This window comes from Phycodurus eques, chromosome 12 (genome assembly GCF_024500275.1).
Source record: "Phycodurus eques isolate BA_2022a chromosome 12, UOR_Pequ_1.1, whole genome shotgun sequence".
Classification (NCBI taxonomy): Eukaryota; Metazoa; Chordata; class Actinopteri; order Syngnathiformes; family Syngnathidae; genus Phycodurus; species Phycodurus eques.
In genome coordinates this window covers 13061041-13347952 of record NC_084536.1, presented here as the reverse complement: position 1 = coordinate 13347952, position 286912 = coordinate 13061041, and the positions used below count along the sequence as shown (strand labels likewise).

The following is a 286912-nucleotide window of genomic DNA, read 5'->3' as shown; positions in this document are numbered from 1 at the left end:
GCACGCCACCGCCCTCATAAAACGTGTTTTTGGAGCAAACGTGGGCCAGAACGCTCCATTTGCTGTTTATTTTTGTGTCTTTAACGGGCACAAATGAACGCCATTGTGGGCTGGGAGCACATAGTGGCATTATTGTTTGAGGGAGAATAAACACAGAAGGCTTCGGTGTGGGACTATAAAAGTGCAAAATAAACAGCCCTGGCTCCGAGGCGCATATTGAATGTCTGTTTACGACTAGTCGTGAAGACTTGTCGGCGCTTTAAAAATCACTAATTACGTCAGCTATGTGCAACCTAGTGTGTAGTGTGCAGTGGTGGGAAGTAACCAAAAACAATTACTTCGTTACTCTACTTAAGTTGATTTTTCAGGTATCTTGACATTACTTGAATATGATTTTTTTTTTTTTTTTTTCTATAAACGAGCCGAGCCAAAATTACCGGCATCTTCGTAAATTCTGGGCAAGGGTCCTTGAGACTTTTTGGAGAATCATGTTATGACACACAGATCCACCAAATCTCGTTCCAAAATTGATTTCTGAATCAGATTTTTTTTGTTTCTAACTTTCTAAGTTCAAGGCCTGGAATTGGTCCTCGATGGCTGCTTCAAACCAAAATGGCTGACTTCTACTTTAATTTCGGACATGGTTCCTTCAAGTATTTTTGTGCGTCCTGTTATGATAGACATGTCCACTAAATTCCGTGTTGATTAGTGAAACTCATGTGCAGAGCTGATTTTTATTGCAACTTTCCAACTATGTCTGAGGCCTTCAATTCATGGGGAGGAAAGGTCTGCGCTTCAAACCAGAATTGCTGACTTCCTGTTCACTTTCAAGCAAGGGTCTTTGAGACTTTTTGGTGCATCCTGTCATGATAGACATGTCCCTCCAATTTCGTGTTGAACGGTGAAGTTTGGTGTTTTTTTTTCTTTTCTTTATCTTCTAACTACGCTTGAGACCTGCTATTCACCCCAAAATGGCTGCTTCAAACCAAAATGGCTGACTTCCAGTCCACTTTTTGCACTTTTTTGTGCATCCTGTTATAGACATGTCCACCAAATTTCATGTTGATGTGCAGTTGTCTTTTAGTTGCGCCGTGTTATCAAAATGGGTATTGACAGTCAAAATTAATTTGTACTTATTACTTTTTTTTACTTAAGTACAATTGCTTGTTTTTTTTTTGTTTGTTTTTTTTACACACGTGTCGGTACTTTACTTAAGTATATAGAGTGTGAGTACTTTTGCCACTTTAGGTAGAGTGTGTGTGTGTGTGTGTGTGTGTGTGTGTGTGTGTGTGTGTGCGTGCGTGTGTGTGTGTGTGTGTGTGTGTGTGTGTGCGGGTTCACCTCGTTAAAGGCCAAGAGGGGAAGAATTGGTTTCCTCCGCCCTGATCTGGGTCAACTGTGGTTATTAAAACATGTTTCCCTCTTCCGCTCAAATGAGGGGAGGTGTGATCCCCAAATCCCCCACCAAGACCCCAACGCGTGTCATGCACTGACCACTTTTTCAACAAGCCAATCACTTAATTCTAGAGGGAAAAAAAACTGCATGGAATCGGATATCCTCAAATGGGACTGGATATGAAACTACTGTAGTTTCAACCAATCGCATCAACCCTGTAGATGGGTGACTTTTTTTCAGCATTGACATGTGGAGTCCACTTTAAAAAAAACAAAAAACATTTCTTTTAGTCTATAAAATGTCTACAAAAAAAGTCCACGTTGCGATCGATTCATTGCACTGAGAATGAAATGACCTGGACAAATGAGAATATTCACAGGCATCTTTAAATCGTAAGAATCCGTTTTCAGTTGAAAAAGTCACTTCGGGGTTAGGGAAATGGATGGATGGATGGGTTACGGTTGGGGATTCAGAGGATAGTTAGTGTGTTAGCAGTTAGTATTAAGGAGGGTTAGGGCCATTGTAAGTAGCTAGGGCTAAAGTTTAATGGATGCGTTAGGGTTAGGGCTGAGCCTTTGCAGTTGGAATTATTGGTAGGATAGGATTGATCATTTCATATCTGCTGTCGGGCAGAAACCGCCGGGTATGTCCAAATATGTCAATTTCATTTTTTCTTTAAACTCAATACTATTGGTCTGTCCCCACTTTGTCCGTTATTTGTACGCAGTATTAACCAATTGAAAGGGGTTAAAAGAACCTTGAAAACTACTGAGACTATTGAATATTGAAAATGTCCGAGGAGTGTTGTAAAAACACCACCTTTTTCCTCATTCTGCAGAAGCCGTGCAGCACATTTGTAGCCTGTATTGAAAGTCTGGAAGTTTTTTTTTTTTTTAGACAATAACAAGTGGAAATAGTAAGGTTTGATACATTCGAGTATGCTTGTTTTGTTCAAATTGATCGCTGCAATGCTTCGCTGCAGAAAGAAGGTCACGAGTCTGCATGCAGATTAATATCTCCCGAATACACAGGTGGCCATCTTTTTGTTTTATCTATTGCATATCTCATGGCAAGATTTGGAAGATGACAGGACAGAGGCATTTGCTTTATGACGTACTTAAGGCTCTTTTTATGGTCGAGGGCTTGGTGTGATTTCCCACTTTGAAGTGCACGACTGGCGATGGTGACGTGTCCTGCCATTTTAATCAACGCCCACTTCCTCTTTTTGAAGCAGTCCACTTCTTCCTTGACCATCACGGCATGTTTTTTTTGGTTTCATATAAGGGATGCAGTACAGTATACTGTACATGGAGCCTCAAAACCTTATACTGTACAGAGCCGCAGTTATCCGTAACAGCGTGTCGGTAATGAAATAACTCAATGTGCGGATGTGAGTCGCAAAATATCATTTGTTTGCGGATTACCCATTCCAGTCAGCTTCGGTCACGTCGCGCAATGTGTGGCAGGCCTAATGGTTAGGGTTCAGAGTTGAGGGTTAGGGTTTCAAAGTAGGATTTGGGCTAAGGGCTTGTTTAGGGGTCTTAGGAAATGGGTTAGGGTTAGGATTTGGGTATGTCTCGGGTTTTGCGGCTATGGCTTTGGGTTTCGGGTTTGGGGTCCGTTTTCTAAATGTAGCATTTTTTTGCTGACGTCTGGGGCTTGCTATGCTATGCCCCGACAGGTTAACAATCACTTTGGAATTCCTGGCCAGCGACAGCATCTCTCAGACACAATTGTAATGATTTGTCATGCGCCGACCAATCAACGAGGTGGGAAGCATCTTTGAGGACAGCCGACGGCCGCGAGCACGCAGAAAGGAAACGATGAGGGTCAAGCCGGGTTCACGCGCACTCAGCTCGACGCCTTCTGCTTGCCTGGGCCGCCGTCACCTCATCACTCAAGACGCCGCCACGACGGAATTGGCTGCCACACAGCAGAATGAGCTGCCACCTCATATCTCAAAGTTCTTTCAGATGCATGCAGGGCCAGATGTGCTTTGGGGGAATTACAACGGGATATATTCATTTGTTGATTTTATTTGATCGGTGATGTAAACATATGTCCATATCATATTTACACATTTGTATTTTACAATCATTCTATTTGATTGACTTATTTTCGGCATTGCACACAAAAGATTCCAAATATTAAATGGTTGGTTTTCATATTCCATCCATCCATTTTCTGTACCACTTTATCCTCACTAGGGTCGCGGGCGTGCTGGAGCCTATCCCAGCTATCTTCGGGCGAGAGGCGGCGTACACCCTGAACTGGTCGCCAGCCAATTGCCGGGCACATACAAACAAACGCAGGCACGGGGAGAACATGCAAACTCCACACAGGCGGGGTCGGCGATTGAACCCGAGTCCTCAGAACTGTGAGGCAGATGTGCTAACCAGTCGTCCACCGTGCCGCCTCAATCAATCAATCAAATCATTTTAACCTATAGAATAAATAAATAAAAAAATACAAAATTATGGATTTACATTTAAACAACAACCGTGCCGCCGGTTTTCGTATTGATTTTTTAAATTGATAATAATTCACAAAATCTATTCATTTAGTGATTTAATAAAATACTAATAAATTGTATTGAAGGGTTTGTTGTATTTTTGTCTATTGTAGTTTAATCAAATGGGGAAAAAATACAAATAAGTGTATCGTACAAAAAAAATGGGAATGAAAATGAGGGGAAATTATATATACATATATATATATATATATATATATATATAATTAGAATAAAATATTTAAATAAGCTTAAAGTAATAACGGGGCTTAGAATGAAAAACAATGTTAAATTAAATGGAAAATTAAGCTAAAATGCATGAATAAAAATTTATGTAAAGGTATGATAATAAACATTTTAATAAAAATATTTTAAAAAATTAAAGTCGGTTTGAATTTTAAAAAGATACTAAATGAAATTATAAAGTACAATTAAGATATAAGATATAACAATGAAAACCTGCAGTAGGTATTTTGATTTAAAAATGTAATTAAACAAACTACGACAAACAAGCAAATTTAATTAATTTAACAAATTCTAATAATTCTTTAAAAAATAAAAAAAACTTAGCAGAGTGGATATTTATATGTTATTTGAAGTCATCAAGTCATAAGAATAAGATGAGCAATGTTTTTACTGTCATTGTAACAGCTGTAATGATAGGATGATGTGATATGAATAATAAATCATTCTAATGTGCCAAAGTCGACGCAAGGTCAGTAGTGTGGACAAAAGTTCTGTGAATGCACCTGGTGCAGAAAAAGAAGGAAGGAGTCAACACCACAGGCAGCACTCGGAGGAGGAGGATCGAGGAGGTCAAAGTACATTTATAGCCGCACGCCGCGCTATACATAACGTCGTCACGCGGACGATACCGCGAAAAACTTGAGCTTTGGAAACAGCACCCGCCGTCAATCAAAATGGCACCCGAGCGCCTGACCGCCGACGGCCAAGATGGCGCGATAAGGAAAACACCATCTGAGTGACAGGTGAAAATTTAATTTAGCCAGAATGCTACTCTGGCGAAGCAGAACGAGCCTATCTTTCTAACCCACTGAGATATGAAGGTAAATGTTCGAAAACTCTTAACATAAGTTTTTTAAATCCTTACATCTTGGGATGGGCAAGTGTCGATCGGCCTTATGTCAAGGTATCGGGTAGGGCTGGCGATACCAGCCACTGATACTTGGGGGGGGGAATCTGACATTAAGTCCTGCTCGTCAGTAGTTGGCGCTACATTGTAGTGGGTTGACACATTGTCAAATCATTATGTGCATCAGAAAGAAAAAATATATCTGGGTATTGGTGAGTACTCAAGAGTGAATACTCAACTGGTATTGGTCTGAAAAAAAGTGATAGCGAACATCCTAGCCCTACTTTTATCGTTTCTTTTTTAATTCTGCCAAAATGCAACTTATTGTTTTACAGTTTTGAACAAAATGGCTGTGTAGTTTTAAAAAAGTGCAATTTAGTTCCTAGACCTCTGCCAAGGCAAAAGAAAATCTAAATTTGTATTAAATTCAGGGGTTGGGGTTTAAATTTAAGTCTATGTTAGCATTTAGATTTAAGAATTAGTAGTAATAATTAATTTAATATAATTACTGTGCTGAGAGGGATTTTTTCCAAATTTGTGGCGCTCCCTGGAGGCTACGGCACCCGTAGCATTTGCCAATGTCAGCTAACTCTGGGCGAGAAGCAGGGTACACCCATTTCAGAAAGAAATCTGATCTGCCCCTCGTTTTCTCCATCTTAAACCTCCGCCAAGGCAGAAAAAAAAATATCTCGTAAGATGGATGAATGTAGAAATATATATATATATATATATATATGGATGTTTTCACTGAATGAGCAAAGCAAATACATTTTTAGCCAAGAGACCAAACACCCCTATCAAGATCAAACTGTTTACATTTACAGAAACGTTTCTTGTATTTGTCTGCATCGAAGGATAATTCACTGATAAAAATCCAAATGTTGTGAACATTTCTGTGATCTGGACCTTTATCCAGACTTTCAGAAAAACGAAAACAAAACTATAGATACCTGGTAGAACAACTGTCTTGTAAATATTTATTGTAATATTGTATGACATTTCTGCACAGTAGTAGGTCAACTTTGGCATTGGATACTAGCAAGGATATTGATGTTAGTGATTCTATTTCCTTTCGAGGCAAAATTGGACAGATCACGGAAAAGCCAAGGCTGACATCTAGTGTTCATCTAGTGTTCTCGACCTACTTACAAAGTTAGAAGTAGAAGGACCTATTCAACGCCAAAATACAGATGGTGAAATTTACTCAAGTTACTGTCAGTTGTTTATAGTACCTGTTTTAATCATAGCGTTTGCCTAAGAGCATAATTGCCCGAGTAACTTTTTAACTTCGTGTCACCATTGCAATCAAAATACCGAACCTGTTTTTTCTTAAGATTCTCAGTCATCCAGGTTACGATAATCCACAAAGGTTGATTCGAGTTAACTGGATTCGTTGGTTGAATGTGTTCTTTTTTTCTAGTTTTTTATTATTATTATTATATTATATAAAAAAAATATATAGAGAGAGAAAAAAAGACTGGCAACTATGCTATTAGGCTTTTCTTTTCTTTTTTTTTTTGGTTGGAGATGTTTAATTCTTTATTTTTTAAACAGCAGAAGCTGGTGACGTTTGGGACAACCAGTACCCTGGGGAGAAGAGCCTTGGTGAGAGAGGTAAAGAAGAACCCAAAGATCACTGTGGCTGAGCTCCAGAGATGCAGTCGGGAGATGGGAGAAAGTTCTAGAAAGTCAACCATCACTGCCAACAAGACACAGCACACAGCAAAAATAACGAATGAGTGGCTTCAGAGCAACTCCGTGACTGTTCTTGAATGGCCCAGCCAGAGCCCTGACTTAAACCCAATTGAGAAAATGGCTGTCCACCGATGTTCACCATCCAACCTGACAGAATTGGAGAGGATCTGCAAGGAGGAAAGGTAGAGGATCCCCAAATCCAGGTGTGAAAAGGATCTGAATACTTACGCCTTGTGTGATATTTCAGTTTTTCTTTTTTAATCTGCAAAAGTTTTAACAATTAAGTTTTTTTTCTGTCAATGTGCTATGTGTACATTGAGGGGGGGGGGGGAGATGAACTTAAATGATTTTAGAAAATGGGTGCAATATAAGGGGGTCTGAATACTTTCCGTACCCACTGTGTGTGTGTGTGTGTGTACATATATATATATATATATATATATATATATATATATATTGCCCGTAGGCATGACTGTGAGTGCGAATGGTTGTTGTTTGTATGTGCCCTGCGATTGGCTGGCAACCAGTTCAGGGTGTACCCCGCCTCCTGCCCGATGACAGCTGGGATAGGCTCCAGCACGCCCGCGACCCTAGTGAGGAGAAGCGGCTCAGAAAATGGACGGATGGATGGATATACACACACACGATGTACTGACAACCAGGCCAGATTTGACAATCATCCTGGTTGTTGTGGGAGACTTTCCGCAAGAATGTTTTCATCCTGGTAGGTGAGACTTTTACAACCCTCGAGTCCAAATTTCATCTTTATAAGAGCTGCTGGCCCTGTTTAACTGCTCTATAAATATACTTCATCACATTTTTGGTGGTGCTTTAAAGGATCATTTCATTGCTTGTGATGTTAAAGGCAAAAGAAAAAAAAAGCAAGAGGATAATTCCTTCTTTGCAAGCTTATAAAGTCTCACTTTCACTGTTGGGGTGTTTCAGGGCTGATGGTCCCGTGCTCAGACAGGCCAACATCACCCCCTTTGGGCTGTTTACTCGTCTTGTATTGCATCCATCTTGATCCTTTAGTGTAATTATATCTATATATATATATATATATATATATATATATATAATTTTTAAAAAAAAATAAATATTCAATATTTATATTGCTTTTATCTGCAATTGGGTGTACTCTGCCTCTTGCCCGAAGATAGCTGGGATAGTCTCCAGCGCGCCCGCGACCCGAGTGAGGATAAGCGGTACGGGAAAATTAATGAATTAATATTTTTTTTATACAATGGTGCCTTGACTTACGAGTAGAATTAGTTCTGTGACCATGCTTGCTAGGTTGGGCGATATGGCCTTAAAATAAAATAATTGATTTTGTTTTGAAAAAAAAAAATCAGATTTGTGATTTTAATACATCCCCCCCCCCCCCCCCCCCCCCCCCCCTCTTCAATAAGAAGTAGTAAATGGCAATAGCATTTTTCAAAACTTCTCTATCAGTTGAGTTATGGAAAAGATTCTGGTCTTTAAATACTTTAAACTAAGGTGGCAACTAACAATTATTGTATTAATCAAGTAATCTGTTGATTATTAAAAAAAAAATGAATCTGATTCAGGGTGTAGTCCGCCTCTCACTGGGATAGGCTCCAGCACGCCCCCTAGTGAGGAGAAGCAGCTTTTGATTTTTATTGGAGAAATCTGAGAATATTTCCTGTCAAGAGGCTGAATCAGAGGATTTGGACCATATGAAGTTAAACAAGGTTTCTAAACAATTAATTGATGATCAAAATAGTTGTCGATTAATCAATTAATTGTTGCAGTTTTAGTTTAACCCCAGTATAATATAATTTACAATTGATCTGCTGTATATATTTCAGGATGAAATCACTGTAAAAGACAGTCATTTAAAGTGAGAACAAAACATTAAATTTTATTGTCCTCATTGAAGATAATGGTAGAAAAAAAGCAACAGTCTACTTTGCAATTATCGTCAAGCGACACCGAGGATGACTCTCTCGCGCTTCCTCCGCCGCTTGTTCTTCTCCGCCAGTCGTCCTGTGGCATCGGCGAAGAACATTACTTCCTCCTTGCTCTCCACCTCGCGCTGGAGGAACTGCAGGGCGGCGCTATTGAAGCCCATCAGGTCCTGGATTGAGGGAGAAGATAAGGGTTATGGTGGTGATGGTGGTGGTGGTGGTGAAGCTGCTGATGATGAAGTGGAGGTTTCAAGACACGGATGAGAGCGGCTTGTGGAGTAGGTCGACTTACGCGGATGTCCAGCACTTTGGAGAGCGTGTTGGTGCGCAGGTCGTCGATGACGGGGAGAAGCTTCTGGCTGCTGGAGATCTGACCAAAATGAATTCTGTGGGGAGGAAAATTGGGGGGGGGGAAATTAAAATGATGCAATTTAAATGCACTGAAGCAGGGCCATAACTTTGTTGGTGTGGGGGCGTAAATCCGTGTTCGAAATAAAAGATTTGAGTTTAACAATGTAGAAAGGTAAAACAAAAAAATTAACTTCTATTCAGGTAAAAATCAAATTAAAAAAATGTAATGCACCAACAGGGGTCTTGAAAATATGCTGATATAAACTTAAAAATAAATTTAAAATGTACATCCATCCATCTATTTTCTGAGCCGCTTCTCCTCACTAGGGTCGCGGGCGTGCTCGAGCCTATCCCAGCTATCATCGGGCAGGAGGCGGGGTACACCCTGAACTGGTTGCCGGCCAATTGCAGGGCATAAAAATGTACAGACTTTATAAATTGAAATGTCAAATGACAGACCTTTCACATAAAAAAAAAAATTCAATGACATTTGCTTAAACTTTTTATGGATACAAAACTAAAATAGCATGTCGGACCATTTTTGCTTACATTTTAATAAATGTATGCCAAATCTTGCTGACTTTTTACACTATAAAATACAAGATAAGACATATTTGCTAAGTTTTTAACAAATAAAAATAACTGACTAATCTTATGCCTATTTGACAAGAATAAAAAAATTTTTTTGTACTTTTGGTTTAAAAATCAAATGTAAAACCAGTCGGAAATTTTTTGCTGATTTTATTTTTAATAGAAAATAAAAGTATGATAAATTTTCCTGAGACTTATCTTAAAAAAAGCTTGTTTTTAATGCATTTTTCTGGGAATGTCAAACAATTAATATTAATATAAAAATGTAAAAACACTCTTTGGTTTTCTTGAGAAAAAGAAAATAAACCTTAATACAAATACAATAAAACTCCTTGATACCCTTACAGCTTGTCTCACATCCTGCTTTGGCACTTTTGGTTATGCATGAATCTGGGCATTATTGTAAGTCAAACATATTATCGCTTTTAAAGCACAGTTGTAGTTCACCATCTATGTTTGATTAGTGAGTGTCATGAACTATGGGGCACTACGCAGCATACTAAAAGAAGTCCTGCAGCGGGTTGACTGACTTGAGCAGGAAGAAGAGGCAGCGGCACACTAGCTCCACCTCCGCGCCCTGCCGGATGAAGCCGCTGAAAAGCTCCAAGAGCTCAGGAACGTACGGGAACGGTAACACCAGCAGGGACACCTCCAGCTCGCTGACATACCACATAAAACAGACACAATTCGAAGAAAATATCATATGAGAGCAGTGATTGTTAAAAGGTGTGCGACTAGTGGTACGTGGAGAATCACTTAATTAAATATTCAAACTCTGCCGGATGTTACAGAAGCGTTAATCCAGTACTGTACCACTTTCCTATACTTAAGCATAGTGTTAATAAAAATGTGCATACCATAATTTCTCAGGTATAATGCGCATTCCCCCCCCCAAAAAAAAAAGTCAAAAGGCAATAGTGCGCATTATACATAGGTATAGGAGAAAATGAAAAAGACTTTCACATTTTATAAATGTATGCCGCCATCTAGAGGTTCTGAAAAAGATGTACACTTTCATTCCAATATGCCACCACCCCCTAGAGATTATAAAATAGTTGTACACTTGCATTCCAGTATGCCACCTGGAGGTTATGAAAAAGGTGTAGCCTACACTTTCATTCCAATATGACGGGTACATATGACTGCATATATTTACAATTGTGCTCATAAGTTTACATACCCAGGGAGAAATTGTGAATTTTTTTTTTTTTTTTTTTTAAATTGCGACTGATGACTGAACAACAACCAACATTAATTTCTTTATGGTTATGTTTTGTTTAATGATAATGCTTTTCTAAAATGCTTGACGGTTTAATTTGAATCCCATTAAAATAAAACGAAATGTGTTTCGCCTGGTCCTTCATGTTTATTAAAAGAATGGTACACATCTTACAAATTCTGCCTGGGTAATCAAACATATGAGCACAACTGTGTGTTTCATTTACTAAATAAAAGTAGAGCTATGAATTTCAAAATAAGAGCAAGTAAATAAAAATAAAGTATTATGTGTTCAAATAAAGTGCTTAAATTCAGAATAATTCTTTGGGAAAAAAATCTAACCAAATACAGATAATGTTTTGATCATATGTGTAGAACCAAAATCATGCATTGTAAAAATGCATTATACATAGGTTGAAGGGTTTTACAGAATTTTTAGGTCACTTTTGGGGGTGCGTATTATACATTGTGCCCATTACACACGAGAAATTACGGTATTATTACAGTGGCTTTCAATTATATTCAAATATATATTTTTAGCAATAAAGCCTTTGTGTTGTTTATGTTGAAGCTAACTACCACAACAAAATGTTTCAACATTTCCACAATTACTTTTGTTTGCACCTAAAAAAAAGTACAAATCAGGTATAAATATAATTATGAAAATGGTTGATCTTTTGGTTATGTTAGCTCAACTGTTGTGATGAGACAGTCTATTAATCATGTATTTATTACATTTTTGCATTGTTAGGATGTTAAAAAATTTTTTCATGTTGGAATCATGAATGTTACGAAACCTTGCAAAAGGTGCAGGCGCAATATGTTGAAGCTTCACCCCACACCTTTTTGGTTCGCTTCATCCTTTATTATTTCTGAAATTTAAATTTTCTTTGAATTTTGATCTTATTGAAAGGACTGATGATTTAAAGCCAATCAAATAAATACTACTGCTACTACTAAAATAAACAAAACCAAAAAAAAACAGCAGCAACACTTTCTTAGGCCAACTACGTGACACTATTTTAAAGTTGGTCATGATGGTAGTAGTTTTTGAGGTGGCACTTAGGGTATAATGTTTGACGACCGTATTAGAGAGCGGTTGGGAATCTAGAAGAGGAAAAAAATGTAGTTTGGAGTCGTTTCTCACCTGGATCTGACTTTCTTGATGACATCAAGAACATAGCGGGACGGCTGAAAGTGAAACACACACACATGCGGGGGCACACAATGTAAATAGTCTCCGACATGGTAAAATTCGTAATTAAACTAAAGTTTTCAAGAAAATACGGCTCTAAATTACAGGACAAAAGTTATGCATGAAGAAGTTCAGCAAGCATCAAAGGGTTAATCTGTGTGGACGTCTTTGGCTTTTTCTTCATCTTTTGTTTTTAGAGTTGAGCTCTGTGTGTTTCAATGTTAAAATTGCAATATTCACAGTGGTTAACGCACCGTCACACTTGTTTGGCATTAAAGCCTTGGAAAAAAGCCGGAAATAGAGAAATACATTTGTGCTTGTGTTCTATACAGCAGCCATCGAATCAGTCCTGTGTTCATATATTATAGTCTGGTTTAGCGCTGCCACAAAAAAGCTGCCACACTCTTTACTGCAACGGACAATCAAAACTGCAAAAAAAAAAAAGTAATAAGAGAGTGTCGGTATCCCCCTACCTATTTTTGAGGACTTTCTGAGGACAGAACTAAGACAAGAGCATGCAAAATCCTCTTGGGCCCTCCACATCCTGTACACCACCTCGTCCAGCTCCTTCCCTCAGGTAAGCGTTATCAAACAATGCAAACTAAAACTAGCAGACATTCCAACACCTTCTTCCCTCTTGTAAGTCAACTTTTTAAACAGTTGACTTACAATTCCATTGTAACATGCTGCCAATTTTGTCTTGAGATTGTTGTCTGTCGAGCCAATTGTACATTATTTGTGCACTCACAATAGTAGTCTGTTTTTATGTCTCAAAAGTATTTTTTGTCAAATGGCTGTCTGTTGTTGTACTAGAGCAGCTCCAACTACTGGAGACAAATTTCTCGTGTTTTTGGCATACTTGTCAAATAAAAATGATTCTGATTCTGAAAGAGAGAAAAATAAAATAAGGGAGGAACAACAAAGACAAAATAAATAAAGCAAAAAAAAATGGAAAGTGGAAAAAGAAAATGAAGAAAAAGGATTAAAAATGAATAAGAAATGGAGCGAAAAGGGCAAACAAAACGAGAAATTAAGAATAAAGCAAAAATTAGGATATGGCTTCCACTGACTTTTTGGTACGTGCCCCCCAATTTTCATTGACGAAAGGCCAAACTCTCTGCAGAGAGTTTTTACTATGTCCACCATTTCACCACAGAAAATATTAATATTTCTATCTCCACCATTTCCTATAGTAGACAAATACGTTTCTGCTTGTGTAAGGGTGAAGTACTCACAGAAATGTGTCCAAAGGCCACAAGGATGGGATTTGGTTTGGGGAGTTCCAGCTGCAAGTTCAATAAGAATGTATCAACAATTTGGCCTTAGCAAAGATAACGCTCACTTTTGATTGGATCTAATGAGGTGTGGTGAGTGTGCCTAATTTTACAACCAAAAATACGAGAAATCTCTCACCTCTTTTCCGGCTCGCTCGCAGGCGTATTTATGTTCTTCCATCTTCCTGTTCTCCCCGCGGAGGAGCTCCAGAGCTTCCATGATGCGTTCGGCCTGGTGGCGAAAAACGCATGTGATAAAATTAGCAGCATTTTTAATAAGAATGCTCGTCACACTAGAATGCTAGTCAATACTAAGTCAACTCACAGCTTTGACCGTCTCCACCGTTTTCTTGCCGGCTGGCGCGGCTTCGCCTGGAGTCTCTCCGGGCACCTGCAAAATCACCACGGAAACACAGGATTGGCTACAATATAGTAAGATATAGTAAGCAACCAGGAAGCACCGCAGCAGATCAGTAAGAATTTTACAGGATTTTAGTTGGGTACTATCTCAAACTGGGAAATGATTAAATGCAAACATCCTAACAGCCAGCGTTGTACCTGAACAAGTTCAATGAACGAAAGTTCATGAACTAGTTTATATTTTGTGCGTATGTGAACTGAATTTAGTTCATTTCTACCTGATGAACGTAATTGAGAACACACTCATTCTGGCGTCAAAAAACAATTTTCAAACAAAAGTTCATTCAAGAGTGTCATGTTCTGTTTAGGGACTTCCAGGAAAAAACGCATCTGAACACACAGTACGAGCCTTCATATGTCAGCGGTTAAACGCTGTATTTGGCAAATGATTCAGTGCGGCCACGGGCGCCATTCAAGGCAGGCACGTCATAGCTGCGTAAGAATGCGAGGTGCGTTCAGGGACACTGCGTAAATGGCAGTAAATTTGTTTTTCGGTGGTTCTTTTCTGATATAGTACATAATTGTAAAATTTGATTAAGCCAACGAGGAAAATTATTATTTGTATCAGAATGCTTTATATAAAACTGACATCATACTGTCATGATATGGATTTTTTTGTAATATAATAGATAAAATAAAATATTTTGTCAATATAGTCAGCCAGAGCTGCACGGAATGTAAAGTTATCAATGTCCTTTCACCATTGTTCCTGTCATACTGTGTTGCGTGTGAACTTTGAACTAGTTCGCGTAAAAAATGAACGTTCCCAATACTGCTAACAGCTAGTATGGTAACAGCTAGCATGATACCATAGTCTCATCAACAACTCTGGGCACCTGAGAATCATCACGTGGAAAAACGTGGTTGGCTAAAGCGCTAATGAACTACGGAGATTGAATGCTAACATACTCAAATTTGGTATGCTAATACATAGCAAGATAGTAACATGAATATCAGGATTTTACACCATGCGCTTCAGTCGAGTACTCTTTAAAATGGTGAATAGATCAATTGCTAACAAGAAGCATGGTAATAGCTCGTCTCATCATCGTCTCTAGGCACCTGCGGAATCACCACACGGAAAAATTCAGTTGGCTTATGCACTGCAGAGAGATTGATTGAATGCTAACATGTGGCATGTTAATATATGACCAGATTGCAACATGACATTAATCAGGATTTTACACCATGTGCTTTAGTCGGGTACTCTTTAAAATGGGGAATAGATCAAATGTTAACATACTAACAGATAGCATGCTTACAACTACCATGCTAACACCTGGTCTTTGCAACATCTTTAGGCCTGCATAAACTCCACACTCAAAAACTTGGGACAGCATAAGCGCTAATGTGCTACAGAGATAGGTTGAATGCTAACATGCAAACATTTGAATGTAACATATTGCAAGATAGCAACATGACACTATTAAGGATTTAACACCATGTTCTTAAGTTGGGTACTATTTCAAATGGCAATTGATCCAAATGCTAGCATGCTAACAGATTGGACATTAACATGTGGTCACATCTCTGGGCACCTGCAGAATCGCAACACGGAAACATGTGATTGGTGAGCTCCAAAGTGGGTAACGTGGCTAGTTAAATGATGCTAACAGTGGGTATGCTAACATACGCGTACAGCAAGATATAAACTTACCACCGGAGCGTCACCCTTGGCCAGGCTCTCCTCAAACTCTGTCTCTCGCTCCTGTCCAAATGACAACAACATGCTCAATGCCAAGAAGATTTAAAAATAATAATCCTTCTTCCATTTTTTTGCTCACCATCTCTCGTTCCTCCTCGAGGATGATGGGCTCCCTGGTCCTCTCCCACAGGCGCAGAGACTTGTCGTGTGAGGCCGACACAAGATGGTTGCCGTTGGGGCTGATGCTCAGACACCACACCTCGCGATGGTGTCCCTTGGGTGATGAGGGATAATCAGTGATTATTTCATCATAGCAAAGCAAAAATAAAATATATATATGTATATGTATATAAATATGGTCAAAGTTTGGGCATGTCTGTTTTTTTATTATATATACCAAAGTACATCACAGTATCGTAATATATTTCGTGCTCAAATGCCTGTGATGCCACTTTTCAACAACAAAGGGTTTGAAGCAAACAAAACATAACCACATACAATACTCAGATTTTTTCCAGTGAAAAGGCCTCTCTTAAATAAAAAAGGTGGTCTTTAAATTTGTTGAACAAATAAACTGCTTCCTATTCTGGATGATATTCCTTATGGAAAAGGTGGAAGTGCTATTAAGACATGTCTGCCATCTAGTGGTGAATGGTATCATTACAACTTAAACATGTTCAGGTATAGTAGAGTTAACACGTTTATAATCCCCCCCATTTTTATTTATTTTTTTGGGAAAATGAATCGAGGGGCAGCTCAGACTGGGCACAATGCCGCAGCTGACAGTTGCCGATCTCTGCTCTGTACAAACAGTCTACACTTGTTTCACTGTGTCTAAAGGATGAACAGTATTGAGTTTGGATATTGAGAAATGGGGGAGAAATAAAAGAAATGGGAGAGAAAAGGGAAAAGAAAAAAAACAACAATGAGGGGAAAGAAAAAAAAGAGATAAAAAAGAGGGGGAAAGGACAGTAGGAAAAAAAGGAATGGGAAAAGGAGAAAGAAAAAGGACACAATTATCAAAACTGAAAAAACAAAGAAAAAAGAAAACAAATGTTAAAAAATGGAAAAAAAACAAAATGAGAAAAGAGGAAAGGAGTTTAAAAAATGAAAAAATAAGGAAAAAGAACAGGGGGGAAAGGTCTGTAGAAAAAAAACAAAGGGAAAAAGAAAGATCAGAACTGACAAAAAATAAAATCAAACAAAAATGGGAGTGAAAGAAAATGAGAAAATGTAAAAGAAAAAGTCAAAAAAAGGAAAAAAGAATGGCAAAGCATAAATTTAAAAACAAAAAATAGGAAAACAAGAATGGGAAAAAAGAGAAAGGGAAAAAACAGAACCAGGACAAAAAAAGATGCAGAAGAGAAAAATCAGAACAATATTGATACCAAATTCTATGCAAACAGGTTACAGGTGGTCCAATAAGTACCTCCAAGTAGTGTAAACCTATGACTGCTGTTCACCGGTCATCATTTTCAACAGTGACGTCAACCACATTTGAAACCATGATGTCACAACATGACAGCAGGAAGCCTTTTGATTTTGAAAAAGAGACTGACCTCCAAGGTCTGAACGTGTTCAAACTTGTCGGCGTCCCACTGCTTGATCTTCTTGTCTTTTCCTGCCGTGAAGAACAAATGTGTCTTGGGGACGAACTGCAGGAACATGACGCTGCGCACACAAGAAGTGACTCGGTTATGTCCATGTCCGACGGGACCACATGTGATCTTCAAGTGTTTCCAACCTGTCGTCATGCGCAAACATTGAGCGGTGACAGTCACCGAAGTCCAGGCCCCAGATCTTCACGTTGCGATCTGCCGAGCCCGTAGCGATCAGCATGCTGTCCTGCAAAATTCCATTAAAAAAACATTTCTAGGCTATTTTCATTAATAATATTGAATAACATTCTGGAACGAGTATCCATAGTTGCACCCAAATTGTTTTATTTTTTACAAAAGTCTGTCACATTATCTTGGCGTGATTACAAATAAAAAGACAAATGAATAAACAACATTAAAAAATGAACACATGAAAATACAATATTTATAAATCTAAATAAAAACAAACTAAATTTAAAATAAAAAAGTAAACAGAACACTATGAAAGGAACTACATTTATTTAAAGCCCTTTAAACCATTTCATTAAAAATTCAAGCAGCAGACACTTGAAATAAAATCTAAATGTTCAAACGTAAGTATTTAATTACTGTGTCTACTCACGTGAGTGATGTCCAGACAAAGTACGGGTAGTTTGTGCCCGTACAGCGACAGGAAAAACTGCATGCAGAGGATGACAAGACAAGAGAAGAGAGTTGTCATGTGGCGAGTGCACAGCTGTTGAAAGTGAGCTCATCTCCTTGTCGAACGAGCATTTACCTTGAGCGTGTCCGTGTAGAAGACTTTGACGGTGCAGTCAAGCAGGGAGACAGCCAGCAAGCGGTGATCAGGTGAGAACTTCACGCACAGGACATCTTCCTCCAGCTGTAACGTGCGCGTGTGCTTCAATGTCAGCCTCCTGCAACACAGATACACACACACACACACACACACACACACACACACACACACACACACACGCAAACATGAAATCACTTTGAAAAGGGAGAAAAAAAACAAGGTAAAAGGACACAAAAGAAATAAAATAAAATAAATAAAAGGCTAAAGAGAAAACTGGAACAAGAAAAAAAGGAAACAAATAGATAAAAAAGGAGAAACAAAGGAAACAAGGCCAAAAAACTGAAGAGTTGGGAAAAGCTGAGAACAATGAAAAAAGTGGGAATGTACAAGAGAAAAAGGAGGAGCAGAAATGAAAAAGGAAAAGTAAAGAAGAAAAATTTAAAATGAAAACAGAAAAGAAAAATCGAAATGAGAAAAAGGAGGAGAAACGAACAAAAAAGGAAAAAATGGGAAAAAGATGAAAAAAGTAATGAAACGATTAAAAGGAAGTAAAGAAATACAAATGAGAAAAAAATAAGAGAAAGGAAAAAAGAAAAGGCAAATAAAGGAGAATGTTAACAGAAATAAAATGAAAACAATATGAAATAAAAACCAAACAACAGAAAAACATGGAAAAGGAAAAAGGAAGGAAAAAAGATTTTTTCCACACATGACGTGCACAGACCTGGAAAAACAACTGTGAACTGTAATATGCATGCCAGGCCACAAGTCGGCTATTTGTCCTACTACTACTGCTTGTCCTCCTGCATATCCATCCATTCATTTTCTGAGCCGCTTCTCCTCACTAGCGTCGCGGGCGTGCTGGAGCCTCTCCCAGCTGTCATCGGGCAGGAGGAGGGGTACACCCTGAACTGGTTGCCAGCCAATCGCAGGGCACATAGAAACAAACAACCATTCGCACTCACAGTCATGCCTACAGACAATTTAGAGTCACCAATTAATGCATGTTTTTGGGATGTGGGAGGAAACCGGAGTGCCCGGAGAAAACCCACGCAGGCACGGGGAGAACATGCAAACTCCACACAGGCGGGGACGGGGATTAAACCCGGGTCCTCAGAACTGTGAGGCTGACGCTCTAACCAGTCGACCATAGTGCCGCCCCTCCTGCATATCATCCAGCATATTTTTTTTAGGAATAATCAAATAGCTTAGAACTTGATGCAAGTATTGCAACTTACTTGTGTCCACTGGCCTCATCCTTCACAAGCTCAAAGTCCCACAACTTCACAGTCTTGTCCGCACCTCCAGTCACAAGGCCCCGCTACACACAAATGCATTGCGTAATGTCATCCACAACACAATCTTGTTATTTGACACACAAAACTAAATAATGTCACTCACAGTATAGGGAAAACTATTAGTACAATACTAGCAGTAGTTAGTATGTATATAGAAAGACACTTCCTACATACAGTAGCCTACATGTGAATTTTCACTGTCAATAACATTCATGTGCTGTTCACTGAGAAACTGAGAATATAAGACACAAAAAAAGAAAATAAAAAAAGAACAAAAAGAAAACAATTTTGAAAAATGAAGGTAAAAAAAGGAATCAAGAAATAAAAAGATGAGAAAGGGGAAAAGATGAAAAAATAAAAAGGGGAAAAGGAAAAAGAATAAAAATGGAAAAAAGCAAGAAAGTGAAAAAGAACAATGACAGTGAAAAAAAGAAAAGTAAACAAGAAAAAATAGGGCAAAAGGTAAAAAAAGAAAGAAAAGAAAGGGTAAAAATAAAAAAATGACAGGAAAAAACAGAAAAGGGAAGAAGGAAAAATAGGAAAAAGTTCAATAAAGGGGATTTTCAAAATAAAAAAACAAGAAGCAGAAAAAGGGGAAAAACAGAAGATAAAAATAAAGAAGACAAAAAGAATGAAAAAACAAAAAGAAAAAGGAAGGAAAAAGGAGCAGAAAATGAAGAATAATTAGAGTGAAAAGGTGGAAAAAAGAGGAAATGTACAAAATGAAAAATAAAATGTAAAGAAAAGGTGAAAAAGAAACAAAGGCAAGGGGAAAAATAAGAAGAAAAATGTAAGTGGGGATAGCTGTAAAAGGGAAAAAACATGAAAAAAATAAAGCAAAAAGGAAGAAATAAAAAGGAGAAAAAAGAGTCAAAAAAGAAAAAGGAAGAAAAAGTGGGGAAAATGACAAAAGGGAAAACAAAAACAGTCAAAAGGAGGCAAAAATATGAAGAAAAATGGCATGAAAGGAAAAAAGGAAAGGACAAAGAAAAATAAGGAAGCAGAGTTAGTCAGTGGAGCTGATGGTGTACCTGGTCGGGGGCCAGACACATGGACCACAGGGCTCCATCATGGCCGTTGACCGTCTCCAGGAGGCTTCCCGACGCCAACTCAAAGACCTGCAGATTACCACTCTGACAAAGGGATCATCACTTAATAATATTCAGAAGGACATTGAGTATAAAAGTGTGGTGGGCAGGCACCTTGGTCCCCAGGATGATCTGCCTGTCTCCAGGCACAAAGAGGGAGCAGAGGGCGTACTCACACGCCATGGTGCGCACCACCTGCAGCGTTGACCTGAAACGCAAAAACAACTCTTTTTAATTTTACTTCTCAGTCTAGGCTAAAAAAAAAAATCTCAGCCAAACAACATGTCAAGTGCATGCACAGCTGTCGGAGACCAAACACTATACATGTATTAAATATATTATTTGGAATTTATTTGTGATTATATTTAGTTGCAAATTGAATATTTTTTGTATTATCATCTATGATGTTTTATTTAGCTATTTTTGTATTACGGTACTTGTATCATTATGCAATACATTATGTATTAGTATTTATGTATTATCATATTTTATTTTCTTACAATTATTGCGTGTGTATTCTGATTTTGTATTATGATAGTTGTATTGTTTTAGTTTTATTTGATGTAATATTTTATTTTGTAATAATCATATTTTTATTTCTGTATTAAAATATACATTTACATGTTTAGCTTATTTATATTTTATACTACCGTAATTTCTCATGTATAATGCACATTTACCCCCCCCCCAAAGAAATTGTCAAAAGTCAGCAGTGCGCATTATACATATGTATTTGAAAATTTTAAAAACTTTCACATATCTATAAATGTTTCGCCATCTAGAGGTTATGAAAAACGTACACTTTCATTCTAGTCTGCCACCGCCACCTAGAGGTTATGAAAAAGGTGTAGCCTACACTTTCATTCCAATATGACAGGGGCACGTACATATGACTGCATATATGTACAGTTATGCTCATAAATTTACATACCCTGGTAGAATTTGTGAAATATTATTATTATTTATTTATTTTAAATACGACTGATGACTGAACAACAACCATCAACTTCTTTATGGTTTTGTTTCATGATAATGCTTTTGTGAAATGCTTGACAGTTTCATTTGAATCCCATTTAAATAAAATTAAATGTGTTTCGCCTGGCCCTTCATGTTTTCTTTAAAGAATTCTACTCATCTTACAAATTCTGCCTGGGTAATCAAATTTACTAAATAAAAGCGGGGCTGTAAATTTCAAATTAAGAGCAAGTAAATAAAAACAAATTATTATGTGTTCAAATAAAGTGCTTAACTTCATAATAATTCTTCGAAAAACCTAACAAAAAAACAATAATACTTCATGTTTTAAATCATATGGGTAGAAGCAAAATCATGCATTCTAAAAATGCATCATACATGGGTAGAAGTGTTTTCCAGAATTTTGAGGTCAACTTTGGGGGTGCGTTTTATACATGGGTGCGCATTATACACGAGAAATTGCGGTATTTAGTATATTTTATTGTTCAAGTAATATATATATATATATATATATATATATATATATATACAGTATGTATTAATAGCCAATCTTTTATATATTGATATGATTGCCATTATTTAGTTTTAATACATTTATAAAATATAATTTTAGTAAATTTTATACATTAGCTATAGTCACTATTCAGGTATAACATTTAAAGCATACAAAAATAAATTTAAAATGAATGTAATTGTATTCTACATAATATTACAGTTGTTACTCTATTTTCTATAGTTTGTACAATATTTTTGTGTTATCCATTGCTCCTGCTCTCTCTCAATATATTGTGTTTAAACGTGTTTGTATTGTTTATAGGCCTTTCAAAAGATTTAAGTGCCGTAAATGCAACAAAAACATGCCGTAGCGTTCATTTAAATAGGGTATTTCTGTTACATATATTTCACTTATTGCAGAGGTGGACTGGAGGGGGGGATAACTGCATACAGATAATCAGTTTAGGAATGGATAACCAATTTATTATTACTACTTTATGAACACATAACCATCTGATAACAAAATTACCTGGTTATTTATACTTTTACACAAAAGGACTAGGGACTTCATTGAGATCAGGAAGGAGGAGAATTTTCTCATATTCACACTTTTTTGTTGATAATCAACATTAACATTGAACATTTTGGGTGGTAAATATTTACTGGACAGGGGGACAATATAAAAACGGTTAACAGCAACTTAAGACAATTGTGACAGATTTAAAAAACAGGACAAATACGGTCTAAATGACGTACAGTACTTTGTCAAAACTAAAGTACAATACTTGAGTTCATGAGTGAATGTGAAAGGCCCGGTTCGACTGGGTTTGCCTGCGAGCTGCACTACACTTCAAAACGTTCCTCGCGGTTTATATGCCTTATTTTGGCGCCGAGCGGCGACCAGGCCGGCTACTGTGGGCTGCCAAGGTTTCTCTTCACCCATCGATTGCAAGGCTCGTGGCTGCTCCGCTCCCTGCATGTGAAAGCCGGTGAGCCAGTCGGCCCAGCCCGCAGTGAGCGGCGCCGCAGCCTTCCCACCTCAGAGGAAAAACTCAAGTGAAATAATTACCCCTCAGTAGCAGTGAGAGGGAAATATAAGATAACAATACAATTACAAACCGTATGGTAGACACTTTTACAGTGCACGTATACCTCTATCTTCCGCGATCCCTCAACATGTCACGTGAGTGTTTTTTTTGTTTGTACATGTTTTGTTTTAAGCACACACATGCATCGGGCAAGTCTTGTGCCAAAAAAAAATAAATAAAATAAAATAAAAAAATTGTTTAAAAATTAATAAAATATCATACGTCAGATTTCCGGAACTACACTGGAGTACTTTAAGCCATGCAATGAAAACAAATATTTGCCTAAATTAAAGGGTGTGTGTGTGTGTACACTATTTCTGAACTATGGAGAGACAATTACTGTACAGGACACAAAATAGCTGCATTCAAAATTCCAATGTAAACAGTGTTGTGTACATGACAAAAAACTAAAATAAGAAAAATGCAATGTATACCGATGTGCTAAAAGCATTGTCGCATGCATCACCTGTTCCAAACTTTGACGGTGTCCCCGGACGCCGACAGCACGGCCAGGTTGTCCGAGCTGAATGCCAGCGTGCGCACGTCACTGCGATGGCCGCCCAGCGTGAGGCGCGCCGTCTTGCTGGCCGTTGGTGCCGCGTCCCGCATATTCAGGCTGTACGTCTCCACCGTGTTGTTTTGCAGCAGCAGCGCCACCTTCAGCTCGCCTCCAGTGCACGATAGGCAGTCGGCCCACCTGAGATGATGAACTGGCGACATAAGTATGACTGGAGTCAAGTCCTACTAGAGTCCCCCTCGCCTCTAGCTTGGGACGTCACCTGATCTTGGAGGAGGCTTTGATGTTGCTCAGTCGGATGATCTCGTCCTTCAGCGTCCTCTCCACCACCGGCTCCTTGCCCTCGTCGTCCTCCGCTGTTCTGAAGGAGGAACACACGCATCATCCTTATAAAATATAAATCATAATACAGCATGGTGGTGGGGATTAAGGGCAACAACATGTTAAAGTTTAAGATGCTTAAAAAAAGAGCAAAAAAAATATTATACAATGCTTAAAATATTACACAAATATATATAAATATTTGAGAAAAATACAAATGTATTAGGGGAAAAATACAAAAATACATTTTTAAATTACTTTTATTATTGTAAATACAAAGATAAACAGGGAAACAAATACAAAGTATCTGGAAATAATACAAATAGAGCACAACACAAACACTAGGAAAAAATAAAAACCCCTTGGGAAGGAATACAAATATTAGACAAAGACAACTATTAGGAAAAAATACAAATGTGTTAGGATAAAAAACTATCCCAAAAATACACTAAAATTGGAAAAACTGAAAATGTAATTTTTTTAAAATACAAAGGTATAAAGAAAAATACGAATTCATTCATTTTCCGTACTGCTTATCCTCACTAGGCTCGTGGGTGTGCTGGAGCCTATCCCAGCTATCTTCGGGCAAGAGGCACGGTACACCCTGAACTGGTTGCCAGCCAATCGCAGGTCACATATAAACAAACAACCATTCGCACTCACATTCACACCTATGGGCAATTTAGAGTCTTCAATTAACCTACCATGCATGTTTTTGGGATGTGGGAGGAAACTGCAGTACCCGGAGAAAACTCACGCAGGCACGGGGAGAACATGCAAACTCCACACAGGCAAGCCTGGATTTTAACCCGGGTCCTCAGAACTGTGAGCCAGATGTGCTAACCAATCGTCTACCGTGCCGCCAAAATACAAATTACAAATTATTAGAAATACAAATACTTTTGTATTTTGTTGTTTTTTTTGTTTTTATGCACGGACTACGTTAGACGTACAAATACCAAATATTGTGGAAAATGCAAAAAAATAAAAATGGACTAAAAACACTAAACATTTGACCAAAATATAATGAAAGAATACAAAGATACTAAATGACACTAAAAAGCAAAACAATGAAGGTTAGGTTAGAGAATACAAATTATTTTGTCTTTAGCATTGTGGCTTAAGCGTCATCAGGAACCACGTAATGTGCTATATAATAAGCCGAATTCATTGAATGTCCTTACTTGGCCGCCTTCTTCTTGGCTTTCTTCATCTTCTTGGTAATCTTTTTGCGCACTTCCTCTTCCGACAGCACCTTGAAGACCTCCAGAACCGAGTCGTTGCCCTGATGAGTCGTGTCCAAAAACACATTAGATATTTTGACATATGAAGCTGCTGCTAAACTTTGTATTTTACCCATTTGCTTTGTTGTTTTGTGTCATTTCACCGAGATGACTGGGAGAACTGTGTGTGTCTGTTGGAATTTTTGTCCATTTTTTGATGGTCCGTTTATGAGTGAAACATAGTTGTGATCCAAATTTTGTTTTAATGTAAAAATATAATTTAATGTGGGGAAATTGCCCCCCCACAGCATTATTGAGACCAAATAGAATAATGTTTTAATGGCTTACCATTGCCTTTCCGTGGGAAAGTACCACTCTCCTGGAAAAATACTGCCTTTTGTTGAACAAAATATAGCTTTTTGTGATCAACCATTGTATGTTTGTGGCAAATATTAAAACTCCTCACTAATGAGCCTTCTAATGGAAACCCAAATAACCTTTGGCGATATAACAGTTTTTGTGGCCTTATCTTTTATGGGTAAATATTGTATTTCTGTGGGAAACCTTTTTTAAATTATCTGTGGGAAACATTTTTGTGGCAAATTATAACTTTTTCTAGTCAACTGTTGAATTTGTACGAACAAATACAGCCTTTATGGAAGCAAATTTAGTGTTTTAATGGCTATATAATGTGCTTGTAGTGGGAAAACTACCAATTTTTATAACATTCCTAAATAGATTATTTTTGAGACCAAATGCATACCTTTTTGTGCTCTACTATAAGATTTTTCTGGACAAATATACATATATTGTGTCAATAAATGCAACGGACCTATATACCTGACCTAACACAGCCTTTTAATTACCAAATATAAAATAAAATATATAAAATAATACAAATTTTGTGGTCATATATAATGTTTTATGTTTTGTTTTAATTGCAAAATAGATTTTTTTTCCTGGACAAATATGTTATGTTTTGTGTCAAAATAAAGATTTTTTTGAGATAAACTATTGGATTTTGATTGAAGCCATGTCTCTGGGAATTTTGCACTCACGTGACAGACAATGACTCTGGCCTTGCTGTCAGCGGTCAGAGACACAACTCTGTCTCTGGCCTCACGGAGGATGGAGCCTGCTTTCTTGCAAGTCAAAATACGCTAATAGACAGAAAGAAAAATTCAAAGTCAGTGATGTGCTCTAATCATAAACACATGATTAATGTTCTCCTTACGTCTTCTGGACTCTCATCCGTGTCTTCATCAGTACCATCGCTCTTGTCCTCCTCCAGCAGACTTTTGCCCTTTTTCACTTTGGGCTCGCCCTCTGCCTGCTCCTTGACGCCATTACAGACACGATGTCATCAAACATAAGCTACCAGGAGTCTACTTCCTGTCTCCTTCCTGTTTGGGGTCTCGGCTCACCTCCTGCAGGTAGCTGATGTCCCACGCTCGAAGCTCACTGTCGGCCGAGCCAGTCAGCAGTCGCTGCTCTTCGTTAAGAAAGGTCATGCCCCACACCTGATGATGGCACAAAGAGTCAAGTGCTATGTTTAATGTTGCATTTATATGCATTTTAATATCGTTTATTTGCATGCAGTTCTTCCATCCGTCCATTTTCTGACCCGCTTATCCTCACAAGGGTCGCGGGAGTGCTGGAGCCTATCCCAGCTATCATCGGGCAGGAGGCGGGGTACACCCAGAACTGGTTGCCAGCCAATCGCAGGGCACACATAAGCAAACAACCATTCGCACTCACATTCACACCTAGAGGCAATTTAGAGACTTCAATTAACCTACCATGCATGCTTTTCGGATGTGGGAGGAAACCGGAGTGCACGGAGAAAACTGACGCAGGCACGGAAAGAACATGCAAACTCCAAACAGGCGGGGGGATTGAACCCCGGTCCTCAGAACTGTGAGGCAGACGCTCTAACCAGTCGTCCGCCATGCATAGTTCTTTTTCAATGCAATTTAATTTCAAGTCGGTCTGGGGGAAATACTGTACATGGCATTGAATTGTACAGAGCAGCGTGAACATTGAGCTAACGAGCTCGCTCGACGGTGGCGGGGTCGTTTAATACATCAGCGCCTCACTCAAGAGTTGTTGTGTGTGAGTCTCCCACATAACAGACACACAAGAACGTTAACGGTTTATTAACCATAACGACAGTTGCACACATTATTCAGCCAGTAGCTGACTACAGACACTGAGCACATAGCATGAGCGAACATTTGATTGACAGGTGAAGGGCTGTCTCCAGCAGTGATTCCCAACCTTTATTGAGCCAAGGCACATATTTTACATTTGAAAAATCTCAAGGGCACACCACCAGACAAAAAACTCATAAAAAGCAGATATGCAAGTCAATTTCCCCCATCTAATAGAAGAACATTTATTTGTTCTGTCTGTTTCTATATGCTGCTGGTATAGGTAAATGAAAAAAGATACATTATTTGTTGTAGATAAATGACATATTGCCCAATCAGGTGAAATTTAATAATTTCCTGTGGCACACCAGAAGAACTCTCACAACACACTAATGCGCCACGGCACACTGGTTGGGAATTACTCGTTTACCGCGCCTTCAGCCGACATGCCCACACAGTCCTGCAGCTCAAGGGATAGCCTTTTTTTCATGATTTTAGAGCCTTATTTTAAATATATGGTGATTTTTTTTTATTCATTCAAATTTGGCAGGCTTTTTAAAACACTCTTCTCAGCCAATCGCAGGTCACTCTTCTTTTTTTGGCTGCATTGGTTAAACTTTAACATGATTGTTAATTTGGAATTTATGTTCTTTTGTACATCATTGTACAAAAATCAGTATGAAAGTGTCTATAGAAATTAAGCATGAAATTATTACAAGGTTGCTTACCTCACTGCGGTGGCCCACCATGGTCTTAAAGCAATGCTGCGTGTCCAAGTCCCACCACTTGACAAAACTGTCCTTGGAGCTGCCGAAAACACACTTTTAGTGACACACACTCTCATATACCTGTACAGTGGATATAAAATGTCTACACACCCCTTTTAAATGAACAATTGAGAAAATTAGGTTGCAAAAGTGTGCACACCTTCTCATAACAGGGAATGTGGCTGTGTTCAGAATAAACCAGTCACATTCAAACTCATGTTAAATGGGAGTCAGCACACACCTGCCACCATTTCAAGTTGCCTCTAAACCCCAAATAAAGTTCGGATGTTCCCGTGGGTTTTTCATTGTGATGGTACCTGGTCACCAAGAGGTTCTTGTCTTTGAGAAACAGCGCTTGCGTGACCTCGTCTTTGTGTCCCCGCAGTCGGTACAGGCCGCACTCATTGATGATGTCCCATATGATCACGTCCGTGTCCTGGAAGCGGAAATGACGTGTTTCAGTTCACTCGTGACATTTCAAAAAGTGGCATCTTCGTTAGCTTGTGTTCCACTTAGTGTCTACAGTTTGTGAACATATTAACCTGAAATATTTGGGGATGGGTTGAACACGGCTAGTCAACAAGTCACGTTCCAAGAAAATGTTTCAGTCACTAATGTATGCATAGATCATTTGACACTTGAGACTGACTGACTGACTAACTAATGAGAGAGAGTGGGAGAGAGAAAACAGCTATTTGCAAGGCGATAGGGACCAAGCCTGGCGGCAAAAATAGCAGAAATTCAGTTATAATTTAAATGGTTTCAGTGAATAATGGGAAATAGGTCCCCTCCAAAAATTGCAAATAGATGAATTTTCAAATGCCGAACCGTGAATATGCGGGGCTCCACAGTATTTGTTTGTATTTATGCATGCGCCACTTCTTAATCCAAGATGGTTACAGACTTACCTTGGAGCCGGTGACGAGTCTGGCCCCCAGACCGTCATAGCAAACGGTCGTGACAGCTGATTTGTGTCCGTTGAAGCAGACGTTGCTCTCTCCGTTGAGCAGGCTGAAGATCCGCACAGCACCATCTTCATAGCCCACAGCCACGTGGACGCCGTCGGGCGACGGGCACAGGAAGGTCACCTCATGTTTCTGGCCCGCGAGAATCAACACCTGGATGATCAGAAGACGACAAAAAAAATAATTGACCACACAACCTTACCAAGTATTATTTTTAAGAACAATAAAATGCATGTAAATACAGTTTGAGCCAGCTGATCAGAACAGCACCACCGCTGCCTCAATTTGATCCGGGAAAAACCTTAGTATCAAAAAAGCATAGTGTTTTTTCTTCTTCTCACCTTCTCCGCTTTGCGGGTGTCCCAAACAAAGACATGTTCGCAAGCCGCCACGGCCACGTAGCGGCCGCGCTCGCCGCCGCGTTGTGTGACGTAGCAAATGTTAGCTTTCTGGCTGCCGATCACGCCGAACACAGCGTGGGGCACGTAGCGCAGGTACTGCTTGGTCAAGCCCATAACGCATGCCCTCTAGGTGGCACCGATCACTATGGAAACAAACAAACAGGAACAGGAACATTTTTGGAGACCAACTACGTCACTTTTTGTGCCCAACTATTACATTTTTAGGGATAAATACCTACTTTTGTGAGCAACTTTACTGTTTTAAATGGCAAAAAAATTCTGCAAACTACAATTTTCCTGACCCAATAAATGATCTTTATGATGAAATGTATAATTTTTTTGTCAGAAAGTATTGGCTTTTTGTGAGCAAATATGGGTTTCTCATTGCATTTCTGTAGCAAACTACCACTTTCCAGGTCAAATAAATGATCTTTAAGGCTACAGAAAGGCAATACTATAGTATTTAAACTATATTTGCTCGCAAAGAAGCATTTTTTCCAACAAAAAGGCAAAAGTGGACAACAAATGTTAGTTACTGATCAAAATGATCAAGTTTGCCAGGAAAGTGGTAGTTGCAGACAAAAATGCAATATTTTGCAATGAAAACACTATTTATTCACAAAAAGAATAGAATACAATAGACAGCCTTGATTGTCATTGTATGGTGCAGATACAATGGGATTTATTATAATTATCTTTGCGATGAAATGTCAAACTTTTATGTGTCTAATTTATGCCGACAAATATTGAGTTTTGTGAGCAAATAATGTTTTAAGAGTTAAATACCGCATTTCTGTGTAAACCTACCACTTGTTTCTACTAGTATCAACTATCTACTTAAAGTTGTGGTAAGATTTACAACTTTTTTTCCAAAATATATGACCTTTTGTGGCCAACTATTGCATTTCTGTGCAGCCTGTGGCGAGTCAAGTATTCTGTTGTAGATATACATGAAACCACAGTACATTACAGTAAGCTATTATTACAAATGTTTTTTTTTTTTTAAAGAAACAATTTCGTTATTTAAATTAATAAAATAAACACCAACAGTAGTCGTAGCTTTAGTATCAGTGTGACTTGTCAGAAATATACCAGTGCGAATTTTAGGCTCTGGCTGCCACATAACTGTCATTACTAGACCGATTTTAAAGGGCAAAACGTAAATGATTATTTCAATAAAACGAATCCATATTTTTGCGTTTTTTTAAGTCCAAATGGAATTAAGCTAGGCTACCTTTAGTCGCAGACCGACTGTTTATATGTACGACATCTTCCAGGCGGGCGGCGTCAACGCATCTCGCCACGGAAGCGCCTCTGTACGTTCCTAACCCCGTCCGCCCGGCTACCTCTGTGCAACAAAACAGTCAACTGCAACATACTTGGACCCACGTGTTGACGTTTCTGACTCGAAAGAGCTCATGCACTCACACTCACGTTGCTCATTTTTATTTGTCTATATTGTGTAGCAATTTAAACGACGAAGGTTCAATGAATGTCCTCTAAATTGAGGCTATTTTATCGTCTTACCCCTGAAACGCGGTAGCGAGATTGTTTCGTCCTCTGTTGTCGTGATGGAATCGCTGCAGACTGGACTAATCGATCACAGATTCACATTGTAGCGTTGCCGCGGCGCAGTGCGGCGCTTTAAAAAAATATGTGTGATGTAGAGCTATATTAATTGCGTGTTATGCTTTCCGAACGACCCACACAGCAAATTGTAGGTTTTAAACATTGCGTTTGATAAGTCATTACTATCAATCTATTGCCTTGGGCTGGAGTCCAAAAAGCATGCTGGTGTTTGATTTTGATTTGTTTAATATATATATATATAAAATTATAAACTAAAAAAAATCACAACCGAAATATAGCTATAATGTACAATAATGTACAATGTGTGTTTATTTTACATTCGGCTGTTGCTTGTCGCCAAGATTAACCCGGAAGTATTTTTGCCACTCTTTACACTCCACTCGTGAGTTAGCTTAGCCTCGGCTACTCGTGCAACTCAGAGAGCGTTCGTTGTTTTTTTTAAAGTCATTTAACGAATTATTATTTTATGTTATTATTATTTACCAAAAATGTCTTCGAAAGTCGACAATAATGACCCCAATTTAGACGGACGATCTGCCGAACGTAAGGAGGAGCTAAACAAGCAGGTACTGAAACCTCAACGTCAAGCACAACAAGCTAATGTCAAAATAATCATCGCCATTGATTGGGATTAAAATAATTATGTATTTGCAAGTTTATATCATATACCGTACTGTAGGAGTGCCGCTCACAACTCATTTCGTGGTAGTTACACTCATAAAATCAATATAAAAATGTTTGGGGCACAAAAAGGCCGTATTTGTCCACAAAGATGCAATGGTAGTTGATAACAAAAAGTAAGATTTTGCCCACAAAACTCGATGTTTCCAGGAAAGTGGTAGTTTCCCACAGAAATACTATATTCATCTATTAAAACACTATGTAATCACAAAGGTGTGTATTTGGCTAAAAAAAGTTGTATTTGTCTACAGTAGTCACAAAACTTGATTTATTTTGCCAGGAAAGTGATATTTATTAAACCATATTTGGTCACAAAAAGGCATTTATGTCCATTTGTATTTTACCTTTTAGATCAAGGAACAAAAGGTGGCTGTGGATGAGCTGTCCAATTTGAAGAAGGATAGGGTGAGTCTGATAAAAGTATTCCATTCCAATGAGACATTTTTATTAATTTCATATACATTTTGCCTTTAGAAAGTGTACGTCCAGCAGAGGAACAGCAACATATTGTTCCTGGCAGACAGAGGACAGACTTTGAGTTCATGCAAGAGTAAGTTAAGACTTAACACATATTCTGCTTTTTGACTATTTAGGTGGAGATGGTCTTGTCTCATGCAAATGAGCCACTGGTCACCATACCCCCTCTACTGCAGGGCCAACTCGGAGTACACGTAACATGCAATTGTTACCCTCTGGTTGAAATTACTCGATTTTTGGGGGGCTGTCTTGTCTCAACTGTCCAGGTCAACAAGGGCAGGACTTAACAGGTTAACAAGTGCTGGACTGACCATGTCCATGAAGACCAGATCCACAGAAGTTGGACCGACCAATGCTGGACTGACCAGGTCCATGAGGCCCAGTTCCACAAATGTTAGATTGACCAATGCTTGACTGACAATGTCTACAAATGCTAGATTGACCTGGTCAGTTCAGCATTGACCAGTCCTGCCCTTGTGAACCTAGTCAGTTCAGCACTGGTCAATCCAACCTCTGTGGACCTGGTCTTCGTGGACAAGATCAGTCCAGGCCATTATGGACCTGGTCATTATCGCCTTTTTTGTCCACAAGCTAAGTCACAATCAGGTCGACGGGGTCAAAATATCTCTCCTTTAATTGTTTATTGTCAAATAAAGTAGTTTACATAATGTTCACTTGATGATAACAATTACTCTTGCTTGTCTACAGAGAAACTGGACATCCTAACGAAGGAGTTACAGGACATTTGAAGTTGACAAATCCTGCAATCATGTGTGGCATATTTTGTCTTGTGAGTCCAGCGTCTTCTCCTTTCACATGGGACAATGGAGTCTATGAACATTTAAAAAGAAGAGGCCCCGATTTCAGCGGGGATTTAATCGTGTCAGGCTCCGATCCTACTTATCGGTGCTTGTTCTCGGCCCACATTCTCCACATGAGAGGTCTTCTCACCCAACAGCCATTCCAGGATCCTGCCGGAAACATTCTGCTCTGGAATGGGGAGGTTTTCGGTGGTTTAGAAGTCCTCCCAACCGAGAACGACACCAGAGTTGTCCTGAGGTATTTGTCTTCTTGCAGCAACCCTTCTGAAATTTTGTCTGTGCTTTCTGCCATTAGAGGGCCCTGGGGGTTTGTGTACTATCAAAAGAGCAAAGACTGCCTCTGGTTTGGGAGAGATTACTTTGGGAGAAGGAGTTTGCTGTGGAAGTATGACCAAAAACTGAAGGCCTTGACACTCAGCTCTGTGGGAGGCAGCCCTTGTGGACCTGGTCAGTGCAGAATGTGTAGAAGTCAGTCCACTCCTTATGAACCTGGCCCTTGTGGACCTGGTCAATCCAGAATTTGTGGATCTGGTCAGTCTGGCACGAGTAAACCTGCTCAATCCAGCCCGTGTGTATTTGGTCAGTCCGACTCTTGTCAATCAGGGCAGTCAGGCACTATTGGATCTGGTCAGTCCAACGTTTATGGACCTGGTCCGTGTGCATGGCAAGAAGTTCCAGCAGTCGGTGTGTACAGAGTTGACCTGAAGTCAGTTGTAGAATCTGGATCGCCGACAATAGAACTTTATAACTGGTCTCAGAGTGGAGATGATCTGGTCCCCCCCTGCCCAGAGAATACCCAGCATCACGGCCCGGGCAGCTGCATTGTACTGAAGAACCCCCTAAACCTGCTCAGATCACCCATTTGTCCTCTGAATAGAACACCGAACGAGAACCACGCAAGTCCACACTTCAGCGTGGAGGATCTGGAAGAGCTTCTGGACAAAATCAAAATGAATAAAACAGTTAAAGGTCTGATCGATGTTCTCAGTGAGGCTGTCAGGAAACGCGTCCAGTCTTTGCCCGACGATCCACAGGCTGGAAATCATTCCAGCATTGCCATCCTTTTCTCAGGCGGCATCGACTCTATGATTCTGGCCGTCTTGGCTCACCATCATGTACCCAATTGTCAGCCGATAGACCTTATCAACGTGGCTTTTCAAAACCAGGAGGCTCAGAAAGAGTCGGCCAAGAGACAAAAACCCTGTCAGAGTAAGTCCGAAACCCAAGCATGCAAACCATTCGATGTCCCAGACAGGATCACTGGTAGGTCTGGTGTTAAGGAACTACAAGTCTTAGCTCCAGAAAGGCGATGGAACTTTGTGGAAGTGGATGTAACACGCGAGGAGTTGCAGAAAATGCGGCGGAAGCGGATCAACCACTTGGTGCATCCACTGGACACCGTACTGGACGACAGCTTAGGGTGCGCAGTGTGGTTCGCAGCCAAAGGGGAGGGGTTCTTGACCCGGGACCATGACCGGACCAGCGTAACGTCTTCGGCCAAGGTACTAATGTAGGGACCAAAACTATTGAGTAATTTGATGCCCCTACCCCCAACCCCCACTCAACGATATGCTGGCTTCAGAGAAAAAGGACTGGATCCTAATTCTTACCCTCCGTCCAGGTCATTCTGACAGGAATTGGAGCTGATGAGCAGCTAGCAGGGTACGCGAGACACAGAGTGAGGTTCCAGACGTCCGGATATGAGGGACTGGTCAAGGAAATAGCCATGGAACTGGGCAGGATCTCCTCCAGGAACTTGGGCAGGGACGACAGAGTGATCGCAGACCACGGGAAAGAGGCCAGGTTTGGGGTTAAATGAGAATGCTATGCTTCTTTTCTTTCTTTTTTTTCCAATGTAAAACTTTCTTACGAACTCGGTCAATCTGGTACTCATAGAACTGGTCAGCCTGTCGCTTGTGAACCTGGCCAGTACGGCTTAGACTCACCCTCTAAATCCTGATTTGTTATTCTTGTTGACCGTAACGATTGACTTCCTATTTAAAATTGAATCGTTATTCCCTTGTGCTATTCCAATATAGAGATGTCATTGTCCAACGAATGAAAAATCCAGAACGAACTGCAACTTCAAAACAGACTGCTCCCCGCTAACGATGCCAGGCGCAGAAACTACTTGTTACATGACAGAAAAGCAGAAAATGACTCAAGCTATGCTTTTTCTAGCCACAAACAGAGAAAGGAGAAATGGTGAAAGAACTGCAGTTACACGATGGCTGTATGCATGTAGAAGCTAACATGTCTTTTAGTAGACGCCTTCCACTATGAACTGGAGGTGTCATGATTAAATCTACCTATCAGCACAGAAGCTTCAATTTTAACGGCAAAATACGTGTAATCAATTACAATAAATGGCCATCATAGGGAGGCAAAGCAACAATTACCCACCAACACACACAGGTCATGACAATATTCAAAGATTGGCTGCGATTCGAATCAGGACATTTTGATTCGGTGATCACTTTCAGGCCCAATTGAATCACCACCCATTCCTGTCTAAACTTTGAGGGCCCGGTCAGTCCAGCCCTTGTGAACCTGGTCAAATGCTATACTGACCAGGTCAACAAGGGCCAGGTCCACAAGTGCCAAACTGAACTGAAATGCTGACCAGGTCCACAATAGTCAGTCCAACCTTATGGACTTGTTGTCTGTTATTCTGCTCAGTTAGGCACTGATTGACCTGGCTAGCCCAGAACCTCTTCTGCACTTGTGGACCTGGTCAAATGCTGAACTGACCAGCTCCACTAGACCCAGGTCCACTAGTGCCACACTAAGCAGGTCAACAAGGGCCAGGTTCACTGCCCCCAAATGCACAAAAAATAATCACTGCCAAAGCACAATTCAGTTGTATTTAACTTTTTAATACAATACATATGCATTTAATCATCAATAACTATTTAGGTAGATCCAGTTCCCCTGGAATAGTTCAAATTTTAAAATGTCGATTGCTACAGTCTTCCGACCCCGAAGAAGAAAGTGGCGAAAACCAATGAAGAACGCGCACGAAGACGTGCTTGTGCCCAACTGCGGCGGTAAACAAAAATGTCTCAATTTTGTTAAAAATAAATGACCAGTCACCTCAGTGCAACACTTGGATTAAGATTATATTGTGCAAAAGAGGTTTTCACGGTGTAGAAGTCTGACATGTTCCCTCCCGGTCTGAGCTTCAGCCTACACCGCGCGGAACTTCAGTCGAGTCAATTGGGTGAGTGAAATAATAACATACGTCTATGCCAACATTGAGGCAGCTAACAAGTTAAATGGTTGCTTGCACTTTTGCACTGATGGTTTTTAGCGTTTATTTTAGTCTTCAAACCAACGTAAGAGCCAATGACAGAAAAAAAAAAAAGCTTAACATTGAGGTAAAACCTTCACCAAAGATCAAATTAGCAACCAAATTCATATTAACGACTTTACATCACAATGAATCGGGACAAAATTCACAAACGTCTCACAGTACCACAAACACTAACCTTGTGCCTCCTCGGGTAGGGAAAGTAATCGTTTTATAGCATTTGGTTTCATTCATTACTCTTTTTCTTGCAGCCTACGTTTACTTTCGTTTTCAAAATTCACTGGTGTCGTGCCAAAATGCTGAGTTCCTGTGTGTATCCTTCAAAATAATAGGCTACAAGGTTAAAACAGGAAGTTGTTACGACTTGAACCTAAACCATTTGATGTGATGAAACAGTCCCAAATAACTATTTTCACAATGCTATATTAAACTTTTCGCTGCAACATTAATTAATGAATATTAAGTCATTTGGGTTAGTTCCACACACATTGCCTTTTAGTTCATAGTTTTGATATTGATCCTGATTATAAAGAACCCCAAGTCAAATGTTCATTTTAGTCTGTGCTGCAGGCTGCTAAGAAAATGGATGTTTGTAATTTGGACACCCATTATTTTAAAGCATGCAATTTTTTTTTGACCCAGCCCCCTAAAAGAATCATAAGCGAGAATTATTTGGAACCGGAATGGGGACTGGAATCGCTCAAATTCAAATGATTCCCAACCCTACATGTGATTCATTTTGATTGAATGATTAGGTCAATTTTTATTTTTATTTTTTATGATACTATAATTTATCCCAGTGTTATAATGGCTTGAAATAAAATTAAATATACTTTTTAGAAATAAAACCTAGTTTTTGATTAAGACGTCGGCCTACGACGCTATGTGTATATTTTGTTGGTCATAATTGTGGTTCTTGGAGAGCTGTAGTACTTATTGTACAAAGTTGGAGAAGCGACGGTATAGATGGTATTAAAAAGTAGTTTCCATCCTCAGGTTCCCGTACCTGGACGAGAGTGTGGTGAGCTACTTGAACTCTCTGCCCATGCGGGACAAGGCCGACCTGTCGCTTCCGCGGGGTGCCGGCGAGAAACTGCTGCTGAGGCTGGCCGCCCGTCAGCTTGGCCTCGGAGCGTCCGCCGTCCTGCCCAAGAGGGCTATGCAGTTCGGGTCACGCATCGCCAAGATGGAGAACGGCCGCGAGAAGGCGTCGGACCGGTGTGCCAGGCTCCTCGCAGAGTAGGAGGAGTCCGTGTTTTTTAAGCTTTCATGATGTCTATTGATCTAGTTATTCAATAAAATAGAAAAATATGTGCCTCCTCTACACCATGTATGTGTGTATATCATAGAGCTTTTCTTTGAAATACTGGTCGCAGTCCACGTAGGACTGTAAGTTTCCCACATCAAAACGTCCGCTAATCTCATATACATACACAGGTTTCCTGTTAAAAAATAAAGGAAAACAATTATTTGTATTGCCTGACAGAATACATTAAATAAGAAAGCATTTGTCAATATGAAACAATTTAAAATTATTAAATTATTTGGAATGATTCATTCCGTGGTAGTCCTGGACCGAATGGCGCCCTGTGCGATACCCCTATATTGCTCGTTCTATAAAGTAGTATGGCGAGATGAAGCTTCATGAAGCATTGTAACACTTCGGCCATTGGTTCGAGTAATGGTCCATTTCTTGATGCTTCGTGTGCACACGACACCACCTGGTGGCCAAGTGTATAATCACAGGCAACTATTTTAGGCCACATAACGTGTGGTTGTTGTGGCCCTTGGAAATGACTATGAATGGCAAACTATGATTGATCAAATATTGTGCCGACATTAAATAAAATATTGTTCGAACGTATTCTGTGTGTGTAACTGTTTCCAAAATGGTCGTAATCATATTTAGGCACATCTAAAAAAAAAATTTAATATGGTAGAAAACTCAATTGAATTCAGTACTCATACATATATAGAGTAATTAAATAATTTTCAGAGGGCAAATTTCTGCCTAAATTCTACATTAAAAGTAAATTCCATTGTTTCATAATACCTAGTTTGTTACGTTATGTTCTAGTTTCTAGAGAGGGTGAATTTGGAGTTGTCATTTTCTGTAAGCTATAATCATCAAAATTATACATGAAGATGATTTATGATGATATGATTTGATTTAGCCCTTGAATATCGTTCTATAAATAATGATACTTCATCATTAACTAATATTTAGTATACTAAATGTTTGATTTGTTATACTTGATCACATGAATAACTCAATATTAAAAGCATCCTCAGGTCCCTTGAATAGTGCTGTATAAATCTGCTATTATAAAATATAATGAATTGATCCTTGAGTCCCTAAAAAGGCACTACATAAGGTATCCTTATAAATAAATCATTTACCTCGGAATGAGCCAGGACACAAAGTTCCCAGGGGCGTCTTTTTCATGCATGGGAGCATCCTGGCAGGATGGAAATATTCATCCAAATGGTAATTGTTGAGACAGGGCAACGTGGATGATTACGAGTAATTACCTTCTTTTCCTGGAGGAAGGTGTCCAAAAGAGGGAGACTTTTCTTGGACAACATGTAGAAACAAGGACACTGGAGGGGAAAGCAATTGTGGTTAAGTTTCAAGCAGCCACTCAATGGTCATTTTGACCATTTGCAGCGGTCCGTCTAAGAAAATTCAGCCCCTGAGGCCAGTTCCATGAAACAATATGAAATTTAGTTAGCATGGGTATACCCACAAAAAAATTCAATTAAAGTCTGCCATTTTGGTTCACATCAGCCATTTCACGGTTAAACTCCAATAAACTCAGCTCATTATTGTTTATTTTTGTAAATTTAGCCCCCGGAGACAGTTACACGTAGCAACATGAAATTTGGTAGACTTGTGTATCATGCATAGACCCCCCCCCCCCCCCCCCCCCCCCCAAAAAAAAAAAAAAAAAAGCAAAGAAACAAAATCAGCCCCTAGAGACCATTTCACTTGGCAACATTAAATTTGGTCGACGTGTATCATGAGAAAACCCGCAAAACATTCTCAAGAAGCCATGGCTGAAAAGACACATGAAGTCTGCCATTTTGCTTTGAAGCAGCCATTTAGGGCCCATTTTCAACATTTTCCAAGGGTCCTTCAAGGACAAACGTCCAAGAGATTTTGTCAGATTGCTACTAAATTTGAACCACATACACCTGACAGATTGACACACACACACACCTTATTTTACCCTAGTTAAACACACAGACATAATAAAGAATAGAATTGTTTCATATCCAATTTACATAACAGGAGGGTTCAAATGGGCAAGCTTAAAAAAAAAAAAAATAATCTCTACTGAACTTACTGCTCTTCTTGACGTGGTTTCGGAGGGCAGCGGTTTCTCCTTCATACACACAGCTCGACACTCGCTATCGATTTCCACTATTCCATATTTGTGAGTTTCTGCACCAGAAATCAGCCCCCTCAAAAAAATGTCAATTCTGATCACATGATGAATTACAGCAAACAGCTCTTACCGTCGTCTCTGCATTGGTAAGACAGCAGCAAACTGTTGTCCTCACATTCCGCTTGGAGCTCAGAAAACCTGGACTGGATCTCAGTGAGGCTGAAGTCCTCTTTGAACAGCGTGTCGCTAGTTAGGATGCAAAAACGTTTAACTCGTAAATATTGTCCGTGCGAAATGTCGGTCATATATGTTATGAGCTCACCCTCCGATCACGATGACATGATCTTGGATCTGGAAGTGCTTCACTGTCAGCTGGAGGCAGGCCATGGCACCGAGACGCTCCTGGTGATTACAAATAAAACGAAATAAAAATTGAGCCACTGAGGACTAGAGTGGGCTAAATAATTTGTTTTCCCGTGTATGTCTTTTATAGGTAAAGTTTGCAGGATTTTATTTCATTTTCTGTTTTATTTTATTAAACAGGAGGCGTTACCGAAGAGGTGTCAATCATTTGCGCCACACTCTCGGGCACCCTCTTCGGTCAGAGACTGTTTGACCAAATTAACAACCAAGGTGATCTTTCAAAGCTAATGATTTCACCTATAAGGATTCCATTGTATTTTCACTCAAGGCAGCGCTTCTTCATAATTCAAAAGTCCATTTTCCATCGTGTGTCCCCCTTTGATATTGGATGCCAGCTTTCTTGTCAGGTGTAAGTAAAAAAAAAAAATAATTACAAAATAAATAAACTATTTACATCATTGCTTCTGGTGTGGTCACAGACAAGTTTGACGTTTGGGAAGTGTGCGGCCCATTCTTCAAATGCACACAGGTAAAGAGCGTTGGTCTGTGGAACGACAGGACACAATAAATCGAGATTTTAACACCAGTTTTACAGATGGACACAAAACTGGTGGACATATCAAGCACAACACGTTGCATGATAAAGTTTCAAGGATCCATGCACAAAATTTAACTGGAAGTTGGCCACTTGATTGACTGATCGATTTTACATTTATTTCCAAAATGGAGTATAAAACCCAAAAAAACTTTGCTGATATATTGCATTTTGGAGAAACTGGATGCAATTTTCAGAAATATTTACCAAAAATTAATAGAAACAATTTTTCTCATTCTGATTACTGTAGTACGTGGCAATGGGAGGCCGCTATTTACATGTCAGACTTGGCTGATATCTCGCATTATACTGAAACTGCTCAATTAATTGCCCAAAAATATTCACCAAAATCAATAATCATCCAAAACATTCACCAATAATCAATGAAAACACTTTCCCAATTGCGCACAGTTTCACTAAAATGCAAGATATCAGCTAAATTTGACCTGTAGTAAGTAGTGGACTCCCATTGCCCAGTACTAGAGCAATCAATATGAGGGGGGGGGTTGTTTTTTTTATTTCTTTTTTCTTGATTTTTAGTGATTTCACCAAAGTGCCGCAGTGGGACGCTCTGAATAACCGATCGGCAAACTCCACCACAACGCTCTGAGGTTCCGAACGTTCCGGAGTGTAGAGAGCAAGCGTGGAGTGAATTTCCGAACGTACCCTGAACTGAACTGGAGGTCCGTCATTTAGTGTTGAATGAGACTTTTGAGTCAATTCGAGGCCTTAAAACCAATCTGCAGTTTCCGCGATCAATGTGGAATTGGATGTACATGTGTATGATAACAGTACGCATGGGATAAGATGCCCGAAATTGAGCAGGAAGTTTGAGCAGAAATTTGCTCTGAAATAGCCGTTCTGTTATTTCTATTGGTTTCATACCAACAACTGCATAACATTCTCTCCTGTGGGCAAAGTCCATTTCCTCGTGTGTGACGAACAATTATTATCTGTCGCAAAGTACTCACCACTACATAGATTCCGTCCACTGCGTTGGAGGCGGCCAGTGCTCCGATCCAGTGGCTAAGGAGAGCGAGGTTCCCCACCGGCAGCAGCGGCTTGGCGACGCCGACCAGGTGAGCGAAGCGCCCGCTACGGTCGGCCGCGACGTCCCGCTGGAGCCTGGTTCCGTAGCCTGCGGCGAGGATCACCGCCTTCATACTGACGGACGCTCAGTACTTGTTATAACATTAATACTATCGGTAACGCTAAAATACTGATCAACTTGAATGTGTAATCAACAACAGTTTTGCTGACCGCCCTGGAATTGATAGAGCGAGACTGCAACGCGTCTGTGATGAGTGTAACGTCATGCCACTATAACCACGCCCCCTTTGACAATTTGCTGTCGATCCGGAACGCTTGACGAAACTGATACTGTTGTAATGATATTATGCCGCTACTTTTCTGGAACTTTTTTTTTTTTCTTCCATTGTTAAAGAAAGGTAAGAAATGCTCGCAATCATTTTAAACAAATCTTATTTTCCAAGTTGTGTTTGTTAAGTAAACATAAAAAAAGAAAACAAATTCATATGCTTTGTTTTCAACTACTAAGTACTAACAGTAGTCTAGTACGACTACTATTGCATCATTCTTCGACTACTACAGCAACCCCCTACTACAACTAGTACTACTTATTAATACTGCAACTACCACTGCTACTTCCTAGGACTACTCGACCTTCCTACTACTACAACCATGATTAATACTACTCTTTCTGGTAACCACCTCCTACTATACTACAACATAGTATCAATACTGCTTCTTCTGCCATCACCTCCTCCAAACACTGCTACATAGTATTATTACTGCTACCTCTTCCAACTAATACTACTACCACCAACTATGATTTATATTAACTTCAACTACCTCCTTCTCCTACGAATACTACATAGCACAATTGATAACCTGCTACTACCACCTCCCTATATTACTACAACATACTATTAATATAATGGAATACTTCTAGGATAACTTTGCACTCTTTTCCTACTGTACAGTATGTGTGCCTGATGCCAAAAGTTTTACTCCAGAGTGACACGGTTCTGCAGTATAATTTTGTCGTGGAACAAATAAAAAATGAGAAGCATATGTCACAATGTGGGTCTTGTTTTGTTGATTTATTGTCAACAACGACAGAGCAACATCTGGAAACCTTCCTGACACTCAAAACAGAGCTTCTCCAAATACAAAAAGAACAGAGGGAACATTACAATTCAACATAATGAAAACAAAAAGTTCTTTTTTAACATTATTTCCAGTGCTCTTCATTCCACTTCTTCACAACCGCTCCCAACGTCCTGAGACGCATCTTCATCCTCGTCCTCTTTTAGCGTCTCCTGAAGTTGCAAAGGTTCCGCTTCAGAGGTCTCCATTGGTTCCTCAGTTTGTTTGGGTTTGAGTTCGGGTTCAGGTTCGGCTTCTGTTTCAGGTTCTGGCTCATGTTCAAGCTCTGGGTCAACTTCAGGTTCATGTGCAGGTTCCGCTTCGGGTTCAGGTGTTGGCGTTCCATGAGCTCTTAGCAACTCCACCTGAAGGAAATCAAAATGGCGTTAAAGAATCCTTTCATGATGCGGGTCAAATTGACCCATCTTCAAGTTAAAGAAAGACCAGTTTAATGTCTCATTTTATAAGGAACTAGAGTGTTTACAGACTCCCTAAATGGATGTGGTCAAAATGCTTACGATGTTTTCTTAGGAACAGCAATAATATTACTGGGTCAATTTGACCCAGGGTGTGTTTAATGATCCCAAAGTGTCCAAAAATTCAATGTAGAAATATGTGAAGAGAACAATTTCCATTGAATATGTTTATTACAATTACAGAGCCACACACTGAAAAAAACTTTGAACTATGTTTTACTTTTAAAAATGGTTCAGTTTGAAGGTTAAGTAAACATTTCCTTTTGCAGCCAGGTAACCTCATTTTACCTCTGAGGGGATGTTCACAGTCTCGTGTTTCACTGGCTCTGCTTGTTCCTGCTCCATGGGCTCCTCCTCCTCCTCCACATTATCATTGGTCATGACGGTATGTGATTCTTGTTCCCGTGCTGGCGCTTGTGGTTCTTCCTCCGCGGTGACGGGGGATGCCGGAACAGGAACCCTCTCAATGTGGGGCACCTCTTTCTTCACGGGTTCGACCGGCTTGGCTTCTGCTTTTTTACTGGCTTCCAAGACCGCCATGATGGATGCTGGGATGTGAGCTTGCTGTTATATGCAGGGAGTGGGGAAACAAAAAAAGACAGTTGGTTGGTGCGCGGTGTGATTATCCCATAGCGTGTGAAGTGGGATGGGTTAAACGTGATTATTAAGAGTGATTATCCTGTGATGTGTTAGGAGTGATTATCCCGTGGTGTGCGATTAATTGTGATTATTAAGAGTAATTATTCAGTGGTGTGTGGTGTCTTAAGAGCATCTATTCTGTGGTGTGAACTTAGGTAGGAGTGATTGTCCCGTGGTTTGCTGACTTTCAAGATGTTTCGGTGGTGTAACTTTTGAGGACAGTTCTTGCCTGATGCGGTGTGAAGGATCGGACGTGGTGCAGCAGGGGTTCCCTCATCTCTGGGCAGCGTTCAAAGATGCTGCTAAGCTGGGCATGAGGCAGCTGCAGGAGGACGCTGTATGACTGAGGTTTGGTTCTCTGGCAGCATTTGACAAAGCCCTCCCACACCTTGGGATACTTCCACACCTTCGGGGGGAGAAATATGTGATGTTTCGCACACCGTGCTCACCAAATTTCATCATTAATTTTCCGGGTTAGCCAAGGAAAATGACGGCTATTCCACATTATGTCACACTTTTTAGGCATAATAAGGAAAAGGAAGGCTCTTTGTGTTGATAAAAAGCTCAGAATCTTTATGAAAAATGAAAACAGTGGACATTTCAAGAAAATCATAGTACAGTACCGTGTGTGACTGAACAAACAGGTTTGGAAAGAAACTCATTTTTGGCCACTGTCATCCCCTGACCTCAACCCTATTGAGAACCTTTTTAGTATCCTTAAAAGGAAAGAAATGGTCAAAATACAGTACATTGGAGATGTGTTGATGATTAAAAGTGAGAAAAACTCATAGTGTGACCATGACCTACACAGGGTTCAGGTCGGGGGAGGCAATTGGTGGATTATCAAATGAGACACAGACAGAAGCGCGAGTACTGTCATTCTCAAGATATTTTTGTTTAGGAAAATACTGATTATTACAGATGCTAAAATAATAGCAGACGATCAAAATATAGCAATCGGTCGAGCGCGTTCACCTGCTTGATGATGAGCCTGGAAAGGATGTTCATGACGAAGCCGCAGAGTCGCGGGTACATGGTGAGAGACTGGATAACGGTCCTCATGAGCAGCATAGGCAAAGGGTTCTGCTCCATCAGCTGCTGCATCACCACCGCCAGAACCTCAGACGTGTACACGTTCTTCTCTCCAAAGCACAGGTTGGTTGCTGAAGATAAAAGAAAAAAAAAAAAAAAAAAAAAAAAAAAATTCTATTTGACATATCAGGGACAGACACTTTTGGGTCATGACAGATTTTGCTTGGTATCGCAGACCGCGGCCCATTCCACCACCAACAATAGCGTCTCGGGTTACTTAACTAACCTTTAATGATAGATTTCATATCACATTTGGTGGAGTCAATGTTGTGCAAGGCGATCAGCAGATCTCCTGGTGTCAGAGGAGACACAGACGAACTTCCCTCACCTGAAGGACAACACACAATAAAGAGCATTAACAAGTTTTTTGTATAAAATAATTATATAATACTATTACAATGACTATTAAATATAGAGTTAAGACAAACAAAAAAGACTGAATAAATATTTTATCTCTTTGTTATGTTCATTTCTCAGGAACAGCGATGTTCCTAATTCATATTGACTCGGGGCATATACAATCATCCAAATATGTCAGAAAGGGAGAAAAATCATAAACATTTTATATCGCATTACCTCCATTACTAATAATTTCAATCAATATTTACCTACAGATCAAATTGCAAATGAGGATTTTCATCTTAAGAAAATTTATGTTAAAACATTTTAAAGTACATACTATGTCTTTTTTAAATGAAGTCCTTTCCATTTAAAATACATGACAGAATTTTGAAAATATCTATATATTTTACTTTTCAGGTTAGTATTTTGTAATTATATGTATTTAAATGAAGTGATGTAAAAAAAAAAAAAAAAAAACAATATACGACCACCTTTTCTATTCCGGGTCAAATAGATCCATTGACTTAAAATTGTTACAAAATGAATCAGTTATTATAAAGCAAAAGCAAACGTGTCATGCCGACAAACTCATTTAAAAAAAATATTTAACTTTAGAATGGGTCAATTTGACCCGCAACGTAACAGGAGGGTTAACATTTTTTTTTTTTTTTTTTAGTGTATCCACTATATACGGCCCACGTTCATGGGTCAACTGTGACCCACGATCCACTAACATCTCAGAATATATATATATTTTTAAAAGATACTGCAAGCGCACCCTAACAAAATGTGAAAAAAAACCACGGGTAAACATAAGACATTTCATTTTTAAACTTTGTTTTTAGAGTTTCAAATTTTAAAAGACCTAGACCATGAGAGGAGGGTTAAGATAAAAATGGTCATGTGGTCTACATGCGCCAATGTGACTCGATGCATGTTGACTCATCAAATTAAAAACAAAAAATTCAGAAAATGAAAATGAATTTGAAAAAGCAATTAGGTTAACAGAAGACATTAAATGCAGTTTTTCTTTTTTAAAAATTTTTTTTTTATTTTTTTTTTTTAAATGTCACTGACATTGAAGAGAGAATTATCATAAGGCGTGCTATTGAGTGTATCTAATAACTGAAAGGTAAAAAAAGCACACAAAAAATAAATAAAATAATGACTCCATTTAGGTTGAATGACTTACTGTGCTGGGTTCCCAAGAGCCGATTGAACACCTCCTTGACGACAATGGGATTGAGTTTAATCAGCTTCGGAAGAGCCTGGATGACTTCATTCTACATCATCAAGACAAAAAAAAAAAAAAAAAAAGGAAAAAAAAAAAAAGACAGTGCTTGAACGTTGCGCTGGGGACATAAAAAAACTCTTTGAAATTGAAGCAAATTGAAACAAAATCTGTTGCTGAACAAAATTTGTTCAGCACTGTATAATTAGGGTTTGGGAATGCATGTGTGTGTCCCTCACACATACGGCCCGCTCCGTTCGTTAATCCAGCCTACTGAGTGCCTTCACTATCAGAGTCCTGTAATATTTGTTGCATTAAAGTTTTGGTAGTAAATACGTTTTTGCCCCCTAAAATTGGTTAATTAAAATATTTATTTTTATCTTATAATTTGCTTTATTTACTGTAAATAATGCCTGAAAAATAACTAAAAATATATAGACAAAAATTGTCATACATACATTTAACATTTGATTAAATAATTGGCACATTATTGTAAAAAAAAAACACACAATAAACTTAAAACTGGTTAAAATTGGTTAATTTATTGTAACAAAGAAAAATGTAAACAAAAAATACATGCAGATTTAAGATTTTATTTAATTTAGTTAAGTAATTGTTTAATTTATGCATGGAAAATAGAAAAATATTAAATAAACTGATTATACATTTGATTATTTTATTAAGTAATTGGTTAATGTATTTATTGTCAATAAAAGAAAAGAGGAAAATGCTTATGTTTTATTATCTCATTAAATGACTGGTTAACTTATGTATCGCAAATGATACAAGAAAAAATAATTTTTTTTAAATGTTGAACGATACATTTGATATTTTATGAAATAATTGGTTAAAGAATTTTTTTATACAATTAAAACAATTTTTTTTTACTATCAAGATAAATACATAAAGATTTAAACTTTTTTTTTTACCTTTATGTATTTTTTATTATTTTTTTTTAACCTCAAGAATGACGTGGCTCATCCCATCCGTCCATGTAAAAAAATCAAACGTGTCCCTTGAGTACCTCCCCTGCCATTACCTTTTCTAGTCCATTGATGACGGGAATGAGGAAGCGAACGTCTGGCACGCGTTTATGGTAAAGGTCCCGCACCCTCTCCACCAGCTCTGGAGACGGAGGCACTGCACATCGGGGAGGAAAAAAGACACTTAATTTCCTTGAATAAAACGATTCTGAAAGCTCCAGTTTACAGTTTCAGGTTACCTTTATCTGTCAAAATATGCAGGCAGCGGGTAACAAGCGTCTCTGCACCCTTTGGGCAGTTTTCAACCAGAAGCAAAAGCTCGGGAGAGTTCATGCCCATTCCACGGATCTGTGAGGAGACATTATACATTTAGAGTTGAACCTTGATTTAACATTCCCAGAAACAATAGATCTCAGATTTAACGGACAGAATGGTAGTGTCCGCCTGGAACGCAAAAGACCCCCTTGCAATAGACAAAGTCCATTAGTTCCAGACTCGTCCGCTGTTGATAGCTGGCACCACATGACTGCCGCAATTGACAGACAGAGACTGGTAATCGTATTTCCGGGAACAGAAACTGTTAAAAAGTAATTTTTCCAATGTCTCCTTTGTAAACCCAGAGGAATAGTGACTTACGGGAAGCTCTATGGCTCGAAGCACACTGCGCTTGATGTCAGCGATGGCCTCGGTGTAGACAGATGCCAGCTCGTGCACCAGCTTGTGGTTCAACGGGAGCAGAGACAAGTAGAGGAAAAGACACTGGCGCACTGTCTCTTCGGTCCAGGGGCACGCCACCTCTATGTCCGTGAGCAACACACACCGCCATGAGTTTTTAAGTTGCTCTAAGGTTAAACAGCCTGGCCAAGTCCAAACCTGTGTCTTTGTCGGCCCCAAAGAGCAGCGATGGGGGATTGGGGTGGACCAGAAGTTGCATGTAGTTCAAGGCAAACTTCTCAATATAGTCCCGCAGTTGGTCTTTTTCATACATGCGCTTCAAAAAAGCCAGGGCAGTTGTCCGCACCTGAAAATTAGTCAATCATAGCGATGCTCTAAGTGTAATTACAGAAACATTACAATCTATCAGTTGCAAATTTTTAATTATGATTAATTATTTAGTCAATATTTACTGCTAAGTTTTTATTTTTGAATATTGGAAAATCCTTTTAGGTACAGCTAAGTCAATATATTTTATTTGTCTACTATTAATTTTTTATGGCGAAATATTGCCTGAATAAATAAAGGTTAAATAAATGACATTAAAAAAAATCTACCACTTTCATGGACAAATACTGTATTTTTGTGGCAAAACAACTTTTTTGGGTCAACTATTGCCTTTTTGAGAGCAAATGTAGCGTTTGAATGCGTACGCATTGTATTTCTGTAGGAAACCACTAACACTCTCCTGGCTGAGAAAATTATATTTGTGAGCAAAGGTAAAGATAAGATTTTATGAACAACACTTTAATTTTTGTGGATAAATATTGCCTTTTTGCAAGCAAACAATGTTTTAATGGCTAAATGTTGCATTTATATGCGAAACTACCTCTCTCCTGGACAATTTCTGACAGCAATGTTCTCACCTTTTCCTTTTCATGAGAGCTGAGATCCAGTAGCACGTGTAGGTACTGGAATTGCCTTGAAGGCCGCTTGATGATGAGCTCCTTGAGCGTAGTCATGCCTAAATACACCCGCGACTGCAACAACATTGCCAAGACAACAGGTGAGTGGAAAGTTACAATGAAATAGTAGTGTCTTCACCCTTTGACGTACCTCATCCTCACAGTAACGTCGGATTACTTCCAGTGCCGACTCTGTTATGATGGGAGCCTCCAGTACCAGTTTGGTGAAGAGTCTGTGGGACAGTAACAAATGTTACTCATCCAACTGGAATTCATTGAAAATTCATTCTCTGAAGCCTGTTTCACTAGGCAACATGAAATTTGGTTGGTGTGTCTATCATGAGTAGACCCACAAAAAAGTCTGAAGAAGCCATGCCCGAAAAAACACTAAGTCTGCCATTCTGGCGTGAAACGGACATTTTAGTGTCATTTTGGCCATTTGCTGGGCTCCTTCAAAGACGAACTTTTCCTCCCGCTTTGTTACCATCATTTTTTTGTTTTGTTTTTCATTATTAGGTGTCATCCAGGAGGATCTCAGAGTAGAGCCGCTTCTCCTCCACATTGAGAGGAGCCAGATGAGGTGGCTGGGGCATCTGATGCGGGTGCCTCCCGGACGCCTCCCTTGTGAGGTGTTCCGGGCACGTCCCACCGGGAGGAGACCCTCGGGGACGACCCAGGACACGCTGGAGAGACTACATCCTTCAGCTGGCCTGGGAACGCCTCGAGATCCCCCCGGAAGAGCTGGTTGAAGTGGCTGGGGAGAGGGAAGTCTGGGCGTCCCTGTTAAAGCTACTGCCCCCGCGACCCGACCTTGGATAAGCAGTAGAAAATGGATGGATGGATGGATGGATGATTCAGTATGGTCCAAGGACAACTGCAATTTTTGTTGATTCGCCAAAAAACACAAAATAATACAGTTCATCAATTATTTGAAAACTCAAAACTCAAAAGATGGTATGTATGTGTATCATGACATGTACAAGTCAGCCACTATTTTGGAGGTAGATTCAGCCATTTTCTGGGGTCCTTCAAAGACAAACCCTTTCTCTAGATTTTATCCAATTGCTGCCAAATTTACATCATGTACACTAGACAGATGGAAAAAGTTGAATTCCAATTTTTTTTTAGTTTTTCTTCATACCATGTGGTCAAAGAACAGCTGCAAATTTTGCAGTTGCCAAAAACAAGTAACTCTTAATAACTAGTTGTCAAATTCCAGAAGGTTGCTTAAAAAAATATATATATATATATAATAAAAAATTTGCCCCAGAAGCCAGTTTAACTTGCAACATGAATTTCGCTGGATATGTTCATCAAGATGGGATACAGGAAAAAGTCTCAAGAAGCAATGCCTGGAAGCACACAGTCTCAGGGAGATTTTGGCTATTTCCAGGGGTTCTTAAAATCCTCAATGAATTAATAAATGCCACTTCATTTAGTCCTCACCCATCCTTCTGCTCGGGCTTCTCCTGCAGTCCAGACAGCAGCGTGTACAGACACTGGTCGTAGCTGTCCAGCAGCCCCGAGGGTAGCTGGCTTAGGTAAGTGTTGTACTCCTGATAGAGGAGCGAAAAGGCCAGCTCGCTCCTGGTGCGGATGTCCTCCAAAATGAAGTGTAGCACGTCCTCCTTCATGACACCCTCGAACTGTGTCACCAGCTTGGAGAGGAGCTTCACTCTGACCTGACAAAAGACATGCGGCGTGGTTATTTAGAAGAAAATATTGGTATGATGAGAATGGTTGAGAGTATGCCTGGGTGATATGGCCTTAAAATAAAATCTTCATTTCTGATTGTAACCGATTACTATCCCCTTTGATAAAAAGACAAATTGTCAGGCAGCAAACAAGCAATTCCTCAGAATTGAATTACTGGTAATCTGTTCCACAAAAGAAGCCGTTTCGATTCCCATCCCGAGTCAACATGTCGCTAAATTACTCCTTTGACACTGTAAAAATAAGGTACGATGTCTGTGACAATGTTCAGCATGTTTGACTCTGCGATTGCATTCCACTGGGCTTTCTTGTCATACGGAACGTTTAAAAAAAAATATGAACATTGTCCTGACCAAAAAACTCAATCACCCAGCCCTAATTGAAAGTGAACTCTCACATGGGACATCCCACTTTGAGTAATTGTCTTCTCAGAATGAAGGATGCGTTTGATGGTCTTGGAGGTCAACTGCTCAATCTGCGTGTCCGATAAAGGCTGAACCACGTCCGACAGCCTGAAGACTTTCTTCCTTCCAGTCGGCCCGGCCATTCTGCTTACGAAAAACAAATACAGTCCATAAGCATTCATGATACAACTCCTGCCATTTCTTTGTTGTTAGCAGATCTCACTTGGTTTGTGCCGACGGAAGGATGGGCTCTGGAAGCCTTTTGACAGTGGCGGGGTTGGGAGCCCTTTCTTTATCAGAGTAACCCCCCACAACGGAGATGGCCTGGCCCACCATCACAGGGACTTTGCGCTTGATGAGCAGGTCCCTGGTGCCTGCGTCATCCTCGTTGCCATCCTCTTTGCCCGAGTCATTCTCTCTCGCTTTGCACTGCTCTAATCCTAAATAGTTACGTATGAAGTGCAACAACAATGAAAAAAACAGCATAGTCAATGTTTCATGGGATTTTCCATTTTGTGAGGATAAGTGGCATGGAAAATGGATGGATAGAAATTGCAAAAGTTCTTTGATCAACGTGGCCTTTTGCCACAGACATGTCCAAAATAGAAACATTTGTCCTACAAACAGCATTTACAACTCATTACTAACGCCATGACTCAACTTTTGAATCAATATGATTAGTTGATTACACTTATTAAGCCACTAAACTTGAGTGTTGGCAACATGTGTTTAGTCAGCCACATTTTAATTCACCTGTTTCTATGCGTTGGTAGGCACTGCTGTTTTGGTTAGCAACAGAGCTCAACCGGGCTCCACAGTTAAATCGTCAATAGCCGAGTGTGAACGACAGTATTTAAAAGAGAGGCATTCACTTTCGTAGTTCTTCCTTTTAAGGATGCTCCAAACGTTTTATGAGAGTTGAGGTCAACGGATGATGGTGGCCACAACCTGAGTTTTTCCTGCCTTTACACCCATAGCTGCGAACGCTTCAATGATATATTTGCTGCTCGTCAGTGTTTCTTCAATAGCTGCTTTCTTTATAGGAAGCATTTGGCTGATAGGTGGCACGGTGGACGACTGGTTAGCACATCAGCTTCACAGTTCTGAGGTCCTGGGTTCAAATGTGGCCTCCCCTGTGTGGAGTTTGCATGTTCTCCCCGTGCCTGTGTGGGTTTTCTCCGGGTACTCCGGTTTCCTCCCACATCCCAAAAACATCCATGGTAAGTTAATTGAAAGACTAAATTGCCCAGAGTGGAGTGAATGTGAGTGTGAATGGTTGTTTGTTTATGTGTCCTGCGATTGGCTGTCGACCAGTTCAGGGTGTACCCCGCCTGAATGTCTTTTGCTCTTTGTTTTTAAATGCTTTTTAATTATGTAAACCACATGGAGTTACCATGCATATGAAATGCGCTGTATAAATACATTTGCCTTGCCTTTAAAAAACTCTTACCTCTGAGTCATGCATGTATTTTTTAAAGACTATTTTATTGAAATGTCCAGTGTTTTCATTCTTTTCACAGAGATCATTTTGTCACCTTCAGGCATCTAAAAGGGGTCTACCACATAATTCCCCAATTACTTCAGCCTGAACATTCAATCACTATTCTTTGCTAAAATTATTTCCATGTGAAGTTTTAAAATTTGGTTTACCAACCTGGACCAATTCCAGCAGCAGTCATCTGCGTGGCCATAAGCCGGGCCAAATGCCTGATTTGGGCATCGGTCCCTGCCGACTCCACAGGCGTGTATGTGGCCTGGAAGGATGCCGGCATGGTGTCGGGCAGATACACCATGCTGATCAACACCTGGACAAATAGACACTTGTCAAGTTTATTATGCTGGGAAAAACGAATGACAAGAGGGGTCAAGTTGACCGCTCACCAGATTGGCGACATTCTCAGCATTGAGCAGCGGGCGTAGGAAGTCGGCAGTAAGGTCAATGGCGGACTGTGCCACTGGGGCAGGAGCTGGCTTGGGGGCTGAGAGAGGGGCTGACTCCTCCTTGTCCTCATCATCTTCCATCAGTGTTTGCTCTGAATACATACACATAGCAGAACCAGTCATGAACTCAAGGTATACGTGTAGTTTACTACAACCACGAGACTCACTTCCCAGGTCCATTTGATTTCTAATCGTTTCTGACTGGCTGAGGTCAGTATGCATCTAGTTGTCGCGATGCGCTGAGCCGCAATGGCTGCAAATGATAAACGCTGGCTGTACTTATTTTTGGTGTATTAGCCAACTGGCACTCACCCATCTTGACCTTCTTCCCCTCTGTGTACTGATCATGCCGCGGCCTCTTGCGCTGCTCCCTCAGCGCCGGCGTGGAGCGTGTGATTTCGCTCTGGGGCATGCCGAGGTCCAACAGCAAAGTGCTGATCTGACCCTGGAACTCCAGACTACATGGGTGCTTGAGCACAGCCACCAGGTGCAGCTTGAGGTTCTTGCGCACGCTGCTCACCTGCGACTTGGCCAGTGTGGGCGGAAGATTGGCTTTAAAATAAATAAATAAATGTTGGAGTTCATAGTAATTAAATGTAATTGTATGGTAAATTTTACCCAATTCCTCACTCACCGTGTAACGTCTCGTACGCCTGTACAACCTTGGACATAAACATGGGCCTTTGGCGGGCGATAGTGGCTAGTGAGCCCAGTGCAGTGGTCAGGTTAATGCTGGAAATAGCAGGATGGACCATAAACTTCAGCAGCTTGTCCAGCGCTGACTTTCCCTCATCACTCAAAACATCTGCAGAGGAAAATGAGGGCATTTAATCCATTTATTCAGTTTAAGAATACACTACTAGTCAAGTAGTATTCCAGCAGTGGTTGGCTGTGCATTTGGTATCGGGGCATCAGTGAAGGACTAACCTTACTTAATCCACGTTTGAATACCACAACACTCGCATAGCAATTATACAAAGAAGAAACAATCAAGATTATACAAATTACTTAAGAGTAAAAAGTACACAATGAAATAATTACACTGAGTAAAATGTGATTAACTTCAGATTTTTAAACCACAGCATGAACATCAATAAAATAAAAATAAAATGTGAATGTGCAAATTCTGATATTGCTGTGTGTGTGTGTGTGTGTGTGCGCGTGCGTATGTTTGCGTGTGCGTGTGTGTATACACAGCCAAAACTACAAAAACAAAATCTTAATTTTTTTTTATAAGTGAGCTGAAATATCTACATCTGGGCAGACAGTGTCAGACAAATAGTACAAAACATGAAAGCTGATGTTTTTTGTTCATCTAAATCACAGGTGTCAAACTCAAGGGCCGGGGGTCACATCCGGCCCGCCACATCAATTTATGTGGCAAATCAAGTGCGTCGACTTCATGTTTCTTGCTAAAATAACAACATTGCAAATCGTCTTACCGTTTATATAACGTTGACTGCAAAATTTTTTGTTACGAATCCCCATTTCAAAATAAACTGAATTAACACCTTTTTACTGGCTTCTGGTTTCAAATATAGTTATTCATCAATTTTTTTTGTGTATATGTAATAACATGAGGCAATTGTACATTTACTGTATATGTGTTTGCGCTCATGACGGCCTGCCAAGGGAAACCATAGCTATGATGTAGCCCGCAGCAAAAATAAGTTTGACACCCCTAATCTAAATGTAAACATGACAAGTAGCGCGCCGTGGCCTTCATGGTTACGTCAACCTTTCCAACATGGCCGCCACCTAGGCACGACAGTCAGCCGGGCTGGCTTATCTAGTTTTAAAACTTTTGCCCGGGAACCCCAATAGAAGACATTGTGTGAGGTCATGTGACTTTCTTGTGTCATTTGATTGGTGAACTAGACTTAAACGTCACTAGCGCTTAGATTGGATTGAGCAACCAGCGCCCAATGCGGAAGTCGTAGTCTAGACGAAATAGTTGATAAATAAGCAATAATTGATCAATAAAAGTAGCGACTGATATTTAGATAATAGTAACGGAGTAAAATTACCGTTACTTCAGAAGGGTCAGTGGTTCGAAACCCAGCTCTGACTAACCACTGTCGAGGTGTCCATGAGCAAGACACTGAACCCTAAATTGCCTCCAGGTCAGTATTGTAAATGAAAACTTGTTCTCCATTGCCTTACCTGGTTAAATAAAGAATAAAAATATATTTATTTTGGCATTGCAGCCAAAAGAAAAGCTACCAAATGAAGAGAATGGACTGTATGTAATAAGTTAATACAATTTTATTGCATGAATATTAGAATTTAGGTTGTTAACATAGATCAGTACTGATAACATTTTAGCCATTTTTTCATACCGTAGCGGATGTATGTGTGGTCTTTGGGTACTTTGTCCAAGCTGATGTCACTCTCCTGCCTCTTGGGCACGTCCGAGTCGGCCACGCGAGGCGACAGGGTGACAATGAGTGACTCGGTGAATTTGATGGCGTGAGTCCGCACACCGTCGTTCTCCGAGTCCAGCAGCCCTAGGACGTCGCCTTTCATCTGCGTCACCATGTCCCAGCAGGCTTCTTGCATATCCGACACGGCTTTGGCTCGCACCAGCCACTGGTGCGAAAAAGAGGCAGAAGATGAAACATGTTAGTGAGCACCTGTTCTATATAGTTTGACAAACATTTTCTTGGATACATGATTGAGGCTAATTTGGGTGAATTCCAAGTAGTTGTCAATGTACAAGCACCGTAATTCACCTGAAATGGCAGCTTTAAACCAAAATGGCTGATTTGCAATTTCAGGGATAGATCCTGACATTTTTTTTTAAAAACTGGTGTATGGAGTTAATGTTTTCTAACTTTCTACGGGGCGCTACTGAGTGAGATTTGGGGACTCACAGTCATGACCACTGAAATGCATGCATTTTTTACCAGGATACACATGCTTGCAAAATTTGCTGACTTTTTAAGAATGGTGTAACCAACACGAAAGCTGTCTCGGGGGGGATTTTTCAATTTTCTAAAACACACTACCGAGTTTTTTGGGGTATCATGTTGGGGGACCTCCTGACATAAATAAATGTTCACTCATTTTTAAGATACACATGCTCGCAATTTTTTTTTTAATTTTCAGGTATGGTGCAACCAACATGAGAGTAAAATACAAGCCATTTTTATAGAAAGTTACCTGTAGAGTAACTTTGTATATCTGCGTGAGTGTGAGAACGGCTTTCTTCACCACGTTGACACTGTCGTCCTTGATCAGCATGTTCAGGTTTGCAATTAGCCTGAGGAGCAGCTCATTGTCCCGTTTACTAGGAAGAAAAAAAAATACATGACTATATTGCAGTTTATCTTGATAAGCTCCAATTACGAGGGGTAGTCAAAAACATGGGCCTCATTCACTAATAAATTTGTAGAAATGCTCTCACTCTGCATGTTGAGCGTATACATAAAATCACCGTCAGATTCATTGCATTTGCAGTTGATAAAATTAATGAAATTAGCGTTGGAAGCGACAGAAAATATATGATCCATATGCGCTGAACTACTGTGTCTGTAAATCTATTGACATCATATTTGCACATTTGTCTTTTTCATGGTTATTTAGGACATTAGTTAACTGATTTGTAGTGTTGTTACAGGTTGTGCCGAGTCTTCGAGACGTGTCGAGTAATGGAGGGTGTGTGTCCGCAGAGTAGCGTATCGAGGCTTGCTTCATTTAGGGGAGGAGTAAGTGATGACGTCTGAAGCGTCCCTGCCCGGCTGTACAACGTGACCGATTCGGGAAGCGCTTCAGAGTTTGCCACGAGATTTGACAGCAACATAAAACCCCCATGCAGGGCCCATTCAAAATGTGTGTTTCTTTATAGAGTTGCGGTCAGCTCAGAGTTTGGATAAAGACTGTGTAGTTTGAATAGGCTATTAGAGTTTGGAGAGTGTTTACACCATTGTTTGGATATAGCATGGGTCGTATATAGCGAGCAATCGCAACGTCACTCCTCAGAATCCTTGGAAAGAGGCTGTTGCCCGCTAACCCGGCATCCTGGTATAATAACCCAGCTCGCAGCCTGGGGTATGGTGGTTGCCTGAGCTCGAACCACAAGCAGCACAGTGCCATATAAGTAACTGTTATTGAGGCTGATCAATTACATTTGTTTATTAAAAACTGCATTTTCCAGCATTTCTTCTTTTATTCAAAGGGAAGGTATTTCTTGTCTTCTGAGAAAGTAAGGTACAATAAAACCTCACTGTGAGGCAAAATTCCTGTACCCCAGTTTATATAATTTTCCTCTTGAATGAATCGATTTAAAAATAATAATAATATGTTATTTCTAAATAAGCACTTTCAAAATCCTCTGCCCTCTTAAGCCCATTCCATTTTCCCAAAGTGACAGAAAGACATTATACAACCTGCCATACCAATGTTGAGGAACATTTAAAGCACACAGAATACATTCAAAAATAATATATTTTACACATTATGTTGGGAAATTACTTGGTCAAACATTGTTTTGTAATACATAGTCATTGACAAGAGCCAAAAAGACGCAAAAACGCAACGCAGCACATACTGTATGTGGTAAAGATACAGCTACCTGTGATTATGCACATGGCCAGCAGGTGGTTTCGTGTGCAATGACGCATCAAGAAATGAACCATTACTCGAACCAATGGCTGAAGTGTCACAATGCTTCATGAAGCTTCATCTCGCCATCACCACCGATTAGAAAATTCCTGGTTTGAGTTATTGTTGTTAAAGTTATTACTTTTATAAATGAGTGGTTCCAATGTGTTATGCGTCCTGTTTAAAAAGAATGGGTGTCTGACGCTTTTTCAAAAGCTGATCCTGCATTATTTGTGCATGCGTATAGTCGGAGGAGGTTCTAAATGTGTTTGCAGCGTACAAACATAAACAAGTACAAACATATTAATGAATCACAGATTTGTGCGTCAAACTCGCGTAAGCGTGATTTAAGGACAAAACCATGCATACGCACGTAACTTCCAAAATGGCTGACAGGAAGAGGACAGGCTTAAAACCTTTTTTAAATAATCTTAAAACAAATATTTAAACTCCAAACTGTGAAACTTAAGACAAAAAAAAATCTATTGTTAGTTGGCTAAACTTAATTGCGCTCATTACTTCTTGATTGCACCTCCTACAATATAAGCACCCACCATGCTTCTTCGATGAAGCCGATGACAAACTTTCTCACTTCTATGGACTTGTCCGTCTGAAAGGCGATCATCTCCTGGGGGGTGAGTGAGAGTGGGAAAATAAGAAAATAAATTTGTATTGTAATGGTGAGATGACACATGCTCACATGCATTCTTACATCGAGGAAATTGTCAAGGAGAGAGGGATCTTTGTTGATGATTAGCTCCTGAACCTGAAAAAGAAATGGTGGTGTAAAAAAAAATAATATTTGTGTTGGGTGATGTCCCCGCTGTATGCGATGCATACACAGATCAGATACAAAATTTACCAAGTATAATCCGGCAACACTGGCGTGATAAAGTGCTACCTCCACGAGGGAAAATACAGCCAAATCTTTATGGGCGCTCGCTTTTTTGGGGAGTGGGGGTAGGATATGATTAAATTAGCCAGTGCTGGCTTTTTGTATGGGCCATTCATTTGCAATCTGAATGCAAAGAGATTCTCAGAATCTACAATAACACCGCAAAAAGTTGCTAATTTGTTGCTAGTCAAGTTTTTTGAGTAATAGCTATTAAAAGGGTTGGAAATGTCGCTACATTTACCGTCAAAGTCTGCAAAAGCAGTGTAATAATAGTTACAAAACAACTTCAATTCTATATATTTTTATGAATTCAAAAATAATAATAGGATACTGATTAGGAGACACGATATACTAAAACATTTACATTTTGAAATTTTTTAAACACTATTGAACATGTATCCATCCATTTTCTGTACCGCTTCTCCTCACTAGGGTCGCGGAGCCTATCCCAGCTATCTTCGGGCGAGAGACGGGGTACACTCTGAACTGGTCGCTAGCCAACCGCAGGTCACATATAAACAAACAACCATTCGCACTCACATTCACACTATTGAACATTTAATGTTTTTTTAATTTAATTTTAATTTGAAAATAACATTTTACGATAGCCTGAGTAGCCTTGCAAACAGGCTTTGCCATGTCTGTCGGTTGCCCTCGGCTGTTGGCCATGTAGGCCAAATAATTCTAGATGACACGGCATGCGTCTTGGTTCTCGGCAAGGAATGGAAGGTCCGGAGGAGTGCGAGAGTTTGTAGCCATTTCTTGTCTCTGTACTGTATTTTGTCAGTCTTGTACACGCACCAAAAGGCGCCGGCCACTTTAAACCTGAGCTTTGGAGGGTGCCATCGCTGTTTTTTTCTCCTTTTTAAACAGTACTTTAAACAACATGGTATAGTTTTACTTCAGCTGGTGAGGTACTGCAATACTTTTTTTTAGTACCGGTACACCATGCAACAAGTGCTGGGCGACATATCGAGAAGCTCGATTCGATCGATATTTTATTCATGCTAGATATGGAAAAAGGCATCATAAATTTTATTTTCTATACTTTTCGCTACTCCGTGAGATTTCCGCCAACATGGAGAAGATGCTGGCAACTAGCGAGCCATAAATAGTCCCAAAAATGGGCACGTCTATCATTTGGAAACAACCAGTCTGCAAGACCTGTATAAACGATATTAGTGTAAAATCACCTGAAGATAAAGCACGTTATCGAGTGCAACGCATGTATCACGTTAAAGAGAGCCCTGACACTGTGCCGCTCCTGTAATGTAAATAAGACAACGTCGTGGGCCACAGAGCTATCACGGTCGCAGTTGTTGCGCTTGTGTTTTCGTGTTTGCTCCATGAACGGGGTGGAAATATAACAAGATAGTAGCTTCTCATTCACGGACAAGATAGAAAGTGTTCACGTTTACATTAGCAGCTACTAGCTAGGATTGTTGCGTGAGCGATCACGCCAATAGTCTGACAGTGGACCGGCCTTCGCTGTCTGAGCTAACTGTTCCGGACAGTATAGTTTGTACAGTGTGGCCTTCTCAAGAACTGATCTAGTATTTCTTTTTTGATTCGCTTTATTTACAGATCACCACATTGTAGTCATTCAAAATTTTTCATTTTGGTGAATCACTAATTTTGAGATCATTATATTTTGAAATACTTTTAGAGAAAAGTAACTTCTTTGTGATGTTTATAATTGTTAAATATACCTTCAGCTTTATAATGTAAATCAATTTGGTTCGGTCCAGTTTTATACATTTATAAACTTCAATACTATAAATATTGAGTCAAATCTGTTCCGTAACATTTTGCAGCTCTTCAACACCCTAGCACCTCCCCAGTAATCATGATAACGAAAGTGTAATTGGCATTAAAATAACATAAATCAACCATCCCACACACACCCCAAAAATTTAGCGAGTTCAACCAGTTTTTTACAGAATACACGTGGGAACTGTTTCACAGTATGACAAAATTGCATTCTTTAAAAGGTAAATACTACTACTATTTATTTGCATTTTCAGGAGAGTACAGACCTGTTTGAGCACTGCCAGCTTTTCATCTGTGGGTATCAAGGCAGCCTGATTCAAAAGATCCACCACCTGAAAGCAGTAATGTATTTCATGACATGTTCAGGTTACATTTTATTATTCCATAGACAACCACTTACCTTTTCGCTGGTGGTCATGTCAAGGACATTGGGTGTCTCTCCGTCTTCTGCGGAGAACTCCATGATGCCGTTCTACTTCCTTTACGATATATTACATCATATCCCTAATTCTGATGACATAAAAACAATGTTACAGACAACTATAGATAAAATAAAGACAACCCACAATTTGGAAGTGACAATGGCGCGAGTTTATAATTGTTTACTGCTAACGTGCTAGCTCAGCGGGCGCCATGCTAACAACAGAGCATACCTCATGATAAAGTTAGTCAGAAGACTGTGTAAGGTACGTATCCTTAAATAACACATTTAACATCTCAATATGACACATATAAAACGTTTGAATACATATTAAATACCTTACATCAAATGAGAAAGACAGTTAGCTATCCGTGAATGAAACAGCCAAAGTTCTGTTGCGGCTTTTTTTTTTCTTCTTCTTCGTGTGCTAAAAACTTCAACCGCGCAGCCACACTGCCCCTGTAGGACATATTTCTCATTATTTTTCTCCTTACAGTACAGGTATAAATAAATAAATGAAACAATATGATAAATATATCGCCAATACGATAAATAAAGTAAAATAAAATTAGGGGCGGTGGGTGGGGGTTGGCCAGGGGGGCGGCATTGGGTTATTAGGTTAAAGTATTTTGAAAAACATTGACTCTGAAAAAAGAAAAGGATTCATAAAAACATCAAACAAAAAAACTAAATTACCCAGAAAAAAACATTGTTTTTTCAAGTGCATAAGATGCGCTTCCACAGTTCTTCAACAATATCTATAAATATATACATTATTATGACATTGCTAAAATAATGGGGAAAATCCACAGGGATAAACTAAAAAGAATAAAGGGTTTCTGCCGAGTAATGTCAAGTACGTCCAATTTTAATTTTGTTTTACCTTAGATGAGTGGTTCTTAACCTTGTTGGAGGTACGAAACCCCGCCAGTTTCATCAGGAGTTCATGGAACCCTTCCTAATTTGAAAAATAAAATATTGTTTATTTCAAACTCAAAACGGGTATATATTTTATTGTCTGTGTAGATTCTCAGTCATCCAGGTCATGCACAAAATGAACCACGCATCAGTTCCACCTTGGTAAGTGTCACTCTCATGTCGGAGGAACGGACTTCGTTGTGAAAATTCCCAACAAAATCTGTTCCTTTTCTTAATGTTATTTCTACAATCCTCGAAAAGGGTTCATAGGTAAAAGTACATTTTTGGGGGGCTATTTTTTATTATTGGATACGCTGTCTTAAATACGCTGATACACAGCAAAGCTACTCAACTCAAGTGGATCGTTGAAATGTTAACTAAATATAGTTACAAAAAAAAAAAAAGAACAAAGCATTTCAACTCGAGGCGGAGCGCCGCAATGGTAAACGCCCACCTTTGACGCAGCGTTGCGTTTTGAACGGCATGAACACGGCATTCAAAATGCAGTGTAAAAAGGCTTTTACGGATACATGCAAGCACGCACGTGTCGAGTCCTCCATTGAACCCCAGCAACTGCCTCAGCGAACCCCTGGGGTTCAATCGAACCTAGGTTAAGAAACACTGCCTTCGCTGATCATCCCGGAAGTCTTCTCTCGCTGGAGTTGGTCGGCTCCACGTATTCACATCAGTGTTAACAGGCAGGGGTCATTCAATGCTTCATTATTTAATGTTTTAATGATACGCAATATCTGTTGCGAGAAACTGAACTGAAATTAAAATGAAGGGTTACAGCCGAGTAATTTAGTAGGTTTTTTTGTTTTTTATTTTATTTTGAAGGATGATTCCGGAAGTCGTCTCTCGCCACTGTTGGTCGACTTGACACGTCGAAAAATGGCGGCGATAATCACCCAAGCAAGGAATTCAGATATCTCCAAACTTCAGTTTTAACTTACCCAGCGGCAGAGGACTTTTCCTTATTTTAATCTCCAGTGAAACAATTTTTGCTTTCCCATCGTGTCTGAAAGGGAGAAGGCATCGTTTGACGTGAGCTACACAAGGGTTGACTGGCAATTATTTTTTTATTTTTTTGCTTTTAGCTGTTGTCAACAGCTGTGTGGTCAACTGTTGTCTTGTTCACAACAACACGACTGCTCTGCTAACTTGCTGCCACTTAGATTACTGCGTTAATCGCCTCAGAAACAGTACTTCAGTGTGTGTTGTCAATGACACGCTCTGTCATGAAGTTATCTGTAACAAAATGATAAAACAATTTACAGTTGCTTCCATTTTGTTTCCAAGTTTTATGCAGATTTTTCATTTTGTCTTCACAGCATCCCGATGGAGTGCATGTTCATCATGAACCGAATGGGCTCTCCGGGTAGCTCAGCTGCAGCCCAGCGAAGGCGAATGGCCTTGGGGGTGGTTATACTCCTGCTGGTGGACGTCATCTGGGTGGCCTCCTCTGAGCTGACATCAGTAAGGCCCACATTTGCAACTTTTTTTTTTTCGGTTGCTTGACTTTGCATTCAAGGGCACATTAATTAATTATGAAATACGAACATTAGTTGCTTCAATGCAAATTGGCAAGGCTTGGGGATGAATTGCTCCCTCCACCAGTGAAAACACAATCCGTGCTTTACTGCCGCTCGTCTCGTCGCAACCTCCTAGCTGCGCTCCCTAGTCGTCATGGTAACGAAAGCTGTACTCTGCGTTAGTTGAGGGGGGGTGGGATGATCAGTGGTTCATTTGCATGAGACAGGGCTGCCCCCTAAAACACCCTAATTGATATGTTTTAATTGTCTTTTTGGGTGCTAGCAATTTTTCCCCACACTCTTGGCTGTACTTTCGCAAGTAGAAACCGCTCACAACATCGAGACTCTGCCCCCCGGTTGTTATGGTAACGGCAGCTGGACTTGCCTTTGGCTCTGCAGTATTTGGGGTGGAGCAAGAAGTGACTCATTTAACACAACACAGGACCACACCTTCAAAACAGGCACAGATACACAGACTAGTTATACCTTCTGGGATCTAGTCAAAGTCATTATATGCTGCTGGAATAGATAGATGAACAAATATACATTATTTGTGGTAAATAAATAAGAACTTTCTGACCAATTAAACAAAATTGGGTAATTCCCCATGGCACACCTGAGGATTACTCACGACACACTAATGGTCCACAGGAAAATGGTTGGAATGAGAATCACTTGTATACTGTGTGACGTGAACCTCTCAGTGAATTGTTGTCTTCATTCCATCCCTGTTGCAGTATATTTTCCGGCGACAGGACTACAACAAGCCCTTCTTCAGCACCTTCACCAAGACATCCATGTTCGTGCTTTACTTGCTGGGGTTCCTGCTGTGGCGTCCCTGGAGGCAGCAGTGTACCGGCTCGCTCAAACGCCGACACGCTTCACTTGTAAGTACAGTGAATCACGCTATTGGTGGGGAATAGGACCAACCCCTGCCGCAATTTGCGGAAATCTCTGAATGATGAATGAAAGAGGTTTGTAATTGTGTATAGATGCCACAAGATGGTGACAAACAAGAGGATCATAAAGCATCAACACCATGCAAGGCTCGAAATTATCTTTGTTCTTTGAGGAGCAGTTTTGCTAATAATTTCTTCGTTTAAGGAGCATTTTTCAAATTTTGAGGTGCAATTTTTTTGCAGGTTAATCACACAGGGACCTGAAGCAAGGGTTTTATTAAACAATAAAAATACAACAATATAACGGGGGAGTTGAATGTAGAGCTGCAGCTGACGAATATTTTGATACTCGAGTATCCTACTGAAAATTCTTCGAACAATGGAGTATTTGGATACACTACATTTTTGCTTGGTTAAGGAGCAATTATGAATACAAAAAAAGAAAATAAGAGGTTTTGCTTAAGAACATATGCCTAATTGGTTTCCTTTTTATATACTCAATCGTTTTCATTTTCTAAATTCACATTGTGCATAAAAGATAAAGCATTAATAAAAAAAAAAAACAGCATTAACAGCCTTTGTGCATCTTTACTTAAGCAGCTAGCATTTTGGTACATATTAATACATTAGGTTCATGGCTGTGGATTTATGAGCTTAGACAAGATGACTAGGAATAAGACATTTTTTGTACTAAGTTTTAGAAGTGTTCAATTTCTTCAAACTAAAATGAAGAAACCTCAAGAGAAAACACTCCTGTTTGGGTACATGATTTACTTTACTTTTATTCCAAAAGAAAGAAAAAAACGGGAAAAGGAGGTTTTTGATTCGAATGGTATCTGTCCACAGTTTGCTGATGCAGAAGCCTACTTTGCTCCCTGCACCAATGACACCACTGTGAACAACTGTTTGGTACGTATTGATTGGAACATTTTTACACATCTAACAACTTAAGCTACATTTCGTGGACTTATACAAGCCTTTTAAATAGCGATGTATCCAGGTCCGCTTGGCTTGAAGTGACAATTTGAATTCAGTGTGTGATTATTTAACCCTCCTGTTATGTTTCCTTCTTTGGTACACCAAAATATGGGTCAATGTTACCTGTTCAGTGATTAGTCCTTTGAGCTCTTTTAAAATAACAAAAATAATAAAATGAAATGAAGAATATACTGTATGCCTGTTGTATTGTACTACATATGGCAAAATAATAAAATCAGATTAACATTGACAATTTAGTAAGGCAGGTCACTCTTATCTCATTGCACCACTGTACTGTATTTAGCAGAGTTATAGGATGTGCTGCATTTCCTTTTCATGCAGAGTGAACCACTGTACGTGCCCGTCAAGTTTCGGGACGTACCCGCCGATCTCTCCAACTGTTTAATCGAAACAGACTGTGAATCTTGTGAGTGGACGTCTTTTATATTGCATTTATCCAGTTCCGGGTTGGACTTATTCTCCCCGCTTTCTGTTTGTCCGCCCTTGTCCCAGCAGCTTCTAAAAAGCAGCGGGTGCGTTTTAGCAACATCATGGAGGTGCGTCAGCTGCCCTCCACGCAAGCCCTGGAGGCCAAACTGTCCCGCATGTCCTACCCGGCCGCCAAGGACCACGAGGCCATGTTGGGCACGGTGGGAAAGCTTACCATCACCGACGTGGCCAAGATCAGCTTCTTTTTCTGCTTTGTGGTGAGTCTGTAAAACATTGCAGTCTTTAATGGTTTTTGTATGGCAACCAAGTGTGAAACTAAGCAATCAAGTCACTATGATGACCAAAATTGTGTCTATGAGCACGCCATTCTGAATTTTGCCCTACAATGATGTCACAATTTGGATCATTTACATAATCCCGCCCTACACCAAGTTTCTCCACCCCAAGCACGATCATGTGAAAGCCGAAAGCTAAGCAGAGCTGCAGTGTTGGCACATATCAGCCTTAGCTTATAATAAATGGCACATAGTCGCATGTTCAACTAAGTTGTCGTGTGTGGGGTATTTGTGTGGCGCTACTGGCGGCGGATAGGGACCGGGCCCGACCATGAATAGCGAAATATGTGAATAATTGATGCTCACTATAATTGGCGTGAAAATATTTCTATTTTTTTCACCTTGGAAAAAAAGCAAGGGTTCTAATCAAAAAACGTGAGTAAGTGGTGGTTCGGGAAAATATACCAGAAATAACCGGGGGATAGGTTCCCGGAAAAAAATCGGGGAATAGGTGAATCCGCAAATGTGCTACCCCAAATATGAAGGTCTGCAACTGTACACTGATAGACAAAGTGTAATTTTGTGGCTTGGTGATGAAGTTCTGCCTCCACCAGTGAAAAAACAATTTAATTCTAACTAACGTCACTTCTCAACCTACCCCATCTACTGCGGGGCCAATTACGGGTACTACTTTCCTTACCATGACAACCAGGAGCAGCGCTAAGGGAGTTGTGACAAGACGAGTAGCTACTACAAAGTAGTGAGATGCCTGAAAAACTCAGTTATTATTATTAATATAATAATAGCCCAGGCGGCACGGTGGACGACTGGTTAGAGCGTCAATTTAATTTGTATAGCCGCTCGCTTGATGATGGAGGGGTGTCTTAGCCAGGGGTGTCTTTGTACAAGTGCCAGTCATTTGCAGTCTGGACATGTTACTTAAAAAATAAGACATGTAAAAGTCACTACATTTGTTGTTGTGCACTTTTTTTTTTAAATTTTTTTTTATTATTTTTTTTTTAACAAAATTGTTCAGAAAACTCACTAAGTTGGCAACACTGAGTAGCCCTCACCTCGTCACAACGCCCTAGCTCCTCAGTCGTCATTATATGTGGATGTCAGTACAAGTGGATGCTAAATGTGTTGTAATTCTTTATCCTTCGTGTATTTTGATGGAAGAACATCAGAAATCTTTTATTACGGCCTGTAAACTGTTCTAAAGTTCCTGTATTTTGCCAAAACAACTTTTTCCTAGTATTTTTAATGTAATATTGTCTCTATGGTGCCTCAGTAAACGTGAAATATGAATTAAAATCGTACACGTATTCCTGAGTTCCAGACGTTTTTCCTCCCGAGAGGCCAAAAATCTGGTCACCTATATTTCCTGAGTTTATATATGTTACTAGTGAAGACTCCTTTTACTGTATGGGATGTTTAACTTTGGCTCCTTGCCTTTCTCCCCGGGCAGTGGTTCCTCGCCAACCTGTCTTATCAGGAAGCTCTCTCCGACACACAAGTGGCCATTGTCAACATTTTGTCGTCCACGTCAGGTGACTCACAGTCAACAGGATGACTGTTGCCATATCTCATTCTTGTTTAGACTCACTTCCTTTACTCCCTGTCTATCTGCAGGCCTGTTCACACTCATCTTGGCTGCTATATTTCCCAGTAACAGCAGCGACCGCTTCACATTGTCCAAGTTGTTAGCAGTGGCACTGAGGTAAGACATGTCAGAAACTTGTTTTAGGTGACGAATAAACATTCACCAAGACTACTTATTCTATTTAAACACTTTATATTCTAAAAGTGTATACTATACAGTGTAATTTTGTGGCTTGGTGACAAAGTTCTGCCTCCACCAGTGAAAAAACTATTTAATTCTAACTAACGTCACTTCTCAACCTACCCCATCTACTGAGGGGCCAATTACGGGTACGACTTTCCTTACCATGACAACCGGGAGCAGCGCTAAGGGAGTTGTGACAAGACGAGTAGCTACTACAAAGTAGTGAGATGCCTGAAAAACTCAGTTATTATTATTAAAATAATAATAGCCCAGGCGGCACGGTGGACGACTGGTTAGAGCGTCGGCCTCACAGTTCTGAGGACCGGGGTTCAATCCCCGGCCCCGCCTGTGTGGAGTTTGCATGTTCTCCCCGTGGCTGCGTGGTTTTTCTCCGGGCACTACGGTTTCCTCCCACATCCCGGACGAATATGTTCGTCAAGTATGTTTTTCAACATGTAGGTATGGAAGAAGTGAAATTCAGCCTTGTAAATCACTGTAATGACAAACAGATCCCTGCAGATGGCGGCATTTCATCGCTTTGGATTTGAAATCAGCGTAGGTTTTGAGTAGAAAAAGATGAGAATGTGAATTTTGGCTTGTCCCGTTAATCATGAGGGCGAGAAATGCCAATACGTTGGAAGTCAGACAAGTTTAGGCACCCGACACTTAAACAGAGTTATGTATATGTATATGTATGGTATAAAAAAAAGTATGTGTTGCCGTAGGAAGTGTTTGTTGGAATCTTGAGAAAAGGTGTCTCCGTTCATGAATTGAATGGCATGTGAAAAAATCCGCTGACGTTCAACACCAGCCATGCAGTGAGTCGTTGTCGCTCACAGTGCGTTTCATAGTTGTATGTGAATAAATGATCATTTTTGCCATGAGAAACCCTCTTTCAGTCTCGATTTTCTTGTTTTATAGTTTTGAGGTGTCACAAAAGCAACAAATATTAGCATCTCAAACAGCTCCTTTTCTCTGCTTTTTGGGCAGAAGCCTGTGTTTGTGTGAAACCAACCCATGTTTTACCACTGATTACTAATAAAGGGAAAAAGCGAGACACTAACTTATTTTTCGGGTGAAAGTAGAGAGTACCGTTTCTTTCGGTATGTTCGGTGCTTTTATTGTCAATGAACACAATATTCTGTAGATCTTGAAAGATCAGTCACAATACTCTAAAACGACTGACAATATGGGGAACTCTGCTTTGAAAGAAGCTCGCAGTGAATGAGTTAAAAAGTGTGTCCCCGTTGAAGTCTGTTTTGTCCTGCGTATTCATGTGGTTTCTGTTTTGTTTAGTATGGGAGGTGTTGCCCTGGTGAGCCTCTCCAGCATGGACCGGCCTGATGAAAAGGGCACCATAGGTAGGCATGTTGACAGCAATACTACCTTTTCCAAAGAATAATAATACTTTGTCAACAAGTGTAATGTACTGGCTATTGTTCGTGCAGGTACCTTGTGGTCCCTAGCTGGGGCCATTTTGTACGCCATCTACATCGTGATGATCAAGAGACGGGTGGATCGGGAGGATAAGCTCGACATTCCTATGTTCTTTGGTAAAATCCAAATCATCAGTGGATGACTGAAGTCCACTTCTGAGCCGTTTGTTTGTTTCTGTTTGTGTGTCTCAGGGTTTGTAGGCCTGTTCAACCTTCTGCTGCTGTGGCCAGGCTTCCTCCTCCTTCACTACACAGGCTTTGAGGCCTTTGAGCTTCCCAGCCAGCTGGTGTGGACCTACATCCTCATCAACGGCCTCATCGGGACAGTTCTCTCAGAGTTCCTCTGGCTGTGGTGGGGGCCTCACAAATCCTCGCCATTTGCAAACTTGTCTTATTATTTGCTTATGGTTGTTGTTCTTGCTTCCACAGGGGCTGCTTCCTCACGTCGTCACTCATTGGGACCCTGGCCCTGAGCCTCACCATACCGCTCTCTATGTTGGCAGATATTTTCATGCAGAAGGTCACTTACAGTAGAAGCCTGATGCTTCACCATCCAAAATATGAAGAGTTTTGAAAGAAACAAGGCAACTGTTTAAGCCTCCTGTTGTGTTGCAGCTCAAACTGACCTGTGTGAAAGTTTTGAATTCAAAAGTTTGGACAGGTTCTCAATCAATAGCATGAAAAAGCGTATCCAAACTTTTGACTGGTAGTGTATATCAGAATCAGAATCATCTTTATTTGCTAAGTATGTCCAAAAACACACACAAGGAATTTGTCTCCGGTAGTTGGAGCCGCTCTAGTACGACAACAGACAGTCAATTGACAGAGAACCCTTTTGAGACATAAAGACATTGAGAAAAACAGTCACTGAGCAATAAAGTGTTACTAGTTATCTGGTAATGCCGGTACAAATTTGTAAAATTGTTTTTATTTATTTATTTAGATGCAGAGTCCTCTAGCACTTAGAGCAGTTTGAATGACTAATATAGTAATAGTCCGGTGCAATGACCATTGTGCAAAGGGCGCCGAGACTTCAAGGAGTGTATGCAGTACAAAGTGACTAGTAGCGCGATAATCTGGGACAATGTTGATTGTGCAAATGTTGCAGATACTCCTCAGTTAGTGTGCAAGTGGTGCAGATGCTACTCTGGCATGAGTGGCCAGTATTGGTCAACAACAGATATACAAATAGTGCAACGTGGCGAGACTACGACAGTGAGTGCACGAGTAATGTATAATTGGCCCGACAGAAATGTGACAACAAGCTCAAGACCAAAAAATTGGCAGCATGTTGCAATGGAATTGTAGGTTAGCTGTTTAAGAAGTTGGAATGTCTGCTAGTTCTAGTTTGCATTGATCGGTAGCGCCTACCTGAGGGAAGGAGCCGGAAGAGCCGGTGACCGGGATGCGGAGGGTCCGAGAGGATTTTGCACGCTCTTGTCTTAGTTCTGGCAGCGTGCAAGTCCTCAAGGGTGGGTAGGGGGGTACCGACAATCCTTTCAGCAGTTTTGATTGTCCGCTGCAGTCGGATTTTGTCCTTTTTTGTAGCGGCACCAAACCAGACTGTGATGGAAGAACACAGGACTGATTCGATGACTGCTGTGTAGAACTGCACTGCACTATGTATTTGAAATTAAATGGAGGGCAAAAATATAATATAAATAATTATATACTTTTATTTGTATTTCTTTCCAAAAGTGTTTTAATTTGTAATATACTGTTAAAGATTTATGGGAGTCATTTTTACTGCACTTACAGTAGTCTTATTTTAAGCCGCCCAACTTCAAAATGAATCTTTTTGTTGCCTGAACAACATTGGGGGGATTTAAGGTACCGCAGTCTTATTTTAACCTGTTCAACCTTATTTTTTTAATGGTAGTTTCATTTTTGATGTGCAAATGTTTTTTTTGTTTTTTTTTTAAGATGCTTTACTTTAGTCCAATTTTAACCTGCACAACTTTATTATTATTTATTTTTTTTACCCATTTCTATTTTAGCTCGCACAATTTACGGGGGACTTAGGGTACGCTTATTTGAAGATGGGCAACCTTTAGGGGATTTTTGGTTTGGTTTGGTTTGGTTTTTACCAGCATGACTTTTAGGGTTGTTAAAGAGGGTTTTAATTTTTTACCCTTTGGAACTTTTCGGAGATTTGCAGGAGTCCCATTTGAACATAAACATGTTTTGGGAGATTTACAAGATTCCCGTTTTAAACTGTGGAACGTTTGGATTTTCACGGTAGTCTTATTTTAGCATGCGCATTTTGGGGGGTTTAAATGTAGACGATGAACAACGATGGCCTCTGATACATTAGATGATGTCCTTCTTGTTTGTCTCCTTGTTTATTTGCAGGTGCGTTTCTCATGGCTGTTTTTTGCAGGGGCGGTGCCCGTCTTCCTCTCCTTTTTCATCACCACGCTGTTATGCCACTACAACAACTGGGACCCAGTCATGGTGGGTCTGAGGAGACTGTACGCCTTCGTTTTTAGAAGACATCGCATTCAGAGGTATGCTCAGGGGCTGTCATTTTAATCATGAGTACAATTTACTCATGTAAATATGTGTATTTCAGAGCATATTATTAATTAATAACCCTCATGTTGCGTTCATTTCTCAGAGACAGTAATAATGTTCTTGGGTTAGTTTGACCCTGGGTGCGTTTTATCATCCAAAAGTGTCAGAAACGGAAAAAAAAGCCCGATAAACATGGTTATCTCATTAATACTGTAACAATTACTCACGATTTCAATCAATATTTACAGCATTACCTCTCATAGATGTTGGTAGAATGAGGATTGTTTGATGGTTTTCCATCAAAAATTGCATCTTAAAAACTGTTTTGTAAAAAAAAAAACAGTTTTTTTCGGGAAAGTTCGCTATTTATGAAGTTCGCTAGCCCGTGAGCTAACTCGCTAGCGAGCTAAGGAGCTAAAAAGCTCGCTCTGGCTGGCTCAATCGTGGCGACATACAGAGGTCACTAACTGGCGGACTCCGGTCTGACCCAGAAGCAGTCCCATACGTACCCACAAAAAAGAGAGGTTATTGATATCACAGGTTTTACGGTAGTGTTGAACCGATCACATGCAAGTTCAGTCACCCCCTTCAGCCAATCAAATCTGTATCTCAGCCCATAAGCACTGAGTGCCCACAGCCCAGACAGAGACGAGGAGAAACGTAGCAGGGGAGAAAGAGACTTGATGTGTAAGTTGAGTTAAAGAAGGAGAAAGATCAGAAAATGACCGACAAATGAAGAAAACATTTAGAAAAAAATGACGCTTAAAATGTAGGTCTATTAAAATGGAACGGTCAGTGTTATTTTTGTTTATATTTTTAGTGGCAAGTTCCCACTGGGAGCACTTATTCAAAGTGCATATATATGCGAAACGCCCTCCTGAAATACAACAATGTTTTGAACAAACATAACCTCTAAAACGGTGCAGTTGTTAAGACTAGGTAAAATATGTAAAATTGTTTGAGACTTCACTGGTGTCTCAAGATGCCAAACAGAAAAGAAGAAACCCAAACTTGATTTTTCTTAAGTCAAGCAATTTATTTGACTAACTTTGTCTTTTTATTTACCTGCTCTTATTGTGAAATGGAGCCCTACTTTTATTTAGGAAATGAGAGAACATTACACTGTTGTGCTCATGTTTGACTACCAGGGCACAATTTGCAAAACGTGTACAATTCTTTATTATGCTCTAATATCATGATATCAGTGGCATTTAAAAAAAAAAAACAACCTACAATACTATCGTTTATCGTGAAAGTTTTTGGCGAAATATATTGTTCTAAAGAAATGTGCTATCGTGGCAGGCCTAAACACACATAATATATAGAAAGAGAGCAAGAGCAATGGATAACAAAAATATCCGACAAACAATATAAAACATCATATAACATGCAATCAAAATCTGCAATATAGCAGGACCGCCAAGCAAGAACCGTGACGTAGCGGAGGATTACTTTATCTGTATTCTGTGATGAGCAATTGCAGGGACTCATTGGGGATTCATTGTTTCCATGACATGTGCATCCCGGGACTCACACAGTCTCAAATTGTAAACAAATGATCAATGCGTTTACCACATAGGAATTCACTTTAACACACAACACTGACTGTAGCCATTGTACACAAGCGATTAATCAATATTCCATAATATGTCCTTTTTAAGGTACTTTATAACTTCTTCTTTGAGTTTGTCCTTGGGTCCCTTGAAAGGCGCTGTATGAATCCAAGCTTTTATTATTATTGTGCTTGTAATTACTATTAGGGTGCCGACTGACACTCCTTCTCCTCCCCAAGACTCCCCGAGGACAACGAGCTGTGTGAAAGCCTTATACCTTTACACACCGTCTCCCTAAACCAAGGAAGCCTGTGCTCATGATCTACAGTCAAGTAAGCCTCACTTGCTCACCCATATGCAACCATCCCCTTAAAAAAGAAGGATTAAAAATAAAGTTTGTTAACTGTACATGATCATCATCATCTGTTCTCCTTACTCACCACCGCACGTCCAAACACGAAACTCTCTGACGAGACACAGCGTTTGTTCAAAGAGAAAGCACTGATAACGGCTTTGCTGACATTCTCAGAACGATCATCGCTTAAATATTTCAACCGGGGAGAGATTGGACTGGGAAGCACTCCAGACTGCTTGTTGATGAAATCATCTCATTTTGTGTTGTTTTAATCAACAGGGAAAGTCAGTTTGTCTTTTAACATTTGTCCACCCGCATGGATTGTAAAAATTACAGCGGTCAGAAGTGATACGCGAACGCTCGTACTGTCTTTTTCATGGCGAAGCCTCAAAACGATCATCAAACTTTGACGCCACATTACTCATTAGACAGTGTAGGCAGTGTCTGAAATTAACTTTTTGACTCACCGGCCACAATCTTGAATCATTTTGGGCTGTACAAAAGATCCCAAAAATATTGTCAATGCTATAATGGCACGTGCAATATACAGTATACAGTATGTGTGCAGCCCTAATTTTACACATATTTCTATAATAAGGTATTATATTGGATTCAAACTGAGAGAAGAAGTCACAGCAACATGAAACAACAGCAATCAGAACAATTTGTTTTATTTAACATCCATAAGAGATCACGATAGAAAAATGTCATATTGTCTGATCTAAAATATAATCACATTTAAAAATAAAAAAATAAAAATGGTTTTAAAACCTTTTTTAAATATCCAGTTTTAAAGCATCTGCATCGCAAACTAAAGCAGTTGAACATTTTACGAACGCCTTTTGTTAACAACACTCCTCATAATCAATAATTTAAACATTAACCCCAACATCCGATTTAGCATACTTACTAAGCAAATAAAATGCATCTAGAAAAATATTAGAACACTTCACTCAACAGTCCACCGAATGTGGGAAAATATAGCACTAGTTTGAAGTCTTGAGTATTTTTGGAGGTACAAGATACAAAATATACAAACTGCCTCCTTGGGGATAATGAAGATGCCTTAAAATGTAAATTTTTTGGGGGGGGGGAAACAAGCAATTTGATCAACTTTCCAGTGGCAAATTACTGACCCGTTCTCCTTTCTCTTCCTTTTTTCTCCTTTGTTTTCCTAGGTGGCAAACATTTAGTAGCAGTCAGAGACAATGATCCACCCAGTGCCTACCATTTGAATGTTCAACTTGCTTCAGTGAGGCAGAGTTATTCCTTTTTTTTTTTTTTTTTTTTTTTTTTTATAAATCGTGTGGCTAAAATCTGACCGCAGCTCAAGAAGCTGGACGTGACCGGTCGTTCTTATTATTATAGACAGCAGAGAGTGACAGGCAATACTGACTCATGATGTCACGTGACCAAATGAAGAGGTACGTTTAAAGTTGACTGGAGCGCCAGCAGAGGAATAAACCAGGAGTCCTTGTGCATTCTTACCCATTTTGCACTTACTCACTTTTTTGCCTTTTGTTTGATTGCCTTTTTCACCTATGAGGTAGCAGGCGGACAGTCTGTTTGCAAATATATACTTTTATTCGTGAAGCTTCCGGTTTGAAAGAATATCACAACACTATGTTTAACTTCTGGTTCCATTGTGGCTCAAACTGACCCATTTTTTTTTTGGTTAAAGAAAGATGTAGTTTTTCAGTTTGAAACTTCAGTTTAATCAGGGTGCTCAACATATATAGTATACCTAATGGTTATTAATGGGGTTAATAATAAGGTCCAATCAATGATCATTGGGATTTCAGGCACTTTTGGATCATTAAACACGCCCTGGGTCAATTGGACCCATTTTACGGTTAAAAAAATGTTTTTTAGCATTCACCTTCTGCTTGGCTTAATAAGTGTAATCAACATATCATCATTAATGAGATTAGATTTTAAAAAAGAGTAAAAAAATCATACCTGATTCTTTGATCATTAAACATGCGGGGGTCAAATTAAAAAAATGTTTTTTTTTTCAGGATGACACATCTGCTTAGCTTAAGTATAAACATATTCCATATAAAAATCGTCTATATCACATTATTAACTCCATTACTAATCTTTTCAATCGACATTTAGTTACATTCGCTTCTCAGGAACAACAATAATGACCCTGGGTCACTTTGACCTGGGGTATCTTTAGTGATCCAAAAAATGTCAGAAAAAAAAAACCAAAAAAAAAACATCCCAATATTTTGTACGTCACATTACTAACCCTGCGATTGGCTGACGACCAGTTCAGGGTGTACCCCGCCTCTCGCCCGAAGATAGCTGGGATAGGCTCCAAGCACGCCTGCGACGCTAGTGAGGAGAAGCGGTACAGAAAATGAATGAACATTGCTAACTGCATTACAAATGATTTCAGTCAACCTTTCCTCTCAATGGATTGTTGATTAATCCTTCTGTTATAACAATGTTGCTGGGTCAACTTGACCCAGATTGTGTTGAATGTTAAGAGGGTCAGAAATGAATAAAATCTCCATTAATACTGTTGTTTTCAAGAAGTTTCACCGAGAAAAACGACATTTTACTTGAGTTTCTTTAACTTTTAAATGAGTCGGTTTGACCCGCTACTGTACATAATAGGAGGGGAAGGACTAAGAAGAACTGTTAGTACCGCTGCCGTTATAAGATACGCAGCCTGTTTTCGGAATGGGCGTTAAACGTGAAGTATTTTTGATGACATCCAGCCGACCACTACACTTTTCCTGTTGTTATATTTTATGTGCCGCTGAAATTTATGACTTCCACATCGAGCCAAATCTTTTTTTTTTTTTTCCTCCGCACATTTTGAGCTTGTCATTTCCCGGTAAGAAGAAAAAAAACATTTTAACTTGTCAGATGTTGCTGTTATTGTGCTCGCTAACTGGAGAACGCAAGAACCTGCCAGCCTTGGAAAATGAACAGGTTCAGCACTTTAAAGACAATATGTCAGTTCTTTTACAGTATTTTATATATGTATATACTGTATACTGTAGTGTTGTTTCTTTAGCTTCAAAAGGGTTCTATTGCTCGGTTTGTGTGAACTATAAAATGAAGAAAATGCTATATCTTTATTAATGTTCTTTCATATGTTTGTTCACAGTTGCTTTGATTCCCGTCTCAGGTACTTTCTTTGTCTTGATTGTTGGAAAAAAATCATTTGTGTGGCTTTTAAATGTCAACCATTTACTTTCGTCATCTCCTTGTCTAATAAGCTTTTAGATTTGACAGATTCTCTTTCCTGGATTCAGTACACTATTAAAGACATACCTTTTTAAATTGCTGTCAATTGGCATTTTCTCATGCGCATACTTTTAAAAAGATTTAATTATACTGTAGTACATGTGAGCAAAATAATGTGCAAAAAAATTCCCTTGTCAGAATTTGTCAAAAGTTCATCAAGCCCTTGAATTTCACCTAAAATGGTTGCTTCAGACCAAAAGGGCAGACCTAAAGGTTGCACAGGGGAAAATAAGACGACAGTACTGTAAAGCCACCAACATTTGCTCAGATAAATCTGAAAATAGTTTCACAGGTAAAATATAGCTTCCATAAGTCCAATAAAATTTGGGCAGGTTAACATAAGATGATAAACCCTTCATGAAACAATACAATTACTCAATAAACAATACATTGATGAAACACGGTGCATAAAATTTGCAAAGTGAATAAATTGGACAATTTTGCCCGCTAATAAATACATTCAAAATATCTATAAGGAAAATATGGTAGGTCGATTGATGACTCTAAATTGCCCGGAGGTGTGACTGTGAGTGCGAATGGTTGTTTGTTTGTATGTGCCCTGCGATTGGCTGGCAACCAGTTCGGGGTGAACCCCGCCTCCTGCCCGATGACAGCTGGGATAGGCTCCAGCACGCCCGCGACCCTAGTGAGGAGAAGCGGTACAGAAAAATGGATGGATATAAAGAAAATAAGGCCGGCAGTCATTTTTAGCCAGAACTTGAAAAATACTTTTTTTTGAATTTAAAACTTTCAAACTATTCAAATTAGCCAAGTGGTGCCGAGGCACCATTCATTTGCAGTCTCAACATGGAAGGGTAAATAATCCCTGTCCTGGCCAATCGCACTTATTCATTTATTTCCTCAAAATTTGGTCTTGAAAAGTAAGCCGCTGTGAACACTCAGCGCTTCGTGACCAGTCATTCTTATTATTATGATGCGCTTCACTTTTTCCACATTTTGTTATGTCACAGCCTTATTAGCTCTCAAAGGTTGATGCCACAAGCTTGGCAAAATATTTAAATGTATAATTTACAAAAATCTAAAAAAAAAAAAAAACTGTTCACATTGTCGTGGTGTAGGTGGAATTTTGAGGGGGGGGGGGGGGGGTGAATTTAATCCATGTTGGAATAAGGCTGTAACAGTAATGTGGAAAAAGTGAAACCTGTGAATTATTATCAGATGCAGCTGTATTTATATATCAACTGGTTAAAGACAAGCCCATTAGTTCTAATGATAAGAAAGGAGTGAAAACCTCTGTCATCGTGTTTAATGTTTAACTGGCCTTCGTTTGTGGGAGGGAGGAGGACGTTTGTCTAAATGCAGCCCCCCCCCACCCCCCCCTCCAACACACGAAAGAATTTTCTTGGACAGAAGGAAATACCCGATACTGGAGAAGGACATGTTGAGGGCTCTTTTTGGGGCTCCCTGGAAAAAATACGTTTCCAGTGTTTGGGATTTTATGGTGGAACCTTTGGGTCCTGGTTCTAATCACAGCGACTGCACCCAGGAGCTGATAAGACACAATCGATATGAGCAAAATCCAAGCCAGCATGGGAGAGGAAAGAGCTGACAGAGAGGACTGGATCCAACTGGAACTCAACCGCAATGTCAAGAACTTCCAGACGGTCTTGTCCGGACATCTTGGGTAATTCCGTCAGTCAAGATCTCCTGACTGTGAGGCACTGACAACTTTTTCCACTGTGCTGCTTTATAAAAAAAAAAAACATCTGCAGCTGGGGGTTAGTTGGACCCTATCCCTGCATACTTTTGGCGAGAGAACGTTGGACTTGTCAATTGCAAGACATCCATCCATCCATTTCTCACCGTCAAATTCAGACCCATGGACAATTTTGAGTCTTCACTTTTGCCAAAGAAAACACACACAACCATTCACACTGACATTTACACCAATTGGCACTTTAGTCTTCAGTAAACTGAAGCTGATGTTTGTGTGAGAGAAGTGGAGCATACCCTTCGAGTGCTTATCAGTAAACCGGCCAAACCTTGGACTGTTGCCAGTCAATCGCAGTGGCACATATAGACACACAATTATTCACACTGACATTCACACTTACGGACAATTCAGTCTTCAATTACCTAAGCTGACTTTTGGCGATGAAGTGAGTACACCCTTGACTGGTAGAAAACCAATCACAGGGCATTGGACGTCTTGTTGGTCTCCTTTTGGACTCCCTCGAGACACTCTTTAATCCAGTGAGAACTCCTTAGAACCTGTTGGTCCTGGTTCTGCAACTCGACGCTAATAAAAGACAATCAATCAGAGCAAACTCCACAGCAACATGGAAAACGAGATACTGGATGAGAAAGATTGGAGGCAGTTGGAACCCAACTACGCCGTGAAAGTATTCCTGACAATCTTATACAGCCTCATCCTGGTGACGGGCATCGCGGGGAACTCCGCCACCATCCGGGCCACGCAGGTTCTCCGGCGTAATGGCTATCTTCAGCGTAATGTGACGGACCACATGGTAAGCCTGGCGTGTTCTGACCTTCTGGTTCTGCTGGTGGGATTGCCCGTGGAAGTCTTTAGCGCCATCTGGTTTCCGTTCACCTCTGCGTCCGGGGGAGATGCTGCTTGCAAGGTGTACAACTTCATCTTCGAGGCGTGCAGTTATGCTACCATTTTAAACGTAGCCACGCTTAGCTTTGAGCGTTACGTGGCCATCTGCCACCCATTCCAATTCAGAACCCTAGGCGGGCGGCGGACGTCGGGATTGCTTACCTTGGCCTGGCTGGTGTCGGTTCTGGTGGCGCTGCCGCTGCTGGTGGCCACGGGGACCCAGGGCCACATGCCCATCTCAGCGGACGGGCCGGTCCAGGACTTGACCTTCTGCACCAATCTGAGGGAGCGCTGGCTGATGTACCGAGTCAGCATTTTTGTAGCATTCGTGGTCTACATGGTGGTTTTGGCCGGCGTGGCCTTCATGTGTCGGGCTATGATCCTGGTCCTGAAGAAGTCTGTGGGATCTTCAGACAGAGGCAGCGACGGAAATCACAGAACCACGAAGCATGAAAGTACAAAGATGAAGATGGCCAAGAAGCAGACCATCATTTTTCTATGTAGGTTTTGGCAATAATGCATGCTCTCTAGGGTTTACATCTGGAGATTGGCCAGTTTTGGACAGTCTTCCTGCCCCTAATGAACTCCTCTTTCTTTTTTTGTCAGTGTCAGTTATCTGCTTTCTTTTTTGCATGTTTTGTGGGGTTACTGCTTTTAGTCTCCTCTTCTAGCAGTTAAAAGGCATGCGCTATAGAGTCTAAAATCTGGAGATTGACTTGGCCAGTCTTTAACCTTCCACTTCTCACCCCCTAATGAACAGCTTTGTTCTTTTGGCACATTATCTTGCTGCTTGGTTTGGTGGTTTACTCCCTTTAGTTGCTTCTTTAACAAGTAAAATGCCTGCTCTAATGGTTTATTGGGTTATCGTGTAGAGATTGATTCAACTGGTCTAAAACTTTCCAGTTCTTGCCCCACGATCTCCTTTCTTCGGCAGCCTGTTTTAGGGATTTTCTCCCTTCAGTCGCGGCTTTAGCAAGTAAAATACATGCTCTCTCGGATTTAAATCTGGACAATGCATGCTCTATAGCAGTGGTGACTAACTGTGCGGTCTGGGTCTGGGCCCAGAAGCAGTCCCATACAGACCCACACCATAGCCAAAAATAAAAAGGTTATGATTAAAGACATTCTATGATTAAAGACTTCTATTTTAAGTCGGGCAGCATTACAGGCTTTACGGTAGTGATGAACCGTACCAACCAATTACATGTAAGTTCAGCTACCCTTTTCAATCAAATCAGATCTCATGGGGTGATCACTGACTGCGCTTGCAGTCCAGACAGAGACGAGGAGAAACAAACGTAGCAGGGTAAAGAGAAAGAGACTCTGCGTGGAAGTTGAGTTAAAGACTGAGAAACGCCATTATGAAACAACACGTAAAGGTTTTGAACAAACAAAACCTCTAAGACGGCTCAGTCGTTAAAATGGGTTAAATTACAATATATAAAATGATTTGAGACTTCACTGTTGTGTCAAGATGCCAAACAGAAAAGGGAAAACTCGAATGTTTTTTTTTATTTTTCTGAAGTTAAGCCCTTTATTTGAACACGCATAACATTCTCTTTATATGTAGTTGCTCTTATTAAAAATGTCCAGGCCTACTTTATTTTGTCACTGAGAGAACATACAGTTGTGCTCATATGTTTGATTATCCGGGCAGAATTTGTAAGACGTGTAATATTTGTTTTTATTTTTTTAAAGAAAACATGAAGGACCAGGCGAAACACACGTGATTTTATTTTTAATGGGTTTCAAATTAAACTGTCAAACATTTCAGAAAAGCACAATCATTAAACAAAACACAACCATAAAGAAAATATTGATGGTCCTTGTTCAGTCAACAGTCATATATTCAAAAAAATGATAATAATAATATTTCACAAATCCTGCGAGAGTATGTAAACTTATGAGCACAACTGTACATATCAACAGTCATTCGTATTTGTTTGGTTCTGTGTAACTTGAAAACAATAAATGCCAAAAGGTTTTTGGATTTGACTGAGGTATTAATTCCAAGCAGATGTAGAAGACAAGGGAGGCTACTTAAATATACACCACAATAATACACACTAGATGATCGTCTGGACCTTTGCTTCAAGAAATGTTCTCAATCTGGACCTTTTTATATTGTATTTGAATACCCATGCTTTATAGGGTTTAAGTCTGGATATTGACTTGGCCAGTCTAAAAACTTCCACTTGTTGCCCCGAGTGGGGTCTCCCACATAATCTCCCACGTTTCTGATTTATTGCTTGGTCTGTTGCGGTTTTGAAATATTCCATTATTCTACATGCGGTGTTTACGGGACCTGCCCAAAATAACCATCACAGACGTACCATCCGAACCATCGTCTTTGTAAATCCGAGCAGCAATTTAGAAAATAGCTTTAAGCTTTAAGCTGCACAAATTTGGCCCCATTCTCCACTTCACTGTGAAGCAGAGGGGGAAATTGTCAATTGTCGCGGCAGGCTTTATTTAGTGGGGCTCACACATATGAAAAGGCATCCCTATTTCATTATAATAATCATTTTCAAATTCAAGTAGTTGCACACCCCAAAGTGGAGTCCAACTTCTTCATATAGCTGAGGGCAGGGGTTTGGGAGGTTAATGACACCGCCTACTGGCATCATCAATATTGTGAAATGCTCGACTGCGAGCAGAATGATTTATTGCAGGGTTTGAATTTGAAATTAATTGTTATTGCGGCCGCCAGATGAAAGCATTGCAGATGAACCAGAGAAGCTGGTTTCCAAAAGGCACAGTCAATGTTGTTCAACGATAGTTCCCTAACCATTTTAATGTTTGAAGACCCTGTAAAATGAATTCAGAGATTTGTTTCTAAATACATTGCATTATACATGTTTGAGGATAACTTCTGAAAACATGCAAAGACTGAGAACCACAGTGTCTAGTACTCAGTTGTGGAGATTTTAGTGTAGCTATTTTTTTAAATGTTATATATAATTTTCCAGATTTTTGGGGGTGGGGCTAAACGGTGCTGCATGACGCAGATAGGAGTCTGGCATGAGTCGCCCCTCCCCCACTCTATAAGAATTAGAGTGCCTTTGTTTACGTCAGGTGTGATTCAACGCAATTGCAAAGTGCAGTTACATCCTGAAAATACATCTTCCCTTCAGATAGTCTGCTGGCATGGGTGCTTTAGAGCGCCTCGTTGTTGGCTGTGAGTGCGTGCACGTCAGGCAGAGAAAGACTGAAGAGCGAGGCGAAAAACAAGTCCAATGTGGCCTCTTTAGAGCACCTCGTTGTTACGTGACGACCCAGTGGTATATATTCCAGCCACAGGAGGCTTTAAGCGGATATATTTTCGTGGCTCAAACATCTTGTAAACATAAGCTTGTCCTCCGAGCCATACATCTTCACCGGCTGAACCAAATGGCTGCTTTTCCAGCTCGCATGCTGGCTTCCTAGTCGCGCTAGCTCCACGCTGTGTTGTATCCACGCTTTTCTTCTTCCTTTCTCACACTTTTAAATATGGCCCCCATTTCCACCAATGGGTGGGTGGGGGGGTGCTTCCACAGTATCTGTGCCTGAGCCCCCTTTAGCGGAGAGCTCGTTTTAAACAATTCTCGGTGAAGCCACAATGCGTACATGCACAGAAGCGATGCACAGTAAGTCAAAATGCCGGCTGAAATCGAAGCATTGAAGTGCTTGTCTGAATAAAAGAAGTCAATTGACTAGTTTTCATTCAATGCGAAAATCCTGATTTGACTTTTTTGGTTGTTTTTTTTTAAACTGGAGAATTGACTGTTCGTAGCTCTAGTTGACACTAGAGCGGGCGTAGTTTCAGCACATTTAACAGACATGGCAACAGCGTTTGAGAGCAGAGAAAATGGCTTGATTTTTCATTCAAATTTGGCAGGGTTGTTAACAACACTCTTCCGTGTGCACAGAGAAGAGTGTTGTTAACAACCCGTGGTATGTCAATTTTCGAAGACATTTATTTTCACTTTACTTTCACTTGTGTTTCTGTTCCCTCAGGCCTCATCGTGGGCTCGTTGCTGGTGTGTTGGTTTCCCAATCAGATCCGCCGCCTCATGATGGCCGGCGTGCCCAAGTCCCGCTGGACGACGGCGTACTTCCGCAACTACCTCACCCTCCACCCGGTCGCCGACACCTTTTTCTACCTCAGCTCGGCCCTCAACCCCCTCCTGTACAACGTGTCCTCCCGCCAGTTCCGCCAGGTTTTCACCCAAGTGCTGCGCTGCCGCCTGACCATCCAGCACGTCAACAAGCGAACCGTGCCGAGCTCCCGCGCCCGATCCGTTCGCTCGCTGCGGCCCCTGTTGTTCGAATCCCTACGCCGAGGCAAGAGGCGCCAGACCAGTCTGGCCGAAGAGGAGACAACCCAGAAGCAAAGTGACTCAGGAGTTGATGCGGATCCTAAAAACGAAGAGTTGGAGCCCACAACACAGACAGTCGTTCTATCAGGAATGGAACCATAATCTGTCAAAGTCCTGCACAAATATTTATTCACTCAGACTATTTACTAGTGGTAACATGACGTGTTGACGCTACAATATACTGTTGGTCAGTCATTCCCAACCACTGCAGGTGGTGCATTTCTGTGCTGGAAGAAATTATTTGAATTATTATTATACATTTCAGAAAATTATGATTTATTTACGAGAAATAATCTTTGTTCATCTAATTATTACAGTGATTTATAGTGACTGGCAGAACAATTAAATGATCTTCCACTAGATGGGAGATGGTACAATTATTCTACCTGTTCCCATTCATTCACAGAGTAAGTAATAGCTTTATGGTCAACTGAACAGGCCCAGAGTTCACACTGAGCAAGTTTGTTTGAGATCATCATTATTTCTGTACATAAACACTTTTTTGTGACATTTTTTTGATCGGTGGTGTGCTGTGAGATACATATATAATTTTTTTTGTTTGTTTAACCTGTCCTGTTTTGCAGCATGGCCATGCAGAATGGTGGATCGGTATGCATTTTGTGCTGGAACAGTTTTGCTGTGCAACAGGGGAGTTTGGAATACTCCCTCTGCTTATTTTTATTTATTTTTTTTAATTGTTCTGTTTATTGAAAATGCAGCTCGACAGAAAAAGGTTTTAGGGGACAGACAGAGGGACAGAACTGAGAAGGGGAATAGAGGTGCGAACCACAGGAGAACAATAATTACAGAGTCTAGATATTTGAACACAAGTAATGTTACAACAGTCAAATTGTGGATGGGGTGGGGGTGGGGGTGGGGGAGGCACACCCAGTGAGGACCTGCAACAACTAACCAACAGAACAAGATGAGAGAGGACAGAAAAGGGCGGGACAGGTCAGGACGTGGGAAATGAGCAAGGCAGTGCTACTGATGAGTAGTGTGGTGGAATGCTTTTATTTTGTCTAAACACCTGCAATAATCTGTGAGTTGATACAATATTTTAACGTACCCTGTGTCATTATTAGTGAGCCATTGAAGCCTATTGCGTGTCTGTGGAACGTATTAGTGAATATCACATATCACATGCATGTTAATCAACTGGTGTACGGAGTTGCTGAGTTTTTGTTGTTGTTAAAAATAAATACAGTACATCAAGACCTGATGCCAAAGTTGTGCAAGAGTTAATACAATTGATACTGTCCAAATAAACTTCCTAAAATGGAATATATAAGCGTGAATTAAGGCACTTGTGTATCAACTTTACTCCCAACCCAGCAAAATGTGTGTCTCTTTAGCAGGTAAAATGAATGCTCTAATGGGTTTATGTCCAGACATTGACTTAGATAGGGCAAAACCTTCCCCTTTTTGTCCTGGGAGAACCTCTGGGGGCTATTTTGGATAACTACATTTAGTCTTCTCCTTAGCAGGTAAAACGCATGCTCTATAGGGTTTAATTCTGGAAATGGACTTGGCCAGTCTAAAACCTTCCACTTCTTGCCCCAAATAAACTTCTCTGTCATTTTGGATCATTATCTTGCTGATTATTTTGGGGTCTTACTCTTTTCAGTCTCTTTAGCAGTTAAACTTCACCTTCTATAGGGTTTTAGTCTGGTGATTGATTTGGCCTGTCCAAAACCATCCACTTCTTGACTCAGGTGAACTTGTTGTTTAAAGTCATAGTTTGCGTTTGTCTTTTGTCTGTTCTTTAGCTGGTAAAATGCATGGTGTTTAGGGTTTAAACCTCAAGATTGTGTACATTTTACAGTGAGTATTTGTTTCAGTCGTTTATCATCTATTTTATGAAGATGCCTTAAAATCTTTGCTCATGACGATAAAACTTAACATTTAAATGCAAGCTGTGACACAAAGCTTCACACGTACATTTCAACAATATTCATGTTGGCTTAGAGTATTTTTTTTTTTTTACCCCCTGTTAAAACAGTCCACTGTTGGCGTTGAGTGAAGAGAGCAAGACCAAGAGTGCAAAAACTGTGAAATATGGCGCGGTCAGGCTAACGGAAGCAGACGCTTGGGGTCTTTTCTTGTGGCGTGGTCCGTTGCACAGTGACGTGTTACAGCAGGTGATGCACACTGAGTTCATCTTGCCCGTGCAGAACTGCTGGTAGCCGGAGGAAGCGATGAGACAAGCTCCCGAGGAGGCGCAAGACTTGCGGTAGTGTATTCCTGGAAGGAGGATAAAATACAGTTTGTTATTATGAGGCGATCATTGATTGATCTTCTATGATGAAGGGTTTTTGCCTTCTTTGAAATGCATTATCACAAGTGCTGATTCAACAGAGCTAAGAATTATAAGAATTATAATAAAGACACAGAGATGTAATGACGATGATGAAAATAGAAATAAGAACGGCAGGCTGGTCTCCAAGAAAAACGCCCTTCATTACTGAGAAATATCACAGTGTACTTTATTTGCTGCTTTTTCGAGAAAGAACAAACAGAGCCACTAAACCATACTTCATCCCTATTCCTATCCCCTAAACCCTGACCATAAACATCAACTAGTAATAGTTAAGCCTAACACTATCACTTTAAGCATGACCTTAACTACAAACCCGGAAATACTAACCATAACCCTATCCTCTAATCCTCCTATCCTTTTTACACGTTTGGTGATGCAGAAGTAAGTCAAAACAACCGCGAGACACATTGTTTGTAGAAAATGGTTTCTAGAGAGTCCGTGTACCATCTTCCTTCACCAGCACCTCGTTCTGGCACATGTCCTGCACGTTGATGGTGCAGTTGACCACGAACTCTGGAGTGGTGCAGTCGTGAGTGACCTCCTCGCATTGATAGCACTGAATCTGTAGAGCCAGGCCTGAAAAACAAACACAGACAAAGGCATATCCATTGATTTTGGTAAATATATCCCCATATGAGCCCTCTTGGAATTGTGGAGTTCATTTGGGCGAATTCAAGGGTGCATACTTTGTTACAATAGTTGGGCGGAAAAGTCACCGCGCAGACACAGATTGCACTGATTGACACGTAATTGGGTGGACATGTTTATCATACCATGATGCATGAAAACGTCTCGAGGACCCATGCCCCACATTGAACAGCAAATTTTGGCTGAATTCCATGACTCGTACTTTACTGGAAAGCTGGAAGGCAAAAAAACAATCAGCCCAGGACACCAGTTCCACCAATCGACACCAATTTGGGTGGACATGTCAATCCTAACAGAACGCACAAAAAAGTCCTGTGCATCAAATTGAACAGAGACAACCACTTTGGTTTAAAGCTGACATTTTGGGTGAATTTGAGGACTCATACTTTGTTAGAAAGTAAAAACATTATTATTATTATTTTTTTTTAAATTAGTCCAAGACACCAGTTTCACCAATCGACATGAACTTGGGTGGACATATCTATCATAACAGGATGCACTAAAGAGTCTCAGACCAGAAAGTCAGACGTTTGAGTTAAAACAGAATTTCAGGGCTCTTAGTTTGACAAACTTCTACTAGGAACATTTACTCAAAGGAGCCTCAATCAAAAGCAGCCGTCCTATAGAAATGACCAACGCTAAATTGTGATTCTTTTTTGTCCATGCCATCTAATGCGCCAAAAACATTTCGATACTATTTGTATGACACTTCACCAGAACAGTGTGGAAGTGGTAAGCTTGTTTGCCTCACAGTCTGACGATTTGAGTTTGAATGTACTACTCTCACACTCACATCCCCAAAAACATATTTCTTAGGTTAATTGACTAAATTGTCAATCGGCTTGAGTGAGTGTGAATGTTTATATGTGCCCTGTAATTGACTGGTGACACTGGTTATACCCCGCTTCTCTCGCCAAAAAGTCACCTAGCTCGGATAGTCTCCATCTGCGGTATGTGTAGTAACTGAAGGTACTTTTAATCATTTTGAATGTTGTCAACATCATATATGCATACTATATGGATGTATAAAATGAGAAAATGAATACATGCAGTATACCTACACCCCCCCACCCCCAAAAAATATTTTATGCATACCTGACTTGAAGAAGAAAAGCAGGAGCAAAGTAAGAATGGTGAGGATCCACATGGTCTGTTTTGACTGGAGGACTGGAACACGAGGAGCGGAAGATGCTCAGTGCAGGACATAGTGTAGTGCGTCTGGCACCTACTGGGACTCTCAACCTCTCTTTTATCCTACGCTATCGGCACACATGCACACAACACACTCTCTCGCTCTCTTTCTCTCTCTCATTTTTTCTCAGCTGTACTGATACCAGAACCACCTTAAAATGGGACATATGATGTAAAAAAATGACTTTTTAATAGCTTGTATACCAGGGGTGGGCAAAATTTGGCACCCGGTCCGCTGAGCATTTACATTATCGAGAGTCCTGTAAAATATGTTGCATTTTGTTTTTCATTCTAAAGTTGGTTAATTCAAATGCATTCATTCATTTCTTAATTAATTTGTTACAAATACTAACATGCGAGAGTAATGGAAAATTTGCTGCATTAATTTAGCCTTTGCTTCAGTGAATGGTTAATTAAAATGCATTTATTTATTAATATCAATTGAAATGCATTTATTTCATTTATTTAAATTTTATTATTTTACATTGATTTATCTGTTTTAACTAATTTGTTTCTTGACTTAATGTAAAACATTAAATAGGAAACAATACACGCACATATACATTTAACATGAAAATGCATAATTGGTTCATTAATACATTATAAATAATAAAATAAAAATATTAGTAAAAGTAACAGATTTAGGTTTTATTTTTGCTGTGTAAACTGCTATTACAAAGATGGCTTCCATGAGGTTGAGTGTTGAAAATGGCTTGCTCTCTTTGCCAACGCGATGTTAATGGCTCAACAAGATTTTCGAGAAAAGTGATAGTTCTTTCTCAGAAAGTCGAGGAATTTTAAAGTCAGTAAAAAGATTTTAATGATGGTCTACCAGTCACTCATACAATCCATTGTCACCTTCAAAATCACATCCTGGTACATCACAGAGCTAGCTGGCAAAATAATCGGTTCGCCACAAACTCCACTGTCCCATTTGTATGAGCACACTGTTATCAGGAAAGCCACCTTTATCACAGAGGAACATTCTCATCCCCTCTTTCATTCATTGAGTGTCTTCCAATCGGGTAGGAGACTGAATGCCACTGACAATGAGCACTGGCTGGAAAAAGAGTCCATCAAACTCATTCATTCCAGGTGCAATCACAGCCCTCGACACAAGAGGAATTTCAAATTCGGTAACCCGATAATGATTTTTGCTGTTGGTGCTTTAAATATCAATGTGTTTATTTCTTTCTTTCATTTGGTGTACTTATTTTTCTTGTGAACTTTTCATTGAAGTCCTTTTTAATATGAGCTGTGGCAAAGATACATTTTTGTCACGCTCTGGTGTTTCTTTCTATCTATCAGATCAGTGGTGGCTGGTCAATAGAGGGCAAGGGCACCGCCCCACCACACATGGTGGTCATCACATTACTTTCCTTGAAAACTATAAAAAAAAAAAAATCATTAAAAAATCCTGCTAATACAATAAAAAACATTTAAATTCACTAATGCTATATCACAGTTCACTTACTGCGTTTTCAGTGCATCGCAGATTATTTTGACTGATCAATGTAATGCAGTTACCTGCACATCTCTGGTACAGTTAGAATGATTGGCTACTTGACTATAATGTGGCAGCAATGACTCACATATGGAAAATGGGCTCTTTTACATTCAGCGTTTCATTAAATAAATTCATAAATACCAACCTAGCCCGATGTATAGCAAATGCACACACTCATAACAATATGGACAGGAACAAATGCAAGTAAAGAGCAATGTTTAGCTTGATTTTCTCCAATTACAGTGCTGTAGGTATAAAGTGGACCATAAAGAATTCTGGGAAGCAGCAGAATCTGCTGGCCCTACTTCCAATGATGCCCTTGTGCTGAGTACCTCGCTGGAACTGTCACTGTGAAGCACAGTGGCTAATGGTTTAGGCAGGAAATTAGCTCATCTACCCCATGTCCTAATGGGCTGATGTTCATGTCACTCAAGCAGAGCATAGGCCTTTTGTAGGCATGTGCTTCATATAGTGTGAGTGGATGGTGACCTCAAGTGGACAAATCTGCGCAAGAGGTGGGTCAGACTGTTCTTTCTAATTTTGTAGACCGGCGCAGGAGTGGGCGGGCTGCACCACTGTGGGAGTGTTTACTTCCGCCGTGTTTAAAGCCGCCGCCAATCAAAGCGGCTCCTCTCAATCCCTTTAAATTTGGTCACGATGCATAATCGCAACAATCTGTGTGTGAGTAGAGCATAGTCACTGCTCTGGCCATGGTGTGGCAACAAACAATGTGAGCGGGTACCCAGAAATAAATACAGAATGAGCTGTGACTTAAATAACCGCTGTGGCTTAAATATGTCCGCGGAGCTCAATATCTGTCTGCCTGATCAAATTCACCCAAATCGTGTTAGACCAGCTGTGCCAGTATATAGACGTGGTCTGAGCAGGTATAAGTTTAGATCGACCTTTTGTCACCAAATTGTCACTTCGCCGGGCGCATCTTCAAGGACAATCCCTTGCTGTATCGGAACACCCAGATTGGCGCAGACCTGTATGCCAAATTGGCAAACATGCACGAAAAGTGAAAAAACTAAACTAAATCAAGTCAAAAGTACTGAAATAGTTTATTCTTTATTTTTTCCCCCTCCAACATAAAAACAAAGCAATATACAATTTCATCAGTTATTACTGCAAAGAAAACAGTCACAAAAAACACCACTGTGATTATGGGATTATTAAAAAACACATCGACATTTGAAGAATTACAATAAATGTGCAATAAACTGAAAGGTCCACCAATCAGTGCAGTGTGTAATAAATACAAGGTAAATGTTAGAAAAATACAATATGAATACTCGTTATGATGAATCTTTTTTTTTTTTTTTTTTTACAACAATGCCAAGGTCTATCTACCCGTATGTCAGTGTTGCCAATCGCTTCCCTGATCAATGAAAAACCGTCTCACACATTTATAAGACCTGTGTGTTGCTATGGGTATAAACACCACTACTATTTTTTTCATCAACATGCACATAACAAGTGAGCATAGTTTGAATAAAGAGGTAAATAAGAGGTCTATTGCTACGGTTAAAATATTCTTAAAAAATATTCATATGGCTCAATAGTGACAGGATTGATATGTAAATGATAGTGCCTTCATTTTCTGTAAATGTACAGTGCTTAACAAATTGATTAAATGTTGCAGCCTCAATTACCAAAATCTTTTTTCATGTTTAATGTAATTTTCAGATGAAAGAATTGCCTTCTTGGGGGGCTTCGACATTCCCAAAAACTAACCATTGTTTCGCAAGCAAGTGTATATTTGAGTATGTAGTGTATTTTAGGGGTCCTGAATACAATCCTTGAAAACTTACTCAGTAGCGCTCCTTGTAGTACCTTGTTTATCACCCATAGACAGCACTCTGGTTTTCATGTTGTGTTACCCCATGGCCGAAAAGTCCCCAATTTCTACAACTACTGTATGTGATGACAAATATCAGTATTTACTCCATTTTAAGGGTCCGTAAAATTATGCCCCAAAACTCTAACTGGAAAGTTAGAAAAACAATTAACGATGGACATCAGTTTTACCGAGCGACATGACAATTTGGTGGATATCGCTATGATAACAGACTGCATGGAAAAGTCTTAAATTAAAAACACGTGCTGATGGACACGAAATTGGGTGGACATGTCTATTACAATAGGACACACAAAAAAGTCTCAAGGACCCATGCCTGGAATTGAACAAGAAGTCGGCCATTTTTGGTAGAAAGCAGACCTTGTCAGGCGAAACGCAGGCAACAAACACGGGCGGTGGTAACGAGGGCCCATATTTAATTATTATTGTTATTCATGTGTTTTTAGTACCGTAAGTATTGTTTTATGAAAAAACTGCAAAAAAGCAAAGCACACGATCATTTCTTGATTAAAATTTCTAATATTTACTTAACATCGAGAGGTGGCTGGAAATGAAAGCATTTGCATCAAAGCACTCCATGACGCTATATGCTTTCTGAGAAAGAAAGGTGGCCTAGTACATTTGTTAAGCACTTTTTTTAGCTTCAGCAAAACAGGAAGTGACCGCAAAGCATGTAAAAGTGGGAAACACAGGTTTGCAGGAATGTAAATAGTAACACCTAAACATCACTAGAAATGACAAGAATATGTATGTAATAAAGTGAGAATCTAAGCAGACAAGCAGCGTGATATCCTTGCAGATTAATGCACACACAAACTAACATGAGGTAAATATCGAGATCAACTCAAGACACATCATAATGTGTGCTTGAACAGATAAACAACTGTCAAAACTCATCTTTTCAAACCCACAGCTTCGATCAGGGACAATTATCACGTCTTCCCTGAGCGAGTACCATAAGGTTCCATGCACAAACTCACCGGGTTGTCCTGACGTCATCGCTGTGGAATGACAACAAAAAATGCACAATGGACAGATTTGCATGTCCCCCATAACAAGAGCGTTGTAAAGTGACCGTTACAGTATTTGTGATATGTGATCGACACTCAACAGTGCAACACTTTTCACGTCGTATTTTCTTCCTCCTGTGGTAATGAAAGTGGTCAGAATGTGATTGAGTTATATGTCAACACCACAGACCATGCAGCACGGTAGCACAATAAAAAAGAGCCACGTTGCTCAATGTGCTAAATCGAGTGCACATAGTTTAATGCTCGTGACATGATTGTCGGCTCCCATCTAAAGTTTGCTTCAGATCTCCTTCAGATTTAATCCATATTTACAAAAGGTATACCAGTGGAAAATATAAAGCAACAAATACCATAATTAAAGCTACAAGCAGCAGCCAATGGTTCCTCACTTCCCCATTTTCATGGTGAATCATCTAAATGATCATTAAATGCCTACACGAGAAGGGGCTGGTAAAAAACGTTTCACAATTATCATCTGTCTACGATACCTGCGTCCAATATGGACTAATTTGGGTGATTTCCCTGGTCAAAGGATGTTAAGGTAAAAGCCCAGGAATTCCCCCAAATATGTCCGCTTTAAACCAAAATGGCTGATTTGCTCTTCAACTTCGGGCATAGGTCCTTCAGACTTTTTGGTGTGCCCTGTTATAATGGACATGTCCACCCAATTTTGTGTGGATTGGTAAAACTGCCATCTAGGGGTTGATTTGTTTCCCCAATTAACTTTCTAGGAAAGCACATGGCCTGGAATTTCGTCCAAAATGGCGGCTACAAACCATAATGGCTGACTTCCTGTTCAATTTGGGCCATGAGTCCTTGAGTGTTTTTGGTGCTTCCTGTCATGATAGACATGCCCACCTAGTTTTGTGTTGACTGGTGAAACTGGTGTCTGGGGATGATTTTTTTTGTTTCTAAACTTTCAAGGATTGGCCGATTGAGTATTCAGCAGTTTTGGATCCTTAAAATGCATACATTTTCCCCAGGATACACACACTTGCAAAGATTTATACGTTTTCAGTTATATCAAGATGATTCGAGCCAGGACCAAGCTCCTCCTGGTGGTCACTTGGCAGTGCCCCCTGGAAAGTTGAAAAATTAGCCCAGGACACTAGTTTCACCAATCGACAAAAATTGGCTGGACATGTTGAAGAAGACAGGACGCATAAAAAAATCTCACGGACCCATGACCGAGACTGCAATGTAATTTTAAATGCCCATATCTCCAAAGGCATTTTGTTTGATTAACAACATGCTGAGATTTTCACTTTACATCAATAAATGTAATTCATGGTACTTTTTTAATAACTGCTATTAACTCTTTGCATAAATATAATTCATCCATATTTTTAAAGAAATGAAAGGCGATAAAGTGCCTCTTAAAAAGTTTGACCTGTTAGGATGACGATGTAGAACTGAGACAAAGGCAAAAAAAAGGTTTATTTACCGAGTGGACCGAACTACTTTTCATTTTTCATTTTTCATTCTTTTATTATTATGTTTTTTTTGGCAAAACATTAGACTCTACATACCCGAAAACTGTGTATCATGGTGAAAATGTAAGTACTGGAAAGCTGATTAAAACAGCTCTCAGAAAGTTCGGAAAAAAATAGCCCCTGACACCAGATTTAGCAATCAACACAAAAGTTGGGTAGACATGTCTATCATAACATGACATACAAAAAAGTCACAAGAACTCATGCATGAAGTAAAATAAGAAGTCTGCCATTTTGGGATGACGCAAATATTTTAGGTGAAATTGAGGTCTCGTACTTTATTAAAAATTTGGAAGGAAAAAAGACAATCAGCCCGAGACACCAGTTTCACCAGTTAACATGAAATTGGGTGTCTATCGTAACAAAACTGAACAGGAAACCAGCCATTTTGTGTTGCAGCAGCCTTTTTGGCTAAACTGCTACTAGAGAATTCATTCAAATGAGCCTCAATCAGAAGCAGGTATACTAGACAGATGTGCAATGTAAAATTTAAGAGTTTTTTTTTTTTTTTTTTTAGCAAAAGCCATTTATGTGGTTGGAGCATGGCATCAAAATATTTTTTTCAAGGATTTGCCATGACAAAGGGTTTGCGAGGGCACGTTCTTCTGTGTTTGCAGCTTTCATTTTCACATTGTTTTAACCCCCAAAACACAACAACACATGTGGCATTTGCCATTTGCGTATGTTGATCAACTATGAGCCAGTTCTGGAAAAAAAAGACAAAAAAAACAACAAAAATATCACCATCGAGAAAACAACAGGTGAAGGTTTTTGAAGACAAATGTGTTCCCAGATGGTGCACTATGCAATTTGTGCACTTTTTATATTGGATGCTGGAGGGAATTCAAAATGTTTCCCAACTGACTACAGCAGTCATCCAGACATTGGAACTAGTCTTGGTTGTGTTGTGTTTAAATGAGACAATATGTTTGTGTGTGTGTGTGTGTGTGTGTGTGTGTGTGTGTGTGTGTGTGTGTGTGTGTGTGTGTGTGTGTGTGTGTGTGTGTGTGTGTGTGTGTGTGTGCTTGTCAAACCACAATCGGGTGGCGTGAATATCTGAACCCGTCAGCGTTTAAGTCTTGCATGCAGTCCACTTTGGGGTCTGGGAGCTTTTGGGTGCTCTCGTGTGGGTTCCCAATGACAAATGGAGTCATATGCTCTGAAATGGAAAAAATATAAAACAGCAGTGAAAAGCAAGCAATGCCAAAAATGACCAAGCTGGTTCGAGAACTTGGATTTGGCGATTTTGACTTGTTTTGCTGATTATTTTGAGATGCAACTACATCAATCTGCAACAATGTGATTACAAAAAAAGCTCAAAAACCTCTTGCTAAAATGCGCTGCACGGTGGCCGACTGGTGATAGCGTCAGCCTCACAGTTCTGAGGACCCGGGTTCAATCCCCGGCCCCGTCTGTGTGGAGTTTGCATGTTCTCCCTGTGCCTGTGTGGGTTTTCTCTACGCACTCTGGCTTCCTCCCACATCCCAAAAACATGCATGAATTGGAGACTCTAAATTGCCCGTAGGTGTGCATGTGCATGTGAGTGCGAATGGTTGTTTGTTTGTATGTGCCCTGCGATTGGCTGGCAACCAGTTCAGGGTGTACCCCGCCTCCTGCCCGATGACAGCTGGGATAGGCTCCAGCACGCCTGCGACCCTAGTGAGGAGAAGCGGCTCAGAAAATGGATGGATGGATGGATGGATGGATTTATTTTCGAGGGCAGTGATCTAAAAAGTGTGAGCTCCCACTAGTGGTATGTGAATGAATCACTAAATTACATGTCCAAACTGTGCTTAATGTCCCAGCGACTTAAATATTTTTTTAATCCAGTACATGACATTTTGGCAGCACGGTAGACGACTGGTTAGCACATCCACCTCACAGTTCTGAGGACCAGGGTTCAAATCCCGGCCTCGCCTGTGTGGAGTTTGCATGTTCTCCCTGTGCCTTTGTGACTCTAAAGACTCTAAATTGCCCATAGGTGTGAACGTGAGTGAGAATGGTTATTTGCTTATATGTGCCCTGCGATTGGCTGGCGACCAGTTCAGGGTGTACCCCGCCTCTCGCCCCAAGATAGCTGGGATACGCTCCAGCAACCCCGTGACCCAAGTGAGGATAAGCAGTACAGAAAATGGATGGATGGATGGACATTACATTTTTTAAACACGGTTCAGTTGTATTTAACTTTTAAACAAAATGCAGTTGCATTTAATCTTTTAGAACTGTTTTTTCCCCAAATTTTTTTTGTTAATATTTGTATTTAACATATATTTTAAGTAATGAGTGATAAAGTACAGTTATTATTTTTTCCTATATGCAAGTGCAGTGTTAATGTTAGCTGTGTTCGTGTTAACTGTGCCTAATGTTACAGTGACCATACAATAATATTACATATACACTTTGTTTCTGCTGTTTGTTTTTTTAAACTGCTCTATAAATAAAATTCAGTTGAGTTTCAGGAATAAATAACGTGACTCTGACTCTCTGGTTTTATGTTGGTTACACCTCTAACTAGTACAAATGTATTCTTCACAGGCAAAATCCCAAATGTGTATCGTTTGTTGTCTCACAGTTGGCGACCTGCAGTCTGGTCTGCTCTTTCTGTTGGCTCTGAGGGGTTCTCGTCTTCGTTTTGATATAGGTCAGCTTCTTTGGTTCAATCCCACCTGGGAAAAAATACATAAACACAGAGGAAATGTGCTCTGTTTATAAAACAATCGCAGAAATTTTGCCAGACACTACCGAAGTACAATACAGCGATTTACAACATATACCTAAACAACACCCTCGCAGTTCATGCTACATTAGAGGACCATTGAATAGGGAAAACCACTTACGTTCCTGTACGAGGTCACCTGAAAAGTGGATCTACATGATGTTTTATGCAGGATTTTCAAAATCTAAAATAGTTCCGACATGTGACCAGTTTTCCTCAAAATACCCCAAGGATCAAGAATTATAGCTTAATTTACAACCTCCCTTTCAAATTAGTTTTTAGGGAATTGTTCTGTCTCATGTACAAAGTATAAATGAGCCACTGCTCACCATGTGAGCCTTCTGATGCGGAGCCAATGCTGAGTACAGCTATTATTGCCGTGACAACCGCTGGCAGAGCGAGGAGTTTGTGATGAGGTGAGTCCAGAGGGTGAAAAAAAAGCAAGTGCTCATAAGGACTGTAAATGCTAAGAGTGCATTTTCACTGAGTGAGGCAGCACCAAAAAAACAAACAAACAAAAAAACACAAATAGCAATTTCATTTTAAAGAACGTCCCCTTTAAACTATAAATGCTTCATCGATGATTGCGACCATCCCTCGTCTTGATCTAAATAATGTGCTCGCACTCTGGTCGTCACTTGAAAATGGCAGATCTTCACCCAAGCTAGCTGCCAAGTCAGAAACTTGGTGTGAGGCCACACATTTTCAGGTCACAAATTATTCAGTCAATTAACAATAATATGTCCCCATCAAAATAATTTTTTTGGTCACGCTGTTGGCTTCCAATTGGCCAAGCAGCAGTATGAGAGGAATTAACTTTTAAAAAACAACAACCTTAATATTTTATCTAGACTCATTCAGTGCATGGATTTCCATCTCTACTTTTTTTTGTTTTGTTTGTTTTAACCTGACCTAAATTCACTCAAGTCCCTTCCCCTTGTTTAGTTTCTTCGCTGTTCTACTAAATGATGCAACGGTATTTGCCTGCTGGGCAATACAGCAGCCTGCTCCCCCTTATCCCGCCTTCTCAGTCGACAGTTCAACTTACAAACCTGCCACATTCATAATCGGGGAGGTATTCATGAAAAAATCTACTTTTTAAATTTCTTGTATACAAATAGTTTTGTCTGGAAGGCCTACCCACCAGTCAACTGTGAAATTAAACAACCATCTGACAAAACGTTTTCACAATCAGTCTTTTGCTATCTGCCTAGTTCCGAAAATGACTGTTCAGAATTTTGCCTGATTGTTATGTCACAAGTAAGATCATATACATAATCCCACCCCGACACTGAGCTTTTACACCCATGACTTGGCGGCTAAGCTGGGTGAATAGCGGTAATTTTCTAGCCACTAGACAGTCTTAAACACTAACATGTAAACGGCAAAAGGTAAGCAAAGCTGCATTGAGATCCACCACACTAATTGTGAATTGGTGACTTGGAAATGAAGTGCTGCTTCCACCAGTGAAAATACAATCCATTCTTTTACTGTCTTTATGGGGGATTGCTTTTTTTCTTCAAACTCATGGCTAGTAGCCACTAGCATGCCCCTCGCTCCACCCCAGTAGTTGGGGTAATGAAAGTTGTACTAGTCCAGCAGTAGAAGGATTGCGCAGTGATTCATTTGCATGAGACAAGATCGCCCTCTCAAAACAGGCTGTCATTCTTGATTCTGATTGATTGGTGATGCTGTGTTATAGAGTCACATGTAACTCCTACTCCTACATCTGCAAATTGGAAACCAGCATATCACTAGAATTGGCCAAAAGCTGACAAAAGAAAATAAATATGCTTTTGAGAGTCTTAGCTGTCTTGAACCGTCCTACTCTCTGCCTCCGAGCTCCGGTTGCTTTACTTGACTTTACCTTGCGGGGGTCTCTGGGTTCTGTTGTGGGAATCACAAACATGGGCAGAGGTCACAATGGGTTCAGGTTGGGGTCGGACGGGCTGGAGGAAGGCCACGGTAGGGAAAGGCACTGACTGGATGTGGGTCACGTCAGACAGAGAATTGGGCACCCCGGCGCGGTTGTCCCTAAAACCGGAAGGGATCCTCCATCGGGGTAACGGAGACACCTCCTCGCAGGAGGAGTCCAGGACAGAACTGAGAGACGACTCGGGCTCAGGGGTTGATGAGGAGGACTTGGGGAGGAGGTGCAGGATGGAGGAGAAGAATGAGCAAGATTCAGGGAGGGGGATGGTCCCGATTCCACTGTCCAACGTTCGCATCTTGCAGCCAGACCCTGGGGCACAAGGAGAACAGTTGACGGGGACCGCAATGTGAGGAAGCACAAGGACGAAAACATGACTGGGTAACCATGGTTGAAGTGGCAATGAAGACCATTTTGGAGTTTGCAGCTTTTTCCATCCTTGAATGCGGAAAACCCAACATTTACATTAGCGAGAGTCCTCTAACATTTGTTACATTGGGTTGGTCGCTTTTAACCTTTTAGTTCCCCCCCCCAATTCATTTAGCTCATGAAGGAATTTATCAATTTATTTATTTTCAATAATAAAATAAACAAACATTACTAGAGTCAGACATTTTGCATAAACAATTATAATTTTTTATAATTAAATTGTTGATGAATTTTAACATTTTCAGTATTGAATAATTGGTTAGTTCATTTATTGTAAATAATAAAACAAATAGCAAAATAAACTGTTTTACATATATATTCAAAAATCTCTCAATTTAATGTAAACAATAAAATAAAAATTGTAAAATAAAAATTTTTACAAAAACTGTACTTTTAACATTTTCATTATTACATCATTGGTTAATTAATTACATTATAATTAATCATAAATTATAACATCTTATAAATGAGGCTGAATAATTATCCTATTATTAAAATAAACTATTTTACATATTTTACATACCCATTAAATATTTATTTTTCTTTTTTACCTCATCTATGAATGACCTGGCACATCCGTCCTGTTTTTTGTTTAAGATCAAATGAGCCCAAAAGTTTTCCTACCCCTGTAATCTAGCCTATATGAAAACATTTTTTGACAAATGTGTTCTATTGTCTCCATTGGAATTTCTTCACTTTGAACAATAACACATTAAACATTTCTCCATGGTATTCCTATGGTGGCCTGAAGTGCGAAACAATATAACAAATTGTGAAACTCTTTTACATTTCAGAAAACATATTAACAAAAACAAAAACAAAATACAAAAGACGAAACACCCGGAAAGGGAACGTCCCATTTCACAGACATTCTGAGCTATCCCACGCACTTTCTCTGCAAGACCCGCCCTGCTTCAACATGATTGGCTCCTGCATCCTGTTCATTTGTTTTCTGAAATGTCAAAGTCTTTCACAATTTGTTATATTGTTTTGCACTTCCAGGCCACCGCATATTCCTGTACCAAACATTTACTTCAACTCATCTATCTGTAGACTGTTATTCACTCTTTGACTTGGCAAAAGTATGACATCTACATATATGTCAACAAGTTACAATTACAACAAATACAGGAAAATTCCAGTAAGTCCACTTGAACCACTGCTTTATGTCACATACTGTATGACATTCAACAACCAGCATGCGTCCACCACAGTGACAATGAAATACATCATGGAATGGAATTAAAATACACACTACGTGTGTATTTTATTTGCAATATATTTGAATAACTGGATAGGGTTCGGTTATGATGTGTGTTCATTAGATTTATGTGCAGTATGATTAAAACCAATCTTATTATTCAAGCTTTCGTATTGTAAACAGAATAAATACTATGTATGCTTGGTGTGATAATGTCGTGTGTTTGCACCAAATGCCCCTTAGCTCCACCATGCATAAAAATTCCCCATCCCTGTGCAAAACAGTAAAGGTTTATACTTAAAATGAAAGAGTACGCATTAAAGCACTTGCCGATGCTTGATGAGACAAATAGTCTCGTGTGCACTTTGAGTAGTCACGTGTCATCATACTACACTAAAAAACAACCGATACACCAAAAAATGTGCATATCTACAATCACTGGATGATCTAATTAAGATAATTAGATCCGAAATGGGCTCACCCTCTCCACATATGACAACAGCAAAGCTGGCAGCGGTGCGATGCAGCATGAAAACATGCTGGGGTTACACTCAATGGAGTTACACTTAGGTGACCTTTACCTTCACAATGCAGACTGTCCGTATTGGTCCATAGTGGCTCCTGTCACGATTATGATACATCTTAAAAGTTCACATAGTCTGGGGTATGAGTTATTAGCTATTGACACAGGGGGTCCCCATATTGCAATCGAACTAAATTAAAATACAGTGGGTCAAATTGGAGTCGGACTTGTGACACAATCTATTATTCATTTGGATGGAATGGAACTGCTAATGAGGTGACAATCTCATTTTTGCTTCCATACAAAAATACTTGAATGTGGTGTCTAACCGCTACCCACCATCAAAACTATTAAAAACTACATTTGAAATTTTCATTGGGTGGAAGTGAACGTGAAGGGAAGCCTGCAAACAGTATCAACAATAAAGACAACTTTCTTACTGAAATACTCATTATACTATACTCATTATGAAATTATGTTCATTGGTGTGCCATGGGAATTAGCATAATTGTTGTGCAAAAAAATTCTTACCTTTGGTAAAAGGAAGTCTACAAGCTGTAATCATTAAAGACTTTGTCAAGTGAATTCAGATATTTGCTTCTAAATACATTCTATGTTTGAAGATAATTGAGTAAAACGTACAAAAACTGAGAACTATGTAGTACTCAATTGTGGAGCTACAGCATTAAACCTTTTATCACCAGAAACGTTTTAAAAAATGTTTGGGCATGGCTACAACGGTGCCTAATGACACACTTTGGTGTCCGACAGTCACCAATCCCCCACTAAGAACTTGAGCATCAGTGGTTATTCGGCGCAATCGCAACGTGCAGTTGGCTAGCTGGCAAACGCCTACACAATGAAAATACATCTTCCCTTCGAAGAGTCCACTGGCGTGGTCGCTTAGAGTGCCTCGTTGTCTGCCGTGGAAAAGCCCCATGATGACCCGGTGGGATATTTCGTAGACCCCGGAAGCTTTATGTAGATATATTTGCGTGGCTAAAACGTAGTTAAGCCTAGGTATAAGAAAGATGCCAGCCTAAGTAGCATCCATTTTTCGAGGTCATAGTAGTCTTACTTTATTGACATTTGAGGGGGCGTGGTTTCAGCGCATTCAGCAGACACACCCACAGCGTTCGAGACCATTGACAACGGCTTCATTTTTCAGGCTTTTATAGCCATTTTGTATACTTTATTTATCATTCAAATTTGGCAGTGTTGTTAGCAACACTTCTCTGTGGTGTGTGAGATTTACACATTTATTTTCACTTTACAGGGAATTTAAATGCCATATTCTTTCATTATAAAGTAGGTTCCACTTGTCCAAATCTAAAGCACCACCTTAGCACATAAAAAGTTCGTTTAGTTAGTACTTAGTCATGTACAGTATTTTATGACTTACACGTACATTTCATATGTGGTCTTTACTTCTCTCTGCAAACAGTAAAATGGCAAATACAAACAAAGCCTTATTAGCGCTTGAAAGACAATTTTTTTTGGAGTAGCCTTCACTTATTGCTTTTGACACTCCGTCAACGCAATACGTAGAAAAAAAATTAAGCTTACCGATAACTGCATCCTGGAGGGTGGTCTTTATGAGGGCTCCGTTTTCACCGTCAGTTCTCTGGTTCGTCATGTCATTGGTGGGCAGTAGAAATCATTATCATTGGAGCACAATCGAAATGAGGATCATAAGTGCACAATTGAAATCAAAATAATTAATTAATAAAATAGAAATTAGACTCAAAAGTGAACAATGGAAATATGCATAATTTGCATGCAATGAAAATCAGCATCAATGGTGCACAGTGGAAATTGGTGTAATTGGTGGTCAATAGAAATGTGCATTACTGGTGGACCGTAGCAATAAGCATCATTGGTGCATAGCGCAAAGCAGCATCATCAATGCAGAATAGACAATTGTGTCATTGGTGCGCAACATGAATTATAGATGCAAACTATCTTAATTGGTGGGCAATAGAAATTAACTTAATTGTAGTGAAATATAAATTAGCATCACTCGTGCACAATGGAAGTCAGCATAATTGATGAACAATGAAAATCAGCACCATTGGTACGCAATAGAAATTGAGGTCATTGGTGAACAATAGAAATAGCATTGCTCAGTTGTGTTTTGTTGACAAAAAAAAATGACTCCCTCTTCCTTGTTGACAACTGGTTGACATGAACATGGTGTCGTAAGGGGAAGAATACACAGCACCAAGGTAGTGTACATGTGTTGGTGTTTCCTTCACCTGTGCGTCTCCAGTGATGTCATTGTGACCTTGAATTGATATCCCCGGGCAGGGCATTGAGATGCATGCTCGCACTGCATCGTGCGACTCTCTTCTTCCCACAGAGCTGAAACAAAAAGGAATTTCATAAACAAATTACAAGAGTTCCGAGCGGTTATTAAATTATTCTAACAGTCCATCTAAGGCTGAATATATGCTGCATGGTTCAAGAGACATACATTTGCATTTTTATTTCTCAAGTGGCCCAATTGGGATTTGCGTGAAGGTAGCGTAAAGAGAAGAAAACATGGAATCACATGGAATCGGTCTTACCAGTCTTTTCCGTCATTTTTTCTCCTGTCTCTCTTCTTGTCCGTCTTGGTCTGCTTTCCTCCGAGCAGAGCCGTAATCTTTTGATCCCTCTTCTCTTCTTTTGTCTTTGCCGGGTCTGTCTTCTTGCCACTGGGGATGGGAAGCTTACCCTTGCGGAACCCAAACCAGTTGGCTAAGGTGGATCCGGATTTCTGCTTGACTTCACTACTCCTCTCCTGCTCCTGAGACTTGTGCAAGTTCTCCTCAATGCCGAGCATCACCTTCTCCTCGATGGTGGTTATGGTACTCTGCCTCTCTGGTTCTTCACAGACAGGTTCTCCAAAGGCGCTGGAAAATTGTTGCTCGATCTGAAGGCGTCTGGCTTGTTCTCGTTGGACTTTAAGACTCTGTAGTCTTTCGCTAGATGAGCCTAGACACGGAGGAACCGCCAGGCCTTCTTCAATGAGGAAGTTGTTCAGGAGAGATCGGTTCATGGGGCAGTGATAGCTACTGGAGCAGCTCATGCTTCCTGGCAGAATGTCACCCAGGGAGTTTAAGGAGCTCCCTGAGTGCGTTTTTATCTGGGTGCGCACCTTCCCGGACCGGTTGAAGCTGGGTCGGTCCATGTAGCGTGCTCCGAAGCTCTGGCTTCGAGCCTTGGCCCCGTTCATGCCCATGACTGGCTTCAGGGGAGGTCTGGTGGACACGGAGACAGAACGCTTGAAGAGCCAGCCTTCCTCGTCGAAACCCCAGTCCAGCATTGCACCACCATCAGATGTGACTGGAGCACCGCAGGGTTCGGAATCAAGAGAATTACAACGGGTTTCAATCTTCCGCCGGGCAATGCCGCATTCACGCATCATGTGGGGGTCGCAAATGTACGTCTGGTAGGTTTGGATGTTTTTCATGGACGGGTTTGCGTCATCTTTGTTCTGCCGACTGAACACGAGGAATGTACCACTTTCTGGTCCCGAGATTGCCTCGTGAGATCTGGCGTTTGCAGGAAGACACATTTTTACAGCTTTGGACCCGGAACTCTGACAGTTGTGATAATAGACATTGGAATATGTCTGTGACAGGACTTCGGAAAGTTTTGGCTCGCTGATGCTCTGCTGAGATCTTTGTAAGACATTTGGGTTTGGTAACAAAGAGGGTGCAACCATTCCGCTGTGGTATGCAACGGTTCTCTCAACAGGTGATTCTGAACCCTGCGTTTCTGGACTGGGGACAGCCGGCATCCTGGATGAATGGCCATTAAAGACAACTTTGCCTGCTTGATTTTCCGGTGAAAAGTTGGTTTGTTGACCGGACGTAGTCTTTCCGACGGTGGCGCTCTGAGGACGACTCATTCGTCTGGAGTCCGACGCTGTTCTGAGGAGGAGCGAAGTCGTTCGACCAGGCAGAAGTGGGGCTGAAGGAGATATGAGTTCTGAAGAGAACGTGTCTGAGAGCTGCTCCTGGTGTTGTACGTTCTTGCACTCCTCATTGTTGGACAGAATTCTGGCGGATTGCGGCTGTGTTGCTGGAGTCTTTGAGCCTTCATCAACTGCAATAGGTTTGGTCACTGAAGCACTTTTGACAGGCGACGCAAGAGGCGAGCGCTGTTGTACACGCTCCAGAGACTTGCAAGTCGATGCAGGATCCTCATCTGTTTCTGCGTCATGACCCGAAACGTGTAGTTTACCGTGATTGGCCCTTTTGTTTGGACTGGCAGATTTGTGGCCCCGAATGAGGTTTTGATGGAGAGGCGAGTGGATGTGTTTGTGCTGTTCCGGTCCAGCGTCGGCGCTCTTGCTGCGTAGTATGAATGCCTTCCTGGCCGAGTCGCAAAGCTGCGGTTTGGGCTTTAGGTTCCTTGAAATCCCGCCGTCCCCGTGGTGAGAAACCTCTGCCGAAGAGCTGCGTTGCCTGGCTTCACTCACACAGCTCAAAGCTCTGGTGGCAGAATGTCTCACAGCCGGGTTTGCATCCCTTGCTTGGGATTCCAAGTCCATGCGGTCCAGCCGGGATTTACGGTCGCTGGATCGTTCCTGGTTGTTGTTGCTGTCGCTCAACATGTCACTAGAGTTCTCGGTTTCTACTTGTATGTGTTCTTTTAGGCTTTCTTTTTCAAGATTCACTGGTGGTTCTGCTGGGAATATGAAGCTGTCAGAAACAGGTGTTCTCTAAAGATTCTTTTGGGCCGTCATCTGTCTGAACTTCTATTGACGCGTTATCGCTGGATTCCTGACTTTGCGACATATTTGAGTCATTGCTACTTTCATCAGAGTCCACAACGGCAATCCCTCCGTTAACATTTTTATTTGTCTTGGCTGTCATCCCTATCAGGTTACTTTTGATGCCCAGAGAGTAGATACCCTCATTGGAGATCATGCAGTCCTTGCAGTGAGGAATGGACCCGGGAGAGGGTTTCTCTTTTGAGACGCTGGTCTGAAGACGCTTGAGTCCTTTCAGGATGTGGCCTTCCTTCCAGCCGAAGTCTGTCTGATGACCAGATACGGAGCCTACACTCATCCTTTTGTCCCGGCTTGTGGCGCACTACACCACAAGGGATATCGACATCTATTAATCAGTATGTTTACCCACAATCCTTTAGTGTTAGAGAAAGTATAAGAGAGTGACTCACCTGTTTGGAGAGGCCTCGTCCCTCAGCCCATGTGTGCGAGCCGCTAGAGTATTCACTACCAGCACTGGATAAAGACAGATCACTACCACTTCCACTACTACGTGGGCACGTTAGACTCAGGAGACTGGGCCACCTTCCTGCAGCAATACCCACTTTGCCATTCCTTTGGATTTCCTGGAAAGTGAGAAACCATTTTCTTTCAAGGTAATTGCTGAGCCATCTGTCTAGGACTCTAGGACACCTGCTTCCGATTGGGGATCATCATTTTGCGAATTCCCCAGCAGGAGTTCGTCAAGCCATGGAATTTGCAGAAAAAGGTTGTCTAAAAAAAACAAAAAACGGCCAACTTCTTGTTCCTGTTTCGGCATGGTTCCTTAGCCTTTTTGGTGTGCCCTGTTAGGACAGACAAATCCCCCAAATATCATGTTGATTGGTGGAACTGGAGCCCACGGGTGATTTCTTTTCGAACTTTCTGACAAAGTACAAGGCCTGGAATTCACCTCAAATGGGTGTGCTTTAAACAAAAAAGGCAGACTTCCAGTCCAGTTTTGGGCATGGGTTCTAGAGACTTTTTTTGTGTGGCCTGTCTTGGCCTAGTGAGTTTCGTGGGGGATTTGGGGAGGGGTGGTTGTTTTCAGGCACATCCTAATATTAATACACTTTCATAAAATGGTTGGGTTTTCGGGCATATTGAGACCCCCCCCCAATGAGGTGATTTATTTGTAGAAAAAAATAATGGTAAACACATTGAATCCAAGACGACCATCACACTGATTCTGGTGCTCAGGACCAAACTCACACAGTAGCACTACCTGGAAAGAATTAATGAGCTACTGTCACCAGTTTCTCCAATTGAAATTGTGAGGACGTGTCTTTCATAAGGAGATGCAGGAAAAAGTCACAAGAAGCCTTTACAAATGTTAAAAGGGAGTCAGATATTTTGGCAAAAAGGAAACCTTGCTGGGCAAATTCTAGGCATCATACTGTACTTTGTTCGAAGGTTAGAGAGGAAAAATAAAATTGACCCGGACACTAGTGTCACTGATCAACATGACAATGGGTGGACATGTCTATCATAACACGATGTCCAAAAAGTCTCAAGGCCCCCAAAGCTCTCAATGTTCCACATTTAACAGGAAGTCGCCATTTTGTTTTGTGACACAATCATTTTGGGCGAATTCCATGGCTCGTACTAGGGAATTCGTCCAAATTAACCCCAATCAAAAACAGGTACCCTTGACTTGCAATGAGCCACAAAGTCAGCAAAGTTACAGTAATCCAGTGTCATAGGGTGTTGTGAGGGTGGAAACATGCTTGATTTGGCCCAGCGTGAATGTATTCCTCTGACAATCTTGTGTTTATACTTTGCGTTGTGGAACCTCTGTGGGACTAATAAAGGACGATAATTTTTGTTTGTGACTTCACTAGAGACGAATGCTTTTAAAATTCAAGCCTCCGGTGAGAGATGATACAATCACACACAGCTTTCTCGATAGCTGGGGATGTAGCAACAAAGCAAGAAGTTTTTTTTTTCTTTCTTTAATTCAGCCCCTGGAGCCAGTTTCACTCAGCATCATGAAATTGGGGGACATGTTTATCATGAGTGGACCTACGAAAAAGTCTCAAGACATGCCTGACAAGACAGAGGAAGTCAGCCATTTTGGTTTGAAGTTGCTATTTTGGGGTCATTTTGGTCATTTTCAGTCATCCTTCAAAGATATCCTACGCCTAGAGATTTTGGCCAATTGCTACCAAATTTGAACCTCTAATACGAGAAAGATGGACAAAAAACACATTACAAAAAATTTTAGTTTTCGTCATTGCGTGTGGGCCAAGCACAGTAGCGAATTTGCTGACTTGCCATAAAACACAAAGGTCGTATAACTCAGCTGGTGATTAATTTTTTTTTTAAAATCAGCCCACCAAATCCTCTTTCACTTAGCAACATGAAATTTAGTACGTCTATTATGAGATGAGCTACAAAAAAATCTCAAGTAGCTACACCCAAAAACACAGGAAGTCAGCCATTTTGTTTTAAAGGGTTCATTTTACAATAAAACCCCCACTGTTTGTGGGGAATAAGGACTGAGCCCTGCCACATCGCTGACACCACCCCAAAAAGGTATGTACTGTACTATAATTGCTTATAGATGTCACATGACGGTGACAAAACATTACTTTTATCGAAATGAAACTCTTCAATTAAGTTGAACATACTTCCTTGCCACTAAGATCCGACAAAGTAATATTTTTATTGCTTTGGCCTAAACACAAAAATGGTGAATAGGGTGAGTTTTTCAGCAAATAATGAACAAAAGAGAAATACCAATTACCAAATTTTAAAAGACACAGTGACAACACTGAGTAGCAAAACATTTGAGTTTTAGTCATTCTGTCTGGGCAAAGTATGGTAACGAAGTCTAATGACTCAGTAGCCCCCGACACAAGTTTTAGACAATTCAGTCCCAATTTTGCCATTTCCAGGAGTCCTTCAAAGACAAACTTGTCCTAGATATTTTGTGCGGTAGAGCAAGAAAAGAGACGTTGTTTATAACCGCTTTGAGCATCGTTGTGGTAATGCATACAAATGGTCTACAAAGGTCAAACCGCTGTCAAGTCTAAAAGTATGACCTTTGCAGAAAAGGTTAAAGAGGAAAGACAGAATTCCTTGGCCTGCTCGCCTGAGAGCATGCTAAATTACCTGGATAGGCTTTGAAGAATATCTTTGGATCATGCAGCGTAATTAAGCATGTCTTCTCCAAATAATGACATAATTGCCCAAATTTGCACTTCCTGCGTGCATATATTTATAACACCAGCATAATGATGTGGAAAACTGACCAAAAGTAGAGTTAAAATAAAACTACCATTTAAAAAATCTCTGAAGTTGAGCAGGTGGGGAAAAAAAACAAAAAAAATGACTGTAAAGCCCACAAGCCCACGTTGAGTTGGTAAAAATAAGTTGCGCAGGTAAGAAAAAAACTACATTAAAACCAAAAGTAACAGTTAATTAAAACAAAAGTTATAAATGTAACTACGATTCTATGAATCCCGAATGACCCTTCACCGGCTTTGCGGTCAGTCGGGATTAAAAAAAACCCAAAAAACTACAGTATAACGACCCAAAGTTGCACAGGTACAAAAAAAAAAAACCTCTCGAAAATGCACCAAAAGTTGTGCAGGTGAAAATAAGACTACTGTAAAAGCCAAAAAGTTGCACAAGTTAAAGAGACTAAGACCCCCAAAACTTGTGCAAGTTATAATAGACCTCAGTTAACATCCCAAAGGTCGTACAGGTAAAAATAAAACTACAGTATAACCCCCAAAGTTGCGCAAGTACAATTAAAAATGTACAAGCATAATAGCTCCAAACGTTGTGCAGGTTAAAATATATCTTCCGTAAAACCCTAAAAACTGCCCAGGTAAAAATAAGTTTACGGTAAAACACTAAAAGTTGGGTAGGTTAAAAATTAAACTCCCAAAACTTGGGCAGGTTCGAGTAATACTATTGGAATTGAGCCTAAAGTTTTGCAGGTTAAAATAAATTACCACAACAACAACAAAAATAATAATTAAAGTTGCTCAGGTTAAAAATAAGACTAGTGTCAAATCTCCCAAAGTTGGGCAGGTTCAAATAAAAGTACCATTGAAAAAAATCATAATCGTTGCGCAGGTAAAAATACAACTGTTAGAAACAAAAAGGTTGGGCAGATTAAAATAAGACAACCTTAAAACCCCAGCTTTAAAAAAAAAAGCTTAAAAACAAAAGTTGCAGAGTATAAAAGAAGATGAAAAAGTTACTTTGGTTTGTATGAAAAGGCTTCTGCTCCTACCTGGGGTGCAGGACTTTGGGACATACGGACTCGTTGTTGGAACAAGACGCTTAGTAGGCGGTTCTGCTGCTCCAAGTCAAAGACGCGGGTGCGCAGCTTTACACATTCTTCTTTCAAGTCCTACCAAATCCACATAAGTAGAGAACTGAGTGGATGTAGTATACTTAAAGTACTCCAGTGTTAATGTTGAAAATATAAACACATACCTTTTGAGTAAGGAGAGCCTGGACCACCTGGTTGGCTACCTGCATTGAGAAAAAAATTGATAATTAAAGCATCACTCAAAAAGCTTTTCAATTTAACGTTGCCTATTTGTCTAAGATACAGTACATGTTCTGATTGTGGCTCATTTGGACAAATTCCCAAGTAGTATGTCATCAAATAGCGAGCCCTTGAAATTGCCCCAAAATGTTTACGTGGCCGCCTTCCTGTGTATTTTCGGGAATGGTTCCTTGAGACTTTTTCGTAAATCACTTCATGATAGACCTGTCCACCCAATTTCATGTCAATCAGTGAAACTTTTGTCGAGGACGGTGTTTTTTCCAACTTTCTAACCAAGTGCGAGTCCCAGAATTTGTCCAAACTGTCTGATTCAAACCAAAATGGCAGACTTGCTGTTCAATTCTGGGCATTAATCCCTGTGACGTTTCTGGATGTCTTCTTATGATACGGCAGATGTCTATCCAATTTCATGTCAATTAGTGAAACACGTGACAGGGGCTGAGTTTTTTCTAAATGCCCATCGAGCGCTACTGAGTGACTTTTGTGGGGCTATTTTTTGGACCCTTAAGATAGACCCTAATACATAAATAATAGAAAAGCGATTCACAGATCATGAGCTCACACCATCAAGAGATGGCAACAGCATACGAATGAAGCGCCTTTTGGGAGGCCTCAACATGCCCGAAAACTCATCCATTTGCGTGTATTCTGTTGAAACTGGATGTATTTTAAAGATCCAGATCATGAATTTGGGCGCACATGTTCATCATGACTGGATGTACGAAAAAGATACTTGTTAGAAAGTTTGAAAAAATATCAGCCCTGGACATGGGTTTCCCCAATCAACACGAACTTTAGTGGACGTGTTTATCATCTCAGGATGCATGAAAAAGTCTCAGGGACCCATGCCTGATATCAAACAGGAAGTCGGCCATTTTTGTTTGCAGTAGCCATTTAGGGTGAATTCCAGGGCTCATACTTTGTTAGAAAGTTGGGGGGGGGAATCAACCACCCCTTACACAGGTTTCACAGGATTCCTGATTCACAAATAGTCAAAACATTTGGTGGATATGTATATCATAACAGGACACACAAAAAAATCTTAAGGACCCATGCCAACAATCAAACAGGAATTTGGTCCATTTTGGTTTAAAGCAGTCATTTTGGGATTGTATTTTGTTAGAAATTTAGATTTTTTTTTTTTTTTTAAATCAACCTCCGTCACTAGTTTCACTGATTGACATAAAATTGTGTGAATATCATAACAGATGCACGAAAAAGGTTTCAAGGAAACATGCATATAAAATTAAAAAGGAAATCATCAATTCTTGTTTAAAGCACAGCTTCAGGTTTCATATGTTGACAAACTTCGACGAGAGAATTTATCTAAATGAACCCCAATCAAAAGTAGGTATCTTAGATGGATTGTCGAAGCTAAATTGCAGGGTTTTGTTTTTGCCCAGGCCTTCTAATGTGGGAAGAGCATGTGATTAATGTTTGAGGATCACTTTGAGGATAATAGAAGAAAATGACACATTTTCTTTTTCACATTTTCACATATTTCTTACCTCATCCAGACAGCGCTCATATTGCTTTCTCTGGTTGTCGTTTTCCAAGGACAGAGCAGAGTTCTCAGCCTGGAAGCGCCACATGAACAGTTCATCAATAACACTGTATTCAGTATGACCGTGGATGAACTCATAGTAACTATCGTAGTAACACAGTGGATAATTTTGCTCAATACTAGGTTGATCATAATAAGCTCAAAAATGTTTTGGAGGGAAAAATTATTTGGTGAGAATGTTGGCGGAGAGCATAAAAAGGTCACGTCAGCCCGAAGGCTCGCAATCAGAGTATAGAAAAGGTCAGACGCGTGCGAGTTAGGCGTTGGAACCCCAAGTGAAGTGTCGTGTGTTTACTGCAAACACATGACACTGTTGACAGGTGCATCCTAATTCTCTTATTAAATGAGTGATTGGCATTCTAGGCAATGTTAAGTTTAATGAGCCGTCGTGGCGTACAGCCAGGCTGAGACAAGCTCCTGGCAGCTGCTGATAAGTGCCTCAAGAGTCATCACATAAACAGGAAATGTACTGAGTGACTAAAATTATTGTCAGATCTTTTTCTAATTAAATTAGAAGGTTTTAGACTGGGGACAGCATAGTTTTCTAGTGGTTCGTGGTTGGTTATTCCGGCTTCCTCCCACGTTCCAAAAAATATGCATGGTAGGTTAACTAAAGATTCTAAATTGTCCACAGGTGTGAATGTGATTGGCTGGAGACCAGTCTAGAATGTACCGTGCTTCTCTCAATCAAAGGAAGCTGGGATAGGCTCCAGCTCACCAGTCATTCTAATCAGGAAAAGTGCTACAGAAAATGGATGGATGTAGAGTTTTAGACTGACCAAGTCGATCTCTAGACTTAAACCCTCAAGCGCATCGTCTGTACCGCTTATCCTCACTCGGGTCGCGGGCGCGCTGGAGCCTATCCCAGCTACCTTCAGGCGAGAGGCGGGTACACCCTGAACTGGTCGCCAGTCAATCGCAGGGTACATATAAACAAACGACCATTCGCACTCACATTCACACCTATGGGCAATTCAGACCCGAAAGAGCAGCATTCTCAAATTGTGGTACACATAGCACTAGTTGTATGTCAGCTCCCTCTAGTGGTGTGCAAAAGAATCACTGAATTAAAGGTTCAAACTGTTCATAATGTTACAGTGGCTTAAACATCTTTTAATTTGTAATAATACTTTTTTTAAGCAGTACTTTGGTGTAAAATGTTGAGAACCACTGATATAGAGCATGCAGTGACACAAATTTTATTTTTCATCACAGTGGTCACTGTACCTCTGTTTTCCACAGTCTTGACAAATTCAGAAATTAGAAACAGTGGCAAACCACTCTGTCCATTACCTCCAGAGCTTTGAGTCGTTCTAGCAGGGAATTGCTGTTAGAGTTTTCCTCCAGACCACCTCCGGCCTCCAGATACCCCGAAGTTTCCGTTTCTGAAACTGCCGAACCCTCCAGACTGTCCTGCTGCTTCCACATTTCCTCCAAGAGTTTGTCCTGGAATGCAATGAAAACAAAACAAACACACACTGGGGTTAACCAAGAGTTCTTCAACTTAACGTCATTATCATTACAATTACTTTGTATCGGTCCGTTGTGGTGAAGAAGAATTTATCTCGATTTACCGTTCGATCTACGTTCCTACCGATGGTCACGAGATCCCGGATACAAGCAGCCGAAATGAGCTTCCTCCGCAGGATGTCCGGGCTCTCCCTTAGAGATAGGGTGAGAAGCTCGGTCATCCGGGAGGATCTCGGAGTAGAGCCTCTGTTCCTCTACATTGAGAGGAGCCAGATGAGGTGGCTGGGGCATCTGATTCGGATGGCTCCCGAACACCTCCCACGTGAGGTGTTCCGGGGACGTCCCACCGGGAGGAGACCCCGGGGACGACCCAGGACACGCTGGAGAGACTACATCTCTCGCCTGGCCTGGAAACGCCGCCTCGGGATCCCCCCGGAAGATCTGGATGAATTGGCTGGGGAGAGGGAAGTTTGGGAGTCCCTGCTAAAGCTACAGCCCCCGCGACCTGACCTCGGATAAGCGGTAGAAAATGGATGGATGGATGGATCATTACAATAACAGTGGACCCCCGCATACTTGTGGTTTGGCACCCAAAGATTAATCTATTCACTGATTTTTTTTCCCCCATTATTTTATTTTTATTAGTTTTATTTTATTATTATTTGTTTCTTTTTTGAGGGGGTGGGGGGGGGGGTGGCGGGGACCAACCCAAATAATGCTTATTGGTCATTTATCCCCACTTATTGAAGAATTTTTGGGGTTTTAAAACAAAAATAAAATAAAATACAAATTCAATGTAATGATAATGGTCGGTCCAGCCAGGTCCCGATTCCTAGCGAATAGCTGTATATTCAATTTTAGTTCTTTTGTACCTTGTATGCTTTCATGAGGTCCAGTGGGTCGACCTTGGGGCCATCCAATGAGTCCTGGTTCTGGAGTAGGGTTTGCACAGTCTCCTCCATCCTGAATTTTGGCAGGAAAAGAAGAAAACTCGTAAAAAGTAAGGCCCTATAATTTTGCTTATTACCAGTGCTGTTAATTTGCCGCTTCTATGGCATAAACCTGACACTGGGTGGTGGTCTAAGTAGAGGGGTTCTCAAACTTTTTGGCTATCCAAGGACCTCGTCATAATCCTAACACCAATTAAACATGTCTGCATGTGTACACCTTAATGCCAAAGGAAGTAAAAGTTTTTGGGAAGAAAAAAAAAAGCAATATTATAACAAAAAATTCATTTTCATTTATTTTTTAAATGAAGGTGTAAGGTTATGAGAAGGAAGTCATATTTTTTTTTAAAAAAGTCATAACCTTAACAACAACGAATTTATCGGGATAAAAAGACAAATTTATGAGAATAAAGTCATACAGTATAACAAGTGAATATCAAATACGACTATTCATTAAATATTATTTATTTTATTCCGGGAAAGACGTGTTTACTCAATAAATCTAGGACTATATTCTTGAAAAAAAAAATCCTCCTTTTGTTCTTCAAAATATGTCCTTATTCCTGTAATAACACACATTTTGGCTCAACGCCCCCCCCCCCCCCCCCCCCCAAAAAAAAAAAAAAGACTATTCATGCATGGGTGTCACATGCTTCACAATCACAACAGCGCTTTTAATTGGCCCAAAGCTGCAGTAATAATGATGATAATAATAATCATCATCATCATAGATGGAACTTCCATCCATCCATTTTCTGAGCGGCTTCTCCTCACTAGGGTTGCGGGTGTGCTGGAGCCTATCCCAGCTGTCATCGGGCAGGAGGTGGGGTACACCCTGAACTGGTTGCCAGCCAATCGCAGGGCACATACAAACAAACGACCATTCGCACTCACAGTCACACCTACGGGCAATTTAGAGTCCCCAATTCATGCATGTGTTTGGGATGTGGGAGGAAACCGGAGTGCCCGGAGAAAACCCACGCAGGCACGGGGAGAACATGCAAACTCCACACTGGTGGGGCCGGGGATTGAACCTGGGTCCTCAGAACTGTGAGGCTGACGCTCTAACCAGTCGTCCACCGTGCCGCCTAGATGGAACTTATATCACAATTTTCAAGATACTCAGTCGCTTTACACAAAATAAATACACTGATGAGTGACTAGGGTATTAGGGAGGAGTAATTGGTTTATTATGTTTCTTTTATTGGCACACATAATTAGGTACTGCCCTTCTTAAAAAGATACAATAATTTATTACAAATTACTTTGCGGACCCCCCCAAGTTACAGCTTGCGGACCCACTGCTCTCATATATTAGTTCAGCACAATATGTGGACAAAAATTCCCTTAAAGCAATAAAAAGAAGCATATTGTGGAAGGTTAATGGCTACTGACAGACACACATTACAGACTGTGATACAGTGTACCACTAAGTTATCATACAGTGAATTGTATAATTAATCATCTCTTTCCTGCCAACTGGACTTTATAATGATGTTTGACTGATAAACAAGTTGATGTGAAAAGGGGATTATTCACTTGGGAAGAACAACTTCACACATCACTACACAGTTTTGAGTGTGTGCAAAATTATTATGATTGGATTATCTGCCCTTGACATGACCGGAAGATATACAAAGCCTACTAAAAGGATTAGAACAGAGAGGCCTAATATTTTATTTTTGCTCAGTGATGTCAAACATACCCTACGCAGGCCAAAGCCGGCACTCAAGAGAGAGGTTCAATCCAGTAATGACACTTGTTCGGATGGATTTTTGTTCATACCCTATGATTATCTGAAGTTAATCAGACACAGCCACTACCATATTGTCACATTGGGACAGAGGGGAAACATGCAACATTAGTTGGGTTTAGGGTCATTGACCCCAAAAGGGAGGAATATATGGTAGAATGAACTAAGGTGAGGTTATCTTTATGAAACATTAAGAATAATATCAATAAATATCAAAATTTTCTTCATGTACTTGTATTTTTTTGCATTAAGACAAAGGGGAAAAACACCACTTTATGGTTCATAATACCTATGCTATGATTTTAATGGTAGACTGTATGTGGAACGCCGGCGCGTTGGACGACTGGTTAGCACATCTGCCTCACAGTTCTGGGGACTGGGGTTCAAATCCCGGCCCTGCCTGTGTGGAGTTTGTATGTTCTCCCCGTGCCTGGGTGGGTTTTCTCCGGGCACTCTGGTTTCCTCCCACATCCTAAAAACATGCATGGTAGGTTGATTGAAGACTCTAAATTGCCCATAGGTGTGAATGTGACTGTGCATGGTTGTTTGTTTTTATGTGCCCTGCGATTGGCTGGCGACTGGTTCGGGGTGTACCCTGCCTCCCGCCCAAAGGTAGCTGGGATTGGCTCCAGCAGCCTGGGACCCTAGTGAGGAGAAGCGGTAAAGAAGATGGATGGATGGATGTATGTGGAACTTCAATTTGTTTGATACCGTTGCTAAGCATGTATTGAATTTTTTTAAACAAGAGACTAAAGGAAGTAACCCCTCCAAAACCCACTGAAACAACAAAGGTGTTCATTAGAGGCGAGACGCCAAAGGTTTTAGACTGGCCAAGTCAAATATCCAGACTTTAACACTATAGAGCATGAGCTTTACTTGCTAAATGGATACAGAATAAAGTAGCTCCCCTCTATTTTAATCTCAAACCCAGTCAAGAGCAAAACTAAAGGAAATTGCTTCACTGTTTCAATACTTTTGAAGTGTTTGAGACACATAAGGACAAATAAAGCCACAGGCTGTATAGTTTAATTCCAAACAAATGAAGTCCCCTTGTAAAGGTCCACTAGATTGCAGCCTTATAAAACCTTCCTGAAAGTTTGTGTCTCTCCCTGCAGCTTGGCTGAGGGCTAAAGTGGCTGTCGAGCAAAGGAAAATTTGCTGTTTTGACTCCTGGTGATCCCCAGAACTGTCGAAGTAATAAAGATACTCAACGCCGCATTGCTCCTGATGCTGTGTCATCATTGAATAGACCATTGTGCGATGACAAGAAACATCTTCTTAAAGGTACAGGTAGGTAGAAAAAATTTAATTTGTTAGACATGTATATCAAGACAAGATGCACAAAAAAGTCTCAAATAAACATGCCCGAAAAATACGCAGGAATTCAATTTCATGAGACCATTCCAGGGGTTCTTCAAAGATGAATTCATCCCAAAGATTTTGTCTGGTTTATCAGCTTGAATTGTATTTTTTTCTGCAGATTTCACAGTCCTTAGTCCAGCACACAACTCACCAATTTGCGTACCTTCAACACACCTTTAATTTGCGATGGTGCTTATTTCTCAACAAAGGTCGTTTATGGCCTTACAGGATGCTGATGACACAAATGCTGCCATCAGGTCATTGGACAAACACAAATACAGGAGTTATTTTCATTGGGAACATTTGCAAGCCTTTGATATTTTGTTTTGGAATGTTTTAGCGCTACAGTTGCTTTGTCAATAATAAAATATGTGGCCCAGAAGGATCCTCCAGAGCTTCACCAGCATGATTTCTGGAGTCCTGAGGGGCCCGTGTGTTTTTAGGCATAACAAGACTAATGAGAAGTTGCATGTACAAACCCGAATTCCAGTTAAGTTGGGACATTGTATAAAACAGAATACAATGATTTGTGAATCCTTTTCAACCTATATTCAATTGAAAACACTATAAAGACAAGATATTTAATGTTCAAACTGATTATCATTATTGTTTTTTGTTGCTAATCTCTCATTTTGAATTTGATACCTGCAACATGTTCAAACAAAGCTGTGGCAGTGGTAACAAAGACTGGGAAAGTTGAGGAATTCTCAAAAAACACCTGTTTGGAATATTCCACAAGTGAACAGGTTAATTGGAAACAGGTGAGTGTCATGATTGGGTATAAAAGCAACATCTCCGAGAGGCTCAGTTGTTCACAAGCAAGGATGGGGTGAAGTTTACCACTTTGTTAACAACTACATGAGCAAATAGTCCAACCGTTTAAGAACAATGTTTGTCAACTTACAATTGCAAGGAATTTGGGATTTCATCATCTATACTCCATATCATCATCAAAAGATTCAGAGAATTTGCAGAAATCTCTACACGTAAGCTACAATGCCGAAAAAAAAATATTGAATGCATGTGACCTTCGATCCCTCAGACGGCACTGCATTAAAAACCGGCATCATTTTGTAAAGGATATTCCCAGGTGGGCTCAGGAACAGTTCAGAAAACCACTGTCAGTTAACACAGTTTGTCGGTACATCTATATATTCAAGTTAAAACTATAACATGCAAAATAAAAGCCATATATCAACAACACTCAGAAACACCGCCGGCTTCTCTGGGTCTGAGGAGACAAAGTGAAAAGTGTGCTGTAGTCTGACGAGTCCACATTTCAAATTGTTTTTGGAAATCATGACCGTCAAGTCCTCTGGGCCAAAGAGGAAAAGGACCATCCGGATTGTTATCAGTGCAAAGTTCAAAAGCCAGCATCTGTGATGGTATTGGGTAGTGTTAGTGCCCATGGCATGGGTAGCTTGCACGTCTGTGAAGACACCATTAATGCTAAATTGTACATGCAGGTTTTGGAACAAAATATAGTATGCTGCCATCCAAGCAACATCCTTGTCAGGGACGTCCCTGCTTATTTCAGCAAGACAATGCAAAGCCACACTCTGCACGTGTTACAACAGCGTGGCTTCGTAGTAGAAGAGTGTGAGTACTACACTGGCCTGCCAGCAGCCTAGACCTGTTCCAAAAATTCCACCTACAAAGCTTCAACAATTAGTGCCATCAGTTCCCAAACATTAATTGAGTGTTGTTAAAAGGAAAGGTGATGTAACACAGTGGAAAACAGGCACCTGTCCCAGCTTTTGTTTGGAATGTGTTGCAGGCATTAAATTCAAATGAGTGAATATTTGCACAAAAAACAAGTTTATCAGTTTGAATATTAAATAGCTTGTCTTTGTAGCGTATTCAATTGAAAAGGATTTGCAAATCATTATATTCTTTATTATTATTATTATATTTACCTTTTACCCAACTATCCCAACTGCGCTGGAACTGGGGTTTGTTTCAGAAAACCAACCCAAACATTTGATGTAATAATTAGTAGACATACCATTCCACTATTTTCTTTTTAAAGTAGAAAGGTGATTCTCCCTTTTGTAACTCGATCAATTTGCCAACTCATTTTCCGAAGTGTTGGGTCAGTGACTGAAATACACTTTTCATATTCTTATTCCACAGATCATCGTGGACCTCATCTCACACCTGGCTGAGCATATTCAGAGATGGTCGAAGTTCATCGTAGTAGCCTGTCCACACCCCAAGAGTTGGCCTGCTTGCTTATTATTCCCCTTCATCACACAGACAGGAACTCAATACCACAGTCAAAGTCAATGCAGAAGTTTAAAAAGTTTATATTGCATGACAGTACTATTTAGAGTGTCTTTCAAATACATCTGGACTTGTGGTGAACGTTCTCATTAATTAATGATTTTTGGGGGGGTCATTATCTTCATATGGAGTGATCCACCAAAACCAAGACATCATTGTATGGTGCCCATCTCAAATACAGCTATGTCAAATGACATTCATTTGTCATTAAAATAGTTCTACTGCCTCACATAATGTTACTATCAAATGTTCATCAATGTGGGAGATTATATGTGTGATTTATTAAGGTGTCATTATGACAATGACATTGCTTCATCTTACCTATTTTTACACCTTTTTAAACGCAAGAGTTCTGTGATCAATTCATTCAAGGCTCTACTGTTAATCTTCAAATAGAAGACAGAATAAACTGGTGTGTATTTTTAGAAACAGATTTGCATTTGAAGAACGAGACAAAAGCAGAATTAAAGCTGCAAGCAGCAATGAATGCGCCCTCGCAATCCTGTTTTCATGACGAATCCTCAATATGATCATCACATTTTGACACATTACACAAGACGAAGGCAAAACAACTTTGCAATGTATCGTTGCACATCTGTCTAGAATACCTGCGTCATATAGGGCTCATTTGGGCAAACTACCTTGGTCTGAGTTTGTCAAGCCCTGGAATTTGCGTCAAATGGCTGCACTTCAAACCAGAATTGCCAACTTTCCGTTCAATTGGTGCCAGAGTTCTTGAGAATTTTCTGTGCGTTTTGATGTAATGATAGACATGTCCACCCAGTTTCATGTCAAATAGTGAAATTGATATCCTGGGCTGATTTTATTTTTTTCAGATGTGGCTTTACCTGGAGAAGTGCTGCTGCAGTGTCACCATCTGCTGGGCCCTCCACCACAAAGTTGGCCTGCTTTCCTTTCCTCCTCACACAGATGTTGCTTCTCCTCCAGGTACTGAGTACTACTGAGGATCAGGATCAGTGGCTGCAGGGTACAGGCATAAACACTTTGCATGTTGTTGTTGTTTTTCATGGCGCAGATTTTAATTGCGCTGAGAATTGCAGAGGACGTGAAGTACATCTGTTTTCTTCCCATAGCCCTCTTTATGCCTCTATAGTGAAGTTTGTCTTTATTTTTAATGGAATTAAATCAGAGATAAATGATGCGAACATTCTTTCTCCATGTGCTACCTTTAAGTGCATGCATGGTCTTGGGATATCATGGATAGTAAACAGTATGTCCATTTAGTCAATAATAATGAGTCATCCTTATTTTATTTCCGCTTTTGTCATCTTTTAGAAGTTTGTATTTGTTGTTTTTCCTTTAATTTCTGAACCCTCTTGCTGTATAACATGAAGATTAAACATCCTTCATGCATTTCTGTATTATGGAATGTATGAAATACAATGGAAAACAGCGTGTGTAATATTTGTAAGGAAAGACATTCTAAAGATTTGACATTTCTGTGCTCCTTTTAGCTCCCTTGTGCTCACAAGTATCCTGGTGAAAATTAATGTATTTTAGGAGTCCTGGACACGACCTCCCCCTAAAACTCCTGAAGTTGCACCCCCTTGGAAAGTTAGAAAACAAAACAGCCATGGACACCAGTTTTACAGATCAATGGGAAATTTGGTGGACGGGTCTATCATAACAGGACACATGAAAAAGTCTCATGGACCAATGCCGGAAATTAAACAGGAAGTCAGCCATTTTGGTTTGAAGCAGAGATTTTAGGCAAAACCAGGCCTCAAACTTAGAAAGTTACTGTAGAAAAGAATATCAGCCCCCGAAATCAGTTTTGCCCATCAACACGAAATTGGGTGGACATGTTTATCATTTTCGTTTAAAGCAGCCATTTTGGCAGAAGTCCAGGCCTCAAACTTTTTTAGGAAGTATTTAATAAAATCAGCCCCCAACATCAGTTTCGCCCATCAAAACAAAATTGGGTGGACATGTCTATCATAAGAGGACGCATGAAAAAGTCTCAAGGACCCATCCCTGAAATTGAACAGGAAGTCAGTCATTTTGGTTTAAAGTGCAGCTATTTTGGGCGAAATCCTGATCATCACTGCTCTCGGTTTTATTTATAATTATTCTTGCTATTATTCTCATTTAAAAATACAATGTATTAAAAGCTAATCATATGCTCCGATGGATGCATTGATGTGGATAAACCATCAGAAATGTCCATTAACGTGATAATAGTTCCTTCCCTCTGAAATAATCTGGGTCAACTGTGGTGCCACTTGCGCCTCTGGCCACTACTGACTCACTGTAACACGTTTACACACTGATGCGCCCAAACTAAAGATACACAAAACATGTACTACTCCCACTAAAGTCAACAAGACACAAATAACAAAGAATGACAAATGGCAATCAGTACTTTTGGAGAGAAATGAACCCAAGGAGGTTTACATATGAAGAATGAAAGTAGTTATGGAGTTGCTGCTGAAGAATATAATATTGATAAGCACTGCCATCCAGTGGTGGTTAACGGAAACAGTCACATAGGGAACTGACAAAACATTTTATGCGGCACTTATTGCTAGGTTTTAAGTAATTTTATTTCAATGAACCATCCTGTTAAATTGGCCACCCCCCCCCCCCCCTTTGTTGCACCAGGAATTTCCATGTGTCAGTGGGACCCAACACATGTTTAACCGTCAATAAATGAATACAAAGAAACCAAAATATGAACACACAGCAAAACCATTACCTACTATTCAGTCAATATGTAGTGCATTATGTTTTGTGAGCATTAGAAAATCCCAATACTGTATATTGAACACGTCTGGTATGTTACAGGTCAAAGTGACCTGTGCTAATTTATTGATTTATTTTTCAATTCAAGAAAAATCTGCTGCTGGCCAAGTAGTTCTCTTTTTATTATAAATTTCACAAATATTTATTAATCTACATTTTATAAGTGACACAATGGGCTAAAGTAGGCGGAGAAATTGCTGAGGTTTTTTTTCTTTCTAATAAAACACATGCTCCATTAACATTTTGGTATGCCAAAGAAAAACACAAGTGTTTATATACAATGCAAGGGTATTTTCAAGTTCATATATTACATTTAAAAAAATGTAATATCTAGATTTCAATGCTGTTGCATTTCTAAATGTAACACATGAAACACTGTACAAGTAAAAAATGTTCGCATGTGAAACGTTAATGATGATCTTGTGATCTGTAAATGTGTCCAGTAGATGGAGTTGTGCATTCATTTACAGCTGGTAATCTTGTATCATCCCAATTTGTCAAGTGCCACCATATTAAATTTTAATTATTCTCTCCCCATCTCTCTCTCTCTCTCTTTCTCTTGGGGTATGCTAATAATAATTAAAACAATTAAAGCCATGCTCTCGTACCTTCCTTTAAATAGTGAATCCTCAAAATGATCATCAAACTATGACATATGTTGTAGGGTAGGTTAAAAAAAATATATATATTTTTTTTAATTTGCAATTTGGTGTTGCTCATCTGTCGAGGATACCTGCTTCCAATTGGGGCTCACTTGCTCTAGTCGGAGTTTGTTAAAGTATAAGCCCTGGAATTTGCTCAAAATAGCTGCGGTTCTAATCAAAATGGCCGACGACTTCCTGTTCAATTTCAGGCATCGGTCCATAAGTGTTTTTCATGCTTCCTGTAATGATAGACACATCCACCAAATTTCATGCCAATCAGTGACTTTTTAATACTTTCTGGACCCTTAAAATAAATACATTTTCACTGGGAAACAAGTGCTTGCAAAAATGTATTTTTAGTTTTTTAGGCATGTTGAAGCCCCCCAACAGGCGAAGAATAATAAAAACAGAGCTTCCAAAGAGAGCTTTTGTACTGCCCGTTGCCCTAAAAATGTGAATAGCTTCAGGTGTATATGTCACATGTGAGTCACTACCAGTGACTGTTACCTAGGAAATTGCGCCTCTGCTGACCTACAAATTATTTCAGGACATTTGCAGACTTGTCTGGGGCAGAGAACCGTTATAAAGATTTTGTAGGTGCATTTCCAAATGGTTTACAATCGTAAATCGTAAAAGTGTGGTTGCTGTGCAGCAATGACGATAAGTTCCACCTTTGTCCTCATTTAAAATGTTACCAAAAGCCTGAAGCAATCAACTGTATGACACACTCATACACGACCTACAAGATATTCATGACCGGTCGGCCTATGTTAACGGGCTCCGCCGTAAACAAATACAGTGCAGCTCAGCCTCTGGCTCACGAACATCATGGCTCGCGATATGCTTTTGGCGATATGTCAGACTTATTCACTTCTAACTGGGAATGAACACTCAAATAGCAAGAATATACTGGAGATGAAAATTGAAAAGAATCAACGTAACTTGATACGTTACCGTCGCGGACAATGTCACCATGTCTTAGCAATTTCAATGTCATCTTAAGATTGTCAGTTTGCATATGTTGTCTTAAAAGTGCATTACAAATGTTCTCGTTAATTTCCTTTAAACACCAATTAATAATGTCAACCATTCAACAATGTCCCTGTGTCTCATCAATTTCACAACCATTTCAAACTTGTCATTTTCATTTAACAGTGCATTTGATAAGCATTAAGCATAACTTCATTTAGCAAGGTCATCCATTTAACAATGCCATCATGTGCAATGTTAATGTAACGTCACAATTTTATTTTACAACGTCACCATGTCCAATTTCAACATTAAGGCCAACTTTACCATGTCTTATCAATTTCAACATAATTTCAAATGTGTCCGTGTTTGTAGTTATAGTGTGTTAATAGAAATTCACGGTCACCCATTTAACAACGTCACCCTGCCTTTCAATTTAAACTTGTCAAATTTCATTGGACAACACAATTAACGATAATTTCATTTAACAATGTCACCACCATGTCCAATTTCAAAATCATTTCAAACTAGCCAATTTCAATGCATATAACAATAATTCCCTTTATTAATGTCACCCTTTACAAAAGGTCCTCCATTGCGCTTTGAAGACAATTATGTCAATCCTCTGAAAACTAAATCTATTTTTCGACCCCGTAATGTCATGTTCAAAACAAAGGGAAAACACTGGTAAAAATGGCTTTGCCAAAACAGCAAAGATACTGTGAAACGTCATTGACCATCGCTTGTCTCCTTTTAGGCACGTTATCGTTCTATCATGGCACAATAAAGCCTTCCCGCATTGTGGCGTTTGCACTATAAGGGCAACGCGTGCTCGTTCCACCAGCTTCACTGGGACAAGCTGGGACATTCATGCTGCTTAACAATCGCCACACAAACAAAGCCAGCGCGTGCTGACTTTGGGGACGAGGAAAGGGGTCCAGTGTAAATAGTGTAATTATATGTCTTCCTTTCAGCTGGGAGGGGAGGGAAATTGGTGCAATCAAAGCAGCAATTGAGCCTCTGGGGTGGACGTTGGAATGAATTAGGACGAGGCCTCCAGGGTATTGAGAACACGCATGCAAGCACTCACTTTGACACTTTGACATGCAGTCGCATTGGCATTTACAGAAAATTTACATCTAATTGCTTACACCTCCACTATTTTGGAATTTGTAACTGTGTCTTAACTTGTCAGTTTTGGGAGTTATCTTGTCCTAAAGGTAAATTAGAAAAGCTCTTGCTAATTACCATTAAACATCATTTGACAATGTCACCACCATATGCAATGTCAACATTATTTCCATCTTGGCAATTTTTGTAGTAATCTCATCATCTATGTACAATATATTACAAATGCTCTAGGTAATTGACGTTCAAAACCATTTAACAATGTCACCAATTCAACAATGTCCACTTCCACTATTTTGTCATTTGACAATGTTACCCTGTCATTTCAAGTCAAGTTTATTTGTACAGCCCTTAATCACAAAGAGTCTCAAAGGGCTTCACAGGCCCACAGATGGAAAAGATTGACGACATCCCCTAATCCTAACCCCCCAATTGGGAAAGGAAACACTCAAAACCCCATTTGGGAAGAAAATACATCTTGAGAAGGGACTGCAGATGGGGTCGGAGATGGGGATGTTTCCATTTCAATGTCTTACAAATGTGTCAGTTTTTGTAGTTATCTTGTCTTAAAAGTACATTTGAAATGCTCTACTACCATTTAACAATGTCACCATATCCATTGTCAACATTTCAAACTTGTCAATTTTTGTAGTAATCCGGTCCTCAACGTATATTAAAAATGTAATCGGCATTAAAATGTAACCAATTCAACAATGTCCACTCCCATCTACTACAACTATTTTGTCATTTAACAATGTCACTGTTCCGTCTCAATTTCAGCATCATTCAACATGTCAATTTCAAATAACATGGATTTAACAATGTAGTTTCATTTGATGACATTTAAAAATGTCATCATGTCTGATCAATTTCAAACTTGTCCATTTATTTGAAAAATAATTTCATTGAACAACTTTATAAAAAAAAGATCCACCTGTTTAACAATGTCACAGTTTTAAAAATGTCACCATGTCTTCAGCCAATTTCACCATAATTTCAAATGTGTCAATTTCATATAAAAATTTATTTAACAGGCAGCACGGTTGACAAGTGGTTAACACATCTGCATCACAGTTCTGGGGACCTGGGTTGAAAACCGACCTCGCCTGTGTGGAGTTTGCATGTTCTCCCCGTGCCTGCGTAGGTTTTCTCCGGGTACTCTTTCCTCCCACATAACCAAAACATGCATGGTAGGTTAATTGAACACTCTAAATTGTCCATAGATGTGAACGTGAGTGCGAATGATTGTTTGTTTGTATGTGCGCTGTGATTGGCTGGTGACCAGTTCAGGGTGTACCCCGCCTATCGCCCCGAGTCAGCTGGGATAGGCTCCAGAACACCCGCAACCCTGGTGAGGATAAGCGGTTTGCAAAATGGATGCATGGATTTATTTAACATTCACTGTCTTTTAACAGCTTTTTTTAACATTCAATTCAACAATTTCACCATGTCTTATCAATTTCATTACAATTTCAAACTTGTCCGCTTTTGTAGTTATGTTGTCCTGAAAGTGCATTACAATTTTTCTTACTAATTGCTATTAAACACCATTCAACATTACCTATGCGTACATTTAACAACTTCCTTTAACCATATCACCCATTTAAAAATGTCACCATGTCTTGTCAATTTCAACATCATTCATTATATAGGCAATTTCTGAGTGCATGATTCATTTTGGTAAAAATATGACTATCGTGTCTATGAAAGCTGGACATTTTGAAGTTCTCTTCTTCACTTCCATAAATACTTCTTTTTTTCCCTGGAGATATTTTTAGCTGTTTTTGAACATGGTTGATGTTGCAAAGGTTGTTAGCCCGCTGAGACGACGTTACCATTCTGTCGCTTTCAAAGTCTAATCTGGTCCTGCAGGTCCTCCTTTTTCCCGAAGCAGACGAGTTCAAGCTTTGAGCGAAAGCTATTTATTGCTGATGTGCTTTTAAAAAAATATATATCTATATTTGATTGTTTTTCTTCACTGTGAGAACAATCACAATGATTTCAGATGCAGACAACTAAAGAAAAGAAAAAAAAAAGGTTGGGTATTTGATTTTTACTTTTACAAGATACAAGCCATTTAGCGAGAATACAGATTAATGCCGTGTGTACAATGTACAATTTTAACATTATTTCAAAACTGTCAATTTCAATGCATTTCAAAATCATTTTATTCAATCAATTAATTGAACAATGTGACCTATCCCAATTTCAACACAATTCCAAACATGTCAATTTCATCTAACAACGCATCTAATAATTTAATTTAACAATGTCACTGTGTCTTACCAATGTCCATTTCAACGATTCCAATTGTGTGAATTTCATTCAGCAACTTTATTTAACAATGTCCTGTTATATAATCAATTTCAACATCATTTTTAAACGTGTCGGATTTTGTAGGTAATTTGTCCAAAACGTGTACTAGAAATTAACTTGTTTATTGTGTCTGTCTTATCAATTTCAACATCATTGACAAAATTTCAGTTTCGTTTATCTGTATTTTCATTCAACAACTTCATTTAACAATGTTACCCGTTCAACATTGTCACTGTCTTATCAATTTCAACATCATTTCAAACTTTTCAATTTGATTTAACAATGGGTTTACCACTAATTTCATCCACCAATTTCATTTTATTGTAAAGATTGACTCGAACCTCTATGTAGGTGATATTTGCAGCCCCCATGTTATCACCAGCGCGTCCCGAGCTGTAGATCTGTCATTTGGATTTTGGATGTGGACCGGATGCATCAATTGGGGGTCCTCAGAGCGCTGTTTGCACAATGTCTTGTGACAGCTCAGACCTTAAATTTAAATGTGGGTTAATTTACCAGATGAGCTTCAAGTTGCCAACAAGCACAGAGAAGCAATTCTACTCACTATTTTATGTACATGGCTATAGTTTTCCAGTTAACAATGTCACAGTGTCTTATCAATTTCAACATCATTTCAAACTTATTTTCATTTAATGATGCATTTCAGAATAATTTTGTGCAACATCATTTACAACCCCAATTCCAATGAAGTTGGTACGTTGTGCTAAACATAAATAAAAACAGAATAAAATGATTTGCAAATCATGTTCAACCTATATTTAATTGAATACACTACAAAGACAAGATATTTAATGTTCAAACTGATAAACTTTAATGTTTTTAGCAAATAATAATTAGCTTAGAATATTATGGCTGCAACACGTTCTAAAAAAAGCTAGGATTGGTGGCAAAAAAGACTGAGAAAGTTGCAGAATGCTCACAAAACACCTGTTTGAAACATCCCACAGGTGAGCAGGCTAATTGGGAACAGGTGGGTGCCGTAATTGGATATAAAAGGAGCTTCCCTGAATTGCTCAGTCATTCACAAGCAAAGATGGGGCGAGGTTCACCTCTTTGTGAACAAGTGCGTGACAAAATAGTTGAACAGTTTAAGGACAATGTTCCTCAACATACAATTACATGGAATTTAGGGATTTCATTATCTACGGTCCATAATATCATCAAAAGGTTCAGAGAATCTGGAGAAATCACTGCATGTAAGCGGCAAGGCCGAAACCCAACAGTGAATGCCTGTGACCTTCGATACCTAAGGCGGCACTGCATCAAAAACCGACATCAATGTGTAAAGGATATCACCACATGGGCATAGGGACACTTCAGAAATCCAATGTCAGTAAATACAGTTCGGCGCTACATCCGTAAATGCAACTTGAAACTCTACTATGCAAAACAAAAGCCATTTATCAACAACACCCAGAAACGCCGCCGGCTTCTCTGGGCCCGAGCTCATCTTAGATGGACTGATACAAAGTGGAAAAGTGTTCTGTGGTCCGACGAGTCCACATTTCAAATTGTTTTTGGAAATTGTGGACGTCGTGTCCTCCGGGCCAAAGAGGAAAAGAACCATCCAGACTATTAGGGACGCAAAGTTCAAAACCCAGCATCTGTGATGGTATGGGGCTGTGTTAGTGCCAATGGCATGGGTAACTTACACATCTGTGAAGGCACCATTAATGCTGAAAGGTACACACAGGTTTTGGAGAAACATATGCTGCCATCCAAGCAACGTCTTTTTCACGGACGCCCCTGCTTATTTCAGCAAGACAATGCCAAACCACATTATTCACGTGTTGCAACAGCGTGGCTTCGTAGCAAAAGAGTGCAGGTAATAGACTGGCCTGCCTGCAGTCCAGACCTGTCTCCCATTGAAAATGTGTGGTACATTATGAAGCGTAAAATACGGCAACGGAGACCCCGGACTGTTGAACAGCTGAAGCTGTACATCAAGCAAGAATGGGAAATAATTCAACCTACAAAGCTTCAACAATTAGTGTCCTCAGTTCCCAAACGTTTATTGAATGTTAAAAGAAAAGGTGATGTAACACAGTGGTAAACATGACCCTGTCTCAGCTTTTTTGGAACGTGTTGCAGTGATAAAATTCAAAGTTAATGATTATTTGCTAAAAACAATAATGTTTACCAGTTTGAACATCAAATATCTTGTCTTTGTGGGGTGTTCAATTAAATATAGGTTGAACATGATTTGCAAATCATTGTATTTTGTTTTTATTTATGTTTAACACAATGTCCCAACTTCATTGGAATTGGGGTTGTAAATGTCTCCATGTCTTATAAATAGCAACTTAATTTCAAATGTGTTTATTTTTGTAGTTTTGTCCTCAAGATGTAGGAGAAATGCTTCGGCTAATTGTCTTTAAACACCATTTAACAATGTCACTATGTCCAATGTCCAATTGAAACATAGTTTCAAACTTGGTAATTGCACTTAACAGTAATTCTGTTTAACAATGTCACTGCGTCTTATCAGTTTCAACATCACGAAACATTTCCTATTCATTTAACGATACATTTAATTCAACAACTTCATTTATCAATGTCATACATTTAACAATGTCACCAATGTCCAATTTCCACATCATTTCCAACTTGTTCACTTCATTTAACAATGTAATCCTTTTAACAATGTCACCATGTCTTATCAACTTCAACATCATTTCCAATGAGTGGAAAGTGATGACCTTCAAGTTGCTAACAAGCAGTTTTACTCTACTGTATATTGCATGTCAATGACTGTAATTCTTATCTTGTGAAATTCTGTATTAATGCAAATCCTTTTAAATTAAAGCTGTCCTCTTCACTTCTTCACCGTTTCCATTCAATTCCACTGTGCCGGTGTATAAAGCCACTTCTGGACCCAACTCCATCCAATTGCTTATCTCATTGTACTGGCCATACATAGTAGCCTATAAAGCCATTTGTCATAGAGCATAGCCTTTACAGCCTTCTTTACATAGATCCATCAATGCATCCACAAACAAGCCCTTTAACCTCTGGGCTACTGCTGACCCCCTTTTTTTTTTTTTTTTTTTCTCAACGTGGCTACACAATGGAGCTCATCCGGTCCTATCAAATCCATTAGACTGCTTCATGGCGGACAACGCTGATCTCCGCGCTCTGAGATAATGTGTACGTGGTCTTCTTTTGTGGAGGCTTTATCTATTCAGAGGTTTGTCAGATCATACTTGTGTTTGACATTCTTAATAAATCAGAAACTGGCAGAATGAATGGCTCTTGAAGTAGTTACTGTGACAAACAAGCTTCAGCCTTCCCGTAAAGTGCCCCGACTAAATTTTAGTATTGCACAGAGGGCACAGTGACAAAATAAAATGGAGTATCATTAAGCGATAAGGAAGGAATGGGAGGTGTTAGAAGAGCTTTTATGCCGCACATTGACATTAAATCCTTGGCCAAATCCTCTAGTTGGTGTTCGTCAAAGGACAAGGTCCATGAACACAAAATGGCTGACATGTAGTGTAATATCAGGCATGGGTCCTTGAGGCATTATTAGGATTCCCACATAGTTTCCAGGCACGACACGCCCCGCTCCAACATGATTGGCTCCTGCATCACAGGAAGGGCAGGATACGCAGATGTGACGAGATGAGCGTCCCAAACATGTAACACATTTGTACGAAATAAAAACAAAGAAGTTTGTTATGGTTAGGTCTAGGGCTAGGATTGGGGTTTAAGGCGGTGTAGGATGGGTTAAGGTTAGGCTTAGGGTGGGTTAGGGTTAGTGGGAAATGTTAACGCTACCACACTTACGTAAGTCACATACATACTGTACTACTTTTTTTCCGTCTGGAAGCAGTAGGGCGTGTTCTACAGGGATACAGCAGCCAATCATACTACAGCGCTGTGTGTCCCGGAGCCAGTAATATGGGAGCAGGGAGTGTCCTGCCTCGGAACTATGTGGAAATCCTAATAACGTGCGTCATTAAAAGAAATATGTGACTTATCGTAATTTCTCGTGTATAATGCACATTTTTTCCACCAAAAAATTGTCAAAAGTCAATAGTGCGCATTATACATATGTATAGGGGAAAATGAAAAAAAACTTTCAAATTTTACAAATGTATGCTACCATCTAGAGGTTATGAAAAAGCTGTACACTTTCATTCCAATATGCCAGCGCCACGTAGAGGATATGAAAAAGGTGCAGCCTCCAGTTTCATTCCAATATGACAGGGGTACGTATGACTGCATAAATGTACAGTTGTGCTCATAAGTTTACATACCCTGGCAGACTTTGTGAAATATTGTGTTTTTAAACACAACTGATGTTTTAACAACAACCATAATTAATTTCTTTATGGTTATGTTTTGTTTAGTGATAATGCTTTTCTGAAATGCTTGACAGTTTAATTTGAATCCCATTAAAATAATTAAATGTGTTTCGCCTGGCCCTTCATTTTTTCTTTAAATAATTGTACCCATCTTACAAATTCTGCCTGGGTAATCAAACATATGAGCACAACTGTGTGTTTTCTCATTTACTGAATAAAAGTAGGGCTGTGAATTTCAAAATAAGAGCGAGTAAATAAAAACAAAGTATTACATGTTGAAATAAAGTGCTTAACGTCAGAATAATTCTTTGAAAAAACTAACAAAATAGAGATACTATTTTATGTTTTGATCATATGAGTAGAAGCAAAATCATGCATTGTAAAAATGCATTATGTATAGGTGGAAGGGTTTTCCAGAATTTTGAGGTCAACTTTGGGGGTGTGTATACTATACATGGGTGCGCATTACACACGAGAAATTACGGTAAGTTAATAAGGTGTTAATATGTTGCCACCCAATTTCATGTCGATTGCTGAAATTAGTGTCCTACAATTGGCCCCAAATTCTTAAAACTAAAATGGTTGACTTCCTGTTAAATTTCGGGAGTGTGTCCTTGAGACGTTTTTGTGTGTCTTGTTGTGATAGGGTTGTCCGGCAAAAACTGGTCAGGGCATGTGGAGTTTGTTTTATGTGGTTAACTTCAGTTTACAATACTGTATATGTATTTTTTCTTCTTTTTTAAGTTATCTTCTTGTATTCAATTCATATATATATATATATATATATATATATATATAGTACTGAACAAATTAAAATTAAAAAGTATAAAAAAAATTCTATGGTTAAAAACAGTTTTTGTTCTTCGCTTATTTTATTTATGTGCATTAGCCATTTTTTTAATTAATGAAAAATATTGCAAAATTAAATACAATAACGGAGCCATAGCAAAACAAAAGTCATTAAACATGAATTTTTGTCACTACTACGTCCCCTTTACATTAAATAGCTATGTATTTATCTTTGAAAAACTAGTACATGCTACTAATTTGTCTGTTGGGGTTCACTTGCAATGCGATTGTTTCATCCCTTCCACAAGCCAAACCATTCCCTGAGCCACCAGGAATCAGTAAATTATTGATGTGGGTCTTAGCTTTAGGGGAAGGAAGCACAGTGACTTGTTGCTGTGCGTGACACATCTCCCAGCTCGTGTATTATACATGGAGCTAGTCTGTATAGCACGCTTTACAATGGCCAATGGTTCAGTCCATGTTTCTACGAGAAGCCAATAAACCGCAACTCAGTCAGGCAGTCTAAATCAAGGGCTCTCACATTTTGGGGAGAAATTTTTCCAAGGAACACCGTCATAATCCTAATGCCAACTACTATGTATACACCTAAATGCCACAGGAATGAAAATGTTGTCTACTTTAGAGAAAACAAAATTATGTTACGATAACCTTTTTATTTTTTAAAACACAAAATGTAATGAGGAGAAAGTTTAATTTGTTCTCGAGAAAGAAAAGTGTAATCTTTAAAGCACAAAGACATTTTTGTTGGGATGAAAATGCGTAATCTTAAGAGAATACTTCTCGAAAAAATATCCATTTGTACTGTAACATTACAATCTTTCTATCGACTTTCTGTTAGAAAAAAATACGACTTTCTTATCGTAAGATAACACTTTTCAACTTGGCAATATACATCTACGTTCATGTAATGATTACGAATTTTTCTTGAAAAAATATGACTTCATTCTCATCACGACAAATATTTTCTAAAAATGTTATGTTTGTCATCGTAACATAAAATATGATTTTCTTCCCTTGTTAAACTTTGACTTTAATATTATAATATTAAAACTTTATCTTAGAATAATATGATATTATTCTCTTGGGATTATGAAGTTTCCTGCCAAAGAAAAATGTCTTGTAAAGCAATGGTTCTCAAACTTTTTACACCACATATCACCTAAACGTTTACATTAAGTACCACCTAAAAAAAATACTTAGCTCTTCAAGTAATGCCATAATGACCAATATTAAAATACAGTAGTGTAGTAGACCTAATTGCTCATCAAAAATGAGAGATGTTTTATTCCTAAAAAGTATATTTAATATTATCGTAAACCACTGTAAAATTACACAGTTTAAACATTAGCAATGCGTTTAAATATGCATCCATCCATCCATTTTCTGTACAACGTATTGTCACTAGGGTTGCGGGTGTGTTCGAGCCTAGCGAGTAGAATAATAAAAGAAATATTTGAATAATAATTCAACGAAAATGAACTGCACATCAACGTTAAATGAAAATTGTTCCTAAATAAACTATTTTTTGAAAAACAGTTCTTAAAGATTAAATTCATTCTTTTGAACTTAAATGTTAAATACAACTGAACTGGACTTAATCAGTGATTATTTCACATACATACCACTAGAGGCGCACGCATACCACTAGTGGATATCGTACCACACTTTGAGAATCACTGTTACACATTTTTTTCTTGAAAAAAACCCTGACTTTCTTCTTCTCTTTCTTCATAACAAGGAAATTTTTTATTTTTTTTTAAAAAGCAATCTGAGTTTGTTGTCATAACAATACATTTCTTTCTTGAAAGTGGGCAACTTTTAAATTCCTATGGCATTTAGGCATACATAGTAGTTATGTTTAATTGGTGTTAGGGTTATGCCCTCTGGAAGCACATGTAACATAGGATTTGATTCCTATAATAATGCGCCTTTTTGGTCTTTAAAAAATAACTTTATTCATGCAAGAACAACAGAATAATAGGATAGCTTTCTTTCATATCAGAGCTTTTAATTGGCCCTTTTTGAAGTGCTACCACATAATCATTTATTGCAAATGATTCTGCAGAGCCTCGAGAACCCTTGTGTACATCCTTACCTCGTCGGAGATAAAGGTCACATCCCCAGAACACCGGCGACCGGTCCTGATTCGCTAATCTGGGTCAGCACCAGCACCGGATCCATCCTGGCCTGCGTGGATCCTAGCATCCAGTCCCAGGAACATCCACCTGGTTCTCACATCCACACAAAAAAAAAAAAAATAAAAAAAAAAAAAAAAAAAGAAGGGGAAGGAGAGGATCTTTAATCAAGCACGGATCTGCCAAGGACTCGCCAGTCTTCCTCCTCCTCCTCTTCCTCCCCCCTCGTGGTCGCCTGGCTGCCTAATTCGCCGCTTTATCGCTCTATTTGTGTCTTTCTGTGATGCTCACCCGCGTTTCCACCTCGCTACTCTCGCACTCGCTCGCTGGCTCTCTGACTCTCACTCTCTCTCTCTCTCTCTCTCTCTCTCTCTCTCGCTCTTTTGGTTTCTTAGCTGACCAGAGGATGCTGAACATGTGTCAAGGGTGGAGGGTGGGGGTTGGGCTTTCTGCACACTTCATAGGTTGCATCTTGGTGAATAGGTGCCAATGTGTGTGGACCAATTTTAGGGGGTATCAAAATGGCTTTTTTGGTACATTTGTATGCCCGCCCCCCGCCCACCCTGCTTTTCTAACAATATTTTGTCCAATATAATCTTAGAAGCAATAAAACATTGTGTATATTAAATAAATGATGGTAATTATAGTTCAAATTATAGTTCATACTTTGGGATATTAACACTTCTGTTATATTGTCAAGTTAAATAAGTATTTTCTTTAAGTTAAAAAAAGACAAAACTAGATTTTGTTTTTTTTTCTTATTTTTAACTATTTTTAAACATCACATTTAAAAGAAATCTGATTATAACATTAATATTACTGTATTTGTTAAAATAATAAAACAGGAGGGTTAAGGAAATAACGCCAATTATGGTTCAAACAGCGAGTAGCACTTGGGCAGACTGCTGATAAAATAACTGTCTTTTTGGCCTTTTTCCTATCACAATGTTTCCCTTAGTCTAGACACGCTACACATTGCTCCACATTTTATGATAGGAGCAGAGGAGAAGGGAAGATGAAGTGGAAGGGAGTAATTATGAGGAAAAATTGGACAAACATAGGGGGGGGGGGTTTACAGAGATAGAACAGAGAGCTGGGTGTATTTATAGAAGGCTTGGCGGAGGACGACGTGAGGAAATAAGCTCCTCTATTTTCTCTACGTCGTGACACATGGGCCTGCATCTCGGATGATACGCTGCCACGCTAAATTATATCAAAGGAAGCAGATAAAACACACAAACACACAAAAATGCACTTAAGTGTCCCTTTTTGGATGTATAATAATTACTCCTGAGCGTGCTTAGTCATGGTGCTCTTGAGCCAAATCACAAGTCGGGTAACGTATTAGAGGGAAATTAATATTGAGCGGATTGCTGGCTAAACATGAAGCTTTTAAAGATGCATTGATATGAACGCGTGTGTATGTGTTGCACCAGAATACCTCTGGGCTTATGCTTTGACCTAGATTAAGTCGTGATGCTTGCCAGCCTGACAGGCACTGTGTGTGCATACCGAATGTACGGGGTGCACACGCATGGGGTAAAAGATGCATTTGTGTCGAGGTGCAAAAAAAATGAGATACGGGGATGGAGAGAATGTACGTAAGATGCATGAAAAGAAGCTTGAGATGCTGCCTGCCATGCTTGTGTGACTAAAGCTTCGGCTGGATGGCGTACAAAGACTTACCAAGAGGAAGGCGTGCACTGAGGATGAACAACTGCCTCACAAGGGGGGTCATCTTATGTCATTTGAAAACCTACGACGGAATGAAACGACTCGTTAATGTTGAAATCAAGGGAAAACAAGTTGACTTGTGAGCAAACCGTATTAAAAACATTGAAGAAGAAGAATTTTGTATTGTCTTTGCGCCTTACAACATAATCAAAGAAGAACATTTTAAAATCAAACTATAACAATAACTACTCATGGACCAATGTTTTTGAAACATTCAAGAACTCACACATGATCTTGTCTTGGTGAATGAAGCAAGTCAATTCATCAATGTTGAAATCAAAGCATAACAATGTCTCCATCTCACAAGTTGACTCAAGGGCCAACCATATTGAACATGGAAGAACTCACCCTTTATCTCGTCTTTGAGTCCTACAACATAATGAAACCAATTCAATAACACGTTTGAATCAAAGCATAACTGTGTATTCCTCACAAGTTGACTTATTGGCCATCCTTCTGAAAATGTTTAACTCAACCGGAACTTCATCTTTGTGCCCTACAACATAATAAAACAAGTCAATTTTTAAATCAAAATATAACAATGTGTACCCAAAAGTTGACTCATGGGCCGACCTTATTGATACACTGAAGATACAATGTGTACTCACAAGTTGACTCATGGGCCAACCTTGCTGAAACATGGAAGAACTCACCCTTTATTTTGTCTTTGTGAAATAAGTCAATTTATTTATGCTCAAATTAAAGCATAACAATGTGTACACCTCACAATTTGACTAATCGGCAAACCTTATTTAAACATTGAAGAGTTCATCATTATCTTGTCTTTGTGCCCTACAACGTACCGTAGTAAAATTCAATTTTAAAATCAAAGCATACCCACAAATTGCCTCAAGAGCCGAACTTATTGAAACAGGCAACTCATTAACGTTGAAATAAAAGTATGTGTATTCCCAGGTTGACTCTTGGGTCAACTACGGTGAACACTGAAATCAAAGCATAAGGTATACTCACAAGTTGGCATACACAGGAAATGATGCAAAAAGTGCTGAGCCTGGAATACTGGCGATGTAGAGTGGTCATGCATTGGGTGGCTACACAATAAAAATAGGTGGCTGATAAAAATATATATACACTATTTATGTCTTTCCATGTATTAAATATAATGTTATTATCAAACTGGCTCCTTCATGAAACATTTAAATCGCATCCATTGTGGTCACGCTCCTCTACTCATTTCTATTCCAGTCATTAGCCATTATACTCTCAGCTACATCCTATTTATGTTAGCATCTGGTTGGTAAAACACCCAAACGCACTCAGTAGCACCCCCCAGGGAAAGTTTGAAAAGGAAAAAAATCAGCCACAGACACCAGTTTTACCAATCCACACAAAATTGGGTGAACATGTCCATCATAACAGGACGCACAAAACGTCTCAATGACCAACATTGAACAGAAAGTCGGCCATTTTATTTTGAAGCTGTAATTTGGGCAAATTCCTGGGCCATTCCATAAAAAAATCCTTTTTATTTATTAAAATTAAATAAATAACAATCAGCCCCCTGACACCAGGTTCACCGATAGACGCGAACTCGGGTGGACATGCTTGTTGTAACAAGAAACATGAAAAACGTCCAAAGGACCCAACCCCGAAATTCAAAAGTACGTCAACCATTTTGGTTTGAATCAGCCTATTTAGAGTTCATTCCACGGCTCGTAGTTTGAAAGAATGTTAGAAAAATCAGCTCCCGACACGAGCTTCACCAATCGACCAAAATTGGGTGGACATGTCACTTGTAGGAGGACATACGAAAAAGTCTGAAGGACCCATGCCCGAAATTAAACGGGAAGTTGTCTATTTTGGATGCAAATTTCAGGGGCTTCATATTGTGTTAGAAAGTTAGAAACAAAAAGCCAGCTAGGATAGGCTCCAGTTACCTACTACCCTAATGAGGACTATAGAAAATTAATGCATGTAATAAATATTTGAGAATTTATAGTGTACTCCCCAATTAAACTCTAATTTTAACTCAAATGTGAATAATTTTAAAATAAAGGTCGTTTTAAACCAGAATTTATTTTCACATGCGCACCCTTTGTTGCTCTTTCCAAAATTCGGCAATGCGTCGAGACAGAGCCAACTCAGCCAAGCCCCGACACTCCACGGGGGTGAAGCCCACCAAGGCAGTGCCCTTAGTGCCAACCCCGTGCCTCCCCGCCAGCTCTGCAACCCTGGCGGTGATGAGAGAAGCTGGAACGTGACAGTACGGCTGACCCCCGATGCTAAAGGACGGCCAAGGTGCCGTCCCGCTCATTTGGTGGGGCGGACCCCCCGGCACGCTCTCCACGTTGCAGGCGATCTCCACGGCACCCTCGTGTGGCAAAGCGAGGACTTGGACCCCCGGAAGACCCCCTGGCGTGGACTCCCTGATGGCGGTGGCAACGCGCCGTCCGACGGTGAGATCTTGGGTGTCAATAGTAACGTTGCAGTTCATGACATAAGGACTGCAGCCAACACCTATAATAATAGTGAATACTTACTGCTTCATTGTAATAATATACTGTATATACAGTATAGGATTTACGTAAATCAAACATGTTTCTCCTGTCTTGTTAAGTGCACTGTGATTAATCACAAACAGGGTTGCAAAATATTCCTAGGTAAGCCTTAATACAGTAGGCTAAATTAGGTTGTTCCACATTATTAAGCAGGTCACAGTTTTTGGGCATAACAGTGATAAAGTAAGAATACTTCAAGGCCTTGCAAAAGAAATGTAAAAATTGGGCTTTAGAATAAAATCATCATACTGTGAAATAAATTGTGTGTTTAAGAGATGCGTTCACTCCAATCAAGGCGTATTAAGGAAACATTCCGTCAGTCAAATTTTTCATTTTAAGAGTGGGAAATAGGAAAAATGAAAACACATTACATTTCAAGAAAATCATAAAATTTTGGAGAGCACAAGTATTTGTTCCGATTATGGCATATTGAGAAACGTTTCTGACAGGCAAATGTGATGTATTAAGAGTGGAATAGTGATGAAAATTTAAATACTGGAGATTTCAAGACACTCATCATACTTTTTCGGAGAGGAAAAACGTTTCTTAAAGCAATTTCCATTTGGATTAGAGTGTTTGGGCTCACGGTCACTGATGTTGTCGGGGTACACTCGCCTGACTTTGGCGCGGGCAGCGTGTGTTCAGTTCCCACTCAGTGACGGTATGAATGTGAGTGCAAATGGTTGTCCGTGTCTATGTGCCATTCGACTGACTGGCGACCAGGACAGGCTGTAGTCTGCCTTTCGCCCGAAGTCACCTAGGATAGGCTCCAGCGCCCTGCGACCCTAACCAGGTTAAGCGGTGTTGAAAATGGATGGATGGATGTTTGGGCTCACCGGTGAGGCCAAAGCGTTTCTGTGGCACAGGCCCAATGCAGACCCTGACACTGTTCAAGTCGGGCGTTTTCTTGAACCAACCCATCTCCTTCCTCCTCTGCGCCAGCCCCCGCTGAAGTGGGGAATCCGCCCACCCGAAGAGGAAGACGCTGGTGCCCGGGACTCGTTGGGTAAGGTCCCGGGCGATACCTGAGGAACCCCAGGCAATGACCAAATCATGAAGACGACAGCCAAAACCCAACATAAACACAAAAGAGCTGACAATTAAACGCATACACGAACGGTATCTCACCCTGAGACTCTTGAGTACAGTCCTCAATTCCCACGTCCTCCCCCAAGGGGTAGATGGGTATCAGGTCAACGGCACCCAAACACGGGTGGACCCCCGAGTGGGTGCGCATGTCAAACAACTCACAGGCTTTCACACAGGCAGACAAGACGGCCTCCTCTGAAATACGTTAAAAAAATATATTATGTAGTTTTTCTGTCAATTACGTTCCATTAAAGTGGATCAGTACTTACTGATGGATTCAATACTGGCCACAATTGTGATGACGGAGCGGTTATAGTCATGGTCATTGAAGATGTTCAGCACCGTGGTCCCATCTCTTCTAACACCTGTGGAATGATAATGAAAACAACTGAGAGTGTTTGTTGAAACCTTCTAAACAAAATGGCTGACTTCCTATTCAATTTTGGGAATGGTTCTGTGAGGCGTTATGAGGATTCCCACATAGTTTCCAAGCAGGACACACCCTGCTCCAAATATTACTGGCTCCAAGACACGCGCCACTGCACTATGATTGGCTGCAGTATCCCGGCATAATATGCGCAACTGCTTCCAGACGGGAAAACAAGTATGTGACTTAAGTGTGGCGCCATTAATATGTTTCCCACTAACCCTGTCACACCCTAATCCTAACCTTTAACCCATCCTAAACTGCCGTAAACCCCACCATCCATAGCCGAAACCTAACCAGAACAAACTTTTTTTTATTTTTTTTTATTTCTTACAAATGTGATACATGTTTGAGATGTTCATCTCGTTACAGCTGCGTATCCGGCCCTTCCCACGACGCTGGAGCCAATCATGTTGCAGCAGGATGTGTCCTGCCTGGAAACTTTGTAGGAATCCTAATAACGCTTCTGTGAGATTTTTTCATTCATCCAGTCGTGACAGACATGTCGACCCAATTTCGTGTTGAGTTGTGAAACTGATGTTTGGGGCAGATTTTTTTTCCTTTCTAACAAAGTTAAAAGCCTGGAATTCACCAAAGATTGTTGTGCTTCAAATAAAATTGGCCGACTTCCTATTCAATTTCAGGCATGGGTCCTTGAGAAATTTTCGTGTGTGCTGTTATGATAGACGTGCGCCCAATTTCATGATGATTGGTAAACTTGTTATCCCCGGTTAATTTTTTTTCTCACTTTCCAGCGGTTGCTACTGAGTGAGTTTTGGAGGCTGTGGACTACAAAAGGACTACAATTTTTTTTATCAGGATATGAGGTTGCAAAAAGTGTTGAGAATCAGCACAACTTCAACAATATGATAAACCATATTAGAAATCAGATCTACAGTATTAGCTCTTGTGTTACGGACTTGCCTTCATAGTCATATAAAGCCGCCTTGGCCACACTTTCCACCAGATCCTTTCTGCGAGCCTCAGACACGTTGAGCAGGCAGGTCACCAGGCGTCTTCCCGATGAAGTGCCCGTCATGTTTCTGCAATATTAATAGTCATAATATTTGTATAAGATTTGGGTAGAATAAGAAAACATGTACAGTGCCATGAAAAAGTACTGGCCCCCTTCTTAAATTTGTATATTTTTACATAGTTTCCTGACTTTAATGTTTAAGATCATCAAACAAATGTAAATATGAGACAAATTATAACCAAAGTGAACTTAAAATGCTATTTTTAAATGGTGATTTAATTCATCCATCCATTTTCTGAGCTGTTTATCCTCACAAGAGTGCTGGAGCCTATCCCAGCTATCTTCGGGCAGCAGGCGGGGTACACCCTGAACTGGTTGCCAGCCAATCGCAGGGCACATACAAAGAAACAACCATTCGCACACACATTCACACCTACGGGCAATTTAGAGTCCGCAATGAACCTACCATACATGTTTTTGGGAAAACCCACGCAGGCACGGGGAGAACATGCAAACTCCACACAGGCGGGGACGGGCATTGAATCCCAGTCCTCAGAACTGTGAGGCAGACGCTCTAACCAGTCGTCCGCCGTGATTTCATTTATTAAGGAAAAAAACTATTCAGTCACCTGGCCCTGTGTGAAAATGTATTGGCCCTCTAAACGTAATAACTGGTTGGGCCATCGTCAGCAGCAACAACTGAAATCAAGCGTTTTCTATAATTGGTAATGAGTCTTTCACATCTCTGTGGAGATATTTTGGCCCACTCTTCCTTGCAGAATTGTGGTTTTCGAGCATGGACGGCCTTTTTAAGGTCATGCCATTGCATTTCAATCGGATTCAAGTCTGGACCTGGACTAGGCCACTCCAAAACCTTCATTTTGTTTTTTTAAGCCATTCAGAAGTTGACTTGCTGGTGTGTTTTGGATTGTTATCCTGCTGCAGAACCCAAGTGCGCTTCAGCTTGAGGTAACAAACTCATGGCTGAACATTCTGCTTCAGGATAGTCTGTGAAAGAGCAGAATTCATGGTTCCATCAATTCCAGCAAGTTGTCCAATTCCTGAAGGAGCAGAGCAGCCCAAGACCATCACGCTACCACCACCACGTTTGACTGTTGGTATGATGTTCTTTTTCTGACGTAAAATGCCCATGTTGTGCTACGTACATTTACGCCAGATGTAATGAGACACACCTTCCAAAAAGGCTCATCTTGTCTGTCCATATAATACTCCATAGAATATTCTCCCAAAAGTCTTGGCAATCATTCTGATCTTTTTTGCAAAAGTAAGATGAGCCTTTATGTTCTTTTTGGTCACCAGTGGTTTTCGCCTTGGAACTCTGCCTTGGATGCTATTTTTGCCCAGTCTCTTCCTGATTGCTGTGTCATGGATACTGACCTTAACTGAGGCAAGGGAGGCCTGTGGTTCTATAGAAGTTGTCCTGAGTTCCTTTGTAGCCTCCTGGAAAAGTCATTGCTGTTCTCTTGGGGTAATCTTTGTAGGCCGGCCACTCCTGGGAAGGTTCAAAACTGTTCCATGTTTTCTCCATGTGAGGATAATGGCTCTCCCTATGCTCCGCTAAAATCCTAAAGCTTTAGAAATGGCTTTTGTAACCCTTTCCAGACTGATAGAGGTCAATTACTTTGTTTCTCGCCTGTTCTGGATTTTCTTTGGATCATATCATTTTGTTGTCGTTTTTTTATTTTAATTTTATTTTTTTAGATCTTTTGCCTGGCTTTTGTCAGGACAGATTCTGTTTAAGTGATTTCTTGATTGAACAGGTCTGGAGGTAATCAAGCTTGGGTGTGGTCAGTGAAAATTAACCAAAAATTGTGATTAGGCACCAGTAATTCATGATTTAACAAGTTGGGTAATTACTTTTTCACACCGGGCCAGGTAACTTTGAATAGTTTATTTTTCTGAATAAATGAAATCACCATTTAAAAACAGCATTTTCAGTTCACTTGGGGTGTATTTGTTTGATGATCTTCAACATTAAAGTGGGGAAACAAAGCAAAAATATAAGAATTTGAGAAGGGAGCCAATACTTTTTCACGTCACTGTATATATAGGAGGTGTAAAACCTGATTATCTCTTATGTAAACAAGAACAGATTTAATGACTTTTAAAATCAAACGGAAAAAAACAAGTAGTGACTTCTCAAATGCAAGATTCTATTCATTGCAGCAAGAAAAGTAGTGTCAATATGAGTAGATGGTCTTTTCAGGAAAGTGCAACTTCAATATTTTCTCATTATTTTAGGAAAAACCATTACTAGTTTGTCTTCCTTCTAGAATCAGTGTACCATCAAACCAAATGCTGTACAGTATACTATGAAAGAATAATAATATAAAACTACAGACAAGTTTTTCTTTTCACAAAAGTGCAACATAAATATTAAGTTATAACATAAAAACGTGTCTTCTTTTTAGAAAAGTGCATCATTGTTTGTGTTCCTTTATATAATTACAACACCTAGAGTTTGTCTTCTTTGATCAGAACTGCAACATCAATCATATGTATGTTAGGAAAGTGAGAAGTCAATGGTGGTGTTCTTTCAGAAAGTGTAACATTTATCAGTTTGGTTTTTGCTGTAGGAAAATGCAATAAATTTCAGAAAATTCAACATCAATGGTTTGTCCGTTTTTTGAGGAAAGCACAATATCAATAGTTTGCATAATAGCAATAGTTTGTCTTCGTTTTAGGAAAGCTCAACATCGATACGTTCTTTGTACAGGAGACGTACGGGGTAATGTATTGCATCATTTCCGAGTTACGAACGTATGTGCTTTTCACTTGTTTTCAGTGGGTTATTTTAAACATTTAATTTGTTTACATTCTAGTTAATTGCTTAGTCTCTTTCCCCCAGCTAAACTATAAATATTAATCACTTAATTAAGCACACGTGTCCCTCCGTTTTAAACACGTTAGCTGTAGCGGTTAGCACTTAGCACGGCTTCACTGTCATGATGTTTAGTTTACTCCTTGGCCTCCTTTGAAGACAACAATACTTGGAATGAATGTAGTTTATTTGCCACTATGAATGATTAGTGGCCTCGAAGGAAAACACTTTAGCTTAGCCATTTTGCCTAGCGCGCTAGGCAGCTACACTTCCTGTCCTGGATCTAACATGTTCCGTGTGGGAACTCGCAAGGAAAGGCTGAGCAATGCGTGAGAATCAAAATAAAGTTATCTTAGAGGGGACAGTCTCGGTTAAAACTAAATGTAAAATTGAGTTTATAGTCACCGAGCACTTGAGAATCGCTGGGTGCTTATAATCGCCGGCGGCAGTAGAGAGTACAGAGATTGGGCAAAGTCCACTTGTCACTAAATACTGCAACATTTTTAAAAGTGGCGTGTAGGTGCTTTTATTTACTAATATTATTTAAAATATGCTTGAAACTTAATTTACAGTTTCCGTCACTGGGGGAGCACCTTTGAATGAATTTGGCGAGACGAGCGTAGTTCGTCTGGTAGTTGCACTCGGAAGTAACCGTGAGGGACTAATCTTGCTTTTCATACACACTCGCGCCTGCTAAATCGAGTCACATAATTTTAAAAATTAATAACACTAGTGCTCAAAATATGGTATGTCTTGTCATAATCGCTTCATAAATATTCAGAGTACTGTATTTAAATTTATGAAATAAAGATGAATGTAGTTCGTCTTTAGTTTCGTCGCCTTAAAGTTAAAACGGAAGTTAATGTGAAGGAGTCATCTTTGGCTGGAAAGCTCGCTTGTCAAGAAGCGTCGTGGCTTCGCGCATGCTCCGTGTCGTGTTGTAAAAGTGACATGCGCAGTGAGGCCGTTTGTCGTGGTGGCGTTTTTAATAAACAGCGCCTCTCGGTGGGCAAATCACATAAAAATAGAGAAATAAGCTTACATTAAGGCCACCTCGGAGCTAAATGTGGTGCTAATTCGACCGAGGCGGCTACTATGTGCTTGTAGCTAAATGCTTTTACATTGGACTGAAGGATTGACCGTGTTATAGTGACAGCTGGAGCCGAATAAGCGACGATGACGACTAAGGTGGTGCCGTCCTCTTCTCCGGCATCGAGCAGCCGCCCAGTTGGACTCTCCAAAGGTCCGAGCACGCAGAGGATCCACAAGCTAGTGGCGGTGCCCGGGTGCAAACCGAACATGCTCAACGATCTGCTCCTCCTACGGCCCGGAAATGGACACGATTCACAAGCAGAGAACACAAGCAATAGCAAGCATGTGGTGTTTTTCCACGGGGACATTCAGGTAAGCACAGGTATCAAGGACAAAGGGGGGGGGAGCAGAGTGGATGCAGTCGTAGTGCGCTCTTGTCTGCGGGACCTGCTTCAAGGTCAGTTTGTCATTACAAGTCAAACTGAAACATGAGGAAAATGTCGTCGTACCTGTCGTCCATCACAGAAATAAAACTGAGAAATAAGAAAAGGTTGTTACTGTCCATCATCACAAATGTCATAACTGGCCATCCTCCGAAATATACACCTTAAAGAATGAGACACGTTGTAACTGTCCATAATCTTAAATAAAACTAAAACAAATGAAACAAGAAAATGTCCTGACTGTCTATCATCAGGTGTGAAGCTGAAAAACTAGTCATAATCGTCCATTTGAAGTAAAATTGAAAAATGACAAAAAGGCCATCGTCAGAAGTAATTTGAAAACCAAAGATCTGTAAATAGCTGCCCTCCATCACTGAAATAATATTGGAAGTAAAAGTTAAAAAAAGAAAATTTAACTTGCTTTCATAAAAACGAGTCATAACAGTCCATCACATATGCACAAGTTTTAAAAAAATGACATGTCAAAACTGTCCATCATCATAGAAGTAAAACTAGATGTCTTAAATGTCCATCAAATGAGAAAATATTTTAACTATCATAAAAAGGAAAAAGTGCCAAACTAGTACAAGTAAAACAACCACATAAAACGAAAAAAAAGTAAAAAATGAGAAATATCGTTACTGTTCGTCATTACAGAAACAGAAAAAAAATTTATAACTGCCCAACATTAAAGGAATAAAATGAAAAGCACAAAAATCTTAACTTAATTATCAGAAGTAAAACAAGAAAATGTCATAACTAACCATACTCACAGATGTAAATTGAAAAAAAAATAACTGTCCATCATCAGAAGTAAAATGGGAAAAAATATAGAAAAACTGTCCATAATTCACATAAGAAAAATAAAAAATTGGGGAAAATGTCTACCAATAAAGAAGTAAAATTAAAAATAAGAAAATGTCACAGCTGTTTTTACAGAAGTAAAACAAAAACAAAAATAGAAAATGTAGGAACTGGTCATCATTTAAAAAAAAAAAAGAGAACATTTCTTAACCATTCCATTATGAGAAGTAAAATGCAAATGCAATAAAATATAACAGTCCATCATCACAGTGTCTCTTTTGTGTTGTGCTTGTGCAGAACTTCCAGGAGGAAATGTCCTCGGAGCCGGAGTGCGCCCAGTGGCTGCCGTGGAGTCTGGAGCAGGTGGGCGTCACGCTGGGCCGCCGCTTCCCTGGGCACCACGTGTGGGTGGTGCGCGCCTCCCGCATGTACCTGCACAAGTTCAGCAGCTACCGCAACTTTGTGGAGAGCAACATGTTCGGCGCCCCGGAACACGCCCCGTACTCGCCCAATGGTGGAGCACTTCGCCACCTCAGGTTGGTAATCTCATTTCCTTCCTTTGATGGGCAGCCAAGTGTCACATGAAGGAGTGACAATATATGCAATTGGCCTTTAGTATTTTCTGTGCGCATAAATTGACATTACCACCGTAACGCCCAGAAAAGCTGTGTAAAAAAAAAAAAAAAAAAAAAGTTGTACAGGTAAGTGATAACTTTAAAACCACCAAAAATTGATCAGATTAAATTAACACCACCTTAAAAACTGGTTAGAATAAAAACCCCATAAGTGATGAGGTAAAGTGAGAGTACCAAAAAAAAAAAATGCACAAGTTTGAATGTGTTCTGTAAATCCCACAATAATTGTACGTTAAATGACTACCGTAAAACCTCAAAATTTGCTCATTATGAACTATAACTACCATAAATTCCCCAAACTGTATTCAGTTCATACGAACACTTCCGCAATTCCCCAAAAGTTACTCAGGTTAAAATAAATACTGCATCAAAACTCCCCAAACCTGTGCAGGTTATAATAAAACTACCTGAAGAAACCCCAAAGATACTCAGCTTGTTATAAAACTATCAAAAAGTCATGCATGTTAAAATCGAACTGCCTTATAAAACCAAAATCCTTACCATTAATGTGACTGCACTAACTACACTCCTCGTCTGTGGTTGCAGATCTCTGCTGATCCACGGGATGGAGCGAGCCGGCCTGCCAAACACCATCCGGCCTGCGGGAGGTGGCACCGGGACCCCCGCCAGGTTCTCCCTGACTCTGGTGGGTTTCAGTAAAGGCTGCGTGGTCCTCAACCAGGTGGTGTACGAGCTGGCCGGTGCCCTGGCGGACCCGCACCTGTCGGACTTTGCCGGAAGCCTTTCGGACATGTTCTGGTTGGATGGCGGCCACCCAGGGGGGAGCGAGACCTGGGTGACGGACAGAAGGCTGCTGGGCCAACTGGCCACCAGCGGGATCGGGGTCCACGCCCACGTGACGCCCTACGAGGTCCGAGACCCCATGCGGGCCTGGGTGGGGCGAGAGCACGCTTCTTTCGTGAAGACCCTGGAGGAGTTTGGGGCACGTCTGTATGACAAACTCCATTTTGAGGACGAATCACCGTCCATAGAAAACCACTTTAGGGTCATTCAGGAATTCTGAGCCCGTTTTAATCTTTCTACTGAATCAATACGTCGGGATCTTTTAATTTATATTAATGGATCTTAGTGAATAAGTCTGGTTCTCTGTGTGTACACGTCTAGGTACTAGGGTATACATCTGGTGGAACGATAGATGGGTGACGCTAAATTGCCTCAAAGTATGAACATTTTGAGGATTCAGCATGGAAAAAGGGGTTGCAAGGGTAAGCTTTAATTCCTTTGGTTTTGTTGGAAATAGCGCCTTCCCACAGTGGAAAGTTGTTTTTCCAGGCAACTTACTTAGAATGACGCATTTTGACCCATTTTAAAAAAATAATAAATAAAAAAAATGTTCCCTGTGTTTTCATTTAAATTATAGGCTGTGTGCGCACAAGACTTTCTCCATTTAAACTTACATTCGTGATCAGCTATGTTTACAGGCTTTGAAACCACACTGGTTGACTTGTCTTATTCCTTCAGTTCAGATTGTACGACTGATTATGAGGTCAACAGTAGGCTGAATAGACTGAAAGCATGTTATTCTTGTCTTCTTTAGTTCTAGTCTGGTGGTGTGTTCATTTGAAAGGAGCTATGAATGTGTACTCATTGGAATTCCATGTCATATTTCCCACTATCGTGCACTATGACCATGGCGGTCATGTAGCAAAGCTAATCATTCCATTTTATGGCCATGTTCAAAGATCTTAGAGGAATGTGAAAATTAAAATACTCTGTTGCGGGTCAAATGGACCCTTTCAAGAAGAAATATTGAAGAAAATGTAAAGAAATAAAGATAATTGCATTAAACTTCTGATGGCCTTGTTTTCTTTTTATTTATTTTTTATGTTTAGGTGGTATATAACATGAACTGGCAGTGACATAAGGAGCAAAAAGGGGGCAGAAATGTTTTTTTTTACACTAATATACATATGTTTTTTTAGATGTATACACTCATTCTTATATTTAATGGAACACCTTTAGCCCAATTTAACACAGAATGTCAAACATTAATTAAAAATGTAAAGCTCTGATTTTTCTTCAGGGACTAACCCTAATCCAATGTGGTCATAGATGTATTTGTTTTCATGGTTAACCTTGTTATGTTGTGAGTCAAAATGGCACTTGAAATGTTTCATAAAAAGTGTTGATTTTATTTTTGGAATTTCTCAACATGGTCATAAAAAAAAAATACAAAAAGTTAACCCACTTGTTACATTGTGGGTCTAACTGACCCGTAACCATCCATCCATCCATCCATTATCTACAGCGCTTGTCCTCACTAGGGTCGCGGATATGCTGGAGCCTATCCCAGCTAGCTGCGGGCAGGAGGCGGGTTACACCCTGAACTGGTTGTCAGCCAATCGCAGGCCACATATAAACAAACAAGCATTCACACTCACATTCATACCTATGGACAATTTAGGGTCTTCAATTAGCCTACCGTGCATGTTTTTGGGATGTGTGAGGAAACCGGAGTACCCGGAGAAAACCCACACAGGCACGGGGAGAACATGCAAACTCCACACAGGCGGGGCTTGGATTTGAACCGCGGTCCTCCAAACTGTGAGGCAGATGTGCTAACCAGTCATCCACCATGCTGCCCCTGACCTGTAACATTTAATGTAAAACTTAGTGAATTTATGTCTGGTATTTTCCAATACTCCGACGTGGCCATTTTTCATTATTTCAACTGTGGTGATGTAGTGGGTCAAAGTGACCCCTAAAAGTTTATGTCAACTGGGATTTTCTAATAATCAAAAATCTTTTCATAAAACGATTTTATTTCTGGCATTTTTCCTATAGGGCCATAAAAAAAAGAAGCTTAACCTACCTGTTATGTTATTGGTAATTTATGGTGTACCAAAGAAACCAAATACCATTTTAATCTCCATATATTTATAAAAACATCTTCAAAGCAAAAGTCAACCATATGGAACAAAGGAGTCACATATTTTCTGCAATCTTTAATGAGCATTTTTGTACTTGGATGCCTAAATATTAATTAACGTGTGTGTGCTTGATCAAAATACATTAGCTTGTTTTCTCAAGTGGTCGCAATCATATTGCTCATACGTTAAATTAGAAACAGTAGAAAATAAACAAACATCTCTCGAGACGCGCTTGTGCTGATGGCTGGTTTACATCTCCTTACACTTCGGCTTCGGTTTTGTGAGGATGACGAGCATGAGTATGGCACACAACAACAACAGCCGGTAAGTGCAACACTGTCTACACATTCAAGTGTTTCATCATTCAGCAGAGTGTGAAACAGGTCCGCCCGCCTTCTCTGCGGTTCACACCAGTTGTCAAGTCTTGGAAAAACAACAGCCTACAGAGAAAGCCATCCATCTAGCTGACAGTAATCATTTCAAGACACTTGTCAATTGTGGGTGAGGTATCAGAAAAACAGCAGAGTTCAGATTTAATGGGGACATTTTATGGAAAACTGCCTTTTTAATGGCTTGTGTATATTCATCTGCCTATTTTCTGAAATGTGCCTGGGAGCGAGTTGTTCTGATTTTGTCGCATTGTGACCTAACAGTGCGGCTAAATTACATAATACCACGCCCCACATAAATTTTCTGCGCCCACAACTTGGAAGCTAGGCAGGGGGAAGATCAGTCACGTTCAAGCCACGACAGGATTACACTGGCTGAAATGCTATCACGTAAAAAGCCAACACTAAGCAGAGCTGCAGTGTTAGCACAGATTAGCATTACCATTAGCATTAGCGGCACACACAAGAGTGCAGTGAAATTGTCATTGTAGTGGCTGGAGAACTTGGATTAAGAAAAAAGTGCTGCATGTACCACATGCACAGATCCGCTTCACTAAGTGTAATTTGGTTGCTTGGTGATGAAGTGCTTCCTCCACCAGTGAAAATATAATTCATGCTTTTGTCGTTTCATGGGCGCTTGTGTTTCTCTTCACACACTCTTCAGTCAAATAGCTGCTAGCCTTGTCACAACGCCCTACCCGTGCCCCCAGTGATCATGGTAACGAGAGCCCTGAGTAGTGTGACAGGACCGCCACCTAATAACACGCTAATCTCAGAGAAAATAGAGTGAAAAGTGTTGTATAATTCTTGGGGTATTTTGACAAAATCTTGTCATACATGTTAAGACACCTGGGAACTGTTCTAAATGACATTTTTGTTAGCCTACTAGCGTAATTGCCCAATTCATTTTTTAAAAGATTTTTTCCGAAAAAAAATAATTCAACAAGAATCCAGTTGCCTTGAGTCAACCTTTACAGATTACCATGGTTTAGATAACTGACAATTTCACAGACAAAGAAAAAACAATATATAGCAAGCACATTGGTATTTTTATTGATACTGGGACTTTAAGTCAAAAATGACATACAATTATGCTATTAGGCTAACGGTTCTTTAGAGATTTTTTTTTTTTTTTTTTGCATAATATGTCTCCTTTAACTCCTAAGGTGAAAAGACATTGAAGCTTATATCTTGACAGGCAGTTTTTTTTTCTTAGTCCAGCACGACTAGAAAAGAGTGACAATATATACTTGGGTCAACTATCTGGAGAAAACGAGCTGGATTTTGTGCTCTCAGAGTAGCTTTCCAGTTCTTACGGATGACAGCATTACAGATGAGAACATGGCCCCTCTACACAAAGGTCACTGTGTTGGCTGGTGACAGTATGAGATGAAAACAACAACAAAAAGACAACAAGAAACAACGATGCAGAGAAACGAGTCACTCTTTCACGCCATACCAAGGCCACCTAGTATTTAGCTCTCATTAAAAAGCTTTTCCGCACCCACATACCTTTAACCTCAACGCTATACTTCCAACGGAAAACCATCGACATCACGTCCAGTTTGACCACATAAAAAAGCCAGTCCTTCTTTCTACCTTCTCAATTCCCTGAATTTCTCACCACTCTCCACCATTCCACACACCTAAAACCTTACTCAACATCATCTTTCCTGTAAATTACATACAAATAATAATAAAAAGTATAAATCCAGCACATAAATAAAAACAATAGGAATGACGTTAGGAATAACACAAGTGAGCAGTGTTTTTTTCCCTTCTCTCTCCATACATAAAGAGCCTTCCTTATAAAAAGAAGCGTGAATGGATAAACAACTTTGTTCATGAGGAAGTTAAGTGCTAAACGGTGGTTCTCTTTTCTGCAGGCGGACGATAGGAACTTGGGAGGAACTTGTTTGAGCAGCCATAGCAGGACTGTTATAGCAAGCTCAGGGAAAACAACAACAACAATAACGGTGGCGTTATGAGTTGAGAAGACAGAATTAACTTCCGTTTGATCACCTGAGAATCGGATTAACACTGAGTATACATAAAGGCCTAAACCGGAACGATTAAAATATACTTTTCTTCTAAAAACCCCTGAGCTAAATTTAAATATTCAAAACATGTGCTTTTGTGCTGGCAAAGGCTGTTTTTCAGATTGCACTGTTAAATTTGAAATCTATATGTATATACAGCAATGAAAGCAGGGTACACATATACTGACAATTGGGCCAAATGTGAGCATTTTCTCTCCTTTGCCATCAAAGGCCCGATTATTGAATGTCTCTGAATGATTATCGTGTGGTATATGGTTTGGTAATAGTAATTTTTTACTTTCCAATCTGCTCGGAAAATGGTCACAGTTGTAAACGTTAAACATGGTCAACATCACGATCGCAAATCCATGTGTGTGATGTCAACCATTTTTTAACATCTTTAGCATGCTACACACACACACACACACACACAGTCAGCAAAGGTCCAATTATCAGATGTTTTGAATGATTATCCCTTGGTGTGGGGTGTGTTGAGTGATTCACCCACCCTGATCTGCTTGGAAAACAGTCACTATTGTAAATAACGTTCAAAATTCACGATCGCAAATTGTTATGTGTGTGCTCAACCAACTTTCAACATCTTAAGCGGTGTACACACACACACACACTGACAGGCAAATTACTACAAGTGAAAATACAACCAAAGTAAGCGAAGGACCGATTTTCGGATGTTTCTGAACGATTATCCTTCTGGTGTCGGGTGTGTCAAGACTCACTTTTCATCCCTGCTCATAAAACAGTCACAATTGTAAATGTTTAACATGCTCAATGCTCACAATTGCAATTCCTTATTGGTGTGGTCAACCGATTCCAACATTTTAAAAGGGGTTCACAAATACCGACAATCTGGATGAATCTTAGCATTGTCCCTCACTTGTGATAAAACGGGATGTCACTAAACACACCACCCCCAGCAGAGGATAATATGGCTCAGTGATTTTTCCTTCCCAATCTACTCAGAAAACAACCAGGGCCAAAGAATGTCAACACCAAGTTTGGCACCATGGTGCCTCTCATGGGACACTCTTGGTACTTCAACAAATATCGTTCTGTGTGTGTATGCAATACACTATAAGAACAGTTAAAACACCGTGTCAGGTCTCACAATTTTAAAAAAATCAGTTAAGACGTTAAAAAATCAGTATGTGTGTAGCTTGTTTCGGTAAAACAGCTAGGTTGAATATACTGCTTTGATTTCTACAAAATACTGCCCATGAGCCATCATCTTGCAGTTCTAATAACAGTTCCAGTTCGACACAATGGCGACAAATGGGATGACAAAACCCAACGACGGTGGATCAGTAAGATGATTATCTTTGGCTTGTGTTAATCTTGCAATTAACAAATTAAGTGGAGTATAAAAAAAGTCACTTGTTGGTCTTAAAACCAATTTAAAAGCTATTTCCTTTTTCTTTTCACAAGTCACCGTCTCCAAGAAGCGCCTCCTCGTCCAAGCGGAAGCGTTTGGCTTGGGAATGCGGCGGCGACGACGACTCCAGGAAGTTCTCCTTGTCCTCGGGGTCTTCGGGTGGAGGCGCCGCCCACTTGGTGCCGCAGCTCCGCTCGCGGGCGCCGCGGGTGGAAGCCGGCTCAGGGCTCATGTACAAATGCTGCTGCTGCCACAGCCAAGGATGGCTTATGCAGTCTGCGGCGCTGGGACGATCCCTGTTGGCAACATTTACTCATTAAGATGTAACCAACGTGCATGCCAGAGACTTATCAATGGGTGAAAAACAAGCAAAGAAAGGAAAATCAATCAGAGCCGTAGCACAAACATTGCCCGTAGTCAGTTGAATCATTTGGAATCGCCTAGAAAAAAGGCTGGCAGTCAATGAGTTAATGAGGAAGTGGAGGGCTGTAGTCTGGATGTAGTAGCCTGGCTATGCTGTGTGGCTGCGTTTACCTGGCCCAAAACTAAATCTTAAACACAACGGCTCATTATTTTATACTGAAACAACGACGATATCGAAGCACTTTTAATTTAGAAATATCGTGAATATTGTTACATCTCTAGCTCATAATCCCAAACATACACACGCATCATTGAAACCCAATTTCCAGTCTTAAACCCTAATTCGGCTAAAGAGGAGACTAAACAGGGTAACCCCCTCACGCCCAGCCCCAAAACAAGCAGCAAGATAATGATCCAAAACACAACATTAAAACAATAGGGCAAGAAGCGGAAGGTTTTGGAATGCCCAAGTCAATCTCCAGATGTAAACCCTATAGAGCATGCACATTTACCTGCTGAAGAGGAAACTAAAGGAAGTAAGTACCCCTCTGAAAGGAGCAACACAATATTTTTGGGGAAAAGAAGTGGAAGACTTTAGTCAATCTCCACACTTTAACCATATAGAGATGCATTTTCCAGTTAAAGAGTCAACTGAAAGGAGCAACCACCTCAAAAAAAGCAGCAGGATAAATAAAAAATATGTAGATTGGCCAACCCAGTCTCCCAACTTAAACCCAATGGTGGATTTTTGCCAGCTTCCAAAGAGATCTCAATTTCTTCCTATTCTCAAACCAAAGCAAAGCTTCTAAAGGGAGAGCTTGGCAAGAATTAATTCAAACAAAGCTTGTACGAGAAATTTAAAAGAAAAAAAGGGACTGACAGTAAAGTGGAGATGATGAGAAGATGCAGCCTAATTGCTACTTTCAAGCACATTCTGAGATGTGAAAAAAAAGACTCGCAAACCGTTTGTATGGTTATGGAGAGAGCAAAGAGGTGTTGGCAGGTGACCTCTTAAAAAACTAAATAAATAAAAAATGAAGCTGCGCTAAAACAAAATGTTGGTGCGCCCTAAGGGCAGATGTCATTATGCTCTTGGACTACATTCCAAAACAATGACTTCTATTCTGGGGACTGAGCTCACACACGCTGTTGTTGTGACTCACTCGGGTGCTTTGACCAGCAGCTTACGGATGAAGTCTACCGCCAGTTCAGAAACTCTGGAGAAGGCCTCCCGGCTGTAGTCCACGTTAACCTGAGACACGTTAAGGTACGTCTCCTGCTTGTCGTCGCCGGCAAATGGAGACTCGCCCGTCACTAGCATGTAAGCGATGACCCCCACGCTCCTGAGAAAAAAAAAATACGGCATATTAAAAAAAATGAAAAACAGAAATCACAATAAAATTGTTGGGTTTAAATTTTTACACTTACCAAAGGTCCGTTGATGTTGTGATGGGCTCATAATTCAGGATTTCTGGCGCTGAGTGAAGAAAATAAAAACAGGAGTTCATCAGCAGTACAAGCTAGAGTCCTGAAATTTGCCCAAAATCGATGCCTCAAACAAAGTGGCTTACACTTCCTGTTTAGTTTGGGGCATGGATGCTTGAGACTTTCTCTTATTTCCTTGTTATGCGAGACATGCCAACCCAATTTTTGTGTCGATCAGTGAAAGAGGTACACCAACATATATCGTTCATATAAATAATTTTCAATATATTTATAAATAAAGATATGTTTTGCATTTTTGTAGTAGGTAGATTATTTTGTCTTGGTCATTTTAAAAGGAGCTGCTGAAAAAGTGTGGGCACCCCTGCTCCATTACAAATAAATTCAGGAAAAAAACTATTAATTACCAAACTGCACGACCTGTTGTTCTGCCCTTCTCACAAATAATGTTCCATTTGCACTATTTAAGTAGAGTTTATAGGCGAAGTCACTCCATTTGAAAGGTCACAGTAATTTTTATACGTCAACTTGGGAGAATCCCTGAGAATTTCAGCCCGTACGATTTTATAAGTGGATATTTTTAACTGAATTTTGTCAACCAATCAGAGAGGTAGCTCCCTGAGTATCAGACAAAAAAAAGGGTTCAGCAGATATGTTGCAAAATCAAGTTACACTCCTTTACTCTAATTTGAAGGTGTTTTTTATTTTTTTTTTTAACCAGATTTTCTATAGGTGATACCACATAAAAACATTCCCCAAAAAGGCAATTTTTTCCCGATACAAAAAACTGAATTTTTCCTGAACCCATCATCCGATTTTCAAAATGTGTGTGTTGTACTGAGGCTAAAGTGGCCATTCAAACCAGAATAAGCAAGATGACAGACGGTCAGAGTGTCAGAATTTTTCTAAGATGCCTGGGAATTGTTTTAAATTCTGAGAAAAATAGCATGGTATGTCTCCTTTAAAATATGTTTTGCTACAGTGGGGTTTCCTGCTTGGAAACTAACTTTTACAGCTGCTGTTGCCAGTAAACGCTTGTGTTTTTTTAGCTTACCCACATACTCAGGTGTGCCAAGAATCTCTCTGAGCTCCCCAACCGCGCCCAATCTGCGTGCCAGGCCAAAGTCTACAATCTTTATGTCCCCGGGAGGGGAAAGACTCGTCAGCAGGATATTCTGGGGCTGAGCGAGACAGATGGTTCACGTCATTGTGAAACAAAAAGCACAGGAACGGTCAGTCCCCTGTTTATAATTCTATCTTATGTTGAAAGTAAATTCAGATGTCCACCTTGAGGTCCAAGTGCACCAGGTTACTCTGGTGGAGGTGGTGAACTCCCTCCAGCGTTTGCCTGATCAGACGGGTGATCTGTGCCTCAGGCAGCAGCTCATCAGACATACAGTGGTCAAATATCTCTCCGCCTGCGGCGCTGGTTGGGAGATAGTGTTTTAAAAGGTGACATATTATGGAAAATGGACTTCATAATGTCTTGAATACAAATAGTTGGGTATCTAGTCTATCACATGATCAACTGTTTTGTGACCTGCCTATATCCCAAAATGTATCTGCGTGAGCCATTCTGTAAATTTACATGTTCCTGCCCCTACACAAAGTTTCTCCTCCCATGACTTGGCAGGCAGGCTGGGTGAAGAGCCTCCATTTTCAAACGGCAAAACGACACTGTTAGAAACACAATTGTGTAAGAGCCAAAACGTAAGCATAGAATTATTTTGTGGTAGATATTAGTGTTTGCCAACACATCACAAAATACATGGATCAGCATATCAATTCATGAGTAACTTGACGGCTTGGTGATGAAGTGCTGCCTCCACCAATGAAAATGCAATCCATGCTTTTCGCTTCTTCATGGGCACTTGGCAGTTTGCACTTGCTTTTGTAGAATCTAGAATCAAAAAGTAGCAACCTCCTAGTTGTCACGGTAATGTAAGCCACTATTGGGTTTGCATACCCCGCATTAGAGGGGGACAAAGTAAGCTTCCGAAAACAAAAATACAATCCAATGCTTCTACCATTTTATGGGGGCGTGCGCTTCTCAGTTTGCAGTCACTTTTTTAACCTCAAAAAGTAGCCACCCCTTAAGTTCCACTTTTGTCGTCATGGTAACGAAAGTGATTCTTGCATAGACACACCCCACAGTAGATGCGGATGGTGTGAACTACTACAAGTGAAAATACCATTCAATGCGTTTTATGGTTCACTTTTTATTCACAATCTGGGCTAGCAGTAACCAGCTGCCTGGTTGCACCCCCCTGTATCTGGTAACTAGAGCAATGGCTTATTTGCATGAGATAGGACTGCCCCCCCTCAGAATGGGCTGATTTCAGCGAGGCTATAAAAAGGTGAACGGTGAGCGGTAACTCTTGATCCTTGAGGTATTTTGACAAAAGCATGTCATTTCTACGACACCAGGGAATTGTTTTAAACCCAACAGTGCCTGTCAAGTGGGAATACAGGCCTACAAACCACGACGGCTCATGCTTTGCAAGACACCTTTTTCATGTAGCAGTGACTTAATGTGATTCACCATTGGAAAAGCTCCGAAATAAATCACTAGGTTAAACTTTCTTTAAATTTTCTTTGGATAAATAAATATTTGTTTTGTTTATGCTGTGCGGGAGTGACCATAGAGTTTCCTCCATCAAGTACATATAGGGTGTGTGTATTGTTGAAAAGTCAACACACACACTGACAAACATCACCTCAAGAACAGTTAGTGTGTATTCAAGTCCTTCAAAGGAATCTCAGTTTCGGTTATGATGGCAGTTATGATGGCAACAGAATGAAGCCAGGAAACAAGGCTGATTTCTTCATGTGAACTGAATATTTTGTAACTTCACTTTTGTTTTTACTCACTATTCTAGCACGAGGACGATGTCGTGATCCGTCTCATAAGCGGCGTGCAGGTTGACCACCCTTGGATTGTTCCGGGCCGTCTCCAGGACTGCCATCTCATGGACTACCTCGGCCCGGCAGTCACGACCCCGCCTCCTTTTTCGTAGGAACTTTGCTGCAAACACTTTGCCTGTGGCTTTCTCCACGCAGCGCTTCACCACCGCAAACTTGCCCCTTGGAGGACGAGAAAGGAGCGATTGTGTGTTTTGTTACAATTAATCAAAGAATTCTCTCTATGGGTGAAAAACTAATTTTCTTGACTTTGACTAGGGGGTGCGACTGAATTAATATTAGGAATAATTAAATCAGGATAGAAGTGCTTGCTAAAATAGGTGAATTTTCAGGCATGGTGTAACCAACATGAAAACCAGCGAGCTCTGATTGGGTGAAAACCAATCCATTGCTGGGGGCCGCTACTGACTGAGTTTTGGGACCCCTTGGATAGTCACGTCTGCAAAAATTGGTAAGGTTTCCAGTATTTTCAGGCCCCCCTGAAGGGCAATTCTCACATTAATAATGGTGGAAATGTGACACTAAATGCATGTAAAGTGGATAAGAAGCTGCTCCCATCAAGTTGTCATGATGTCATAGTTATGACTGCAGAAATAACAGAAATTAAACCTGGATGAGGCAAACCGCTAGAACTGGTTGAACAAAGTTCATGTTTACCAATCAAGGATGCTGCAATGCAAGTACAGCGTGTAAAAGTGACCTAGATTTGAACTACAGTAACATGAAACCGCCTTGTACTGTACTGTGGAAAGTGAAAACTAATAATAACGCTCAACAAAATCTCTGTTTTCATCATTTCAGGCAGATAGTTTGAAGTTCTAGGGTTCAATAAAGCAGAGGTGACCCTCTGCTTTGTGCTCAAAATGAGTTCCTGGGACCCTCAGGGAACCATGACTCATAGCTTCGGGGTCCGCATTTTTTTAAAATTACGCTTAAGTAGAAAAAGATTGTAATCTCTCCTCAGTGTTTTGTTTGACTATGAAAGAGTTTTAAAATGGTACAAAATAAGTTTCCTCAATGGAGTAGTTTCAAACATGTGGATGTAAGATGAAACTTTGTATATCGCTCTAATAAAAATGTTTAGAGCAAAAATGTTTTGTGTTATGATATTTTCTTCCATTTCCTACCACACTTGTAAGAAAATGTAACAGATAAGGGGAACGTTTTATACATAATGACCAATAAGTCTGACATTCTTGCATTGTCTTCTTTTTTTTTTTTTAAAGAGCTATTATTACAAAAATAAAGTACTATGACATGAGAATATAGTCAAAATTTTAGAGAATTAATGTTTTTTCCCAGAATAAAAGGCATAATAGTACTAGAATAAAATTTTATTTTTGAAATTAAATTGTTAAAATATGGCTTTATTTTCTTGTTAAATTTTGATTTTGATGTAATAATATTACGACTGTCTTGGAAAAATACATCATTGTTCTCGTTTTTGTAAAGATTAATACTTTTTTTCATGACAAAAATATCACTTTATTCTCATGATATTACATTTATTTTAAAAGTTCTTTTATTTTCGTAAAAATATTTGGACTTCTTTTTTTTATTTAATGGGTAACTTTTTAATACCTATACGAATAAATTATAATTCTGTTTGATTGGCCGTTAATCTTAGGAGTGGGGTCTTTGGATGAATTCCCCCCTTAAAAAGTTATCGACCCCCTGCTATAAAGTGTTCCGACTCACCTTCCCAGTTCCCCGGTGACTTCGAACACAGCGTCCATAGGCTCCGCGCTGATTGGTGTGTGACTTTCGGCCAGCAGCCCAGCGGCGGCAGGACCGCTGCGACTGTCCAGCCGCCTGCGAGACATCTCCACCACCAGCCCAAAGAACCGGGTAGCGAGTCGAGACGAAATATGTGACGATAAAATTGGAAACTAAAATGGACGAATCGAAGCTAACACCATCGGCCGGCTACTTCCATGCTACTCCAGTTAGCTTCCGCTTTTAGCTGGACGGTCAAATGTGAGTTTAAACTCGATTTCCTCAACTTAACGGAGGAGGAGGAGCTAGCATACAAAAGACTCATTTGAGAACATATCCCTCCATTGATTAGCGCATCCAATCGGTCGGAGACGACTGAAATGAACAACTTTTAGTCCGCTTCTGGAGAGTTTTCGTTCATTTTGTAGCTGTTTTTTTTTTTTTTTTACGTCCTTCTTGTTTGACACTTTTCTCGACACGTCACTCCACCGCGCATGCTTGAACTTCCGCGCATGCGTACTGGTGTTTTGTGGGTGTAGTTCTCTCCAATTGTATCTTTCGACGAGGAAATGGTTGTGAAAAACAATTTGAAGACAAACAAAAGCATTCAAACTTATTTAAGAGTAAAAAAATGTAAGAATACAGCAAAATGAGACCATAATAAACCTTGTATGAGTTCACAAGAACAATGCATGTATCATTCCTTCGTTCCAATTCAATTTGCGATCAAAAATTTTTTTTTTAAATCTAAGGCAATAAAAAAGAAAAATGACTATAGTCCTTTCCAAGATCTTTTAATCTGCCCAATTAATGTGACTACAAGATGTCTGAAAAAAAAAAGTTACTTTTAATTGTGGGTTCTCACTGTCTGTAGTGTTCTTGTAGCTCAACAAGTAGACCATTGGTTATTTTTTTTCAGTTACTGAAAAATTTGGAATGTAGTAATTGATTGTCTTACTAAGATACCCCTAAAGTAGGGATGGACAACTGCGGGCCGTATGTGACCCATGCCCACACCCGGAGTGGCCCCTTGGGGGAAAAAAAAAAAGCAAAACATTTTATTTATTTATTTTGGAGGGTGGGGGCAGGGAGGAGAAACTTCTAAGGCTGTTTCCTCTACGATACCTGATCAGTTTTAAGTTGTAATAGCACCGTTCACCCATTCGCAACTAGATGGTACATCAATTGGTAGCACTTCCACCGGGTCTTCTCCCTCTGAGACGAATAAGAAGCAGATGACATTTTCAACAAATTTAAAGGCAAGCCTGTGTCCCTAGTCTGCTTCAAGATACTGTCAGCCATGATTGTTTTGTGGTACTGATGAGTCACAGAAGACAAACGAATGCTCTTTTCCCTCAGAGAACATTGAGCCTTTGTTGTGTAATTACCAGGAAGTGCACACTAGCATCTTATTTATTTTGTTCGATGCCAGATCACGCTTAGCTTAACATACAACAGAACTGACCGGGAGGTTACTACTGTATATCAAACACAACTCGCAGTCAGGGTTTCATGCAAACAATAATGATTATCGTTACCTTATTACAGCAAAACATTTGCATTGAATGACACAATGCATGCTGGTAAGTAAAGTTTTATATATGTATGTATGTATGTATGTATATATGTATGTGTATGTGTGTATGTATATATATATATATATATATATATATATATATATATATATATATATGCATTTGAGCATTAACTATATTAAGATACTACACTGTACATTGGTTCAATTAAAAAACAGATTTATGCACACATTTTGTCTATATTTAAAATGTAATTTTTGTCATACATCTGGTTAGGAACGCCCAATGTGGCCCCCTGGTAGCGCTGACGAAAATTTGTGGTATCGTTTAAATTGCCCATCCCTGTATCTTTATTGATGTTCGTGACCAAACTTACAAAGATTAAGAATCAACTAATCAAAGTTGCCTGTTTTTTTTATTACAACTATTCAATTGATTTATCCATCCATCCATTTTCTATACCGCTTTATCCTCACAAGGGTCGCGGGCGTGCTGGAGCCTATCCCAGCTAACTTCGGGTGAGAGGCGGGGTACACCCTGAACTGGTTGCCAGCCAATCGCAGGGCACATACAAACAACCATTCGCGCTCACATTCACACCTACGGGCAATTTAGAGTTGTCAATTAACCTACCAAGCATGTTTTTGGGATGTGGGAGGAAACCGGAGTGCCCGGAGAAAACCCACACAGGCACGGGGAGAACATGCAAACTCCACACAGACCGGGGCCGCGATTTGAACCCTGGTCCTCAGAACTGTGAGACAGATGTGCTAACCAGTTACCACCGTGCCAGCTCAATTGATTTAGTTATTTGTAAATAAAGAAAAAAAAATCACGTCATATAATAAGAACAATAACAATAATACTTTTTTAAAAATATAAATTTTAGCTGCAAGCATCATTGAATGGGCCCTGCCACACCTTATGCTCATTATTAGTTTCCTGGTTTATGGTGAGTAATCAAACTTCACTACCATGCTGCACCCACATGCAATGACGCAAATGAAATGTTTCGCAATTTACTGTTATTAATTTAGCTTTGTCCATCTGTCTAGTATATGAGGTTCACATGCAATCAGGCAAAATCTAGGACAGGTCTTTGAAGGACCCCTGGAAAATGGCAGACTTCCTGTGTTTTCGGGCATGCCTTCTTGGGACTTTTTTGTGGGTCTCGTCATGGTAGAAACTCCAACCAAATTTCACGTTCCTTGGCTAAACTGGATTCTGGGGGCTACTAAGTTTTACCTGGCAAAACACTGCTATTAAGTTGAAAGTGGGAAAAAAAAATGTAATGTGCAAACTAGGAAGTTGAAATTGGAGGAAAAAAAAAAGAGTGACACCGGAAAACAATGTCCATATAAAATATTGTATTTTTCTGTCTCTATTTTATTTTTCAATTGAATAATTTTGAGGGTGGATTTGATTGAATCATGACTTCAAATTTGTTGACTTTTTATCATGCATTTTAGTATGAGGCTAATATGTTTATTATTACATGTGGCTAACCTATGAGCATGGGTCTAATGTGTAAGAGCAGGTGGCTAACATGTTAATTACTTGTGGCTAACATATTTTATAAGCATATGGCTCCACGACCATGTGGCAAAGAGAATGTATGTACATGAGAATGAGAATGTAACTAATATGTATTAGCATGTTGCTAACATTTAATAGCATCTTGCTAACATGTTTATGAGCATGTGAGCCTTGAAGCGTGTTCACATCCTCCTAGGCCTTCACCTAAACACCAGAACACTTTAGTTGAATGTAAAAACATTAAATGCAAAAACTAGGAAAACAACACCTTGTTTCTGTGTCTGTAGCTACATCGTTTTTTTTTTTTTTTAAATTATTTTTCAACAAAGCTAATTGTACAAAACTATGTGATTTCCTTTCATCAATCCACATTTTTTTTTACTTTTGTGACAACTAGCGGGGTGAAATTGATGCTTTGTATTCTCAATTTAATCTCAAATTAGAGGCAAAAATAACATTACAATTTATTTTGAATAGTCGCGGTACAAAGTAAAGCGATGTACTGTGTGGGCAGGGTTTGAAATAAAAGCAGACCAAACGCTTGACTTCTGGAGCTCCTTTGGTACATTCAGTGCAAAATATATATTTATACACACAACAGGACATATGCTGTACATTTACAGTTATATACAAATAAGAGACAAACATGATGACTGCACACATGGTCCACATTCATGTGTTTTTGAATTATTTTTTATTTTTTTTGTTTTGTTGTCAAAACAGCCCTATTGGTTCATTGCCGAATCACTAGCAATGAACCATAACCATCAACCTATTACTAAGATAGGCGGGAGACACGTGAAAAGTGACGTTTTGGGGTAACATGCCATACTGGACACATTCAAACTACATTGCACATTCCCAGAGCTCATTAAAAGTGACTTATGCTGACTACTTTGCACTCCTAATTAGTTTCGACACTCTGGTATGACCAGGTAAACCACGAGGGGCTCATGACTGTGATTTCCACTATGAAAAAAACAATAACAATTCATCTCCTTCTCTTTTTTTTCTGATAGCAATATCCTCATGCAGAAAAAGCTAGTAAGGACAGTCAGTGTCTTGCAATAGTTGAGCATGCAATATCAAGCTAGAACACAATGCCGTCACAGATTTTATGGCCCCCAGCTCACAGAGCCGACCAAGAACCACTCACATGCATGATGGAATATAAAAGTCTTGCCTTGGCGTCTCGCAGCACACGCGCATGGAGCTATCTAGTGCTATTCTAGCTTCAGCCGGTCTAGCTCCTCAACTCTTGTCTGTACAGTAAGGTTTTGTTATGCATGCACCCCATCACAAAAAAGAGCATTTTTGTTGGGAAGGAAGTGTAATAAGACGGTGTGAAATGGGGCTTAGTTGTGTACTCAACAGTCTGTTTTATCGCATGCTGTCAAGGCAAAAGTAGTGAGTTGATGGTCACAGAAGTCGTACATCAGGTAGATCATTGGTACAACTTAACCAAGTTGGTAGATTGGATGGGTTTTGTTCTCTCTGCAGGATCTTGTGATACCACCCGGCTGTAAACAGTACAGTGCTTAGACCAGTAATTCTACAACATTCTTCACTGAAGGATACTACAAACCTTCTTTTAAGCAATTTGTAGGATAATCAGGGAAAAATTAAGCCCACCACAACCATCAGAAACACAGCTTTTGGCATGAAAATACAATATTTTGCTTAAAAAAAAAAGTCTCATTAACTGCTTTTGTAGCTTTGGAATATGTTGGAATATTGGCCTTGACAAAAGTATGAACAGATGTCTGAATTAATTAAAAATGGGTACGTTACAACATATTGGCCGACTTCCTGTTAAATTTGGAGTATGGGTCCTTGAGACTTTGTCATGCGTCCTGTTACTGTATGCTAGATCTGTCCACACATTTTGTTGATCAGTTAAACTGGTGTTGGGGCCGATTTAAAAGGAAAAAGAAATATATATATATATATATATATTTTTTTTTTTTTCTACCAAAGTATAAACTGTACCTGGAATTATCTGCAAGATTGGGTGCTTGGACCCTAATAAAAAGCCGAATCGGATCCAATAGTGACAGATTGTATTTGGGGCCTGCAAATGACTCTTATGCCTCTCCTGATTGTGTTTAGCTCCAAAGCCATTAGAGGTTTGATAAGATTCATGAATACAATCAAGTAACTCTAATAAAATACAAAGGTTTTTCACCCATTCAATTGCATTACTTTTCCTTGCATATCCTACAAACGGCCGGTTAACACAGCGTTTTTATAGAAGTACCTCACGTGTAGCTATGACCTCCTCAGTTTCTCTGAAAACATTTGAAAATCATACATGGAAAACAGTCTCATCCAACTCCGGCTTCCCATATGTGAGCTTCTAGTCATGGCTTGAGATTCATACGTACATTCAGTCACATATTTAATACATTCATTTCTTCCTGTGCATACCTTCGGGGCAGGCGTTGCCTCTCTTTGCAAGGCGAGCTGTTGGCCATGACTCATGCAAGAGTGGACCAGTTTTCATGAGAGGGATTAAGAATTTCTATGGGGGCTGAAAGGTGTGTCGGGGTAGTAAACATATCCGTGCAGTGGAGTGTACGTTACTTTGTAGGAAAGTGCACCTAGAGCATCGTGTGTGTTTGTTTGTCTGTCGTGTTGCAGTATTAACGGCAACTATCTTGACTGCGCCATCTGAAACGAATCACTCGTAATGTCAGTATTACAATACTCATTATGTGTGACTCCTGGTTAACCCTCCTGGTATGTCTGCTGGATATTAAACACTTATCCAGGCACATTTTTAAAAATTAAAGTTTTTGGGAATTCGTTTTGTGTGTCCTGTTATGATAGACATGTCCACTCAATTTTTTCGTCAATTGGTGGAAATGGTGTCCGGGGCAAAATTTATATTTATAACTCTGAAACAAAGTACAATGCCTGGAATTCACTAATAATGGGTGCTTTACAGCAAAATGGCTGACTTCCTGTTCAATTTCAGGCACGGGTCCTTGAGACTTTTTTGTGTCTCCTCTTATGGTAGACACCCAGTTTCATAGCAATCTGTAAGACCATTGTTCTAAACAAGTACAATGCCTGGAATTGGCCCCAAAATGTCTGCTTCTAACCAAAATGACCGACTTCCTTTTCAATTTTCCGGCATGGGTCCTTGAGACTTTTATGTGCGTCCTGTTATCATAGACGTAACCCCTCAAATTTCGTGTTGATCATTGATGCCGGGGGCTGGTTTTCTCTAACTTTCCAGGCAGCTCAACTAATTGAATTTTCAGGGTGGGTGTGTTTAAAACAACTAAAATGAATACATTTGGGACTCCCGAAGTACATAGTTTTTCACCAGGATACACACTGATTAAACATTTTTGAGTTTTTGGACATGTTGAAGCCACGCTCCCTGATTCAACCAAACCGTTAAACCAAAATGGTGGACTGGGTGTTGCATTTTGGTTGCTGGTCCTTGAGACTTTTTCCTATGTCCTGTTATGATAGACATGTCCACCCAATTCCGTATCGAGTGGTAAAACTGGTTTTGGGGGTGGATTTTTTTTTTTCTAACTTTCCAGGGGGCGCAACTGACTGAGCTCTGACTGCATTGTGTTGTGAACCCCAAAAATACAAGCATTCACCCCAGTATCCATGCACTTGCAAGAATTGTTGATTTTTGTCAGGCCCAGTACCCAATTTGAAAACCAGAGAGAAAAAGACATAACAGGAGGGTTACAAAGTACATTAAGTCTCAAACCAAATTTTTGTTTCTTAGTGTATCCCCAATACCATAGCAAAAATGTCTAAAACGTCATTCTTCCATGCTGTTAAAAATGATTGATGGAGAAAGTGTGAACTTAGCATTAATTCCGCAGACACAGTTTCGAGGTCCAGAGAGAGTTCTTCATTGTCTCTCTCTAAGGTGCAGGAAGAGGAAGAGTGAATCCAGTAAACTGATTGCAGTTAACTGAAGAGATAAAGCACAGGTGTGTGTGGCTCGGTGAAGTAAAATACCACCGTGCCGCTTTTGAAAATCACTTTGTGGGGTTCTTTTCTCTGTGGGGTGAGATGTCTTTGGAGGTAAGGGGGGGTCACTCCAAACCGAAGGTGCTGGTCTCCTCCACGGCCGTCACCAGCTTCTCATAGAGCATGGAGAAGGATGGGTAGGGTGGCAGGTCCAGCCGATTGAAGCAAGTGTGCGCTCTGGAGAACATAAAGGTACATGATAGTGAGTACAAACACTGCATTTCACCAATAATGTCAGCTTCAAACCAAAATGGCCGACATCCTGTTCGAGTTCATACATGGGTACTTGAGACTTTTTCATGTGTCCTGTTATTATAGACGTCCACTAAATTTCATGTTGATCGTTCAAACTTTTTTTTTTTTTTTTTTCCTCTTTTTCGAATAACAAGGTCTGAGTTTCACCCAAAATTGTTACTTCAAACCAAAATAACCGCCTTCCTGTTCTATTTCATACATGACATTATGACAGGCATGTCCACGCAATTTCATGGCAATAGATTTAACTAGTTTTCTGGGCTGAAATTTTCTTCCCTCTGACTCTAATATGAGTCCTGGAATTCACCTGAAATGTCTGGTTCAAACCAAAATGGTCAACTTCCTGCTCATTTTCAGTCGTGTGTCATTGAGAGAATTTTTTTTTTTGCACCCTGTTATGATTGTGATTTGTGTCCACACAGTTTTGTACCTATTGGTGAAACTGGTGTACACAGGGCTATTCCCCCACCTTTCTAACAAAGGACAAGGCCAGGAATTCACTCAAAATGATTATGTTTAACCAAAATGTCATCATCTAGTTCAGTTTGGTGCGTGCCCCCTTGATACTTTTTCATACCTCCTGTTATGATGAACATGTTTTTGTGCGAGTCTGTGATCCTACCTGGGTAAAGAGGTGATTTTCCCCCACTTCTCGACACAGAACCTGCGGGGTCCGTTACTTCCACGTAGCGAGGCAAAGCCTTCATAAGGAATACTGGATGTGCCTGTCACAAACTAGAGAGAGAAGATTTGAAAGGGAAAACATAATGGAAAAGTGTGTATTTATTATTATTATTTTTTAAATGGATTTTATAAAATAGTTGAGTGCCTGGCTTGGTGATAAAGTGCTGCCTCTGCCAGTGAAAATATAATACATGATTTATCCCTGGAACAAACTACATGACAAATCTGGTCTTTCACGACTGCACTATGTCAGACTACTGCCATAAAATCTTGCCGTACCTGGGGAAGACAGTGGCAACATGACACGATATTTATTCCGATAGCACCGTATACAGTCTTTTACAATCGCTGGGCTTTATCTTGTCAAATCAAACACTGTCGGAGAGGCGGAACCAGAAAACGTGTAACCGGTCAATGCGACTGGATACACTCGTTACCATGGCGTCCATAACAACAATGGATCACGCCAATGTATTTATTGTGTTGGGAGGGAAAAGAGGAAAAGTGCGTTGTGGTCACCAGTGCTAGGGAGTGGGTTGTCCATTCAAGAAGAGCTTGAGGTATGTTCACGTACTTTTAATACAATACAGCTCGTAAGCGGGCAGGATCATGTTATGTAGCCTAGCAAACTAGTGCTAGCACTAACGTTTGTATGTAAACAAGCCGGCGTTCTCTCCAATCATGCTGTAAAGCTTCGGTAAACATTGGTTCGTGCGCGTGAATAAATGTTGACAACAGCGACCAACTATGCTGGCAACTCCAAGCACGGGACATTACACTGAAGATATCCCAAAAAATCAAACATACTCGACTTTTCATTTTGGCGTTGTAGGGCCAAATCGTTGGTCCTGGGCTTTATGTTCCCGACAAAATATGTTGGGCTCGATCTGGGAAATCGCCTGTGATAGCTAATCGGGCCAAAATCAAGGCTAAAATCCTGTAGACTGACTATCTTTTATCATTAACTATCTTTATGGAAGATTGCTTTATTCTTTTTTTCGGGGCGATTATGGTAGCTTTTTATTTAACCTGTGCAACTTTTGAGGGCTTTACTGTTATTCTATTTGGGGGGTTTATGGTAGTTTTATATTAACCATTGCAATTTTTGGGCGATTTATGGGGGGTGGTCGAGGGTTTATTTTAACCAGCCCAATTTTATGCTCAATATTAATTTATGGTATGTTGAAATTGCAATTATTTGGATTTTTAAGAAATGTCAGCTTGCTCATGTGATTTGCAACATGATAATTAAAACAATGTAAATATTTTCAGAAATTACAAATTATTTTCACCAAAACAATGGGGACATTTTTTGGAATAGACATTACTTAGTTTATTAAGCCACAAATATACTGGTTTGGCCCACTGAAGATCAAATTAGGGTGAATGTGGCCCAAATGACACCAAAATACTGTAGTAATATTTAAAAAAATAAAATAAAAAAAACAGTACAGCCAAACGGCCAGACGGTGGCAGCATGGGCAGGTCCACGTGCCCTACCTGCAGAAGTCGCAGCCTCTGCTCATTGTTGAACCTCTCCACAGCAGCCCAGAACCAGCGTATCACTATGTGGTTGTCATGGTAACCTGAGGGAGGGAAGGAGGGAGGTGGATGATGGCGGAGCATGAGTCAGAGGAATAACAAATAAGCTCTAGTCCAGGTCCCCCTCTTCCTCATCCGCTAGCCTGCATCCCTTCATCTTGCCTTCATCTGTTCCTGCACGTTGACTTTTGAATGGTCTCTGCTGTTTAATGTTTAATGGGCGTGTTCTATGTCGATGCTTCTATTAAAAGAGCCTCGCGCTGAAACTGACTCATGCGCTGCTTTCCTTCCTCCTGGCAGCTCTTCAGCCACACACACAGGATAGCAGCTTTTCATTCCTTTAACCCGGTTACTTTTATTTATTTTCCATCAAGTTCAGAAAATAAAAAATACACACAAATGAAGGTACTGTATTTCCTTTTTCAGATACATTACCTCCATATCATATTTAAGAAAATAATCATTTTATTAATTTCTGTTTTATCCATCCATCCATTTTCTACCGCTTATCCGAGGTCGGGTCGCGGTGGCAGTAGCTTTCGCAGGGACGCCCACACTTCCGTCTCCCCAGCCACTTCATCCAGCTCTTCCGGGGAAATCCCGAGGCGTTCCCAGGCCAGCCGAAAGATGTAGTCTCTCCAGCGTGTCCTGGGTTGTCCCCGGGGTCTCCTCCCAGTGGGACGTGCCCGGAGCACCTCACCGGGGAGGCATCCGAATCAGATGCCCCAGCCACCTCATCTGGCTCCTCTCGATGTGGAGGAGCAGCGGCTCTACTCTGAGATGCTCCCGGATGATTGAGCTTCTCACCCTATCTCTAAGGGAGAGACTGGACACCCTGCAGAAGAAACTAATTTCGGCCGCTTGTATCCGGTTTATTGTTCTTTCGGTGATGACCCACAGCTCGTTACCATAGGTGAGTGTAGGAACATAGATCGACTGGTAAATTGAGAGCTTTGCGTTTCGGCTTAGCTCCTTCTTTACCACAACGGACCGATACAAAGTGCGCATCACTGCAGACACTGCACCGATCCGCCTGTCGCTCTCCCGTTCCATTCTTCCCTCACTCGTGACCAAGACCTCAAGATACTTGAACTCCTCCACTTGGGGCAGGATCTCATCCCCGACCTGGAGAGGGCAAGCCTCCCTTTTCCGACTGAGGACCATGGTCTCAGATTTGGAGGATTTCTGTTTTAATTATTTTTATTTGTTTTTAATTATACTGTTTTTATATTGTGTGTTTATAAAAGTAATACACTTTTGTCCACATACATTACTCCACTAAGATTTTTCTAAATAAAAAAATATATTTTTTTCAGTTTTATTTGGTTTCTATTTCTTATGTTTTGCAGAATTTAAATATTTTATTTTCATTGTAATATTTTTATTGTATTTTTTTATTTTTATTAATGAAAATATATTTTTAAGATACTTCACATTAATACTTTTTTTTTTTTTTAAATGTGTGCATTCTATTTTATTAATTCTTTGTTGATTTTTAAATTTACTTCACTTTTTTCCAGATACATTACTTCACTATAATAATATAAGTTAAATTAAACAATATTTTTGTCTATTTATTTGTTTTTACGTCTTTATTTTGTTAGTTTTTTTGTTCGCTTGTTAGTTTTCATTCTAATTTTTATCCATACATTGTTCAGATACATTATCGCCCTAAAATAATTAATGTTAGAAAAAAAAAAGTTTGTTTTGTTTTTTTTCATCCATCAATTCTCTGAACAGTTTATCTTCATTTTAATGTTAATTTTTTATTTTAAATAATGAAAGTTTTCATATTCATAGTGTGTTTTAAAAAATATCTATTGATGTTATTTTGCTATTGAATTTATTTTATCTTTATCTCAATTAAATTTAATTTATGAAAGCAATTAACTTTTTTTCAGATGCCTTACCTCACTATCATAATTTATTTCCATCCATCCATCCATTTTCTGAGCCTCTTATCCTCACAAGGTGGCCGACTGGTTAGAGCGTCTGCCTCACAGTTCTGAGGACCAGGGTTCAATCCCCGGCCCCACCTGTGTGGAGTTTGCATGTTCTCCCCTTGCCTGTGTGGGTTTTCTCCGGGCACTCCGGTTTCCGCCCACATACCAAAAACATGCAATGCTAGGTTAATTGACAACTCTAAATTGCCCGTAGGTGTCAATGTGTGTGTGAATGGTTGTTTGTTTATGTGTGCCCTGCGATTGGCTGGCAATCAGTTCAGGGTGTACCCTGCCTCCTGCCCGATGATTGCTGGGATAGGCTCCAGAACGTCCGCGACCCTAGTGAGGAGGAGCAGCTGCTCAGAAAATGGATGGATGGATGGATTCCGTTCCTTTGAACTGACCTCCTCTGTACTCTGTGTTGTTCCTCCAGTCTGCCAGGTCGATCTCGGCGGTGCCGGCGATCACCAGCTCCAGCTCCCTGGCGTCAAACACCGACACCAGTCGCACGTCCACCACCTTCAAAACACACAAAACACATCAGAAATGATAAGGTAAGAATGCAGTTTGTGTAGCTATTGCATGTGACTGCTGAAGAATTTAAATGTTGAAATGTAGCAAGTGAGACTTGCAATGGTTTGAATTACTTGCGATGTGGAAGGAAAGGAAATTTGTGAAATATCTCGTAATCTGGGAAATTTATTGCTAAAAATTTGGAATGTGATAAATAGCTCTGCATATGCCCGGATTGGGCTAAACAAACTGAAGTTGGAATGGTTTTAATAGGTTGAAAAATGTGGATCTCAATTTTTAAAATACACATATCTCTTAATTTTGGAATTTCATTGCAAAAGTTTAAGAAATTCTAATCAAATAGTTCCATAGAGTTTCTGAATGAGCTGAACTATTTAAAGTTGAAATGGTTTGAATCAGTTGAAAAAAGTGGAAGGAGGAGATAAATATGTGAACTTTTTCTTCATTATATTATTTTGAAAATGTGGGGATTTAGTGAACATGATAAATAGTTCTTGTGATTTCCTAAATGATCTGAACATTTTGAAGTTGGAATGGTTTGAATTAGTCAAGAGGTAAAAATGTAATACTGTATGTCTGCATTAATTTGAGAAGGTTGTCATGGAAAAACCTTTCGCCCGAAGTCAGCTGGGATAGGCTCCAGCGCCCCGCGAGCCTAACCAGGATAAGCGGTGTTGAAAATGGATGGATGGATGTCATGGAAAATGTAGATGAATTAAAAATGTGAGAATTTTGGGGATGTGAAAAATAATTCACGAGATGTCCTCAATGAATTGAACAGTTCGGGTGGAAGAGGAAAGATGAAGACCTTTAAAAAAACAAAACAAAACAAAAACAAAAAATAGCTCGTTCACTTAATAGTTTTTTTGTGTCTGGGGAGGGGGAATTTGTAATTCTGGGAAACGTGGAAATATGGGGAATGTGATTGAATTATTTCCCTGGATGTCCTGAATTTTGTGACTCTTTTGAAGTTTACAGTGCCGTGTTTATTGTGCTACGTCAGTACCTCATAGAAGCCTCGGACCAGGCTCTCCGTCTGCTGAGCCACTCCCCTTTCAATGCGCCACTTGACCATCCGCTCGATGTACTCCTTCTTGTTTTTCTCCGACACGGGGATGCCGGCCCCGCCAGGCTTCAGCTCTCTCTCGGTGATCTGCAACATCACAGAAACACATGAATATATTTCATGTAATGCCAAAAATGAACTTTTGGGGGATGTACGGTAGGCTTATTTGAACCTGCACAACTTTTGGTGGATTTACGGTAGTTTTATTATATTTTGCACATCTTTTGAAGGATTTATGGTAATTGTCTTTTATGCAACTTTTAGGGACATTATTTTTATTTTAGACTGCACAATCCATCCATCCATTTTCTGAGCCGCTTCTCCTCACTGGGGTCGCGGGCGTGCTGGAGCCTATCCCAGCTATCATCGGGGTACACCCTGAACTGGTTGCCAGCCAATTGCAGGGCACATACAAACAAACAACAATTCGCACACACAGTCACACCTACGGGCAATTTAGAGTCTTCAATTAATGCATGTTTTTTGGGATGTGGGAGGAAACCGGAGTGCCCGGAGAAAACCCATGCAGGTACGGGGAGAACATGCAAACTCCACACAGGCGGGGCCGGGGATTGAACCCGGGTCCTCAGAACTGTGAGGCTGACACTCTAACCAGTCGGCTACCGTGCCTCCTAGACTGCACAACTTGTGGGAGATTTACAGTAGTGCTATTTCAACCTGAGCAACTGAGTGAGTTATGGTAGTTTTATTTTAACCTCGACAACTTTTGAGTGATTTACAGTAGTCTTATTTTATACTATGCAAACCTTTGGGGGATTACAGTAGTTTTAATTTAACCTGTGTAATGTTTGGGTGAGTTATGATAGTTGTATTTTTACCCTTTGGGGATTTTACAGTAGTTTTATTATTATTATTTTTATTTGTAGTTTAATTTAATATGCTCATTTTTAAAGGGATTTAAAGTAGTTTTATTTTCATCTCTGCAACTTTTGGCCGTTTTACTGTCGTTTTATTTTAGCCCGTACAACATTTTGGTAATTTACAGCAGTCTTATTTTAACTTGTGCAACTTTGGGGATTTACGGTAGGTTTATTTCAATTTGTGCAACTTCTGGGGGATTTATGGACCGAGGTAATTGTATTTTTACCTGTGCAACATTTGGGAGTTTTACCGCAATTACACTGTATCCTGCACAATGTTTGGGGGATTTGTGGATAATTTTGTTATTTATCCATGCAACTTTATGGGTTTTACAGTAGTTTGATTTTAACCTGTATTTGTCTCTCTTTGTTGCTTGATATTAACATTTATTCAGCTGTTGCGCCTCAAGTGTGTACCTGTCCAAAGACCTCTTCGTTCACTGTGAAAGTGAGGTCTAGCATGTCCTCGATATCGTTGTCCTTCATCCATTGCAGGCTCTGGTGGAACTCCTCGTCCAGGAACTCCAGGTCACTCAGATCACATGGTCTGCATAAAGCACACAAGTAAAAAAGAAAAGTACTGTAAAAACAAAGCAAATGTTGTGCAGGTTAAAATAAGACTACTGTAAATACCCTCAAAAGTTGCAAGGCTAAAATAAGACAACTGTAAAATACCACAAAAGGTTGCACAGGTTAAGATAAAATTACTGAAAATACAACCTAAATTATGCAGGACAAAATGAGACTACTGTAAATTCTGCAAAAATTGCACAGATTAAAATAAGACTGCCACAAAGCCCCCCCAAAATTGCATGGGTTAAAATGACACTGCCCTAAAAGTTGCACAAGTTTTAATTAGCCCAAATTTGGGTAGGTTAAAATGAAATTACGATAAAAACTGTAAATGTTGAACAGGTTAAAGTAAGGCTAGCATAAATCCCCCAGAGTTGCGCAAGTTTCAATTGGACAACCGTAAATTACCGAAAAGTTGTGCAGGTCAAAATGGCACTACCTTAAGTCCCTCATAAATTTTACAGGTTAAAATACATTTACCATAAATAAAGTTGTGCAGGTTGTAATGAGACTACAGAAATCCTCACAAAGGTTGCCTATGTTAAAATGAAATGGAAAAAAACTTGAACAGGTGAAAATAAGACTACCGTAAATTCCCTAAATGTTGTGGAGGTTAAAATAAAACCACTGAAAATCCGCCCCCCAAACTTGTACTGTAAAATCCTTCATAGCTACACATGTTAACATAAGACTACTGTAAATCCTCCAAAGGTTGTGCGGGTTAGAAGAAGACTAAATTCCCTAAAAGTTGTGCAGGATGAACTAAGACTACTGTAAATCGCCTAAAAGTTGCACAAGATAAAATAAGCTTACCGTAAATCCCCCAAATATTACGCGTTTAAAATTACAAATTTACATATAAATAAGCAAATAATAGGTCTGGTTTTGGGATTTACATGCGTAGCAGCCCCTTGTAGAAAGGACGAGTAAAGAAGGCATCCAGCAGGTACTGATGAACCAGAGCCAGTCCCAGAATCCGCCCGCTAAAACGAAACCTAAGTATACAAAACACATGCGTTACAATTATTAAGCGGAATGAACACTTCTAAAATTATCACCACCTCACCATTCGTGGTGATTATCCACAAAGGCGGACATCGGGCTGATTTGGACAGTGTACGTGTCGTTGGCCGAATATTCAAACAAGCCGTAATAAGGGTTGAAAAGCTCTCTGGACACCAGGAAGAAGAACTCTCTAGATGGCCCGCTGTAGTCCAACCTGTCCAAAAAATATATATCACGATGCCATTTATATGCATTTAGGTCGAATAGAAACTCACAGACGTGTGAATTAATTGTCATTTGTTCTCACCCGTCCTCGCCTACGAAGCTGACATAAAGTTTACTCCTCTGTAGGTCTTTGCGGGAGTAACACATGATTTGGTTAAAGGCGTCCTCCAGAAGGTGGTCCCGCCGTATGATGAGCCTTGGCGCGCACACACACACACACGCACATAACCACAATTGAAACAATCTCAAATGAAGTCAAAATAATTACACTCTTGCTGTCAGCTACAGTATGTATGGCATGTTAAGACTAAGAGTGGCATATTAAAGTTACGGGGCATATTAATGTTAGTGTCAAAGCGATGTGTGGCAAAACAATCACATGCTCCTGTACCCAAAACAATCAATCTCAAAGCATGCCATGGTTTCATGGTTCTGGTTTCAACATTACAATTGAAACAAGATGTTTATATAGACTATATAAAAAGACACTTACGTTTTTTTTTCCCCCTCTGACATGAAATCAGACTAAACCTTTCCTGTTTTATGTTAATTAGAATTACCAAAACCTTTTCTATTTGCTAAATGCCAGAATAAAGAGAGAAGGATATTTTTCTCAAGGAAATTTTTCATTACTTCCTTCAAAGTCAAAAGTATATATACATTTTATAGTATTTGGTACTACTGCTTTTAAACTGTATGACTTGGTTCAAACATTTTGGATATCTTTCCACAAGCTTCTCACAGAAGTTGGCAGGAATTTTTGCCCATTTCTACTGACAGAACTGCTGTAACTGAGCCAGGTTTGTAGGCCGCCTTACTTGCACAAGCCTCATATTTAAGTTTCATGCGTCATATTAAGGTTATGTGAGGCGTGTTAAAGCTACTATAAGTGTGGCTTAACAATCACATATAATGTATGTGTGTGTGGCCTGGGAAGATTAATACTAAACAACTGATATAATACAATTTAAAGATAATATTCAGAATTTGTATTTAAATTTCCATCTACTTGACTTTCCCGGGTCCCTGTCCATATCCTTTAGTCTCCAGTTTCCGATAGAAATTCCTCAGTTTCGCCTCAAAATCGCGCTTGTAAGGCGCAGGAGCGCGGGCGTTGGCTCGTTGGGTGCCTAAGATATTGAAACGGGAAAAACATAGATAGAAAGACTAAGGTAAAAAGTCCACAATATTTGTATCTTGGTCATGCTGCTATTGTCTTACCCGGGGAACTCTGAGGAGACGAGGAGAGGCTGTAATTTGGGTGGAGCAAAGGCGGCACGTACGACATCACTTCCTCTTCAAATAAGCTGTGAAGAACCAATGTCTCATGCAAATGAGCCACTGCTCACCCCACCCTTTTTACTGCGAGATGTACCGATGGGAGAACAGCTTTCATCACCATGACAACTAGAAGCACAGTTCGTGAGTGGCGACTTGTTACGGCCTCGTGGTGGATGCAGCGGACGTGTTGCCAAACTCAAAAAGACCCACAGTTTCACCAAACATTTGTATGTGCCGCTTATCAGATGTTAATGCTAATTACGGCTAACACCGCAGGTCTGGTTAGCGTTTAGCTAAGGACGTGATAGCACATGACATAAGGACGTGATAGCACATGACTCACCTCAGCAGCATGACTAGGTCGGCGTCCCCGGAGAGACGTGCGAGCCCATTGGCTCCCTCACTGCGGATGAACTGCACCTTCTCCCTACAAACACATGACCACGTTTCTACTTCCCACCACTGGATTAAAGGTCAACTGCGGTTTGATGATGATGATGATGATATGGCAGAACATACTTGAGTGAGTTGTTCCTGGCGAGCTCCGGTTGTCTCTCCTGCAGTATCTCAAAGACATTGGGTTGCCTCAAAAAAGCCACAATCTTGTCGTTGTATGCTGGAGAACAACATTAAGACAATATTGCAAAACATGCGGGGAGGGCTCGTCTTATATTACCCACATTGTTGTGTTTTTCTTCCCACGTACCCACGGGCACCACGTCGTGGTACTGGCTTGAGCGACTAGACCCGCTGAAGGTGCTAGAGGGCCTGGGCATGGTGGGCTGGTTGCTTTGCCGGGAGTCGTCGACCACCTGTGTCAAAAGGAGGCACTGAAGGTTCACGTCGCATCCAAGTTCTGACACCGATGCATACAACAGGACAGGGACAAGGATGTTAATCTTGTCATTTTCTTTATTTTTGTGAGAGAAATGGCGTACACCCGGTTGCCAGTCAATCTCCAGCCACCTTTAAAGATAAAACTATTCACGCCTACGGGCAATGGAGAGGTTATATTAGGGTCAAGGTTGAGCTGGAGTATTCCAGCTGACTTCTGCCGGGAGAAGCAGGGTACACCCTGGATCAGTCACCAGTTAATTGTAGGGCATATATAGACAAACAATATCATGGGAAAAATGTGAACCCTAAATAGACAAGAGACAGGACAAGCACTTCGAGAGAAATACGAAATACAGTCTAATAAAAACTTGCATGCAAGGAGACAGTTCAAACACAACCAAGCTGGCGGCTCCTAAGAAGTGGCTATTTTTCTTAAGTGAAGTCACATACAGCAAACAAACACAAACAAACATGAACAAGCAGCGACCAAACATATGGTTTGTCTGTTTTGTGATACTATAATATCAGAGAGAGCGCGAAGGAGGCAGGGCAAAGTGACCTTTTTTTTTGTCTTCACACTCGAGCAGAGTTCATATGATGTAATAATTAACAGAACAGAATACATACATTTGATAAGTGCAAATACATGTTTTTCTAACAAACAACTTCTCACTCACACTTATGGACAGTTCCAATGATCCTAATTTGCATGTTTTGGGGAGGTGGGAGGAAACCCAAAGAACACGCACGCAAAGTCCACGCAAAGGGGGGTGGAATTAATACAGTGGTGCCTTGAGAAATGAGTAACTCGACTTACAAGTTTTTCGAGATACAAGCCATCGTTTGGCCAGTTTTTTTACTTTGACTTGCAATGCAGATAGGAGCGCTGTATTTTGGCAGTTGAGTCAACTCACTTAACAACAAGTTGCAGTTTGGCAGATATAATAAGTAAATATTCCTCCAAAAATAGGCTTCAAGCTGTTTATTGTCACTCACCTGAAAAAAAAACTAAAATAAAAACTAAGAGAATTACACATTGTGTATTTAAAACAACCACATAGCCTCTGCTACCTGAATTCTAGCATACAATGGGAAACTCCATAGGCGCACGGGTTAATAATTAGCATCTATGTGGCAGTGGTGTTAACCTTTAAGCGACAAATAGCTTAACACAAATGGTGCAGCAACACATGCAGACAAATAATAAAGTAATACTCACGGACATATATATCCTTTGTCCTCTGCAAGGAACGACTAATATTACTGTCGTACTGAGAATCAAAAAGAGGAGATGAACCTCCAGTACAGTATAATCATGTCTGTCTTATACTGCTCCCAGATGGTCAAGGTTCACACAACAGATTGAGCAGCATAGATGAAGGAAAAAGTGTTATAAAAACAATGTAATTCCTTTAAATTGTATTTTATTATGCAATTACTACCTTTTTATGAAGTATAATATTATAGAGCACTATTTCATTAAAAAATACATCAAATTTTTTTTTTCTTTGCGGGGGAGGCTGGAACGGATGAATGGCATTTCCATTTATTACAATGGGGAAAAATGATTTGAGATAGAGGTGTTTGGAGTTATGACCGTGGTCAAGGAACAAATTAAACTCATATCTCAAGGCACCACTGTATTTTATTTTATTTTAGTTTTTTAAGAAACAAACATCAAAGGGCGGGTTAACAGAGGAAAACCTGCCTGTGGTCCCAATGTGCGCACTGGACTAACACAATGCAATGGCCTCCATGTGACTAGGCTGTTATTGCAGTGGCGTATGGTCTCTCACCTCGCCAGCGCTGTGGCTGCGTTGGCGGCTCAGGTGCTGGCGATGGGCCAGCAGTCCGGTCGAGCGAGAGCTCTGAAGAGGCAGCCGCGGGTCGATGAAGGTTGTGGAGCGACAGTTGTGATCCACAAAGAAGGGCTGAGGGAGTGAGATGCGAACATTTTTAGGGGTCAGGCAGCCATCGAAGGCACACATTCATTCGGAGCTTGCCTAAACCCCCCCCCCCCCCCCCAAGCATTGTAACAGTGAGACCTGTAAAGATTACAGAAGCTGGAGTACCCAGGAAAAAACATTCTCACACCCCTTGTAAGAAATATTTCATTAAAGACAAACTGACAGTACACTTTAGTAACAAATGTAATATGAGCAACGCCTGTTTAATCCTTTGAAAGCGGTTATTAATGTACAGGTTTTTTAAAAAAAAGTTTTTTTTACTTGCATTCACTTCAAGAGGATGAGTACACAGGGAGTCACTGTGCCAAAATAAAGAAATTCATCAGGGGCAAGAAGTGGGAGGTAGTAAACTGGCCAAGTCAATCTTGAGACTTAAATCCTATCGAGCATCCATTTTACCTGTTATAGAAGAGTAACCACTTCCAAAAAAAGTAGAAAGATAATGATCCAAAACAACAAAGAAGTTCATCAAGAGGACAGAAGTGGAAGGTTTTAGGCAGGACAACTAAATATCCAGACTTGCATACTAAGAGTATGCATTTTATTTGCTAGGGAGGAGACTGGAGGTAGAAACATTGCAAAACAAACAGTTCATCCGGTAGCGAGAAGTGGAAGGTATTGCCCTGGCCAAGTCAATCTCCAGACTTACACCCTCTAGAGCATGCATTTTACCTGCTAGAGCGGGACTGAAGGGCGTAACCCTTCCCCAAACAAGCAGCAAGATCATTAATGCCCCAAAACACACTGCCAAATCAAAAAGGAGTTCCTGAGGGGCAATAAGACAGGCTGAGTCAATCTTCAGGCTTAAACCCAATAGAGATACATTTTACCTGCGTAAGAGGAGACTGAATGTGGAGCTTATGCCAGCTATCATCGGGCAGGAGGCGGGGGTACACCCTGAACTGGTTGCCAGCCAATTGCAGGGCACATACAAACAAACAACCATTCGCACCCACATTCACACCTACGGGCAATTTAGAGTCTCCAATTCATGCATGTTTTTGGGACGTGGGAGGAAACCGGAGTGCCCGGAGAAAACCCACGCAGCAACATGCAAACTGAAACAGCATTTGAAAAAAAATATATATATATATTTTTTTTTTTTTTTTTTTTTTTTTTAAAACGTATTCTTTATTGTTGCAAACTTCTATAAAAGTCTGTCATGACATTGCAACAGTAGAAAACGCGGGTCCCAGGGTGTCAGTAGTTGAGAACCACTACTATAGAAAATACATTTTACCTGGTAGAAATTCCACAAAACACACTGCTAACACAACAAAAAAGATCACCAGGGACAAGAAGTGGAAACTTATAGACTGGCCATGTTACTCTCCAGACTAAAATATTATAAAGCATGGATTTTTTTGTTGTTCTAATACTTTTGGAGTGGAAGTATAGGAACATAAGCAGGAAACATCATTCCGCACAGATTTGTATATTGGTCAAAATGGCTCCCACCCACCTTCCCGGTATGATCATGTTTCATTTCCCATCCCCTGGGAAGTTCCAGCTGCTTATTAGAGAACATGTTGAGGAAGGTGACCAGGTCTCGGTTGTGCTGGTAGCGCTCAAAGTAGTGAGCGTCTCGCCGCACCTTGCTGATCATATGCTTCAGGCAGGTGTTGCTCGTAAACATGCGATAGGCACTCTGGAAAAGAGTAAGAGAGCCAGGGTTAGAAATCGGTGATGATATTTAGCTTTTTGGCTTTGAAGCTTTACTTAGACGTGTCTGATTCTATTTTTACCCCTGCAGAGCTGAACTGTATAGTAGAATTAATTGATCAAAGTCTGATGATTTTATTACTATTATTAGGCCTCAACATCCCCCAAACGCATTTATCCTGGTGAAAATGTAGGGGTCCTGATCACCCCACCCCCAAAACTCACTGTATAGTGCGCCCTAAAAAGTTATAAAAAATAGCTGCGAGTTTCACCAATCGACACGAAATTGGGTGGACATGTCCATTATGACAAGTGGCATGAAAAAGTCTCAAGGACACATGCCCAAAACTGAACAGAAAGCTGGCCATTTTGGTTCGCAGCAGCCATTTTGAGTGAATTCCAGCAGGCATTTTGTGAGAAAATTGGGGGGGAAATAAGCCCCTGACACCAGTTTTCACCGCTGAACAAAAAAGTCTCAAGGAGCAATGCACGGAATTGAACAGGAAGTCGGCCATTTTCATTTGAAGCAGTCATTGCAAAGTAGATTAGAAAGTAGGGGGGGAAATCAGCCCAGGACAGCAGTGTGACAGATCTACATGAAATTGGATGGGCATGTCTATCAAAGCAGGACGCACGAAAAAGTCTCAAAGACCCATACACAAAATGGAACAGGAAGTCAGCCATTTTGGTTTTACACAGCTATTTAGGGCAAATTCTGGGGCTCATACTTTGACCATCTCCGACGAGGGGATATGTTTAAATGGGCCACAATTTCATGGTTAATTTTTAATTACAGTGGTCAGAAAACATGTACTTTATACAATTGTTTCAATGACTAAAATCCATCCATCCATCCATTTTCTGAGCCGCTTCTCCTCACTCGGGTCGTGGGCGTGCTGGAGCCTATCCCAGCTGTCATCGGGCAGGAGGTGGGGTACACCCTGAACTGGTTGCCAGCCAATCGCAGGGCACATAGAAACAAATAACCATTCGCACTCACAGTCATGCCTACGGGCAATTTAGAGTCTCCAATTAATGCATGTTTTTGGGATGTGGGAGGAAACCGGAGTGCCTGGAGAAAACCCACGCAGGCACAGGGAGAACATGCAAACTCCACACAGGCGGGGCCGGGGATTGAACCCGGGTCCTCAGAACTGTGAGGCTGACACTCTAACCAGTTGCCCACCGTGCCGCATGACTAAAATATGTATTTAAAATAATTTCCCCAAAAAATTGTGATGAGGTAAACACAGGTTGGACAATGCATTCCTGACATGCAAAGTCATGACTTCCAACTACATCCATGCAGAAGACTTGTAGACAAATGAGGATATGATTATATTTAGCATGTTGGTTAATTAAACATGATACTTAAGCAGCAGAGGACACTGACGGGGTTAGAATGCAGCACCGTAAAGAAGTCGGGACTGCACAGGAACTTGGCGCTGGGTGACTGGAGCAGCAGCGACAGACGGGAGCGACCGCTCGAGTGGCTCACGGAGCTGTCTCGTCTGTATTCTATGAAAAAAAAAAAAAAAAAACGTATTACATGATGGTCATACACGGGGTGTCTATCTGTCATAGGTGTGTTCAAATGGACCAGAAATGGAGTGGGGAATCAGTTCAGCTTCTGGTTCGGGGAGCAGGTCATCTGTGGTTTCCTCATTTCTATCGCTGTTGGTTATGGTCCTTCTGATGCTCTGGTATCTGATTGTAAAAAAAAAAAAAAAAAAAAAAAAAAAATACAGTAACCAAACACACACATGATGTTCAGTTTGAGATATTTACTTGCAATCCTGGAAAAAAAAAATCAGTTCCAAATTCCTAATTCGTGCTCACAATGGCCAAACCTCACTAAAAAGGAAAGAGTCAGCATTAAACCACTTCATGATGCAGGATTCTCTCTTCTGATTTTTGTGACAGATGGTCAAATAAATGTTTTAGCACTGTAAAAAAAACTAAAACCAAGCAGAAACCCACAGGTCCAGAAGTATCAAAATCCATATTATGTCATAATCCCCTGACATCAAACCTATTGAGAAGCTGTGGAGTATGCTTAACACATTCACTGCCATTGACGGCTTTAGAAGTCAAATGTCCATGTTAACTGGGAAGGCTGGCAGTGAATGAGTTAAAAGGAAAATGTACAGTCCAAATATGGTACATCAGAGATGTGTTGATCATTAGATGAGGAAACTATTAGAAATGCTGGAAAACATGCCAATGAAGTTGTGGCTGCTACAGGTATAAAGGGAGAAAACCTCATGCTGTGGCCACCATAAATCCCCTGAACTAGAGGCTGACATTTTAACATTGCTAAACAGCTTTTGTTAATAAATTTATGTGGAAGAAAAACAAAGCAGGATTAACTGTGAGTAGAAAACGGGAGTGGAATTCTGTAAAGTTTTGGCTCGGTTGGTATCGATCTATGTGGGAGTGTGATTTTTATTTTTTATTTTTATGTTTTATTTATTATTTTTTTTTTCAAAAACTGGATTTTGTGTGGGATTTTTTTAAACACTTGGGATATGGGATTTTTTTAAAACACTATTGGGAAGGAGTGGGAAGAAGTATTTTTTTTAAACACTTGGGATTGGAAGGGATTGGATCAACCTATGTGGGAGTGGGAAAGAGTGGGAGTTAACATCCACTCCTGTGTCAGCCTCTATCCTGAAGTAACCCTGTGGAAAACATGTAGTCTGGTCTAAATACGGTACATTGGAAGTGTGTCAATTGTCAAAGGTAAAAACACTCATGGTGTGGGGGAAAAAAAATAATCCACTGACCTCAATCAACCCTATTGAGAACCGGTGGAGTACCCTTCCAAGGAAAAAACAGGTCCAAATACATTAAATACTGTAAGAGGTGTGTCTATTATCAAGTACAGAAAATAATTGCAGCTTCTGGCATAGTCATGGTGTGGCCACCCCAGGACTTTCCATATTATACTTTCAAATCATAGGGTGCCATATCATAGGATACCCATAGCAGCCACAGCTTCAGTGGTGCAATCCCTTGACCCCTGCGGAGTATATCTAGTGCAGCCTTAAAAGAAAAGATATGGTAGAAGTATGGTACATTAGAGATGTATTGATCAGTAAATAAGGAAACTCACACTGTTTTGTTCTTAATTTTATACTAAGAAATATGTCTAAGTGCCGAGTGTGCTGCTGTCTAAAAACGTGATCTCTATGTAATGACAGAAAAATGCATAATTTTTAAATCTTCTTTTTGTGGGAGGAACTGAAACCATGATGCCAATTGCGGTACAAACTTTTGTCCACTGTCACCTGCGGTTGAGTTGCTCCATCTGCTGAATGGAGTTGGACCGGGTCAGGCCCTGTGGTGCTGGGGGTCCGGTGGGTCGCTGCCATGTCGTGGTCCTGTTCACGTGGTCCACAAAAAAGATCCTGCCATGACTGTCGATCCGGGCCTCCCAGTCTGAGAGGAGACCAGCAGCATCAGTGAAAATACTAAAGTACTGATTCACGTAATTGCCAGGTAGGAATCATCCATCCATCCATTTTCCGTTCTGCTTATCCTCACTACGGTCGCGGATGTGCTGGAGCCTATCCCAGCTGACTATAGGCAAGAGGTGGGGTACACCCTGAACTGTTCGCCAGCCAATCGCAGGGCACATATAAACAAACAACCATTCACACTCACATTCACCCCTACGGACCATTTAGTCTTCAATCAACCTACCATGCATGCTTTTGGAATATGGGAGGAAACCAGAGTGCCCGGAGAAAACCCACGCTGGCACGGGGAGAACATCCAAATTCCGCTGTAAAGACTCCATTTATATAAATGACTAGAGGTCGAACAAACATGAAGACCAGAGAGCTGTCTATGCCTGGAAAAACGACCAATTGTCAAAATGGGCCATAGCTAATGCAACAATTTGGAATGCCCTGAAGAACAAAGAAACAACTGGTGTGTTGTCATGAACAGAAGTACATCAGAAGATACAGCCGAACTGATTTGGATTTCCTTCACTACACAGCAAGGTATTGGCCCAAAACTCACTGGGCGAAAAGTGGAAGGTTGTAGATTGACAAAGTCAATATCCAGACTTGAACCCTATAGAAGATGCATTTTACCTGATCAAGAGGAGAATGAAGTGAGGACCCCCTGAAAACAAGTTGCTTGATAATGACCCAAAACACACTGCCTAAGCAACAAAGGAGGGCGTCATGGACAAGAAGTGGAGGATTTTAGATTGCTCAATTAAATCTCCAGACTTAAGCCCTGCAGATAATTCATTTTACCAGTTCAAGAGGAGACTGAAGGGAGCAACCCCTAAAAGGAACCCTGACTGAAATAGGCTGCAGTGAAAGCCTGGAAATGCATCACAAAATACTTTTTTGTTTTGGAAAACTTCAAGCCAACCAGAATCACATTACAGACTGTAGTGGATTATACAGTGTTAGTGTTGTCATTTTAAGACAAAAATAAAATAACACCAGACACCATTAACCCAGCAACACAAAATTGGGTGAACATGTCAATTAGAAGAAGACGCAAAAAAAAGTCGAAAGGACCCATGGAACAATGGAACAAGACATTGACCATTTTGGTTCAATTCCAGTGCTCATACTTAGTTGGAAAGTTGAAAAATAATCTACCCCAGATGCGAGTTTCACCAATCGGCCAAACATTCAATGGACATGTTCATAATAACAGGATGCTCGAAAAATCTGGAGAACCATCCATCCATCCATTTTCTACCGCTTATCCGAGGTCGGGTCGCGGGGGCAGTAGCTTTAGCAGGGACACCCAGACTTCCCTCTCCCCAGCCACTTCATCCAGCTATTCCGGGGGGATCCCGAGGCGTTCCCAGGCCAGCCGAAGGACGTAGTCTCTCCAGCGTGTGCTGGGTCATCCCCGGGGTCTCCTCCCGGTGGGACGTGCCCAGAACACCTCACCAAGGAGGTACCCGAATCAGATGCCCCCGCCACCTCATCTGGCTCCTCTCGATGTGGCGGAGCAGTCTCTCTACTCTGAGATGCTCCCGGATGACCGAGCTTCTCACCCTATCTCTAAGGGAGAGTCCGGACACCCTGCGGAGGAAACTCATTTTGGCCGCTTGTATCCGGGATCTTGTTCTTTCGGTCACGACCCACAGCTCGTGACCATAGGTGAGGGTAGGAATGTAGATCGACCGGTAAATCGAGATCTTCGCCTTTCAGCTTAGCTGCTCCTTTACCACAACGGATCGATACAAAGTCTGCATCACTGCAGACGCTGCACCGAGCCGCCTGTCGATCTCCCGTTCCATTCTTTCCAGACTCGTGAGCAAGACACCAAGATACTTGAACTCCTCCACTTGGGGCAGGATCTTATCCCCGACCTGGAGAAGGCATGCCACCCTTGTCCGACTGAGGACCATGGTCTCAGATTTGGAGGTGCTGATTCTCATCCCAGCCGCTTCAGACTCAGCTGTGAACTGCTCCAGTGGAAAAAAAAAACACACTGCTCCTCCTGAATCTGAGATTTGGCTTCCCGACGGACGGTTCTGGAGAACCCATGCTTGAAATTAAATGGGAAGTTGGCCATTTTGGTTCGAGCCAGCCTTTTTGGATGAATTCCAGAGCTTGTACTTTTAGGTCCGACCAGGGAATTCGCCCAAATGAGCCTCAGTCAGAAGCAGGGATCCGAGCCAGATGGCAATTCTGCTACATAGAGACTTACTCGGTGGTAGAGGCTCATCCACTCGCTGGTAACGGTGAATATCATGTCGTACAGATGGAAGCGACCGTACAGGATGACCGTTGACAGGCGTACCTAGGTACAGAAAAACAGACCATGTCCATAAAATGAAGATTTTGTTCCAGTACGTCTGTTGTTCCCCACATAGTCAGTTTAAGCTCTTGTGCTAGTCTAATGTTAGGGTTTGGTGTGACTGCAGTTTGAGAAGGAAAGTGAACAGACCTCGCCATACCTTCCTCTCCATCTGTTTCTGTTGTAACTTGCTCAGACTCCACAGAGCCCATCTCCTTGTGCGGCTTGGACTCATCGCCGTCCAGTTCTTCGGCCACGCTGCCCTTGGCCTGCAGACTCAGCTTCCTCATGCCTATCTCCTCAAGCGCCGGAGCAGAGGCTGCTTCTCCTTCAGCCTCAGGACAAACACCACCCTCATAGTCTAAAGGCGGACTGGACGGCGTGGTGCCACCAATCATATCTCCCCCCGGATCGATGGCTGCATCAGCCCCTTCCTCTGCTTCCTACGAGGTTATCACAAGGAAAAAAATCATATATTTTAGGGGTACCGAATGCAATCCCGAAAAACCCGGGAGGCTGCTCCTCATGGAAAGGTGGAAGAAAAATCCTCCACTGACACCAGTTTGACCAATCAATGCAAAATTAGGTGGCCATGTCTATCAAATAAGGATACAGGAAAAGGTGTGAAGAACCTATGCTTGATATTGTACAGGAAGTCGGCTATTTTGGGTTGAAGCAGACATTTTAGGCAAATTTCGGGTCTCATACTTTGTTAGAAAGTTGGAAAAAATGTATCCCTAGTTGCAGCAATCAACATAAAATTGGAAGAACTGAAGCAGGAACTTTAGACAAATTCCAGACTGAGTGAGAGGCTTTGACGCAATACTCCTCCAATATTAGATGGTGGAGGTAAAAAAAACTGGCAATTTAGCATCACCCAGCTGTCTTGGGTACCTGCTTTCAATTGAGTCTCGGTTGGATTTGATATTTGCCGTAAATATCAAACTTTCTTTTTAATTTCAGCCATGGGTACTTTATAATTTTTGGTTCATCCTGTTACAATAGACATGTTCACCCAATTTCATGTTGATTGGTGAAACTTGTCAGGGGCAAAAATATTAACAAAACTAGATATAGCTAAATATAACAATATTTCAAGGAAAATATCTAACAAAGTGAAATCTCTCATAGTATTTCAGATTTTTTTTCTCACCACAGCCATGGTCAACGTGATTGGACAACTATCTGATGACGACATGGCCGTCTGCAGGGCTGTGGCCATGGAGCACGTGTCCACCCCTGAAGAAGGCTCCTCAGCCGGACCTCTTCCCACCTCGGGGGCCTCCTCACCCTGTGACAAAGCATTGTGGGAAACTGCCTCTGTGAACGGAGCTTCCTCTGCCTCAGAGAAGACCTCAGGGTCCGGAATGTCATCCTGTTCCTGACCGGTTTCCACCACAGGGGACACCTGGGCTGTCTCATCAGCACAAACACTCTCTGGTTCCTCTTCCCCATGCTGCTCTAGGACCAGTTGTAGCCCAGGAGACGGCTCATCTTCATCTGGACCACTAATGTCTGGAGGTTCCCCGTTAAGTAGCAGTGGGGAAGGCGGCATGGGGGGAATTTCTCCAAACCCGGACTTCTCCTCATCCTCGTCAGAGTCGATGTGCAACATGGCACTGAGTCGCGTGTGTGTGGGGAAGCTGGAGCGCAGTTTTGGCGAGGCTGCACCCAATGGTCTTTCCCCGGGACCCTTCGGGGCCTCAATAGCATCGAGGTCCTCGCTGAGGGACCTCTGGAGCAACTCATGCCCCTCCAAAAACCTCGCCCCGGCTCCAACAAGTAGTAGCTCCTTTTCTGGGTAGGCTGCCGCCGCCCCGCCTCCCCAGATGCCTTGAGGACTCTGCAATCCGGTGGGGGAGGGCCCTGCCAAAACGACTCCTGGAAGGTGGTGAGGAAGGTCTTCGTCGTCTGAAGGCGTCCCCGGAGCTCCATTGAAGGTCGAAAGGCTAATGATGGAATCTGGAGAGGCACCTGGGCAGAAGTAACATGTTGAGTAAGCTTCTAAGATTGCCGTTTTTATTAGTGGAACCGATCCTGAGCTATTTGCGGAAAAATTCACCCGATTTGTATTGTACAATCTATTGATAGATATACCGCAAACCACTTTAATATAATTTATAAGTCAATTACCCTTAAACATAGATGGCTTAGAGATGAGTTGATTAAGAAAAAAATGCACCGGAAATGCACATGTACTTACACATGCGGCAAAAACTCTTCATATCTTCAATTAGTAATCCAGGCTAAATGTACTTTACCTCCTCCCTGACATACAAAGATTTTAGTCTTTTAATCTAGAGTGATCACTTCAACATTCTTCCATGACCCCAATTCCTATTTCGCAAGGACTTTGGTGGCATTTTGTGGCATCTTAGGGTGTTTTAGAGCACAAAAAAACATGAATAGGGGAGTTCTTCAGCAAACAACTGGGGATAGGTACCACAGAAAACAAGGTGAAAAAGTAATTTGTGAATATGTACCGCAAATAGGCGGGGGATTACTGTAATGATATTTTTATAGGTTGCAAAGCCACGACATACACACCAGTGTCCTGGCACTTCTGGTGCTATTTTCTGAACACAAACTGCTACAATCACAGCTTGTAGTATTATTTAAGGATTGAGACTGTTAATATAGGCAAAATGTTGGTGGCTTAGGGGGGGCTTCCAGTAGATGTGATTTTTTTTTGCTATTTGCATCTTGGTCCCTAAATACTTACCATCAGGTCCAGTTGAGGTGAGTTCCACTTTGAACTGTAGCTGTCCGCTGACGTGCTCTGTTGGTAGGCGTCGGCACAGGGGAAAAGTCACAGGCTGGACTCTGTGACACCAAAACACACAGGATTTATCTGTACATTTATGTCACTAGTACTTTGTGGTACAGCACACCCATATTTAAGGTGGTTACCTACCCAGGTATTTTCTCAATAAGCCGCTGCACAGGGATGGTCAACTGGCCAAGGAAGCGCTTGATGATGGGTCGACTTTTGGCAAACTTGTCCTTCACCTCGATGTACAGGATGTCAGTCATCAGCGCTACAAATGTGTATTTCTGGAGAAGGAGACACACACAGGGCTAGGGTTAGGACTACAGTTGGGGGTAGGGTTTGGTTTAGGGATAGGTTAGGATTGGGAGGTAGGGTTCGGGGTTTATGGTATTTGACAAACTGACCTAAAGGCTTAGTGTTCGAAAGTAAAGTTAGGAGGTTCGGTGAAAGGTATGGTATTGTGATTGACTGAATTGAAGGATTAGGGGTTTAGGGAGAGGCTTGTGGGGAAGGATTAGGGGTTTAAGGTTAAGAGGTGGGTTTGGGTTAGGAGGTTGGGGTATTAGTTAAGTTAGAAGTTAAGGCTTCAAGTTATCATTACAGTATATATTTTTTATTTTGTAATAAACGGAAAGCTTATATTTAAGAGTTAGTTAATTCTGGTTCGGGTTTGGTAAAGGTTGTGATTAGATGATATTGTAGGGACCTCTCCATGCCAAACCGGATTGACGGTGTTGGCAATGATGGCCGAGCGGCGTTCCTGTCCGTGGTGGCTGAAGACAGGGAAGACACTCCTCTTCCCAGGGTGGATGGACATCTTGAGGTACGGATCCGGATGGAAGAACATACCTTTCTTTAGGCCGGTGGCACGCAGATCTGTGACCACAAATGAAGTAGTACAATTTAGAAAAAAATCTGTACCCTAACCCCAACTCTGACACCTTTTCATATGTACCCAGATAATTTATTAGATTATTTTGATACACAATTTAAAGCTTAATTTGCTCTTTTGGTGGCTTTATAGTGGCGGCATGGTGAAGACTGGTTAGAGCGTCAGCCTCACAGTTCTGAGGACCGGGGTTCAATCCTCGGCCCTGCCTGTGTGGAGTTTGCATGTTCTCCCCGTGCCTGCGTGGGTTTTCTCCGGGCACTCCGGTTTCCTCCCACATCCCAAAAACATGCATGAATTGGAGACTCTAAATTGCCCGTAGGTGTGAATGTGAGTGCAAATGGTTGTTTGTTTGTATGTGCCCTGCAATTGGCTGGAAACCAGTTCAGGGTGTACCCCGCCTCCTGCCCGATGATGAATGTTCTTTCAGAATCAGAATCATCTGGGATAGGCTCCAGCATGCCCGCGACCCTAGTGAGGGGAAGCGGCTCAGAAAATGGATGGATGGATGGGGATTTATAGTCGTCTTATTTTGACATATTTAACTTTTGGGGGATATACGGTACTCAAGCATAGAAAAACATGTCAACCCACCTGTCAAAGTGAAGCTTATCAGTTTCCGAGGATGTTCGACACCCACCTGCTCCGCAAGGCCTTCAACCTACAAAAGTCAAAATTATTAAAAATGATTATATTTGCAATTTGCGCAAATACTTTCGAACCCTTGAAAATTGGGTGGGGGGAGGCTGTTCTCTGGAAAAGTCACACACCAGTACAGCTGTATTCTTCACAGTGATGCAGGGTGTCGTTGCTCTAAGGGCTCCACTCACTCCGTGGTAGTACTTGAAACAGATCTTGGTCTCCGCTGTGAGAAGAGATAGCAAAAAGAATTAATGCTGTTAGCAATGACGAACACGCCCTTTGCACCCACTTCAAGTATTTTCTCCTTCTGATTATCAGTCATTTGGGCAAATCCCCTAGTAGGAATTTGACCAAAATGGCTGCTTTAAACCAAAATAGTCAATTTCTTGTTTAATTCTGGGTTTGGGTCCATGAGATTTTTTAATGCATCCTGTTATGATCGACATGTCCACCAAATTTCATGTCGACTGGTGAAATTGGTGTACGGGGCTGATGTCCACCCCCCTCCACAACCTTCTAACAATGTTTGAGTCCTTGAATTTGCATAAAATGACTGCTGTATTCCAAAATCGCTGACTTCCTGTTCAATTTTGGCCATGGGTCCTTGAGAATGTTTCATGCATCCTGTTATGATAGACATTTACACCAACTTTGATGCGAATCGATGACTCTGGTGTCAGGGGCTAATTTATTCTAACTTTTCAGGGGGGGGTACTACTGAGTGAGTTTAGTGGAATTGTTGTTTGGTTACATACATTTTCACCAGGATACACACAATTAATTACAAAATGAGTGACTTTTGGGGCATGTTGAGGGCCCCAAAAAGGCAATTCCAAGCACAGTAAAAAATGAACACCATTGATCAGGTCTGACATCAGCTACTCACGTTCCATGAAGTAGGGCCCGGTCTCCAGCCTCCAAACAATCTGACCTTTCTGGGTGCCATTCACCCCTCGGTTCTTACAGTCCCACACGTTTGACGGGCTTGTCTCATCTGGAGGATAGTAGGAGAACAGAACACAACCTGAGACTAACTGGACCCTGGCATGCTGACATTCCCAGAATAGTAAAACAAACAATCAAACACACAGATACAAAATGAGAACATTCGAATGGAGAAACTGTGACTCCAGCTCCTGATGGCACACATACAGCCTTAACGGTACACATCCAACACACGAATGTGACAGTCCATACAATAGTTGCACTTTATAAAACCATTTATTTATATTCTGTTTTATTTTTTTGTTACAATATATTGCTATTTTTCTTTACTAAAACAGGTATTAAAATTGTGGTTGGTCTTTCTGGTACAAACCTCAATTCCAATGAAGTTAAATAAAAATTAAAACAAAATACAATGATTTGCAAATCATTTTAAACCTATATTCAATTGAACAACACGAAGTGACACCACTAATTGTTTAAGCTTTGTAGGTGGAATTCTTTCCCACGACAGACCTACTCGCGGATCCTAACTTTTTTTTTTTTTTTTTTTTTTACAGTCCAGGGTTTCCGTTGTGGTATATTGCGCTTCATATTGTGCCACGCATTTTCAATGGGAAACGGGCCTGGACTACTGGCAGGCCAGTCTAGTACTGGCACTCTTTTACAACAACGCCATATTGTTGTAACGTGCAGAATGTGGCTTGGCCTTGTCTTGCTGAAATAAGCAGGGACGTCCCTGAAAATGACGTTGCTTGGATGGCAGCATATGTTGCTCCAAAACCTGTATGTACCTTTCAGCATTAATGGTGCCTTCACAAATGTGCAAGTTACCAATGCCATGGGTACTAACACACCCCATACAATCACAGATGCTGGCTTTTTAAATTTGCACTGATAACAATCTGGATGATACTTTCCCGCTTAGGCTGAGAAAAAAGACACGCCGTCCATAAGTTCCAAAACAATTTGAAATGTGGACTCATCAGACCACAGCACACTTTTCCACTTTGCGTCAGTCCATCTCAGATGAGTTCGGGCCCAAATAAGCCGGTAGTGTTTCTGGGTGTTGTTGATACCTGTATACGGCTTTAAATTTGCATGGTAGAGTTTTAACTTGCATTTGTAGATGTAGGGATGAACTGTGTTAACTGACAATGGTTTTCTAAAGTGTTCCAGAGCCCACGTGACAATAGCTTTTACAGAATGATGCGAGTTTTTAATGCAGTGCCACCTGAGCGATCGAAAATTATGGGCATTCGATCTTGGTCTTTGCATTGCCACTTACATGCAGAGATTTCTCCAAATTCTCTGAATCTTTTGATGCCTGAAGCCCCCCTACAATAAGCCTAGCAACCCCACTTGTACCAGTGTATTTGTTTTCCCATTTTGGGGGTAATAGTTGTTCCCAATATTTTTTTTATTTTGTTCCATTTAATATTTGCATATTTGTATGTTTTGTATTTGCGTGCAAAAAAAATTGTTTCAGTGATACACACTCAAATCATAGTAACATCTGAACTTGCTGACATGATTAATGCTCAGATCAATGACAAAGTAATCCCGGGGGGAGGGGGGGTGGGGGTTGATGGGGGGGCATCATTGAATGTCTGCTTAGTCAAGATAGACAGTAGGTAGGGTGTTAAGACCTTGGCGTAGGTAATGAAGTCCTGAAGCCATACGATCAATATCAAGCGACCTGGGCGGCGCCTGATGTTTTCCTTCATCTCTTTCGACCATATTGAACCCAGTGACTACAGAATTTCTTGTTTTGACCCGTAGAGAGTTCCTGGGTTTTCGTGTTGGTTACACCTCGAGAAGAAACAGTCTTCACAGACTAAAAATATGAAACTGAAACGCAGGTGCTGTCTTCCAAGTTGTGTTTCTCATCCAGCAACACAATATTTTTGGAGGGGCATGTCATGTCTTGATAACAAATGTGCCTGTTGGACACTATTACTAGAGTATTACTTTTCAGCACCGTCAGAGAGCTCGAGATCCTGATAGCCTTGTTCAGCACTCACTTGTTCCTCTCTGTAAGCAGAATTCTCAATAGCAACTTGGAAACAACACGCTAGCCCAGTTAGCATCCCAGACCGTCACGGCATAAGACAACATATTGATGTTACACTGTCCTCAAAAGAAGAGATTTAAGATTTACAGTGCATTTGTCATTTCATAATATATGCACGTTTTTGAGAATCTTCAATTTATTCCACAAATTAATCCGAGCAGTTTTTAGTTTGTATTATTTAAAGCCAAAAGACTACTCTGTTAACAAACACAGTGCAGCTCAACCTCTGGCTCGCGATATGCGTCCAATGTCATGCGAATGCGGTATTGTTTTCATTGTATTTTTGTCTAATTTTTTTAAAATAATAATTGCATTTTTTTCCCAATATTATTTATTTTCATCAATTTCATTGTATTTTCCGTCAAATTGTTTTGTATTTTGTATTCTTTTATTTTTTTCCTACACATTTGTATTTCACTTCCCTAATAATTAGTATTTTCATTTATTCATTCCCCACTCATATTTAAGTAGTTCTAATATTTTTTTGTCCAATATTTGGTACCAAGATTTTAGGTTTTTTTCTATTTTTCACTTTTTCCCCATATGTATTTTTGTTTCTTTTTTTGAAAACATACAGTTGCAAAAAAATATGCAGAAACCAAACCACCGGCACACAATCAGTGTATTTTTCGGTTTTATTTTAATTTTATCTTTACTATACCAGAAATAAATTCTTTTAACATGAACATGACAGTTAATAATGTTCAAAGGCACCACTTGCCTTCAGCAAACACTTCCATAAACGTGGCGTTTGATCATCTGGCATAAAGATCGATGTTTTGTTAAAGACAAGAACGCCTAGAGACAAACAGAGTTCCTCTCGCCAAGCTTTGGAAATCTCTAATATTTTATCCCTAAAGTCTTCAATGCGGCGGCACGGTGACCGACTGGTTAGCGCGTCAGCCTCACAGTTCTGAGGACCCGGGTTCAATCCCCGGCCCCGCCTATGTGGAGTTTGCATGTTCTCCCCGTGCCTGCGTGGTTTTTCTCCGGGCACTCCGGTTTCCTCCCACATCCCAAATACATGCATTAATTGGAAATTCTCAATTGCCCGTAAGTGTGACTGTGACTGTGAGTGCGAATGGTTGTTTGTTCCTATGTGCCCTGCGATTGGCTGGCAACCAGTTCAGGGTGTACCCCGCCTCCTGCCCGATGATTTAAAACCCTTCCCAGGTGTCTTAACTCAAAATACACAGATTAACAATTAAGATTAAGAATTACAGTACACTTTTCATCCTAATTTTCTTGCCCTGCTGTGTAGCCGACACCCTACCCTAGGCCCCAAGTCAGCCGGCGACCACACATAGCCTGAGAAGTCAGCTGAGATAGGATCCAGCTCACCCATGACCCTAATGAGGACCTCCTTATTGTCCATTGAGAGTATTTGTAAACACCCCATAAAAAAGAAACTTAAAATAATATGTCCCTTCTCAAAACAATAATTTGTGTTCCGAAATCATCCCCTTACCGATATGGTACAGTCCGATCCAGTCGGTGGCGTCCACTTCCTCTTTGATGTCCCAGGATATGACGAGGGTCTGGCCCCGGTTCAGCGTGAAGTCCAGGGTGGACGCGGTCAACGAAGACCTGGTCTGCGAGCTCACCAGGTCCGTGTCGCTGTTGGCGCGGGGCAGCCCAACGGGACCGCCCACCATGGACACGGCGTCCACCAAGGCCCCCCCTCTCTCCGCCAGGCTCCGGAGGTTCTCCGGGCTGAGAGTGTGCCGCAGATTGGGGCTCCGCCTACGAGGGGCCGAGAGGTGCTCGCGGCCCCCCACGGCCAAATTGGGAGCATTGTGGGTGCGGGTCCTGGCCGGGAGGACGGCGGTGGCGAGGGACGGACGCATGTTGTGTCGTGACTTTGATCGATAATCCCGTCTAGCGAGGAAGCTGCCAGTTTCTGAAGTCAGGACGAATATCGGTGACTCACGACTAAATGCTACGTTTTTCAGTATAATTCAGCAGGTTTTGTGTGGGTTGAATCAGACTGTGGGTTCTTGTTTCTTGGTGTCTCCCATTGTCACAGGAGTTCTTTGTCTCGCTAGTGTCCTGAAATCATAGTCAGTCAGAATCTGGAGAAAGAAAGGCAAGAGAACTCATGAAACTACAAAATCACATACTGTATGAACAATTAGACTGTATGTTAGGCAGGTTTTCCAACTTTCCATATGACAAAATAAAGCCTTACCCTCAGAACTTTAAGGATTTGGCACTGTAAATACTTGGATTTAAATCAAACGAAACAAGAAAAAAACCAAGAACATTTCTTAGCTAGCTCATTACGGAACTAAAACAATAAAATGTTGCACCTGTCCATCAGCACAGAAATAATACGAGAAAATGTCATAACTGTTCATCAAAACAGAAATGAAAACAATTTGTCCATCATCATCGAAATAAAGCAAAGGAATGAGACATAGCTGTCCATCGTCTGGGTAGTAACAAGAGAAAATGCCGTAACTGACCATCCACAGAAGTTACAAAAAAAAAAAAAGCCATGAGTGTTCATCAACACAGAAGAAAACAGTAAAATGTTGTAACTGTCCATCACTGAAATAAAATTAAAGTGTCACATTTGTCCATCATCACATCAGTAAAATGAGAAAATGTCATAACTGACCATCATCGCAGATGTAAATTGAAAAAAAAGAAACAAAAAAAAAGCCACCAAATTGGAAGAAACGTTGTTTTCCAAAAACTGGTCCATCTGCAAAATGTCCATAAAATGAGAACATTTTGTAATTGTCCATCACAGAAATAAAACGAAAAAGCATCGTAACTGTAACTCTCTATCAGGGGACCATTTTAAAACTGTATATCATCACAAAGACAAGAAAATGTCATAACGGTATGCCATCAACACAAAATTAAATTATAAAATGTCTTAACTTTCCATCATCACAGAAGTAAAAGAAGAAGAACATGAGAAAATTTCACCATGCACAGAAGGGGGGTGACCACAACAACAGAGGGAAAGGCTCATTTCCTCACAAACATTCTCAATCTGAACTATTTCCACATTTAATCTCCATTCCATCGCTTTGGCCCTAACATGGGATTAGAGATTGATTCTGGGAAAATGACAGGAGGGTCTGATTGTTATAATAATCTAAAAATAACTACATTGCAATCATGAGAATCTGTGTTAATCAGACACCTGGAAACACCGTCATTATTGTGAACACATAAGGTCAAATACTATTTGTGCAGCAGGTGTACTGTAGAATGAAAGCGAAAGGCTGGCCTGCCTTTAAATCAGATGTGGGGTGGCACGACTCAGGTGACAGAGTGGTGGTCTACCAATTTGAAGGTTGTGGGTTCGACCCTCAGCCCTTGTGACCATATTAAAGTGTCCTTGAGTAAGATACTGAACCCCAAGTGGCTCCTGCTGCTGCGTCATCAGTAGGTGAATGAGGAGACAGTATTAAAGTGCTTAGGCTACCTTGAAGGTAGAAAAGCACTATACAAGTGAAAGCCCGTTTACAGTTACCATGTTTCAAGTGTCTTTACTGTCTGCTTCAACAACGTCTGCTTTGCAAGATTAATCTGCAGTAGTGCTGGGGCTTTGGCTTCACTTACCCCAACTATTGAAACTCCCCAGAACAATCACTCTTAGATACTGTACATAGAAACATATACAGTACACAGTACAATCCCTTGCTGTTTTGCGGTTAATTTATTACCGGATTCAGTGAATTGCAGATTTTTTTTTTTTATAAGTCAGTGTAGTGCAGTTACTCACCTGCACATCTTTGATACAGTGACCTTTATTGGCTATATGATTTTAATGTAGTAGCAATGACTCACGTAAGGTCAATTGGGCTATTTTTAACAGACAAAGAATACCTTATTGAGTAATCACAACTCATACATCTGGTAAGTCACCAAAAGCTTGAGGGTACAAAAATAGTGAATCATTCTTCAAAAAAGAGAGTTCTAACTGTTTAATGAAACTTTAAGCCTGGCATGAACCCCTACTTTGAAACCATCATTTTCATTTCAAACCCTACTTTGACACTCCTATAACCTTGTTGAAAATTGTAACATTGGCTTGAAACCCCACTTTGAAACCCTAACCCTGACTTTAAATCATACTTTAAATCCCAACCCTTGTTTGAACTCTAATTTGAAACCTGAACACTGGCTTGAAATCCTACTTTAAAAGCAGAAATATGGGCTCAAACCCTACTTACTCCAAACCTTGTTGAAATCATAACCCTGACTTGACACCATACTTTAAAACCATAACCCTTGTTTAAAACTCTAATTTTAACCATATTGCTTGTTTGTAAAACCAACCCTGTCTTGAAACCTTAATTTGAAAACCGTAACCCAGACTTGAAACCATAACCCTGTCTTAAAACCCCAATTTGAAGCCCAAACCCTGATCTCACACCCTCATTTGAAACCATAACCCTTTTTCAAAACCCTAACTCTGGGTTTTAAACCCTACTTTGAAAACCTAACCTTTAAATGCAGTTTCGCTGGATTGATTGAAATGTTAATTCATTGCACCACTGTGCCTTATTCCTGGCCATCTGTTGCATGTGTGTGTGTGTGTGCGTGTGTGTGTGTGTGTGTGTGTGTGTGTAAGTGCGTGCGTGTGCTCCTGAAGGTGGCCAATCTGTCATGCAAAAGAGCTGCAGTCACCTCAACCATGGCACACAGGGGTCCCTCGTCTTCACACACGGATGCACGCGCGCACACACACACGCACACACACCTACAACACACACACACACACGTGCACACACACGTGGCTTTACTAAATGTCATTGAACCCACTGAAAGGTTGGCCCTGTATGAAGATCCCATTTGGAAGGAGGGAGTTGAAGAAGACAACATTTGCAGATAAACATTTTCTCCAGTGCACAATTTGAGGGACGCGAGCCAGAAGGTTTCCCAGCAAAAGTCGAAATGACTTACGACAACGACGCAATGTTACCATACGCTTTTCACTCATTCGGCTGAGTGGGAAAGGGATGTTCGCTTGTTTTTTTGTTTGTTTTGTTTTTGGCAGGGGACACATAGAGAGAATCACACATAGAAAGAATATTCAATTTGGCCTCAAAGAGTACAATCATGACTTCAGAGAAATGAAGGGTCAGAAATCTGAATTTGAAACTCTAACCCTGGCGTCAAACCTAACTGAGATCTTGACACCGACTTGAAACCCCACTTTGAAAACCTAATCCTCGCTCTACACCCTAATTTAGAATACTGACACTGGAAACCAAAATTTCAATGCACTAACACTGGCTTGAAACCCTTTTTGAAATTCACTGACTTGAAACCTTAAACCCTGGAATGATTAAGTCCTTGAGTGTTGTTTTTTTGTGTGTGCATAATACAACAAGCACTGCCCCCTCTACTGTGGGGTGTACACGTTTGTTTTAGCTTGATGACTACTCAACTTTACCAATTATGTAATTTTTGAAAAAGTGACAAGTGAAAAATCCAGCGTATTTTGATGTTGCTATTGGACACTGGCTTTACCCAAGCAGTTGTTCCCCCCCCCCAAAAAAAGCTTCCTATCAAATAGACACCTCCTTCCAATCAACACCTGCGCTGTATAATAAAATAACAAAACGTTGGGTGAACGTAAGAGTTCAAGAAAACCAACTTAAATAAAATTTCAAGTTGGGCAATTAACCTAAATGTTTTAAGTTTTTCTTTTGTTTGCTAAACTCCGAATTCGGTCTTTTGTCTAAGTCGTACTAACTTATAATTTTACATTGCAATAACGTTTCAGCCTTAAATACTGTATTTCTACTAACGTTCCTGTAAATCGTACAAATGTTACATTCGTTATTAATCTTTACTTCTACAAACTTAACTATAAATTGTAGTGCTATAATTTTGCATTGTAATAAATAAATTCTTACAGGCAATCCACTTTATTTGGTTCAATTATTAGAAGAAAATAATTTAAGAGGAATTTAAAATAATACTGCAATAGCTATTGTAATTCAACTTTTATCATCGAGAACATGCTCTGTAATTGAGTAACAAAGCACATTTATGTTACTGAACCCATTAGAACCATGTAAGTATGTGGAATAATGCAACTACATACGGACGAATTAATGTTCAATATTTACGCTTCGTTTGGCATTAGGTTTTTGCCGGGAATAAATATATTTATACTAACTACTTAGTGCGGTGTCACCAACATAAAAACCCAAGAGCTGTCCATCGGTGAAAAACAAACAATTGTGAAGCGGAGAGTAGATGAAAAATTTATCAATTTTTAGTACAAGCATTTGGAAAGTCCTGATGAAGAAAGAAACCATACAGGGACAAACATCAGCGACAACCTCAATCAATTCACATGGTTACCTTGCAGTGAGTCTGTTGTGTTTTGTGCCCGCATTTTCCGAATTTTGTGCAGGCATTTTGTCACTTTTCTTTTTTTCTACCCTTTGGTCCTAAAAAAGTGCTGAGAAGAAGAAGCTTGAGCAGGGAGGCTAAAAAAAAAAAAAAGAGGCTAAAAATAGTGAAGCAGATTAAAATTAATCAAACTAAAGTTAAAAAAAGAAAAAGGTTGCAGAAATTGCTTAATCTTTACGTTCCACTTAAGTGAACTAAAAAAATTGCAAAAACTTTTTAATTCTTTACATTCTATTTTACTATGTTTTTATTGTGTGTGATTTATAGAGGTTAGGCTTGAAACTGATTAATGGCATTTCTATTAATTTGGATGGGAAACGTTGATTAGAGATACGAGTAATTTGAGTTCCGAGCAGGGTCACGGAAAGAAACTCGTAAATCAAGGTAAACTACTCATTAAACAAGAATTGGAAGGTCAAAAAGTCAGCAATAAGCCTCAAAATTCTGGGACAAACTCTTTTAAGGATTGATGAGACAAAAATGAACATTTATGAAAGTGATAGAAAGGCTAACGTTTGCATAAAGAAATGATCACAGAAGCTGATTTGTTTAGGCAATGTTATTGCTTGGGCTCACCTGGTTTCTCCTGGGTCGGGCTCATTCATCTTCATTCTTGATGGCAGCAGCAAAATAAACTCAGAACTCTACAGAAGCATTTTGAATGCCAATTTAAAGAGAGATGTGACTAAAATTATTGATAATAATTTTTTTTTTTTTTAAAGTGCACCGCCAGAACAACAAAAAAGTTCGTCATGACCAAAAAGTGCAAGGTTTTAGAACAATTCTAGCCAATCTCCAGACTTAAACACTACAGAGCAGAGGGGTCAAACTCATTTTCATCATGGGCCACATTGTAATTCTGGTTTCCAGCAGTTTACCATTATGACTGTAAACCCATATGAATGCATAAATAAATACCTTATCATATTTATACATATACACAACAAATTTGATTGCTAACTAGTTTTAAAATCTGAAGTCAAGGAAAGCAGCAATAATAATAGTAGTTTTTCCAACTGTTTTTCAATTAATTTAAAAAGGGGTTTGGGACCAAAATTTTTTTGCAATATCTCAACATTATCAACTCATTCACTGCTGTGGACGTTTATATTGGTCAACTGGAATTCAACTGTTTATTGCCACCAATGTACAATCGTCAAGTACGTTTTTCAACTGGTAGGCATGGAAGTGACTCTTGCCCCGGCTTGTCTGTGAAATTCAGCTTTGTAAACCACGGTAGTGACTAACAAATTCCCGTAGATGGCGGCGTTGCATTGCGTTAGGTTTGAGATCAGCACAGCTTTCGAGTAGAAGACGATTTTGAGGGAGAGAAATGCCAACACATTGGAAATTGGACAACTTTAGGCACCTGACACTCTAACAGAGCATGTATATCTATGGGATAAACAGAGTATGTGTAGCTGTACAGAGTAAAAAGAGTGTGTATCGATCGTGAGAAAAGATGACACAGTTCAATATAAAAAAGCCACTGATATTCAACTCGATCCATTTCTGGTGGAACAAGAATCTACTCTTTGTTTTCCTCGTTTCTGTGCTTACATTGTCACAGAACACAATATTCTGTGGATCTTGAAAGATCGATCAAAATGTTTAAAGTTTAAAAAACGTTAATCAAGGGCAAGAATTGGAAGCTTTTACACGAGGTGAAGCCAAACTCCCGACTTAGACTTCATATATAGAGCATGCATTTTACACACTAGAGAGGAAAGTAAAGTAAAGTGAGCAACCACCCAAAACAACACTGACAAAATAACAAAGAATTCCATCAGGTTCAGGTTCAAGAAGCGCCGAGCAAATTTCCAGTCTTATACCCTATAGAGTATGCATTTTACCTACGAGAGAGGAGATTGAAGTGTGTTACTCCCCCCAAACACATTGACAAAACAATAAAAGAGTTCATCATGGCCAAGACGACTGGCCGAGTCAATCTCCAGACTCAAATCGACTTCAAGCACCGCCAATCAAAGCAGCTCCTCTCATTCCCTTTAAATGTGGCACAATGAGACCCACAAGAGGATGCATAATCGCAAGGAAATGCCCTCCTTGCACTGGGATGTCTAGTTTGGCACAGACCAGTCTGTCAAATTGGCAAACACGCAGCGAGCCTTGCACTTCCATGAAAATCTGAATCTGCTGGCATTTGTGCCTCGCCACAGATGCGCCGTCTACGAAAATAGAGCCCCGTCTTAAACAGCGGTACCTTGACTTTCAAGTTGAATTCATTCTGTGAACAAGCCCATGGCTCAATTTACAGTGGACCCCTGCTATTTGCGGGGGATAGGGATCAAGCCTGACCTGTAATAGCGAAACTCTGCAAATGCTTGACACTTTATAATTGTCATGAAAATGTTGCATCTTAAACACAGGGGGAAGAAAGTGTGGATGATAGGTTTCCCCACACGTGAAGAATCCACTTACCAGCACAACAAATCCATTTTCCTCATTGAAATTAATTGAAATGCAATTAATCCAATTTGAAGCCAGCTCATAACTTTCATTTTGGCTCGCAGCACAAAGCAAAAATATCAATCAAGTGACAGCTCGTAACTCGAAAAGCTCGTAAGTGGGGACACTCGTACGTCAAGGTACAGGCCATTGTTTTCTCATGACACCATCCCCGCGTATATATTTGGAGTCTACGTTAACAATGAAGGCCTTGCTGTTCCGATACTATTTAGAGGGGGCAGCGTATGATTCGCTGACAGCTTATCCACAGGTTGGCTACCCTGCCATCTTTGTTTACTTTACACACACACACACATGACAGTATTTATAAAGAATACAGATCTGCTTATGCAAGACACTGAAGCAATGAGATGTGTATGCGGATTAAAATGATATGACACAACAAGTTCGTAACCCCCAACTTTAATCATTCTGCATTCATGTGTGCCTTGGATGGATTGCACTGCGTGCATGCATGGATGCATGCATCGCATGCATGGCTATTGGATTACTGTGGGAATCCCCTACGTCATTTTCGCTTCCACGCTCGAGCAGCAGCTTGCAAGGAGAACGCATGCATGCATACATCGAAGGCACGACTGGAAGCCATCGCGCTTACCTTTGACGCAGAGGCAAGAAAAAAACAAAACACCTAGGAAGAGGATGAGGACAGATCATGCTCTTCTTCTTCCCTCCTTGGAGCTCGTTATCCCCGCAGTCCAAATGAGGCGAGACGGGCGGGGTGCAGCCGCGGTTGCTGTGGGCCCCTCCCACACCCGCGCGCACATCCAGCCGTCACGTAGAGCGGGGATGGATGGATGCTTGTAAAAAAAAAAAAAAAAAAACATACAAAATAAGTCGTAGGATGACGTAGTGGTTCCTCCCTACTGCAGGTTTACTGAAGTTCTCTGATGTGGATGCATGCATGGAAACATGACAGCGGTTTTTTTGGGTCGCCACATGACGTCTTCAGGGGTTCCTGTGCACCACTAGCAAAAAAAAAAAAAAAAAAAAAAAGAGACAAAAAAAAACTGGTGGTTGCCGCAGAGCGCGAGAGCGCACGGTTGGCAACACAATGACGCCCCCTAGCAGGCCACTTCAATGACGTGCAGCAAGTCTTTTTAAAAAAAAACAACAATTAATTTCCAATTTTATATTTAATGATCATAATTAACAATCATTGTTATGTTTTTGTGTTACTTAATGTTGCATGTATTGCTAATCAATTCTATACCTATAGTATTTTAAATGTTTAAAGTATTTTTATTTTTTATTATTTATAAATATTTTTATTATATTCATATTCATCCATCCATCCATTTTCTACCGCTTATCCGGGTCGGGTCGCGGGGGTGGTAGCTTTAGCAAGGACGCCCAGACTTCCCATTCACACTGAATCTAAGAAGCATGTTTTCGGGGGTGCGGGAGGAAGTTGGAGGAGTTCCTTGGAGGAATCATAATTAAAAAAATGCAATACGTGCAAACTCCACACAGAAAGTCCAAACCCCCCAGTATTTCTGGGAATATTGAAAGAATCTTAGCTCATGTTCTGGCTCTGGCTACTCGGGTTTTGTCCGAAAACATGCATGTTAGGTTCACAGAAGACTAAATTCTCCATAGGTGTGAAAGTGAGTGCGAATGGTTGTTTGTCGAGCGGTGCCTTCGTGATTGACTGGCAACCAGTCCAGTGTATATCCCACTTCTCTCGACAAAAGTCAGCTGGGATCGGGTCCGGCTCCCTGGAACTCTCAACAGTGACTGAAAATGGATGGATGGATGAGAAATAACTGAATCACCAAAACACTATGACATGACAGTGGCGCATATCGCTGTCATTTTCAGGTTCAGAGTCTTTCGAAGTTTATCACACAGCTGCAATAAAACTCTCATGCGTTATCAATGGCACTTGTGTAACCAGGAACTCGGACAAAAACACGAGGGCTACGACAGCTGCTCTGCCTCTCAATCCATTCCATTCCAGCCACCATGAAGTACTTGTTCCTCGCGTCTCTGTGCATTACGTATTTGTACGATATCCTGAGCAGTGAGGTAAATGGTGGGGAGGTCTTCATGCTTCTCGCAGAGCCACTTCCGGACCACCGGAGCACGGCTCAGGCCGAGAAGTTGTTTAACTGCGGTGGTCCCATCCCTTCTGGAGCCCCACGGTACTTTGACTACCTTCGGAAAAGAGGTGTAACCCATTTCCAAGTCCCACTGTCCTGGCATCGACTCCTACCATCAGGTATAATCCTGGTATATTTCCCCCCTTACTTTTTTACTGTATGTGGTAATCTTGTGAAATAATTGGATGGAATAAATACGGTGAACCCTTGTTAGGTTATTCACAGTTCAGAATTGCCCATGTGTCATGTCACGAAAGTTTGTGCTCGTGTGTCACTGAGGCAAGTATGCTAACTAATACTATTGATGAGCCTCATGTGAAAGTGGTTTATTTGTGTTGACAAATTGAACTACCGAATACAGTTGTTTACATAAAATGGGTTCATGATTGTGTGCATACAAGATGCATTGAGTTGATGCTTTGGACCACAGTTAACAAATGCATCCAAATGGAATACTGGTTTGTGCTCTTTACCTCTCTACCTTTCCATGAAAATCTGAGCTCCTGGAGAAATCATAAACCCCTTTTAAAGTGCTTAGCCGCCATCTTGAGGTATCTACAGGCAATCACAAACCCCCTTTGAAAATGGGTGGGGGGTGTCAATTACTCGCAGAGTTTCGCTTTTTGTGACAGGGTGCAGTCCCTTCTTCCCTGTAAGGTTTTCTGAATCTGAGTCTGAATCCTACCCTCAGGCCTCCCCAGCCAGCCACAACAAACTGTGCTCAGCTGCTACCGTACTCTCCTGAATCAGATCTTGACTGCGGGTCTCCAGCCTCTCGTCATCCTTCACGGATCCACAGTGCCGGAAGCTCTGAGGTCCAAGTTTGGAGGATGGGAAAGCCGAGAGCTGCAAGGGATGTTTGCACTCTATGCAGAGTTTGCCTTCGGAGAGTTTGGGAAGCTCGCCCGCTCCTGGGTGATAATCAGTAATCTGGATGAGGTTTGGCGAGAGGGACCACCACACGATGAACGTTATCAGCAAGATATCCTCCTGTTGATCCAGAATATTTACCAACTTTACCATGGTAGCTTTGGAGACAAAGGTGAAAATGAGTTAGTAACCAAAATGGTTGACTTCCTGTTCAATTTCGTGGTTGAGACTTTTTCGTGTGTCCTGTTATGGAAGACGTGTCCACTCTGGTAGACAATTAGATGCAAAACTCTGGTGTGATGTATGTAATACATGGTGGATAGCTCAACCTAACCCCATAACACCTAAAATTTTTTTTTTTTTTTAAATAACCCATAACCCTAACCACTAATTTTAATATAACCCCTGGCCTTGTGCCTTTACACTTCCGTATTCACAGGGAAAGTTTCTATTGGGTTGAGAGCAAGTGACATCGAACTACTTTCGCAGATCAGAGATGCACTCACAGTAAGAGCCATCATCTGCACTTTTTTTTGTGGTCACTATAGAAATCTTCTTCAATCCCGTAGTGTCACTCCAGTGTGCTTGGGAGCTGAGAGACAACAACACGTGTGCTAAATTTATGTATCTCACGTTTTGTATAGATGGACTTTTTGTTGGTGCAGCTCGAGTCCAACTGCGCCTCCGCATTTAATTTGATTGAGGAGCTGACCAGGTTGCAGGTGTAGTCATCGTACAAAATATTTTTATTTATTGATTGATTTTTTTTATGCTCTCATATGTCAGACTTATTTCTTGTGTTGTAGATGTCCAGTAAGGAAGTGCCTATCCTGGTATACAACATGACGGTCTGTGATTGTGCGGACAGTCGGTTCCAGGCTTGTCGTAATTTCTTAAGAGGTAAAAGTAGCTTAAGGGTACATAAATGAATTGTGTTCTAGGGAGACCTAAATATGATCATGTTTCAGAGCGTGTAGTCCACCCTTGTCTTAAAAGTAATGGCTCTTCATCCAGTCTAGCTGCCAAGTCATGAGCAGAGAAACTTAATGTGGGAGTGTAATTATGTAAATTCACCAAATTGTGATGACACAATTCCCAAAATTCAGACTTTTTAGACATCATGAGCTCACAAAAGATTGACTTGGTTGTTTAATTTCACACTTCATTGATGGGCAGGCACACTGGAGTGCCTGCCCCGTTTAAACCGCTACAATAAACATTTACAGTGCAATAATTATGACTCTTGAACTCCTTACAGTGCTCAACAGCAACAATATGAAAATAGAAGGATGTGACATGGTGGACGTGTTAGGCAAGATGGATACGGAGGGTCTGTCTACCAGGTAACACTTTATATTGCGTAATTGCTGTGTTTATTATACATTTTCAATTATTGAATTGCCTTTTGTTGGCCTAAACATGCCTGAAAAACCAACAAATCTTTGACAGTGCATGTATTCTGGTGGAAATGTGGTGGTATGTTTTAAGGGTCAAAACTCACTCAGTGGTGCCCGCTGGAAAGTTAGACAAAAATCAACTATACACACCAGTTTCACAGATCAACACAAAATTAGGTGGTTTTGTCTTTTATAACAGGATAAATAATAAAGTCTCAAGGAGCCATGCCTGAAATTGAACAGGAAGTCAGATATTTTGGTTTGAAGTAGCTATTTCGGGAGAAATTCCAGACCCCGTACTTTGCTAGAAAGTTAGAAAACTATGAGCCCCCGACACCAGTTTCACTAATCCACACAAGATAGGGTAGACATGTCTATCATGAACGGATTCACAAAAAAGTCTTAGGGACCCATTCACCAAATTAAACTGGAAGTCAGACATTGTCTTTTCAAATAGCAATTTTAGGAGAAATTACAAACATTGTACTTCGCTAGAAAGTTGGGGGGATCAGCCCTTGACACCAGTTTCACTGATCAACGAAATGTCTATATAACAGGATGCACAAAAAACGTCTAAAGGACCCCTCGACCAAATTGAACAGGAAGTCAGCCATTTGTGTTTTAAACAACCATTTCAGGCAAAATTCCAGGTTCCAGATTTTGACGAACTCAATTAGGGAATTCACCCAAATGAGTCAGAAGCAGGTATATAACCAAGACAGATTAACAATGCTAAAATGCCAAGACATTTAATCTTGGAGCAATATGGTGTCAGTGCTGCCTTGTTTGGACCAAGAAAAAAAAGAGCCCTGCTTGCAGTATAAATGTGTTTTTTTGTGTGTTTTTTTTTTTGCAGCACTGGTGTCCTTGGATATTCTAGCGAAAAGACCAACAGTTACCAGACTGTCTGGGATAAATTTGGTGTCCAGCTCGAGTCCGAACGCGACATTTTGCTTAATAAATCCTTCCCCTCGGATTTCCAGTGGGCCACTTCCAGTGAGTCCTTCAAAGTGGAAGGAGGCTGGGCTGAAGGTGGGAAGGGAGAAACCATTTGGGATCGCTTCGGTCATGAAAATAAAGTTTTCGATAATCAGACTGCTGATCAAGCTTGTGACAGTTATCACAAGGTAGATTACGATGTCTACCTCCTTCGAGGGCTTCAAGTCAACACCCACCAGTTTTCCATCTCGTGGGCACGTATTTTTCCCTCAGGATATCGAAGGAGCCAGTCTCATAAAGGTGTACTCTATTATGACAAACTAATCAATGCTCTCATTAATTCGGGAATACAACCGGTCGTCACCTTGTACCACTGGGACCTGCCCCAGGAACTCCAGAATCAGGGCGGATGGACCAACGCTTCCATTATTGACGCCTTCAAGGACTATGCGGACTTCTGCTACTCCACATTCGGAGACAGGGTCAAGATGTGGAACACGTTCAATAGCCCTTGGGTAGTTAGCCACGCTGGCTATGGGGTCGGTGATCATCCCCCTGAAGTCCAAGATTATGTGGTGGCTTCCTACCAGGTAAGAGTTTTCACAATTTAAGACAGTTCCAAGGTGTCATAATACTGTATAAGGTTTCTGACATTAAAAAAAGTCAAACATACACAACCGATAAAGAATTAATGCACACTTACTTTCAGCTCTGGTCAAAATAACTCGGTTTTGCAGAGTTAAATGCCAAGTACGGCTTTGGTTACTATGACGACTGGGGATGGAGCTGGGGTGTTGTGAGGAAGCGTGAGCTACTCAGTGGTTGCAAATTGAGCAACCTTTACAACCCCTCTCGTGACATTTTTTTTAAAATTGGCAAGCAACAAATGTAGCAATATTTTTGGCGAGACTTGTATGAATCTCCCTCCAGAGCAGAAGTCCACCCCTAAGTGTCCAGACTCCAAATAAACTGGACGTGCATGATGCCATCGCTGGGTAATTTAATCATGTACACCCTCCTGCCCTGCAATTGGCTTACCCACCATCCAAAGGAAGACAAGCGCAAGCATTTAAAAAGTCAATTTTACATAATATGTCCCTGTGAATAAAGCAGTCAACAATGGTGTTTTGGGAGACAGAAACATTTCAAAACCGCTTTCACTCTTTTCTTTTCCAGGTGACTCATCACATAATCAAGTCCCACGCCGAGGCCTGGCATGTTTACGACGACAAATACAGAACCAAACAAGGCGGCAAAGTGGGCATCGCGTTAAACTCCGACTGGGCCGAGCCCTTGGATCCCTCCAGACCTGAGGACGTGGTGGCAGCGTACCGTTCCCTGCAATTCATGCTGGGATGGTTTGCTCACCCTATATTTGTGGACGGAGACTACCCGGCAACTCTGAAGAGTCAGATTGACAAGAAAAACAAACTGTGCCCTCATTCGAAACCTGCGATTCTCCCAGTTTTCACTCCCGAAGAAAGTCAACGGATCAACGCAACAGCCGACTTTTTTGGACTAAACCATTATACATCGCGGCTGATTAACAGCAGTGATGGTGGTTGCGCCGTGGGTCCGCAAGGGGTGGGTGACTTCCAGACCCATGTAGACCCATCTTGGTCCCGTACAGCTTCGGACTGGATCTATTCTACACCCTGGGGGCTGAGAAGGCTTCTTAACTACATCGCTCTGGAGTACTTAAACATTAAAAAAGTGCCTGTGTACATAACAGGGAACGGCATGCCAACAGAGTTTGGCGGGACGCCCCTAAATGACACCAGTAGGGTAGACTACTTAAGGAGGTACATCAATGAAGCTCTGAAAGGTTGGTCTCAGGAATTTCTTCTAATTCTTTCAGTATGTCTCTACGTATTCACAGGAGATAGGGATCAAGCCCTGCCACGAATAGCAAAAAAATTATAAATGAATAAAAAAACTGTATAAATGATGCCCCTACCTTAAAGTTGTTTATAACTGCCTATTTCCGTAGTTTAATCTGTAAACATACCACAAAGTATGATCCCACAGCACACAGGAATTGAAAAGTTGCCTGCTTTCAAGAAAAATCTTTGTATTGTATTCATATTTCTCTGAGAAAAAAATGTTGAACAGAAGGGTCAGATTCTTTTCAACAATTTTTTTTGTAGAATCTTTACATGAACAAAGATGTATTTTGTGGTGATAAAAAGTCAAAACCTTACAACAATAATGTTTTATAAACTTGTATTTGTATAAGATAGATATTTGTTTGACAAAAAAAAGTCATATATTTTCAAGATTCTAAGTAATATATTTTCAAGAAGTGGTATATTTTTTAGATAAAAAGTTGTATTGTTTAGATTATAGACATGTTGCAGGAAAAAATGTGTGTCTCCTTGCAAGATAAAAGTTTGTTTTTTTTCTAGTTATACAAAATATATTTTTGTAATGGAAGATCATATAGTGTATTTTCTAGAAATAAGTTGTGTGTTTTCGAGATTGCGATAGGCTCCATCTCCCCTGGACAGGATAAGTGGTATAGAACATGGATGGAGGGATTTATGTACTTCCTGATTTTTAATCATGTTTTGTTTCATAGCAAGACTCCTTGACAGGGTGGACGTGCGGGGGTTCACCGTGCAGTCGCTAATGGACGGATTCGAGGGGAGACAAGGCTACAGCCAAAGATTTGGGCTTCACCATGTCAACTTTGAGGACCCGGACAGACCTAGGACCCCCAAACAGTCGGCGTACTTCTATTCACAGGTTATAAAACAAAATGGATTTAGTAGTAGACGTGGGCGTGTTTTGAAAGTGACGCAGACACAATTTCAACCTCCCTTAAAAGCGTCATCTCCTTCAGAGGTTCCATCCAAGTCCAAGGTTACATGGGAGAGATTTTCCCAACAGTCCAAATTCCACCGGAAGATCTACCACTATGGCACTTTCCCACCAAATTTCACCTGGGGAGTATCGTCTTCTGCTTACCAAATTGAAGGTGCCTGGAATTCAGATGGGAAAGGACCAAGTATTTGGGATGTGTTTACCCACAAACCAGGTAGTATACCGGGTAACGCCAACGGAGACGTGGCCTGTGACAGTTACCAGAGATTCCGGGAGGACCTCTACATGCTGCGAGCTTTGGAGGTTAAGTCGTACCGATTTTCCTTGTCCTGGTCCAGGATCTTTCCTACTGGTCTGCGAAGTTCCCTCAATCTAAAGGGTGTTGACTTTTACAACAGCGTTATTGATGATCTTCTGGTAAATGGCATCACACCATTGGTAACGCTGTACCACTGGGATCTCCCTCAGGAGTTGCAAAATATTGGCGGCTGGGAGAGTTCAGGCATGATCGAAATTTTCGCTGATTTTTCTGATTTCTGTTTTTCTACCTTCGGAGACAGGGTAAAGTTTTGGATGACTTTCAATCAGCCGTACACCATCGCGTGGTCAGGATACGGACTCGGACAGATTCCACCAAATGTTAGGAAGCCAGGAAGTGCACCATATAGAGTTGCACACAACCTCATAAAAGCCCACGCCAAAGCTTACCATTTATACGATGAAAAATACCGCAAATCCCAAAGGTGGTCAAGTTTCTCTAGCGCTCAATTCTGACTGGGTAGAACCGAAGGACGTCCGCGTTCTACGTGAAGTGGCGGCCGCCGACCGTGCGATGCAGTTCCAATTGGGCTGGTTCGCGCACCCCGTTTTCAAGAACGGCGACTATCCCGACGCGATGAAGTGGCAGGTTGGAAACAAGAGCGAACTCCAAGGTCTGGCGGAGTCCAGACTGCCTAAGTTCACCGAAGAGGAAAGGAAGTACATCAGGGGAACCGCTGATGTGTTCTGCTTAAACCACTTCACCACAAAGACAGTAAGCCATGCCACTGCTCGACTCACACCGCCATCCTATGAATACGATCGTGACCTGACGGAAGAAGAAGACGCCGATTCGCCAACCACGGCCATCAAAAACCAGAGAGCTGTGGCCTGGGGCTTAAGGAGACTCCTCAACTGGGTCAAAGATGAATATGGAGCGCCGGAGATTTACATCACTGACTGTGGGGTTGCCACAGAATCAAAGACAAAGTGGGATGACTCCGCCAGGGTGTTTTATTTCAAAACCTACATTGATGAGGCTCTCAAAGGTAACGTAAGCTATTTTTTAAATTGACGTAGTATTACTTTGAATCATTTTCAACGTCTTTATAGCGTATGATCTTGATGCTGTGAAGGTAAGAAAATAGATGGTCAGAGTCATCAATTTTCAAGGTAAAAAGTTGTATTTTTCCCGGATTAGCTGTAGATAAATGAGGTTACGTATTTTCCATGATTTAAAGATATATATTTTTTAGCTAAAAGTCATTTATTTTCAAGTTAAAAATGGCATATTTCTGTGGGGGAAAAAAAAAAAAAGTATTTTTTGAAAAAAGGTGTACCGGTATAGTCTTTTGAGATTAAATGTCAATTATTTTTTAGATCAAAGTTATATATTTTCAGAGGTAAAAAAAAATAGACCAGAATAAAAAAAAATGATTCTGGTCATATTTGTTGAGGAAAAAATGTGTATATTTTCCAGGAAGAAAAGTCATTTTTCCAGATGAAAAGTCATTTTTTTCAAGGAAGGAGTCATAATTTTTCAAAATTGTCTTTTTATTATTGTTCATAGGTGTAATTTCTAAGATAGTTATGCCATAAGAGAATAAAATCTGACACTTTTTATTCAAAAGTTATGTATTTTTTAGATGAACTCATGAAAACACCAGATCTTCGAGTAAAAAGTAAAATAAGTAAAATATTTTGAGATAGAAAGTTGTAATACAGTAGTTTTAGATTAAATACAAGAGAACATTGTTTGAGATGAAAAGTTGCAATATTATGAGAATGAAATTGTATATTTTGGAGAAAAAAAAGAATGCGTTTTTGAAAAAAAAAAAAGTCAATTTCAGTGTGTAATTTTAAACCCAATATTGAGGAGTTAATGTCATATAATTTCTTGGAATCTTTCTTTCCACATCTTTTTAAAAATAATTTCCTCCAATTTGACAGCCTCAGATTTGGACGATGTGAAGGTGAGAGGCTTCACGGCCGCCTCTCTCATGGACTCATTCGAGTGGCTCTACGGGTTCAAAGTGGGATTCGGCTTGCACCACGTCGACTTCGAGGACCCGAACCGCCCGAGAACACCCAAGTATTCCGCTCATTTCTACCATCGAGTCATCAAGGACAATGGATTTCCCACACCAGAGGATGAAAAAATACTTTACGGAAATTTTGCCAAAGACTTCATCTGGAGTACTGCAACAGCATCATATCAGGCAATGTTGAAAAGTGACATGTAAAGCATACTTTTGTGTGTTTTCCTGATGTTTTGCATTGACTGCTTCTAGATCGAAGGAGGATGGAGGGCCGATGGAAAAGGTCTAAGCATTTGGGACAAGTTCGCCCACACACCTCTCCGAGTGTTCAACGACGACAACGGGGACGTCGCCTGCGACAGTTACAACAAAATAGATGAGGATGTTTCAATGTTGAGGCAACTCAAGGTGACGCATTACCGTTTCTCCATATCCTGGCCAAGGGTTCTTCCTGATGGCACCACCACCAACGTAAATGAAGCTGGATTGAGTTACTACAGTCAGTTGGTGGATGCCCTGCTCGATGCAAATATCCAACCTCATGTACGTAGAAATCTAAGTACCCACAAATGTTTTTTATTTTATTTTATTAGAATTAGGGCTACAGTGATAATAGAAAATAACTTACGTTATGAGACAAAGGTTTTTAAACATTTTACGAAAATAATGTCCATAATTTTCCAGATAAAACATTAAAAATGTTCAGTTATTGGTTATTGGATTGTTTTCAAGAAAGACTTGATATATCACATCTTTAATCTCACATACTGTATATACAATATTATTTTTGTAGTATATATTTTTTTTCTTTTCAGTGTGGCCCTAATACTAATAATAAACTAATAATAATAGTTTTAGATTTGCATCGACCGACCCTATTTTATCGTCTGTGCTGTTAGATCACTCTGTACCACTGGGACCTTCCTCAAGCTTTGCAGGACATTGGAGGCTGGGAGAATGAAACCATTGTGCTCAAATTCCGGGCTTATGCCGACCTCATTTTTAGCCGCCTTGGACACAAAGTCAAATTCTGGATTACCATTAATGAGCCGTACAACATCGCCAATGTGGGTCACGGCTATGGAGCTGCTGCTCCAGGTTTGTATATGTAATATGCCTCATTCACATGAGGCATTATTTATGGAAATTAGAATGCAAATCATCTTTATTGTCATGAAACATGAATATTCTCTAAATTAGTACTCTGCTTTTAACCCATCACAGTAGAGAACACAGCAAACACACAGTTAAGTTAATTTTAAAAATGGACGGAAGATAATTTTTTTTTTTAGCAAGACTCCTCCAACTGTGTCATGTGACTGCCTTTTCCCGGCGTGTCACGTTATTTCCATGATATTTAACGGATTACCATTTGTTTTGTCAGAGCCACACCCACAGTACATCTAAGGAGCAATCATCTTGGTCTTGAATGATTAATAATTATTAATTAATAGTAATTCTTTATCTTTTGTATAGTTTGACCACATAATGTCAGTGACGTATTATGAAGACTAAGCATAGCGAGTACCGATACCAGGTATCGATATGAGGCCAGTACTGGCCTTATTTCAAGGTAGGCCTACTGGGTGCTTGTGAAGGCTGCCAATACCAGCCATAGATACTTAATGCCTGGATCAGACTACAGAGACAAATTTGGTCTTTCACGATTGCAGTATATCAGATTACTGGCATAAAATCTCGCCATATCTCGGTCAGCTTTTGGCAACACCACACGACGTATTCCGATACCACCATATCCGTCTTTTACGGTCACTGGGCTTTATCTTGTCAAATCAAACACTGTCTGGGAAGCGTGACCACAAAATATGTCACCTTTCACCGCAACCGAATACAAGCATTACCGTGGTGACAGCAAGTTGTCAAAAAATGCATTGGCGTAGGCAATGTTGGCAAAAAAAAAAAAAACAGAAAAGAAAAAAAAGAGGGGAAAAAATGTGCGGTGTCACCAGGTGCTTGGGAGAGGACATATTGTCCTTTCAAGGATTGCTTGAGGTGTGTTCACATACTTTTAATACAATACGGCTTGCAAGCAGGCAACAAACGTTATGTAGCCTAGCAAGCTAGTGCTAGCACTAACGTTTGTACGTAAACATGCCGGCGTTCTGTTGAATCATGCTCTGAAGCTTTGGTAAAAATTGGTTTGTGTGTGTGAATAAACGTTAATAACAGTGACCAAGTATGTTGACAACGGCAAGCACGGAGGTGATGCGACACTCACAATACACAATCGACATCAAGTTGCGCTGTCGGAGAGTTGTCGTTGATATGTCACACTACACGGAAGATATATATACACATTTATATTTATATATATATATATATATATATATATATAACATGTTAGACTTAATTTTGGCGTTGTAGGGCTATCGCAGGGCCAAATCGTTGGTCGTGGATTATGTCACACTCCAAGATGTTTTGTCACTCCCGAGAAATTATGTCAGGCCTGATCTGGGAAATCGCCCGTGATAACAAATCGGACCAATATCGGGTATAAAATCCTGTGGTCTGACCTCGGCATAAGGCAAACAAATTGTATATTAAGTCGTTCTCGCCAGTAATTGACGCTGGATTGCGGCCGTTCGACACATTAGCGAATGATCATGTGTGTCACAAAGATAGAAACGTCTTTGATCACGATTATCTGTCATTGTGTATAGCGAAATGTTATGTATCAAAAGTATTACTGGTATTGGTAATTGTTGTGGTATTATGCTGGTATTGGTCTCAAAAAATTGGTAGCGAACATCCCCAATGAAGACACCTACGAACTATTTTAAATTGTGAAACAAAACGCGTCAAGCCCTTAATTTCCTCCTTTATTTACCATCCAGGGATTAGTTTCCGACCGGGCACGTTGCCGTACATTGTGGGCCACCACTTGCTCAAAGCTCACGCTGAGGCCTGGCATCTGTACAACGACAAGTACCGCAGTAAGCAGGGCGGAATCATCTCCATCACCATCAATTCGATTGGTCCGAGCCCAGGAACCCTTATAAGCAGGAGGATGTCGATGCTGCAAGGCGTGTGGTGCAGGTACCATGTTAGATTTTTTTTTTTTTTTTTTAAGTAATTTAATTAGAGATTTAACTAGAAATGTGCGGAAAAATTTGGGGTTTTGAATCTGGGCTACGGCCTTCCCATGTGGTTTTCTCCTGGTACTCCAGGTTCCTCCCACATTCTATTTTCCTTAGGTGTAAATGGTTGTTTGTCTACACGTGCCCTGCGATTGCCGAGTAGTCCAGGGAGTAGCCCGCTTCACCACCGTCTTTCATGTTGTTACAGTTCTACATCGGCTGGTTTGCACACCCAGTATTTAAGGGAGACTACAGTGATATGATGAAGACGATCATTCAAAAGAGAAGCCTCGAAGCTGGGCTGCCCAAATCTCGGTAATCTCAACTATTTGTTTGGAAAATCATCAATTTGACGGGTTGATTACTCAAATTTCTTTTTTTCCAGGCTGCCTGAATTCACCGCAGAAGAGGTAAAAAGAATCAAAGGTACTTACGATTACTTTGGATTCAACCATTACACCACCGTCCTGGCCTTCCCTGTGGATTACGGGAACCTTCAGCACTATGACGCCGATAGGTAAACCAGTTCAGACTTTGGTTTCCTATATTTTATCACAGTCTCCATTTTTTGTTGTGAATGTCAGAAAACCTTGTATGAGTATTCCAGAGGCGCGGGAACAATCGCAGATCGCACGTGGCTGGATTCGGGTTCGTCTTGGCTCAAGGTCTCGCCATTCGGATTCCGGAGGATATTAAACTTCATTCAGGAGGAATATGGAAATCCTCCTATTATCATCACAGAAAATGGCATCTCGGAGCGTGGGCCGGTGGATTTGAATGATTTTCACAGGAGTTACTACTATGAGAAATACATCAACCAGGTTTTGAAAGGTGAATTAAACAAACATGCTAACAGTAGTCTGGTTTTAGCGAGAACTAATTCATACAATTCTAATGTCCTCATAGCTTATACACTGGATGGCGTGGATATTAGGGGCTACACGGCTTGGTCATTGATGGATAACCTGGAGTGGGCCACGGGATTTTCTGAAAGGTTCGGACTCTTCCACGTCAATCACTCAGACCCCAAACTTCCTAGGGTGTCCAAGATGTCTGCTGCCTACTACGCCACCATTGTCACCTGTAACGGATTTCCAGACCCCGCTACCGGGCCGCATGAGTGTCTAAACCACGAGGTGGAAGGTCAGTTTGATTGATCGCCAGTCAATTGCAAGGATAGAAAAGCATTTCTTCTGTCCATCTTCTGTACAGGGACCAGTGTGCCCAGCACGTCTCCTCCTTCCGTCAACACCGTCAACTTCCTGGGTATCACTCTCTCCGCCGGTGATGCAGAGATTGGACTGTACTCACTGTTTGCTCTCTTTATTGTTGCCCTGCTTGTTGTCACTTGTTTGTTGTTTTGCTTCTTGAAGACAAAGAAACATTCTGAGGAAATCAGTAATATTCAATCAATGCTCAATAGTTAATCAAATTTCTGTAACCCATTGCATAGACTCCCCAAACACCAAGCCGCGGACCGGCACCAGACAAAGAAGTCAGTGGAAAGTTATTTAATGGCCAAGTCAATCACCTGACCTTAATCCGATCGAGCATGCATTTCACTCGCTGGAGACAAAACTGAAGGGAAAATGTCCCAAGAACAAGCAGGAACTGAAGGCAGTTACAGTTAAGGTCTGGCAGAGGATCACCAGCGATGAGAATTCAGCATCTGGCAATGTCTATGTGTTCCACACTTCAGGCTGTCCTTGACTGCAAAGAATTTGCAACGAAGTATTAAAAAGTGAAAGTTTGGAAAATGGATGGATGGATATATTTCCAAAGGTGCTATTGACATGAAATTTTCAATTTTCGCCAGTAATCCATGCATACAAAGAAAGTAGTACAAATAAGATCAGAAATGATGTGTAATAATGTGAAATAACAGGGGGAAACTATTGAACACATGAAGGGAGGTGCAAAAGGGCACGGAAAGCCAAGAAAACACCTAAAATCTATCAATAATCTAACAGAAATCCAGCCCCTTGTCAGTGCAAATGAATATCAGCTGGTTCAGTCCTAATTGATGGCCTACAAAAAGGTCTCATTGCCAAGATGGCAATTGGTTACAGGTGCTTCTAAATGTTCCAAACCAACGAAGAAGCGGTGAAAACCAACAAAGAAGAATGCACACGAAGATGCGCCCGCGGCCCACGTCGGCGAACAAAAATGTGCCCCAACCCCGCCAAAATCAATGACCAGGCCCCTTAGCGCAACACCCGGAACAAGACGAACAAAGGACGACTCACGACGCGCAGCGCCCGACGCGCCCTGAGGTAATAACTTAGAATTCTTTATGCTTTGTATATTTTGAAAATAAAATGTCACAATGTTTTATGAAGACACCTATGAACAGTTTTAAATTCTGATCAAATGTGTCAAGCCCTGAACAGGGACATTCCCGTTTTCTTAGGGGTGAGCTGGAGCCTTTTCCAGCTGACTTTAGGCAAGAAGTGGGGTAAACTGTGGACTGGTCACCATCCATCCATCCATTTTCTGAGCCGCTTATCCTCGCAAGGGTCGCGGGAATGCTGGTGCCTATCCAAGCTATCATCGGGCAGGAGGCGGGATACACCCTGAACTGGTTGCCAGCCAATCGCAGGGCACACATAAACAAACAACCATTTGCACTCACTTTCACACCTAGGGGCAATTTAGAGACTTCAAATAATCGACCATGCATGTTTTTGGGATGTGGGATTAAACCGGAGTGCCCGGAGAAAACCCACACAGGCACAGGGAGAACATGCAAACTCCACACAGGCGGGGCCGGGGATTGAACCCCGGTCCTCAGAACTGTGAGGCAGATGCTCTAACCAGTCATTCACCGTGCCGCCAACTGGTCACAAGTCAATCCCAATTTGTTCACACCTATGGACAATTAAGAGTCTTCACATAATGAAATAAACCAATGGTAGTGTAAGTGTTTGTTTATCATACAAGAAATCATTTAGAAACAACATTAAATATTTATTGCAGTTGGCGTAACAAAAGCAATTCCTACTCAGCTACTGTACTTCGCAGGAAATTTAAAAATAATGCTGGTCAGTAATGACATACACAGTATCTAAATGTATAGCTTATATTCACTTTAAAAAGTGGAGACCAGTACCACCTAAATTCCAGATTTTGTATCATTCAAGTAACACCACAAAACTGCTTAACATGAAAATGTATTGACAAAAAACTGTCACCATTTATTGTTCTAGTATACAGTGGGAGATAGGGCTTCACTGACGTTTTTTCCTATGAATGTTTTCTATAAAAATATAAAAACATATTTTGTGTATTACTTTAAGCAGACAGTTTATTCTTCTGATTTAGATTAACTTCAGAGCACTTTTTATGACCAATTTATGCAGAAATTTGATAAATTCCAAAGGGTTCACATACTTTTTCTTCCCACTGTACGTGGTCCAAATTTGGTTGCCATCGGAAAAAAAGTTCATCTTTACGACCTCTGAAAATAGCCAAAATGACTCTAAAATGGAAGCATCGACCCAAAATGGCTGACTTCTCGTCTTTGGAGGGCATGGCTTCTTGAGACTTTTTTTGTGGGTCTACTCATGATAGACATGCCTACCCAATTTGATGTTGCTAAGTCAAACCGCTCTCGGGGGCTGAATTGGGGCACTGGGACATAAGTTGATCTTATTCCACAATTAAATAAATATGGCACAAGAAGACACAAAACTAGAATGCAATTTCGGACTGAATGAATGCTGAAGATCTGACACTGCAGTGAAATGCTGTGGAATTCATTGTATTGTTGACATCTAGAATGTGAGACTGGGAATAGGAATAGTTTGAATCTGTTGAGAAATGTGGTGGGACAAATAAGGACAGAATAATAAAAACTGAATTTTTGTGTTGGCTCTTTAGCATTCACACAATGAAATCAATATTTTTTTTCACAATATAGTACACTTTAGTATTTCCAGTGTTTTCAGAATATATCCAAAACGTAGGTCCATAAGACTTCTTATCGCTACTTAGGAAATCAAAATATCAAGTGTCAAGTTTTTATGGCTCTTGGATAAATACCTATAAAGCGGCTGATATCAGTTTTTAACACGTCACCATTTTTCTCACTAAATATAGTTCCAAAGGTGCTGTTGACATTAAATTTTCACCAGATGTCGGAAACAACCCATGTAATCCATACATACATACAAAGTAGAGCAAATAAGATCAGATATTAAGTTGCGTGTAATAATGTGAAATGACACAGGGAAAAAGTATTGAACACATGAAGGGAGGTGCAAAAGGGCATGGAAAGCCAAGACAACACCGACAATCTATCAATAATCAAACAGTAATCCAGCCCCTTGTCAGTGCAAATGAATATCAGCTGGTTCAGTCCTAATTGATGGCCAACAAAAATGTCTCATTGCCAAGGTGTGAGCCAAGACACATGATGGGTAAGAGCAGAGAGCTGTCTCAAGACCATCGCAAACTAATTGTTGCAAAACATAATGATAGCATTGGTTACATGCGCATATCTAAGCTTCTGAATGTTTCAGTGAGCACAGTTGGGGCCATAAAGCCAATCATACCACAATAAATTTGCATCGATCAGGTGCTCCTCCCAAGATTTCTGACAGAGGAGTGGCAAAGAATTATCTCAAGAGTTGTCCAAGAACCAAGGACCACCTGTGGAGAGCATCAAAAAGACCTGGAATTAGCAGGTCCTGTTCTCACAAGGAAAACAGTGAGTAATGTACTCCGTCGCCATGGCTGGTATGCACGCTCACCACGCAAGACCCCATTGCTGAAAAAAAAAAAGCATGTGAAAGCTCGTTAAAGTTTGCTGAACAACATTTGGACAAGCCAGTTAAATACTGGGAGACTATAGTCTGGTCTGATGAGAGTAAAACTGAACTGTTTGGATGCCATAATGCACACCACGATTGGAGGAGAAATGGCACTGCACATCACCTTTCACCTTAAAAACACCATACCAACAGTGAAGTACGGAGGTGGGAACATGATGGTGTGGGGCTGCTTTTCAGCAAATGGTACTGGTAAACTTCACATTATTGAAGGAAGGATGAATGGGCAAATGTACCGTGACATTCTGGACAAGAATCTGCTGCTATCTACGAGGATGATGAAAATAAAACGAGGTGGACATTTCAGCAGGATAATGATCCCAAACACACTGCCAAGGAAACTCTCAATTGGTTTCAAAGAGACAAAATAAAGCTGCTAGAATGGCCTAGCCAATCACCTGACTTGAATCCAATCGAAAATCTATGGAAAGAACTGAAACTCAAGGTCCATAAAAGAAGCCCACGGAACCTTCAAGATTTGAAGACTGCTTGTGTGGAAGAATAGGCCAAAATCCCATCAGAGCAATGCAGGCGACTAGTTTATCCATACAGGAGGCGTCTTGAACCTGTCATTGCAAACAAAGGCTTGTGTACAAAGTATTAAATAAATACCAGTTGGCGTGTTCAATACTTTTTCCCTGTGTCATTTCACATTATTTCACACAACTTAATTTCTGAGTTTATTTATTCTACTTTGTTTGTATGTATGGGTTAAATGGGTGGATCCCAACATCTGGTGACATTTTCATGTCAATAGCACCTTTGGAAATATATGTAGTGGAAAAAATGGTGATGTGTTAAATACTTATTTCAGCCGCTTATATATATATATATATATATATAGATATATGTTTTTTTTAAATCAACAAAAAGTCACTCTGTACATTCAGCTATTTCTGCTCCGTCCACGAGAAGTGTGTGAATGAGTCCGTCTCGTTGCTTTCCGCTGCTCACCGCCTTCACACAGCAGTTGTGTTCACCCAGTGTGAAGTGGGTTTCTGTGCCGTCGTCCACAAACTCGCCCTGGGAGGAATAAGTCAGACAGATGCCGTGTAAGGATGACTTTAGCACTTAAGAGGTAAAAATGCAATGCCCTACAAAATCTTAAAGGGAAATACAGGTACATTAATCCCTCGTTTTGCTTTTATTTTGCTTTGTTTTACTCTGCTGTCTGTAACCAGGTCGGCATTGCAAATGAGAATCTGTTCTCATTTGCTTTACCTGGATAAATAAAGGTTTGTCGCTGGGGTTACCTGCCAGACCACCGCAATAGACGGAAAAAAAAAATTGTTTAAGTTTCATGCATACTCTTTCCTCAACAATTAACAAAACAGTATATGAATGTGGGGTCAGGTGTTATTTTTGTCCACTTGCGATCACCATCTACACCTTCTTTACCGTAGTAACTATAATTGTGAATGTGTGTACGCCTTTTAAAGGCGGGTCTACTTGGTTGAGTGACATGGAATTGGCCGGATGACAAGGTAGTGCTGGCCACTGTGATGTGCAGTGATGGTGTCATCTGAGGCTTCTGGCAGGTGTGCTGAGAATGTGCTTTAGATTACTGTATTGTTTTACCGTTTGTTTAATAAAGCGATTGAAAGACCACAGTTTCACACACCCCCTTTATCTATACCCGTTATGGATTACAATTTGTTCAAACTCACGGTTGTAGTTAGTTACAAAAGTTGTTCATTCAAAAGTTGAAAAGTTGTAAAAATGTATCACTGCACTTACTGCAGTTTCAATCTTCTCTCCATTACACCAAATATCCATGGTATCTTTCTCTGTAAGACAAGCAGTTAAGACAGTATAAGACAAAAACACAATAACATTTTAATGACAACTTGATGATAGGTCGGTCTTGTGTGCGACGTGTTTCCTGGCTGGTCTCGGATGTGTCACTTTAAAATGGATTAACCATGAGAACAAGATGGCGAAAAGCTTGAAAGCTGCTTAGCCTCAACGTTGACTCTGCGGGCAGCTCCACAGGAGGAAATGAAAATGATTAACAGAGAGGTTTTAAGTTGCCTTACGATGAACTGGAAACCAGTCCGGGGTGTTGCCAAAATTTAGCTGGGAATGGCCCCAAGTTAACCCAAAGACTGTCCTTAAATGTGAATGTGAGTTTGTCTATATCTGCCCTGTGATTGGCTGGCAACCAGTCCAGGGTGTACCCCGCCTCTGGCTCAAACCCTAACCTAGGCTTGAAACCCGAATTTGGAACACTTAGTCTTGCGTGGTTTTGGAAACACAACACAAAAGAGCAAAAACTTATCCAAAATGAAGGGCACAAAAGTGATCAAAGACTGAAAAAGTAAAGGAAATGAAATAAATGTTAAATGTACATATGGATCACTTTAGCGACTTGGCTGCTGCATGCACGGATCTGCTACACTAATTGACAAAGTGTCATTTGGTGGCTTTGTGATGGAATGCGGCCTCCACCAGTGCAAATACCATCCGACACTGCATCCTCATCCAAAGGATAATCTCTCTCGCATATTTGGTGGTGTTGGTTGAAAAGGATACGGCCTAATCCTTTCAGGATCTATCTAGAAGTACTTGCGTAGCCATTATCACGACTCAATGGGCTGTCTTGTCCACAGATTGAGCACATCTGACGTCACTACCGGGTTATCCGGTCATGTGTTCGATTAATATGGCAGCACACTTTACAATTTATAAAGCTGTTTTCAAAGTTACTAAATGTGCATGCAAATTCACCATATTTTCAATATAATTAGAACAAAAGTACTATGAAAAACGTTTGTGTCTCAGTAAAATGCTGTAATATTAGTCATTGTTTGTAGAGGAGGAGAATATATGCCTTTGTGTACTCTTATAGGATTGGTCTAAATGTGTTACTCCACCGTTTGTGTTGAAGTATCTTTTGTGAAAAATTGCAATTATTGATGCTAACTGCTAACAATTTCGCTGGCGTTTTCCCACATATGTCAGTATCAAGCTAAATAGACTCGCATAAGGCAGAGCTACGAAGTTATTTAAAATACACAACGTGAAACATCTTTGTTTCATGTTTAGTTTGACAGTAAACGTCAACTGGGAGTGGTATTTTACAGCTTGAAGCCTTTTTTTTCTTTGCTATTTGCCAAAATGATGCTTATTGTGAAGCACGTTTAAGTCGGGTCACTCGTATCTCAAGGCACTACTGTTGTTGCTGTTGTAGTAGTAGTAGTAGTAGTAGTAGTAGTAGTAGCAGCAGCTCACCCAAGACCACCCTGGTATCCGTCCCGTCCAGGTTGAGCACCCAGGTGCTGGCCACCTTGGCCCTGTTCTCCATGTACTTCTTCAGGCTCTTGCCATTGATCTCCAGGGTGTACTCGTAGGCGAAGCCGCTGATCGGGTCGATGTTGATGGTGGCTTTTGTGTCCAGCTTGCCCACGATGAACGTCTCCTTGCCCACAAGCTTGAACATCCAGTCGCGCCTCAGCACCTCCTAGAGCACCAAAATTAAAAGGGACTGTATTGAAAGTTGACTTTTTAATGGCTTGTATCCAAATAGTTGGGTCTCTGTGGAGTGCCTTTCCTCCCATCAAGTGTGAAATCAAACAACCAAGTCCATCGTTTGCGAGCTGCCGATTCCTGAACATGTGTCTATAATGTCACCAATCGGCTAACTTGTAGAATACCGCCCTCCTCACATGACTTGGCAGCTAAGGCGGGAAGATCCGCCACTTTCAATTGTGGTCCAAAAGTGTTGCAAGTGAAGTGCTGCCTCCACCGGTAAAAAGGCTTTCATTGTCTGCCTTGTTCAACCTCCTAGCTCCGCCCCCAATCATCATGGTAATGAATACCATACTCAGCATTGGCCCTGCAGTAGAAGGGAAGGTGGGATCTGGCCATCTATCCATCCACCCATACATTGAGCAATTGTGCTGCCCCACGAGTGAAATGGCTCATATCGTCTCAACGGATGCTCACATTCCCCCCCCCCCCCCCCCACACTCTCGGCTCCCTTAGTTGCAACAGCTTTGGCCCTGATCATCAAGACAACAAAATCTTGATTCGCCATTGGCCCAGCAATATATGTGATGGTGTGAGATAGGGCCGCCCCCTCAAAACAGGTTATAATTCATCATTAATCCTTGGGGTATTTGAGGAAAGCATTTTACAAAGACACCTGGTGACAGTTTTAAAATGCGTGTACCTTTCCGTCGACGGAGATGACCCTCTTGCCGGTGGTCGTCCCGTGCTCGAATTCGATCCTGTGGACGCCGTCGCTCAACGCGACCTCCCACACGCCAGCGAGGTCGCCGGACATGCTTGCTGCAGACGACAACAACACAAACGAGGCGAGGGCTTCACTTCACTGGAGGTCATGTAGCGAGGTGAGCGAAATTAACATATTGACGCAATTACGTTTTAAATACCCCAAGAGAAACCCTGCAAAAGAGCAATAAAAGGATAAAAATCCTGCGAGTGCTTGAGCTCAGGTTACAATGTTACTTGAATTTCCGGTGTCGACTTGGTTCTCTTCAAAATAAAAGCAAACACTCGCGCTAGACAGCGTTAATCTTCATTGTTCGTTAATTGCATAGCAAATAAATGTTGTAATTACCGTACAATAACTTTAACTTTTGCACCAAAACCATACTATTTGATTTGTTTTGAGTTCACGCAGCCTATTAAATACATTTGCTTGAAAACAGAAACGGAAACTCCGATGCGCGAACAGTCTTTACACCGACGTAATCGCTCCCATTATCTTTTGGCCACCGCTGATGTCAACGTATAGACTCAGAAATTGCTTTTTTTAAGTCAAGCCTAACTAACTAGGCCTTTTTACTGTCTTAAATTACCTCGAATGCCTTTCGGGGTGGGCGCTAGCACAGGTGTTTGGAGACTTTCGACAGTAGTTTTACAACGGGGCGTGAACTCAAACTGGTATGCTATCCTTTAACCATAGCAACATGGACATCCGTTTACGTTTACCTTTCGCCACGCCCTCTTCAGTGGATCACGCTTTTAATAATGATCAGAATCAGAATCATCTTTATTTGCCAAGTATGTCCAAAAAAACACACAAGGAATTTGTCTCCGGTAATTGGAGCCGCTCTAGTACGACAACGGACAGTCAATTGACAGAGAACACTTTTGAGACATAAAGACATTGAGAAAAACAGTCACTGAGCAATAAAGGGTTGCTGGTTATCTGGTAATGCCGGTACATTTTTTTTTTTTTACACATTTTAATATTTAGAAGTAAAAACAAACAAACGTGGTCATTGTATGTATTTATTCCTGTAAATATATTTTTTACCGCGTTTAAAAATGAAAAATGATCATAAATACACTCGTAATTTTTATACGTTTCTCTAGCTGCGAAATCTCGTTGTAGTCACCTAATCAAGCTAACTTACATAAAGTTTCTTAACAATGTTGCTAAACAACTGGGTTCGGTTATGTATACTGTAGTACAGTGTATGCAATATGCGTTATTAGGATTCCCACATAGTTTCCAGGCAGGACACGCCCTGCTCCAATATTACTGGCTCCAGGACACGCGACGCTGCATGAACCGGAGCATTTTAAGTGTTACACCTCCCTCTTCAGCCAGCAAGTGGCAGTAGTAGATGACTTTTGGAGTCCTTTCAATCGGACAACTACACTAACGTCTGCTCTTATGAGCATATCCTTCCGCATAAAAATGCAGTAGGAACAGATGCTCCGTGAATGTCGTTTAAACTGGTGATGAAAAAAATAATCCTTAAAAAAACAAAAACGAAATATTTCGTCGAATTACGGCAAGGATCAAGAATTACAGTACCACATTTTTTTTTCTAGCAGCGCTGAAATCTTTTTGTTTTGAGGGGGCGGTCCTGTCTCATGCAAAAAGCAACTCACTCCTTCTCTCCTTCTACTGCGGTGCCAAGGCTGAGTACATCGTTCGTTGCCATATTAACCCGAGGCAGAATTCGGGAGTTGTGACAAGGAAAGCATGGGTTGTATTTTCACTCTTGGATGCAGCACTTCATCACCAAGCCACCCAATTACACTTAGTGTAGCAGATCCGTGCATGTGGCGCATTCAGTGGAAACATCACCAAACACCAATATCCCCCGCAAACACACTATCCGCTCCCATCCTTTTTTCCTTTCAAACCATCTGTGTTTTGTTCCTTCCTGCAATCATTCCATCCTTCCTTCCTTTCTTCTTTCCTTCCTTCCTTCCTTCCGTACATCATTGTTTCCTTCTTTCACCCTTCTTTCTTTTCCCTTCCTTTCATACATCCTTGTTCACTTCCTCTGATCCTTCCTCCTTCCTTCCATCTGTTTTTCCAGCCTTCTCTCATTCCTTCCTTCTTCACCCCCTTCCATCATCATTCCATCCTTCCATTTTCCCTTGGTCCTTACACCCTTCTTTCCTTCTCTACCATCTCTCCCTTTTTCTCTTCCAAGCGTTCTTGTTTCCTTCCTTCCTTCCTGTTTTCCTCTCTTCTGTCTTAGCTTTCATACTATCTTTCTTCCTTCCAAACTTCCTCCTTATCTTTCCTCCTCTCCTCCTTTTGTCCTTCCTTCCTTCCTTCCTTCCTTCTTTCCTTTGTTCCTCCATTCTTGCCAACTCCCTCTGTCCTTCTTCCCTTGTAACCTTCCTACCTACCGTCCTCTGATCCTTCCTTGCTTCCTTCTTGAGTCATTTCCTTCATTCGCTTCTTCCTCCATTCCTTCCCTTTCCTCCCTCCCTTCATGCATCCTTGTTTTGTACCTTCATCAGTCCATCCTTCATACCTCCTTTCTACGCCTCCTTCTTTCCTTCTGTCCATAATAACATCCTTGTTCTGTTCCTTCCATCATCCATCCTTACTTTCATACCTTCCTTCCTCCATTCTTTCCATCATCTACTGTTCTTCCTTCCTTTCATACCATCCTTCTTTCCTTCCTTCCATCATTTATCTTTCTTTCAATCCAATCTTCTTTCCTTTCATCCTACATTCCTTCCTTCCTTAAATGCAATCATTTTTCCTTCCTCCCATACATTCTTCCTTCCTTCCTCCTTCCCTTCCTTTCCTCCTGCCTTTCGCCCTTCCTTGCATAATTAACAAAGTGCATCCATGCCCTTGGTCCATCCTGTGTATTTAGAGTGTGGTTTTTGTCTGACTAAGCCAGACCATGGCAAGTAAGCAAGACAGAGTCACTGGAATGTTTAGCTCATTTCTTTACAGTACTTGTGATGTGTCTGATTGTCTCAATGTGGCCACAGTCTCCATTGTATGTAGGAAGAAAATCCAGCACATACGCCCGCCTATTTGCCTTTAGGATCTCTTTTGTTTGAAAATGGGGCCACCCTTACAATTTTGCCCATAGACCCAAGTTTCATTGTTTGCCTTAGTTTTTGTCCACTTGATGGCTTGAGATTAAGTTTGTGGACAGAGCTCTGAAAGGTCCTGTCTATTTGTTATGTATGCTTGGTCACATGAGAAAACAGGAGCTCCTGTTTCGTTAGAAGATTTTAATCTTTGTGACAGTGGCGACTCCCTCCCGAAACCTCCCACTGGCCATTTTAAGTTTCTACTGTGAATCTTATGGACATCTTGCAAATGTAGATCCTTCCCTTGTAGTTGATTTGATTACATAATAAATATTAAATTCATGACATTTTCCAAAATGCTTGTGATTGAGAGTGAGCTGGAGTCTAATCCCAGGCAAGAGAAGTGGGGTTAACATTGGACTTGTTGCCAGTCAGTCGCAGGGCACAGATAGACAAACAACTACTCACACCGATGGAAAATATACACTGATAACACTTCACTTACAGTAGCTTCAATTAGCATATAACGGAACTGACTGGGTTGTTAATCTATCACACACAATTCACAGTCAGGGTTTCATGAAAAAAAAAGTGGATCATACATGTAACGCGAGAGTTAAATAAGACACACATTCAACGAACTACGGGGAACATAATGTCACAAAAAAGTTTACGTTAATCCTTATCATTCATGAACAGTTCAACATTTTATGGCACAATGCATGCTGCTGGGAGTACACAGCTTCACAATCCTGCTGCATGCAAAATACAGTAACTCTCTGTGCGACGTCAACCAAAATCCCACAAAGCGGTGGAAACTGTAGTTAATCCAGCCATTCTCAACACTGCTTATCCTGTTCAGGGTTGCGGGGCGGTGGAGCCTATCCCAGCTGACTTTGGGCGAAAGGCCGTCTACACCCTGAACTGGTCCCCAGTCAGTCGCAAGGCACATATAGACATGGACAACCACTCGCCCTCACATTCACACCGTCCCTGAGTGGGAACTCAAACCACGCTGCCCGCACCACTACACCATCAGTGACCAAAACTGTAGTTAATTACTGTAAAAATCACCTTAAAGTATTCTACTGTAAGGTATGTGGTAAATAATTATAGACTTTCCAGGAATGTCTAACAGTGTAGGGAATGAAGAAGTCCTCTTTGGGGTCGCGGGTAAACTGGGGCCGATCCCAAATGACATTGTCTAAGAGTGCCCTGCGATTGACTGGCGACTATTCCAGGGTGTACCCTACTTCTCTCACAAAATTTCAGATGGGATTAGGCTCCAACTAGCCTGCAACCCCAATGAGGACCTCTATATTGTAAATTGGTGTAAAAATGAAAGGGACTGGCAACCGGTCCAGAGTGTACCCCACCTCTTTCGCCAAATGTCAGACGGGATTACTGGTAGGCTCCAGCACACCTACAATCATAATGAGGACCTCTACATTTTATTGTCCGTAGGTGTAAATGCTTGTATGTCTATATATGCCCCACACTTGACTGACGACGAGTCTTGGGCGTGCCCCATTTCACTGGCCAAAAGTCTGCTGGAATAGTCTCCAGCTCACCCACCATGCTATTATGCCAATGTGTGTAATGGTATCAAGTGGGAGGATCATTTTCCAGTTCTTCATTCAGAAGACGATGAAATGGAGACAGACTCATCAACTTACATTACACACGCTTTATTTCCCCCAAAAACCTGACACTGCATTTATGTTCCCAAAGCAAGTCTTAATCACAGTCAATCACGTTTGCTGACTGTGGTATTTTCCAGCCTCCCAGTCTAGGCTAAAATAACACATGCCAGGAGCCGTGGAAATGTGTAGTGGTGTGTTTCTCCATCCAAAACAGAAGACAGCTTGTGGATGAGAAAAATCAAAAGGTATCAGTGTTACTTTAACAAAACCACTCTTTAGACCCCGGACGTTGTTGGCATTCCTGTCAAATAAGCCAAACACAGCAGGCTTTTCTAACCCTATAGATACAAAGATTGGATGATAAAGTATTTATGGAATGGAAGGGAAAATGGTATGGGTGTTATCCCCATAAAAGTTGGTTAGCTGTGTCTGGGTTGATTTGCTATGTCATTGACTTTCTTGGTCATGAGCTAAATTTTCGAATTTTATACGCTTTATTGCCACTAAATTATAGCTCAACAGGTTTATGAGAGCATTAGCACTGAAACAAAGGAAAGCCCAAAAACAATACTGCTAAAGGACACTAGAGACATAAATCCATCCACCCATCCATTATCTGAGCCGCTTATCCTCACAAGGGTCGCGGGAGTGCTGGAGCCTATCCCAGCTATCATTGGGCAGGAGGCGGGGTACACCCTGAACTGGTTGCCAACCAATCGCAGGGCACACATAAACAAACAACCATTCACACTCGCATTCACACCTACGGGCAATTTAGAGTCTCCAATTCATGCATGTTTTTGGGATGTGGGAGGAAACCGGAGTGCCCGGAGAAAACCCACGCAGGCACGGGGAGAATATGCAAACTCCACACAGGCCGGGGCCGGGGATTGAACCCCGGTCCCCAGAACTGTGTGGCAGATGTGCTAACCAGTCGTCCACTGTGCCGGCGAGACATAAATCAAGTAGTTTAATATTTTTTTTTACAGATTTTGTCATTTTATGATTCAAAAAATAATAAATATGTATGTGCAGTTAGTATCGGAGGGCTATTTAATAGGAGAGACTGCGCATTGCTCCAGATAGCGTGGACCTTGGGGTCTTATTATTATTGTCTTTTTAATTGCTTTTGGCAAGAGAAGCCGAGTACACCCTGGACCAGTCATTCTCGGGAAATATTCGACAAACAACCTTTCACATCTATGGACAGTGTAAAGGTCCTCATTAGGGTCATTGGTTAGCTGGAGCATATGCCAGCCGACTTTTAGCCAGAGCAGCAGTGTACAACCTGGACTGGTTGCCAGTCATTTGCTGGGCACATAGAGATAAATAACCATTCACACTCACATTCACACCTATGGACAATTTACAGTCTTTAATGAACCCGTCATGCATGTTTTTGGAATGTGGGAGGCAGCGGAGATTCTAACTGGGACCTTTAGACCGTGAGGCCGCCGTGCTAAACAGAGTGCAGCACTTCTAGACATAAAATGTTCTGAGAATTAGAATCTTGATTTCCATTGCACAGTATAAGAAAATTGAGATTTATGTTAGCGTCTCTGAGTCTACCCTGTATGTGCTGTTTGCACTTTTCAGCTCCGATATTCATTCATTGACGTGGGGGGACCCTTTGGATACCCATCCAAAGCTGAAAAAAGTTGAGTACAACTGAACTGTCCTGAGGCAGGGATTCTTCCACGTATCGCTAAAGGAAGCCTATCTTAGCATTCTAAATCGCAGCATTACAAATTAAAGCTAACCAGTAAGAAGAGGAAATCGAAGAAACTATATGTGTGTCCTGTCAACAGCCAGCTAAAACTGGTATTTTGTGCTGAGTCGTCTGGGCCAGAGTGAACAAATCATGAGTCACGAATCACTGACATGGCATACTGTAGTTAGTCACAAGAACAACTTCGATTCCCAAACAGCAATCAAACTCCCTCTTTGTCAAAACAATCTTACTTTATGTCACTTCTGATTTGTACTCGATGTCAGACTTTATATTCCTGATGAATAGAATGACACTATGTTTTGATGAGTACATGTTTATTCAAGGAGGAGTTGAAGTGTGCCCTGCGATTGGCTGGCGACCAGTTCAGGGTGTACCCCGCCTCCCGCTCAAAGATAGCTGGGATAGGCTCCAGCACGCCCACGACCCTTGTGAGGAGAAGCGGAACGGAAGATGAATGAGTGAATGAATGAGTTGAAGTGTTTTTTTACTGGATTAAAGAATGTCCCCTTTCTAAAGTGATGGAATGTGTGTCTTTCTAAAACCGTCTTTATACTCACGCGCTCGCGCGGCTGACAACGCTCACATTGCATCACGTGACCCGCGCGGCCCCTTTGCAGCGCTTGACGCGCACACGGCAAAAATTGTTGCTGCGCGTAGAACGCCGCGGAGATCATCTCTCGTGATTGGTCCGTTTTAGTCACATGCTGTGATGACGTACTCAGCGTGCCCCTTGGTTCCACATAGCATCTACGCCGCCGCCTTCTTGATCGATTTTGCAGCATAATTAAAAATTAAACGTATCATCTGGTCATCTAGGTCCATTTGTTCTCACAGACACTGTTCCAATATTAATAGTAATATTAACATATTACTAAAATCACTGTAACCTTCAAATAGACATATTGTGCTTTTTTTTTTGATATAATTGAAAACAATTTCCCAGTGGCTTAGTAAAAAAAACAGTATGTGACTTTTGTAGAACTTCCCCAAGGATCAAGAATTAGAGTGCACTTTACAGGGTGTATTTCCAGCCTGTCCTTGTGCCAGTGAACCAGGGCAAACCCCTTCCACACAAGCAGAAGTAATTAAAGTCTATCGTGTTTCTATCAAATGTATTAGTGAATGAACACCATATCACATGCATGTTAGTCAACTGGTGTACGGAGTTGCTAAGCCGGCACATCGAGGAAGGGTGAGCCCCCCCCCCCCAACCAGGGGAACGCCACCGACCACCCAGGACCCAGGGAGATCCCGAGTCCAACCGAAGCGCCCCGACCAGTCCCAAGGGGACCACTGCCACTCACGCCCACAACCCGGACACCCTCCATTCAAACCACGCAAACTCCCCCGACCCAGCCCCCCAAAAGAACCAGTACCGAGAACTGCCCAAAACCGAAACAAGGAACCGGAACTGGAACTGCCCAAACCCAAACGACGCCCAACCCTAGTCGTGAGCAAGGATGGGCGAGGGTGGGGAGAGAGGCGAGAGGAAGGTGGGGCCAAAAGGGGAGGGGGGGCAGACCCCCACCTTTCCACAGGCCGACAACCGGAAGGGGGAGGCAGGGGTCCAACCAAGAGAAATGTGAAAAGCCACCACCCACCCTATTACTATGGTTACCATGTCCCCGATTGACAACCATTATCCCCGTACCGTGATTGTGTGTGTCTTGAGTGTAGTGCATTAAAAATTGGAGAAAGTGGTGGGGGTGAGGACGAGAGGGTCACAGGGCAATAATGACCCGCCACCGTTACCCCCACCCAGGCTGACCAGCTCCCCAAAAGATATGGGAATGTATCTAGTGCATAAAAAATCTGCAGGAGAGAAGCTTGTTGGGCCAGAGAGCAGGCTGGAGTGCCGGGTGTCCTGCCCAGCCCGACCCTGCCCTTCCCCCACAGATGGGTGCATTAAAACTGGAGGACCGACAGAGCAGTGAAGGGGGGCTGGGGGGGTTGAACAGACCCGCTTATCAGAAGGTGAAGATGTTTCCCCCCCCCCCCCCTTTCTTAAGGGGAAACCAACCCCAAAAATATAATTGGCAGTTTATCCGCGCTTATTCAAGAATTTCAGGGGTTAAAAAATTTGCAGTCCGTTTGCTATCCCAGCAACGAGGCAAGCAACTCCTGTAAAAACAATAATAGCATTTTCACTCATGGACAAAGCAGTTTCTACACTTTTTCCATAATATGTCACCTTTAAACACACCAATCTGTGCACAGAACATGCACACAAAGCTTTTTTCTTGAAGTTGCTAATAAAGGACGTCATAAAAACGAGAAGTTGAGCCAGTAGCCACAGAGATGACCCCAGAAGTTTTGTTCATGTTTTCCGTGTGAGAATTGCCCAAGTGACTAAAAACCCCATTCATTTAAAACGCTGACTGGTCATAATGCCTGGAGTCAGTGCATGAGTGATGACCATCAAAATTGCGGTCAACCACCAATACTATTTTGTGGTGGCGACATTCTTTGCCTTGAGCAATCTTATCATGGGACGGGTGAGAAGACAAATAACATTGTTTTCTACGTATGCTGCATCCAGTTTAACAGTCTGTTTTCAAATAAAACTGATACAATTGGCTCTCGTGTGTATTATTGTTTACACAAGAATGTTTTTGAATGAAAAAAAATGTACAAATAGACCATTCTGTCACACATCAAAGGTGTTGAAATGCTAACAAAAAATGTGCCTCAACGTGGACGTTTTGTTAAACGTCAGTATTATTGTTTACATTTGGCTACAAATGTTTTTAAATTAAAAACAGATAGAAAGTGGTTTCTCTTTCAAACTTCAAAGGTGTTTTTGCGTGTAAAAACCCAACTAAGTATGGGTCTCAACGTCGATGTGGAAAATGCAAGCGTTATCTTTTTTTATATAAGACCATTTTTTCAAATAAATACAGATAAAACCAGTCCTCTCTTTCACACATTTTTTGGGGGAAACTGATGCTGAGACATTTTTCGAGGAGCAGATCATCAAAGGCGCTTTGTGAGTAAAAACTGAAACTTTTGGGAGAAAAAAAAATAACAGACCATCAAAATGGTTTTTTGGGTAAAAATACTTTTTGGGAAAATTGAACTTCTATGGTGTTTCTGCAAGTAAAAATATGAAGTTTTGGGAAAAACAGGTCAGGCATTTTTGAGTGACCTCTCATTCACGCATTCAAGTGCTTTTGAAAACAGGTGTCAAAGTGGTCACAAAGTTAATACAAGACCATTTTTAAACAAAAACTGGATTAAAAATGTGCCTCTATTTCACACACACCAAAGGTGTTTTTGTGTGTCAAAATCCTACTTGTTTTAAGAAAAAAAAAATACATCATCCATTGTGTTTTTTGAGTCAAAACATGAGGTACGCCTCTCCAATTGCATGTGAAAAGCTGGATATTGACTTGTAATGGATGATGTAATGGAAAAATGCACAACTATTTCACACAGTGTGTGTGCAATTTGTTTTTCTTCATACATGTGTTGTTCAGCCCTGCATTGATTGATTGATGATTTATTTTGTTTCCAAGGTATGATTTATTTGGGTGTGCATCAGCTTGCCAGCTCAAACTCTGTCTAAAACTCTCTGGCTGCAATAGGCTACGGAATGGCCGTTGCTCCACTTGGACTTGCTTGGTGTGCTGGAATGTGAACAAACAATATTTAGCAGCTGCTTGCGGAATAAACAAAGGTCTGGAGGAGCAATATTACCATCAAATTTCCCCCCTTTTTCTGGATGTAGTGGAAACTCTAAAGTGGTTCCATCTGTTTATTTATTATTATTATTTTTTGCCTTTTGTTCAAATTTTTCAATGTTTCTGCAAAGTGTGAAAATAAGTAAAACGAAAACAATAAAACATTCCATATTGATTAGAAAAAGTGAAGTTCAGTCTATCCAAATACCCTGGGTGATCTGAAGCATAACAAGCTGTAGAACAGTACAGCACAGGACAGGACTGGTGTAGTCTGCCAGGCAGAGGTACACCCTGTGAGAAAATGACGAGATGAGTAGCAAATATGACAGGATGGGGACAGGATAGGGCAGGACAGCAATAATGAGCAGTCAGTGGTGCACCCTGTGAGGAAGGGGCATATCAAGTAGCAAATAGAGTAGGACAGGCGCAGAACAGGGTAGGACAGGACGAATGAGCCAAGCATTGGTACACGTTGTAAAGCGGGGTAGGTGACCAGGAGCACATAGAACAGGACAGTATTAGTGCTACGTTCTGTGAGAAAGGGATGTGACGAGTAGAAAATAGGACAAGATGGGAACAGGACAGGGCAAGTCAGTAATAGCGAGCCAGGCAGTGCTACACCCTGTGAAAAAAGGGCATGATCAAGTAGAAAATAGGGCACAATAATATTAGTGAACTACATCCTGTGAGGAAGTATCAAATAGGACAGGACATGCGGTAGTGAGCAAGGCAGTGCAGCCAGTAGCAGAAGAGAGGTTTTTTTCTTGCATTTATATTTGGCTTTTTGTGACTGTTTTGTTTGCGACAACTAGCAAATAGAACAGGACAGGACATGGGTCGCGAGCAGGGCAGTGCTACCGGTGTGTTATGGGGGTGGCTTACTACCTACCCCCTGTCCAGTCCTATCCTGTTTGCCGCTCGTTGCGTCCATTCCTCACCGGGTGTAGCATTACCACCTGTCCTGTCCTTTCTGTCCTATCGTGCAGTACTTACTACTCACCTCACTGCCTACTCATTCCATAGATAAAAAACAACTCTTGTGTAATATTATTGTTGTCTTATATTGTTGTTATGCTGTGATTGTTTTTGTCCTCTCCCCTCTCAGACCTTGTTCTGTTTGGCTGTATTCCTAATAAATATCCATCAAAATATAAAGGAGCAGCGTTCCGTACATACGACATCTTTAGTCTCTAGTCTCCCATCTTCACATAAACTCACTGAGCATTTGTGGGATTTTTTTTCAACAATGATCATGTTGCAAAATGCCCCCTCTGTCTCCCAAACCAAAGTTGTATAACTGAAATCATTTTGCAGTGTTTACAGCCCAAAGAGTTGACATTTATGTCACGAGCTGACGAGCGGCGTCTTAACACAGTCAATGAACACAACGGTCCTTTTAGAGCTGTCCAGCTGTTTTTAATACACAGTGCTGGTGGGTGTGTAGGGGGGGATTATTTCTCATGATTAAATTGTTTGACTGTGGTTTTTTTCCAGAGTCCTTCTTTATTTCTATTGTGCAAAGCAGCATTTATAAAAATCATTAACTTCATCTTTTTGAGTTGTTGTATTTACCTGTATTTCTATTGTGCATGCTGGCAGTTGTCATAAGTAACTGACATTACTTTTACGACACTTACATTGTGCGTGCGCAGGCCTCTTTTTACTTGGTTTATTTCTAGTCACTCCGTTTATTTAATTGTGCACAATGGCGCAATTATTACGAATAACTGACAGAAGAGCATTATTATTGTTCCACTTACAATAGGCCTACATTGTGCTGCAGTGGACTCTTTTGATGTTGATTTTTTCTTTTTTAGTCCTTGTGAGGCAGAAATGTTCTTTTTCAAACTAGGGATACCCTAGCTAACTGTTTTTCTGCACGTGCGTAGTTTTATTTCCTCCCTGCTCTGGTTGCTAAGCCAATGAATTCAAATCACAACATGTGAAGACGGTTAGTCATGCAATTCCTGCATTCATAGTTTCTGGGCCTGACAAATATGACTCACCAGCTCAAATTCCACTCCGTCCACGAGGAAACTGCATGTCATTTTGACCAATGCGCACAGAAGTCTCTCATAGATACCGTTTGAAGCTCGTAAGAGACAGTGGGACATCCCAAACCCACTGATTTCATGACCTCACCACTTAGACATGATAGGGCGAGGCCAGATGGCGCAAACAGATGTGCTCTGTCATGTCTTCTGACGACATCTCACTAATCCATGTGATTGTATCTCCATTTCGATATTATTTCCGAATCCATGAGGTTAAAACCGCAACCCTCGTTCATTTCCAGTGACTTGCATCTATTTCCTCCGCAGTCCCTGACAGGTGCTTTAAAATTATTATTATTCCATCATTAAGAGGTGAGATGCGCTACTTGCTGAATCAATAATACTTCTTGGTCTCTCCAAGACTGGCTTCCTCCATTTTGATTTACTCTTTGGCACACTACCACTGAGGTAGGCTGATTGCAAAAAGGCAAATAGTATGTATAAGAGCCAGAAATAAATGCAATTACAGTGGTGCGTTGAAACACCAGTGGACTCACTTCCAATTTATTCAAGATATGAGCCATCAATCAGAATCAGAATCAGAATCATCTTTATTTGCCAAGTATCTCCAAAACACACAAGGAATTTGTCTCCGGTAGTTGGAGCCGCTTTAGTACAACAGACAGTCAATTTACAGAACACTTTGGAGACATAAAGACATTGACAAAAAAAAATTGTGCAAGAAGATGCAGAGTCCTCTAGCACTTAGAGCAGTTCGAATGACTAATATTGCAATAGTCCGGTGCAATGACCATTGTGCAAAGGGCGCTGAGACTTCAAGGAGTGTATGCTGTTTAAAGTGACGAGTAGTGCGATCATCTGGGACAATGTCGGTGGTGCAAATGTTACAGATACTCCTCAATCAGTGTGCAAATGGAGCAGGTGCTACTCTGGCATGAGTGGCCAGTATATGCAAATAGTGCAGCATGGCGAGACAACCACAGTGAGTGCACGAGTAATACATAATACATAAGTCAAAAAATTGCCAGCTTGTTGTAATGGTATTATAGGTTAGCTGTTTAAGAAGTTAATTGCAAGAAGGAAGAAGCTGTTGGAATGTCTACGAGTTCTAGTTTGCATTGATCGGTAGCGCCTACCTGAGGGAAGGAGCTGGAAGAGCTGGTGACCGGGGTGCGGAGGGTCCGAGAGGATTTTGCACGCCCTTGTCTTAGTTCTGGCAGCGTGCAAGTCCTCAAGGGTGGGTAGGGGGGTACCGACAATCCTTTCAGCAGTTTTGATCCAATCCACCGATCTTCTGATTTGTCTTGCGAACGCAAACTTGAGATACGAGTGCTATATGATGGCAGGTGACTCAACCTCCTGGTTGTCAGGTAAACTGCATTTTCACAATTATAATGATTAAATATTCTTCCAAAAAGAGGCTTCAAAATGTTTATCGCCACTCTTAGCTGAAGGTGACGGTCGCACTAAACAATGTAGTTGAAAAAGGTGGCCCTTTTTCCAACCGAGCTGTCAAGTCATGGGCGGAGAAAGTTGATGTGGGATGTGGATTATGTAAATTTGCCCAATTGTTACATCCCAATTTGACGTTTTCAGAATTGTTTTTATTGTTTAATTTCACACTTGATGGCTGGACAGGATTTCCAGACTCACAACTATTTACAAATAAGCAATTAATTTCAATACATCCACTTTAAAGAGATAAATATGTAAATGCTTTTCTTATTTAAAATGGCGTCAAGAGAGAAAACAAGTCAGTTTACAATGTTGCAAAACCTCTGTACCAGATGTGGACAGCTGCAGAGTTGAGTAACATACTGTGCACACACACAAAGCCAACTTTGTATATGTGTAAAAAGCCATTTGTTATGGCTGACATCAAAAATGTTTCTTGGCATTTATGCTTCACGTTCGTCTTTAAAGGTGCAAACAAGTTTTCATTCCTGCATGAGCTGGTCTGCAAATATGGGGAAGAAATAATCTTGAGGTTAGGGGATGTGTTGCAAGCTGCAAAGATAGGAGGGCCCAAGGGGGCTACAGAGGCTGTGTTCAATAAACACACTTCCCGTGCCTTCAAGTGTCTCTTCTTACACTTTTTAAAGGGCTGTGTGGGCTCTTTATATCCTCATGTGGGACAAACTTCCTTTGAAAGTGACGCTGATGAATGGAAAGAGCTTAAAAAGTCACTTGACTCCTGGTTTTAATTCATTTCTGGGGCATTAATCATAGTGGATAGAATCCGCAGGTAGTACTCAGGCACGGTGGACGACTGGTTAGAGCGTCTGCCTCAGAGTTCTGAGGACTGGGGTTCAATCCACGGCCCCGCCTGTGTGGAGTTTGCATGTTCTCCCCGTGCCTGCGTGGGTTTTCTCTGGGCACTGCGGTTTTCCTCCCACATCCCAAAAACATGCATGGTAGGTTAATTGACAACTCTAAGTTGCCCGTAGGTGTGAATGTGAGTATGAATGGTTGTTTGTTGTATGTCCCCTGCGATTGACTGGCAACCAGTTCAGGGTGTACCCCGCCTCCTACCCGATAATAGCTGGGATAGACTCCAGCACGGCTGCGACCCTAGTGAGGAGAAGCGGCTCAGAAAATGGATGGATGGTAGTACTCATTTGTGGTGATTGAGCATTAAACAGTTTTTTACCATTTCCTCATTTTTTTTGGGCTTGGCTAAAATGGCACTTGGCACCTACAATTAGTTTGCTAGCTATGCCTACACCCTGAAAATGCACCTGGGTGATTTAAAAAAAAAAAAAAAAAAAAAAAAGTCAAATTTGACAGCCAGCGTGTGGACCAGGGCTTCGGCCTGCCGTGGCCACATTAGAGTGCCTTGTTGTCACAGTATGGAAAACCCACGCGATGATCCGGTGGGACATATTCCAGCCACTGGAGGATATCAGCAGATATATGTTTGCTGGTCTATCATGTACTGTAGTTATGCAAAAGAAAGATGCGAAAAGCATCTGCTTTTCCAGCTCTTTTTCCTTTTTTTAAAAAGGAAAAAAGTAATGTCTAAATAAGTTACGTTAAGAGATCATTAAAAGGGAGGAAAAACCAAGAGTAGCAACCATCATCCCTTGACCTCAACCCTATTGACCACAACCTGTGGAGCACTAATTCAGTTGTTGACGATCATAAGCTGCTAATCACTACTGTTAATCACATTGACTATTTACGAGAATGTACAAAAATAATTGTTATTTTTTTTTGATGACATTGATGTAAACTAACTCAAGTGGTTTTACACCAAACTTGTCAGTTTGTTGGGAGCAAATCCCCCGGTCCCGCCATATCCACACCATCACCATCTGCTCCGGGACGGGGGTAGGGCTGTCTGTTTCCATGGCAATACTGTACCCCTCCTCCCAAGAAGCACGGGTGAGGGGGGCTTTGTTTTTGCAGGTCCCACGTGCACGTCCTTGCTTCCACGTCCTTGCTTCCAAACTGTAAACTGAGTACACTACAGAGGGCCGCCGTAAACCACGCATATTACATACAGAACATTCCTTTTCCACTAAGCGGAGCAAGGAGGCCATACGGGGAATATAAAGAGGGGAAATCACAGTGAGATTAAGGACGCAGAGAAACTCCACTGAGAATGTCACCCCCTCCCCCATTTTACAACAAGGTGACCGTGGAAATTAAGCCTGGGGGTGGCATCCCAACCCCCGACACGCTCTCCACAAAAGTGGCGTGCGAAAAAGTAAGGAAGGAGGCAGTAAACCATACTAGCACACTTAAAAAAATTAACTCAAACAGAACAATATGCAAAGCTGTTTGAACATTTACTGTACTTCCAGGTCTTACTAGTTGGGCTTTTTCACCACTTTATGACATTTCTGCATAATTGTAGGACAACTTTGGCATTGTAGTAGGAGAACTACTTTACATCTTCAATTCTTTTAGGAAAGGTGCAACATCAATAGTTTGTTTTTGTTTTAGGGACGTGCAAATTCAATAGTTTGTCTTCTTTTTAGGGAAGTGAAAAATCGAGTTTTTCTTAATAATTTAGGGAAGGTGCACCATCAATCGTTTTTTCTCTTTTTACGAAAGTGCATCACAAGTAGTTTGTCTTCGTTTTAGGAAAGTGCCAAATCAAAAGTTTGTCTACATTTCTCGACAAAAGCGTCCTAATGAGGGTTGTTTTGTATCTCCACACAGTGATAGCATTCATGGTTTGGGGCCTTCCTCCAACTTGGTGGACAAATAGTTGGGCTTCCACACCAACACCCAGGCTAGTGCTGTCCTAACTAGTCTTGTGCATGAACTGATGAAGCCCGGTCAGGTAAGAGGCAACACGTCCTCTAAGACAACCAGAACAGTCGATCGATTCAATGCCCTGAGAATTAAATGACCTGGATGAATGACAACATTCACAGGCTTTTTGTCTTAATTTAAGAACGTGCAACATCATTCATTTGTCTTCTCGTTAGGAAAGTGCTACATCAATAGTTAGTTTTCTTTTTAGGAAAGTGCAATACCAATCTAGCTTTTAGCTTTTCCTGAGGAGAGTTTAACATCAGTTCTTTCCAGGAAAGTGCAACATCACTATTGCTTGGAAACCCTTTGGGCACCAATTTAGGAACCGCCTTGCATTGTGGGGTGTGGCAGCCATGTTAATACGAGCAGACTACCCATGAGTGAACATTAAAACAAGGCTTTGTAGTGAAAGACATCAAGTTTAAATATAAGGTACATGGAGCTAAACCTAGTAGCATGTACCTCATTAGAACAAACTTATTTTGTACATGTAGCACTATTGAACCATGCATAATGTCCCATGTGCATTGATTGATGATAATGATGTGCATGTTGGGCGGCATGGTGGAGCGTCAACCTCACAGTTCTGAGGACCCGGGTTCAATCCCCGGCCCCGCCTGTGTGGAGTTTGCATGTTCTCCCCGTGCCTGCGTGGGTTTTCTCCGGGCATTCCGGTTTCCTCCCACATCCCAAAAACATGCATTGATTGGAGACTCTAAATTGCCCGTAGGCATGACTGTGAGTGCGAATGGTTGTTTGTTTCTATGTGCCCTGCGATTGGCTGGCAACCAGTTCAGGGTATACCCCGCCTCCTGCCCGATGACAGCTGGGATAGGCTCCAGCACGCCCGCGACCCGAGTGAGGAGAAGCGGCTCAGAAAATGGATGGATGGATGGATGGATGTGCATGTTGTTTATACTTGTTGTTGTTTAGACTAAAAACAGACATGTAATGCAATTGCGTGACGTTACTATAGGCTTAGCGCCACGCAACTTGGTCCTAATGACAGTTTCTTTCACTACAAAAACATAGTCCACGAGCTCCTAACATGGCAGATATAGCCATTAAGCAATGCAACATGACGACACCATCCCGAGCCCTGTAGTTTGCTAGGTCTGTCAAATGTTTCACAAGTCACATTTTCAGTTACTGTATGTCAGCGTGCCGCAGGGTTCTAAACCTGTTTCCTGACACGGTGTGGTTAGAAATGAAATTCATAACAATTACACAGAGCATGCTATCTCCAACTGTGGCTATTGTTTGACTCTCTTCCAACAACCGGTGTGATACTGCTTTAAGGGTACTTACGTAGGACAGACTCACACTTGTTTTCAAAACAACAAACAAAAAATATAGCAGTAATTTCCCAGAAAAAAAAATGAAAAAAAAACAAAGTCATGTATACAATAACAAAACAAATTAACAAAGCTTAACACTGAAACACATTTTTCCTTTCAATACAATGCAACTTCATTAGTTTGTTTTCTTTTTATGAAAGTGTGACATCAATAGTTCGTCTTTTTTCATAAAGCAAAACATCAATATTTTGTTTTCTACTTAAGAAGTGCAACGTGGATTTGTTTTTGTTTTAGGAAAGCGCAAAATCAGTGGTTTTGTGGAACATCAATATTTTGTCTTCTCCTTTAGGGAAGTGTAACATCAGTAGTTTGTCTCTCTGAATTGACTCTGAATACTGTAAGCACAATACTCAAATCTCAACAGGTTGACAGGCGGAGTGAAAGAGTAATGTTACATGAGATTTTGGATCAGAAGAGGCCAAGAATTTGCTGGCAGGGAACTACATTTCCCTGTTGCACTAGTAATTAAACAGGAACGTTTACCGTACGTAATGCAATTGCCTTTTGCTCAGCTTTTGCTCAGCCAAAACAAAACCTGACCGGTGGAAGCGGATTTACAAGTGTAACAAAGGGACGCATTTACTATCTGTATATGGGTCAGTCGAGTAGATAGTCGAAAACAATAGAAATTCATTGATTCTGTTCCGTCACTTGTGCAGAGTCATCTTGGCTGGACACTGGTTTAACTTTGCTTTAATGCCATTTATTAAAATCTCAGAGGACGCCCTTGTGTGGTTTTTCTTTCTTCCATGGGCTGTGTTGGCAGAGAAACAGTCTCAGGAATTCAAGTTAAAACATCGAGAGCGTGAGGCGATAACGCAAAAGAATGTTGTTGAGTTTACTTCCTGACAACAGCCGCCTTGTGGAAGGAACATGATGATACGCATTAATTCAGTTGTGTGCTCGACCCGTTCATCAAAAAGTGCTGTTTAGCAAGAAGGCAACTACGATAAGAGGATGATTCATGGAGGTTCAGGTCCCGAGGCAAAGAACTTATCAAACAAAGCACCTTTCACCTCTTGCGCCATGTTGTGACATTTGGAGAGCTGCCATGGTGTCAGAGGAACGAGAAAGGAGGCAAAAATGTTCGATCCAGAGGAAAAGCACTGGGGGACAAGGACTGTTAGACTATCGGTAAACAATCAAATTAGAAATAAAACTTGAAGAGTTTTCAACATCATCATCAGAGTTTTTTTTCTCTCTCCAACTTTCTAACACCGTATGAGGCCTGTAATTTGCCCAAAATTGCGGTTTCAAACTAAAATGGCTGACGTCCTGTTCAATTTCAGGCATGGGTCCTTGAGACTTTCTCATGTCTCCTGTTGATATCCTATCCTATCCTGATGATAGACTCGTTCACCCAAATTCAGTTCGATCTGTGAAATTGGTGTTGGAGCTGTTTTTTTTTAAAAAAAATTTTCAAGCTTCTGATTGGCACTCATTTGTCAAAACCCCCGAGTAGTAAAAGCCCTGGTATTCAACCTACATGCAGTACAGTATATTCTTTTGGAGAAAACTGAGATGACTTCATATGAAACATCAAAAACACAAGGGCGACATCTCAGTTCTTACAACTTTGTTGTCAAGGGCCCCTCAGTGTAAAGAGGGAATAAAACAGCCTTGGGGTAACAGATGCTATACATTGCCAGTACAGAGGAGTCCTTCACATACATGGACAAGCCAACTCTTTGATGTCGGCCAAGCAAAACACGCAATCGGCATCGTTTTATATCTCTGCTTCTAAATAAAGAATCCCAAATAAAAAATAAAAATAAAAAAAAAACAAGCAAGCACTTCTTGAATCTGTGACAAGCGCTTTTAACTAAGACGCCGCAAGGCTGGAAGCCCTGTTGAGCCTCCAGATGACCTGTCTCTAGATTCTTTTCTTCTGTACTCTGGATTACATCGGATGAATAAAAGCTTGCCCTGCAGTTGACAATGGAGCCACACTGCTCCCCCAAACAAGGGGGAAGGGCATCACATTCCTCCGCTGACCCCTGCTTTGCAGCAGCTATTAAACAATAACTGCAGCTTTTTATGCACCCAAAGATAGCCTTGTCAATATTGCGAAAGAGCATCTAAGAGTTGCTAATTTTACCTATTTCTTTATTCAAAATACATTTTCTCCTTAATTTTTTTCTTATTGGCAACCAGGGATGAAACAATTTACGCTTCTGTTTAACCATTTCAAATTGGAATTATCATTACTACAGTGTTTAGTGTCATTTGTACTCCCTTTAAGGGCTTGCTAGAAAGACTGAGTGCTAACTATGCACCTTTACGACACGTAAACAATTTTAAAAAAGGTTGATCCATCAGACAACCACAAAGTCTGTATTTACACGTTCCTGCAGATGAGAGGAAAGTGAGAATAATCCCTGAAGTGAAGGTATCCCTTAGCTCAGTCTGGAACGGCAAACAAAGATAACTAACGCCCAGATAAAGTACTTGTGTTGACAAGAAGTCCTTGAATATCGCCAATTATCAAGAGTCCTGGCTAATTGGTTAATGAACATATAACATCATTTATCTCATTCACTAATTCATTCATTCATTCATTTTCCGCACCATTTATCCTCAGTAGGGTCGCGGGCGTGCTGGAGCCTATCCCAGCTATCTTCAGGCAAGAGGTGGGGTACACCCTGAATCGGTCGCCAGCCAATCGCAGGGCACATAGAAACAAACAACGATTCGCACTCACATTCAAACCTACAGGCAATTTAGAGTCTTCAATTAACCTACCATGCATGTTTTTGGGATGTGGGAGGAAAGCGGAGTGCCCAGAGAAAACCCACGCAGGCACGGGGAGAACATGCAAATTCCAGACAGGCGATCCCGAATTTCAACCCGGGACCTCTGAACTGTGAGGCAGATGTGCTAACCAGTCATCACCGTGCTGCCCTCATTCACTAAATGGTTAATCAATTTATTGTAAACAATTCAATTTAAAAAATCATAAAATAAACAATTGTTCATATACATTTACCTTTTTTTGTTAAATAATTGGTTAATTACTTGTTGTAAAATTATAATGAAAAATTATACTTCTTTAATTAAAATAATTGGTTAATTAATTGTAATTATTTTAATAACAAATGATACAACTCAAATGTGAATTATATATTTATTTCCTTTATTTAACCTTCATTTGTCCAGGAAATGAGAACAGATTCTCATTTCACTCCTGAAACCAAGCGAAATAAAAGCAAAGACAAATATGTCAACAAAAAACCTGTACCGTGTGCATCACATCATAGAACATGCTGAATAAAAGGTTTTAAACAGGCTAAAACAGGTGCGGCGACCAAGTACAGTATCCCTCACTAATTTTTTTAAAACGATGATATCGGCATGAAAGAGGTGAGAGGTGTGTGATAATAGCATTAATTGTGATCTTTGTACTGGTTCATCTCTATTCTCAACAAGTTTGTTTTAGCTTCAGGAAAATGAAGAATGCCGGAGATGAGTCACTTTGAAGGGTCCTCTGAGGCCAACCAATAACCTTATTTGTATTCTTCCAAGTCTCTGGAGAAAGTGCAGAGTCATCCCCAGGGAAAAAGTGCCGTGTTTAAAGGGAAGCTCACTTTTTGATGGAGTGCAGTTTAAGGCTGTACATTAGGCTATTGTGCAAGGGGGAGGGGGAGGTGCCGCTTTTATATTCCTCATAGTGCTGAGCTCAGCCATCCGCTGAACTTGTGATTCACGGTCTTGACCACCTAACATCGTAATGTGGGGCATAAATCTCGCCGTGGAAATGCTCCAAACTCCCTGTCGTGTTCTACAAATGAATTTGCGACGGGTTATGCCCGATTCAGAATGGTCAATTACGATGCAGGGCACGGGAAAGGGATGGAAAGCACAGGTATTTGCACTGTGAGTCTTTACAGTTCCATTCCATAGGTAAAAGCGTAGAGGAAAAAAAAAAAACATGGAGAGGACAACAACCCAGTAAAAAGTCGTTTTGGAATTTTTGGCACACGTACAAGAACAAAAACAGTCCCTTCCAAAACAACCTTTAAAATGATCATGAAATGCTGATGCCACGCTCCTCTCTAGCGTACCTGCTTCCCATTGGGGCTCGTTTGGGCGAATTCCCTCGTAGGAGTTTGTCAAGCCCTGGATTTTACCCAATATGGCTGCTTCAATCAAACATGGCTGACTTCCTGCTCAATTTCCGGCTTAGGTGGTACTTCATGTAAAGGTAGAGACACACCAAGCTGACCTTCAAATGCACAATGTGTCCCGCACCGTCGACATGAGTCAGCTGTCCTCAGTGAGAACCGATTCCTCAGATTGACTGTTCGCGAGCAAATCAGTGCACGAGACAAGAAACGTAAGGGACGAAAGCAGCGATGCTAAGAAGGCAACCGAGGAAGGCACACACAGGTTTTCCTCATTTTCCACGTTATTTACATTTCATCACACGCATAGGTACCGGATGCCGGCTGGCGCTGTGCGATTGTGCATCAGTCAAAACGTCACTCCTTGGAATCCTTAAAAGACGGTGCCGTCCGCTAGATCGTCTGGCCTGGCGGGCTCTTTTAGCCTCGAGGTTAGCGCACTCGACTGTCAACTGGTAAGACGGTGGCGGCGCAGGTGTAGCTGGCGAGCGCAAGATTAAAATGGCGCCGTGACCTGGATTGGGAGTGACTTTTTTGACGCCTCAGTGTACCGGATGCCAGCTCATGTGTGTGCAGTTGTGTCTTAGTCTAACCTCACTCCCTTGAATCCTTTAAAGACAATGCCGGTTGCTAGACTGGGGGCCCAGGTTTTTAGTCTAGCAGTTAGTGCGTTCGGCTCTTAACGGTGCCGTTATGTGTTTGAATCCCGGGGTGGCTGTAGCGCGTTAGGACACCACTGTTGCAACGGTGCCGACCCGTATTGGGAGTGAAGTTCATGGGGGGGGGTGTAGAATAGAAGCAAGAAAAAGGCCAAAAATCGTCATGTGCATCGGAAATAAAGAAGATTCTTTGTTATTGTGTTAATTGAAATTGTATGCATCAAAAGTACTTGTGGTCTAGATACTCAGTTGAGTACTGAAGTATATGATGAGTACTCAAGGGTGAATACTAGTACTGGTATCGGTTTGAAAAAAAAAAAAAAAAAAAAAAGTGGTATTGAAAATCCCTAAAAGAAAGTGAAGACCTATCCATAAGCACGAGTAAAAAGAAAACTAAATAAAAGGTAAAAGTTTCAAAGTCGGTTTACTTCCGAAACGATGCCAATAGACACCAAATTTTGGAAAACAAAACAAAACGTGTTTCTCCTCACCGACTTTTGCACAGGAGCAATATAAAAAAAATAAAAATACGAAGCCCCAGACAAGACATTGAAAAAAATAAAAAGAAATAAAAAATAAGAAAATTGTGTGCAAGAAATCCTAACACGTGCTCACAAATGAGTTTTTCAGCCCATGTTATGTCTCGGCTCCGTAGACAACATATTGCGTTGAAAAGATTGACGACACGAAGGGCTTTTTCGCGTATTCGCCTGTGGGTTATTCGGGGGGAAGTCACGGAAAGAGGAGGTTAGCGTTGCGTTGTATCGGGAGAAAGTGAGGCAGCAGACGAGGGGTGGGGTACGGGAGGAGGAGCAGAAAAGGAGGGGGGACACCCACACCCACACTGGCTCCACTCTTTGTCTGAAGCCCGCCGGGTACAACGCACACAAAACCACACGACGCCGGAGAAGGATACCAGCTCCTCCACACCGAGCAGAGAAGACAACGAATGGCTTGAGCGTGGACTCCTGTGTGTCTGGGCGGCTTTTTTTTTTTTGGAGTGGGTGACAATTTTTCTCTCTTTTTTTTTTTAAAAAAAAAAAGAAAAGATAAAAGGAAGAAAGTCGGACCAGCGAAGCAGCATTGGAATCACAAGGTAATTGTTTTACTACTTGGCGAACAAAAAAGCAGCATCTCCGCGTTGGTAGCAGCAGTTAACGCGAACCTTTCAGCCGGGTATGAAATCATGTTTAAAAAGCGACTTTTAATGTCCGTACGAGAACTCTTTTATTCCACCCCCCTTTCATCTCGCTAACATGTAATTAGCGTGCTCGAGGCTACGCGTGGCATCTGGCAGTCTACCTACACTGAAGCTTGAACCGCAATTTCGTGCGTTCTTTTAAAAACTCGTATGAACCGAGGCTTGTTTTAATATTAAACATATTTGCACGTTAAGTCGATGGAAACTAAGTGGCCGTTCCGAGTTTGTGGCGTAAAACGTGATTGAAAAGGTGCAACCTTTTTTTTCCTCCCCCACCCATCCATCCATCCATCCTCTGAACGTCAAATTCTATATTCTCTTGGTTTATTTTACGAAATTTTCGTCTATAAATTGATTTTGTGGAATTCTCGAGTGGGGGAAAGCGCGTGGAGCATCCAGCTGGACCACGAGGACTATTCTGGACTTCTCACGGAGAGGGAAAATCGCGTGTTCCCCCCGCATTCCATTTTGTTAATGCGCGCAGGCTACATGATTCTTATTGTGTTTAAACCTACAGTAAAGAACATCGAGTGGCGTATTTTGGACCGTTTGTTTGGCTTGCAGGCCCCCACTGAGCCTCTCAGCCAGTGGAGGAATTTTTAACCGACATCCCAGATGTGGAAACCACATCAGCCCCCCCCCCCTTTTCCTGTTTGGTTCTAGGTGGCTTAGTCAAGGCTGTGAAACATACTGGGTCGTCATCTTCAAGTCATCATGAAATCTTTAGTCATCCACACATGGAAGTCTTTTTTTTTTTTTTTTTTTTTTTTTTTTCTCCCCTCTCCCGTCTTTCTTCTACTTGGACTCTGAGTCTCGGAGGTACTTTTGTAGGTTGGGAGTGCCAGAACATTGAAAGTTTTACGAAGTAGAGGGTCGCCGGTCCTAGAAATGATGCCGACTCAGCTATAACATGCATCTTATGCTGACCGTGGCAATAAAAAGATTCAGATTCTAGAAGAAAAAAAACAGTACTGCTCAGACCATACGGCGATACCTTGACATAAGAGTTTAATCTGATCAGTGACAAGCTTGTAACTCAAAACACTGATCTCAAATCCTCTTTCCCCATTCAAATGAATGGAAGTGCCACATTACTCTGTTCCAACTCCCCAAAAAGCACTCCCACAAATTGTTCAAACAAGTTTTTTAAGAAACATTGATTTCGATTGTATTATACTTGATAAAAACATGCACTTGTAGCATAAGTGAAACGCAAAGAATTGCAACAACAATCATTATTGCATCATTGTTTCATGCTTCAATTCAATGGACACATAGTGCTGCTCGTTCTGGTGTATGCACCTTGGCCACTAGGAGGCAGTATCATCCATAATACATACACAAAGAAGACTGTCATGCCTATGCTCGGCAGGCTGTAATATTAGTCTTTTTTTCCCGCAGAGCATAAAGAATATATTGCTGGCGTCGGGCCAAAACCTATGTCCATATTTAGTCCCTTTTAATATTTCCTTCACCAATCTATACTACTGGAATTGAAAATGGCTTGCTCTCTGTGATGATGCAATGTTAATATTCTTGCTTTCCTGAAAAGTGGTCATTTTGGAGATATGCCTGCCGATTGTTGCTGCACCAATTGTATTCAAATATCAGTTTCTAAAAAAAGCTACAGCAAAATCGATGCTAGTTTTGTTGTCTGGCATTTCCACTTTTTTTCTTAGCATTAGGCTAGCTGGCTTTCGCTAGTCGTGGTTCAGTTAAATACATCACTAAACACACGTTACCTGTACTTTCACACTTTGTTGTAAAGTTCACCGTCGCCTGTATATCACGCGTTTGCTTGCAAGAAAAAGCAAAAAAAAAACTGCCAGATGACGGCTCTTGCTCAAACTTGTAAGTTGGGTAAGAGTACCGCTAGCGGTACGCGGTGTTCCCCAGATGGTACTTGAAAGAACCAGAACCTTGAAAGAACCAGAACATTAAATGTTCAAACTGCATAGTATAATCCAGTCTCTTACACTTTCCAGTACAGTTCTGTTGTATTTAACTTTTCAGTACAATAGATGTGCATTCAAACTTTTGGTACATTGTTTTGATGCATTTATTTAGGTACACTTTTTACTTAACTTTTGTGCAATACATTTTCATCGAATCATTTAAGTTCAGTTTTATTTTTCAATATTCAAACACTGTGTTAATGTTCAAACTGTGTACAATGTTAGAGTACTTTTAGGAACTTTGCCTTGGTTTGGAGGAACACGGGTGTGCTACGTAAATTTTTTTTATATTAATGGTGGTCATTATAGTCGTACTTTGCTTGCCAAATATTTTTTTGAGGTGGCACTAAGGTTTGACATACACTTAAATACATTATCTAATGTGGTTGGAATGCAGCGTCAAAGTGACATTTTTCTTTTTATCCAAAACACAAAGAAAACACTTTTTTCCATTAAAAGCAACTAAAAACATAACATTTATTGGAAAGCAATAGACCACAGCAAGTCACACTACTCTATTGAAAGAAACCATCGCGCTGTCCTGATATCTCAGCTTGGATCTTTGCCCCGTGTTAACAATAAAGAACCACATCTGTGTCACGGGGTTGTTTTGAAACCGATATTGAAGACCTCGACTTTGGCTTCCTCACCATTTTTGCTTGTAGGGCGCTATCTTTCCTGAGGAAAGATTTGGTCTCTTCTCAAACCAGTTGTTGACCAGTAAAAAATGTTAAGTCAGAACCTGATTGAACAAGGTTTGAAAACCTGTTGTCCAAATCAAAATGCTGTCTGCTGGTTCATGTACAGTAGTGTGAAAAAGTGTTTGCCCCCTTCCTGATTTCGTACTTTTTTCACGTTTGTCACACCTAAATGTTTCCCATCGTCAAACAAATATAAATATTAGTCAGACGCAAACACAATGTCGCTTTTAAACTGCTTTTATTATGAAGGGAGAAATAAAATCCAAGCCTACATGGCCCTGTGTGGAAAAAGTTATTGTCCTCTAAATAACTGGTTGGGCCACCCTTAGGAGCAACCACTGCAATCAAGCGTTTGAGATAAATTACAATGAGTCTCTTACAGCGCTGTGGAGGAATTTTGGCCCACTCATCTTTGCAGAATTGTTGTAATTCAGCCACGGTGGAGGGTTTTTAAGGAAGAATCGCCGTTTTAACTCATTCAGTGCCAGCTCTACCAGTTAACATGGATATTTGACTTCTAAAGCAGTCAGTGGCACTGAATGTGTTAATGCCACATCATCTCAATAGGATTCAGGTCAGAACTTTGACAAGGCCACTCCAAATTATTTTTGTTTTTCATCAGCCATTCAGAGGTGGGCTTGCTAGTGTGTTTCGGATAATTGTCCTGCCGCAGAACCAAAGTTCATTTCAGCTTGAGGTCATTGAACAGGTGGCCGGAGATTCTCCTTCAGGATTTTTTGATAGACAGCAGAATTCATGGTTCCATTTTTATCACAGCAAGTCTTCCAGGTCCTGAAGCAGCAAAAAAGTTACTGTTGGTATGTTGTTCTTTTTCTGAAATACGGTGTTACTTTTACGCCACATGTAATGGGACATACACCTTCCAAAAAGTAAAATTTTTGTCTCGTCAGATCAGAGTATTTTCCCAAAAGTCTTGGGCATCTTTTAAGATGTCTTCTGGCAAAATTGAGATGAACCTTAATGTTCTTTTTTGCTCAGCAGTGGTTTTTGTCTTTGAATAAATAAATCTATAGCAGATATACAGCAGTTAAATCGATATGGTTCGTTCGACCTTCTGCTTTTTGCATTCAGCGCCTTCTGGTCTTCGTATCTTTCCAGCGCTGTGACGTAAGGCTAGCCAAACATCCTGTTCATGCGGCGTTGTGCTATTGTTCCATGCTGTTGTTCTCGTCCTTCTATATTTGTTGTCGTATGATTTAACGATGTCACAATGGTTTATTGTGTGGCATTTGGTTGTACAAATGGTTCAGGCAGTGGCAAGAGGTTTTTTTTTTTTTTTTTTTTGGCTTTCCAAGTGAAAAAGGAATACGTGACCAGTGGACAGGGAAAGTCAATCGACAGGGGACGAAATGTGGTCAGCTATGGGTGCATTGCAAGCATTCCAAACTCTGTGCTGATCACTTTGAACCAGCGTGTTTTGAGAAAGACTTAGCAGAAAGCATTGGATACAGAAGTCGAGGCTGAAACTATTTTTCCTACGGCCCCCGAGACCTCAACCGCCAGCAAAAGAACAAAATCTCGCAGGTGCCACGGCGCAGACGGGGTGAAGATTTCCTTGTATATACCTACGACTCGATTATGGTTACTATGCACTGGGCAGTAGGGAAAAAAAAGATGCACGCAGTACTTTTTAGTACGGTCTGTACTTTTTGCCTATATGACAAGCCAACAGACACATGAAAGACTTTCTGTGCGGCATGTTATAAAGCTACTCGAGTGAGGGGCGCACAATATATAGGAATACTGCATGCTATGTAAAAGCTTGTGCCGTGTCACTGAAACATGGTAATATATAATACATATAGTCGTGCTCAAAAATATTGGCACCACTGGGGTGCTATTATTTCAAGCCATGACTATAAAAAGACATGCTTTTGACATACCATCACATCAAGCCAGTGGCCACTGTCTTTTTCTGTTGTCCACCTACTACTTGGCTGGTCGTCGTTGTCACTGTTCCGACCTCCTGATCGGCTCAAACGGGTACGGTTTGACGATGCATAGTTCAGTTGGGTGCTCCTGTACATTGAAGTCCTCCTCATATTCCAACATGTTGCTCGCCATTGCGTGTCTTGTGTAGCGCGGTGTTTGTCAATTGCATCGTCACTTCTGGTAGCGTGGATAGAGTAACCACATCCTGGTGTCTTGAGCTTCGGGTATGTTTGGGGAGGGCTCAATATGCATCATCAAAAACCCAATTTTTTTAAGCTAAATTATGGTTAAAACTTGCTGGAAGTAACGTGCATGTATTACGCAACATAAACAATGCAAATATGAATTTTAGCTGACCCCATAACATGTTTGTCATCTGTCATTTAACTGGGGCAAGTGAGACCTGCATTTTGCATTTTTTTTTTGGATGTTGTTGCTGTGACCTCTTGGATGAGTTGTCGCTGCTCTCTTGGGGTAATTTTGATTGCCGGGCACTCCTGGGAAGGTTTACCACTGTTCTATGTTTTTGCCATTTGTGGATAATGGCTCTCCCTGTGGTTCATTGGAGTCCCAAAGCTTTAGAAATGGCTTTCTAACCTCTTCCACACTGATAGAGCTCACTTACCTTCTCATTTGTTCCTGAATTTATTTAGTTCTCTGCATGATGTCTAGCTTTTGAAGATCTTTTGGTGTACTTTGTCAGGCAGGATCTATTTAAGTGATTTCTTGATTGAGAACAGGTGTGGCAGTATCAGGGGGGTTGAGCATCGTTTGAATTTGAGCGATTCCGGTTCCAAATGATTCTCTATTGCGATTCTTTTAGGGGACTGGGTAAAAAAAAGTTTGCATGGTTAAAATAAAGGATTTCCAAATTATTAACATTAATTTTCTTAGCAGCCCACAGCATAGACTAAAATTAATATTTGACTCGGGGTTCTTTATAACCAGTCTCACAATCAAACCTTCATTGTGATGTAAAGTTGGTAAGGTTTTAGCTCAATGTTAAGCTTTTTTGGTCATCGGGCTCTTACGATGGTTTGAAGACTAAAATAAACGCCAAAAGCCATTGCAAAAGTGCAACTAACAGTTTACCTTGTTAGGTGTCTCATTGTTTTCATAGACGTATGTTATTGTTTCACTCACCCAATTGACTAACAGTTGACTTCCCTGAAGCTCCGCGCGGCGTACACTGAGGCTTTGAGCGCGTCAGACGCTACACACCGTGAAAGCCTCATTTGCGCATCCATCCGTCTTCTGAGCCGCTTCTCCTCACTAGGGTCGTGGGCGTGCTGGAGCCTATCCCAGCTGTCATCGGGCAGGAGGCGGGGTACACCCTGAACTGGTTGCCAGCCTATCGCAGGGCACATACAAACAACCATTCGCACGCACAGTCACACCTACGGGCAATTTTAGAGTCTCCAATTAATGCATGTTTTTGGGATGTGGGAGGAAACCGGAGTGCCCGGAGAAAACCCACGCAGGCACGGGGAGAACATGCAAACTCCACACAGGCTCGGCCAGGGATTGAACCCAGTTCCTCAGAACTGTGAGGCTGACGCTCTAACCAGTCGGCCACCGTGCCGCCCCTCATTTGCACAATATAATCCTATTCCAAGTGTTGCGGTGAGACGACTGGTCATTCATTTTAACAAAGTTAAGACATACTTTTGTTCGCCACCGTTGGGCACAAGCACGTCTTCGTGCACATTCTTCATTGGTTTTCGCCACTTTTTATTCGGGGCCGGAGGACAAGGCATCGAAACTGAAATTTTTTTAATTTGAACGATTCCGGGAGAACAGGAACGTGAGTCCCGGTTCCTCTCAATGCCCAACCCACTTGTGGCTAGAGAAATTTAACTCTGGTATGATAAACCATTGTGAGTCACGTTTTAATGGGGCGGGTCAGTTTTTCACATCGGGCCATGTAGGTTTGGATTTCTTCCTGAATAATAAAACCTTCATTTAAAAACTGCATTTTGTGTTTACTGTGGGGGAAAACACTTTCACACCATTGTGAATTTGTCCTCGTGTTACACTCTTTTTACAAGTTTACATTTTGGGAAAAGCTTCTAAAAGTGACCAAGCTTTAGGGTCCCCTCTGAAACCGCAAATGCTTGTTTGGCAATTGTCCGTGGCTCTGCGACTGTGCGTGTGCTCGTCTAGCAAAATGGAAACTTATGCAGTTCCTTCCAAGCCTTTATTTATCGAGGAATGCTTTCTCAAATGACTTGCGTAAAGTGTCTCAGTCATACCTGGGGAGCGGTCCAATACAAACAGTTGAGACAGAAGATGATCTATTGGTGCTGAAGTCGTTTTGTCGCTTTCTCCTCTCAAGTTTGTTAATCAATCATGCTTTGATCAGTTCAGCAATCTGTGTCAGCACTAAAGAAGCCATCAATGTTGTTATTGTGGAAATTGTAACTGTTTTCCCATGGCCATGTAGGAGAACCAAGGTACTCTGTAAAACCGGTTCACTTGACTTACAGTAACGTTGACACTGGCATTTTTATTATTGCATCAAAAGTTGGCCAGTAAAAGATGTGCATGAAGTCACAACCTGTTTTTTGACTACACAAGAAATACTTCCTGATGGGTTATCTCATTTGTCATTTTATGTGCCATTCTTTTGCCAACCTAAAATGTCAGGAAAAGTTTATAAAAAATTCTGTCTGCTTGTTTGATGCACAGGACAATGGTGTTCATACATGACTAAATGTACCATACTATAGTAATGCCTCGTATTTCACTAAAATTACCCTCCACACTATTTCAATATTCTATACATGAATGCATATTTAAATATGCACTGTAATTCTGTCTGAATACTTAATGGTAAAGATGTGAGATGTGATGAAGACAACAATAATGAATGTGCTATGCAACACAACAAAGTAATTTGTTGTGTAGTGGAACTCAACTTGAGCCAATAGGAGCTAGAAGCCAAGTGCTGGTTTTAGCGTTCTTTGAAGCATGCAGAAGGATTCACAGACCTAATTGAACTCAAGTCCATGTTCAATAAGACCATTGCAGATTTCAAAGTGGAGCTATTTACTCTCAGAGACACTAAACATGGTAGGAATAATTGACATTTTAAAATTATTTGAATGATTTTATATTAACCTAAGTATACTGTAATTTCTTGTGTATAATATGCACCCCCAAATTGCCCTTCCTTGTATCCGCCTTCCTTCCATGTTAAAAAGAAGTGATTATCTGTATGTAATTAGGGTTTTCAAATACATATTCAAATCTCATAGCTACATTTTTCTTTTCCTTCATGATCTTCAAGGCTTTGAGGCGAAGTTCTACAGTGCTCATTGCGCAGCCGCTTGCCCTCCATTCTGCTATTATGTCCAGCCGCTTCTTCTCCCATCTGTAGAAACTGGGCCACTTCCCCACATTTCTGAAGCTCTTGTATGTGGATTTTCTTGTAGGAGCATCCCCTTGGCTTTCTTCGATAATGTCACATCAGCTAAATGCCAAGGTGGCTTCACTGTTCCCCACTGATTTGGCAACAGTGATCACTTTCTTCTTAAAAGCAGCAGAGTAAATTGATTTTTAAAAAAATTTTTTTTTTACCATGGGCATGAGGAATATTACATTCAGGGGTGAGGGTTTCTGCCGTCTAGTAAACTAAGATCTAAATCTGATGCTGTCAAACTGGTGCGGTACCAACAAATAGATAACATTTTAACTCAAGTCTGTCCCTGAATTGTTTGTTGAAGACGATTGTGACGTATGACCATCACGAGCAAATCTATGAAAAACAGGAGTGATTATGATACATTTGAAGGCATTCTGAACGAGCTATAGACATCCCCATGCAGTTAGACACTGCTGTGACATAAGGCCTCGTTCCCACTGGTCACATAAATTTCAGCATGTCTGCTTCATTTAGTCGAATTGGATTCGAGGAGACGGGCCAAAACCTTTTAGCAATGTCCTCACCGGTTGGGTGGTTGAATTTATTTCCTTTTATGCCTGTTTAGTACAAAGTCTCTTGCTGGTTGATTTACGATTTGTTCCGTATTTCACCCACAAAGAAAATACAAACATTTTCCACCAAAAACTGTATCACGATAAACTATCTGTATTTTTACACCTCCTGAAATCATGAAAAATAAGGCCCATCCTCTGGCTGCAAGACTGTGGTTGGTCCACTGGAGACGAGGCCTTCACCTGTCAATCAAATATAGGTTGACGTTCACTGTAGTCAATGGGGGTTATGCCATGCACTTCCGGTTTTAAGGACTGATTCCACCCCGTCTCTTACAGTCTGTTGATCTCTACGCCAAATGACTGTATTATTTACAATTCACTCAAAGCACGGAAAATTCGCCGCACGAGTTGAGTCGTATCATTAAAGCATATTTATCCACGTTACTACCTGAGTTCAATATCGACCGATGGTCTAATACATAGCTGGCATAGCTATTAATGTTACCTCACTAGACATTCTGAACTCGTATATCCCATATTTAAGAGAGGGTTTTGCGCTTTGTGGAAGGTTTACAAATATAATACAGAGGAACGTAAAATAAAATGAAAACTGATCATTTGGGGGAAGCCAGCAACCGCACGAGAGTCACAGTTTTATTTAACTCTCCCTAAGAGCGTAGCAATCATATCTGTCCTCCTGTGTAACACTGTGTTAACAACTGGGACAGTGCGTACCAGAGGTGGGACCAAGTCATTGCTTTGCAAGTCTCAAGTCTTTACCCTCAAGTCACAAGACAGCCAAGTCATGAGTCAAGTCGCAAGTCCTACACTTTGAGTTTTTAGTCCTTTCGAGTCATTTTACCAACAAAAAAAAAACATTTTAATATAAACCATTTATATTTGTTTACATTGTATACTGCATTTATAGATTTTAAAATCCATATTTATTTAAAACAAAACTCACTAAAGTGCTTTGAACCCTTAAGGAAACTAAGTGTGGCTGATCAAAGTTTTTGCACCTTCAAAGCCAATCGTGTGGGGGTGGGGGCTTGGATTATTGCCCCTTCAAAACCGATCATTGCATTTTCAGTTATTCTATGAAAATGGTATGCTATTACCTACTTGTTCATACTGTATTTCTGAAGTGACATGAAACAGACCTGTCACAAATAAGAATTTGCAGCCAGTAGTCCTGCAATTAGTAATCGAATATTCTACTGACAATTCTATTATTCAATTCTACTGACAATTCTATTATCAAGTATAAGGATAGAATTTATTTATTCTTGGTTAAAACAGACAAAATGAGACATAAAATAGACAAAATGAGACATTTCACTTAATAAACAATCAATTGGTTTCCTCTATTAGTCAACAGTATTTTTCTTAAATTCACATTATGCATATAGCAGGAAACTGCATTTTCTTGTCAACAAACAATTTCAGTGAGGCATTTTCAAACAAATATAAGTAGATTGCAGTTAAGTTGCCATTTCTTGTATCAAAAACATAAGCCATTCATTAAAAAAAGAAAAGAGGAACACAAGTTTGTCATCTTTTTACAAAGGTACCCTTTTATCCAACTGTGGTATCTCAGGTGGAACACTTGGGGGGGGGGGGCAGCATGTAAAAATATTACATAAAAAAGAATGTAGTTTCATGTCAAATAGATGTTAGCTGCGTGCTGATCGATTGGTAAATAACGGTGAACAAAAACAAGAAATGCACGACAAGACTGATTCTTTAACAGTATACTGACTAAACCAGACTGTAATGTACAGGAAGGGTCTTGGTCAATTCCTCTACCAGTGTGCCTAACAGGGCGTAACTACACATTAGCAATCACTGCATGGGACACTTAAGACCTAATAATTAATCATTAAGACCTTCAGCATTATGTTGTCCCTTATCATATTTTCTTGTAGTAAAACAGTAAGTTGCACACACAGCTATAGAGAGGGCAACAAAGTGTTGGGTTCTCAGTGCTTTGCCAAAATAGTCTGTTCAAGTCAATAAGTTCAAGTCCAAGTGAAGTCATGAGTCATTGATGTTCAAGTCCAAATCGAGTAGCAAGTATTTTAACATATTGTCAAGTTGAGTCTAAAGTTATCAAATTCATGACTTCAGTCTGACTTGAGTCCACACCTCTGGTACGTACACCCGGAAAAGCACGGAGATGCAGAGTTGGAAGGATTTATGTCATACATGACCTCATAGCGTGGCTTGACTCTTTGACTAACTGGCTCGAAGTCAGCATTGGATCATCCACTAGCTCCAAAATAGTATAGGCAATGTTTCACAATAGTTTTCGTTGGCATAATGTTGGGAGAGATTCAAAAGCAACTCTGTACCCAGAGTTCCTCCCAAGGCTATACAGGGTAGCCGCTATGTCGGTCTGAGCGTCATAGGAGAGCAGCTTCTTTGGGTCCAGAATAAACAATTCATCTGCACCAAAAGCCACCTTAACAAACGAGCTAAATGGAGGATTTTATTTATTTATTTTTTAAATTCTATCATGCTTGTATAATTCCTGTATCAAAACAGTATGACTAAGCATAATAGCATAATATCTCTTAACTAGTCTTCAGTGTGGGCTGTTAAGGTTGGGCCTGTTGTACTGTAACACAAGAATAATACCCCAGTGATGCGTCTTATCTGCTTGTCACTAGTGTAACATGCTTTACAGTAGAGGCAAATTACTAAGGGGATGAAGTTATGAGGTTGGTCGCAGATGGTGTGTAAACCCACAGGCCTCAGACAAATGTCATATTCCAAGTGTTGGGTAAGGCGTAATTAAAACGATGACGTGTGTAAGGTTAGAAACAATGCAGGTGCGAAAAATGTTGTAATCAAAACACATACTGTGTGTGTGAATATTACGTACAAACATAAATGCTCTTAAAGCTGTAGACTTGCGTGAATATATTGAAGCATCTTTAAAAATACCTTAAAGCTGCTATTTGGGGCTCTACAACTTGTTTTGTAATACAATAGCTCCCCCTTGTGGCTATGACTTAACACTGGAGATGCGATGAATTAGCTGGTTTGCTCTCATAGTACTTTTAATCGAGAGAAGACTTTTTTTTTTTTTTTTTTTTTTATCACGATACTGCATTGTTTATTGTAAAATATTTTGGAGAGGCCCAAGCTACCCCCAGCGGTTTGTGAAGTACAGTTTGCAAAATGTCTCCTGTTGTAATCAGTTTGGTAATTGGTCCTGCCATTAAATACCTCCCCCATTCATTCATTGTTCATTTTTTGGGCAAAAAGGAAAAACTAAACCATACTTCTTCTTTTCAGATCTGAACTCACCACTGCTTGACAGGCAAGATGAGCTGGAGTTTCCTCACGCGTCTCTTGGATGAGATCTCCAATCACTCCACATTCGTGGGCAAGATCTGGCTGACGCTACTGATTGTGTTCCGCATTGTGCTGACAGCGGTTGGCGGCGAGTCAATCTACTACGACGAGCAGAGCAAATTTGTCTGCAACACGCAGCAGCCTGGGTGCGAGAATGTGTGCTACGACGCCTTTGCGCCGCTCTCGCACATCCGCTTCTGGGTCTTCCAGGTGATTATGATCACCACACCCACCGTCATGTACCTGGGCTTCGCCATGCACAAGATCGCCCGCATGGAGGACGTGGATTACAGGCCACGGGCCCGCAAGCGCATGCCCATCGTGAGCCGCGGTGCCAACCGCGACTACGAGGAGGCCGAGGACAACGGCGAGGAGGACCCTATGATTCTGGAGGAGATAGAGCCGGAGAAGGACAAAGAAGTAGAGGAGAAGCCGAGTAAAAAACACGACGGGCGGCGCCGTATCAAGAGGGACGGCCTCATGAAGGTGTATGTCTTCCAGCTAATGTCGCGAGCCATCTTCGAGGTGTCGTTCCTGTTTGGGCAGTACGTGCTGTACGGCCTGGAGGTGTTGCCATCCTACGTTTGCACCCGGTCCCCTTGTCCACACACGGTGGACTGTTATGTCTCACGTCCCACCGAGAAAACCATCTTCCTCCTAATAATGTATGCAGTCAGTGCTTTGTGCCTGCTATTCACTCTCCTGGAAATCCTTCATCTTGGCATCAGCGGCATCCGCGATTGCTTCTGCGGACCCCGGACGCGCCCCCCAACTCCCCGACCCTCGGCGCTGGCTAGCCAGAGATCCTCCATCTCCCGACAGCCTTCGGCGCCTCCGGGCTACCACACGGCCCTCAAGAAGGACCCCTCGGGGAAACTGGCCTTCCGGGATAACCTGGCTGACTCGGGCCGCGAGTCATTTGGTGACGAGGCTTCCTCGCGGGAGCTGGAGAGGCTGCGAAGGCACCTGAAGCTGGCCCAGCAGCATCTGGACATGGCCTACCACAACGAGGAGCTCAGCCCGTCTCGCAGCAGCAGCCCCGAGTCCAACGGAACTGCGGCCGAGCAGAACAGACTCAACTTTGCCCAGGAGAAGCAGACCAGCACGTCTGACAAAGGTACATTTCCCTGACTCAAAGCCCCCACAAAATCCAATTTTATACTGAAAGGTCTGCCCTAAGTACTGATGAAACGCTCTGAGCATTTTACGTGACGATTACAGGGCCCTTAATAATTTGAGTATGGTATTAACGATAATCACAACCCCCTGTGTTGTGACGAAAGTGATCATGTTTTCTATTACTAAATTGTTAGAACTAATTGAATTTAAAAAAGGATCAATTTTCTCTGCAATGCTGAGTACAGTTGTAATTATAATTACAACCACCTGTTGTTGTGAAAAGTATGATCACAGTATTGCTAACGGAAAATTACATTTTAAAGGAGGTTTTTACTTTCCAAGACAAATACAGTATTAAGTTATTATAAATGCCTGTATCATGAACAAAATGATCATGGTTGTCAGTGCTATCACAATATTGGTACAGGATATTACATTTTAAAAGGAGGTATTAACCTCTTGTAAGAAGATTAGTCTTAATGCTAAATTACAAGCTCCTGTATCATGACCAAAAAAAAACACAGATCATGTCTGTATTATCACATTGCACAAAGAATTTATTTTTTATATATTTTTTGTTTTTGTAAAGGAGCCAGTTAGTCCTTGAAGATGCTAAATACAGTATTAACAATAATTACCATAGCCCTAAACACACTGTGCTCTCCCCTCACAGGTATGCGTGCATAGGCTCAGCTGACACTGTAAACTGGAGCTGCGGATGTCAGATGTCTCCAGATCGGTGATTGGACACAAGGGAAACCAACCTGAATTAGAATGTGTATGTTTATCTGTCTGTATGAATGAAACGTGGTAACTTTCTCCGGCTTGAGGTGTATGAAGATAGCCCGGGCCTGTCAGTGTTACGACCGGTCCAAGGTCCAAAAAGGAGAACAGTGGTCTCAACCTGACGTTACTTGAGACAAAAAAAGATCCAAAGTGCTTGTTTTTGATAAACGGTTACCATGTACGTCTCCCTCAGGGCAGCTACTTTATTTTCTATTTTATTTTTTACATTTTCTATATATATATATGTATCTATATATATATATATATATATATATATATATATATATCTATATATATATATATCTATATATATATATCTTTGTTATGAGACTTGGAGCTAGTCACAATTTAAGAGTTGGGGCTAAGGGAAGTTCAGTCAAATGCATCTCAGCCTTAGAACTGGAATTCCACTTTTGGGGTGGGTGGGTGGGTGGGTGGTGGGGACATGGGGGGGCAAAACAGGAATAGTGTGAAGTTGTGAACGGTAACAAAAGCTTCATGGGCGAGGCACCTCGTTTAAAAGGAAAGGTACTGGACAAATGGTTGCATCATACAAAGGCTCTCAAGTGTGATTTTATACTTTTATTTTTTTTCTCTTGGCAATGTTGCACCAGCTATGCTAACACTCTGGAGGTGCCTCTGTCCAAAGACGAACAAAACCTGGGTAATGCTTGAAAAACTCGGAACTCTTAATGTTGTCCTTTATTTTAATCTATAGTCTTGTCACAAAAAAAAAAAAAACACCTCGCATTTATCACTGCTGTCCTAGCCCCCCTAATGCCTGATTGAATCTCTGGGTTGGGGCACATTTTTACAATGTTTTTGGTACAATTTCCTCTTTTCTTTTTTCTTCTTGTTTTGCTCCTTAAAAAAAAATCGGTACACAGCACACTTCATTGGTTTAAAAAAAGGGATAATTGTCGATGTTGCTAAATGACTGGTTGTAAACCTCGCAATCATATCAATGTGAATCAATGCCTTATTCTTTTTTTGTATGTGAAGTACACCCATTCAGTGCCATTTTGTGCTAACTCAAATACAGTTGTCTCAATGTTGTTGTTTTTTAAACAATGCCTTTTTGTACATTTTTATACCTTTTTTGTAATGATAGTTTTTGTGGTTGGTTTTTAAAATAAAATATTTACCAAAAAACATCTGTTTCTGAATCGCCTTTTTGGAAGAGAACATGTCTGAAGACACACTTTTTGCAAGTGTCTTCATCCTTCATTGCTCTCTCTCTCTCTCTCTAGAGAGAGAGAGAATAAATTTGAATATCATGGAAAAGTATATTTCCCCAATTCCATTCAAAAAGTTACATTTTCATAGATTCAGGGCCCACAATTTCAAGTATTTGTTTATTTTTACATTGGTTTTCCAGCTCATAAAACCCACAAAGTCAGGACTGTGAAGAAATCACCATTTACTTCAGTTTTTAAGAGTAAAAAAAGAAATTAGGGTCACATTAAATCAATCAAAATGCGGTACTTTCAAAACGATATGTTAATCTTCAATACTTGGTTGTGAATCACTGCCTCGATGCGTCGTGGCATTGAGGCAATCAGCCTGTGGCATTGCCTGGGAGTTATGGAAGCCCAGATTTGCTTTATGCCAGTTCTTCTTTCTTTTTGGGTCTGTTGCCCCTCATTTTCCTCTTGATAGTACCCCATGGATTCTCCGTGGGGTTTAGATCCGGCGAGTTGGCTGGCTAGTCAAGCACTGTGATTGCATGGGCCTCAAACCAGGTTTTGGTGCTTCCGGCGTTATGGGCAGGGGCCAGGTCCTGCTGCAAGATGAAATCTGCATCTCCATATACATCCTCAGGAGAGGGAATCATGAAGTCCTCTAAAACATTCTGGTAGACTGTTGCGGTGACCTTGGATTTAAGAAAGCAGAGTTTACCAACACCTGCACTGGACATTGCACCCCAAATCATGACTGACTGTGGATATTTCACACTTGACCTCAAGCAGCTTTGGTTCTATTCTTCACCCATCTTCCTCCAAACACTTGGACCTTGATTCCTGAATGAAGGGCACACTTTACTTTCATGGGAAAAGAGGACCATGGACCACTGGCCAACAGTCCAGTCCTTCTTCTCCTTGGCCCAGTTGAGACGCTTCCTATGTTGGCTCAGAAGTGGCTTAACCTGAGAGACCCGACAGTTGAAGCCCATCTCCCGGATTCAATTGAATGTGGTGGTTTTTGAAGCGGTGACTCCCGCCTCTTTCCACTCTTTCTGGATCTCTGCTAAATTCTTGAATCTTCTCTGTTTGATAATCCGCTGAAGCCCACAGTCATCTCTTCTGCTGGTGCATCTTCTCCTGCCACATTCTGTCCTTCCACTAGACTTTCCATTGATATGCTTGGACACAGCACTCTGTGAACAGCCAGCCTCCTTAGCTATGAACGTTTGTGGCTTACCCAGCCTATGTCAAGTCTGCAGTCTTCCCCATAATGAACCCAACAGACAATTGAACCAAACTGAAGCAATTTAATGACACCTGGGGAAACCTGTGCAGGTGCTTTGAGTTTAGTAGATGATTAGTGTGTGACACTCAGTGTAAAACATGTATGGCCTGCAAAATTTGGGTTGATTTCTTCACAGTATTCAAAATTTTTTGAATTCCTGATTTCATGGGTTTTATGAGCTGGAAGCCCAAATTATGTAAAAATAAACAAAAACTTGAAATTGTTTACATTGTGGGCCCTGAATCTATCCATCCATCCATTTTCTGAGCCGCTTTTCCTCACTAGGGTCGCGGGCGTGCTGGAGCCTATCCCAGCTGTCATCGGGCAGGAGGCGGGGTACACCCTGAACTGGTTGCCAGCCAATCGCAGGGCACATAGAAACAAACAACCATTCGCACTCACAGTCATGCCTACGGGCAATTTAGAGTCTCCAATTAATGCATGTTTTTGGGATGTGGGAGGAAACCGGAGTGCCCGGAGAAAACCCATGCAGGCACGGGAATCTATAATCTATGAAAGTTTAATTTATTGAATGGAATTATGGAAATAAACTTTTCCATGATATTCAAATTTTTTTAAAGGGTCTGTATATATACATATATATATACATACTTATATATTTGCACTTTTATATCAAAGTCAAGTTCTCTATAGAAACATGTTAAAATGTTTCTTCACTTCACTTGGATCATTTACGTCAGGAGATATTCAACATTTAGACTTGATTAGCTCAGTTTACAGATCAATGGTACAAATTTTATGACATGAATTATTTGGTTTTTACCAATACTTGGTGCAGCCCTGTTACCAACACTGAGTAACCTGAAAAAGTACATTATTGATTTCTGAAATATAATTCCTTTTCCATTAAGTAAATAAAGTAACATTCTCTCTGAATAGCCATTTGATTTGACATATGACTTTGATTTAAATTAATTTTAACAACTTTCAAAATCTGTCTTACCCAACTTTCCAATAATGGCATGTTTCACTTTACCAATTTCAGTATTTATTGTACAATATTTACTCTTAACACATTTTGCATATGATTGCATAAACTATTTAAAGGCAAATGGGTCACACCCTTTTGAGCTGCGAAAGTAATTTAGGATTATTTTCATTAAAATGATATGGTAACAGGGTCGCATAAAGTAAGATGGATGACTAGCTACATTGTTTTTGATTATAGATCATCATATAAAAAGTGACAAATAAATGCCCAAGACAACAAAGTTTTCTTTAAATAACTTTTAATACCTTCTGTTGTACCTTTCCTCAAATAACACCCAAGAAGAGAAGAAATAATAATAATAAAATAAACTTTGATGAAACTTGCCCATTGCTTCAGAACATTGCTTTCAAACGTTTGATGACTGGCTTCCCTAGCCTATCAACATATTCACTCTAACGCTGAGCTAAAAACATTTCACTCTAACACTTAGCTGAAAACATCTGCTTCAGGACGTCGGTCTTCTAATATTCCACTTTACTCTTCATGGCTGACCAGAGTGTTCCATCGGTCTTCTGCGATGGCCAGGTGGCGTGAGGTAACATTTTGTGGCGGTGGAATGATGGTCAGCATATCCTCAAAGGAATACCAATGGACATCCTCCCTCAACGGCCAGAAAAAGCGGTTTTCCCACACTCTGTGCATACATTTCAGCTGGCAGTGGGTCTCATTCACCTCTTGGACGATCCCTGGGTAGATGTGGCCCTCATACAGCAGGGCACACCATATACCCACAACCTCTGGTGTATGCCACTGCTCTTCTTCTGCTGTGCTGTGTATTAGGTCTTCTGTGTGGTCATCTGTGGAATGAAAGCTGAAACCAAAAGGTTTTCTAGCAATTACATTCCAGATTCCCATTTGCAGAACACTTGCAGCTGATGTCGCGGTAGAGCATTTTTCCAGGTGAAAGAGTAATCACCTGGCAAGGCAAGATCAGTCATACACAAGTTAGTTCAAAGTGCTTTAACTGAATAAGAATCATGGTGAAGTGAATACCTGGTAAAGCCTCATTTTGGATGGTAGCGCTGGAAGGTATTTCCTTCAATGCATCATCTACATCTTGCTCCTAGATGTAAAACAATTTCACCTTTGAATGACCGTCATTCAGAGCTTGATAACGGGACATTGCCGTGGGAATATCAAATCCTTGGCTGACAAGACTGTCAGCCCTCCTCTTCAGTGTGCCACCTATGCCATCTGGGGCTCCTTTACCATGACTGGCTTCAAAGTAATTCATGTTCCCCTTGTAAACCCCTTTTTAAAATTTTCAGTGCAAAAAAGGTAAAGGTTTCTTCGCTGTTTGTATTGTGTGCAGGGCCCATCGCAAAAAAAGGTCGGTAGGAGGTGCAGTCCTGTTACTCTAATCACAGCAACAGGGTTGCAAATGTATTTGGTATTTTTTTTTGTATAAACTATTTTCAAGCATTCTTTTCCCTTATGTTTTTTAAAATTTCTGAAATTATTTATTTTATTTATTATTATTATTATTTTTTTTATAGATTTGGTCTCAAAACAAGTACATTTACTCAGAAACTGCACGTTTTAGTATTTTGTATGGGGATTATTTACAATTTGATGGGTGGGATTTCAAATGTTTTCCAATTCTGCAATGACCAATTTATCTTTATATCACTGTATGAAAACCCACACAGGAACTATCTGCTGACCAGCAGAGAATATGCTGATTCGTTGATACGCAAACATCAATTACATATATTTTGCTTCAACAGGTTCATGCATTAATAACAACAGAACTCGCACATTTGTCTTACTTGAAATTAAATTTGTGAATTAAATACAGCAACACACGATTTTAAGCGAAACAATGTTTTAGAGAGCATTCGGAACGTTGTATAAAACACACAGGGGGGAAATATCTCATTATACTCAGTAATCATTATACTAGAAGCAAATATTCGTCCCACTTCATTTGAAATGAAATTTCCAAATTAATTACTACAACATTATTTTGTATTAACTTTAAGGAGAACATTTGCAAAGGAATGCAGAACTTTAATTTGCGGGAGCCGATGCCCACTCGGAAGGTTGGATAAGAAACACAGGAAATACAGCAGAGGTCGCTTACTACCGGTCTCCTGTGCTTTCAACTCATGCTTTATTTGTGTGTCATGGTTTATTTTCCGAGAGCGCATCGTTTCGGTAGGGGACCACAGTGAAATGGATTTTGAACGACGACAGTAAGGATTTTGTTATCATGTTATTGAATATTCAATTGAAAACTTCATCACCTGTCCTCATTGCCGGACAAGAAAGCGTCGAAGTCACTCTATGCTATCCTAAAACAATGGTGGGATGTTGATTGTATACATACATTAATACATCATGCCACTGTCAGACATTCTGGAAAGTCTGAAAGACAACCCCTACTTCGGGGCTGGTTTCGGACTGGTCGGGGTCGGAACCGCCTTGGCGTTGGCCAGGAAAGGAGCCCAGGTCGGGATGGTGTTTTTCCGCAGGCACTACATGATCACGCTGGAGGTGCCCAGCAAGGATAAGAGCTACCACTGGCTCCTGAGTTGGCTCACCAAGCACGCCACTCGAACTCAGCACCTGAGCGTGGAGACGTCTTACATGGCGCACGAAAGCGGACGCGTTCAAACCCAGTTCGACTTCCATCCCAGCCCGGGAAACCACATCATCTGGTCAGCACCAAATACTCACTCTTGGGCTCCAAAGTGTTGTCCATCCTGTCACATGTTGCTGAGCTCCCTGCACTTTTGGTTGGAATTTTAAAATGTCCATTGTCAAATATTAAGAAAACAAATACATGTTTTTAACATGTTGCAAGAAAATCTGAAAACCTGTTTAAATAAACATGCTTAAAGGCATTGAAACAAAGTGTTGGCATTTGTATTATTAAAAATTTTGATGCCAATATTTTCCCTTTTACTGCATATTAATATTTCCTCCAAATATCGGTTATCGGTCTGCTTGAGTACTATTAAGCGGTATTAGCTCTGAAAAAAACATAGGTCTATCACTGCAAGCCATCCACTTGAACTTGTAAATGTAATGGAAAAATTCTTAAAAAAGGACAATGATGTGTTGCGTTTGCAACTAGACAATCATCCATCCATTTTCTGAGCCGCTTCTCCTCACTAGGGTCACGGGCGTGCTGGAGCCTATCCCAGCTGTCATCGGGCAGGAGGCAGGGTACACCCTGTACTGGTTGCCAGCCAAACACACACACTGACTCACAGTCATGCCTATGGGCAATTTAGAGTCTCCAATTAATGCATGTTTTTGGGATGTGGGAGGAAACCAGAGTGCCTGGAGAAAACCCCCGCAGGCACAGGGAGAACATGCAAACTCCACACAGACGGGGCCGGGGGTTGAACCCGGGTCCTCAGAACTGTGAGGCTGACGCTCTAACCAGTCGGGCCACCGTGCCGCCTAGACAATCATGTAATGCAAAATTTATAATACTTCTCGAACATGATAATTGCAGTCTTGTTGACTCTGAAGGGAGTAAAAAACTTTCTTCCCGCAATAATCCTTTGACTTTTATAAGATTATGACTTTTGATTTTTACTTGTAAAGATTACAATTTCGCTTCTTGAAAAAAAATATATTCTCCTAACATTTCAACTTTTTTACCTCTAAAAACACCCATTAATTTGTTATCGTAACATTATGTGGAAACATTTCTCCCCGGTCCAGACAGTAAAACTTAGTCCTTTCTGTTGTGTTGTGCAGGTATGGCCGGAAGTGGATCAGGGTGGAGAGGACCAGAGAGAAACAGATGATTGACATGCACACGGGTACCCCGTGGGAGTCCGTCACGTTTACCGCGTTGGGCCGAGACCGAAAAGTCTTCTTCAATATCTTACAAGAAGGTACACACCCGAATCCGACCCTCTCATCTCATCGAGCTCAATGTTGAGCAATGATCCCATCACGTTCTCAGCCAGGGAGTTGGCGCTGAAACAGGAGGAAGGACGGACGGTGATGTACACAGCCATGGGAGCCGAGTGGCGACCCTTTGGGTTTCCGCGGCGACGCAGACCCCTTAGCTCCGTGGTGCTGGAGACGGGTGTGGCCGAAAGGATCGTGGATGATGTGAAGGAGTTTATTGGAAACCCGAAGTGGTACACGGATCGAGGCAAGTGACCAATAGTTTGGCGTACAATTGGAAAAAACATGTGCCCCCCAACACTGTTTTCACTGATCAATATGAAATTGGATGGACATGTCAGTCATAAAAGAACACACAAAAAAGTCTCCTTGAAACTGAAAAGGAAGGCAGCCACTTTGGGGAAATTCCAAGTCTTGTGTTGTCAGAATGTTGGAAAACAAACCCAAAAAAAATCTGCCCCAAACACCAGTTTCACCTCTCGACACACAACTTAATGGACAAGTCTATCGTAACACGACATACGAAAAAGTCTCTTGCACCCATGCTTGAATAGTCAGCCATTGGAAGCACCCATTTCTGGCTAATTCCATGCTTTGTGCATTGTTAGAAAGAAAAAAACCCGCCCCCAACACCAATTTCACGAATTGACACGAAATTGGGTGGACACGTCTACCATAACAAGACACATGAAAACGTCTCAAGGATCCATGCCAAAAAGTGAACAGGAATTCGGCCATTTTTGTTAGAAACAGCCATTTTGGGGTTAATTCAAGGGAATTGAAAATTGAAAATTTAGAAAAAAATCAGCCCCGGACACCATTTTCACCAATCAACACAAAAGCGAGTGGATGTGTATCGTAACAGGACGCACAAATAAGTCTCAAGGACCCTTGCTCAAAATTGAACAGGGAGTCGGCCATTTTTATTTGAAACAGGCTTTCTAGATAAATTGTGTGCTTGTAGTTAGAACATCTACAAGCGAATTTGCCCTGGGTCCATTTGACCATGTTTAATTATCCAAAAGTATCAGAAATGTTTGTTTGTATATCGTTATGCCACTACTAACCATTTCATTGCAAATATGTGAAAGAAACGGTTTTCTTTGTTTATTTACTGCATGCGTGTATTCATTATTTCTCAAACTTTTACATTTTGAAAACATAAAAGGAGCATTAAAATGTGGATATTTGTACATTGAGGATGAAAGGGACAAAGCTCAGTGTGTAATGAGTAGTGAAATTTATTTTTCTTTTTTTTGTATAATATACATTTATGATTGCTTAGTTTCACTTTTCTAAAAGTCGGTCACAACTGAATGACAATGTAGGTGCCAGGGGCCGTCCAGTTGAGAACCCCTATATCAAAACTGAAGGTAACACACTAAGATTTTGTAAGTATTCCCATTTATTCAATTTGTATTCCCCCCTAAACCCCCACCCACCCACAGGCATCCCCTACAGGAGAGGATATCTGCTGTATGGACCCCCAGGATGTGGAAAAAGCAGCTTTATGTTAGTTTTCCTATACATTTTATTAGTAGCTCACATCCTCTTTTTTTGTAACACACTCTTTGTATTCCAGCACGGCTCTGGCCGGCGAGCTGGGCTACAGCATTTGTTTGATGAGTCTGAGCGACCGCTCGCTTTCGGATGACCGTCTCAACCACCTGTTGAGCGTGGCACCGCAGCAAAGTATCATTCTGCTGGAGGACGTGGACGCCGCCTTCGTTAGCCGAGAGCTGCTTCCAACAGAGAGTAAGTCCCCCAGACCCAAAACTCAAGTCAGTAGCTCTCCCTGCTCTCTGGTTTTCATATTGGTTACACCAAGGCCAAAAACACAAAATTTTTTGCAAGCATATGTATCCTGGTGAAAATGTATATATTTTAGGGTGTCCTGAACATGACACCTCAAAACGTTAAACGGCTCCTGGAACGTTAGAAAAAAATGAGCCCTGACACCAGTTTGACCCGTCGACACGAAATTTGGTGGACTTGTCTATCTTAACAGGACACATACAAAAGTCTCAACGCTCTATAACAGAAATCAAATTAAACAAAGTCGTCCATTTTGATATGAAGTAGCCATTTTGGGCAGATTCCAGCCCTCGTACTTTGTTCGGGGGGGGAAAAAAAAGTCAACCCCACACATCAGTTTCACCGATCGAGAGAAAATTGGGTGTGCGTGTCCATCATAACACCACATACAGTGGGCCATCTTGGTTTGAATCATCCCTTTTGGACAAACTGCTTCAGTAGTATGGGTCAGATTAATGCACCTGATTTTACTTTTAAACTTCCATCCCCCCCACCCCAAACAGATCCTTTAGCCTACCAGGGAATGGGAAGGCTGACTTTCAGTGGCTTGCTGAACTCTCTGGATGGAGTGGCTTCATCCGAGGCCAGAATTGTATTCATGACCACCAACTATATCGACAGGTACTCTTGGATAACGATTTAATCTACAATTGTGAATATACTTCTATACTGCATAATTTTTTTGTGTGAACACAGGTTAGATTCTGCACTAATCCGGCCTGGCCGTGTGGATCTCAAGCAGTACATCGGCCACTGTACCCACTGGCAGCTCAGCCAGATGTTTAGACGCTTCTATCCGGACCAGGCCGTCTCACAGGGTGAACGTTTTGCGACATGTGCACTGGCGACCCGCACGGAAATCAGCGCCGCTCAGGTTCAAGGACACTTTCTGCTGCACAAAATGGACCCTGTGGGATCGATAGAAAACATCGCCCAAATGAAAGAATGACAGAAGGATTTTTTTTAAATGACTGTAACTTGAGGGGGAAAACAATGAGTAACAGACTCTACATTGGCTATTGGCGAACAAACAATGCTTGATCGTGAAAAAAAGTGAGATTGGTCCTGTAATAACATTTTGTGCAGAACTTTTTATGCACTATTCATTCTGTTTTCAAGTGTTTTTTAAAATGACAATCATGATTCAAACTGTTGAAACTCAACATTTCACAAATATTTTCAATCATGGTTTTCCAGTTGTCTACCGTAAACAAAAAAACAAAAGGACTTTTCAATTCGAGCCGATGACACATGGATAATCAGGCCTTATTTGAGCACCTCCCTTTTAAACAAAGACAGAAAAGACCAGATCTCTGTTGTCTCTGACCAATTATCCCAAGGGATTATCCTTTGTTGTGGGCTGTGCTGAGAGATTTTTTTCCCCTCTCAGATGGAGGCCAACAATAGTAAATGTTAAACCTGTTTAATATTCACAATTGCTAATCCTCACCTTTGTTTCCTTCGTTATGCGTACGGGTCTCACGTAAGAAAAAAAAAATCTGTGATAAATCTCTGTACCCATTTTACAGTGTTATAGTTATGAAGAAATGAGACAAATATCATGCACTATAATGAAATGTCTTGTAGTTCCCAAACATTTCTGCTCAACTGTATTCATTCTCTTCAGTTTATTTCACATATATAATGGGAAGCAGCTGCAACATCTCATTTATATGTGAATCTACTGTATCTAATTTGATATTATATAATGAAAATATGTATAGGGTAAGCCCCCACCTATTCGCAGTTCCCTCTTCACAAATTCACCTATTCATTTTTTTGTTTTTTTTCTGTGGAATCTATTCCCCACTATCATCTGGAAAAACTCACTTTTGGAAGTTTGGTTTGCCTAAGCCCTGTCTAAATAGGAATTGGTGTCAAGGAAATATGGTCAAGTGATACATCTCAACAGATACAGTGCCATGAAAAAGTACTGGCCCCCTTCTCAAATTGTTTTGCATAGTTTCCCCATTTTAATGTTTAAGATCAAACTAATGTAAATGTCAGACAAATATAACCCAAGTGAACTTAAAATGCAGTTTTTAAATGGTGATTGCATTTATTAAGGGGGGAAAAACTATTCAAAGTTACCTGGCCCTGTGTGAAAAAGTAATGACCCCCTACACCTAATAACTGATTGGCCCATCCTCAGCATCAACAACTGAAATCAAGCGTTTTCTATAATTGGCAATGAGTCTTTCATATCTCTGTGGCGATGTTTCAGCCCACTCTTCCTTGCAGAATTGTTTGAATTCAGCAAAACTGGAGGGTTTTCGAGCACGAACGGCCTTTTTAAACCCATGCCACTGCATTTGAATCGGACTTTGACTTTGCCACTCCAAAGCCTTCTTTTTTTTTTCTTTTTTTTTTAAAGCCATTCAGAAGTTGACTTGCTGGTATCTTTTGGATTGTTATAAAGCTGCAGAACCCAAGTGCGCTTCAGCTTGAGGTCACGAACTGTTGGCTTAACATTCATTCATTCTTCAGAATTTCTGCAAGAGCAGAATTCATGGTTTCATTAATCATAGCAAGTTGTCCAGGTCCTGAAGGAGAAAAGCAGGCCAAGACTATCACACTACCCCCCACCATGTTTGACTGTTGGTATGACGTTCTTTTTCTGAAATGTTGTGCTACATTTACGCCAGATGTAAAAAGACAGACCTTCCAAAAAGCTCAACTTTCATCTCATCAGTCCGTATAATACTCTCCCCAAATCTCTTCGGTATCATTCAGATGTTTTTTTAACAAAAGTAACACGAGCCTTTATGTTCTTTTTGGTTAGCAGTGGTTTTCGCCTTGGAGCTCTGCCGTGGATGCCATTTTTGCCCAGTCTCTTCCTTATTGTTGTGTCATGTAAGACCTGCAGTTCTTTAAAAGTTGTCCTCAGTTCCTTTATGGCTTCCTGGATGAGTCATTGCTTTTCTCTTGGAGTAATCTTTGTAGGTCGGCCACTCCTGGGAAGGTTCACCACTGTTCCATGTTTTCTCCACGTAAGGATAATGGTGCTCACTATTGTAATCCTAAAGCTTTAGAAATGGCTTTTGTAACCCTTTGCAGACTTATAGATGTCAATTACTGTAGTTTCTCGTGTCTAATGCTCACTCATGTATAATACGCACCCCCAAAGTTGACCTCAAAATTCTGGAAACCCCTTCTTTCTATATATAATGCATTTTTACAATGCATGTTTTTTTCTTCTACATGTGATCAAAACATTATCTGTATTTTTTTTTCTCCAAAGAATTATTCTGAAGTGAAGCACTTTATTTGAACACATAATACTTTCTTTTTATTTACTTGCTCTTATTTTGAAAGTTCACAGCCTTACTTTTATTTAGTAAATGAGAAAACACACAGTTGTTCCCATATGTTTGATTACCCAGGGAGAATGTGTACGATAGGTACAATTCTTTAAAGAAAACATGCGAAACACATTTCATTTTATTTTAATGGGATTCAAATTAAACGGTCAAGCATTTCAGAAAAGCATTATCATTAAACAAAACATAACCATAAATAAATTAATGATAGTTGTTCAGTCATCAGTCATGTTTTTAAAAAACAACAACTATATTTCACAGATTCTGCCAGCGTATGTAAACTTATGAGCACAACTGTACATGTATGCAGTCATACGTGTACCCCTGTCATATTGGAATAAAAGTGTAGGGGACACCTTTTTCATAACCACTAGGTGGCGGTGGCATATTAGAACGAAACCTTTGGAATGGAAGTGGACAGCTTTTTCATAACCTCTAGATGGCGGCATACATTTATAAAATGGGATATTTTTTTCCATTTTACCCTCTACCTATTTATAATGCGCACTATTGACTTTTGCCAATTTTGGGGGGGAAACGCGCATTATACACAAGAAATTACGGTACTTTATTTCTCAACTGTTCTGGAAGTTCTTTGAATTGTGTCACTTTGTTGCAGCTTTTTTAGATCTTTTGTACGACTTGATTCTGTCGGGACAGATTCCGTTTGTGATTTCTTGATTGAACAGGTCTGGAGGTAATCAGGGTTGGGTGTGATCAGTGAAAATTATCCAAAAATTGTGATTAGCCACAATGAATTCATTATTTAAAAAGAGGTGCAATTACTTTTTCACACAGGGCCAGGTAACTTTGAATGGTTTATTTTCCTGAATAAATGAAATCACCATTTAAAAACAGCATTTTAAGTGACATTTGTCTGATATTTACATTTGTTTGATGATCTTAAGTGGGGATAACTAGGCAAAAAAGTTTGAGAAGGGGGTCAATACCTTTTTACGGCACTGTACAAGCGTTCCATGTCACTGAGGAGCAAAGTTTAGCCTGAGTTGATAAAATCATCTTTAAACCATTTATTTTTAACTGTAATGTTTTAAGATGAGTTTGAAATGATATTAAACTCTTCTGGGATGATAGTGAGTCAATACTTAGTGTTGTAAGCAGTACAGAAAAATTGATGGATGGTTTTGAAACCTTGAGTTATACTAGGTAGACCAGGTAGATCAATTACGTCTGGGCTACAAGGGTTAAAGTTTGTGTGGAGTGGCCCCTCCCTTCTGAAGTCTTGAGCGTAATAAAAACTCTCAAGCATAAAGCTATTTTCTACCCATCATGGCTGCACGGCTGTTGCAGAGGAGTCCCGTTGCCGTGGCTCAGCTCTTCTCCAGAGGGTTGACGAGTACATCAACAAACTCGGGCTCTCTGGAGAAGCCTCGGACAGTGAAGGATCTGCCGCACGTCAGCGTCTTGGAGTTGCTCTACCGAATGGTGGTTCAGGGTTTCTACAGCCGGGCGCATGAATTACAGGTACAATGCACTCATTGTGTTGCATGTTGGTTTTAAATCACATCTAAGTATGGAACATTTTCTCTGCCTGTTGAAATGTTTTGAACTAAAATGGGCAATTTCTTCAATTTTGTGCATGGGTCCTTGAGACTTTTTCGTGTGTCCTGTTATGATAGACATGTCCACCAAATTCCGTATTGCTTGGTGAAACTGGTGTCCCTGGCTTACCCCCCGAGCCCGCAACTTTCCAGCAAAGTACGCACCCTGAAATTCGCCCCAAACGTCTGCTTCAAACCAAAAGGGCATACTTTCTTAATGGACATGGGATCTTGAGACTTTTTTTGTCCGATTACCCAATTACGTGTCAGTTGGTGAAACTGCTGTCTGTGGCTGATTTTTATTCCCCCCCCCCCCCAACTTTTCAGGGATCAGTCCTGAGGCAATTTGTTCAAAAAGACTTATTCAGACCAAAATGTCTGTGGCCATTAATGGGTTCTTGAGACTTTTCGTGCGTCCTGTCATGATAGATGCGTCCACCCAATATCGTAGCAATTGGGGAAACTGGTACTGAATAGGTACTTGGGGATATACTGTATGGTGTTATGTTCAAATGGCGTTGGGAATATGTAGACATCTTTGCAAAAAATGGACATTAGTATGGTATAGGACTTCATAGTGCAAAGTGTTTCTCTGTATGTCCGTTTGCCTAACGATGCACCAGGATTGGCATTTCATCCTTGTATTCACTCACCAGCTGTATGAAAAGCAGCTCTATGGGCCCATATACAGAGACGGATTAAAGACCGTGTCCCTGAACACCCCGAAGCTGCTGGAGGAACTCTTGAGAAACGACGAAAGGTTCCCTTGCAGAGGAGACATGTCTTTTTGGAAGGATTATCGTGACATAAAAGGATTCGGCTACGGACCTTTCACAGTGTAAGAACACACAGCAAGATGCATTTCCATTGCAGTGCAATGCAATCCCTTTCCTTTCTGTGTCCAAGCAATGGCTTGTAAAATGAGCAAAGTCCTGTCAGGTGAGAATGTAAAACCACATGCAGAAGTAGTGCCAAGGGAACAATTAACAATGGGAACAATCATTGACCATTGTTTATATGTGCCCTGCTGTTGGCTGGCGACCAGTCCAGGGTGCACCCCGCAGCGGTGGGAGTAAGTCACAAGACATACTGAATGCGTGAGTCCAGGCAAGAAAAGCAGGATCTCACCTTGGACTGGTCGCCAGACAATCACAGGGCACTTTAAGGCAATTAAACATTTACACACACGTTCACACTCACATTTAGTCTATAAACCATAGATGACTTTTGGTTAGAGAAGCTGGGTCTCACCCTGGAGTAGTCGCTGCAAATCGCAGGGCACATATGGATAAATGGCCATTCACACTTAAATTCACACCTATGGACAATTTAGTCTTCAATCAACCTCGGCTGACTATAGGCAAGAGAAGCAGGGTCTCACCCTGGATTGGTTGCCAGCCAATGGAAGGGCCTACATATGTAAACCAGGGGTGTCAAACTCATTTTTGTTGTGAGCCACTTTGTAATTATGGTTTCCTTTAGAGGGCCTTATGACTGTAAAACTATATAAATAATCACCTCACCATATTATTACATACAGTATAGACAAAAAAAGAATGGATAACTAGTTTTGAAATAGGTGGCACGTTGGCTGACTGGTTAGCACATCTGCTTCACAAGGGTCACGGGCGTGCTGGAGCCTATCCCAGCTATCTTTGGGCGAGAGGCGGGGTAAACCCTGAACTGGTCGACAGCCAGTCGCGGGGCACATAGAAACAAACAACCAGTCACACTCACATTCACACACCCGCCGCCATGTCTTGCCATAGACATAGCCTTGAGTGCTGAATCTTACAGCCACATTGAATGTGGCAAAGATCTCATAGGATTAAACTGGCGACCAGTTCAGGGTGCACCCCACCTCTCGCTTGAAGATAGCTGGGATAGGCTCCAGCACGCCTGCGACCCTAGTGAGGATAAACGGTACAGAAAATGGATGGATGGGTGTATTTGACCTTTCTAACATAATTTTGCTCATTATAATTTGTGGACACCCGGCACGGTGGGCGACTGGTTAGAGAGTCTGCCTCACAGTTCTGAGAACCGGGGTTCAATCCCCGGCCTCGCCTGTGTGGAGTTTGCATGTTCTCCCCGTGCTTGCGTGGGTTTTCTCCGGTCACTCCGGTTTCCTCCCACATCCCAAAAAGATGCATGCGAGGTTAATTGACAACTCTAAATTGCCCGTAGGTCTGAATGTGTGTGCGAATGGTTGTTTGTTTGTATGTGCCCTGCGATTGGCTGGCAACCAGTTCAGGGTGGACCCCGCCACCTGCCCGATGATAGCTAGGATAGGCTCCAGCACGCCCGCGACCCTTGCGAGGATAAGCGGCTCAGAAAATGGATGGATGGAATTTGTGCACACGACTGGTGCGAAAAGGACTCTGAACTGGTCGCCACCCAATTGTGTGTGCCACGCACACATGTGGACAATTCCTTGGTTGCCAATGAGACTAACATGCTGACAGTGTTTTGGAATGTGGGAGGAAGCTGGAGTAGCCTGAAAAAAGCCATGCCAGCACAGTTGTTTGTTTTTTCTTAAGGTACTCCAGTAAACATGCAAACTCCACACAGGAAGACCCGAGCCCAGATTCGAACCCTGAAGCTCAGAACTGAGGCAAACGCGTGGATCACTTAATACCCTTACTATCAACCTTTTCATTGCCAATATGTGAGAAGAACCATCTCGATTGAAGTTGACAATGGGTTCATTTCATTTTATTTATGTTCCAAGGGAGGGGGAGAGCTGGTACAAGCTGAGGGTGGCGTTGAACAAGCGCATGATGTATCCCAAAGATTCTGCCCTCTATGGCAGAATTCTCAACGTGGTGGTCGCCGACTTCATCGCCAGGCTCCGCTATGTGCGCCGGTGCAGCCCAACCGGAGATTTGGTGATGAATTTGGCCAACGAGTTTTATCGTTTTTCACTCGAGGGTAAGGAGGGTTCTCGCCACACTCTTATGCTTTGCCTTTCTGTTTTTTTGTTTTTGTTTTTTTTAAATACCTGCAATGTCGGGAGATCGATTTATTGTTTTGAGCTGCGCGCAAAATGTTTTGTTACGAGCACTAGCTCACAACCAGCAGCAGTTGAAAGATAGTGAACAATTTTTCAAAAAAGAGTCTTCAAGCTTTTTAATAATGAGAAACACTATATATGGGCTAACAAAACCAGCATTGATAGTGCGGTCGTGATGAACTGTTAAACTTATTGTATTTGAACACAAATGGTAGCATTACAGGCAGACAGCGCATACAACAATACTCACATCATGTACTATGTCAAAGTATTATACTGCCCCATGATGCCAAGGTGTGCACATCAGAAGGAGCAGCACATTGAATTAAACCATGAAATCATGACAAAAATGGTTTAATTCTTTACGTTCTATTTAATTATGTTAATACTGTAACATTTTATGCAGCATACATACAATTTTGTTGGTATTTTTTTGGGGGGGGTGAAATGGATGAATGCTATTTTAATATGGAATATGATTCGAGTGACGAGGATGGTCACAGAATGAATTAAACTCGTAAGTCAATGCAACACTAATAATTGGTGTCAAGGAAGTATGTTGAAGTGATATATCTTGACTGAAAGACAAACTTTATAAGTTGGGTAGGAGCTAAGATTAGCCTGGGCTGTTATGGAGAGTCTTCTAGGGCTGTTGGAATTCATATAATCTGTAAGCCATTTATTTTTAAGGGCAATGTTTTAAAATGAGTTGGAAATTATATTGCACGTGTTTTTGGATCATAGTTAATCAATATTTTGGGAGAAGGGGGTGTCAATTACTCTGTGTTTCACTGTGTGGCAGAGCTCAATCCCTATCCTCTACAAGTAGATTTACTGCACTTCCTTAACACCAATTAATAGTTTCCTATTGGCCAGATCTTCTTACTAAAGCGTTACAGAAAGTGCACAAAAAAGTGAAGGGGGAGTTTTGAATAGCTGAGGTTATGTTCCATAGACAAAAATACACATACAAGGGATCTAAAAAGTCTACATAACCCTGTCCAAATGAGACCAAGATAAACCATTTAAAAACCTTTCCCACCGTTAATGTGATCTGTAACCTTTACAATTCAATTGAAAAAGAAATCTGAACAACCAAAATAATGTGGTTGCACATGTGTGCACACGATCTAATACTTGGGGGTGTGACTATGTTGAGAATTAACTAATCACATTCAAATTCAGGTCAAATGGGAGTCAGCACACATTTGCTATTATTTAAAGGGCCCCCACCTTTCAGACTGAGTAAGTATGGTGGGTAGTAAATATAGGCAAGATAATTATTTACAAAATACATATACTTTTTGTGCTATTTTTGTTTAGTGGTGAGATTTTTCAAATGTAAAATACTGTATGTTCCTTATTTCAATAAAGGTTGAGAAAACACTGAAATGTTCCACCTAGGTATCGCCACGATATTGTTTGAGACTAGACTGGGCGCTCTGGAAAAGGACGTTCCGGCAGGTACGCAGCAGTTTATCGACGCCATAGCCAAGATGTTTACCAACAGCCTGGCCGTGGTGGCGATGCCCAAGTGGAGCCGGAATCTGCTGCCCTACTGGGGACGCTACATCGATGGATGGGAGGGCATCTTCAGCTTTGGTAATGTGTGAAGCATGGCGTTAGCTCAGCAGTGTCTCTTGCAAAGTTCCCCCCAAAATTGGCCCCCAACACTAGTTTCACCGATCGACACAAAATTGGGTGGACATGTCTATCATAACAGAATGCATAAAAAAAGTCTCAAGAACCCCTGCCTGAAAGTAAACAGGAAAGGGGCCAATTGTGTTTGAAGTGGCCATTTAGGGCATATCTCAGGCATCGTACTTTGACAAACTTGTACTACCCTTGTTGTCTACCAAAGGTGGGCAGAGCATTGCATCAAAGGTTGATGACCATTTTGAGGGTTTGCCATGAAAAAGCATCACCGCTGCTTCTACAAAATTAAACATTAACTGCTTTTATTTTCAGCCAAGATGTTGATTGACAAGAAACTGGAGGACATTCAGCAGCGCATTGACCGCAACCAGGATGTGGAGGGAGAGTACCTGACGTACTTGCTGTCAAACACTGAGATGGAAACGAAAGACATATATGGTAGCATCGCCGAGCTTCTCTTAGCTGGAGTGGACACGGTAAATGTTTTATTCTAACACAGTGACTCTCAAAAGTGCGGTACCTAGCACTGGTGGGACGCGGGCTGCCCCTTGTGGCATGCGAAGACTCACTGAATTAAATCTTCAAACTTCATAATGTCGCAGTGGCGTATCTCTATGATTACATCCAGTATCGTACATTTCTTAAGTACCGTTCAGTTGTATTTAACTTTCAAGTACAATACAATTGAATTTAATCTTTTAGAAATATTTGTTTTCAAACATATAACTCTGTACAATTTATTTCATTTTCTATTTAACAGGTGTAATACATTATAATTGCATCATGATTAAAATACAGATTTTTATTTTCCTACCGAATATTAAAGTGTAGCATGTTAAATCTACCTTTTTAGGAATAAAACCTGCTACCTCGGTTTGACAATAACTTAAGCCTACTACTGAATGTCATCTAGGCCAGTCTTCTTAAACTGGGGTCCAGTGAGGCATAATTTTGGGGTCTGCGATAAATTATGTCATATCATTTTTATTTTTATTTTTTAAAGTGCATACGTATTAGCTCCCTACCTTAGCTTTAGGTCAACGAAAAGCTCTAATAATATGATAAAAGTAACATCCCTGCATGCGTGCAGTATTTGGAGCTAGCGATGTTGATGGACAAATATGTAATTGTAATTCCTAGTAAGTTTAATTTGGCCTTTCTGTTGAACAGCTCGTGAATATTTTGGTTGAACCATTCCAAAAATATATCGTTACTGTGGCATTTATGGGTGCACATGGTAGTTAAGATTATGAGGGTGTCTTTCCCCCCCAAAAAATGCCTTTTAAGGCATCCCTTGACCCAAAAAGTTTGAGAACACCTGATTGTAGGCCGAGTAAAAAGAAAAAAAATAAACCAGTATCCTATTAATTTATTGTGAAATGTCATCTGATTTATTATTGTTGTGCCCAAAAAATAATGCAATAAAGTGCAACTACTAATAAAACTAATTTAAAATGCACAAAAAGTATTAAATAAAACAAAGGCAAAAAGTCCAGCAAATACAGTACGGAACACTGCTGTAATGAACGTGAAATAAGGTGACAAAATTGTTTAAAAACTAATATAAAGTTGATTAATTCGCTCTTAAAACTATGTAAAAATGTGCAAAGTATTCAGCAATTAAAAAAAAAAAAAAAAACTATCTTAAGCCAAACATTTAAGGGCCCGAAGCCGGTGCTGAGTTGCACTGAGTACTAAAAATGAAAGTTAGTCAAGTTCTTATGATGTTATTCCTACTTTTTTTTTTTTTTTTGTGTGGCTCAGACCTCCAACACTCTGACGTGGACTTTGCACCTGCTGTCCCAGTACCCACAAGTACAGGAGAAGCTTCATGAAGAAGTGTCTGAGTTGAAAACAGCAGATGGGACCCCATCTGCGGAGGAGGTGACCAGCATGCCGTATCTAAGAGCTGTCATCAAGGAAGCGCTGAGGTACGGGTCATTGGATTTTTTTGCTTTGTTTTTCACACATGGTTTTTCATGTTGGTTGCACCATGTCCGAAAACTCACCTATGTTTGAACGCGCGGGAATCCTGGGGAAAATGTATGTATTTTAGGGGTCGCTAACAGGACTCCGTATAAGTCACTCAGTAGTGCCCCCGGCTTCAAACCCATTTTGGTTTAAAGCCGCCATTTTGAGTTTATTATAAGCCTTGTACTTTGGTGAACTTCAACTAGAGAGTTCATCGAAATGTATTATTATGATTTTACATTTTTAATTTTTTTAAATTTTGTTTTATTTTTATTTTTTTAATTTAAACCTGTCCATGGCTGCGAACCGAGAGGCGCTAGTTTACATGGCCTTGCAGAACGGTGGATCTGTATGCCTTTGTGCTGGAACAGTTTTGCTGTGCAACAGGGGAGTGTTAAATACTCCCTCTGCTTATTTTTATTATTTTAAATTATTCCGATGTTTATTGAAAATACAGCCGGACAGTAAAGGGTTTTAGGGGACAGACAGAGGGACAGAGTGGACAAGGGGACTAGGGATGAAAACCACAGCAGAACAATAGTGAGACAGTCTAGATATTTGAACACAAGTAATTATTTGTAGATTGGGTTTCGGGAGTTCATCGAAATTAGCCCCAGCTGGTAGCAGGTATTGTTGAGAGATGGTTGAAGCAAAATGTCAAGCATTTTCCCCTTCACCATCCGTCTAAAGTGGGCGGAGCACGGCATCAAATTTAGACAACCATTTGTTGGATTCGCCATGTAAAAGACGGTTTAAGGGGCCCATTCGTCATTGCTTGCAGTTTTAATTGTTATTGTTTTTTCTTACAGGATGTATCCAGTAGTTCCTTTTAATGCAAGGGTCATGGCTGAAAAGAGTGTTGTTATTGGTGGATATCAGTTTTCCAAAAATGTAGGTCTTACACTACCTTTGTTTAAGGGTTCTCAAACTTTTGGGATCTGGAGACTCCTTACAGAGGAGACATTTTTCCAAGGACTGCCTCATAATCCATAACTACCATGTGAATTATAATTTTTTTTTAACATTTCAACCTAAATATTCACGAGCTGTTTAATTCAAAGGAAATGAACCAAATTAAAGTGAATTCAATTCAATATTTATTCATCAGTAGCTGATGTGCTTTGCTTTCACTAACAGCATGGCTGCGAACAGAAAGACACGAGTTTACAAAAGCACAGTCAGTGGTAAAAATCAAACTGTTTTGTGACTATTTTTCAAAAATGTGACGAGCGACTTTAATTCCTGCTGAGAAACAGATAACACGAGCAGGATTATTTTCACATTGTTTTGCGTATGACCCATTTATATGTTGCAAAAGTAGTGATTTATCCATGTTGTAAAGTGTGAAACCGATGTATGTGGTGCCAATTCACAAATATTTTGCTGAGGTCACTTTGTGTGAGATAAAAACCTACCTACTGTATATCTTCGTAAAAAAAAAAGAAAAATTATACTTCCTCTTTGAATATATTTGTTTTTCTTGTAAAGTTACAATATATATTTTTTATCGTAACATTGTCTTGAAAAGACGCCTTATTCTCTACATTCTCCCAAAAAAAAATACACCTTTTGCTCTAAAAAAGATTTTTGACTTTTTCCTGTAATATACCTTTTATTCTAAAAAACAAAATCTATTCATTTGGGAATTTCAGATTATTTATTGATACGCATAAATATTTGAGTTTTCAATTGGCTCAAAGCTAAGGCAGGGATGAGTAATTGGTTTAGTATGTTTTTTGTAATTTGCCTGCCGGTACCCATATGTAGGTATGCATTTTTTTAAAAACGATACAGCATAATGTTTGGCAAATTATTTTACGGATCCCCAAGTTATGCCTCGCAGGAACCCAGTTTGAGAACCCTGACCTAGTGACGTTATCTTTGCCAATTTCCTATTTTGCTGCCAACAATGGTAGCTCCACTAATTTGGTCATTGGGGTTTGTCCAGACGGTTTTCACGTTTTGCCACTACGCCATCAGTCACGACGAGGAAACCTTCCCAGAGTCGTTCTCCTTCAAGCCAGAGCGATGGCTCCGGGACGGCCGAGAAAGGCCCAATGCTTTCGGCTCCATCCCATTCGGCTTTGGCGTGAGAAGCTGCGTCGGGCGCAGAATTGCTGAGCTGGAGATGTATCTAGTTGTATTTCAAGTAAGTAGCTTGTTTTTGTTGTTGTTCAAACAGTCACCTGATTTTATTGTATGCTAGGTGGGGTGCATGGAATATGCAGTATATACGATGTTCCTAAAATGTCCTGTGGATGAGAAGAATTCTACTTCTGATGATTCTGATTAGATTTTTTAAAATACTGTAGGTAACAATATTGATGAGTACAACTTTATGTTGTGCTTTGTTTGTCTTTCAGATAATGAGGATGTTTGAGATCAAACCAGACCCCAGCGTCGGCGAGGTGAAATGTCTCAACCGCACCATTCTCGTTCCAGACCGACCGATCAGTCTACATTTTGTAGACAGGGGATACGAAAAGCCGGCCTAGAAATTGGCTTGTCTGACGGAAATACAGTAAACGCCCACTATTCCCAAGGGACAGGGACTAAGCCCTGCCACGAATGGTGGAAAACTTTGAATTATTGACATCCCGCTCCCACCAAACGGGTGCCTAAACATGCTCGATGATGGCGCCAAAGCACTACTTTTCTGTCAGACAGGGCTTGGGCACCATCTTGTGGCATCTTAGGGAGTTTTAGAAAGCTAAAAGGCAGGTTTTTCAGTGAATAACAGAAGATAGATTCCCAAAAGAAATCCGCCAATGGTTGAATTTGCAAGTGGGTACTGTACATTTTATATATATATATATATATATATATATATATATATATTGTTTTTTTTTTGGTGCGGGCAGCGTGGGATCAGTACCCACTCAGTGACGGTGTGAATGTGAGTGCGAATG

At 40.7% G+C, this 286912-nt stretch overlaps 17 protein-coding genes across 35 annotated transcripts; 9 read left to right on the top strand and 8 right to left on the bottom strand.

The window, feature by feature from the left end:
- Positions 1-8548: 8548 nt before the first annotated feature.
- On the bottom strand, positions 8549-36138 carry wdr3 (WD repeat domain 3). Of its 3 annotated transcripts, none has more exons than XM_061691588.1 (27): positions 36058-36138; positions 28941-29143; positions 28543-28752; positions 27952-28070; positions 27596-27674; positions 26142-26237; positions 25952-26053; positions 25776-25877; positions 24679-24779; positions 23436-23534; positions 23123-23353; positions 20213-20306; positions 20042-20143; positions 18951-19033; positions 17692-17830; positions 17536-17592; positions 17060-17160; positions 16875-16986; positions 15455-15589; positions 15328-15378; positions 13576-13641; positions 13390-13482; positions 13212-13262; positions 11929-11972; positions 10094-10222; positions 8914-9007; positions 8549-8791 (listed from the first exon to the last, which is right to left on the bottom strand). In XM_061691588.1, exons 2-27 carry the CDS (start codon positions 29112-29114, stop codon positions 8636-8638), a joined length of 2820 nt encoding a protein of 939 aa, XP_061547572.1. In that variant the 5' UTR covers positions 29115-29143; positions 36058-36138; the 3' UTR covers positions 8549-8635. The 3 variants fall into 3 exon arrangements, with proteins under 3 accessions (XP_061547572.1, XP_061547569.1, XP_061547570.1); XM_061691585.1 differs by lacking the exon at positions 36058-36138 and adding an exon at positions 30528-30584; XM_061691586.1 differs by lacking the exon at positions 36058-36138 and adding an exon at positions 30235-30521.
- Positions 30584-32535, top strand: LOC133410422 (ASNSD1 upstream open reading frame protein-like). 2 transcript variants are annotated; one of them, XM_061691593.1, is made up of 4 exons: positions 30584-31156; positions 31623-31676; positions 31746-31821; positions 32015-32448. In XM_061691593.1, the coding sequence occupies exons 1-4, from the start codon at positions 31079-31081 to the stop codon at positions 32041-32043; spliced, it is 237 nt and encodes a 78-aa protein (XP_061547577.1). In that variant the 5' UTR covers positions 30584-31078; the 3' UTR covers positions 32044-32448. The 2 variants fall into 2 exon arrangements, with proteins under 2 accessions (XP_061547577.1, XP_061547576.1); XM_061691592.1 differs by lacking the exon at positions 32015-32448 and adding an exon at positions 32457-32535 and having other exon boundaries at positions 30596-31156.
- On the top strand, positions 31747-37743 carry asnsd1 (asparagine synthetase domain containing 1). The gene is made up of 4 exons (XM_061691589.1): positions 31747-31821; positions 32457-34071; positions 34191-34372; positions 36876-37743. The coding sequence occupies exons 1-4, from the start codon at positions 31814-31816 to the stop codon at positions 37120-37122; spliced, it is 2052 nt and encodes a 683-aa protein (XP_061547573.1). The 5' UTR covers positions 31747-31813; the 3' UTR covers positions 37123-37743.
- zgc:136439 (uncharacterized protein LOC678627 homolog) lies at positions 37200-41505 on the bottom strand. 2 transcript variants are annotated; one of them, XM_061691590.1, is made up of 8 exons: positions 41198-41505; positions 40086-40175; positions 39591-39670; positions 39399-39514; positions 39227-39324; positions 38412-38480; positions 38280-38338; positions 37200-37321 (listed from the first exon to the last, which is right to left on the bottom strand). In XM_061691590.1, exons 1-8 carry the CDS (start codon positions 41387-41389, stop codon positions 37201-37203), a joined length of 825 nt encoding a protein of 274 aa, XP_061547574.1. In that variant the 5' UTR covers positions 41390-41505; the 3' UTR covers position 37200. The 2 variants fall into 2 exon arrangements, with proteins under 2 accessions (XP_061547574.1, XP_061547575.1); XM_061691591.1 differs by lacking the exon at positions 40086-40175.
- An 831-nt stretch (positions 41506-42336) lies between these two features.
- Positions 42337-60936, bottom strand: sympk (symplekin). Of its 3 annotated transcripts, none has more exons than XM_061692500.1 (26): positions 60867-60936; positions 60503-60612; positions 60369-60434; positions 58150-58203; positions 57992-58065; positions 55998-56124; positions 55175-55424; positions 53470-53640; positions 53148-53387; positions 52776-52927; positions 52549-52699; positions 51118-51334; positions 50888-51041; positions 50224-50459; positions 48929-49010; positions 48739-48852; positions 48032-48179; positions 47795-47955; positions 47398-47506; positions 47215-47315; positions 46137-46227; positions 44829-44930; positions 44486-44673; positions 43740-43916; positions 43160-43435; positions 42337-42760 (listed from the first exon to the last, which is right to left on the bottom strand). In XM_061692500.1, exons 2-26 carry the CDS (start codon positions 60563-60565, stop codon positions 42497-42499), a joined length of 3768 nt encoding a protein of 1255 aa, XP_061548484.1. In that variant the 5' UTR covers positions 60566-60612; positions 60867-60936; the 3' UTR covers positions 42337-42496. The 3 variants fall into 3 exon arrangements, with proteins under 3 accessions (XP_061548484.1, XP_061548486.1, XP_061548485.1); XM_061692502.1 differs by having other exon boundaries at positions 50888-51038; XM_061692501.1 differs by having other exon boundaries at positions 60862-60934.
- A 974-nt stretch (positions 60937-61910) lies between these two features.
- On the top strand, positions 61911-76519 carry LOC133410920 (solute carrier family 35 member F5-like). 6 transcript variants are annotated; one of them, XM_061692578.1, is made up of 15 exons: positions 61911-62139; positions 62773-62917; positions 63711-63860; positions 64719-64781; positions 65193-65277; positions 65364-65557; positions 67044-67125; positions 67208-67295; positions 68658-68722; positions 68810-68914; positions 68990-69149; positions 69227-69317; positions 71150-71304; positions 73072-73196; positions 74398-76519. In XM_061692578.1, the coding sequence occupies exons 2-14, from the start codon at positions 62780-62782 to the stop codon at positions 73160-73162; spliced, it is 1467 nt and encodes a 488-aa protein (XP_061548562.1). In that variant the 5' UTR covers positions 61911-62139; positions 62773-62779; the 3' UTR covers positions 73163-73196; positions 74398-76519. The 6 variants fall into 6 exon arrangements, with proteins under 6 accessions (XP_061548562.1, XP_061548565.1, XP_061548563.1 ...); XM_061692581.1 differs by lacking the exon at positions 61911-62139 and adding an exon at positions 62318-62485 and having other exon boundaries at positions 65367-65557; positions 73104-73196; XM_061692579.1 differs by lacking the exon at positions 61911-62139 and adding an exon at positions 62318-62485 and having other exon boundaries at positions 65367-65557.
- Positions 76520-78610: 2091 nt separating this feature from the next.
- gpr39 (G protein-coupled receptor 39) lies at positions 78611-83524 on the top strand. The gene is made up of 2 exons (XM_061692001.1): positions 78611-79564; positions 83061-83524. The coding sequence occupies exons 1-2, from the start codon at positions 78784-78786 to the stop codon at positions 83522-83524; spliced, it is 1245 nt and encodes a 414-aa protein (XP_061547985.1). The 5' UTR covers positions 78611-78783.
- Positions 83525-85415: 1891 nt separating this feature from the next.
- Positions 85416-87537, bottom strand: LOC133410608 (ly6/PLAUR domain-containing protein 1-like). The gene is made up of 3 exons (XM_061692000.1): positions 87486-87537; positions 86187-86318; positions 85416-85666 (listed from the first exon to the last, which is right to left on the bottom strand). Exons 1-3 carry the CDS (start codon positions 87535-87537, stop codon positions 85416-85418), a joined length of 435 nt encoding a protein of 144 aa, XP_061547984.1.
- Positions 87538-90133: 2596 nt separating this feature from the next.
- Positions 90134-137805, bottom strand: LOC133411010 (nck-associated protein 5-like). The gene is given in 16 exon segments (XM_061692796.1): positions 90134-94632; positions 96044-96139; positions 98057-98431; positions 101839-101896; positions 102528-102633; positions 102840-104970; positions 104972-105356; positions 105445-105618; positions 109278-109397; positions 109484-109522; positions 111068-111136; positions 112417-112569; positions 113466-113556; positions 119787-119919; positions 133992-134121; positions 135718-137805. Coding segments are annotated over 14 exon segments (3828 nt in total). The 5' UTR covers positions 119816-119919; positions 133992-134121; positions 135718-137805; the 3' UTR covers positions 90134-94630.
- Positions 137806-143481: 5676 nt separating this feature from the next.
- Positions 143482-148385, top strand: c12h2orf69 (chromosome 12 C2orf69 homolog). 3 transcript variants are annotated; one of them, XM_061692794.1, is made up of 4 exons: positions 143482-143525; positions 144769-145022; positions 146195-146433; positions 147079-148385. In XM_061692794.1, the coding sequence occupies exons 2-4, from the start codon at positions 144795-144797 to the stop codon at positions 147554-147556; spliced, it is 945 nt and encodes a 314-aa protein (XP_061548778.1). In that variant the 5' UTR covers positions 143482-143525; positions 144769-144794; the 3' UTR covers positions 147557-148385. The 3 variants fall into 3 exon arrangements, with proteins under 3 accessions (XP_061548778.1, XP_061548777.1, XP_061548779.1); XM_061692795.1 differs by having other exon boundaries at positions 143521-143557; XM_061692793.1 differs by having other exon boundaries at positions 143518-145022; positions 147079-148384.
- A 2801-nt stretch (positions 148386-151186) lies between these two features.
- stk17b (serine/threonine kinase 17b (apoptosis-inducing)) lies at positions 151187-160183 on the bottom strand. Its single transcript, XM_061692791.1, has 7 exons — positions 159668-160183; positions 157919-158131; positions 156335-156473; positions 156102-156228; positions 155033-155081; positions 154768-154947; positions 151187-153537 (listed from the first exon to the last, which is right to left on the bottom strand). The coding sequence occupies exons 1-7, from the start codon at positions 159790-159792 to the stop codon at positions 153288-153290; spliced, it is 1083 nt and encodes a 360-aa protein (XP_061548775.1). The 5' UTR covers positions 159793-160183; the 3' UTR covers positions 151187-153287.
- A 3127-nt stretch (positions 160184-163310) lies between these two features.
- Positions 163311-203942, bottom strand: hecw2a (HECT, C2 and WW domain containing E3 ubiquitin protein ligase 2a). Of its 3 annotated transcripts, none has more exons than XM_061691823.1 (30): positions 203796-203942; positions 195789-196392; positions 192188-192295; positions 191430-191524; positions 191254-191320; positions 190477-190646; positions 189915-190054; positions 189723-189823; positions 188154-188974; positions 187161-187443; positions 186911-187003; positions 184507-184657; positions 182817-182923; positions 182610-182734; positions 181017-181202; positions 179384-179518; positions 177457-177562; positions 177270-177366; positions 177094-177177; positions 176691-176776; positions 176479-176599; positions 175552-175665; positions 175306-175458; positions 175136-175234; positions 174084-174213; positions 172726-172872; positions 171590-171704; positions 169201-169286; positions 167639-167751; positions 163311-166938 (listed from the first exon to the last, which is right to left on the bottom strand). In XM_061691823.1, exons 2-30 carry the CDS (start codon positions 196165-196167, stop codon positions 166827-166829), a joined length of 4524 nt encoding a protein of 1507 aa, XP_061547807.1. In that variant the 5' UTR covers positions 196168-196392; positions 203796-203942; the 3' UTR covers positions 163311-166826. The 3 variants fall into 3 exon arrangements, with proteins under 3 accessions (XP_061547807.1, XP_061547808.1, XP_061547809.1); XM_061691824.1 differs by having other exon boundaries at positions 182628-182734; XM_061691825.1 differs by lacking the exons at positions 163311-166938; positions 169201-169286 and having other exon boundaries at positions 167645-167751.
- Positions 203943-205162: 1220 nt separating this feature from the next.
- Positions 205163-218358, top strand: LOC133410607 (lactase/phlorizin hydrolase-like). Its single transcript, XM_061691999.1, is given in 20 exon segments — positions 205163-205418; positions 205991-206341; positions 206609-206676; positions 206814-206891; positions 206976-207069; positions 207428-207512; positions 208423-209095; positions 209682-210330; positions 211084-212069; positions 212071-212635; positions 213537-213805; positions 213878-214168; positions 214525-214723; positions 216481-216612; positions 216615-216682; positions 216932-217038; positions 217109-217240; positions 217331-217554; positions 217630-217866; positions 217936-218358. Coding segments are annotated over 20 exon segments (5679 nt in total). The 3' UTR covers positions 218151-218358.
- A 1311-nt stretch (positions 218359-219669) lies between these two features.
- faima (Fas apoptotic inhibitory molecule a) lies at positions 219670-239309 on the bottom strand. 2 transcript variants are annotated; one of them, XM_061692806.1, is made up of 5 exons: positions 239031-239309; positions 225724-225842; positions 224784-225012; positions 223290-223339; positions 219670-222575 (listed from the first exon to the last, which is right to left on the bottom strand). In XM_061692806.1, exons 2-5 carry the CDS (start codon positions 225835-225837, stop codon positions 222426-222428), a joined length of 543 nt encoding a protein of 180 aa, XP_061548790.1. In that variant the 5' UTR covers positions 225838-225842; positions 239031-239309; the 3' UTR covers positions 219670-222425. The 2 variants fall into 2 exon arrangements, with proteins under 2 accessions (XP_061548790.1, XP_061548789.1); XM_061692805.1 differs by lacking the exon at positions 239031-239309 and adding an exon at positions 226376-226461.
- A 9837-nt stretch (positions 239310-249146) lies between these two features.
- LOC133410415 (gap junction gamma-1 protein-like) lies at positions 249147-263724 on the top strand. Of its 2 annotated transcripts, none has more exons than XM_061691575.1 (3): positions 249147-249394; positions 261348-262524; positions 263200-263724. In XM_061691575.1, the coding sequence occupies exons 2-3, from the start codon at positions 261378-261380 to the stop codon at positions 263211-263213; spliced, it is 1161 nt and encodes a 386-aa protein (XP_061547559.1). In that variant the 5' UTR covers positions 249147-249394; positions 261348-261377; the 3' UTR covers positions 263214-263724. The 2 variants fall into 2 exon arrangements, with proteins under 2 accessions (XP_061547559.1, XP_061547560.1); XM_061691576.1 differs by lacking the exon at positions 249147-249394 and adding an exon at positions 257013-257180.
- Positions 263725-268862: 5138 nt separating this feature from the next.
- On the top strand, positions 268863-276768 carry LOC133410998 (mitochondrial chaperone BCS1). 2 transcript variants are annotated; one of them, XM_061692771.1, is made up of 7 exons: positions 268863-269453; positions 270508-270647; positions 270719-270913; positions 272115-272178; positions 272249-272421; positions 272985-273102; positions 273178-276768. In XM_061692771.1, the coding sequence occupies exons 1-7, from the start codon at positions 269134-269136 to the stop codon at positions 273428-273430; spliced, it is 1263 nt and encodes a 420-aa protein (XP_061548755.1). In that variant the 5' UTR covers positions 268863-269133; the 3' UTR covers positions 273431-276768. The 2 variants fall into 2 exon arrangements, with proteins under 2 accessions (XP_061548755.1, XP_061548756.1); XM_061692772.1 differs by having other exon boundaries at positions 273183-273349.
- A 323-nt stretch (positions 276769-277091) lies between these two features.
- Positions 277092-286498, top strand: LOC133410778 (sterol 26-hydroxylase, mitochondrial-like). Its single transcript, XM_061692302.1, has 9 exons — positions 277092-277286; positions 278020-278201; positions 280095-280294; positions 281781-281978; positions 282345-282508; positions 283797-283963; positions 284813-284894; positions 285952-286152; positions 286367-286498. The coding sequence occupies exons 1-9, from the start codon at positions 277092-277094 to the stop codon at positions 286496-286498; spliced, it is 1521 nt and encodes a 506-aa protein (XP_061548286.1).
- The last annotated feature ends 414 nt before the right edge of the window (positions 286499-286912 follow it).

Coding starts and splice junctions, on each gene's coding strand:
- zgc:136439 (XM_061691590.1), bottom strand. CDS start 41,389: ATGAAGGCGGTGATCCTCGCCGCAGGCTACGGAACCAGGCTCCAGCGG. Junction 39,325..39,398: donor TTACCAATGCAGAGACGACG/GTAAGAGCTGTT, acceptor TTTCTGGTGCAG/AAACTCACAAATATGGAATA. Junction 38,339..38,411: donor CCTTCCTCCAGGAAAAGAAG/GTAATTACTCGT, acceptor CCATCCTGCCAG/GATGCTCCCATGCATGAAAA.
- hecw2a (XM_061691823.1), bottom strand. CDS start 196,167: ATGCGTCCGTCCCTCGCCACCGCCGTCCTCCCGGCCAGGACCCGCACC. Junction 174,214..175,135: donor TACAAGGGGCTGCTACGCAT/GTAAATCCCAAA, acceptor TGCTTTATGCAG/ACCATGTGATCTGAGTGACC. Junction 172,873..174,083: donor ACGAAGAGGTCTTTGGACAG/GTACACACTTGA, acceptor GTGATGTTGCAG/ATCACCGAGAGAGAGCTGAA.
- LOC133410608 (XM_061692000.1), bottom strand. CDS start 87,537: ATGTGGATCCTCACCATTCTTACTTTGCTCCTGCTTTTCTTCTTCAAG. Junction 86,319..87,485: donor GCTTTTCTTCTTCAAGTCAG/GTATGCATAAAA, acceptor TTTGTTTTTCAG/GCCTGGCTCTACAGATTCAG. Junction 85,667..86,186: donor GGTGCTGGTGAAGGAAGATG/GTACACGGACTC, acceptor TCCTCCTTCCAG/GAATACACTACCGCAAGTCT.
- LOC133410415 (XM_061691575.1), top strand. CDS start 261,378: ATGAGCTGGAGTTTCCTCACGCGTCTCTTGGATGAGATCTCCAATCAC.
- LOC133410778 (XM_061692302.1), top strand. CDS start 277,092: ATGGCTGCACGGCTGTTGCAGAGGAGTCCCGTTGCCGTGGCTCAGCTC. Junction 281,979..282,344: donor GGAGGGCATCTTCAGCTTTG/GTAATGTGTGAA, acceptor TTTTATTTTCAG/CCAAGATGTTGATTGACAAG. Junction 286,153..286,366: donor TGTATCTAGTTGTATTTCAA/GTAAGTAGCTTG, acceptor TTTGTCTTTCAG/ATAATGAGGATGTTTGAGAT.
- gpr39 (XM_061692001.1), top strand. CDS start 78,784: ATGGAAAACGAGATACTGGATGAGAAAGATTGGAGGCAGTTGGAACCC. Junction 79,565..83,060: donor GCAGACCATCATTTTTCTAT/GTAGGTTTTGGC, acceptor CTGTTCCCTCAG/GCCTCATCGTGGGCTCGTTG.
- sympk (XM_061692500.1), bottom strand. CDS start 60,565: ATGGAGTTCTCCGCAGAAGACGGAGAGACACCCAATGTCCTTGACATG. Junction 53,388..53,469: donor GGCGTACGAGACGTTACACG/GTGAGTGAGGAA, acceptor TTTATTTTAAAG/CCAATCTTCCGCCCACACTG. Junction 47,956..48,031: donor TGGGGCCGACAAAGACACAG/GTTTGGACTTGG, acceptor TCACGGACATAG/AGGTGGCGTGCCCCTGGACC.
- wdr3 (XM_061691588.1), bottom strand. CDS start 29,114: ATGGGCTTGACCAAGCAGTACCTGCGCTACGTGCCCCACGCTGTGTTC. Junction 26,054..26,141: donor ACATCAGCTACCTGCAGGAG/GTGAGCCGAGAC, acceptor AATGGCGTCAAG/GAGCAGGCAGAGGGCGAGCC. Junction 20,307..23,122: donor ACCGTCAAAGTTTGGAACAG/GTGATGCATGCG, acceptor TTTGCGTTTCAG/GTCAACGCTGCAGGTGGTGC.
- LOC133410920 (XM_061692578.1), top strand. CDS start 62,780: ATGGAGTGCATGTTCATCATGAACCGAATGGGCTCTCCGGGTAGCTCA. Junction 67,126..67,207: donor CATTTTGTCGTCCACGTCAG/GTGACTCACAGT, acceptor GTCTATCTGCAG/GCCTGTTCACACTCATCTTG. Junction 69,150..69,226: donor TCAGAGTTCCTCTGGCTGTG/GTGGGGGCCTCA, acceptor TTGCTTCCACAG/GGGCTGCTTCCTCACGTCGT.
- stk17b (XM_061692791.1), bottom strand. CDS start 159,792: ATGTCTCGCAGGCGGCTGGACAGTCGCAGCGGTCCTGCCGCCGCTGGG. Junction 158,132..159,667: donor GTCACCGGGGAACTGGGAAG/GTGAGTCGGAAC, acceptor TCGTCCTCCAAG/GGGCAAGTTTGCGGTGGTGA. Junction 156,229..156,334: donor TGGTGCACTTGGACCTCAAG/GTGGACATCTGA, acceptor TGTCTCGCTCAG/CCCCAGAATATCCTGCTGAC.
- c12h2orf69 (XM_061692794.1), top strand. CDS start 144,795: ATGACGACTAAGGTGGTGCCGTCCTCTTCTCCGGCATCGAGCAGCCGC. Junction 145,023..146,194: donor TTTTCCACGGGGACATTCAG/GTAAGCACAGGT, acceptor GTGCTTGTGCAG/AACTTCCAGGAGGAAATGTC. Junction 146,434..147,078: donor GGAGCACTTCGCCACCTCAG/GTTGGTAATCTC, acceptor CTGTGGTTGCAG/ATCTCTGCTGATCCACGGGA.
- asnsd1 (XM_061691589.1), top strand. Junction 34,072..34,190: donor GCGTAACGTCTTCGGCCAAG/GTACTAATGTAG, acceptor CCCTCCGTCCAG/GTCATTCTGACAGGAATTGG. Junction 34,373..36,875: donor GACCACGGGAAAGAGGCCAG/GTTTGGGGTTAA, acceptor TTCCATCCTCAG/GTTCCCGTACCTGGACGAGA.
- LOC133410998 (XM_061692771.1), top strand. CDS start 269,134: ATGCCACTGTCAGACATTCTGGAAAGTCTGAAAGACAACCCCTACTTC. Junction 270,914..272,114: donor GAAGTGGTACACGGATCGAG/GCAAGTGACCAA, acceptor ACCCACCCACAG/GCATCCCCTACAGGAGAGGA. Junction 272,422..272,984: donor AGAGCTGCTTCCAACAGAGA/GTAAGTCCCCCA, acceptor CACCCCAAACAG/ATCCTTTAGCCTACCAGGGA.
- faima (XM_061692806.1), bottom strand. CDS start 225,837: ATGTCCGGCGACCTCGCTGGCGTGTGGGAGGTCGCGTTGAGCGACGGC. Junction 223,340..224,783: donor GGATACCAGGGTGGTCTTGG/GTGAGCTGCTGC, acceptor CTTGTCTTACAG/AGAAAGATACCATGGATATT. Junction 222,576..223,289: donor GAGAGAAGATTGAAACTGCA/GTAAGTGCAGTG, acceptor TATTCCTCCCAG/GGCGAGTTTGTGGACGACGG.
- LOC133410422 (XM_061691592.1), top strand. CDS start 31,079: ATGTCTTCGAAAGTCGACAATAATGACCCCAATTTAGACGGACGATCT. Junction 31,157..31,622: donor AGGAGGAGCTAAACAAGCAG/GTACTGAAACCT, acceptor TTTACCTTTTAG/ATCAAGGAACAAAAGGTGGC. Junction 31,677..31,745: donor CCAATTTGAAGAAGGATAGG/GTGAGTCTGATA, acceptor TTTTGCCTTTAG/AAAGTGTACGTCCAGCAGAG.